Source organism: Trachypithecus francoisi, unplaced genomic scaffold (genome assembly GCF_009764315.1).
Source record: "Trachypithecus francoisi isolate TF-2019V2 unplaced genomic scaffold, Tfra_2.0 Lachesis_group3, whole genome shotgun sequence".
In the NCBI taxonomy this organism is placed as follows: domain Eukaryota; kingdom Metazoa; phylum Chordata; class Mammalia; order Primates; family Cercopithecidae; genus Trachypithecus; species Trachypithecus francoisi.
This window is the reverse complement of record NW_022681468.1, coordinates 112,883,802-113,142,561: the sequence shown is the minus strand read 5'-3', so window position 1 is coordinate 113,142,561 and position 258,760 is coordinate 112,883,802. Positions and strand designations below refer to the sequence as shown.

Below are 258,760 nucleotides of genomic sequence, written 5' to 3'. Positions count from 1 at the left end.
TGTGTGTGCACATGTGTGTTGGTGTGTGTAAATATATATCTAATAAGTATGTGTAGATATGTGTATGTCTCTGTATGTATATTTGTGTATACATGTGGATGTCTGGGTGTCTATATGCATGTTTGTGTGTGTGTGTGTGTGTGTGTGTGTGTACACATGCTCAGGGGAAAGGTTAAAGAGAAAATTGGCCAGGCGTGGTGGTCACACCTGTAATCCCAACATTTTGGAAGGCTAAGGTGAGTGGACTGCCTGAAGTCAGGAGTTTGAGACCATTCTGGCCAACATGGTGAAACTCCATCTCTACTAAAAATGCAAAAAAATTATCCATATGTGGTGGTGTGCACCTGTAAGCCCAACTACTCAGGATTGCTTGAACCAGGGAGGTGAAGGTTGCAGTGAGCCAAGATCACACCACTGCACTCCAGCCTGGGCGACAGAGTGAGATTCCATCTCAAAAACAAAAACAAAAACAAAAAAAAAGAGAGAGAGAGAAAATCAGCAGTATGCAGTGGTGCACACCTGTAATGCCAGCTACACAGGAGGAGGATGGGGGAGGATCACTTGAGCCCGGGAGTTTGAGAGAGAGAGAGAAAATTTCAATAACCTTCTTGCAGTTAGAAGGAAAAACCTGGGGCTGGGCACAAAGAGACATAAAGCACAGCATAAAGGGCAGAGAAATGTCTAATGAAAAGTGACCAATATTTAATTAGTTCTTCTATAAAGAAATATAGGACTTTAGCAGCAGGATAAAACTGGAAGATAATTTCCTCTAGAACCCTGATAATCTTTGTGAGAAAACTGTTGATCATATATGTTAATTGCCAAAACTTGCAGGACCCTGTGCAACAGAACTAGCAAATAAAACCACCTTTCTTAAACTCAGTATGCTACAAGTGGCATTCAACTCTTTCTCAACCAAGATTTCACAAACCTATCTCCAGCTTCCAGATGGTGAGGGAAAGTGTGATGAGATTTTCTGATAAATTGTGCCTGTCTCTGAGCCCATCTCCTCCTATTGAAGAGAAGGAAACTGAGGTGAGCACATTACAGCCCTACTGACAAAAGTCACAAGATAAGCAAATAATTATTACTTAAAACCAGGGAGTCCTATAATTTATTCACAAATGCCACACATTCTATGTTAGATCTTCCGTTTCAATTTACTTGTATTCTTTGAAGCAAACTTGTAAGATTCAAATTATTCAGAAAATGCTCCCAAGCTAATAGAAGAAAACACTTCAACCACAGGAAGTATCGCGCTACACAATATGGTGTGGTGGTAAAGGGTGCAGGCTCTAAAACCAGAAAACACAGGTTCAAGTCCTGGCTCCACTACCTTGGGAAAGTTACATGGTCTCACTATAACTCCATTTCTGCATCTAAAATGTGGGGATGACAATAATAGTGTCTATTTCACAGAGTTGTTTTGAGGTAAAATATGTAAAGCACTTTGAACAGCAGTTAGTGCTATGTAAATGTTTGCTATAGTTATTTTAACATTTCAGATTATAAATATCTACCCTGTTATGCAGATAACAAGAGCCCCTAAGCTGATAACATGATGAAGAGCTTCTGGGTTTCTTAATTTCCATCAGTTTTGTGAGGGAAAAAATACCACATGAAGAAGAGCAACTGAAGCAGGCGTGAGAAGGAAGCTTGGCTTAAGATTGGGGGGCTTGGATTTATTAGGTTTTTGTCTTCTAAAAATGTCCTAAGCTCCACCGATAAGAAGATTTTTAATATCAGTCTAGCTAAAAACGACCAATAGACCCCACAAGACACTGAGTTAGAGACAAAAATAGAAGAGTAATAAATAAAATATGGAAAACTACACAACCAGAAAAATAAACAACTACCAGTACCCAAAACATGGCTAAATCGCACAGGATTATGTTGAATGGAAGAAGCCAGCTTAAGTTCCAAACACACACGTACTGTATGATTCCATTTATATGAAGTTCAAGAACCGGCGCAACTACTCCGTGGTGACAGAGGTCAGTATCGTGGTTAACTTTGAGGGGACAGCAACTGAGAAGGGGCAAGAGGGAGCCCTCTGTGCTGATGGGAACATTCTGTCTCTTGAGCTGAGTGGTGGTCACATGAGTGTGCACATATGTAAATAGTACGGAGTTGTAACTTAAGGTACATGCATCTTGTTGTATGTAAGATACTGTCTTAGTCCATTTGTACTGCTATAACAAAATATCTGAGACTGGGTAACGTGTAAAGAACAAAAATGTATTTCTCACAGTTCTGGTGGGTGGGAAATCCAAGATCAAGGTGCCAGCAGGTTTGCAGTCTAGCGAGGGCTGCTCTCTGCTTCCAGGATGGCACCTTGAATGTTGACTCCTCCAGAGGTGAAGAATGCTGTGTCTCAACATGACGGAAAGGACAGAAAAGCACAAGAAGAAAACTGAGCTAGGTAGCTCCCTCAAGCCCTTTCATAAGGTCACTAATCCCATTCATGAGGGGACTCCTCCCTCACGACTTAGTCATCTCCTAAAGACTCCAATTCTTAATGCTATCACATTGGGGTTTAAGTTCCAATATGAATTTTGGAGAAGACACAATCATTCCAACTATAGCAAATATACTTTACTAAAAAAGAAGAAAAAATTGTCCCTAAACATGATATTTCATGAGTTTATATATTTGAAGCTCAATTTTCTGCTTGCTTACATGCATATTTGTGACCATGAGTGTCATTCTTAGCTGAGAAATGTTTCAGTAAATTTTAAAAAGTCTCACACTATCTATTAATATTTTATTGAGATAAGATCAAATTTTTAACCTAGATTTTAGGTTAAGACAGAAACCCACAGTCATTTGTTGCAATGTGAGAATGACAGAGAGAGAGAGATATTAACTAGCAGGATCCAACTGCAAAACTAAATTTAAGGGCACAGTTCTCTACTAATGACTCCCCCAGACAAATCACTACTTGGATAGCAATGAATCAACTAAAAATGGAAGTGAAAACAGTTCGAGTCCTTTTTGTAATGGATGGATGTTTATGAGACTGTTAAGTGAAGAGGGTTAGAAACAAGGGGATAAATGGCATGCTAATTTGGGGTTGAATGGAGTAATGAGATGATCTTGGAAATATAAGAATCTTGCTTAACGGGGCTTGTCTACTTACAATTCGATAAACTACTATACGTAAATTCAAAGAGATAAAGGAAATGAGCACTCAGCACAAAATTACAGGAATACATTTATCAAAGAGGAACCAAAGTTGAGATAAGGGCCACTGTTCCACGTCTGACATCTTTAATTCTTGAGTCATGGGGATGGCAAGCCAGGAACAGAGTCTTCTGACTGGAAGCTAAAACCAGCCTTTGGGGTGGGTTCAGAGAGACTGTTCAGACTCAAGATGCGAAAGCAGATGTTGCCTGGTCGAAAATATCCCGAATGCAAGGGCATTTTCAAAGACAACGGTGTTCGGGGAGAAAGAATGCTGTGTGTTTAAAAAGAAAAAAGTAAAAGAAAGAAAGGAAACAAGGAAGAAAAAGTGACCGGAGGGTAGGTTGACCATATGTTCTGGTTTGCAAGGTACAGCTAAGGTTATGTCTGCCGTCCCGGTGCAATTATTATAGTGCCCCTTTCACTCTCCGAAGTGTCTGGATTTGGATGATAAAGCATATGATCACCCTATTAAAGAGAGGAAATAAGCCAGAAGACCTTTGTGTCGATTTTAAACGGCGTGGACTGATCCCCAACCGCGCCGGTGCCGCTGCCCAGCCGAGCGGTGTGCACCACCTCTGCCTCGCCCTACGCCCTACCCCGCCTTGCCCGGGTCTCCAGGAAGGCTGGAGCGGAACCCTCGGCTCCTGCGCTGCTCTGGTGCCATCTGCAGGTTATATGGGGAAACTGCTTCTCTCCACCCCACTACCCACAACTCCACATCTCCACCGCCGCCTTGGACAGCCTTGGACTTGGCCAAAAGACATTCAGAGCACTTAAAGCCCTGGCTGCGGAGTGGGCTGGACCCTGCAGCGAAGCCTGCGTTACAGAATCAGACGGGCCCAGCTTAAACCAACAAAGTCAAGCTCCTCTTCTTCCTACCCAACTCCTGTCCTGTCTCATTTTGTAGACGGGAAACTGAAGCCTAATTCAGATTTTTCATTGGTAGGATTGTGAAGCATACAGCTGGAGCCTCCTAGGTGCCGTTCCCCACATCTCTGTCTTTCTGCTAACACTTTAGGGTAGTGGGGAAGCAAGAGAACGTAAGCTTACTAAGCTCCTACTGTGTACTGGCCAGAGTGGGCACTTTTCTCTCCAGCCTCGCAATTGATGGGAAATAGGTGATTATACAACTAGGAGACAGGATCAGAGTGGGCTAGTGACGTGCTCACAGTCTCTCAACTGAAACTGGAACCCAGGGGTCTTTGACTCTAAAGCTAGTGCTCTTTTAGGGTCTCCAGCTTGAGCGATAGTTGCAAAATACAAAGAACACCATGAAAATCTAATATTGATCTATATAAGACTGTATTGCAAACAGAAACATGGAGTGTCTCCATGGGGGTGACAGCGAGGTGGGGAGATTATCTCAATTCTATGTAACCTGGGAACTCTCCAAGGAAAATGAATGAAGCATGACTGAGTGCAATTTGTCTGATAAAATCTGTCAGAACGTGGGACCTTATGCGTCCTAGGTAGTGAAGATGAGAAATCACGGTGCTGGACATTTGCTAAGGTGTTCTTTATAAAATTACTCATGGCTTCAGTGCCTCCACCTTCTTCATGACCCCAGGCAGTTTCCCCATGTCTTCATCCTACTGCCTGGCATCCTAGCCATCAAACTGTTTTTAGAGTTATGTGTCAATAAAATAAAAATCACGGTGGGGGTCATTTACACCCTAGTGAGAGTCATCTAAGATTCCCTTATCTTCTCAGACCTTTTAGCTGGAGTTGGTTATGAGAGAGGATGGGGAGGGGAAAAAGGGTCGGGGAGAGCACTCTTGGAGTTTGCACTGTTTCTTGCCAGTGCCCTGGCACAGTGTGAATATGTCAATCTAAATGGAGAACTCTATGCATGTTCCTCTCTATTCCCTTTGTCACCAATACCAACTGCCAAGGCTGAACCCCAGGAGGACTGGACTGAAGGACCTGGAGGTAATAGGAAATAGCTTGGCTTTGGATTTCAGGTCAAGTTCTGCTGATGACTTGTGTAAAATTAGACAAGTCAGTTCATCTCTCTGCACTTCAGTGACCTCATCTGTAAAAGGCTGGTCTGGACTAGATTAATGATTTTCTTTTTTTCTTTTTTTTTGAGACAGAATCTTGCTCTGTCACCCAGGCTGGAGTGGAGTGCAGTGGCACAATCTTGGCTCACTGCAACCTCTGCCTCCTGGGTTCAAGAGATTCTCCTGTCTCAGCCTCCCAAGTAGCTAGGACTACAGGCGCATGCCACCACACCTGGCTAATTTATGTATTTTTAGTAGAGACGGGGTTTTGCCATATTAGTCAGGCTGGTCTTGAACTCCTGACCTCAGGTGATCCACCCGAATCAGCCTCCCAAAGTGCTAGGATTACAGGCATGAGCCACCGCACCCAGCCTAATGATTTTCTTTAGGTTTTGCAATTGTTTTTTGTTTTAACATTATACTCAATTTTTCCTCCAACATTATTAAAGTACAAGTGATAAATACAAATTGTGTATAGTTACAGTATTCAATGTGGTGTTTTGATATATGCATACATTATAAAATTATTAAATCAAGTTATTTAACATTTCCATCACCTGATATACTTATACTTATTATTATTATTATTGTGGTAAGAACATTTAAGATCTATTTGCTTAGAATAGTGTTTACTAGAGGTGAGGAAAGATAAGCAGGAGAGAATAGCCAAAGGTTGGCTAACAGGTTAACAGATACAAGAGTACATGGCTGGGCCAGGCACGGTGGCTCATGCCTGTAATCCCAGCACTTTGGGAGGCCAAGGTGGATCACTTGAGGTCAGGAGTTCGAGACCAGCCTGGCCAACATGGTGAAACCCTGTCTCTATGAAAAACACAAAAATTAGCTGGGGGTGGTGACTCATGCCTATAATCCCAGCTATTTGAGAGGCTGAGGCATGAAAACTGCTCAAACCCAGGAGGCAGAGGTTGCAGTGAGCCAAGATTGTGCCACTGCACTCCACCCTGAGAGATAGAGTGAGACTCTGTCTGAAAAAAAAAAAAAAAATACGTGGCTGAGATCAGTGGCTCAGGCCTATCATGGTGGGAGGATCACTTGAACCCAGGAGTTTGAGACCAGCCTGGGGAACATAGGGAGATCCCATCTCTGCAAAAAATTTAAAAATTCACCATGCATTTTTAGCTACTTGGGAGGCAGAGGTGGGAGGATCACTTGGGCTAGAGAGGTCAAGGCTGCAGTGAGCTGTGATTGCACCACTGCAGTCCAGCCTAGGGGACAGAGTGAGACCCTGTCTGGAAAAAAAACAAAAAAAAGAATACAGCTAGATAGGAGGAATAGTTCTAGTGTTCTTTAGCACTATAGGGTGACTATAATTTATGACAATTTATTACATATTTTCAAATAGCTAGAAGAGTGGATTTTGAATGCTTCCAGAACAAAGAAATGATAAATGTTTGAGGTGGTGGAGATGCTAATTACCCTGATTTGATCATTATACATTGTATACATGTGTAAAAATATTATACTTTACCCCATAAATATGTACAAGTATTATGTATCTATTAAAAATAATAAAAGCAAAAAATCTACTCTCTCGGCAATTTTTAAGTATACATTATTCTTAACTGTAGTCATCATGCTGTACAACAGATCTCCAGAATTTGTAAGATTCTATTTAATTCTGATCAAAGTTCTACATACACAGAGTTAAGAACACAGTGGTATCTGGAGCAAGAAATCCCCAGTAAAACAAAAAAAGAAGAAAAAAAAGAACAAAATGGTAATAAATAGCTTATATCAAAAAGCATTTCCTCTGCCCTTTCCTTTCTTGCTATTGAGTCCTAATTCCCAGAGGCCATCACTTTAAACTCATTTTGCTATTTCCTCTGGTATTTATAATCATATTTCTAAATAATGCTTACGTTGCTATTTCTTGATTTGTTTTCTTCAGTATCTGTCTACCTCCTGGCATAGCACAGTATAGGGCTTACCTCCCTTATGAGGTCTTAATCATTTCCTTGCTTCCAATCTACCAGTTTGATTGGATCATAGTCTTATGAAATCAAAAGCATTTATATTATTGTAGCTCTCTAAATATTGTTCCCTTACCCAACTCCGGCACTGAAATTGTCTCATTTATTTCCTTTTTTTCCCTCAGAGTTAATAATTGCTTCACATTTTTTTCCTTCATTTGTTTATATGTTTTTGTACCTATTACCTACCTTTTTTTTTTTTTTTTGAGATGGAGTCTCACTCTGTCACCCAGGCTGGAATGCAGTGGCACAATATCAGCTCACTGCAACCTCCATGTCCCAGGTTCAAGCGATTCTCTGCCTCAGTCTCCTGAGTAGCTGGGACCACAGGTGCCCGCCACCATGCCTGGCTAACTTTTGTGTGTTTTAGTAGAGACGGAGTTTCACCATATTGGCCAGGCTGGTCTCAGACTCCTGACCTCTTGATCTGCCCTTCCTCAGCCTCCTAAAGTGCTGGGATTACAGGTATGAGTCACTGCGCCTGGCCCACCTACCATTTTCTTTTCAGATGCTCCAACTGATTTATCAAATACCTAGTGATAATGATCCAAAAACTAAGAAACACCGGATACTGTATCAGACCTGTTATTTTCCTGGAGTCTTCCCTCTCTCCCTTGCCCTCCATCCTTCTGCTCCAATCTGGACTCAACTCTCAGCCCATGGTACAGCTGGCATCCTGGCATGTCTCTGCACTACTGTGTGAATTTCCTGCTGCCTCTTCTGTGTGCATCTCCTGTTCCCTGGTTTACTCTCTAATTGTGTTGCAGCACATTTTCCAGTGGCTTCCTGAGAAAGAGTGAATGGAAGCCAAGCTTTCTGACCCTCACGTATTTTAGAATGTCATTGTTCTATCCTAACTCCTGATTACTAGTTTGGCTGGGTGTAATGTTCTAATTTAAACATAACTTCTCCTCACATTGGGAAATACTGCTCTATTATTTTCTAGTTCCCAGTGCTGTTGGGAAGAAGTCAGTGTCATGCGGAGTCTTGGCTCTTTACTTATGACCTGTCTTTTCTCTCTGGAAGATTTTAGGATTTTCTCTCTACTCTTAGTTTTCTGGAATTTCCCAATGATGTGCTTGTTGTAGGTCTTCATTCACTGTGCTAGTCACTTGGTAGATTCTTTTGAACTTGAAAATTATGTGCTTCTGTTGCGGGAAGTCACCAGCAGGTTCATGTGAGCTGGGTAATCACATTCTTTTCTTCCAAGGACAGGGGTATCAAGGCCCTGGGAACCTTATAAATGGATGTGGGGAAAGGGGGCCTGAGGTGAATCCAGCAAAGCTGCATCACCCACTGAGCTCTTGTCCCAGGGCTAGGCTCTGCCTGAGGACAATAGACGTGGGTGAGACCCACTTCCTCACCCAGTCCCACGGTTGGGCTCAGGACACACATGGTCCAGGAGGCCCCCGGCCCCCAGCTATATTTACATGCACCTACCTGCATGCAGCAATCAGTGAGCCACAGGACAACGTAGGGGAAGGGGCAGCTCCAGAGAGCAGGATAGGAGGGAGGTAAATAATCATGGCGTGGGGAGTGGCCTTGTGGGGAAGGGGCAAAGGCAGGGCCGTGTGTGTGTGTGTGTGTGTGTGTGTGTGTGTGTGTGTTGTGTATTGGGGAAAATGGGGAGAGCATCTGTAGTTTTGTCTGCCCCCTTTTCTGGCCACTGCACCCCTTTTTTCATGAATAGTTTTTCTTCCCATCATGGACTGAGTGTCTCTCTCTCCTCCAAATTCATATTTTGAAGCCCTAACCCTCTGTGTGGCTGTATTTGGAGATGAGGCCTCTCAGGAAGTCATTAAGGTTAAATGAGGTCCTAAGGGTGGGGCCCTGATTCAGTAGGATTAGTGTCCTTATAAGACGAGACACCAGAGAGTGCACTCACTCACTCTCTGCACTAACACAAAGAAGAGGTCATGCAAGCACACAATATGGCAGCCACCTATGGGACAAGAGAAGAGGCCTCAGAATGAAACCTACGTTGCTGGTACTTTGGTCTTGGATTTCCCAGCCTCCAGAACTGTGAGAAATAAATGTTTGTGGTTTAAGCCACCCAGTCTGTAGCATTTTGGCGTGACACCCTGAACTAATACATCTCCCCGCCCTACTTCAACCACATGACACTAGAGGGCTTGGCAGTTTTAGTGTCCCAGCTACCCAGCCAACCCAGACCAGACCAAGCAGAAACTTTCTTCTGGAATTTTCTGAATCAGAACTAATGGAGGGGAGCCCCATCCTTTCTTGGGGGCAAAGCCAGGAAGTTGGAAGCCTCATGCTGCCAACAGCCTGACTCCAACCTTGTGGGGAAAGTTGCTCTAAGAGCACAAAACTAGTCTGCAGACTGAGGTGGAGACAGACACAAGGGAAGGAGCCTGCAAATCCTAATAGCGTTGGTGACTCTGAGTCCAGGTATTCCTGAGGCCCAACTGTTCCCTCTCCTGCCCATGGCTAACTTACTAACCAATGAACTTCCCTTCTTGCCTAAGCCAACTCGAGTGAATTTTCTGTCACTCACCCCCAAAGAGCCCTGATTGCAATGACAGGACATGGAAGGGCTGGGCTGGCTTGGGCAGAGAACAATGTGGGTGGAATCAGCAGTGACAGGCACACAAGAAGTACAGTTATCGCGTGGCCTCCATGAGGTCTTCCTCCAGCCCCGACTGTGAGCAAGGCTGGGCTCATACGCTCAGTAGATCAGAGTGAGGGATTTGGTCAGAGATGCCATGCTCAGGGCCATCTTTCTATGGGCCAGACTCTTCATCATCAAAGGTTTTGCCATCAGAGACAGTTTTAGTCACATCTTGGGTTCACATGATCAATTGCTGTTCTCCTGCTTTCAGGATCTGTACACTAGGCTGCCCCACCTGAGTGACAGGAAGCCATAGGCATCCTGGCCAGAAGTCTGAACCCCAAAAAGGGCTCCTGCCAGCCTGCTAAGAGTTCCAGAGGGCAGGACCGAGGGGTGGTGGGAGGAGCCCAGCCTGAACTGCCAAGACATGTACACCACTCTTGATTCATCTCCTGGAGCTTTTCACCTGTCAAGTTTAGGCTCCCAGTGGAGCACACATAGGAAAGACAATGCCCATGTCTTCGACTAGTTTCCCCATCAGAGGTGGTCATTGCACCAAGCACCCTCCTCCATTAAAACCGGACAGACCAATGGCCACTTTCCTAATGGATGAATCTTCTTGATCTGTCTCACGTTCCCAACAGAGCTCCCTCTGTGGGATGGGAAGGTGCTATCCCAGGGGAGCCCTTTTGATCCAGCCTCTAGCCAAAGCTGGTTCCCCTGCCAAGCAGGCCCTAGAGTTACACTGGAGAGTGACAGGCCTCATCTGAAGATTTCTTGCTGAGAATTGTCAGTTTCCTGCACAAGTACATCCTGGCAGTTTACTCATTTATTGAGTAAACTCCAATATTAGCGTTCCAATAATGGAACGCTAAGCTTGTGGAGTTATTTATATCCCACTGCTCAATGTCACCACCAAGGTCTGATTTTCCACAAAAAAACATTTGCAACTTCTGACATAAATGGGTTAGTTCAAATTAAACCCAGAAAGAGACTGCTGCTTCAGTCTCAACTGCTTGGAAATTGTGTTATGTAGAGCTTTTGTTTACTGAAAATTGTGCTTTCAGACTCTGTGCAGATTAACCCAATAGATAGAGCCAGTACACACATAGGGCACCAACAAAGGACAAGTGTGTACCTGTGTGCATACACATAACAGAAAATCCAAAAATAAATACTTTAATTTCAGCTATCATGGAAGTTTTGTGTTATTTCTCCAAAAATGCCCATGTCAAATTTTATTTTATAGTTTAGTCTTGTTTTTATTTAGAATTACTTAAGAAAAAGGGGAGCTGAGTGTGGTGGCTCATGCCTGTAATCCCAGCACTTTGGGAGGCTGAGGCAGAGGATCGCTTGAGCCCAAGAGTTTAAGATCATCCTGGGCAACATGGTGAAACCCCATCTCTACAACAAATACAAAGATTAGCCAGATGTTGTGGTGTGTGCCTATGGTCCCAGCTGTGCAGGAGACTGAAGTGGGAGATTCATCTGAGCCTGATAAGTTGAGGCTGCAGTGAGCTGTGATTGCATCACTATACTCCAGCCTGGTGACAGAGAGAAACCCTGTCTCAAAAAAAAAAAAAAGGAAAAAAGAAAAACAGAAAAAGAAAGGAAGAGGAAAAGAAAGAAGAAAGAAAGAAAAGAAAGAAGAAAGAAAGAAAGAGAGAGAGAGGAAGAAAGAAAGAAAGAAAGAAAGAAAGAAAGAAAGAAAGAAAGGAGCTCTGCACAATAATTTTGCAGTGTCTTAGGTCTCTAAAGATCTTAATGAGGACCTAAACTCAGATTAGGCTGGGATCCTGGGCAGTGTGGCCCCAAACACATTTATGGGAGGCCCTTCCAAGATGAGTCTAGACTGAGATAGAGTGGGTCTCAGGAAAGGGGCTGATATACCAGTGGTTCTCAACCTGACTGCCCCTGGAGAGCTTGGCATCACCTGCAGAGCTTGAAAACATTCTGATGCCCAAGCCCCACCCTAGAGATTCTGAGCTAATTGGTTGGGGGACAGCCTGGGCATCAGGAGTTTTCACAGCTCACCTGATGATGGCACTGTGCAGCCAGGGTTGAGTAATACTGCCCTTTGCTGTCTCCACATTGTGTCTGCCTTAGTTTCCCCATGTTCCCCTAGGCTCCAGGATCCGGAAGAACTACAGGAATTGAGAATTAGCCCTCCCACCCAGCTACTTTCCTCCCCTGCTGGGGAATCTTTGAGCCTTCATTTTGGCTATAGGCCCCAATATAACTCATCAGCCCAGGGATCGGGGGCAGAAGTGGGGCTCCTGGCAGACAGCAAAGAATGTGGGCTTTGTAGTTACACAGACTCACATTCAAGTCCCAGCTCTGCGATGTTAGAAAAGGATTTGATCCACAACTGGTTACCCTGCGAAGTGAAGAAAGTGTCCCCCTAGCCGGCAGGATCTCTTTGAGACTGAAATGAGAGAAAGCTGGGGCAACAAGTGAGTTCTTTCTGCCCCATTTCTGTGAACTGGCCCTGTAGCTTCTCCTTGGTCCTTTGAGTTCTCAGCTTTAGCTCTCTTGCTCCTGCTCCTTCTCACTCTCTCTCTTTTCCATCCTGGATAAGTGCCCTGCTTCTCCCCACAGGTTAACCACCCTCCCCCGTGCCCAGTGGGTGATGAAAGTCTTCCCTGGCTGGGCCAGCATCTCCCTGATACTTCCTTTCTCTCCTGCATTCAACCATGAAGAAGCCCAGCACAGTCTCCCTCTCTCCTGCCCCATTTCCACCACTATGTTACTGTCAGTTCTTACACAGACATCCCCAGTAGCTACCACTTTGGCCTCTTCCAACCAGCCATTCTAGTATTGCAACCATATTCATCTTTAAAAAGCCCCATGTTATTAAGTCACTCTCTTTCTAAATTCTGCAATGGCCTTGACTCACCCTTGGCCTGAAGGATCTGGCCTCTGCCTGTCTCTGCAGCCACCTCTTGCTTCATTCTTTCTCTCTCACTCCCTCAATCACCTCAGATCCCTGAGGGTTCCCTCCCTCCTACCTCAGGACCTTTGCACATGCTGTTCTCTCTGCCAGAAACACTTCTCTTTGACAGTAAATGTCTTCTCAAATATTCCTTAATTGGGGTGTCGACTACCCACCCCATCAGATTAGGTCCCTCACTATACGCTCTTATATCTCTTTATACTTTTTCAATTAAATAAATTTTGATCATGTGATTTATGGCCATCTCCCCTACTAGACTATAAGCTCCATAACATCAAGGACCAGGTCAGTTTTGGTTCATCATTGTAACCCCAATGCTTAGCACTGTGCCTGGCACAAACTAGGGGCCATTTGGACCAGTGTCTAGGCTGTATAGACTTGCACCCCTGGGGAAGTGTGGGGATAAACATGAGAAACAGGATGACTGCCTCCCCAGCATGACTTGAGTGCCTCCTGGGTGTGTCTAGGCAGGTATCACATGCTGGGTGACATCAGAGAAGTGCCCTGTTTTCCTTTTATAAGAGAAGGAAAGGTTAGAGACTACGAACAGTCAGCTGTGGGATCATACAGTGTCTGCTCTGCTCCACTGGACTCAAGGCCCCTGGGGAATGGGGATTGGGGATATGGGACAGGGACATGGTGCATGGTGCAAGTGGTTGTGGCAGGGAGCCTTATGGAGGAACAGCAGTGAGTCAGTCCCTTCTTGGCATGGGAGGCCATATTCCCCACTCTCACACCCAGTCGGTTGGGTGCTTCTAACTTGAGCTGTGGCATTTGGCATGTAAAGAAATGCATTCCTGGTTTTCCAGCTTGGATTTCATGGTAAGTAGGGGTGTGAGGTCTGAGGAGGATGAGTGTTTCAGTGGAGATGTCTGGATAACTTTTAGGATAAGTATATCCCAGACATTGTATGGGATATACTTATACAAAAAACTATTTGCTGTTTATCTGATATTGTAGGTTAACTGCATCTCCTATACTTTTCTTTGCTCAATCTGGCACCCCTAAGCTTGGGGCTTCCTCATTTCACCATGGTGCTGTTGTGCCCTCCCTCCATTACACCACAGTAGGCTCTTGGGGTACACAGAGGAGTGAAACAGGACCCTTCCCTCAGGAAACTCATGGTCTAACATAAGAGATAAGAATTTGAACAGAGATCGCCAAAGCAATGCAAACTCTATTTCTGAGAATTTAGGGGCCCTTGTTGGAATAGGACAGCTTTAGAATGTATAAGAGATCAGAAATCATGGAACAGAATAAGAAGTCCAGAAACAAACCTGAAGTTTTTTTTGTTTGCTTGTTTTTTTGTTTTTTTTTGTTTGTTTTTGTTTTTGAGATAGAGTCTCACTCTATTACTCAGGCTGGAGTGCAGTGGCGTGATCTTGGCTCACTGCAACCTCTGCTGCCTGGGTTCAAGCAATTCTCCTGTTTCAGTCTCCCGAGTAGCTGGGATTACAGGTGCCTGCCACTGCGCCCAGCTAAGTTTTGCATTTTTAGTAGAGATGAGGTACCACCATCTTGGCCAGGCTGGTCTTGAACTCCTGACCTCATGATCCACCCGCCTCAGCCTCCCAAAGTGCTGAGATTATAGGCATGAGCCACCATGCCTGGCCTCAAACCTGAATTTTTTAAGAATAAATTGTTTTAGCATGTGATAAAGGTGGCATTAGGACCTCTTGAGCAAAGAAGAATTATTCAATATGTTTTGTTAGAGCAATTAATTAACCACCTGGAAAAAAATTAAGTTAGAATCATTACTGCTTTCAACCTCATGCCAGAAATGAATTTCAGTTGTTGTAAAGATGTTAACAAATAAAACTATAAACATACTAACTAAGAGAAAACATAAAAAAAGAATATTTACATGATATTGGGGATTATGAAGGACTTTCTAAGCAAGATGCTCAGTACTGTACAGAAGGTACAAAGAAAAATTGTTCTATTCATTACAAATTTGTTTTTCTCAATAATTTCTTCTGTCTTTTCATTTGTTTTTCTGGTGTTTTGTAACATATAGAAGTTTTGATTTTTACATAATGAAGTATATCAGTGTGAGTATTCCAACTATAAAAAAGTACTCATCAACAAACGGGAAAAAGACAAACACAGTAACAGAAAAAGAAGTCAAGGAAATATACCAGCAATTCAGAAAAGAAGAAATACAAATGGCCAATGAACATATAAAATAATATTCAATTTCACTAGTAATAATAAAGAAAAAGCAAACTCAGCATTAGTGAGAGTATTAGTCCATTCTCACATTGCTATAAAGAAATATCTGAGACTGGGGAATTTCTGAAGAAAAGAGGTTTAACTGCTTCACAGTTCCACAGGCTGTACAGGAAGCATGATGCTGGCATCTGCTCATCTCTGGGAAAGCCTCAGGAAACTTACAATAATGATGGAAGGCAAAGGGGGAGTGAGGCCTCTCACATGGTGGGAGCAGGAGCAAGAGAGAGTGAGAGGGCAGGTGCCACACTTTTAAATGACCAGATCTCATGAGAACTCACTTACTATCATGAGAACAGTACCAAGGGGATGTGCTAAACCATTTATGGGCAATCTACCCCTGTCAGGCAATTGCTTCCCAGCAGGCCCCATCTCCAACATTAGGGATTAGAAGTCAACATGAGATTTAGCGGGAACACAGATCCACACCATATCAGTGAGGGTTTGGAAAAATGAGCCTTTCATAATTGCTGTCCAAAGGTAAATTGGAGCAATTTTTCTAGTGGGCAATTTGTCAATACGTATTGAACATCTTAAATCTGACCAGTAACTTCTAGTATTTTATTATAAGGAAATAAAGTTGTATATCAGCTATGACTTAAATGGAAGTACTGGCTACAATGTAGCTGATCATATTTTAAAAGCTGAAAACTATACAGGTATCTACAAATAAGGTATTAGTTGAATGCATCAAGCACCATTCCCATTGTGAAACCCCATATGCAGGAGAGCCCAGGCTTGAAGCCATAGAGTGTTCCTCCCCTTGCTGGGCTTATGGCCTCCCCCAGTTTCTGATATCCCTCATATTTGTAATAAGGCATAAACAATATACCTTAGCTTGAAAACAAAACAAAACAGTACACATTTGCATTAGATCATTCTTGCATTGCTATAAAGAAATATCTGAGGCTGGGCAATTTACAAAGAAAAGAAGTTTAATTGGCTCCTGGTTCTGCAGGCTGTACGGGAGGCATGACACTGGCATCTGCTTCTGAAGAAGCCTGAGGGAGCTTACAATCATGGCTGAAGGCAAAGAGGGAGCAGACATGTCACAGGGAGTGAGTGGGAGCAAGATAGAGGGGAGGTGCCACACACTTTCAAACAACTGGGTTTCAGAGAACTCATTCACTCATCACCAAGGGGATGGTGCTAAGCCACTGATGAGCAATCCAGCCCCATGATCCAACCACCACCCACCAGGCCGCACCGCCAGCACTGGGGATTACATCTCAACATGGATTTGCTGGGGACACAAATGCAAACCATATCAACCTTATAAAAATAAGCATTTATTTCATTTTAAACAGTAAATGCAGAGTTTTCTTTTCTGGAAGATGTAGAGCAGTGAGCTAGAAGTAATACCTTACAATAGAATAGTTCTATAAAAATAGCTACTACCAAGTGGCTTCAGAACATTTTATTCTCCTAAAGGGATTAAATATCCCCCACAGAAAATGAAAAAGTCCTTACATCCACCCCTAAACTCATTGCTTACACAGGATTTTCCTTGGAAGTGTCAAGATAAAATATACTTCTACCTAACTTTGAGATTCTTCAACATCCATGTGGGAGTGGCAGGACTCTGTGTGGCCTGAGGGTGGCCTTAAGTGTGTGTCAGAGAGGAAGGGCCAGGCCCTGGTGAGTAACCTGGGGTCAAATGGCACAGCCAACTTCTAATGAGGATGAGGCCACCTTAGCCAAGTTACTCACTGTCTCTGAGCCTACGTGTTCTCATCCATGAAATGGGTTTAGTCACCCAGATTTGTTGAAATGATTAAAAGAGCAAATATCTGCAAGGCAACAGCACCATGCTAACGCAGAGCTGGCTTGTCAGTTCCAGCTCTGATCTGTCCTCTCTCACCCTCCAATTGCGAGGCCTCTTGCTATCCTTTTGCCACCAGCAGCGATGTGTTCCCTGGGGAGGCTGCCTTCAGTTGCAAGTTTCTTTGCACTGTTTGGTATGTTCCTTTCCCAGGCACCTGAGCAAGGGCCACTGGTTATGATACATGCACTGAGGAAGAACCTTGAATCAAGAGCAGAGCTCTGACTTTGAGCTTTGAGTCCCCGGGTATGACCTATGGCCAGTCTCTGCCTGATCTGTGCCCCTCTTTCTCATGTCCAAAATGAGAAGACTGAACCAGTTATCTCCAATGCCTTTCCTATGGCTTTAAGATGAGGTGTGTACTTCTCACTTGGAGGAAGGGCTGGCAAAACCACTTGAATTTTAATTTGAATCGAGGCATCTTGGCAGAGGTTGTAAAATGTCCACATGGTTCAAGGAAAATGATGCCTTGCCTGTACCTGGTGTCCCTTTCAGAGGTTAAAGGCCTTTCCATTATTTTGTGGCACTAAAGATCCTGAGCTGCTGCCTGCCTTTCTCCAGTTCCATAAAAGCATCTTAATTAAGGCCAGTTTCAGAAGGCACCAAATGGTCTTCAGTTTTGTTTCCACAGCTATTTCACATGGATCAAGACCAGCTTACCTGCTCTTGCAATTTGGTGTCCATCTCATTTATACAACAATTTGGGTTTTGTAGGTTTTCTCAGAGAAAGAATGCTGTGGTCATTTGTGTATGGGAGTGGAGTGGAAGGTTTTGGAGGGTGAATCATTTCAGGCAATGAAGTTGAACCCGCTCCATGTCAACAAGGCAACCATGGAGGGGAGCTCGGTGACCAGCACACAGTGAGTTACAACCATGCCAAAGCTGGCAGTGCTGTGGTGCACTTGCAAAGGGCTTTGTTTGGGGAGCTGCCAGAGGAGCTTCATGACAGATAAGGAGGATGCTTTCTCCTCCATGGAAGCCCTCACCACCAACAGCAGTAGCAGCTAAAAGGATGGAGAGGGAGAGAGAGACCTGCAATCCCAGAAAGGAAAATGTTCATGAATAAGGCTGCACATTGGGAGCTGGATTCAGCAGAGGCTGGGATTCCTGTGATGACTGGAGTGTCTGGTTTATATCAAAGGAAGGGATGACTCAAAAGTAATGAGAAAGGCACTGGACTGGAGCTCAGAAGATGCGAATGAATTTTGTCTCTTGTGTGACCTTGGGTAAGTCACTTCCTTACTCTGTTTCTCCATTTGTACAAGCAGACGGTTATACTAGATCAAGAAATGCCAAATAGGTTTCATCTCATGGACTTGGATCAAGTGGTTGCTTGGAAAGCTATGTTAGAAAGGGTTCTGAGGTAGATGAGGCTTGTAGGGGAAATATGCAGCTATCGATTAGCACTGTCTGCTATGGGCATACGTTTGGGGACTAGTGGCAAATGTTTAAAGAATTTGCTATCTCTGGACAAGATGATCTCTACAGTTACTTTTGGTTCTAAAATATATTTCATGACCCTGTGAGATAAACAGACCTGAGCAAAACCTTGTTAAACCAACAGCTGATAACAAATTGGGGTCAAAATAAGTCAATTATCACATTCATGATGGATCAATTTTATTAAAAAATTAGAAACGTTGAGTGGCCAACTTGCAACCAAATTGTCACTTGGATTGTTTAATAAATTAGTATTTTGTTGAATTTTTTAAAAATATAACTTTCTGTAAGGAACAAGCTTCCCTTTGTTTGTTTCTGCTGGGTGCCAGAAGTGTGACTAAAATTCCCAGATGGGGATCTTCCTGGTTCAGCCTTCTCTCTGTAGCTTCTATCTGCAGTAATTTAAAGAAGGGTTCTTGAAGTCAGGACTATATGAAAGTGACAAAGGGAAATTGTTAGGGGAGATATTGACATCCTAACTGTCAATTTTTAAATAGTTTATAATTTCCGACAGAGGATTTTGAGGTTGAATGTTTTTCCTCTCAGGTGTAGATAATTGGATTGATCTAATCCCTGGTTCATAACACATTCTCACCACTGGTAAAATGCAGGAGCATTTTAATATGTTTATTTATTTGTAAAAATGTAATAAGCACTATTTTTAAAGGGAACACACTATGCAAAATTCAAGTTAGGACATTGACAACTTATTATAGCTGGCAACACAGCACTTCCTCATGTTCCTGACTCCCTATCACTTCCCCCTCCACAGGGAACCACTTTCCTGAATCTCTTGTTCCTAGTTCCCTTAATAGTTCCTTTTTTCTTTTCAAAATTGTGGTAAAATGCACAAGATATGAAATTTAAGTGTGTAGTTCAGTACTAAGTATATTCACACTGCTGTGACTAGTCTCCAATAACTGTTTTCATCTTGTGAAACTGAAACTACATGCATTTATAACTCCCTGTTTTTCCCTCCTTCCAAGATGCTGGCAACCACCATTTTACTTCCTATTTCTGAGTTTGACTACTCTAAATACCTCCTACAAGTGGAATCATATAGTATTTGTCTTTTTGCGCCTGGCTTATTTCACTTAACATAATGTCTTCAATCCGTGTTGTAGCATGTGTCAGAATCTCCTTCTTTTTTAATATTATTAAATAGTATTAAATTATTAAATACTATTAAATTAATGTTAAATATATTATTTAATATATATTTAACATAATTTAATATTCCATTGTATGAATATACCACATTTTATTTATCCACTCATCCATCTATGAACACTTGGGTTGCTTCTGCAACCTAATAGCCAAAAGGTTGCAATAGACTTTTGGTGATTGTGAATTAACGCTGCTATGAAATGCTGTGTGTACAGATGTCTCTCTTCCCCTAGAGTTCCTTTTCACACAGTTTTTAATTTTATCTTTATATAATCCTAAAGTATACGTACACATTTCTTAAAATTTTTACTTATTTGCTTATTTTTATTATTATTTTAAGAGACAGAATCTCCTATTGCCCAGGTTGGAGTACAGTGGCACAATCTCAACTCACTGTAACCTCAAACGCCTGGATTCAAGAGATCCTCCCACCTCAGCCTCCCAAGTAGCTGGGACTACAAGCCTGCACCACCACACCTGGCTAATTTTTCTAGTTTTTGTAGAGACAGGGTTTTGCTATGTTGCCCAGGCTGGTCTTGAACTGCTGGCCTCAAGCGACCCTCCTGCCTTGGCCTCCCAAAGTGCTGGGATTACACGTGTGATCCACTATGCCCAGCCCATACACATATTTTCCTTTCAGTTGTTTTTCAAGTTATAAAAAGTATGCTGTATGCATCCTTATAGGATTTTTTTTTTTTTTTTTTGCTGAATATTATATTGTTAAGATTCATCCTTGTTGTTTATAGCTGGTGTTCATTCCTTTTGACTACTTGTGACACCACCAGAAGATAGAGATCTTGAGATCTTTTAAGAACTGCTGCTGGGAAGGTACATTGGTCTGACCACTTTGGAAAACAGTTTGGCTCCATCTCATGAATGTTCACACTCCTCCCAGCCCAGGAATTCTACTCTACATTCAAGAGAAATTCTTGCCTACATAAAACAGGGGACACGTACAAGGAATGTTCCTAACAGCTCCATTCAAAATAGCAAAAAACTATTGCCCATCAACTGGAGAGTGGGTGACTAAATTGTGTTTTTTATTCCTTTTGATTTCCTGTAGTCTTATCATGCAAGTGGCTTTCCTTGTCTCATTCCTGATTTTAGGGGAAGGCATTCAGTCTTTCATCATTAAGGATGATGTTATCTGTAGGGTTTTCATAGTTTTTTTTTTTTAATCAGGTTGAGAAAGTTCCATTCTAGTCCTAATTTGTTGAATATTTTTATCATGAAAAGATTTGAGTATTTTTATCATGAAAACATTTAACCAAATGCTTTTCCTGCATTTGTTGAGATAATCGTGTGGTGTTTGTCTTTTATTTTTATTTATTTATTTATTTTTTGAGACAGAGTCTTGCTCTGTCACCCAGACTGGAGTGCAGTGGCACAATCTCGGCTCACTGCAACCTCTGCCTCCCAGGTTCAAGCAATTCTCTTGCCTCAGCCTCCCGAGTAGCTGGGATTACAGGTGTGTGCCACCACACCTGGCTAATTTTTGTATTTTTAGTAGAGACAGGGTTTCACCATGTTGGCCAGGCTGATCTCCAACTCCTGATCTCAGGTAATCTGCCCACCTCAGCCTCCCAAAGTGCTGGGATTACAGACATGAGTTACCACGCCTAATCCTTTTATTTTATTAATATAGTGTATCACAGTAATTTATTTTTGCATGTTAAACAAACTTTACATTTCTGGGATAAATCCTGTATAACCCTTTTAATATGTTGCTGGATTTGTTTTGCCAGGATTTTGTTGCAGATGTTTGTGTCTATATTTAGGGAAGATACTGGTCTGTGGTTTTCTTTCCTTATGATGTTTAGTCTAGTTTTGTTATTAGGGTAGTAGAGGTCTCATAGAATGAGTTGGGAAGTGTACTCTCTCTTTTTTTTTTTTGAGACGGAGTCTCGCTCTGTCACCCAGGCTGGAGTGCAGTGGCCGGATCTCAGCTCACTGCAAGCTCCGCCTCCCGGGTTCACGCCATTCTCCTGTCTCAGCCTCCCGGGTAGCTGGGACTACAGGCGCCGCAGGCGCCGCCACGTCGCCCGGCTAGTTTTTTTTTGTATTTTTTAGTAGAGACGGGGTTTCACCCTGTTAGCCAGGATGGTCTCGATCTCCTGACCTCGTGATCCGCCCGTCTCGGCCTCCCAAAGTGCTGGGATTACAGGCTTGAGCCACCGCGCCCGGCCGGGGAAGTGTACTCTCTTTTGTTTTTTGAAAGAGTTTGTGAAGAATTGGTATTACTTCTTTAAATATTTGGTAGAATTCAGCAGTGAAGCTATCTGGGCCTGGGCTTTTCTTTGAGGGGAGTTTTTTTTTTTTGATTATTCAATCTCTTTACTTGTTACAGGTCTACTCACAGTTTTTATTTATTCTCGAGTCTGTAATAATGACCCTTCCTTTCATTTCTGGTTTTAGTAATTTGAGTCTTCCCTCTTTTTTTCTTGGTTAGTATAGCTAAAGGTTTGTCAAAGAACTTTGTTGATCTTGTTGAAGAGACAACTTTTGATTTCATTGATTTTTCTCTATTGTTTTTATATTTTCTGTTTTATTACTTTTTTCTCTAATCTTTATTATTTCAATGCCTTCTTTTATAGATGAAAAAACTCTGGCTCTAAGAGGTAAAGAGAGTTGTTCTAGGAAATTAACTAATAAAACATTTTATATTTCCCTTTAAAAGTAAGTCTTAAGCTTTGGAGTATAAAATTGCAATAAATTGGTACAGCCCAAAACAAGAGTAAAGGGAACAAGGGGCTCCAAGTGAGCCAATGCCCTGGGTCCCTGGAGGTATAGATTCAAACCTGTAGGAAATAGCCATCATATAGATTAGTCTTTTCAAATGCTTCTGTCACTGGACTGAGTCCAAAGGACACCTTCTCCTGAAACATTATAAAGTTTACTGGGGCACTAGATCAAGAAATGCCAAATAGGTTTCATCTCATGGGCTTGGATCAAGTGGTGGCTTGGAAAGCTATGTTAGAAAAGATTCTGAGGTAGATGAGGCTTGTAGGGGAAATATGCTGCTTTCGATTAGCAATGTCTGTCATGGGCATAGGTTTGGGGACTAGTGGCAAATGTTCCAAGAATTTGCTATCTCTTGACAAGATGTTAAACCTGTTGGTTTAACAAGGTTTTGCTCAGGTCTGTTTATCTCACAGGGTCACAAAATATATTTTAGAACTGAAAGTAACTGTGGAGAGCATTTACCATGTGCCTGATCATGTACTAGTGTACTAATTACATGCACTATTTCGTTTATTTATTTACTAATATTTGAGTTAGGGTCTCTCTCTGCTGCTTAGGCTGAAGTGCAGTGGCATGATTATGGCTCACTGCAGCCTTGACTGCCTGGGCTCAAGTAGTCTCATCTTAGCTCCTAAGTAGCTGGAACTACGGGCATAAGCCACCAAGCCAGCTAATTTTTTAAGAAACATTTTTGTAGAGATGAGGTCTGGCTATGTTGCCCAGGCTAGTCTTGAACTCCTGGCTTCCAGTGATCTTCCTGCCTCAACCTTATTATTTCATTTACTCTTCACCATCACCCTATAAGAGTGACTGGGGGTAGATGCTCCACACAGTAGCAATGTAGCAACCTCCACTCATAGGTGACAACGAGACTCAGTGTAGTCAAGCAACTTCTTGAAGGCCATACAGCTGGAGAGTGGCTGAGCCAGGATGAAGACCTAGGACTCTAAAGCCGTTGCTCCAGTAAATGAGAAAAGTCTTTGAGGGTTCAGGAGAGCTTTCTCCCAATAAATCTTTCTCCAAAGGTTCTAAAAACAATGACAGATCCATCTTTCATAAAGAAAACAAAACTTTTTTGTTTTAGCAGCCCCTTCATTTTAGGGAGGGGTTGGGGTAAAGGTTAGCTAAGCTCCAGGGCATCCCATTTTAATCCTACATATTTATAAGGCAACCTGCGGCACAGCACTCCAAACCTAAAGAATCCTGCACAGCTGTCTCTGTGGGGCATGGCATGTCCATGGATGTAAAGGTTTTCCAATGTGTGCATACGGGCCAGTGGCATCACCCTCAGTCACAGGTTAAAGGGCAACTAGGTCTGGTCTGCTAGGCACCATCGTGAGAATCTGCTGAGCTTTCCAACTAGTTTATCTGTTGTTTGCAATCAAAGATGCCCTGAAGAGAAGGGGATGTGGGTGGGAAAAGTTCTGATTTGAGGTCCTTTGATCCGGGTATGATCTCCTTCCCCAGTCTCAGGAATCAGGGGACTCCATCTCTAAACACAGGCTCAAGCCATACTCTCCAGCCCCCTCTTCCAACTAGGTGCCACCCTCTGCCTCTCTTCCATAGACAGCCTCCAGCTGCCAGCAGTCCCTTAGGATCTGTGGCCTTAGCCTAGCTTAATTTTTTCCTCTCCAAAGAGCCATCTGTAGGGCCAGAGGCCAGCAAAGCCTAACTCATTACTGGACACGGGCTCCTTTGCCTGACTTTCAGTGATTCCTACCTTACCCTGGGGTTTCATGTTTCTTGTCTCAACAATGTCAATTCTCATTCCTCCACAAGTTGAATTGCTCACTCCAGCTAATTAAAGCATGGTCTTCTTGACACAGATAGCTCTAGGCACATGGTTGGTGGAAAAAAAAAAAAAAAAAAAAAGAAGAGCATTACGTCAATTTAATTGATCAACAAAAGTGATGGCTCCACTGCAAAGTAAAGTGATACTGCCTGGTCCTCTGAGTTCAAGAGTCTTCTAGACAAGGGGCTCTGAGTTGAAACATGAGCATGCACACACATGCATCTCTCTCGTTCTGATGAGATAATTTGGATACTTGGTTGTTATCCTTGAGCATTTTCCTGCCTCATTAACGCACATGTAGCCAGCACATTAGTAATCATAGCTAATAATGGCTAAAGCTGAGGACTTTCCTGAGCCAGGCAGTGTGCTTTAAAATTTTCACATAGACTCTCGTTGAATAATTGATATTTTTCAGATCAAGAAACTGAGGCTTACTATCACCTTTGGGAGAAAGAAAGAAAGAAAGAAAGAAAGAAAAAAAACAAACAAACTGAGGCCTAAAGCTGTCAAGTATTTCACAGCCAGCAAGTGGCTAAGTCAGAATTGGAACCCAGGCAGTCTAGCCCTGGGATCCTGTGCCCTTACCCATTATCCAGTGTTTGCTACACAGAACTAATGGGTACATATTTTCCACTATAGTTTAAATAGGTGACATATTTTTCACTATATTTTAAGTGGGTGATTTTCAGTTTGGGGGTATTCTACTTACACAATCTATTGAGCTGGATATTAACTGAGAACAAATAGAAACTAATGAACTCTGAAAAACATAAAACATGAGCAACATGACGTCACTGCAAAAGACAAATCAGCACATAGCCTTCTTGTGAATGTATTTTGCTGACAGTCCACAAGCTAATAATCAGCCTGAACTCAGTAGTGCTCTGTTCCCTTGGGAGACACACACACACACACACACACACACACACACACACCCCCAAGTTGGTGGCTGTGCCACCTACAAGAACTCAGTAACTATCCTGGATTATAGCTGACAAGGCACCTCATAAGGAACATGGATCAATTGGAAAATCAAACACTCGGATTCAGAGACCAAGAATGAAATAATGCAGTTAACAATGGCCGAAATATCCAGAAGCAGAGAAAATGCAAAGACAGCAAACTTGTATCAGGGGATACAAAAAGACAAAAGAGGAGCCACTGGGAGAAGTAAGCTTGCTTCAGACAGGTGTCCCATTGGGTTAGGGACTTGAGCAGGGCCAGAGAGTCAGGCTGGGACTAGGGCCTAGGCCTGGGACTTGTGTCCTTGCCAGTATAGCATAAGCCAAGATGCAAAATGGAAATGAGGAAAATACATTCAGCACAGATGACAGGTTTGGGCATCTTAATACAAATAAGGCATTGAGGAATAGCTGATTTGGAAGAGGGGAGTTGCCATGGTTTCCATGCCCACTGGACTCTCCATACAGGGAACAGTGAGGAATCAGATGTAGGCTTTATCTCCTACCTTGTGCCCAGTCTCCTTACTCCGGCTTGCTCTTCTGCCCCAGAATGGGGTTAAGAGCACAGATGCTGGAGCCAGACTGCCTAGATTCAAATCCTGGCTCTTTTTACTGCTGGCGGTGTGAACTGGGGCTATTCCCCAACCTCTCTGTGCCTCAGTTTCTCCATTTATAAAGTGGGAATGATAACAGTATCTATTTGGGGGGCATCACTGGAAGTAGTAAATGAATTAACACATGTTAAGAGCTTACGACAGTGTATGGCAGCATATTGAGTAAGCCCTTTCTAAGGCTTAGCTATCACTACAATCATCTCTGCTCCTTCCTGAATCTAAACTTTGTTGCTTCTTGCTGTTTTTCCTCTGGCTTTTTAAATCAAAACCTTTTTACTCAAAACCTTCTCAGTCATTCCTTCATTAGCATGAAATTTCTACCTGATTTATTTCAGGATAAAGTCAAGCTCTTGGCCTGAGGATAAGATGTCTCATGATCTGGGCAAGCCCAGCTGTCCTGCCTTACCTGCTTGCATTCTGTGTTGTCATTTGGCTTCTGTGCCTACCTGGGCTGTCACCTTTATCCCCACTCTCCGCTGGCCTGTCTCCTGGCCTATTGTTCTTCCCACATTCCTCAGTTCAGACGTCACATTCCCAAGGAAGCCGTTTTATCCCCTTCCACCCCTGACCCTGAACACCCAGGCTGCATTAGATGTGCCCTGGGTTAGATACGTATTCCCATAGCACCCCAGTTTTCTTTCTATCCTGTTACTGATTACACTGCCTCTAATTGTCTATCTGCCTATGACTCCACAAAATAACTGGCACCTTGGGACACAAACTGTGGCTTTTATTTTGATCCTTGTGCCCTCCCAGATATACCTTCTCCTGTCCTCCATCCTGCCCTCTGTCCTGGAGGTTGACTTGTAAGGACTGCTTCTATAGGGTTCCTAGGCCCTCTGGCTTCTGATTGGTTTGGGCCAATGGGAGAAAGCCCCAGTGGGAGACTGGAGGGAGGGGAGGGCAGTCAGGGCATTTGTTCCTGAGGCTCCCTCCCTAGGGGATGGCTGTAGGCTAGCAGCATCCCTCATCGAAGTTCACAGGAGCATTCCTCAGACTATCTGGGGTAAAGAGCTGGTTTGTTTTATTTTATCTCCAATGAAGTGCACCATAGCGCTTTTACAAAATACAGTGAAACATGAATTATTAAAATATTAATTATTAGAAAAATTAAAAAGCAATAACTTGCAAGATATAAGATAGATTTCTATTCCTACATTTAAAGTCATAAAGTCATATTAAAAATAGAAAATCAGGAAAAATCTAGCATAGGGAAAAAAAGAATTACAAAAAAATACATATGTTGCTCATTGAAAGTCTGCATATAGGTGATTAACATAGAGAATTGTTGCTACATGGCTAAGTTCTTACAGGTTTATAATCATATCTAAGTAAAAAATGATGACAATATAGTAATTGCCTACATTAAATGCCTACAATACTCTGAAAGAACAATACATATATCAATATTTTAAGTTTTCGATGTGACAAACAAATTGCTTTTTAATTTACCTAATCTAGGTTGGATTGACAACATTGATACCCACATAGTAAGATGTATATACGAATGGTTTCAACATTGAAAAATAATCACACTTATAGTAGAAAAATCAGTTTTTAAAACGTATGTTTTTATTTTTTTATCTCTATAAAAGTGAGGTGGGCCGGGCGTGGTGGCTCATGCCTATAATCCCTGCCCTTTGGGAGGCCGAGGTGGGTGGATCACCTGAGGTCATGAGTTCGAGACCAGCCTGACCAACATGGTGAAACCCCGTCTCTACTAAAAAATGCAAAATAGCCAAGCATGATGGTGGGTGCCTGTAATCCCAGCTACTCAGGAGGCTGAGGCAGGAGAATCACTTGAAGCTGGGAGGTGGAGGTTGCAGTGAGCCAAGATTGTACCATTGCACTCCAACCTGGGCGACAGAGCAAGACTCCATCTCAAAAAACAAACAAACAAACAAACAAACAAAAACAGGCAAGTGATGCTATGTTTTCAAAATTTATCTACAATCATTTATTAGAAGCCAGCATGATCAATTTATTCTATCAAGTGATACTTCTGGATCCATTCATTTCCTATTTGTGAATCTCCTTTTGATGAAAAATAAATTGAAAATGTTCTGTCAGATTTGTAAGATGTTTGGTGTTAACTTTTAACAGATGTGCAATATCAGAATTATCACTAACTTCGCTGATAACTGTTAAGAAATGAAATGCACTATCCCAATTTGTAAGAATTCTGTTCTTCTAAGCTTGTATTTCTTCCTTGCATGAAAGTATTGACATCATTAAAATACTTAAGAGGTCAAACAAGAAAACAGATCTGGCTGTCTAATTTACAGCCTGAAAAAGTGTGGCCACACTGGTCTTCTATCCTGCAGAAGCACAGATTCACTCTATCCTTCAAATCTTTTTGACAGAACTTTTCCCTTAAGTAATCATAATATGTCAGCATATAATTACAATTGTTGATGATCAGCATTCCATATTATTACAGAGTAAAGAAAACAATCTCAAACTGAACACATTAGCAAGCCTTTATAGAATTAACACTTTTTACTATGTCACCTAGCACACCGAAAGTTTAGCTGACATTCATTCATTCATTCATTTGTTGTTATGGGAGGTGGGACAGGGAACCCGACTTTTCAAGAAGGAAAGCAGTGTATTTACTTGCATTCTGGTGCAAGGTTTTTTTTTTGTTTTTGTTTTTGTTTTGAGACAGGATCTCACTGTGTTGTCCACTGCAGCCTCGACCTCCTGGGCTCAGGTGATCCTCTCACCTCAGCCTTCTTACTAGCTGGGACCACAGCTACAAGCCACCATGCCTGGCTCATTTTGTAGCAACAGGGTCTCACCATGTTGCCCAGGCTGGTCTTCGAACTCCTGGGCTCAAGCGATTTGCCTGCCTCAGCCTCCTAGCCTCCCAAAGTGTTGGGATTACAGGCGTGAGCCACTGCACCCAGCCCTGGTGCAAGCTTCTCAATCTAAATAAGTGTCCCAGAATGTTTCCCTGTTATTTAAGCTGCTTTACCTGGACACATTCCTACACAAAACCTAAACTTCAAACTACATTTTCTGACACTAATCACACACTTTGATGTTATGGCAATGTTGAATTGTTATGAAAATTTCTAAACATCTTTCAATTGCCATACATATCTTATCATAGACTGACAACAGTGTGAAGAGACCTGCAAGACCTGCACAGGTGTGCAAATCACACTCTGAGTAACATTGCTGTCCCTCATTCTCTTATTCCAGCTTTCAGTAATCACTCCTTCCCCTCAAGTCTTCAAGCCTAGGGATGGTAAGAGCTTGGTTGCTACTAGCTCTCACTTACTGCACTATTCCCCCAACGGCTTCACCTTTATAAATTGTTATTTTGTTCATAAATCTCCTCCATGATTTATCCTAATCTGCCTTCTGAATTTCTCTTGGGAAATGTTTTCTAATATAGCCTCCTAACATAGTATCCTGTCTGGCATAGACAAGATGAATAATCCATGTTTACTGAATAAATGACCTGACATCATTTTGGAGAAATAAGATAACATTTTTCAGGAGGTGAAGATGAGGAGAGGACCCAAGGCATTATATGAACCCGTGCTTCTTCCTTACATGCTCATTATCCCCTCCGGATTTGGAGTCCTAGGCCAGAGAAAAAGGCCTGGGCTGTGGAAGGACACAGCCCCCAAAACACATGGCTTGGAAAATACAGTGTGAGCTGGCTCTCAGCCCCCCAAACCAGGTACTCTTTGCTTGAATAACACACACAATCTTACGCAGCTAGTCTGCCCTACGCTGAGCAAACTGGCAAGTCATTCAACCTTAGAAAGGTGACCAATTAAGTATAACTCTCTGAAGAAACTCATTACAGCTCAGATTTTGTGGGAATGTGATATTTTTATCTGCAGGGTGATCTTTTTGACACTTTTCCTCCTTAGCTTCTGGAATGTGAGAAGAGAGTCCTTGCTGGCATCATTCGAATAGGTAGTATTGTTATCCAGTGGGGCCACAGGATTTCTGGGGGCAAATGCTTTTTGCAGTTCTTCTAGATATAATTGTGCTGCCTTGAAGAAGACCTTTAAGACCCTGAACTGTGTGGTCTGTGACTAAGAGTAGCCCAAGGGAGTGTGCCAGGGGTGGCAGGTATTAAGACCCAGCTCTTTCTGGCTGGAGCTGGCATCACTTGCATAGAGGGTGCACTGATCCCTGGGATGAGTTGGGGAGTGGGGATGGGAGAGTTCAAGGGAGTAGGGTGGGGAAACTAAACAACTTCTCAGTGACTCATGATTCAGAGCTTCCTGTTGTAGAGAAGTGATTTTGTTTGACATGGATTCCCAGAATGCCTGACACACCCACATGCAAGCGAGCCCCGACCCATCCCAGAGCCCATGGTGAGTGAGTGAACTGAAGATTCGTGACAGCTTCTGCCCTCAGCACCATTCTCTGCTCCCATCTGAACAGGCTTTTCCCCAACAGAAGCATCACAAGAACTTATGAGGATGGGAAACGTTCCAGAGACTTGCATTAAATTGAACCTATAATTCTCAGGCCTGAGAGGGGAAGCTACCTATCTTTTCTAGAAGCTTGACACACCTTAACTTCTCTCATTTCTTGTTTTTATTTATTTATTTTTATTTTAGATGGAGTTTTACTCTTTTTGCCCAGGCTGGAGTGCAATGGCGCGATCTTGGCTCACTGCTATCTCTGCCTCCCTGGTTCAAGCAATTCCCCTGCCTCAGCCTCCCAAGTAACTGGGATTTCAGGCATTCGTCACCATGCCTAGCTAATTTTGTATTTTTAGTACAGATGGGGTTTCACCATGTTGGTCAGGCTGGTCTCGAACTCCTGACCTCAAGTGATCCACCTACCTCAGCCTCCCAAAGTGCTGGGATTACAGGCATGAGCCACAGTGCCTGGCCAACTTTTTTCATTTCTTAATCTCCCAAACACATTGGTCAACTACACGTTTGATAGTAATGACAGGGATATCTACTTCGTAATCAAACCAAAAGTGGTGAGATGGGGAGGATGTGGGAAAGGCGAATCAGAGAGCCTGGGGAAAGGTATTGCTCTCCCTTCCAGAACTGGAGTCAACATAGAGACATCTTTTCATGTGGTCACTGGGTCATCATTAAAAGTAACGCTCACTGCATTTTGGAAACTGAAGAAATCTCAGAGACCATTACCCCTTTGTTTTAAAGACTAGGACACTGGAGCGTAATTAAATGTATTATGGCTGAAGATCACCCAGGAAATGATGAAACCAGGGTTAGAAACCAGGTCTGTGGCTGCTACTCCAACGTGTCTTCTACCATGCTATGCGGCCTCTCAAAGTAATTATATTTTCTACTCATTCGTTCATTCACCAAATATTTGTTGGGCACTGTTATGTGCCTGGCACTGTGAGGTGAGCTAGCTAGATCAGCAGCAGTGAACAAGAGCAACATTGTCCTCGTGGGGCTTAAGGGTAATGAGAAGACACGTTAAACAAATTGTACAAATAAACGATTACAAATGTGATGAATGCCAAGAAGAATTAGAGGATGCTATTAGAGCTTATAAAAACATGCCTTACCTAGCCCAAGTGGCAGTGGTGGTGGTGAGATCCAGGAAGGCTTCTCGGAGGAAATGACATTTAAGCTGAGACTTGAAGGATGAGTAGAAGATAGTGAGGTGAAGGGTCTGGGAGATGGGAAGTGAAATTGAGGCAGAGGGAAGTATTATGGCAAAAACTGCCATTACTTTTGCACCAGCCTAATACAAAGGCAGGAAAGAGATAAAGCTTTGAAATAACTGAAAATAAACCTGTGGCCTTGTGTATAAATGGTCTAGGGGGATGCAATGGGTTGGGAAGCAGAGTCAGACCATTCAGAGCCCGGCAAGCTGTGGTCAGGATTCTGGACTTTATCCTGAGAGTGGAGGGAAACCACTGGAGGGTTTTTAAATACGGAAGTGTTATGACCAGATTTTTCTTTCTTTCTTTCTTTCTTTTTTTAAGATTGAGTTTTGCTCTTGTTGCCCAGGCTGCAGTGCAATGGCGCGATTTCGGCTTACTACAACCTCTGCCTCCCAGGTTCAAGTGATTCTCCTACCTCAGCCTCCCAAGTAGCTGGGATTACATGCATGCGGCACCACACCTGGCTAATTTCATATTTTTAGTAGGGATGGGGTTTTGCCATATTGACCAGACTGGTCTCGAACTCCTGACCTCAGGTGATCCACTTGCCTTGGCCTCCCAAAGTGCTAGGATTACAGGCATGAGCCACTGCGCCTGGCCGACCAGATTTTTAAAAGATCACTGAGACGATTGCACTAGTGGGGAGCAAAAGGGAATGCAGGCAGTGACTTAGGAGGCTCCTACGACATCTCAGGTAAGAGAGGATGGTGGCTTGGACCAGAGCAGGGCTAGTGGAGATGAGGAGAAATGAAGACATCCACAAGCATTTAGAAGGAACTTGGTACTCAGTGCATGTGAGAAATGGGCAAGGGAAGAGGGACCAAGAGTAACTGTCAGTGTTGGCATGAGACAGGGGAAATGGGGGTGCATTCCTGGAGCTAGGGAATGCTCCAGGAGGAGCGGGCTCAAAAAGAGACCAAAAATTGGACATGTTAAGATTGAGGGACCTGGGAGACAAAGGGGAGAAGATCAGAGAAGGCAGTTGGATGTGCAAGACTTACAGTGCAGAAAGGAGATCTGCTTTATAAGTAGAAATGTAGGAGTGAGGTCGGCCAGGCATGGTGGCTCACGCCTGTAATACCAACACTTTGGGAGGCCAAGGTGGGTGGATCACCCAAGGTCAGGAGTTTGAGACCAGACTGGCCAACATGGCAAAACCCTATCTCTACTAAAAATATAAAAATTAGCCAGGTGTGGTGGCGGGTGCCTGTAGTCCCAGCTACTCGGGAGGCTGAGGCAGGAGAATCACTGGAACCCGGGGAGGTGGAGGTTGCAGTGAGCCGAGATCATGCCACTTCAGTCCAGCCTGGGCAAAAGAGTGAAACTCCATCTCAAAAAAAGAAAAAAAAAATTTAGGGGTCAGGTCACAGAGATGTTAACCAAAGCCATGGGAATGGAGGAATCCATTTAGGGAGAGAGGCTAGGCCCAGAAGAAAAGAGATAAATCAAGAAAATAAGCATATTTATTTCAGGGAGCAAAATAATGTACACCTAAAAGCATATGATGTCTTTTCAGATCTGTGCTGGTTATTATGCTATTGTTTCTCAGTTTTTAACCCAGCCTTCTATTCTTGGCTTGGGTTGGCATTTCTTTTTTGCTTACAGGGAAGTAAGGGGTGCTTGAAGGAGACTGAAAGCCTGGAGAAAGGAGAAGGATTTTTTCTTTTCCTGTTTTTGCCCCTGTTCCCATCAGCATCACCCTAGCAGTAAGCCTTCATTTTGTTGGTGGCAGTTGATTCCAGGAGCTCGAGCAACTCCCTTTGCAGTATTTGCACAAATGTTATGTGCCTCCTCGGCAGAAACAGCCTCGCTGCCCCCACATACCTATATCTTCACCACCAGGCCTTCCTAAAGATCATTTTCCCTGAGCCTGGTGTCCTTTTCCAGGAATATAGAAAAAACCTGGCCAAATGCCTGCATCCTAGCTACAAGGGAGTGTGGAGATGTGAGTTCTGACTCCTGCACTGAGGAGGTGGGACTCCTCATACGGGAACTGAGAACTGCAAAAAACTCTTGGCACAAGCACTCCATTCAAACCCCTGTACCACAGGACTTGATCAAACTTTAACATGGCTTCTGGCAGTCTAAGCCGGTGTCCCTGGGACAATTTTGGATTTTTGTCTGGAAAAGCTCAGAGCTGTCAAAAAAATTTACTATTTGTTCTAGCCAACACCTGAGACGGGCCCCTACCTTCCTTAGTAGAGCATTTACTAAAAATGGCCTACAATTGTGAACGCTTTCTCTTTCTCTTTGAGGCATAGATGTATTATATCTCCTACAACTCAAGAGTGTTTCTCTGAAGGACACAAAAGCCATTCCTTTGAAATGTAATAAGCAAGAAGGACTGGACCTCTATCTCCCAGTCTCTGTGGGAGGCTAGAATCCTAACTTTGATAATTGGCAGCTAGCAGGCACAGCTGGCCTACTCTCACTCACATTGACCAACCCTTTGTCATTTCTCACTTTAGTCCCTGTTCACATCCCCCTCTTACGCTCTCATTCTTTCTTTAAAGTACACATGCACCTCTGCACAAACTGGAATGGAGCTCCACTCTTTCCCCTCTGTCAGTAGTTACTGAGTAAAACCTGTTTTTACCACTTTAATGAGTGGCTTTGTTTAACTTTGTCAGAACATTCCCCAAAATAAAGAGACGATTTAAAGCCTGATTGACAGCCACGAATATGGCAAATATCAATAACAGGGGTTTAACTGTTCTTTAGGTTTTTTTTTTTGTTTTTTTTTTCACTTGCTTGTCTCTTTCCAGGAAGGGCACAAGAAGTCCTGCTAAAAGACATAATCCAGTAAGAGTAATAAAATAGGCTAAAAAGGAAAAATAAAAACTGTACCGAGAGAAAGGGAGTGTGTTGGTTAGGGTACAAGCTAAGCTGATATAACAAAGAGACGCCAAAATGTAGTGTTTAAATTAGAAAGGAGTTAATTTCTCTCTTACATAACAGTCAGGAAATACATTCAAGACCTGGGAAAGGTGACTGCTTCACCAACATGTGGTTTCCATCACTGAGTCCAGGTTGGCTCTCTGGTCTCAGCTACTCACCAAAAGGAAGCAGGAAGTGGTTGGGGGCGTAGGAGAGTGTATGTCCTAGCCTTTTAAAGAGAAGACTTGGAAGCGGTGTGCATCCTTTCCAGGCACACCTTATTGTCTGTATCTTAGCTATTTGGTCATACTTATGGGCTAGGGAAGCTAGAAAAGGTAGTTTCTGATTAGGTAGCTCCATGTCCACTGAAAACTCTTACTATGGAAGGGTACAATGGTTGGGGTTAGGGAGAATAACTGAGAGACCATGAATATCCAAAACTAAGCGTCAAAGAGATAACGGCCAATATTTGCAGACTTCTATCATGGGGGTTGTGTTTGGTCACGCACAGTGCAAATTGGAAATGCCAAAGGGTGAATGCCCCCAGAAGCAGCCCATCATCAATAACAAATGGGGAGTTGGGGAATAAACACATCAGCTTTCTCCTCCAAGATTGGGATAACTGACAGCCTATAACAGCCCCAGAGTTCCTTGGAGGGACTGAGCTCCAGTGGCCTACATGGTAAATTGTTTTGCTTCCCTGTCTCATATTCCCAATCCTCTATGAGTGTTTCCTGGGGTCCCCTCCAAAATTAATTATTTGCACTAGAATATGTACCTCAGCATTTATTTTTAGGAGAGCCCAAACTAAGGATAGCTCTGGGCTTCCTGGAAATCTAGAGAGAAACTAAATAACATAACTGCTATAGTTAGAAAGTAGAAAATAAATCAGTTCTTCAATTAAGACAAAGTATTTCTGCCTCCCCTGTCCTTTCACTCTCCGGTCCAAAACCAGACGGGCCTGCGGTGTGGCTCACATCTGTAATCCCAGCACTTTGGGAGGCTGAGGTGGGCAGATCACCTGAGGTCAGGAGTTCGAGACCAGCCTGGCCAACATGGTGAAACCCCGTCTCTACTAAAAATACAAAAATTAGCCAGGCGTGATGGCAGGTGCCTGTAATCCCAGCTACTCAGGAGGCTGAGGCAGGAGAATCGCTTGAACCCGGGAGGCAGAGGTTGTAGTGAGCCCAGATTGCGCCACTCCAGCCTGGATGACAGAGCGAGACTCCATCTCAAAAAGAAAAAGGCAGGAAAAAAAAGTGTTACTTACCATCTGGTTCTCACATTGATCTTTTGTGGTGTTCACGTTTGTTCTGCCCTTAGGCCTATAAGCTTCTTGACCTTTACTGTCTTTAGAGCCATGTGCAACTGCCTTTCACATTGTTGAAATGAAGTAAGTGTTTGAATGACGAAAATGTGAACCCTGTCTATCCAACACATCTCTTGACACACAAAGAAACCAAGGCTTCGTTACAATATGTTACTGGACACATGTTCTATAGGGAGTGACCAAAGGAGCCAGAATCAGCCCCTAGTCCCTCAACCACTTCTCTGATTTTCTACCACAAGCAGTCTTTTTCCAGGTTTTATTTTCATCATCTCTAAGTGGAAACCAAGGCTTTTAGCAGGAGAAGCATGTTTGTAAATGTTAAAAATATCCCCGTCTTGAGTGAGCCCGGTTATCTTCCCCTTGGTCCATTAGGTCTGAAGGACTGTGCTTGTTACACTTAATTTTTTATATCTTGCAAGATGAGACCTAAATGTAACAAGGGAGATGACTATAGATTCTAGGTCCAATGACTATTCAAAGTTCTATAGTGCATTAATGATTACGGTAAACTCCAAACACGAAACAAGCCTGAATTTCCATAAATTCCTCCTGCACAAAAATTTCAACAATGTGAAAGGCAGTTGCACATAGCACCATCTTGAAGCCCTGGAGTATAAGCAGGAGGAGGTCTTGATTAACACTGCAGTGGCTCTACAGAGAAGGACCACAGGCTAAATGAAAGACCAACAAATAAGCCAGAGGAGGAAACCCTATGTAAGACCTTGTAACCTAAACCCAAAGCATACAAAGCCCTCACTCAGCTTGGTCTGGGGAGGAGGAATTTTCCTAATGGAAAATAAAACATTAAAAGTGTCAGTTAAATTGGCTGTTTGTTATGGGGCCTGAAGTTTAAGTGTTTGTAATTCAACCTTGAGCGGCATATATTTCAGGTGTCTTTTTGTGATAGAAAAAACAACAGCCACATATTTACTGGGCCTTTAAAATTTCTTTGCAAAATTCCTCTCTGATTTACCTCTCTCTATCTTAAATATCTATAAAACAATTTAAAATAATATATTTATGTTAACTGCATAAATAACCCAATACAAATACTTCAAAAAATATAAAGAAGCAGATAGAAAATTGAAATCACCTAAAAAGTCACTACCAAGAAATGACCACTGTTAACATTTTGGTGTATCCTTCCAGATATATACGTAATCTCATTTAATGACTGTATTATATTTCATCGTATGGTTGTACCAAAATGTATGGTACATCCAATTCTAAGACTCTGGGTCCTTTCTTTTACTATTATAACAATAGCTGGGCCTGGGCGCGGTGGCTCATGCCTGTAATCCCAACACTTTGGGAGGCTGAGGCGGACGGATCATGAAGTCAGGAGATCAAGACCATCCTGGCAAACACGGTGAAACCCCATCACTACTAAAAATACAAAAATTAGCTGGGTGTGATCGCGCACCCCTGTAATCCCAGCTACTCAAGAGGCTGAGGCGGGAGAATGGCTTGAACTCGGGAGGCAGAGATTGCAGTGAGCCGAGATTGCGCCACTGTACTCCAGCCTCACAACAGAGCGAGACCCCATCTCAAAAAAAAAAAAAAAAAAAGCTGAAATAAATATTTCAAGCAAATATTTGTGGTTTTATTTCATCCATAAATATCTCTAAAAGATAAGGACTCTCGCTTTTAAAATATGATAGTAATAACAGCCTGGGCATGATCGCTCACATGAGCATTTTGCGAGGCTGAAGACTAATTGATCCCAGGTGTGTGAGACCAGCCTGGGCAACATAGTGAGACCTTGTTTCTGCCAAAAAATATTAGCTGGGCATGGAGGCATGTGCTTATAGTTCCAGCTACTTGGGAGGCTGAGGTGGGAGGATCACTTGAGCCCGGGAGGTCGAGGCTACAGTGAGCCATAATCACACTATGGCACTCCAGCCTGGGTGACAAAGTAAGACTCTATCTCCAAAAAAAAAAAAAAAAAGAAAAGAAAAGAAGATAGTAATAACCATACTATTGTCACATCTAAAAAATATTAAACAACAATTCCATATTATCATCAAACACTTAATGTTCAAATTTCCCAGTTGCCTCATAACTGTTTACTGTTGCCCTCACTCTGGTAACTAAATCTTGATGTGCATACTTAATTAGTTCTTTAGGACACATGCTTAGATTTGAAGTCACTGGGTAAAAGGTATATTATACCTAGATCTAGAAAGATCTAGATGTTCTCACTTGTACCTCTTAAACACTTGTATACTTGTTTGTAGCCTTAAACATTCCAAAAGAATGTTTTGTATAAATGTGACTGGAAGGATGAGGAGAAAATCTTTTATTTGAGGCTTTCATATGCTGATGACTGAGGATGTAATGCTCTGAAAGGTTCCTAGCAATTTGCCACAGTAGACGCCAGGCTGATACCCCAAGCCCCCATCATCAGCATCACTGGAGTCAGGAGGGTTTCCCACTCGGGAGGAGCATCCTTTCTTCTCAGTAGCCCAGGTGATCTTCCTGAAAGTGCTGGTGTCTCTCACTCAACAATCAAGAATCTATCTTGCTGGGCGCAGTGGCTCAAGCCTGTAATCCCAGCACTTCGGGAGGCCGAGACGGGCGGATCACGAGGTCAGGAGATCGAGACCATCCTGGCTAACACGGTGAAACCCCGTCTCTACTAAAAACTACAAAAAATTAGCGGGGCGAGGTGGTGGGCGCCTGTGGTCCCAGCTACTCAGGAGGCTGAGGTGGGAGAATGGCAAGTACCCGGGAGGCGGAGGTTGCAGTGAGCTGAGATCCGGCCACTGCACTCCAGCCTGGGCGACAGAGCAAGACTCCATCTCAAAAAAAAAAAAAAAAAATCTATCTGTAGAACCATGGATCTTCCTAAGAGGAAGATACATATTCCAATCTAGTGAAGTTTCTATGCCACCCTGCCCACTCAATGCTAATTTATTTGCTATTTTATATTTATCTATAATATTTACATTAAAAATTGTAGTTTATATAGAAGCAGCAGTGTGGTGGAAACAGACAGACCTGGGTTAAAAGTTTGGCTTTATCAGTTATTTATTGCATAATCTAAAGCAAATTACTTCCCTTTTCTGAAACTCAGTTATTTAGGGGCGTAATGATAGTTTCCTGGGTTGCTACAAAGAAGAAGTAGTTTAGGACACAGGAGGTGCTCAATAAATATGTGTTGAACAAATAAATATTTTTAAAGAGAATCCTATAATTTTTTTTTGAGCCAGAAGAAATCTTAGAACATACCCTCTCTATTCTGGAAATGAGAAAACTAAGTTCAGAGAAATTCTGAAATTTCTTTTTTTGTTCATTCATTTAACAAACATTTATTATGAACTGAGTATGTGTCAGGCAAGTATGTTTTGAGCACTGAAGATGTAATTAGTAACATCTCGTCACTGCTCTCAAGGGGTAAGGAAGGATGGATGTGGCTATATCAAGCTCTATGTGATATTATTATAAAATGATAGAATTATCTAGTGTTGTGCTAGATAATGGTAGGCAGTAGGTACCAACATGGTAGGCAGCAGTCATATGTGGCTACTTAAATTTAAATTAATTACAATTAAATAAAATCAAAATTCAGTTCCTCAGTGCTTGCTTGGGCAGCACATATACAAAATTCAGTTCCTTAGTCACACTAACCACTTTTTAAGTGTTCAGTAACCACCTGAGGCTAGTGGCTACCATATAGTGGCAGGCATAGAGCCTTTCCATCATTGCAGAAAGTTCTATTGGACAGCAGTGCTTTAGACCTTCTCCCCAGAATAACATTCATATGCATATACGCCCAAAGCCACACCACTTCAAGGTGTTTACACCTTGGTCTGAAAGCCCTTCGTAACACAGGCAAGAGAGAAATGATGCGTGTTGCTAACTAAAACTAAAATCAAAGATAGGAGTTTTGTTATAAGCCAGAGTCCACACTTGTGAAAATTTTAGCTTAGAAAAACTTTCTGGCTGAGTTGGCTATAGTTGAATAATGAGTCACTTGTTCATTTCAGCAGGGATGGGCTCAGTTTCCTGTACCTCCTGGGTAGTGCTGTGGTTGTCTGGGCCTAGTGGCCACATGCTGATGTGTGCTCACTTTAGACAGGGAGAGGTCCTTACCACTTCCCTGACATTTTGGTGAAACTAGATCACTTCTCTCACAATTTACTTGCAGTCTCTCTAAGTAAGGATGTTACATGGGTTTCAGCTTCAGTAGGCTATATTCACTTAATGATCATTTAGTGCGTGCTTTCTATGTCCCAGGAAGCAGGCTATGTGCTACAGACATGAAGAGGATTAAGACAAGAAGTTCATAATCTCGCAGAGAAGACAAACGAGAAACCAGCTAGTCGTAACCAAGGCAGAGTGAAATAAGTGCTGTAATAGGCAAAGTACTGGGAAATTGAGGAAAAGGAGAGACTAAAATTCAATATAGGGGACTAGGGAAGGCTCACTGAAGAAGACGGCATTTGAACATGGCCTTAAAGAATATGTTAGGGCCGGGCGCGGTGGCTCAAGCCTGTAATCCCAGCACTTTGGGAGGCCGAGACGGGCGGATCACGAGGTCAGGAGATCGAGACCATCCTGGCTAACACGGGGAAACCCCGTCTCTACTAAAAACTACAAAAAACTAGCCGGGCGAGGTGGCGGGCGCCTGTAGTCCCAGCTACTCGGGAGGCTGAGGTAGGAGAATGGCGTAAACCCGGGAGGCAGAGCTTGCAGTGAGCTGAGATCCGGCCACTGCACTCCAGCCTGGGCGACAGAGCGAGACTCCGTCTCAAAAAAAAAAAAAAAAAAAAAAAAAAGAATATGTTAGACCAGAACAGCATGGAACATTTAATTGGGCATTCTTCCACATTTTTTAATCTTTTAGGTTCAGGAGTACATGTGAAGGTGTGTTACATAGGTAAACTCATGTCATAGGGTTTATTGTACAGATTATTTCATCACCCAGGTATTAAACCCAGTACCTAATAGTTACATTTTTTGTTCTTTCTCTTCTCATCCTTCACTCTCAAGTAGACCTCAGTGTCTTTTGTTCCCTTCTTTGTGTCCATGTGTTCTTATCATTTAGCTCCCACTTATAAGTGGGAACATGTGGTATTCGGTTTTCTGTTCTTGCATTAGTTTGCTAAGGATAGTGGCCTCCAGCTCCATTCATGTTCCTGCAAAAGACATGATCTCATTCTTTGTTTATGGCTGCATGCATTCAAGTTCTTGAAGTCCGAAATTCTTCCACTCTACAGGCTGTGGCAGCTCTCATTTTTTCCTTTGACACTGAACCTGCTCTGTCTTCCTGGAGACTTCCAGCCTCCCAACCCATCCTAGTCTCATGGTCCTTTATGCACTTCTAGATGAGACTCCATGCTCAGAATTTTCAAGCAGATTTTTTTTTTTTAGCATTTCTTTGTCCTCTGGCTTCTGTTTTTATCTATCTTGCTAATCATTAATCTTGTTTTGCTGAAATTAATGTTATTTATTCAGTATGAGGTCTCTCAATAACTCTCCAGTCTAACTCAACATTTCTTTGTGTCTTCCCCAATTCCCTACCCCAACCCAATCCTCTATGGAGAGGGCATTCCTTTCTATGAGTAACTCTTTATCCCATGTTTTCTCTTCTCTTCCAGGACCCAGTAGTATGCTTTTTCTCCTCTCTTGTATTCAGTCTTCATTGCCTGTTAATGGTTCTCCCCTTAGAGGCAGATCCAGAGTTTTCAGGTCCTAAGCTTATTTAATCTTGGGAGTCTCTTAAAAAAAAAAAAATTACAAATATCAAATTAAGAGGGAAAAGTTAATACTTACTTAGAAAGGGCCTGTGCAAGTGCAAGGGGCCCTGAAGCTTATTTCACAGTGAGCCTACCTCTGTCTGTCCTGTCATAAAAACCAAACCAAATACAAAAGCTTCCCTTTGCTTTGCTATTGCAAACCATTGTTCCATTTCTCTTTCTAAACACCCTGAAACTTTTCAAGAAAGTAGGCTAGGTACATTCTCTTCACTTTAACATTACTTTGACCTCATGCCCACCATTCTATTGCAATAGTTTTCTCTGAAGCACCACTGACCTCTTAATCCCTAAAGCCTATGTCCTTTTCTTGGTCCTGAATTAACTTGTCCCTTCCATAAAGAATTCAACACATGAGTCATCCTCTGACTTCTTCAAATGACTCTTTTCCCACTCAAGCACCAATGGTGAGCCTTCCTCAGGGTCCCGTCAACATCCCAGGTTGTCTTCCCTCCCTTGTGACTCAATGATCACACCTATGGCATGGCTTCCATCATCACCCACCTGTGTGGCTGACCCAATTATATGCTCCAACTTCCCTCATAAACTTCAAACTTAAGATACAAACTCCCTACCTAAGTTCTATCAGCACACCAAATTCAACATCTTTTTCTTGATGTGTCAATGGCATCACTCCCTCCCTGCCACCTGCTCTAGAAATTTCAAAGTGCTACTTTAAACAAATTTCCTTTTTCTCCTTCTATACTCTCATCATCTCTAAGATCTAGCAGTTCTACTCCACACTGATTCCCTAGTGTGGTTCTTTCTACTTCAATTTTTCTCACTCTTGACTCAGACTGATCCAAAGGTTCTTCATTGTTTGCAGCTGGGGGGCCTAAGAGCTGGATATGACTTGCCCCATTGAATTACTGGCAGGCCAGATTTAGAATCCAGGTTTCTTGCTTCTTTTTAGTGGCTGCATACTTCTAAGTCTACTATAATCCATTTTATATACAAAGGCCACATTAATCTTTTTTTTTTTTTTTTTTTGAGACAGGGTCTCACTCTGGTTGCCCAGGTTGGAGTGCAGTGGTGCATTCTTGGCTCACTGCACCCTCGACCCCCTGGGCTCAGGTGATTCTCCCACCTCAGCCTCCTGAGTAGCTGGAACTACAGGCACGTGCCACCATGCCTGGCTAATTTTTTGTATTTTTAGTAGAGATGGGTTTTTGCCATGTTGGCCGGGCTGGTCTCGAACTCCTGGACTCAAGCAATCCATCTTCCTTGGCCTCCCAGAGTGCTGGGATTACAGGTATGAGCCACCGCACCTGGCACAGATGACTCTTAAAAGTGATTACTCCAGTGAAACCCCGTCTCTACTAAAAATACAAAAAAATTAGCTGGGCATGGTGGCGGGCGCCTGTGGTCCTAGCTACTCCGGAGGCTGAGGCAGGAGAATGGCGTGAACCCGGGAGGCAGAGCTTGCAGTGAGCCAAGATCGCGCCACTGCACTCCAGCCTGGGCGACAGAGCAAGACTCCGTCTCAAAAAAAAAAAAAAAAAAAAGTGATGACTCTCCGCCAGGTGCGGTGGCTCATGTCTGCCATCCCAGGATTTTGGGAGGCCAAGGCGGGAAGATCATGAGGTCAGGAGATCAAGACCATCCTGGCCAACATGGTGAAATGCTGTCTCTAGTGAAAATACAAAAATGAGCTGCGTGCGGTGGTGCATGCCTATAGTTCCAGCTACTCGGGAGGCTGAGGCAGGAGAATCACTTGAACCCAGGAGGCAGAGGTTACAGTGAGCTGAGATTGTGCCACTGCACTCCAGCCTGGTGATAGAGCGAGACTCTGTCTCAAAAGAAAAAAAAAAAGTGATGCCTCTCACCAAAGGAAACTATTATACTACAGTCCCTGACACGGTATTTCAGGGCTCAAAATCTGGTCAAAAATAATATCTCAGCTTCTTCTTTCTCTTGGCCCCTTGCTGTACTCTACAATCAAATGACCTCTTGAATATCCTCTGAATATGGCCCTACTTTCATGCAAATAATTCATGGAATTAGTTTCTTCCTCCCCTGAAATGTAGTTCAGTAGTTTGAACTTCATATCACATATGATCTGATGTTGTCTTTACTTGTCTGTGTAAGACCATGGTGACTCCCCAGCAACCATTCCATCCCAACAGGTTGGAAATCCAGAGTAATCCCATCTACTTCTCTGTGATTGGTTAGGGGTGGGCATGTGATACATTTCTGGTCAAGGACACACTAAGGGAAGTCTGTTGGGAAGATTCTTGGAAACCTTCCCATGTGTTAGAAGGAAACATAGAAGAAAATGTCCTTTCTGCCTCTGGATATTTTCATGTCTGGATGTGAACTGCAAGAACAGCTACAGCCACCTTGTTCTCAACCCAACAAAAGAGATGGTAAGAATTTGGACTTTTGATGACACAAAAGCTCAGATCAATCAATCCTGGAGACTGTTCTGTTTTTGGACTTCCTATTATGTGAAGTAATTTATTTCCTTATTGTCCATGGCAGATTAAATCACAGTTTTCTATTATTTGCAGCCAAAAGCATCAGGAAACAATATTTTGTTTTTGATGCTAAACATTAAGCTTCTTAAAATCAGGACTGTATCTATGTATCTTTCTAGCCCTCTTACCGCTTGGCATGCAGCAGACAGATGCTCAAAAATCGATTGTGAAATGAATATTTGTATATATTTCTGAGATACAACTAGCAAAAATACTTGCAATTTAGAAAGATCTACTTTCTCATAGCAATCTAGAGGTAACAAAATAAAGCTTAGACAGATTAACTTATTTAGAATATTTTGTTTCTCAAAGTCACACCAACTTCTCAAGAGTTTGTTGCTCTTTGTCTCAAATCCTTATCTGGGATTGCCATGCCTGTTAGGGTCCCAAGAAACTGGGGACTGAAGGAAAAATAAAGTGGCAAGCCACTTCTGTGCTTAACCCAGCAATAATGCCAATACGGTAGCCTAGTTGTTTCTGGCTCAGAACCCAGGCCTGGAATCCCTTCTCTTCCCAGTTCCAGTGTATAATGTGGTACCTCTAGTGCTGGGGTCATGAATCCCTGTAAGTACAAAATTTTAGAAGTATTTTCCTGGGAAGATGGATCATAGCTTTCATTAGATTCTCAAGGGGTCTGTGAGAATCTTAGTCTTCTTAAAGGCTAGATAGAAGTTGGGGTAGAAGGTGGTAGAAGTTGGGGCATGGCCAGGAAAAGGGAGGGCTGGTTTGAATGATAGGAGACTCACTTTGTAGGCTGTGGGGAGCTACTAAGTTACTCAGATAAACTGGAAGAGTGTATTTGTCTTCGTAAAGGCTAAGAAGGACTACAACATGATACAGTATCTCAGAAGTAAATGGAAAAAAAAGTTTCAGTAGACTTAATGCGTCCCTGTGTTGTTCTCTATTTTGTCATCTAAGGGGACCAGTAGCCCAGGGACCTCTTGCAGATTAGGAAGAGACAGTTAGGTGCCAGGGTTAGGTAACTCTAGGTAAGATTGGTGTAAAAGGAAAATACGGGGCCCCTTTCTGAAAAATTACGAATTTCAAAATGGCGATACCAGAGTATTAAACCAAGCTCGGAGCCCTTCTAAACTGGGAGCACTGTGCAACTACATAGGTTGGACGCACATCCAGCTGGTCCTGCCTCTGGCACTTATGATTGCACACACTATTCTCTGCCAAATTGGTATGTATTCCTTTGAACTGCTATGCAGTCCTTTATTCATTTTTTGAGCACCTAGAATGTGCCAGGAATTGTGCTAGTGGTGGGGATTCCAGATAAGAGCGAGCATTCAATTAAATCTTATCGGGTTTCTACTATGTAACAGGTCTTGTTCTAGGTCCTGGGGATACAGCTCTGAACACATTAACACTGGGCAGAGACAAGGAATAAATGGGGAAAAGATCAGACAGTGACTGATACAAAAACTTAGCACAGGAAGATGTGACACAGGGTGACTATTTGAAATTGGGTGGTCAGGGGCCCGGAGACGATATTTGAGCTAAGATTTCAATGAAAATGGAGGGCAGCCCTGGCTCCATGGGGGTGGGGAGGGTTATCTTAAGCTTGCGAAACAGGGCAAAACAAGGGAAGTGGGGAGAGAGAGACTATATACGGCAGAACACAGTTGGTAGCTAAGGGAAAGGATGAAATCATGGTACACCTCCAGGAAACAGCCTGCAGGGGCTAAACCATCCACTTAGGTAAACGGATGGTTTGAGAGCAAAGGAGGGAGCAGCGAATCCGGTGAGAAGGTCCTCACAGAAACCCAGGCTAGCGAAGCGGCGGCTTGGACTAGGGTGAGAGTAGCGGAGGTAACGCTGGGTGGGCCGCACCCGCGTCTCCCACGAGGTCCCCCGGTCAGGTTAGCGGGTGCCTGGCCGACGGCCAAGCTGAGGAGCCGCCCCCAGGGGCTGGCGCGAGTCTGCAGCGGCGCCGACGTGGCCGGCGCGATCGGCCGCGCACGTGTCCGGCCCCAGACCAGAGGCGGGGGCGCGCGGGGGTCTCCGGCTCCTCCCCTACTTCTGGGGCCCGGGCGCCAGCTGGCCCCGAGCCTACAGTCCGCGGGTGCGAGGAACGGAGCAGATGGGTCCGGCAGAAGGGAGCTGGGTCAAGGCGAGGAAGGGGCGGCCGGGAGCGCGCGCGCGCGCTGGCCTCGTGCACGCGCTGAAACGGGAGCGCGCAGGGCGCGCCGCGGTGAGGGGGAAGGGGGCGGGGTGGGGGCAGCCCTTTCCCAGGCGGTAGCGGGGGCGGCGTCGCTGTTGCCCTTTTAAGCCGCCGGGCCGCAGCCTCCTGCCGCTGGAGTCGGTTACAAAGGGAGCAGCCGCCCAGGCTGCCACACAGCTACCCGCCGAGGCTTCCGCGCCCCTCGCCATTTTCCAGCCGCGCTCGACGAGGCGGAGCCGCGAGAGCGCGGCCCAGGCCGGCCCCGCGGGGGCTGTCGCGGCCGTGACGGCGGCTCCGGGCCCGGCTCCCCTTCCGCGCCCCTCCCGCCGGAGATGAGGGGAAGATGTCTGTGTCAGGGCTCAAGGCCGAGCTGAAGTTCCTGGCGTCCATCTTCGACAAGAACCACGAGCGATTTCGCATCGTCAGCTGGAAGCTGGACGAGCTGCACTGCCAGTTCCTGGTGCCGCAGCTAGGCAGCCCGCACTCGCCGCCGCCGCCACTCACGCTCCACTGCAACATCACGGTGAGGCGCCCGGCCGCGGCCCCGCGGGGCAGGGCGAGGACGGCGAGGGGGCGCTCCGAGTCCCGGGACAAAGGGGAGCCGCCTGCCCCAGAGAGGTTCTGGCTCCCCGGGCGGGGCTGGCCCGCCCCTTTACCCCGCGACTGGCCCAGCCCAGGCCCGGTTGGGACTGAGAGAGGCTTGGGTGGGAGGAGGCGGAGGGCGCGTCTCTACGGCTCCTCGCGCGGGGCTGGCTTGGGGGCTTCTGGCCCCTCTCGGTCCCCGTCGCTTAGCCCCGAGGTGGGAGTCCGCGGCGGCCGGAGCCCTGATGGGGCCCATGGCCGCCCTTAGCCGGCCTGCTCTCAGGGACCGCGGCGGGGCGGGGCGGCGCGGCTCCGGCTGTTGTTTGAGCCCAGGCGGCAAAGGGAACGGCTCATAAGTTTTAACGCCTCATTTTTCAGTCAGATTTTCCTCGTTCTCGCTTGGTCAGCCAATTATTTTTAAGTTTGCGTTTAAGGGGAAACTGACAATGAGAATGGACTCGTTGACGGAGGAAAAGTTGGAATGCAGACTCTGGTGCTGTTTGAGCGACCCCTCTTCCCCCGGGCCTGGCTGCGCGCTGCTGTGTTCTGGAAAGGCGCCTAGTACCGTGGATGCGGCAGGTGGTGTTGAGTGTGTATTCGTGTGGCCCCTCCTTTGTGTGTAAGCCTCGAAAATGGATAGGTGAAAGGAGATACGCGCCAGGGCTGCTCCCCGGAAAGATCACTTATGTCACAAAGCTGAAAAGACACTTTTAAAAACTTACTCATTAAGCAGAAAGCTCATTAGAAACCCAAGGCTTGATAAAGGAATTGAACTATTTTCTCCATAAAAGTGTATTGTGAAGCTGTTCGTCGTGAAATCAATTTAAGATATTGGTCCAAACTGCAGAATATTCTCTTGGTTATAGTAGGCGTCAAGGTGGTGGTTTCGGGCTCCCCTTCAAACATGGCTAAAACCAAGTCTGTTGTTTTTAACTCCCTTTGGTTGAGTCAGTGGGTACTCAAGTGCCTGCAGTGTGGCTGGCGTTTGCAAAAAACCTTGATGTTATAATTGACCTTAAAATGGTTACCAGACTATCTGGGGAGAAGGTGTGTTCATTTAAAACAAAAAACAAAAAAACAAAAGCAAAAAAAAACCACGCAGTCAAGTGCTGTACTGAGGAGAGAATTCATTTACTGAATGAATACGTCTGAGTGTTCTGGGCACTAGTGTTGCAGAATTGAGTGGAGCAGTCCTCGCTTTCAGAACCCCATTTTCTTGGGGGAAGAGTTCAAGAAAGTGAAATCCTCTGGTATCATCCTGAAAGCCAAAGGGAGCAACTAATTTTGACTTGGGGGAGGTGCCCTTCAGGGAAAGGCTTTGATGAGAGGCTGAGACAGAGACGAGCTTCCACAGGTGAATACAATTTTGGAAGACTGGCGGAAGGGCATTTTAGACAGGAAACTCCACCCAAAGAAGACACGGAGACTTGAGAAAGTGTGGTTTGCTTAGAAGTAGAAAATTTATGCTCAGACTTGAGAGGCCCACGATATAGGCTGGAGAAGGGGAAGATTTTCCAAGAGTGGAAAACAAAGTGTAGTAGTTCTCATGAAGCAGGTGTTTTAAGGAGACTGCCCTGAACGGCTTCCAGGATGATTACTCTGGCAGAAGTTGAGGCATGGCCAGGGAAAGGTAGGGCTGGTTTGAATGATAGGAGGCTGAATCTGTAGGCCGTGGGAAGCTACTACGTTTACTCAGGTAAGTTGGGAGAGTGTAACTGCCATCCAGGACTGGAAGTGGTTCTCTCCAGTGGGTGGCATTAGGAAATGTGGTTATCCCAGTGGGGTTAGGGTGGTCTTGTTGCTGTGCCGGCGTTTAGTGCTAGGAGTACAGGGATATCAAATGTAACGTTCAGGCAGTCTGCCACAGCAAAGAATTATCCCACCTAAAGTGCCACTGGTGTCCCATCGAGAACCGTATTGGAGGCTGGTAAGAGTCTGCTGCAGATAAAGATAAGGAGTGATGACCTGGATTAGGCAGTGGCAACAGAAATGGAGCAAGAAGTGAATGAGACACTTTCAGTACAAGGAGGGATTTGGTGAGGACTAGTGTAATAGCACCCACCGCTAGGTAGAAACTATTAAAATTGAGGTGCTAGTGAAATATGACAATCAGGAGATAATTGTCATGGCAGCTGCTCAGTACAAATGTCTGCTAACTCTTAATTATGGAAAAACATCAAACGTACAAAAGAACAGTGTAATGTAGCCAGCCTCAACAATGATGAACTTTTGGCTAATCCTCATCTGTACTCCGCTTTGGATTATTTTGAAGCAGATTCCGGACGGATCACTTCATCTGTAAATATTTCTGCTTGTATCTTTTGAAGTTAAAGACTCTTTTTTTTATTATTATTATTTTTTGAGACAGAGTCGTGTGCTGTCGCCCCAGCTGGAGTGCAATGGTGCGACCTGAGCCCACTGCAACCTCCGCCTCCCAGGTTCAAGCAATTCTGTTGTCTCGGCCTCCGGCGTAGCTGGGATTACAGGTTTCCGCCGCCACACCTGGCTAATTTTTGTGTTTTTAGTAGAGACGGGGTTTCGCCATGTTGGCCAGGCTGGTCTTGAACTCCACCTCAAGCGATCCACCCACCTCGGCCTCCGAAAGTGCTGGGATTACACGAGTGAGCCACCGTTCCTGGCTGTAAAGACTCTTTTAAACATGGATGAGTGTTTTGATAAAATCTACATGGCTTGTTCATGTCCATACCATTTCCTTTGAAGGGAAAGATCAAGGGAAAAATGGGGTTGGATTTCAAATGATTTGGTTTGATTTATGATTTGTTATTCTCTAAAGCTGTAACTCTTAAAAGGTAATGAGTTTGACTTACTTAACTTTTCCTCTTTAGACAGTTCAATTATTTATTGAGTTCTACATGCTAGGCCTTGTCGTCTTTATACTTACCAAGAAACATCCTTATGCAGTTTCTCTAATGTTTGAGAAACTAAGTTGTTTTTCACACGTGCATGCTAGTTCCTGAAGAGTCCTGTACAGGTGCTCTGCCGGCTTTTCCTTTCAGGCTTCTGTATCAGCTGTATTTCCCCCTGTAGAATGTGCCCCCAGCCTCCACCCCTTAACCCTACCCCATATGTCTTTATATACCTGACCATCCCTCAAGGCTCTTCTGGGTCATATTTAGTTCATGCTGATATTTCCCCTTCTTCCCATCTTTAGTCCTTACTATTTTTGCTTTTGTCATGTTTTCTTACGCTGTATTGTGTAAGCCTTATTTTTTTTTTTTTATGGTGGCAGGGGAGAATATTTTATAATTATGCTTTGTGCTTTTTATCTTCCACTCAATAAATGCTTCATAAATATTGAGTATATGGCCCTATTCTAGCTATATTGTATTTGAACAAAAATCTTAATTGCCTTGTAAGTTAACTGCTAAGAATTTGTCAAAAGTGCAGAGATAACATCAAGAACTTGTCATGGGTAGTACAAAAAGGTCTCTAAGGGCTTGAAGGAAGTGTGTAAATTGACTTCATATGAGAGTGTAAGAAGTGAAAAAGACTGAACAGAGTAGATGTTTTACTCTGTAGGCCAAAGGAATTGAGCTAATTCTTTTCCTGTTTTATAAATTTGTCCTAATCTTAAATAATGAAGGGAAAAGAGTGCTCTTTTTCAACCTCTAGGAGTCCTTTTTATTCTTTTCTGTGAAGCCATGATATGAAACATTGCCTGTTACACAAACTTAAGTATAGTTTTTCCATCTTCAGTAAATTAACCTGATTGCCATCTAATTAGTTATTACAATCACACCGAAATGCAAAGCAGCTTGTTTTAATAACCTGTGCAGCCTTACTGGGAGCTAGTATATGGCTTTCTTTTAGTCCTTTTGAAGTATTTAACATAACTTGGCAACTCCATTACTCCTTTTATGGACTTTTTGGCATCTGGGCACTCTTGGTAGGGAATCACTGTTTTAGAATGAAAAATCTCCCCTAGTAAGTAAATTAGCTAGTAAACAAATGAAACTTCATTTTTTATATTACTTGCAGAGCATAAATTGTTACCCTTTCTGCATAAGTGGCTGTTTGCTAGGCTGCTTTTAGTGGGACTTTTTTTTGATTGGTTAATTAAACTTCTATTGATTATTGCCAAAAAGCGCGTACCCCCAACAGCAAGATACTAAATTTTAGAAATGTTGGAGCTGTGAATCCAGGAGAAAGTGAGAAGTTTAGCTTTTATTTAGTAGTTAGGAGCTTAAGTAAATCAGTTCTTTTACTGTGTTTCTGTATATAGTAGATAATATTTTTTGCCCTGCAAGAGAGCATATAGAGGACAGCTCTTTGGCAATGATATTGTGTTCTACAAATATAAAAGTGATGGTGTCATTTGGAGCTGAAAAACACTTTATTTTGAAAATGTTTTATAACAGCTTTTCGTGGGAAATAAAGCAATGCTGTTAACTTTATCTTGCATTTTTCTGGTCTTTACTGTGATTAAAAAGTAGTCCAGTCAAAGTTGTACAAAGGAAATAAACCTGGACTAAGGAGCCTAAGACTTTCTCTTTGGTTTGCCCTCCTGGGACAGATTACCTTTCCAAATTCAATTCATGGAAAAGCATTTGGAAATATCAGAACTGTCATGTTAAGCACCTAAGTGGTACTTTCATTCCAGAAGAATCATTGTTTTCATTTATCTGACCAATTTATAATATAGGGTCAAATTCCTAGTGGTTATCTATGCTCTCTCATCCCCATTTTTATCCCTGTCTTTGAAAGGAACAGATACATGAAGAGGAGACTTAGGTTTCCTTTTCGTGAATAGTATATCCCTTAGTATCTTGATTTTTTTCTTTTTTTTAATTTGGTTAAACTTACTTAGACCTGGAAAAAGGTAGTATTTGATAAATGTCAGCTAGTTGAGGGGTGGGGAATTGAGTTTAATGGAAATAGTCACTGCCAAATGTAAAGCATGACTGGAGAGCCAGAGTGATAAAGCAGGGGTCCCTTTTTCCAGATCCTTTGTAACAGTGTTATGTGATCTCTTCTAGAAGATTCTGAAAGATAATCCTGACTTGGAACCTAGGAAACCATCCAGTGGGTTTCTGCAGCTTAGGTGGTTCAGATCCTCATCAGCACCTTTGTTTTCTGTGCCTCAGTTTGCTTACAATGATGTTCACAGTAGCTGTAATTTGCTGCTTGTGTTTGAATACTTAAGCATTTTCTTTTTGGGTTTATAAGCATTTTTATTTTAACAAGAGTTAGAAGTTTTACTCTGCTTTTGTGGGCTCTAGGTTAGCTGCTTGGTTGTTTATTTGTAAAATGACTAGCAGGGAACCATGTGTGTGCATTTTAAATATCTTTTGTTGTCAGAGCAGTTAGAATTTTATTAAGATATTATATGCTAATTCTGTCAATTTACTTCATTCTCCACCCCACATTTATTGAACAGCAAAGTATGAAAGTAATGTGTCCCATAACTAGCCTTCAGAAGAATTGCAACTGCTATATCTCTGAACCTTCAAGAAGTTTGTGCATTGTTTTTAAAAAAATTATGAAATCCCTGAAGATAGCTGTGTCCTACATTTGGAAAGATACAAAAACTGACCATTCTGGCAGGCAGTTTTGGTTGCTGGTGCTTGAGATAGAGCCACACAATGATTTCAGTGGATTTATGGAGAAAAATAGATACAGAAAATTACTTCTAAATAAGACAAAAAAATCTTTTTCTTAAGCAGTGACAGGTAAAGAGGTTGGCTTGGTTAATCTTCAGTTGTGTTTCCCTGTATTAAGACAGTTTTATGGTGGGGATGGTAGTGGTGATGAATTTGTTTGAAATTTGTCCACTTACAATAATCTTTATGGTAGCTGTCACAGACAACTTCATCCTCACAGGCCTTAAAATTACTATGAAACTAATAGGATGGATGAGAACAGAGGACCTGAATAATTAGATGCTTAGATAATTGTTCTGTGTTTTCATAACTGTGGTGAAAAAGAGCAGTGCTAGAAGCACTTAAACATTCTATGTACGGGAAAACTGCCTGAATTTGTATTGGAATTTTTGAGCACCATTCACTGTTTAAAAACTGACATATTGTAGGTCATATTTATTTTAAAGAGAAATAGTAGGAAAACTTATCTTTTCAAGATAGATATAAAGTTTAGTTAGTTAACCTGATCAAAATTACAGAACTTAAAGCATGTGAAAGATTGAAAACATTAATACGTAGGTTTAAATGTTGGTCATTATTTTAGATGTGTTTCAAAGTAGATTGTGTCTTAAATATTAAACTGAACAAACCTTGAAAATGATGTAGAGTTTGTGCTGAAGGTTAAGTTTCCTGGGGTGGTGGATATTTTATAATATGGAAAACAAAATCTTCTTATTGTAAGACATTAAAAAATTTTTAGTCAAAACCAGGAGATATTACTTATAATTCTACCACTCAGAATATACCACTATCAGAATTTTGTATCTTTCCAGTTATCTGCTCATATTTTTTCTCCGATGCTTATATATGTTCCCTCTCCCTTAAAAAAATCAGATTTTTTTGTAATCTGCTTTTTCACTCAACAATATTGTAGATCCATGTTATAACTTACTCTTCGTGTTTAGGCAAGATGAATTCTGACCACACCGAGGTGGCCACCCTTGTCCCTGTGATTCCAGATCTCTCGGAACTAGAGGTCTAGTCTCAGGGAAAACCCAGATTTTCTTGGTTTAACCCACCTGACAGCTAATCACTGGAAATGGGGTCGGCTGGTCGAGTCCTTTGGTCAGGTTTTGTGTCAAGAGAGGGAGGTGGAAAGATGGGAGGGAAGGAGGTAGTGAAACTGGTCTCAATGGAACTATGTAAGTTAATATAGAATGGCAAAGGGATGTTTCTTCCAAGGAAGAAATTCTAAGGAAGGAAGGAAAGTGGAAGGGAAGGCAGCAGTTCTCAAAGTTTTGTGGTCAGGACTCCTTTGCACTCTTGAAAATATATTGAGGACCCAAGGGCTTTGGTTTATGTAAGATGTCTGTTGGTGTTTATCACTAGAAGTTAAATCAGAAATATTGAAAACATTGACTCTTTAAAAACTCATCACATATTGTTATAAATGCTTTTATGAAACAAAATTTTCTAAGCCAAAAATAGAATAGTAGCACAGTCTTACATTTTTTGCAGATTTCATTGATGTTTGGTCTGTCATTTGCTTTTGCATTTAATTTGTTGTATGATATTTGCTTGAAATAATGTAAACAAAATCTAACCTCATACAGACACCTGGTTGGAAAAATTCTAGAATATTTTAATGGCCATTTTAGATAATTGTGGATATTCTTTTTTTTTTTTTTTGAGATGGGGCTCACTGTGTTGCCTAGGCTGGAGTGCAGTGGTGTGATCACAGCTCACTGCACCCTCAGTCTACTGGGATTCAGGTGTAGGCCATCTTACCTGGCTAATTTTTTGTATTTTTTCTAGAGATAGGGTTTTGCCATGTTGCCTAGGCTTCTTTTTTGATACTCCATCAAAACTTGGTCTTTCTTGAACTTTGGATCTTTTACCCTTGCATGATATTATCATGCATTGATCATTTAGATAATAATGGTTCACCGAGATCTTCTAAATGTTGATACATTTGATTTTACAGTTTCAAAATACATTCATCAGTATTGCCATCAATGTTATCAGGATATTCTTGGAAAACAGTGGTGTATACAAGTTTTCAAAAATTCTAATTTTTTGTTCAAAAACTTGCATTTTATTATTAGCTGTTTTATTATTGAATTTTATTATGGCCTGTCTGTTGTTTTCCTTGAAATGACAGAATCTTATTTTTTGAGGAAAATCCAAAAACCCAAGTTGAAATAACATTGTCAATCATCCTTTCAAGTAAAAATAGTATTCTATTAAAGTGGTTAATTCAGTTCACGACTTAGTCACACAAGGGTTTTTTCTCAGGCAGTCTGTAGGAATGCTCCTGTGTACTTTCCATTTCATCATTTGAAATATTAAAAAGACATATTCAAGGATTAAGATGTAGTAAAATTTTCACTGCTTTATCATGGATATTCTTTTTATTTTTGAGACAGGGCCTTGTTCTGTCACCCAGGCTGGAGTGCAGTAGCGTGATCACAGCTCACTGGAGACTCGACCTTCTGTGCTCAATCCTCCTGCCTCAGTTTCCCAAGTAGCTGGGACTGAAGGCATGCAACCACCATGCTTAACTAATTTTTGTATTTTTTTGTAGAGATGGGGTTTCACCATGTTGGCCAGGCTGGTCTTGAACTCCTGGGCTCAAGTGATCCTCCTGCCTTGGCCTCCCAAAGTGCTGGGATTACAGGCATGAGCCACCATTCCCAGCCTTATCGTAGACATTCTTAAATGAAACTGATCTTTTGTTGCTCTTCCTTTTTAAACCTTTCCTGTGCATAGTGAAGAATACCATGACTACTAGTAGTTTGGTGTTACCACCTTTATTTGTGCTAAAGTGCCAGCATTTTTATCCACCATTGTATCTTCACCCTTACAGCATATGTCAACATGTTAATGTTCTTGTAAAAATAGTGTGGGCCTGGGGGTCTGAGAGGCCCCACTTTGGGAACCATTGAAATAAGTACTTAGACCTACAGTGTATCACATCTTTCCATCTACAAGATTAAAAACATGATTTCAGTTGTTTTTGTAATTTTCTTAATATGGTTTTGAGGGGTTTCAGTCCAGAGTGACAACATATATGTTTCTTGGCTTATGCTGAAGTTTACTAGACAAATGCTAACCTAATAAAATGAGATCCTAAGTGTAGTTGCAGTTTCTTTAGCCTAAGGAAAAAGAAGCCTAAAAACTAAAACAGTAAAAGTGGTCCAGATGGTGTATTCCCAACGTGTGTGAAGAATTTGAGTAAGAATATGCAGTACTCAGTAACTAGTGTTCTTCAAGAACAGGATTAATTCTGAAGAGTTTCTCATTTAGCCTGTAAAGAGATTTGGGGCACCGTAAGAGTTAGAGGAATGAGAATAGTAAATAACTCATTATTGACCAGGTATATTATTAATGATGTCCTCCATCAATACAACTTATTCTTAAAAGAACATTTGTCAAAATTCTTTAAAAATATTCAGTTTCTGTGGCTTCAGCTATAAATCAGATTATAGTTCTCAAAGCAGTGTTTCCTAAAATTGTTTCTGCAAAATTGTTTTCCATGACTTGAACCTAGTTGTTCTGAAGCTAATATTTAATAATAATGGTTTCCCCCCAATTTATAATAGAAAACCATACAAAGTAACAGAGTAAATGTCTGTTAGTGGGTGAAAGCACATAATGCTTAGTTCGTTAGCTTTTTTCAAAAATCACATGTATTTAAAAAGATAGGGGCCTGGCATGGTGGCTCATGCCTGTAATCCCAGCACTTTGGGAGTCTGAGGCGGGCAGGTCACGAGATCAGGAGTTCAAGACCAGCCTGGCAAACATGGTGAAACCCCATCTCTACTAAAAAATACAAAAAATTAGCTTGGCGTGGTGGCATGTGCCTGTTATCCCAGCTACTCAGGAGGCTGAGGCAGAAGAAGCGCTTGAACCTAGGAGGCAGAGGTTGCAGTGAGCCAAGATTGCGCCACTGCACTCCAGCCTGGGCCACAGAGCAGGACTCCATCTTGAGGTTAAAAACAAAATGCGCGTGTGTGTGTATGTGTGTGTATATATGTAGTAATGGCATTTCTTGGTAAAACTTCGTTTGTGTGATAGGTTAAAACATTAGAATTTTATGGTGGTTGAATTAGTTTTCTATTTCTCTGTAACAAATTTAGCAGCTTAAAGCAACAAACATCTCACCATTTCTGTGGGTCAGGATTTTGTACAATTTATCTTGGGTTCACTGACTTGGCCTCTCACCAGGCAGTGAAGGTGTTGGTGGCAGCTGTGATCATCCTAAGGCAGGATAAGGAGAGAATCAGTCTCCAAGCTCACTCATGTAGATGTTGGCAGGATTTGTCTCACAGGCTGTTGGACTGGGCCTTTATTTCTAGATGGCTTTTGGTCTGAGGCCTTTTATAATACCTCATGTGGGCCTCTCCATAGGACACCTCATCACATGGCAACTGGTTTCCATCAGAGGGAGCAATGGAAAGAGCAGGAGAAGGGTGACCAAGGCAGACATCATAGTCTTTTGGTAGCCTAATTTCTGAAGTGATGTTATTACTTTTGCTGTATTCTCTTTGTTAGAAGTGATTCACTAGGTCCAGGGGCGGGAATTTTACAAGGGTGTGAATGGCAGGAGGTGAAGGTGATTGGGGCCATTTTAGAGGCTGCCTGCCAGTGTTGAAGAAAATCATTGACTTCTATGAGCTATAGCAACAGACAGTGCTATGCAAGGAGAATGGCTGTCTCAAAAGTCCGGCTCCTCACATGGTTTTTAACGTGTTGTCTTTTCCCCCATACATTTTGTTTAAATCCATGGTCATCTTGCCATTTAGTGGTGTGGTTTAATTGCATATTTGGGTTAGTCTTTATGTAAATGTTTAACATAGGTGTCTCTGTGTTAAACAGGAATCCTATCCATCTTCTTCACCAATATGGTTTGTGGACTCTGATGACCCAAATCTGACATCAGTTCTGGAAGGTCTAGAAGATACTAAGAACAACAATTCGGTAAGAAAATAAGCCAAGCTGTTTTCTTTTTTCCTCATGAACATTACATATAGAAATTAAATGTTAAGAGATAATATGATATAAAAGCATGATTAATGATTATAATCTTGTAGGAATTAAAGAGTAGGTTTTTTGTTGTTGTTGTTGTTGTTGTCCTTCAAATTCTGTTTACTACCTGGTCTCTCTTTTTTATTTCCCACATGTCTAACCTTAATTTCGATTACGAATTAGGGATCTCTTTTTTCCCTGAATTCTAACCACTAAGCCAAACAAGCATTTTGGGCAGAGATCACTAGCCAAGGTGGGAAGCAGAAAAAAGACCAAGGTGGAAGTGAAGGAAGAGATGGGGAGAATGACACCAGAACTAGTATGAGGGAATTGCCTTTTCTTTCAAGGTCTGTAAGTGCAGCAAAAGTCAAAGGTATTCAAATATAAAGTTTTATTTTTGTTTTTAGTATATAAAGAAATATAACTTTCTGTGTTGCAAAAATTTTTAACACTTTTTTTCTTGATTATAAAACTCATGAGCAACCATTGTTGAGAAAATTAGTAAAATATAGACAGAAAAAAATATTAAAATCTCCCATAATTTCTCTACTTAATATAACCGCTGTTGACATGATGGTTATTTTCTACCAGTATATATTTTTTCTTTGCTAGTAAAATACATATAACTTTATACATATGTTTAAATAGTTGAGGTCATATTTTATATAGTTTTATATCAGTTTAAAACACATTTACTGGCTGGGTGCGGTGGCTCACGCCTATAATCTCAGCACTTTAGGAAGCCGAGGCGGGCGGATCACTTGAGGCCAGGAGTTCAAGATCAGCCTGGCCAACATGGTGAAACCCTGTCTCTACTAAAAATACAAAAATTAACTGGGCATGGTGGCACATGCTTGTAATCCCAGCTACTTGGGAGGCTGAGGCAGGAGAATTCCTTGAACCTGGGAGACAGAGGTTGTGGTGAGCCAAGATCACACTACTGCACTCCAGCCTGGGTGAGACTCCGTCTCAGAAAAAAAAAAAAAAATTCTGTATTTCCCATGATATCATAAAGTCTTTATAGAAAAATAATCATCATTATTTTCAGCTGACATGATTGGTTAACTAAAAATATTCAGAGGAACCAACTGAAAAAAAGAGTTTTTAAGATTACTGGTTAAAAGATCTGTTACATAAAAGTTAATAGCGTTCCACAATTTTAGCTATAATCACATAGAAGATACAGTGATAAAGTATTTTTTCAAGTATTTCAACAAAAATTAAATACCTAGGAATCAACTTAGATGTGCAGGACTTTTATCAAGAACACGACGGTTTTGCTGAGTGGAAGGAAAGATTTGCATTCTGTGTTCCTGTATGAGCAGGTCTCATGTTATAAATATGTCACTTATCACCATGTCTTCATATTCGTAAATGTAATTTCTGCTGGGTGCAGTGGCTCATGCCTGTAATTCCAGAACCTTATGATGTTGAGGCAGGCAGGTTGGTTGAGCTCACGAGTTCAAGACCAGCCTAGGCAACATGGTAAAACCCCGTCACTACAAAAAATACAAAAATTAGCAGGGTGTAGCCGTACACACTTGTAGTCCCAGCTAGTGAGGACGCTGAGGTGGGAGGATCAGTTGAGCTTGGGAGGCAGAGATTGCAGTAAGCCTAGATTGTGCCTCTGAACTCTAGCCTAGGTGACAGAGTGAGACCGTCTCAAAAAAAAATATGTATATGTATGTGTGTGTGTATACATATATGTATATATAAAATACATAATACGTTTATATACCCATATGTATATACGTGTATGTGTGTGTGTGTGTGTGTATATATAATAAATTTCAGTACAAATCCCAGCAGATTTATTTTTGGAAGTTAACAAAATGACTCTAACATTTAAAAGAGTAAATGATTAAAAAAAAAAAAAGAATAGACTTGTTCAACCAGATGTTCAATAAAATGTTGTGTACTAACCCTGTTCCAGACAGATAAAGGCAATGGAAATTTAGAACCAGAGTCATGCAAATGAGAATTTAGCGTAAGGTGAAGGTAGTATTTTAACTTAATAAGGAAAGGACAGATTATTCTGTAAATAGTCTTAGGAAAACTATTTGAGGAAGTTTGAGTCTCAACTCTGATTTTTGTCAAAATAAGTTATAGTTGGTGTAAACACATCTATTCTTAAGAACAGAAGGCTGGGCGTGATGGCTCACACCTGTAATCCCAGAACTTTGGGAGGCCCAGGCGGGTGGATCAGTTGAGGTCAGGAGTTCAAGACCAGCCTGTCAACATGGCGAAACCCCGTCTCTACTAAAAATACAAAAATTAGCCAGGTGTGGTGGCATGTACCTGTAATCCCAGCTACTTGGGAGGCTGAAGCAGGAGAATTGCTTCAACCTGGGAGGCAGAGGTTGCAGTGAGCCGAGATTGTGCCACTGTACTCCAGCCTGGGCGACAGAGCAAGACTCTATCTCCAAAAAAAAAAATATTTTAAGAGTTAAGGCTGAGGCTTGGCACAGTGGTTCATGCCTGTAATCCCAGCACTTTGGAAGGCCGAGGTGGGAGGATTGCTTGAGCCCAGGAGTTTGAGATCAGCCTGGGCAACATAGCAAGACCCTCTTTCTCTTTCTTTCTCCATATATATATACACACACACACACACACGAGTTAAGGTTTGTATGGAGAGCCATGAAGGTAAGAGGTAAAAATTAAAAGCTAGGTGGACACATGTTTACATCCCCAGCAAGGGGGTTGATGGGAAAGAATGGTAGACATAGTTCTGTTACTGCTACCTCCTTTTAGGAAGTTGCTTCAGAAGATCTAAAGATAACGGTTTTATAATAGCAAAAATGAGTTACTTTTCAGTGTCTAAAATATTAAGTAAACATGTTCATAAGGTTAAATGAAATAGGATATAACATTGGTCCTAGTTTTTTATAAAGTGAATGTATTTACATGAAGGAGAAAACAACTCACCTCCCACTCTTACAGCCTCTGCCAGTTTATCGTAGCCTAGTTTCTTTTTTTTTTTTTTTTTTTTGAGGCGGAGTCTCGCTCTGTCGCCCGGACTGGAGTGCAGTGGCCGGATCTCAGCTCACTGCAAGCTCCACCTCCTGGGTTTACGCCATTCTCCTGCCTCAGCCTCCCGAGTAGCTGGGACTACAGGCGCCCGCCACCTCGCCCGGCTAGTTTTTGTATTTTTAGTAGAGACGGGGTTTCACCGTGTTAGCCAGGATGGTCTCGATCTCCTGACCTCGTGATCCGCCCGTCTCGGCCTCCCAAAGTGCTGGGATTACAGGCTTGAGCCACCGCGCCCGGCCTAGTTTCTTAAGAGAATAAGCTACATGTCTTCACCTTTTTTCGCTGAAGTTATTGTAATCTGGATTGTGCCTTCATTGTTGCACTAAAATTTATCTCCTAGTTGCCAAAACTAGTGGCACCTCTCTTAGTCCCCAAATTGACCCCTCTGCAGTATTTTGATACTGTTGATTGTTCCCTTGTTGAAACATTCCTCCATTCTTAATGTCCACCAATAAAGAGTTGGTTAAATAAAAATTATAGTGTATAGTTTTACAGTAGAATATTCTGTTGTAGGCCAAAAAAAAAAAAAAAAGAAAAGCAGCCAGTCTTTCCATAAGAGCATATGCAAAGTTCTAAGCTACATTAAGTGAAAAAGCAAGGCATAAAATATTGTGTATAATTGGCCCCTTTAGTATACAATGTAAAACAATCTATATGCTTGTTTATACTTTTTTCTTTCCTGGTGGGTACAGGAAACTGTTAATAGTAGAACACAATTAAAAAAATACTGGCTTCTGTGTCAGGCTCTGTGATAATTGTGATAATCTAATGGAACTTTCATCGGGTTACTGTCTTGTTTTGATCTTATCACCCTGCCTTGGTCTCCTCCGATCTCTTCTTCCTTGGCCTACTTTTTTCTTCTCTTCTCATTCTGTGCTTTTTCTGAGTAATCTTTTACTCCCATTACTTTAGTCATGACCTCTGTTCTAGGGATTCCTAAATCTGTATTCATCTCCAGCTTCAAACCCATATATCTGTCTGTATATCATATATGTTAGGGAATCTCACTTGGAGTGCCATGGGTGTTCAAAATGATGACATTTAAATTTGCATTTACCCACCTCCTAGCACTCTATCAGCCCTGTGTTTTTCCTCGATAACATCTCCTTGTGATTGTGAGTGGGGGAAAAAATGAAATAATCCAATTAGTCACCCATGCCTAAACCTGGGAACTGTCTTAGTGTTCTTTTATATACTACTGTTCTCTGACCTCCCCCCTCCAAACTAGTGATTTTCTAAGACCTGACCTTCTGAATGTCTCTTACAATTTTCTCTGTGATCTCAGTTTCTTCCTCCCATCCCTCAGATGCTTTTTTGGTGTGTGGGGGAAGGGAGGAAAATTGAAATTCCTGGAAAATGTACTACCCTGTCTTTCTTGTTGCTTGATATGACTCCACTACCCTGCTGCCTCTCTCTCTCCAGCACTCCTGGAGCCCCTTACGTGCCAGAGGTCAGAGTGTCTAGGTCTGTGTCCAGATCGCCTTGCGTCATCTTCATTATACACTTAGCACACAATAGAGCATATTGGGTGGATATCAGATCCACACTGGAGCTTGGTTTCCTTTTAAGCATGAAGATTTTTGTTGGATCCTAATTTACCATTCAGCCTTCTTCATTTCCATTTGCTCCATTGTCCACTTTGGGAAGGCTTATTCTTTGCTTCGTTAACCCATTCTAATCCTGTGTCGTCTTTCTTTGTCCTTTGTAAACCTGCTTCTTTCTCTTCATCTCTTTTCTTGGTCAGAGCCACCTAGGAAACTGTTCCCGACTAAGTGAAGTGAGTTGCCTTATTAGATCCCATTTGAGTCACCTTATACATTGAAAAACATTTTAAACAATTAAAACCATACTTGTACACATGATTTACCTTGCTTATTTGTTTAAAGCAAATATGCTTACAAAACAATCTGGACTTAAACATGGAAATTTACAGTTATTCTTTGCAGTTTTCCTAGTGAATTATTGTTATTTTTTTAGACAGACACTTAAGAACCTACTAAGTATCAAGTGTTTTACAGGTTTCATTAATCTTTACCATTCTGGGAAAGTTTTCACTTCTTTGTTTTACAGATGGGCAGACTCATACTCAGGGAATTAGATACGATATCCAAGGTCATCTATCTAGATTGCCAGGCTCTGTCTACTAGATCACATTTGCTTCTGTACTTTTAAATGAATATGACCGGAATATATACTTTTATAATCCATCTGTAACAGCACTGCCTGTGTGTGTCTGGGTTATTTTTTCTGTTTGTTTTTTTTTTAATTTTTATTTTTTTTGGTAGCCTCATTAATGCATTAATATTCTCTTGTCTGAAGTTGTAAGTTTCTCAGAAAACAGGTTAGCAGTGAGAAATTGGACAATATCTGGAACTTCCTTCTTCTGCCCTTATTGTTGTCATTCTGCTAGGTATCAGTTGTAGTGATTATACCCCAAGCCACAGTAACTTTCTTATACTAGAGGATCCTGAAAATATTTAAAGACTATTTTTTAAATCTGTAAGCTGCAGTTGAGCAGTAACAAACTTTTTCATTTCCTACTGGATTGATTACAGTAGTCATAACATTATTGATGTCTTCTAAGGGCTCTTTAACATAATGCTTATTTACCGAAATGTGTTTTGTAGCTTCGTCAGCAATTGAAGTGGTTGATATGTGAACTCTGCAGATTATATAACCTTCCTAAGCACCTGGATGTTGAGATGCTAGATCAACCACTACCCACGGGTCAGGTAAAGTAAAAATTCTCTAGTGTTCAAGAGCTAAAATAAATTGTCTCAAGCAAAAGTCAAACTAGGATGATTTTTCTTTTTATTATTCAACTTATTTAGTAGTTTCTTTTTTGTTCCTATTGAATTGTTTTGTGTGTTCTGTTTTAGGTACTAAAAATAAACTTTACATTCTTTGGAGCTGCTGGTATTTACTATACAGGCAAACAGTTGCCCTTCTCCCTACCACCACCTTTTTGTTAACATTGCTGGTTTCCCTAAATGCTCTTGCTTCTTTCATTGTTTGTCTTTGGTTATTCAATTTCCTTCACCTAGAAATGTCATCTCCTTAAGTCTGTTTATGCTTTTTAAGAACTAACCCAAAAGTTATCTCCTGCAAGCAACAGAAATTTCCACTAGTTCACCACCACCACTAACTTCATTCTGAATTTACCTATTTAGGCATCAGTTATTTATTTTTTTACTATAATACATTGTAATTTAGCTCTTATAACACCCACTTACCACTCACCTCCCTTTTCTCAAATATTATCTTTAGTCATGTAAGTAATCACTAATTATCATTAGGACTTTGTAGAGTAAAGCCAAGTTTTCTAGAATATTTAGGATAGGATATTTCCTTTCTTGATGCAGCTTTTAGTTTTGCAGTATCTTCCTCATAATAGTAATTTTTAATTTAAAAAATTATGTTGTAGCCCTTTCTGTGAGGTTTCCCTTTCTTCTGAAGCCTTTGGCTCCTCTTGCCCATCTTGGCAGGTTTTTCTTTGGGTTGGCTGTGCAGATGCCATCTTGAGGTTTTTCTCATCTGCTTTCCTGCAGTAGATCCATTGTTTCTTGGATCTCATGCCATCTTTCGTGGCTTACCCTTTCTCATTTTGCCTGACTATATTCTCAGGTAAAACCCTAAGAAAGCATGGAGCAGTACATTTTCTGAGCGGTAGCTTCTGAAAAAATACTGTCCAGTGTTTGGGTTTTGGAGCCAGACCGAGATAGGTTTGAACCTTGGTTCTGCTACTTATTGGCTGTATGCCCTTGGGCTGATTCCCTAATTGCTCTGTGCATCAATTTTGAATTGGCAAAATGGGAGAACCAGTAATAGTATTAGTACCTATGTTTTTGGGGAACTATGAGGATTAAATGAGTTGGTACAGGTAAACCATTTAGAATAGTGCCTGGTGCATAGCACATCCCCATCAATGTTCACTTCTGTTATATTCTACCCTCCCTCACACTTGAGTGATAGTTTGGTTGATTATATATTTCTGGGTTGAAGATAATTTTACCTTAGAATTTCAAAGTCTGTGCTGTTGTCTTCTAACCAGTCGTGGTGATGAAGCCTCATGCCATTCTGAGTTTCAGTCATTTATGCATGGCTTTCTCTCTGGAAGCTTTTAGGAGTTTGTCTTTTCCTTGGTGTGCTGAAACAGCACAACAGTATACTTAGTGTGGGTCTTTTTTCACTCATTGTACTGAGTACACCAAATGGATAGGCCTATGGATAGGCTCTTTCAAATTTGGAACCTTGAATCTTCTCATATTTTTGTTGTTAACTTCCTCCTTTCCATTTTATTTGTTCATTTTGAAGTGTCTGTTAATGGGACTCAAGACCTCTTGTCTTGAGTCTTGCATCTCATATTATTTCTGAATTATTTTTCTTTAATTTTAAAATCTAGAATATTTTTCTTTCAACTTTTGGAAATTTTATTTGGACAGTCATAACTTTAAGTTTTATTTATTGTTGCTTAACCAATTATCCCAAAACTTAATGGCATAAAACAACAAATTTGCCTATCTGTCACTATTGTATGACTTAACTGGGGCTACTTGGACAGGTTTTCTGCTGGTCTCATTTGGCACCTTTCACTGTGTGGTTTAGATGGTGACAGGGACTGGTCATCTGGATGCTCAGCTGTAGTGGATTATCTGAGACGGCTTCTTCACCCACAGGTCTGCTGCCTTGGTGTTTCTTCACCTGGCCTCTCTGCGTAGCACGTCATCCTCTCAGGCCTCTTCATGTGGCTTCTCTTTCTCCAAGAGGATAGTCAGTTCCTATTTTTGGCTTCCAGAAGCACAGAAGTGGAACTGCCAGATGTTCTTAAGGCTTAGATCTGGAACAGGTCCAATATCATTTCTACCAAATTCTGTAGGTTAAAGTGAGTCTTGAGGCCAACCCAGATTCATTGTGGGATGGGCCCATCCAAGGACGAGCCCTGAGTTCTAGCAACCTTTTCTTCACTGATTATTTTTTATTCATATTCTGTTTTTGTTTTATGGATGTAATATATTCATAAGTGTCTTTAAGGAGCTATTTTGATACTTTGACCCTCTCCCTAGCATCTTTTTAATAATTTTTTTTCTTAATTTTGTTTTTTTTTTTTTAAACCTTTCCTCAAGTATGTATTCTATGTTGCTCATCATTTGTAGTCTTTTAATTCCCTTTTTTGTTCATATTTGAGAGAGGTACTAAAAGACTGATTGGGAGCCTGGGTGTGGTGGCTCACACCTATAATCTTGGTGCTTTGGGAGGCCGAGATGGGAGGATCACTTGAGCCCAAGAATTAAGACCAGCCTGGGCAACATATTGAGACCCCATCTTTACAAAAATAAAAAATTAGGTGGGTATGATGGCACCTGCCTATAGTCCCAGCTACTCAAGAGGCTAAGGCAGGAGGATCACTTGAGCCTATGAGGTTGAGGCTGCAGTGGGCTGTGATCATGCCAGTGTACTCTGGCCTGGGTGACAGAATGGAACCCTATCTCAAGGAAAAAAAAAAAAAAAAAGACTGAAAGACTGATTGGGAGTTCTTCGTGTCCAAGACTTGTCAACTGATAGCTTTTAGTGGGAATTTAGGCTGATTCCCAATTGTTATTCCCTACCCCTCTATCTTATCTCCTGGTGCAATCATAAATGGTGGCTGGAACTACTCCATTCCTCTGGATATGAAATCTGTGTTCTCTTGCCTGGGGTGGATGTATGTTTGCTTGGGTTCTGCTTAAGGAGATGTGGTAGAACAGTGTTTCAGAGCCTGGAAAATATGTTCTGTATATAGGCTTTTGTTAATCTGTTTACAGTGTTGCCTATCTGTCTCGCTTTCTGGGGTACCTAGTGTCTGAGTCTAGAGCCTCTTCAGGATGCTGTGAGATAAATTTGCCTCCTTGTTATCGATATCCCCCTAACCTCCACCTTTGTGGGCTTTGCTCCATTAATTAACCATTTTCCATTTACTGTCATTGTCTAGAGGTGAGTTCTTGTCTGCTGATAACCTCATTCCTTTTTTGTAATTGTGTGTTTATTCTTCACCGTAATTTTAGTGGAGCCTCAGGACAAAGAGCAGATGGGAGAAATATGTGTTCAGTATTTACTTTTCCTTCTGTGTGTGTTTTTTTTTTTTTTTTTTTTTTTTTTTTTAACAGAGTCTCTCTGTCGCCCAGGCTGGAGTGTAGTGGCACGATCTCAACTCACTGCAACGTCCGCCTCCTGGGTTCAAGCGATTCTCCTACCTCTCAGCCTTCTGAGTAGCTGGGATTACAAGCACATGCCACCACAGTCAGCTGATATTTTATAAACATCTATGATCACCTGGCCAGTGTTTTTTTTTTTTTTTCTGAGTTGGAGTCTCACCTGCCGCCCAGACTGGAGTGCAATGGCGTGATCTCGCCTCACTGCAGCCTCCGCCTCCCGGGTTCAAGCAATTCTCTTGCCTCAGTCTCCCCGGTAGCTGGGATTACAGGTGTGCGCCACCATGCCTGGCTAATTTTTTGTATTTTTTTGTAGAGATGGGGTTTCACTATGTTGGCCAGGCTGGTCTCGAACTCCTGACCTTGTGATCTGCCCGCAGCCTCCCAGAGTGCTGGGATTACAGGCGTGAGCCACTGCCCCGACCCCTTACTTTTCCTTCTGTAGGACATCTGCAGCTTGTGTTTTTCACTGAATATCACATGGACTTAATGCATAGAGAGCTGGCTGGTTTTTCATGATTATGCCCACGATTGTATGTAGGAATTTAACTTGTGAATTCCTAATTTTAAATCATCGTTGCATTTCTATAGTGAACGCCATTAGAATGGATATGGTAATATTTTATTTTTGGATTTTTACTTCTATATTAAGTAAGGTTATACTTTGTTTCCTTTTACGCTCTTATTTCAGTATCAAGGGTATGCAGGGCTGACTTCGAAAGCTTTACATCTTTTTTTCTAAGATCTAAGATGTAGATCTAGTTTACACAGTAATTTTCAACTGGAGATTTTTGCCTCCCATGGGACATTTGAAAATATCTGGAGCCATTTTTGGTTTTCACAGCTGGTCATGGTAGGGGGTGCTGTTGGCATTTCTTGGGTAGAGAGGATGTCACTAAACATCCTACAACACACGGGAGAACCCTCCACAAAGAATTGTCTGGCCCAATATATCAATATTGCTGAGGTTGAGAAACCATGGTTTAAATAAAACTCCAATCTGGAGGATGAGTCTTTGACTGTCTTTTTCCTTTTTCTATGTATTGTTCTCCAGATTTTCCTCTTCTTCAGTTTTAGTAACTGTAGATTCTAAAAAAAATGATCGCTTTATGTATACTTCTAAGCTGTTGCATCGTATTCACATGTGGCTGTATGCCATTTTCGCTTCAAAAGTTTTATCTTGATTACTTTTCAGAGGCTTGGCTGTTTTATTGTATTAGTCTTGCGAAAGAATCCTCCTTTAGTTTTATTTTTTAAATCTAGTATTTTCTTTTTCATTTTTTGCTTATGTCTTAATTCCCCTTTTTATTTTGCTTTTTCTGGTTTAGTGGATTAATGTAATTTAAATTGCTTTTTAAACAACCATATAAGGGTATGCATTTTCTTTGGGTGCTGTTTGAGTTTATTGCACAAATTTTAAAATCTATTTTCCAAGTAATTTTATTCCATCATTCATTCACATTGCCATACTATTAAAACTTTTTATTGTGAGAGATGATGTGTATTGAAAATATGTAAAATGTAAGCTTAGTGTAACACATAATTAGAGTGAATACTTGGAAACCAACACCTAGCTAGCACCCAGGGGAAAAGAAGGAACATTGCTCACACTATGGAAACCTTCTGCAGGCTTCTTCCCAATCACTGTTCCTCTGTACGCTTATCTTTCCTTACGTTTCTCTAGTGTTATCACTCACGTATGCATCCTTGAATAATACAGTGTAGTGTTGCCTATTGTTGAACTTCTGAAAATCATACTATGTGTATTATTTCATCTTTGTTGTGCTCAACATTGTGTGTGAAATTTGTTCCTATTTTGTGTAGCTATAGTTGTTTTGCATTGCTGTATTTATTCCATTGTTTGAATACACCCTACCATTTATCCCCTTGACTAGATACAGACATGTGGGTTGTTTCCAGTGTTGTTAGGAACAGCGAATGCTGCTGTGATCATTCTTGTCTGTATTTCATGGTACCCCTGTGCCAGCATTTCTCTGGGGTACATACTTAAGGGCATGAGGATCAATTTCTTCTTTTACTCAAGAGTTATCTAGGAAAAAAAACTTTTTAAAAAGCATTTTCAGGTGACTTTTCAGTTATTTTTAGTGCCTCAATATGGTCAGAGAATATGGCCTGTGACCTTTCAGCTGCATTATCAGCAATCGTTTAGACTTCACTATTGGTGTTAATGTTGTCTTTGCTTATTGCTGCTCCTTGTATTATGTCTCCTGCTCCCTGCCCCTTAAGTATATCTCTGAATAATATCCTATTTTTTTTGTTTTGTTTTGTTTTTTGTTTTTTTACCTAGAAAGCATTTGCAGGGATATGTATGAAGAGCATCCCTTGAATACTTCCTGTCTGTTATCATTTGTTCAACAAATATCTGACTCTGTATAAAGTATTCCACATTGGTGTGGAGAATCTGGAGGTAAACATACACAGATATGCTTCCTGTATTGATGGAGCTAGATATAGAATTCTGAGTTCATAATTGAGTCTATTCCCAGTTACTTACACTTCTATCTTCTGATATTTGTTACAAATGAAAAGTCTGATGCCTATCTCATTCTTACTACTTTCTGTGTATGTTATTTTTTCTTTCTGGTAGTTGGTATGATTTTCTTTGTAACTGTAAAGTGTGGGGGTTTTACTTTTCCGTATTCCTTTTTTTTTTTTTTTTTTTGAAACAGGGTCTTACTCTCTTGCCCAGGCTAGAATGCAGTGGTGTGATCATGGCTTGCTGTAGCCTCTACCTCCTGGGCACAAGCAGTCTTCCCACCTCAGCCTCCTGAGTAGCTGGGACTACAGGTGCGCTCTGCCACCATGCACGGTTAATTTTTAAAATTTTTTTGTGGAGATGGGTTTTCACCATGTTGTCCAAGCTGGTCTCAAATTCCTGGGCTCAAGTGATCCTCCTGCCTTGGCCTCCCAAAGTGTTATAGGCATGAGCCACTGTATCAGGCCTTCAGTATTCCTTTGGGGCATTCAGAGCTGCTTAATATTCTAAAGTCTTTATTTAGCTCAGCAGCACTTGTCTCTTTTCTTTCTTTTTATTCCCCTTCATCCTCTGGATGAATGTTAGATCTCTATATCTTTGATGTCCCTTAACTGTTCTCTTACTTACCTCTCTTCTGTTTTTTCCCACATCTCCTTTTTTTCTCTGTTCTAAGGGAATGTCACTGTTTGGTTTTCTTAATCATAAATGCCTTATTGGGTCAAGTGCATAGTACTCTGGCCCTTCTACAAGTGGTTTTTTGGGGGTGGGGGGATCTTATTTTTACTTTGTAGAATTGTGCTTGCATAGTAATCTGTTTATTTTGTGGATGCAGTATCTTCTCAATTACTGCTAGAGATCCCAATTAGGTTTTTAAATTCTATTTATTTCCTTCATTAGTAATGCTTCAGATCATTTGTGCTTATTTGACTTGGCACTTTCCTTTCAGATTGCTAATTTTCTTCAGCTCACTGGTGATACATGGTTATCTTTTCATTTATAGATGAGATATACCATTGATCAGTATCCGTTGTTGATCTGAGTGTCTTCAGAATTGTCACTCTTTTCTGCTGTGGCCTCCCCCTCCTGGTTTGCAGACCTGTGCTCTTCCTGTGGCATGAGGATGGGGAGGTGGTGGCTGGTGAGCTTTCTAACTCTTGAGCTAAAAGGAAGAGGCCGAGTCTGTTAGAAGATTTTGCTGCTGCATTGAGTTGTATTCAAAACACTCTGTCTTTTCTCTCTGGTTTTGAGACTCATAGAGGCCGTCAAGATAGGGTTCCTATCTAGGAGAGTGATCCTTACCAACTGTAGATGGGACAAGTACAGTAAAGAATGTCTGATTCTTCTGAAAAAAAGTGGTTCCTCCATTATTTGGATTGAATTTGTGACTTTCTCAAGCCCAGCAGTCTGATTCCATCTCCTTTGTATCTTCCAGCATGTCCTTATAGTTTTGGTTCACTAAGGGTGTTCTCCTTGTATTTGTTGTTTTTCTGCTGCTGCAGCAGACTTACTCTTTTTTTGTAAAATTCTGTCATTTCAATGGGGTTTTGAAAAGAGGACCAGGCCACATCTTGAAATGAAATTCATCTTAGGATTTCCCAAGCTTAACTCACTTTTTGTTTTGATTAAATTACTTCCCCTTTTTGAGGTGGTGGGAGCTCAGCTTTCTCATTTTAAAATGAAGGATAGTAACTGGGCTGATGGTGACAGACCTGGATGCATGTGATAATCACCTCAAGAGAACTTTTGAAAAACAGATTCTCTGGGTCAGCTTTGAAATTGGCATTTCAAAAATGCTCTTTCAATCACTGATGCAACCAAACTCTTTGGGACTTTTAGGCTAGGTATATAGTCTTTAGATACCCAGAATAGTTTGACTTGGAATATAACAATTTAGGGGAACGAAAAAGGGGAGAATTACATTTTGGAAGCTGCTTGCTTCCATTTTCCATTTAGTTTTTAGAAGACAATGTCTAAAGAGATGCAGATTTAAAGGAAATACAAATTAATTCTGCATAGGTATGTTTATCTACATGAAATTCTCCAGCTGACTAATCCAGAAGAGTTCTAATACCCTCTGTGATCATGGGTTTGTTTTTCTTGAGAATTATTCCTGAACACAGAATCTAACCTGAACACAGAATATGGTTAAAGATGCATGTATAAACAGTGTCCTGGCCAGGAAGCTTATCTTTTGAACTTTGCCGAAAATGAATATGAAAGCCCTTCCTAAAACTCCATCAGATTCATTTCTGAACTTGATAAATTGTAAATTGTGTATTTGGTAAGTTGCGTCTTGTAGAGAAGTATTTTGTAGTAAAATGTTTTTAAAAAGAAAATTTGCTTTTTAGTGAGGTGGTCATCATTTCATAATTCTTAGTTTTGTGAATTGTCTAGTATCAATAACACATCTGACCTTTCAAAATGTAAGACAATTGAATTTATGTAATGATTCAGGCTTTCCAAAGTTAAAAAGGTAGCTATTTTAAGGAATCGGTAGTTTGGGAGATTTTATTTTAAATAAGCCATTGATCTTATGCACACAGCCATACAAGTAAAATGTTTTCTTATTTTAAATTAGATTATGTTTTAACGTTTTTTTCTGTTTTGCTTTGTATTTGATTGCTTTTCTTTATTCCTGAGGCATCCATTAAGTTGAATTGTTCAAAATTGTTTCATTTTTAAAAGCTGATAACTTATTTGTTAATCAAAGCTGGATTTAAAGATAAACATTTTAATTTTAATTAACTGTCTGGTAGTGGGACTGCAGTGACAGATGGTTGAGAGTCTGTCCCTAAAGCTATGGCACCAGTCTTTAATGTACTCAACCTGTGCATATTTGTTCTGTGTAGCCCTGTCAGATTCATTCTTTGTTTCAGAATGGGACAACAGAAGAAGTGACTTCAGAAGAAGAGGAAGAAGAAGAAGAGATGGCTGAAGTAGGTATTTTGTATAAAATAAGAGTTCATAAATGTCTTCATTTTTGAACATTTGAGTAATTCTTAAATCTTTTTTATAGACTGCTATTGTGGAATAATTGAAAGCACATTGTATTTGGAATGGAATATAATTTCCCAACTCTGGCTGTACCTTTAACTAACGATATGCCTTTGAGCAAATTTATCTGAATTCTTTGGATTTGATTTCTTGGAAAACAAAAGCTCTTAACATTTAGCACTAAAATTATATTTATATTTAATACTGATCAGTACTTAATCTGTATTTGGTTATTTTTAGGAAGAGGAACTACTGAGTTTATAAAACTTTGTTTGCATAAAAGGAGAATTTGAGAACATTTTAGGGATTACTCACTAGAAGTAGTGAAGCTGTCTCTCATTGAAAAATCATCAATGAATTTTGTCTTAATCTGGTTTACACTATTTTAACAGAATACTGGAGACTGGGTAATTTATGAAGAACAGACATTTATTTTCTCACTGTTCTGAAGGCTGGGAAGTCCAAGATCAAGATACCAACATTTGGTGTCTGAGGACCTTCTTGTTGCATCCTCTCACATGGTAGAAGGCAGAAGGGCAGGAGAGCAAGCTAGTCCAGTGTGTGAAGCCTCATTTGTAAGGGCCTTAATCCCATTAAGGAGGAAGAAGCCCTCTTGGCTTAATCACCTTTTAAAAGTCCTACCTCTTCATATCATCAAATTGGCCAACACCTGAATTTTGGAGGGAGCACATTTAAATCATAGCAAATTTAGTAGAGCTCATTCCAAAGACATTGAGCTTAGGCCAGTTGTCAGTCATGGATATAATTTTAGATGTTTTCAAGCTCTGAAACTTTGCATTTAAAATCAAACTTCAGAACAAAGATCTTTGTTTCTGCGTTGACCAAATAGAAGATATATGGATTCCATGGTCTTGATTTAAAAAAAAAAAAAATTTTTTTTTTTTCTGTTTTGGGTCTTATAATCAATGTATGCTTTTATTTTCTTAATTTGGAAATTTTTAATCTAAAATATACTTTTAGAATGCTTCAGAACTAATGAAGCAGTGTTATAGACTTGTTTTGGTTTTTTGAGACAGGGTCTCACTGTGGCGCAGGCTGGAGTGCAGTAGTGTGATCATGGCTCACTGCAACCTTGAACTCCTGGACTCAAGCAATCCTCCCACCTCAGCCTTCTGAGTAGCTGGGAGTACAGGCATGTGCCCCATGCCCAGCTTTTTAAACATTTTTTATTGTATAGATTGGGTCTCGTTCTTATGTCCAGGCTCATCTCGCGAACTCCAGACCTCAAGTGATCCACCACCTTGGCCTCCCAAAGTGTTGGGATTATAGACGTGTGCCACTGTTCCTGGATATAGGCTTGTTTTATGAGTCTGGGAGTAAAATACTCTTAAAATTGTCCAGTTAGAATGAGAATTTGTTTTAATGTTTTTATGCAGTTTAGCTTAGGTGGAATAAACTGCATGAAAACGTTAAACCTTTTCTGTGGGTCCAGTATACCATGAAGCAGCCATTGTACTAAAGTTCATGAACTTTTTCTTTTTCCCCTCACAAGCTAATAAACAAGGGGCCGCAACATTGAGGGAAAACTAGAAAGGAAGGAGAATGGACTTTGGAGATGTCAGATTAGGACAGGTGGAAAGAAGATATTCTAGGCTCCTAAAATAATATGGGAAGAGGCTCAGAACAACCTTGGACATAGTGTGTTTGGGTTCATTGGATACTTTTCTTTTTTTTTTTTTTTTTTTTGAGACGGAGTCTTGCTCTTTCGCCCGGGCTGGAGTGCAGTGGCCAGATCTCAGCTCACTGCAAGCTCCGCCTCCCGGGTTTTACGCCATTCTCCTGCCTCAGCCTCCCGAGTAGCTGGGACTACAGGCGCCCGCCACCTCGCCCGGCTAGTTTTTTGTATTTTTAGTAGAGACGGGGTTTCACCGTGTTAGCCAGGATGGTCTCGATCTCCTGACCTCGTGATCCGCCCGTCTCGGCCTCCCAAAGTGCTGGGATTACAGGCTTGAGCCACCGCGCCCGGCCGATACTTTTCTTTTGAGAAGCAGTGTTGATGTGTTGAATTCATGAAAAAACAAGATTGGCTAGAAAAGGCAGATGGTTAAAAGTCTTGAACTTGAGACAGGTGTGTTTCTATTTGGTGTGATTTTTGATAGGAAGGCCTTAAGCACGGAATAGTGTGCTGAGGATATTTTAGAAAGATAATGTTGAATTCTGTTTGGGATGTGCTGATTAATACTCAGGGAAAGAAGTTTTGTGGATGGGAACATGACTGAGGTTGAAGGTACAGGAGGAAATACAGGCTAAAGGCATTTGTGAGAATTGTGAGAAAAACGTGTAGGATGGAAGATTGGTGCTGAAAGGTGCACACAGGGAGAAGGGAGCTCCGTGAAGTATGGAGTCATGGGCAGAGTTTGAGTAAGAACAGAACGTTAATAGGGCTTGAAGAGATGGCATTCCAAAAAGGAGGCTGGGGAGGCGAAGGCTACAGTGAGCCGAGATCTTGTCACTGCACTCCAGCCGGGGCAACAGAGTGAGACTCCATCTCAAAATATATATAAAAAAAAAAAAACCAAAAAGGAGGCCTATTGAATGGATAGACGGTAGTCATTAACCTGGTCTAGAAGTCAGTGAATTAGCCTGCTTGGGAAAGAAAAAAGTCGAGATGAGTATAAACTACTCCTTTAGAGATTTTGGCAATTGAAGTAGAGAAGTAAGGTAATTGCAAAAAGTTAGGATTTAAATTCTGCATAGATTTATATATGTGTAAAGAACAAATAGTATGGGAAAGGAGGGAGCAGAATGATGTGAATAAAGATACTGGTCTAGGGGTATTCAAATTCTTTTTTTTCTTTTTCTTTTTCTTTTTTCTTTTTCTTTTTTTTTGAGATAGTCTTGCTCTGTCACCCAGGCTGGAGTACGGTGGCATGATCATAGCTCACTGCAGCCTCAAACTCCTGGGCCCACATGATCCTCCTATCTCAGCCTCCTGAGGACCTGAGATAAAATTCTTTTTCTAACTTTTTTTCTAGTTATAAACGTCAATAGATGCTTATTACATAAAACTTGGAAATTAGGGGAAGGCATTAAATGTCTCCAGAGATAACTAAAATTAACTGAAATTAATATTTCAATGTAAGTTCTTCTGGTCTTCCTTTTTCTGTGCTTATTTCAGCATAATTGAAATTATTTTTTGTATTCTGTTTTTCATTTTAAAGTTTTTCGATACAGGAGAAATTATGCTATGTTAGTATTTCAGTGGCCTCTTAATATTTTGCTATTTTTGCACATGCAGATTTTGTGTTTGTTTTTGTGGTTGCAAGGTTGAAATAGGTGTCTTTATGCCTAAATTAGTGTTTACAGTTTAAACTGGTTTCTTAGAATACAATTCTAGAAGTTGAGTTTCTGGAACAAACTAGGAACACTTTGGGTTCTTGACACCTGCTGCTAAACTGTTTTAAAGGTTCCTCTTAACAGGAGATTTAGAAGATGGCTTATTTGGTAATAGTTATGATTTTGTAAAGCTTTTAAATCTGCTTTACCCAGAGTCTAGCTTTTAAATAAAATATAGGATATAAAAGGTGGGAGCCTCTTGAATGGAATGTGGGGTCTTTTTCTCTCTCCCCATAGGATAGATATATTTTGTTTCTTGTCCCTCTTTGAGTCAAGTGTAATTTAATGTTATTTTGGCATAAGAAATTGCTGAAGAAAAATAGCTTGAATAAGCTAACATTTTTCTTCTTTTTGCAGGATATAGAAGACTTAGATCACTATGAGATGAAGGAAGAAGAGCCTATTAGTGGGAAAAAGTCAGAGGATGAAGGAATTGAAAAAGAAAATTTGGCAATATTAGAGAAAATTAGGAAGACTCAAAGGCAAGACCATTTAAATGTAAGTGTGTGTAGATATGTAGAACCTGGACTTTCGTGATTAAATAATTATAGTTAATACCAGGCAAGTCATTAACATGCCCACCTCAGCTGCCCTCCTCCTCCATTCCTGCCTTAGTGGTGGATTCAGTCATATGTTTTTTAAAACAGGGTCTTGCTCTGTCACCTAGGCTAGAGTGTAGTGGCACATAGTTCAGTGTAGCCTTGATCTCTCAGGCTCCAGTAATCCTCCTGTCTCAGCCTCCCAGGTAGCTTGGACTATAGGCATGTGCCACCGTGCCAGGCTAGTTTTTTTTGTTGTTTTTAGTAGCGATGAAGTCTCTCTGTGTTGCCCAGGCAGGTCTTGAACACCTGAGTTCAAACAATCCTCCCATGTCAGCCTCCCAAAGTACTGGGATTACAGGCAAGAGCCACCGTGCCTAGCCTTAGTTATATGTTTTGTTGCTGTAGATGACGTTTCTTATCTATGGATAGCCACTTTTTACCCTGTTCGTCTGCTCTTCACATCCTGGAACCACCTGCTGATCCCTGTATATGCCCCTTTCCGGCCTGTTTATGCTGTTTTCTCTGCTTACCTTCCTCCCATGGGATCTGTATGTTCTAATTCATTCTTTCCTACAAAATATAATTCAAGTTCTTTCTCCTTGGTGAAGCTGACTTTGGTCTGTCCTACTCTGACCCAACCAAAAGTAATTTTTCTCTTTTGACTTAACATCTTTTTTTTTTTTTTTTTTTGAATGAAGTCACGCTCTGTCTCCTGGCTGGAGTGTGGTGGCATAATGTCAGCTCACTGCAACTTCCACCTCCCAGGTTCAAGCAATTCTTCTGTCTCACCGTCCCGTGCAGCTGGGATTATAGTGTGCACCGCCACACCTGGCTAATTTTTGTATTTTTAGTAGAGACAGGGTTTCACCATGTTGGCCAGGCTGGTCTTGAACTCCCAACTTCAAGTGATTCACCTGCTTTGGCCTTCCAAAGTGCTGGGATTACAGGTGTGAGCCATCGTGCCCGGCCACAACTTAATATCTCTTTTACATGAAGCAGCAGGATGTGAAAAGAACACTGAGTTTGGTGACAAACACACCTTTTATGGTTTCACTTTCCTCAACTCTAAAATACGGCTAGACAGTACATACCTTTTGGATGATTGCTATCAAAAATAAATGAAAATGATGTGTATACATATAAAATGTTCAGAGTAGGGAAACATCAAATGATTGAACACTTACTACTTCCTGCCTTGTATCAGAGCTGTTGACCAACTCCACGAAATCTGCGTAGCAGTTACTTTGTCTTGGGCACAGGTGCCCCAAAACAGGGAATGAATTGTTAGGTAAGTAGATGCCAAATGTTGAAAACAGGTAGATTACTCTCCCTTCTTCAATCTTATTTATATATTAATCTAATTTATAATTTTTAGTAGAACAAAGAAATTTAGACAGGCCCCAATATGTTGATTACTTAAAAACGAAGTTTGTGTCTTTTGAATTAATGATAACTGTACTTTGTGTCTTGTGATCAATTCCAGTTTGAGTTATAGTCAAAACAACTATAAATTATTGAACACCTTTGCATGACCGATACTATGCCAAGTACTTTATACTTCATATATCTTCACATTTAGTCTTCATAGCCACCATGTGAATTAGGTACTCTTCATATTTTAGAGATAGGAAAAAACTTCTCATATTTTGTAGATATGAAATGAGCTAGGAAACTTGATTTTTTCATCCCCTTCAAAGTATAGTGCAATGTTTAAAATCTTTAATTTCACGTGACCAAAAAATAGTTCCGTTTATATTTAGTCTTACGATAAGATATTGATGTGTTTTCATCTTTAGGGATGTCCCTGCACTGAAAAACTGAAACCAGTCGCATGTAGGCACATGTTTCTCAGTGTCTTAATGTGCGAACTAGATCATCTGTGTAATATTCTTGCTTGTAGTCTTATGACTTAACATCTTTTTTTTTTTTTATGAAGTCACTTTTTTTAATGAATGGAGCTGTATTTTAGTTAATAATGTGTCACCTTGAGTGTCTTATAGTAATTGCTGGGGTTTGGAATAGACTCATACTGAATTCTATACTATTGTGGAATCCATGGTGGTCTGGACATGTTGGCTAGACTTTTTTACATGATAAGAAATAGGAAATGAACCAGACTTGTGCCTAGTTTTATATCCTCTTGAAACTTCATAATGCTTCATTTAATTGGACTTTTTTTACTTCTTAAAATGTTGAGGTTGGGCGCAGTGGCTCATGCCTGTAATCCCAGCACTTTGGGAGGCCGAGGTGGGCGGATCACAAGGTCAAAAGATTGAGACCATCCTGGCCAACATGGTGAAATCCTGTCTCCACTAAAAAAAAAAAAAAAAAAAAAAATTAGCTGGACGTGGTGGTGCGCACCTGTAGTCTCAGCTACTTGGGAGGCTGAGGTGGGAGAATTGCTTGAACCGGGAGGCGGAGGTTGCAGTTGTGCCACTGCACTCCAGCTTGGGTGACAGGGCGAGACTCCATCTCCAAAAAAAAAAAAGTTGAACGGTGATTCATTTTTGCTGTAATCTTTTAGATCAGGTTGAAATATCTTAAATCTTAGCTCAGCAGACCCTAGTAAACAGTGGCTTTTGTGTTTCAGGGTGCAGTGTCTGGGTCAGTGCAAGCTTCAGATAGACTTATGAAAGAGCTCAGGGACATATACAGATCACAGAGTTATAAAACAGGTAAGGATCTCTGGATCCCTGCTCTCCTTATGGTTCTTCTGCTCTTTTCTATTGTCAGATTATAAATGTCATTTCTTAAAACTGGACAGAAATGGAAATGTTTACTAGCTTTATTTTAGGAATGTGAAACTCAAATGCAATCAAGTTCCAAAAGATGTAAGAGTAAACTAGGATAAGTTTACTTGTTTTTCGGATTTTTAAAAAATGTTTTTATAAGTCCATTGGAATTTTGTCCTCTTCTTGAAAAGAGTGAACTCTTGCATGATTTTTATCTTCTGGCGAAAGAAAGCATGAGCAATATTGCTTGGAAAGTAAATAAGAGTAATACATTTCATTGTACAGAGAATGATTGCCAAGTTGACTTTTATGATTCCGCCCTCCCCCCCCATTTTTGAAGGCAAGATAATCAACTCTTATTGTAGAGAGTTATGTTATTACCTTTAAAATATTATAGGTTTTTAAAGTTTTTATTTCATTGTTTGACTTGAGTATTCTTAATATGACTTGAATGTTATGGAACCTCTCTAACTAGAGGTGAAATTCTCATATTGTTACAGATTCTAATAGTATTAAATAATGAGCCAAACTTTAATTTGAAAAGATAGCATCAGTTGGGTGCAGTGGCTCACACCTGTAATCCCTGCACTTTGGGAGGCCAAAGTGGTCAGATCACCTGAGGTTAGGGGTTCGAGACCAGCCTGGCCAACATGGTGAAGCCCTATCTCTACTAAAAGTAAAAAATTAGCCGGGCGTGGTGGCGGGCACCTGCGATCCCAGCTGCTCAGTAGGCTGAGGCAGGAGAATCGCTTGAACCCAGGAGGCGGAGGCTGCAGTGAGCCAAGATTGTACCACTGCACTCCAGCCTGGGTGGCAAGAGTGAGACTATCAAAAAAAAAAAAAAAAAAAAAAAAAAAAGCATTATGACCCATTCAAGAATTCTTAGTATGAACAAATCAAAATTAATTAGAACTTGCTTAAAAAAATAAAAACAAGGAAAAACCCTTGCTTTGTAGCATGCAGGATAAGCCAAACTTGTTTCTGAATTGTTAAGAATTGTGGGTGTCCTTACAGTTTTCTGTGTAAGAAATCTAAAAGTTTATCTGTAGAAACCTAATAAAGCACAAACATTTGAATACTGGTTTTATTTTTAAATGTTAAGTAATCATTTGTTTCAGCATTGTTTATATAGAAAAAAAACATATTGGGTGGAATTTGTTAAAGCATATCCATAAAATAAACTATTACAAAGTCATTAAAAAGATTGTCAATAGATTTAGGTATACTAACTTGGAAAGATGTCCCTGAAAGTTGAAGAGACATTGTAAAACAACATATGTAGAAGGATTCCGTCTTTGTAGGAATGTATGTTCATGGAAGAAAAGTCTTAAGTACCTATGATTTTGCATAATCTTTTTTTTCAGTCAGACTAAATGGTAAGCAGTTTTTCAACTCATTAAAGAATCTTCTCAATTGATGGCTGTAATGATCTGTTAAGGGCATAAGATACTCAGCTGCAGTGGTGTAATATTTACTATATAGCTTAGTTGTTCCATGTTTTAAGAGCAAAATTCCTAGCTTCTGTTGACTATTTAGTTTATACATTTATATTATAGTAATAGTTATATGATCAAATGAAGAGTAGCTAACATGCTCTGTATCTTAACAGGGATTTATTCAGTGGAACTCATAAATGACAGTTTATATGACTGGCATGTTAAACTGCAGAAGTAAGTGACTTTTTAATGCTAACCCACTCTTCACAATGGTAGATTATCACAGTGGAGGTTATTTTCCTTCTAACTTGATACCTTTGTACTATGACTTAAAGTTACTTAGAACTTTAGACCTTGTTTCTATAGAAATAGTTCTTAGATTGTTTAAATGAGCTGTTTCTGAGGCTTAATAAAAAAGTGAGAAAGAGGAAGGACAAAAGGACAAAAAGGAAGGACCAGCTGTGGGATAAAGTGTTTTATGGAGTTAGAGCAGGGGAACTTAGAAACAAAAGTATATTTAATAACTTCATGAGACTGTGATAACCAGTTTATATTTGAAATATATACAGCACTTTGGGAGATTGAGGTGAGAGGATCTCTTGAGCCCAGGAGTTTGAGACCAGCCTGGGCAACACAGCAAGACTTCATCTCTACAAAAAAAAAAAAAACATTAGCCAGGCATGGTGGAGTACACCTGTAGTCCCAGCTACTGGGGGTGGTAGGAGGCTGAGGCAGGAAGATCTTGTGCTCCAGAGGTCAAGGCTGCAGTGAGCCATGATTGTATCACTATATTCCAGCCTGGGCAACAGAATGAGGCACCCTGTCTCTTTGAAAAAAAAAAAAAATGTTGGGGGGAGATGGGATTCAAATTGGATCTGTATATATAGGACAGTTGTAGAAAAATATGGATTTTTTTAGTGATTTAACTTTTCGTAGTTCGGTCCATGGCAAACTTTTCTTCTTGAACCCTTTGGCTAATAATATAAGTTTAATAAGAAAATTATATACATGTGACTATTTTCCTTTAGAATGACTGCAAACTCTGAACCTTATTAGATTAGATTTAGAGTATTGTGGTCTCTTTTGGACATTTATTCCCAAGGAGCTGGAAGCTATAGTGATCTGTATTTTTCCTGGTGATAAAGAGCAGCTTTGACCTTCTCTTTCTGGAACTTACCCTAGGTGCTCTATTTTAGCTGTCAGACTAGTTCATTTTTGAGTTTAGTTAAAAAAAAATCTCTAACTTTTTATTTGAACCGTTTTTTTTGTTTTGTAATTCTTAGGGTTGACCCTGATAGTCCTTTGCACAGTGATCTTCAGATCTTAAAAGAAAAAGAAGGCATAGAATATATTTTGCTTAACTTCTCATTTAAGGTAAGAAAATAGTTACAGGACCCCATATACTTCCAATGGGGGGGGGGCGCGTATGTTTGTACAAGCGCTTTGGAAAAAAATTTGGTGAAGTAGAAGATGCTCATACCCTATGGTTCAGAAATCTCGTAGACATATTCTCTGTAAGAGATGAGTAATTAGGTGTAGACATATTCTTGTAAGAGATGACATATTCTCTGTAGAGACATATTCTCGTAAGAGATGACATATTCTCGTAGACATATTCTCTGTAAGAGATGAGTAATTAGGAGACACAGGAATGTTCAGAGAAGCATCGTTTATAATAGCCCCAAACAGAAAACCCAAGTATTCTTTCCAATAAAATGGAGAAATGTGGTGTTTATAAAATGGTTTACAGCTATGTGGGACAAGATGGGTGGATCTTGAACACAGTTGTAAAAGAGACTGGACTCCAAAACCTATTTTGTACAGTTTCCTTTATATAGAGTTCAAAAATAGGTAAAACCAATGTTGGTTAGGTCATGCATTCTTAGTGGAGGCAATATCACCTGCAGTGGAGTGAAAATTGATCTTTGGAGTGAAAACAATCTTAGCTATTAAAACGGTCTGCTGCCCTCCAAAGGGCCACAGAACATAAACAGATACATGATTTATCTGTGGTGTTAAAATTCCGTGGAGCGGGGGGGTAAAATTAGGAAGAAAACTTCTAAAAAAGGCTTCTTAGGGGGGCAAAAATGAAAAGAAACTGAGAAACACTTAATCATGGATTCATACTTGGGCAGTAAAACTTGGGTGATTACACGCAGTTTAGGGTAAGGAGTCCATCTAGGTGGGAGGTAGGGAGGTGTGAACTGAAAGGTACATCTGTGCAGGCTTCTTGGATACTGGCTGGAATATATTTCTGGACCAGGTTGGTGGTTACATGGGCACATAATTTACAATAGCTTCTTAAGGTATATCTTTATATTTTATGTACTTTTCTGAATTTTTGTGTTATATTTCATAAGGGTCTTTAAATTTTATTTTATTTTATTTTATTTATTTATTTTTGAGACGCAGTCTTGCTCTGTTGCCCAGGCTGGAGTGCAGTGACACAGTTTTGGCCCACTGCAACCTCTGCTCCTGGGTTCAAGAGATTCTCCTGCCTCAGCCTCCCGAGTAGCTGGGATTACAGGTACAGGTACATGCCACCACGCCCGGCTAATTTTTGTATTTTTAATAGAGACGGGATTTCACCATGTCGGCCAGGCTTGTCTCGAATTCCTAACCTCAGGTGATCCGCCTGCCTCGGCCTCCCAAAGTGCTGGGATTATAGGCGTGAGCCATCACACCTGGCCTAATAAAGTATTTTTAAGACGCTAAAAATAATGGTTAAAGAATAGCAGTGGTGTCTAGAACAAATGTTAATTTTTATTTTTATTTTTATTTTTTTGAGACTGAGTCTTGCTCTGTTGCCCAGGCTGGAGTGTGGTGGCACAACCTTGGCTCACTGCAACCTCTGCCTCCCAGGTTTAAGCAATTCTCTGCCCCAGCCTCCTGAGTAGCTGGGATTATAGGCATGTGCCACCATGTCCAGATCATTTTTGTATTTTTAGTAGAGATGGGGTTTCACCATGTTGGCCAGGCTAGTCTTGAACTCCTGACCTTGTGGTACACCTGCCTTGGCCTCCCAAAGTGCTGGGATTACAGGCGTGATTTAATATGGATCTGGATAAGATGTTATGGTTTAAAATCTGTGGATATATGAGATATTTTGATGAAAAAAACAATGCTGCTTTTGTACTTACAAAAAGGATAGTAATAATTTTCTAAAAGCTTCTTACATAGCTTTTTTATGTGTATGTTTTTCCTTGGGAATATATCTTAGGATTGAACTTGAAGTGACCCAAATGTCAGTATTATGTCTCACTTTTGTTATTGTAGAAACTGTTGTGGTTGTCAACTGGGTTGTCCTCCTAAAAAGTATGAGTCTGGTATATATTGACTGAAGTTGCTAATGGCTACATTTTTACTAATTCATATGGGGGAATGAATGAAGCACCCAGGCCAAAAACAAAAAACAAAACACACAAAAAGGAAGGTATCTTTCTTTTTAAAAATTTAAATTATATGTCCGTATACCTAACACCAAACTTAAGAAATAGAACCCTTTTTTTTTTTTTTTTTAATTAGTCCCTGTAGCCCCTGGTGTGCCCCTCCCTTGTCACTTCCTCTTTGGGAGGTATCTTTACAGGAATATGAAATCTTGGACAGGAAACTGGAGGATTTGTGACTGCAGGTAGTGTTTTCATTATTTTTTCCTGCTCTAGGTAGAACTTCAGGGAGGGGACGATCTGGGAGGTAAATGGCTGAATTTCTATTGGATTTGTGTTTCTGGACCATGGCTCCTGATACCAGAAAGAAGGGCCTTTTCTGGGGTTGGAGTATTTCTTAAGAGGCCTGGGAAGAATGTGATTGCCTTGAGCTAACTGACCTTATGAAGAGGACCTTAAACTGAATTGCCAAGTTATTAGTATCGGGATTCACAGACTTTGGAGGATAGCAGGTATGACTCAGAAAGATTTACAGGAAAGAGCCAGAACAGTGTATATTTATGGTCTCTGATGTCCACGGTGACAACTTGAGTAATAAGAAAAATGGAACTTGAGATAAAGCATAATACAAAGATGCAGGAGGGAACGCGACCTGGTCAGCAACTTAGTAAATCCAACTTGCTATGCTTTTAAGGAAGTCACTTTTTGGTGTTTCAGGCAGCATCTGAATTACTGAATTGAATTCTGAGGTAGTACTTTAAGAATGGTCTATTTAGATAAACTTAGGTTCATTTAGAGAATAATAGCCAGGATTGGGAAGAGATTGTATTCCGTGTCCTGGGATAGCTGGCGAAATTGTGGATTTGGAGAAGAGAACATGGGGGTTGATGTTAGCTTGTCTTCAACTATTTGAAGGACTGTGTATATGGAAGCATTAGTTTTTATTTGTTTTTGGTGAACACAGGGCATAAAATTAGTAAGGCAAATTACAAAGAGGTGATTTTCAACTCAGTATAAGGAAGTGATTTGTAACTATTTAGAGCCATTTGGTGATGCAGTCTTTAAAAAACAGAATGTGCCTTTTCCTTAAGAATAACTTAGATGGCTAAGATGTTAAGATCTCAGATAACTTTCTGATATCCTTATAGAGCCTGAGAGTCTGTTTCTGAGTTAATATATACTAAGGTAACTGAAACTTCATTTTAACAGTCACCCTCAACCTTTTTTTTCCTCCTTGAAGAACTTTTTATTTCTGTAAAATACGGATTCCTGAGTTCCAGGGTATAGACTTTATGGAATAGAGTCCCCAGATTTTGATGTGGAAGAGTTATTCTGAACTGTTTACAATGAATTAAATCATACATAATCAATGAAGAGGTTTTGTAGTCACTGGGGATTCACATGTTTAAATTTCTAAATAGGAGGTTAAATGAAGTTGTACTTTACCAAGCTTTACATCAACCTCTATACCTTTCATTATGTCTGTTAAATATAGGTGAAAGGTGAGCTATTTTATTTGAAAGTAGATTATAATAACTGTCGTTAAGTTGCTATCTTGTGTCATTAAGTTGGTATCTTGTGGATAATCTTACATTTCTATTGCAAGTTAGAAAACGATTTCTTCTTATCCCTCATCTTATATCATCTTCCTCACTTCATATATTTTTATCAAGTCTGATGATCCTTGTCTTTTAGTTGGACCCATTCATTATTGCTGATACTTGGGTCTGAATCTCCATCTTATAGATTCATTACTATTTGTCCTCCTTGCTTCACACTCCTTTTCATCTTTCTTTTGGATTTTTTTATTACTCTAGTTTCATACCTCTGTCAGCATGGTAGTTCTTCTTTTTTACTACCCTACAGTTACAATATGTCTTTGACTTGTCAAAGTCTAATATAAACTTGTAAATTTATACTTTTTCCTTTTCCTTGTCAATACAAGGACCTTAGAACACTGAGGTCATGTCCTCCCTGCCATATATGTGCTGCTGTCATCATGCATTTTAGTTCTATACTTATCTAAAACTCTACACATAATTATGTAATTGGTCAATATCCATTTAGATCCGCATGCACATTTGCTCTTTATTCTCCACATTTTCATTGAGGATCCTCTTTCTCCAGTCTGAAAATAACTTTTAGTATTTCCTTTAGTGTGAGTCTGAAGATGAAAAACAAAAACTTTATTTTTCTTTCTTTCTTTTTTTTTTTTTTGAGACCAAGTTTCGCTCTTGTTGCCTAGGCTGGAGTGCAGTGGTGCAATCTCGACTCACCACAAGTTCCGCCTCCTGAGTTCAAGCGATTCTCCTTCCTTAACCTTCCTGAGTAGCTGGGATTACAGGCATGCGCCACCACGCCTGGCTAATTTTGTATTTTTAGTAGAGACGGGGTTTCTCCGTGTTGGTCAGGCTGGTCTCGAACTCCTGAACTCAGATGATCCGTCCACCTCGGCCTCCCAAAGTGCTGGGATTATAGGCGTGAGCCACCGTCCCTGGCCTTCATTTCATTTTTGAGGAGTATTTTCATTGAGTGTAAGTTTCTAGGTTGGCAGTTTCTTTCAGTGCCTCAAAGATATCATTCTCGTATCCTAGCTTCCATTGTTTCTCTTGAAGTATTTACTGTGGTTAAATCTTGTGAAGTCTTTTGATCAGATTTGGAAAATTATCACCAACCATATCTTCAGGTATTGGTTCTGTCCCATTCTTTTTTTGCTTCCAGGACTCTACGTATGTGATAAACTTTTCACTATCTTTTTTATTTTCTGCATTTTCTACCATTTTGTTTTTCTGACCTATTTTCCAGTTTACTGAATCTCTCTTCTGCTAAGTTACTGCTGTGGTTAAACTTATCCATTAAGCTACTAATTTCAGCTGTTGTATCTAAATTTTAGAATTTCCATATGGTTCATTTTTATAATTTGCGTTTCTCTACCAGACTTTCAGTCTTGTCTTTTCTTTCCTCGCTTACGTTCAACAGAGTTAACTCTATTATCTTGACCCCTTGTGGTTATGTGTCTATTATTTTCTTCTCTTGTTTTCTATTTGTCTTTGTCTCATTCATGTGGCTTATTTTTAGTGATAGACATTATACATGAAAAAATACAGAACTAATTTGAAGCCTTGGATGATAATCTTCTCCAGAGAGGATTTATATTTGCCCCTGCCAGGGGCTTGGAAATTAGCAACCCAGGATTGCCTCATGCAGTCAGGGACTGAGATGATTCAAGCTGGCCTCATTCCCTGTCAGGGCAATTTGCAGTTGGTTTTCAGGGTCGCAACCTTAGGAGTGGCAGTCTTAGCAGGGCTTCTCCTCGGTGAACGCTGAGCTGCAATGTTTATGTCTCTGTGAGCTCTGTGAGGCTGTGAGTTCTAGCTCAGCTTGTGAACCTCTTCTTTTTCTCTTCTGTAATTGGAAGAAAACCCAAGGGGGGGAAAAAAAGATCCTGCTCTCTGGTGTTCGCTTTTCTTAGCCCTGAAATTATTATGTTTTGTTCACCTTTCTAGTTCTCAGTCAGAAAATTGATCTAAATTACCTAGTCTATCATTATTGGAATGGTTCCTTTATATAGTTCTAGTGAAGTGGAACCCCTTCATGTGTTTCATCAGTTTACCATAACACTGTTCTGTTTGGGCCTGATTTTAACTTCATTTTTATTTGATTTGGTTTTCATTTTGGTTTTGGGTACTAGTTTGATGACTCTTACCCATTATCTGATAATAAATGTACACATTCTTTATAGTATCTTTTAAAATCTTCTAAATAGTATATAACATTAAGGATGTTCTTAAAATTAATTAAACTTGCTTATTTGCTCTTTAGGATAACTTTCCATTTGATCCTCCATTTGTTCGAGTGGTGTTACCTGTTCTCTCAGGAGGGTAAGTTTAAGCAATTACTTAAAAAGAAAATTTTTTTCAGTTAAAATTTTTTTTTTATGGAGACGAGGTCTCACTATGTTGTCGTGGCTGGTCTTGAACTCCTGGGCTCAAGTGATCCTCCCACCTTGGCCTCTGAAAGTGCTGGGATTACAGGCGTGAGGCCACTGTGCCTGGCCTGCATTTTTTTTTTTTTTTTTTTTTTTTTTAGTGTGCACCAGAATCATTTGGAGAGCTAGTCCCAGGTTTCTCATTCAGTAGGTCTGTGGTAGGGCCTGAGTATTTACATTTTTAAGAAGTTTCCAGGTGAAGATGATACTGTTGTTCTGGGGCCCACACTTAGAACCGTTGGTTATAAAGCATTATATTGTTGAGAGGTAGAGTTTTTAATGATTCATACACACACGTATTTATACATATACACACATACACACATGTATATATATATATACACATACTTTTTACCCTAAAAAAGCTAATGTTTTTCAAATGTAAATTGTAATTGAGGGTTTAGAGAATGTTATGATTAAAGAGTGGTCCCCACATGCCTGTGATCCTAATTGGTGCTTCTAGGGATAATCATGGGAAATCTCATGGACCTATGGAACTGGCTAATTACTTCTACAGGTAATACTTGCAGTTTAGTAGGGTCAAATGGTAATTGTATTGCTTTTTCTTGTGGTTGGAAGTCTTACAGAAGCGGGGGAAAAGATCACAATTTGTTAGGTTATTTATGAAATGTTCAGTAGGCCCTCAAAGTATGAGCAGTTTAACTTGAGAATTTTCAAACACTCGGCTAATTCTATTATGTGACATAATCTACATTATGGTGATTAAAATCTAAATATATCCAGCCCTTACTTTGATCATTTCTATGGTTGAGGTAGTAATAGTTGTATTTAGGGTAAAAATATGAGTGACTACATCAGACTTCAGAACTTTCTCTAGAAGAGCTTTGTTCCTACAGTTATTTTTAGTTATATTTGCTTTACATGCTTATATATGTGTTTTGGGGGGCTAAAATCCTGTTAAGAATCATTTCTTGTAGTCAGAATACATACTGATTTGCTGTTGATACTACAGAATAGTTATTTGGGCATGGTGTCCATCTATAAAGCTCAGAGAAACAAAAAGTATGTGTGTTTTTTTTAACCTTAGTATTACATATGGATATGCTGAGCTCATTTTGAGTTCTGCCACATGGTAAAGCAATATAATTTTTATTTATTTATGTATTTATTTATTGAGACAGGTTCTCTCTTTGTTGCCCAGGCTGGAGTGCAGTGGTGCAGTCATGGCCCACTGCAATCTCTGCCTCCCGTGCTCAAGATATCCTTTCACCTCAGCCTCCCGAGTAGCTGAGATGCCACCATGCCCAGCTAATTGTTGTATTTTTGGTAGAGATGAGGTTTTGCCATATTGCTCAGGCTGGTCTTGAACTCCTGGGCTGAAGCCATCTACCCACCTCAGCCTTGCAAAGTACTAGGATTACAAGTCTAAGCCACTGTGCCTGGCCCAATATTGTTTTTTAAAATTATTTTATTATTTTTGTTCTTTTTTGTTTTTAATTTTTTCTTTAAATTTTATGTATTTCAATATTGTTTCTTAAGAGTTTACATACCTGACACCTCCAACCTAATCTTTGCCATAGCTCCCAAAATGTTAAGCACTAATACAGTTGTTGTTGTTTTTTTTTTTTCTTTTTTTGAGACGGAGTCTTGCTGTCACCAGGCTGGAATGCAGTGGCGTGATCTCGGCTCACTGCAACCTCTGCCTTCCTGGGTTCAAGCAATTCTCTTGCCTCAGCCTCCCGAGTAGCTAGGACTACAGGCATGTGCCACCATGCCCAACTAATTTTTGTATTTTTAGTGGAGATGGGGTTTCACCATGTTGGTCAGGATGGTCTCAATCTCTTGACCTCGTGGTCCGCCCACCTCAGCCTCCCAAAGTGCTGGGATTATAGGCGTGAGCTACCATACCCAGCCTAGTGATTTGTTAATAGATGTTTGTTTTGAGGGGATTGCAAGGTTTTGGGGAAACCAGGTTCAAAATATCTTTTACCAAAGGACTTCTTGGAGGCTTAATGCTGTTTTCTGTTTTTCCCAAAATTGTTTAATAATTTACACGATAGCATCTCAGAGGATGGTGTCCTCTGGCTTACTCTCTGGGAAATGCTGTTCTGTTGGAAATCCAGAGTTCTGAGTGATTCCCATGTGTTTGCTGCTGCAGAGCAGGAGATGCTGAAGGGATTCCTTTGTGAGCAGATGTTAGAGGTCTCCTTTTGACAGGTTGTTACAAAGTTGATCACAAATACACTATTACAGTGAGTGGAACTCCCAGGTTGGGTGTGAAACAGAGTTGTTTAGAATTGTGTACAGATTTATTTTGTTACTGTTAAAGCTTCCATAGACTGTTTTTGGATCAGGCAATAAAATTGCTATAAAAAGTACTTCTCTTGTCATAAAACCTAACAATAAGTTTCGGAAGTTGAATGTTAGGTAACCCAGCCAAGTATTTACATATACAAAATAAACACGAGACTGAAAAATAGTAAATTTTTAACTTTTCTCTTGCTCGCAACACCAGCCTTTTACTAGCCACCAAGTCATAGTTCTTACGTTTTTCATAGTTTAATGTTAAAATACCTTTAATGAAGCCTTTACTGATTGGGGAGAAACGACGTAACTATTGTGCTTTAGTTTTTTTTTTTTTTTTTTGAGGTGGAGTCTCGCTCTGTCGCCTGGACTGGAGTGCAGTGGCCAGATCTCAGCTCACTGCAAGCTCCGCCTCCCGGGTTTACGCCATTCTCCTGCCTCAGCCTCCCGAGTAGCTGGGACTACAGGCACCCGCCACGTCGCCCGGCTAGTTTTTGTATTTTTAGTAGAGACGGGGGTTCACGGTGTTAGCCAGGATGGTCTCGATCTCCTGACCTCGTGATCTGCCCGTCTCGTCCTCCCAAAGTGCTGGGATTACAGGCTTGAGCCACCGTGCCCGGCCTTTTTTTTTTTTTTTTTTTTTTTGAGACAGAGTCTCACTCCGTTGCCCAGGCTGGAGTGCAGTGGCGCAATCTTGGCTCACTGCAACCTACACCTCCTGGGTTCAAGCCATTTTCCTGCCTCAGCCTCCTGAATAGCTGGAACTACAGGCATGTGCTACCATGCCCAGCTAATTTTTGTATTTGTAGTAGAGATAGGGTTTCACCATGTTGACCAGCCTGGTCTCAAACTCCTGGCCTCAAGTGATCCATCCACCTGGGCCTCCCAAAGTGCTGGATTATGGCATGAGCCACCGTGCCCAGCCAACTATTGTGCTTTAGTTTTATGTGCTTATTTATAAAATTGTGTATGTTTACTCAGTATTCCCATAAGCATGGGAAAAGGAAGACAGGTCATTTTTTTGTTCAAAATCTTAGAGAAAAAAATGATCAAGGAAAAGATTTGGAAGAAATTTGCAAATTCAGAATAAATATATAAAAACATTTTTATCAGCCAGATGCGGTGGCTCACGCCTGTATTCCCAGTGCTTTTGGAGGCCAAGGCAGGTGGATCATCTGAGTCAGGAGTTTGAGACCAGCCTGGCCAACATGGCAAAACCCGTCTCTACTAAAAATACAAAAATTAGCTGGGCGTGGTGGTGGATGCCTGTAATCCTAGCTAGTCGGGAAGCTGAGGCAGGAGAATCGCTTGAACCCAGGAGGTGGAGGTTGCAGTGAGCCGAGATTGCCCCATTGCAGTCCAGCCTGGGCAACAGGGCGAGAGTCCGTCTCAAAAAAAATTTTTTTTATCAGAACATTTTAAAATGTGATTATAAAATTGACCAGTATAGCTTTTCAACATTTTATTGTAAGAATTCCAAGAATTTAAGTTTATGACCTTAGCTTACCACCTAGAATAGAGACAAATACATGAAGTTATGAATAATGCCATTTTCAATTTTAAAATCTGTTACGTAGTTTCTTAATTGATTCTTTTTTGCCACGGTGTTATTGTTATCATTATTCAAATGAATAATTTGAATAATAAGTCAGCTTGTGATCTACTCAAATAAATCTTCTGATTCCTAGTAAAGTGTTTTTCATTATACCAAATGCCAACTGTGTAAGAGGGGATTAAAAGTACTAAGTACTCCATTGATTATCAAATGCTAACTATGGACTTAATTTATCAGAGGTTTAAAGCAGCAAAGAGTTGCTCTGGCAACAGTGACCTGAAGACTTCATGAAGTAGGTGGGATCCCAGTTAGGCAGTGAAATGTGAGTGGGGTTTGGTCAGCTGGTGGAGGTTGAAGGAAAATGATTTACATAGGTGAAAAATAAACACAATCAGTTATCTAGGAAAGAGAATGAGATACTCAAAAGTATACCAGACCAGTTTGAGCTATAACACAAGGAGGGTAGGACTTACGTAGAAGAGTTGTAGGAAATAGTGCTGATGTAATATCTTGTACTTAAACAGTTCTGTGGACTGGTGACAGACCTCTTTTTTTTCCCTCTGCTAAGTAAACTATCACCCTGGCTATTCATCTTTCTGTATAACTGATTGAGAAATGGGAGTAACAGTAAAGAAACTATTGTAAAGTAAATCTGGTGACAGCAGAAGAGAATATGAGACACGTTGTGCTCACAGAGCCTAGAAGAGTGTGATAGTAGTTGAGGACCACGCTGTTGTCTTAAGAGTGAAGTGAGGAGAACCTACATTGGTTTGGTAGTCATTGGAATGGAAGGAGGAATGAAATGTGAAAGCTCATTGGAGGCAAAATCAAAATGGCTTGGTCTTCATAGTGAACTATTAAGTGAAGAGGAGGAATTATTTGCTGACTTGGGAAGAAGTAAAAGCTTGCCATTTCAGTCAGGGTAAAGCTTAAGCATTGTGTGATTCCAGATAGATTATTGAGCAGTTTTCTATGTATTTCATATCCCACATCTTCTAGTTATGACCCTATTTCTTTATTTCTTGACATAGCCAAACATTTTTTAAACTAACAGCTTTATTGTGATACAGTTTATATGTTATAAAACTCACCCTTTGAAGTGTACAATTCAGTGGTTTTTAGTATATTCAGAGTTGTGCAGCCATGACTACTACCTAGTTTCAGAACATTTTCATTACTTCAAAAATAAACCCTGTACTGATAGGCAGTCACTCCCTATACCCGTCTCCCCCACCATTGATTCTGGCAACCTCTCATCTAATTTTTATCTCTGTAGATTTGCCTTTCCTGGACATTTCATATAAATAGAATCATACAAAATATGGCTTTTTGTGACTCGTGTTTTTTACAGTGATTTTTAAGTGAAATATCCGAAGAGGCTAAGCTTAGGATAGTGTTTGCTGTACAACTTTGGCAACTGAACTTTTTTAAAGTTGAAAATACTGTATTACTGTGTCCATACATATGGCATGTTATCCTTAGATGACCCTTACTTAGATCATTAATGTTTTTTTCCCTAGTATTCTTGAACTGTCTCAGTATTCAGGAGGAACCCTTTGGAGGCAAAGAGCAGTAAGAATTTGGAACACATGTTGACAAAAGGAATGTCATTTAATACAGAAGTCGAATTGGCCACTTTTAAATGTCGATGCTGCTGAAAGTGTATATTAAGGAAAAGTTTAGTTATCTTACTTTTTGTGTAGGTACTAGAACTGCTCATCTTGTGTTCAACAAACATTTGTGTAGGTATTACGTACTTGTACAAATGCACTTTCTTTTGACCTGAAAATCCAAAAACTCCCTTTCTTCCCACCTCCTAAGACTCTGCATCCTCAAAGGAAGAGTGGGGTATCTTAAAGGAAAGGTGGTTGTGGTTGGATAATAGGTAAAATGTCTACTGTGTACTTCCTTTTCTGGAAACAAGTTCCTGTCTACCATCAGCATTTCCAAAATTTGAAGATCATGTGTGGTGTTAACTCATGAACCGATTATTAAGCTTTGAGCAATTGTGGAACCAAAATCTAAATGAGTACCTGGATCTTCTAATTCTGTTAAATCAGTGAGTGCACATTACGTACAATACTCTTTTAGCCCAGTAGGAGAGTTAAAGAGTGGAAGATAGATTTCTATGTTTCAGAAATAGAATACACAAAGAAAAAAAAAGTTAATCCCATGAGTCTTCTGAATTTAAGTTTTTGGAGAGTTTTTCTTTTAGGTTTTTTTCCCTTCCATTAATTTTTCACTTTGAAAGGTCCCAGGGTTTGGGCAAAGCAAGTGGGGAGAGACACTTGCTTGGATTCTCCAGGATGGGGGAGTTGAAGAGGACTTCTTTCTCTAATTTTATTATTAAATATTGTCACTATAACAATTATTAATGTTAGTGGTCTACAGTAAAAGTTCTTAGATGCCTTCTCTGCAAAGTAATTTGGTTAGTCGACACAAGGATGCCTTTGGTTAGCTGGAGTGGAAGATGTGCAGGGTAGACTGGTCTTGGCAAGTCTTCTGGGGGGAAATACAGCATTTGGAAGGGTAGGAGGCAGAAGGAATCTCAAACAAGGGAAAGGCGTGGGCAGAGCCCCAGAGGACAGAACAATTTGTGGTGGACTTGGTGTCCACATAGACCTAATCAGTGGTCTTAGCTTTTGTGTTTTCAAAATTACCACAGTTTTTGTTCTAAAACTATTATTCCCTTGATTTTTTTAGGCATGATATTTATGTATTTTGAAATTTAACATTAAAGGAGAAATGAAATTTTGAGAAAGATAAAGGTTAAAAAATCATTACCTAAATAATGATTTTCTAATGGGAGATTTGGTACATCCCCAGAAGTTATCTTTGGTTCAGAGAATAGTCTTCAGGCCTAGAAAGAGCTTAAGGAATTCCAGAGAGGAGCTCCATGGTCAGAACCATTTGATTCTCACAATGGAATGGGTAAAAACAGTTTGAACCATAAAGCCATGCAGATGTTCATAGCATGGATAGGATAAGGTCACTGTCACTGTCAGGGGAAAAACTCTTGGCTGTAACATCATGGTAGAGTTTCAGATGTAAAGAACACGGCGAATGCCATTTAAGGAAACTGGTTCTTCTGCCCCTATTCTTTGGAATATTTAGGGCTAAGTTCTTAGTTACTGATACCATACAAATCTGAAAGTTTTATGTTCTAAGAACCATTAGAAAAAATTGACTAGAATTTCAGAGGGATTATATTAGTGTGATAACATTAGAATTTTTATGTTACCCATAGTCCTATATCCCTAACAACTGTTTTCATGTTTGCATGTTATTTTCTCATCTTGTATGCATATTTTCTTGGTAATGGCACTTAGAAATTGTTTAAGGAGGAATAATTTTCGAGAATTTTGTATGACTCCTTTTTTCTTTTTAAGGTATGTATTGGGTGGAGGAGCATTATGTATGGAACTTCTCACAAAACAGGTGACTTTTTTCTTACGGTACTCCATTTTCACCCACAATTTAGTGTATTGATCATGTAAATTAGATTGTAAGTAGAAAATTCTTTAGTAGCTCCTACTTTTAAAGAAATTTTAGTTTATTTTTAAAATAGCTTCTACTTTCAAGAATGAAAAGGTAAACCAATAAAATGACATTGTACTTGCTGCTGAATCTATGCTAGGATAGGCATTAAGAGTGACCTTTATTTAAGGTTCTAATTTGCTCATGTTGGGCACTTAGAACATTGGTTTGTTGTTTTTTTTTTTTGGTGAGATTCTGGAAATGTTCCAATTTTACTTTTTCCCCTTGACTATAGACTTTTTAACACCGATTTGCTGCTGTTGAGTTACATACCATTTTGTTAGGCCTTCCCAAGTGGGAATCAGAAATACTGCTGTATTTTAGAGATATTTTGTTCTTCCTGTAGGGCTGGAGCAGTGCCTACTCAATAGAATCAGTCATCATGCAAATAAATGCCACCTTAGTCAAAGGTAAAGCCAGAGTGCAGTTTGGAGCAAATAAGGTACTTTTGTTAAGAATTTTACATAAACCATAAGATATATTTTATATTTATGAGCTTTCTTCCTGTCTTGACTTAATTCTTTTTTGAGATAGTTTCATTTTCATTTGGTTTGTTTTCTTCTTGTTACAAAACTGATCTATAGAAAATAAGGAATTATAGGAAAATTAAAGATACTAATTGATAATCACTTAATGATATAGTATCTGTTCTTTTAGTCTTTGTTATATTTGCTGTAGATAAACATGTCTACAGTTGTAAACTTATTAATGGTATGTATACTGTAGTAAATTAAAAATTATATGTACTTTAAAGTTTTAAAAAATAGAGTTCATGTTATAGAACTAATTCCTGGTAAGCTTTTATGTGCTAGGCTCTAGTCTTTTCATTTATTTATTTTTACTTTTTTTCCTCTGTGCCTATTCTTACCAAGTTTTTTTTTAATCTTTTACTTTTTATTAACTCTTTCAATCCTCTTAATAACTTAAAAAGTAGATGCTATTATTATCTGCATTTTGTAGATGAGGTAACTGAAGCATACAGAAGTTAGACAACTTGTCTGAGGTGACAAGTGACAGAAAAAGGATTGGAGCCAGACAGTCTGGCTGCCCTAGGCCCAATCAAGGGGAGCTGAGAGCAAGCCATGGGACATAAGGATGTTGTTCAGGCTGGTTTTCAGTTAACATGAAACATAGGCTGTAACATTAATTTTAGGACATAAGTGAGACAGCCTTCCAAAACCAGAGGTTTGTTACCATGACTTTTAACAATTTGTGGTTTAAAGGCAAGATGGTGCTCTCAGAAGCTTCCATTCACTATGGAGGGAATGGTAGTTGAGTTAAATAGTGAAATCCTGGAGCACACAGTCTTTAGGGCAGCTTCTGACCTATTTCTATGGTCAGTGAAAGGCATCTGTCTTTCTGCTGCCCATAACCTCCACTTATTCTCACATAGAATCCCCTAAACTGTGATCACATTCAGATGAGAGATCTGTTTTGTTTTTTCCAGGGTAGGAGAAAGTGAGTCACTACCTATACTAAGCAGTCTAGTCTCCTGTGTATAAATAAGCAAGGTTGGGGAGCCAGATCTCTTGGAGAATCTCAGGATTATACAAGATGGTAAAGTGGTCTCATGTTAGTTGCATCCACAGCTCTCATCAGAAGCAGACACAGATACTTTTTGTAGGAAAGCATCTCTAATTTAAGCCTGTAGGATTCCCAAAGATTAAAAGAATTCACTCCAATCATAGCATTCAGGTAGTCAACCCAACATATTTGAGAATTGTCAGAAATAATAAGTAATAGATATATTTCCCAAAGACAGTAAGTTTTGGAATTATCAGATACAAAACACATACTTCAGATATTAGAATTGTGAGAAAATAGTTACATGTGAAATCTAAAATAAAGAAAAAAAGATGGAATCATAAAATTGAGCAAGCAGTAAGACCGCCAGGAATGATGAGGAAGACCTGAAAAGAAAATGGATGAAATAGAACTTATAGAAATAAAAAATATAGATGGGTATGGTGGCTCACGCCTGTAATCCCAGCACTTTGGGGAGGCCGAGGCAGGAGGATGGCTTGAGCCCAGGAGTTGGAGACCAGCCTGGGCAACGTGGTGAGAACTCGTCTGTACAAAAAATACCCTCCTCCACCCTAAAAAACAATTAACTGGGTATGGGGTACCTGTCTATAGTCTCAGCTACTCAGGAGGCTGAGGTGGGAAGATCACTTGAGCCCAGGAGGCCAAGGCTGCACTGAGGCATGTTCACGCCACTGCACTCCAGCCTGGATGACAGTGAGACTCTGTCTGAAAATAAAGAAAAAATGTAACTGTTGAAATAAGAAACTCAGTAGATTAAATATCAGAAGAGAATTAATTGATTAGATGATTATCTCAAAAAAATAAGTTAGAATGTTACACAGAGAGACATGAGGATAGATGATAGGGCAGAAGTTGGTGGGGTTGGTGGGGAGAGATCAGAGTGAGGTCTAAAATATGTCTTAGTGGAATCCCAGGAGGAGATATTAGAATTATACTAGAAAGTGAGAGAAATAGAAATTCTAAAGGGGATAGAAACAAGTCTACATAAATCAGTCATAACAAATGTAAATGGACTAAAGTTACCAGTTAGATTAAAAATCCAGCTGTTTTAATCTTTATATTTATATTTAATCTTTATATTTAAGATATAAAGGTACAAAAAGGTTGAAAATTTTTATAAAAAAGAGTGATAAAGATATGCCAGTATACATTAACCAAAAACAAATGATGTAGCTTTAGTATCAAACAAAATAGGATTCTGGAACAGAAAGCATTAGTAACAATTTGATGATAAGTCTGTTAATTAGGAGGATATAGCAATTTTCATATTTTATGTACCTATCAAAATAGCCTCAAAATACCCAGGAAAAACTGATAAAACCACAGGGAGAAGTTGACAAGTCCACTCTCATAGTTGGAGATTTCAACATACCCTGCATACTACTAGTCAGATAAACAGAATGCCCATATGTAGATTTGAATAACCAGTGAACAGGCATGGTATAATGGACATAGACCTCTGTACCTAATAATTAGATATAGATTGTTCTCAAGTATTTATGGACTATGGGAGAAAAATTAATTATAAATCCATAAAATCAGAAGATTTAAAAACAGTTGGTACCATACACACCATATCATTTAAATAAGAAGCAGTTAAGGTTAGAAGGCAATAATGAAGAGATTAACAAAAAGCTATGTGAATTTGGAAATTAAACACAGTTGTAAATCATGGTTTTAAAAAGTAAAATGAAATTTTAAAATGCTTAGAATTGAACCATAATTAAAATACTAGAATTCAATCTATTCCTCTCTCCCCTTTTCTCCCTCCCTCTTCCTATCAGGAACATTGAAGAAACTAATCTTTTTCAATGCACACCTCAAATACTGAAAAACAGAAAAGGACAGATGTCATTTTCTGATCTTAGTTACATCTATAAGTTAATAATAAAACCAGAAAACAGGTATTTCTTTCTGGAATTTTATAACTCATGCAAACAGCTCTTAGGTCAAACAGGGCTTCAAAATTAAAACTGCAGAATATCCTACAGAATAGCAATAATGCCATCATTACTTACCAGAGACTAAAGGAGAGCTCAGAGGAATGTTCATTGCCAAATCCTTATGCCATTAAGAAAAGAATGAAAATGAATCAAGCCTCTAACTGATTGCTAGACAGGACAATGAAAAACCCTGAAGGAGGCCGGGGACGGTGACTGACTCCTGTAATCTAGCACTTTGGTAGGCTGAGACAAGTGGATGACCTGAGCTCAGGAGTTCAAGACCACCCTGCGGAACATGGTGAAACCCATCTCTGCCAAAAAAAAAACCACGAAAATTAGCTGGGTGTGGTGGCGGATGCCTGTAATCCCAGCTGCTTGGGAGGCTGAGGCAGGAGAATTGCTTGAACCTGGGAGATGGAGGTTGCAGTGAGCTGAGATCCAGCCACTGCACTCTAGTCTGAGTGACAGAGCAAGACTCTGTCTCTTAAAAGAACCTGAAGGAAAGCAGAATGGGGAAATTATTAAAGATATACAAGCAGAAATCAGTGAGTTAGAAGAATAGGAAGGGCTAGACCCACAGTACAGTAAAGCCTCTGCAGAAACATTTGTTTAAACTGGGCGTTTGAGTACCTTGCTACTGATATTGAGACTGGGGAAGGCCAACATTCTTATTTTCTCCTTGTGTTTTGGGTGGTGGGCAGTAGGGTTGGAAAGTGACTACTTCACAGTCATTTGGGAATTTCAGGGTATATATATTTTTTATGTACAGTTTGTTTCTGAATCTTATTTTTGTCCTTTTTGTGAAAATACTAAAAAAACCACTTTTTCATTAATGTTAAGAAAAATGTGTTACTATACATTTTATGTTTATTAGGTGCATTATGGCAGGGCTATACTATTTTATTTGTGTGTGTGTGTGTTTTGTTTGTTTGTTTTGAGACGGAGTTTCACTCTCATTGCCCAGGCTGGAGTGCAATGGTGTGATCCTCGGACTCACTGCAACCTCTGCCTCCCGGGTTCAAGCAATTCTCCTGCCTCAGCCTCCCAAGTAGCTGAGATTACAGGTGTGCGCCACCATGTCCGGCTAATTTGGTATTTTTAGTAGAGATGGAGTTTCTCCGTGTTGGTCAGGCTGGTCTCGAGCTCCCGACCTCAGGTGATCCAACTGCCTCAGCCTCCCAAAGTGTTGGTATTACAGATGTGAGCCACCGTGCCGGCCGGCTTTACTATTTTAAAGAGCTCTAGACGTTGAAAAAGACTACCCTGTAGAAAAATAGGAAAAGTTCTTCCATAAATTTAACATGTTAAAAAAAATAGGAAAAGGGTATAAAAAGTCTGTTTACAGGAATAGAAATAAATGATTCATGAACATATTGGAGACATGCTCAGTCTCACTCAGTAATAGAAATATAAATTAAAGCCGGGCGCGGTGGCTCACGCCTGTAATCCCAGCACTTTGGGAGGCCGAGGCGGGCGGATCACAAGGTCAGGAGATCGAGACCACAGTGAAACCCCGTCTCTACTAAAAATACAAAAAACTAGCCGGGCATGGTGGCGGACACCTGTAGTCCCAGCTACTCAGGAGGCTGAGGCAGGAGAATGGCATAAACCCGGGAGGCGAAGTTTGCAGTGAGCCGAGATCACGCCACTGCACTCCAGCCTGGGCGACAGAGCGAGACTCCGTCTCAAAAAAAAAAAAAAAGAAATACAAATTAAAACTGTACTGGGAATCCATCTAGTATATTGTCAGAAATCTACAAATATTTGAAGCACTGCACTGGTGAGGCTGCATCAAGGCACTCTTACGGATGGCTGGTGGGCAGACACATTTGTGCAGTTATGTAGAGGGCAATTTAGCACTATCTCAAAATTACTAAGGCATGTATAACTTTTGACCCAGGAGCTCTACTGTAGGACATTTTTACCAGTACTCAGCAGATATAGGTACAAGGTTGCTCATGGCAACATTATAACAGCAAAATACTGACAACCTGATGTCTACCAATAGGGGACTGATTAAATATTTGAATATGCATGTAATAGAAATATTTCAGTGTTTAAAACAGGTATGTTCTATACTGATTTGGAACATTCTCCAGGATATGCGAGATGAGAAAAGGGGCAGACCAGTGTCTGTAGCATGCAACTGTTAGTGAAGGAAAGCCGGGGACAATGGCTAATAACAGTGGGCTGTACATGAGTATTTTTGTATAATCTTAAAGAAGGACATAAAAGAAATTAGTAATAGTGGTTAACTTGTGTAGAGGAAGGGGGTTGAATGGGAGGAAACTGAGTGTTTAGGGTACAAGTAGGAGGGAGAGTTTCACTTAGGATGTAGACATTTTTGAGTCTTGTGCTGTGTGAATTTATTATGCAAAAAATTCTGCGACATAATATAGTGGATAGATGGGTACCACTATGGAGAGTGTTCTGGTATATTCGAAGTGAAGATATAGGTTGGTTGTATGGTGACAAAATTAATCCTAGATTTGGCTCGTTAAAAAGATGGTATATTTTTATCAAAAGAGGGCTCCTTTAGTAAGCCAGGTGGCAATTACGACATTCTTTAGATTTCTAACTTAAAATGTCATTCATATGTATAGTCGTGGAAGCTTAATATTTTCTTATCTGAAAGTAATATTTTGTAGTTATTTTTAAATTTTTATTTTTAAAATAGAAGCTACATGAAGAACGTTTGAGTTTCATTAACATCCAGATAATCCTTTAACTTGATTCAGCAATATGGAGACAGACTCTAGAACCAGAAAGCTTTGTACTTGTCCAATGGTAGGAAGACTTATAAAAATGAACTGTGAGGCTTGTTGATTTTTATTGGGGTACAATTTTGGTTTTGTTATTTTTATAAAATTGTAGAGAATAATGAACTTGAGAAATGAGGCTATTGAGTTAAAATTGTTTTTGAAATGGAGAGTCAGTTTCCTGTGTTCTTTTAAGCACAGTGTGATGCATTCATAAATTTATTGTAATAATTTTCACCTAATTACACTTTTGATTTAAAATGTGTAATTCTCTTTCAGAATCAATATAATCTAGCAAGAGCCCAACAATCTTATAATTCCATTGTACAGATACATGAGAAAAATGGTATGTTTAATTCAATAAGTGTTTATTGCCATTTAAGAAGTTTTAGATAATGTATTAATATTTACCGTTTTATTTTTGTTTTTGCTTTAGTTTCTTAAAGTACTGTTACCATAGTGAAAAAAACCTGTGCTGCATACAAAAACCTTTATTTATTTATTTTATTTTATTTTATTTGTTTATTGAGATGGAGTCTCGTTCTGTCCCCCTGGCTGGAGTGCAGTGCTGCTATCTTGACTCACTGCCAGCTCTGCTTCCCAGGTTCATTCCATTCTCCTTCCTCTGCCTCCTAAGTAGCTGGGACCACAGGCGCCTGCCACCATGCCTGGCTAATTTTTTTGTGTGTGTTTTTAGTTGAGATGGGGTTTCACCATGTTAGCCAGGAAGGTCTTGATCTGCTGACTGTGATCCGCCCGCCTCGGCCTCCCAAAGTGCTTGGGATTACAGGTGTGAGTCATCGCACCACAAACCTTAACATTGTACTTCAATCAAAATTTTTGTATCCTATACACTTGGCCTAGGTATCTCAGAGTCAGAATCAAGATTTTTTTTTTTTTTTAGTAGATTAATACATGACTCACTTTACTTACTTGAAATCAATGGTTGTAGGAATTGAGTTAAAGGCAACTCTTTATAGATGGAGTTCTTGTTGTTACAACTGGAGTGCAGTGGTTGTTTATAGGTGTGATCATAGTGGACTGCAGCCTCAAGCTCCTGGGCTGATGTGATCCTCCTGCCTCAGTCTCCCCAGTAGCTCGGACTGTAGGCACAAGCCACCATGCCTGTAAAGTATTCTTTACTTTGCTAGAAATGTGTCAGTTTGTGACTTAAGATTTGTGTTTTGTGCTCACTTATTTTAATGACAACGCAAACTTGTCACTTTTTCAGTGATTGCTTACTTACGGCAATAGTATTCAAAACAAACTTTTCAAGCAGAAGAGAGAAACGATAAAATTTGAGGACAAGGCCAGGTTTTCATAATAATAATTTCTAGCACACAAAATTAGTAGATCCAAAGAAACCTGTGTACTACTTTGATACTTTATAGATCTTGGCATATTCATACTGTTCTAAAGTTTCATACTAAACAGTACGTAGTCTAATTTGCCTTTTTATGGAGAGCTTAGGTTTTTGTGGAGCCTGGAAAACAGATTTCTTATTTTTATTTCTTAAACATTACAACTGGCATTTTAAAAATATTTATAGAAAATGCTGTATTTGAGAGTGTGTGAGTATGTGTAAGCTTAGCTGTGATGAAAGAGTAATAGATTCAGAATCAGGAGAGATGACTTCTAGGGATTTTTTTAATCTTAAAAAATTTTTTTTCTTATTTGTAAAAAATTGACACATTATACTTACTGTGTACAAAGTTTTGAAGTATACATAATTGTGGAATGACTAAATCTAGCTAATTAACCTAGGCATCACCTTACATAGTTACCATTTTTATGGTGAGACACTTTACATCCACTCTTAGCATTTTTCAAGAATACAGTATATTGTTAACTGTAGTCACCATGTTGTACAATAGCTCAAGATGGATTCTAGTCTGGCTTGCTACTAACTCTGATTTTAGGCATCATCATTTAGTTACTGCACCTGCTGCGATGGCTTCCTTGTCATTGGTGAAATGATGTCATGGCTCTGATAACAGTCCAAGTTTCTTATATTCTAAATTGCCAGGATTGTGTTTGGGGAAATAAGTACTTTCCATGAGGCTTACTTTCAAGTATAGAACTGAAGTGGAATAAAACATTCTTTTAGTCTAATATTCCACAGTCATCTTTAGCTAGAGATACCATTAATACAGAGCTTTTGTGTTGAAAACTCAAGTACAATTTATTCATAGAAAATAACTTTCTGTTGTGAAATAGCAAAATGCACTGTTACCAATCCAAGTATAAGTTTAATTTTTACAGTAGGCTGGGTGCGGTGGCTCACACCTGTAATCCCAACACTCTGGGAGGCAGAGGTGGATGGATCACCTGAGGTCAGGAGTTGGAGACCAGCCTGACCAACATGGTGAAACCCCGTCTCTACTAAATACAAAACAAAACAAAACAAAAAACATTAATGGGACATAGTGGCGCATGCCTGTAATCCCAGCTACTTGGGAGGCTGAGGCAAGAGAATTGCTTGATCTGGGAGGTGGAGATTGCAGTGAGCTGTTTGCGCCATTGCACTCCAGCCTAGGTAACAGAGCAAAACTCTGTCTCAAAAAAAAAGAAAAGGAAAAAGAAAAAAAAATTATAGTAGATTTAAACGCCAAAATTATGAAGAGAGACTGTAGCTAGCCTTATTACATGCCAGTTCTTCTAATTTATTTAAGAATTAAGTATTTTAACTTCTTTTTCATTCTATTTCAGGCTGGTACACCCCTCCAAAGGAAGATGGCTAAATATGTTGACTGTTGTGTGTTTGGACTAATGTTGCTTTAAAGAAAATCTTAACCAATATGCAGACACAAGCTTTGAGTGCCCCTATTACAGCACTACTGAAGACGTTAGTTAATAGATATTTTAGTGGATAATCTGTCATCTGACATCCAGTATGAAGTTACAGCCTTTGCATTTTGCTCATTTTAGATATCTTGGACTGAGTAGTGGGGCCTTTATTGTATTTCTCCTGATAAATACACATACTGGCCACTCCTTATCTCTTTTTCTTGAAAAATGAACTTTTTAAAGCAGCCAAGTCAGCGTCAGGCTACCGAAGTTGAGGCTTTAGAGTACCTTTCCTATATTGAGCCCATGGGTTACAAGGATTTGCAATATATTGTTCCATTTACAGCCAATACAAATTTAATCGATGTTCAATATTGGTTTAGAAAATTTTAAGGCCTTCTAAATCATAATAGCTCTTTCATGTCTAAAACCATTTTATGATATTGCCAAAAGGATAGTAAACCTACTCATTAAATTGTTAAACTTTTTAATGACTATGTGAAGATATGAATTGTTTCCTGAAGATAATAACTCTTAATTGAGTTACATTGTACTTCTTAGGCAAAGCCGTGTAAAACTATATCAGTGAAGGCTTGCAAGTAGTGATTTCCACTGGGGCATCAGAGTCTTGCTGGGCTGAATCTGCTGCTTGTTGGTTCAGTGTTTCTTATGAACAAGAGCCACAGTATAGAACTTAAAGTTATTTAAAATACTAAGTCATCTTACGTTTCCATTTTATTAACGGGATGTTGCAATCATTTGTAAACTAATAAACTTATAAAGTGATTGGCACAAGACTCCTTGAGCAAAAGCTGCGCAGTTAAGTACAAAAAGATACTTAATTTGGAGACTCTTACAGTAATTTTTGCCATAGTCAAAACAATGGCTTTTACATTGAAAGATTAATAGAAACTCTACATATGTTAATTTTTGATAGAACCTGACTCAAATCAAGATACTCTCCATTTTATTGCCTTACCTGAATCAGTCCTTTTTGGTTGGTAATAGATTTTTTTAATACACCCAAGTTAGATTTAAAAGTAAATTCTAGTTATTAAGCACTTTTAACAAGAAATCCAGAAGCACATTTTTCTGCACAAACCAGTTACAAAGTTCAAAAGTGTTTGCATTTGCTTTGAGATTCAGTTTTTAACTTTGTAAACCACATCTGAGAGACTTGTCATTTCTGCATTATTGTGTGTGTTTAATTTCTTTTGATTCTATTTTGGTTAAGAGAGCAGTAAATTTTCTGGTATTCTTCTTCACTTGGCTACATTTGTATAAAGTTCTCATTGCCAGCTGCTCAGATAACAAGTGACAAGGCAGAATTCTTTAAAGCAGTAAAGTTCCTTAAGCCTAAGGCTAAATCTTGAATACATTGTTGAATTCTTTAATATCCTGATGGCAAGCAGATTGATAGCTGCACATTTGGCATGCTTTGTTTTATGGATTTTATTTTTAATTGCAGATTTATTTGGCAATGTATAGTAAATTTTGTAAACTTGCATCAAGTTTATGAATAAACCATTTAAAAATTTGGTTTGTGCTGATCATGGCAAGCAAAAAAAAGATTACTTTCTCATTTTTCCCTCATAAGAAAACTCTGCTTGATGTGTTTGTAGGCTCTATTGAGTTTCTGGAATAAGATATTTAAGGATTTAAGGAGGGAAGTGGTGAGGGGAGGCTTGGAAGACAGGCAGATTTAACAAGAGAAAGTGAAAGAACCTGGAAATGGTCTGTAGAATAGTCACCTTTTCCTCAGCCTTTTTCCTCTTCCATTCTCATTATAAATTCAAGTGCTACTTTTTCCTTATGGCTATCCTTAGTTCACCCAGTGAAAATAATCTGCTACTTCTTAGCGTACCCATGGCCTCCTTGCACACAATTGACAGGTTATTTCACATACAAGAAGTCCAGAGGTAGGATAACTCCAGGTGTACTGTACATCTGGGCTTTGATCTGCTTCCTTGAGATTTTTCTGTGTTGGTTTCATCTTTTGGTTGCATGTTATATGCAGCCACCTTACTTGATTCAGAGGTAGATACATGCCCCTGTTTTCTAGTGTCTCCTTCGGAGATGAGGAAATCTCTAAAAGCACCATCCCATCAAGCACACGGCCTCTCGCCTTTCCTTGGCTACATCAGGGACCTGTGCCCACCCCTAAACCAATGGTGAAAAGAATGAAACCATCGTGATTAGTGTGCACAAATGCTTCTCAAAGCATGATTTGGGGAACACTGGAGACCCCTGAGACCATTTCAAGAGGTTTTAAAAGACTATTTTCATAATACTAAAACATTTGCCATTTTCACTCATTCTTTCATGTGTACAAGGGAGTTTTCCAGAGGCTACATGATGTGATTTTGCAACAGATCAAATTCACAAGCAAATATGAGAATCTACCTGTCTTCTATTAAGACAGAAATTAAATATTTGCAACATGTAAAGTGATGCTGCCACTGGTAAACTGTCCTCTCCCTGTTTTATATCAGCCACAAAGAAAGAACGCCCACTTTGAAAGGCAATCGGGTGTCGTTCAGTAGCCAGAGAATGGAGAAGGGGAGCTCATGCTCTCAAGGCACCGTCTCCCAGAGGGATAGGAGGCTGGGGAGTTTGAAGAGTTAGCTGAGGGCACGGGGGAGGTATGAAGGGCATGCACAGGCTGGAGTTCCAGATAAGCAGGCATAGTCCCTGAACATGCTGCTTCATACATCCATGTTCACGAGATGCCAGTGAGCTTGCTTTTTAGAGAAGAGGATTTTAGCATTATGTTAATGATCTAAAGGTAACCGGAGGGTGCCTCTTTATCTTCCTCTGGTATTCCGAAAGGGGTCAGGAAGCTCTGGTGACATCTGGGCCATCTGGCTTCCTTAAGCAGCTGCGCCTATAAATACACTAAGGAAAAAAACTGGCTGGGCTTGGTGGTTCATACCTGTAACCTCAACGCTTTAAGAGGCGGAGGCAGAGGGATGTCTTGAGGCCAGGAGTTTAAGACCAGCCTGGGCAACATAGACCCTGGGTCTACCAAAAAAAAAAAAAAAGTCACAGCTACTCAGGAGGCTTATACCAGTGACAATGCCATACTATCCACCAGTGGGGGAAGGAGGATTTGGGAAATAGTTGTTTTCCATAAAAATATTTCGTTAATGTATAACATCTGTTTTTTAAAAAGTTAAGATGTTCTGATTTAATTTTTAATATGGTAAATATTGATAGTCATAACACACATAAACTATTGGTCGTGTCAATATTTTAGGGTGTAAAGGGTCCTGAGGCCATAATGAGAACTGCTGATTTAGACCAAGTTTCTGCCCAAGATCTGGCGATCAAATCAGGGCTCCCTTAGGAAGGAATTGGCGGGAGGAATGGATGTTAGGTGGGGACGAACCTGTGTCTGCTGTGCTTCCATTTTTTGGTGGTTCTCAGTTGGAGCATGCATCAGAATCGCCATAAAGTTTGTTAAAACATAGATTGCTGGGCCTCACCCCCAGTGTCTGATTTAGTAGGTCTGGGGTAAGGACGGGAAATGTGCTAAAACTTAGTAGTTTCCAGGTGAATCTGATGTTCCTGGCGGGGAACTGGTGCACAACTTGGGGCGTGCTTCACAGCAATAATCTCACTCAGCTACCTTAGAATGGCAGGTGCTATTTATGCCATTTTACTCATTCGAAACTTTAAACCTGAAGATTACAACGAGTTAACTAAGTTTACAAGGAATAAAGGCAGTGATTTTCACACACTAGGACAATTTCTTAAAAGCAAACACTGTCCGTTCAAAAATTGAGCTTATGCTATTTAAACAGGCATTGGAACTATGAAGAGCAATAAGTACTACCTAGTCTCTGCAAGGAATTTGTGAATTAGAGAACGATGTAAACTCAAGAAATATGGTGGTGCCAGGGCAGTGAGAGGCACACAGGATTTATTTTCACTGCAGGAGGCCTCCTGGAAAGTTGCCAGGCGCGGTGGCTCATGCCTGTAATTCCAGCATCTTTGGAGGTCCAGGCGCGAGTATCGCTTGAGCCCTGGAGTTTGAGACCAGCCTGGAGAGCACAGGGAACCCTGTCACTACAAAAAATACAAAAATTAGCTGGGCGTAGTGGCGGGAGCTTGTAGTTCAAGCTACCAGGGAGACTGAGGCGGGAGGATCGCTTGAGCCTGGGAGGTAGAAGCTGCAGTGAGCAGAGGCCGCGCCACTCCACTTCTGCCTGCCCACAGCATTAGACCCAATCTCAAAAATGAAAAAACAGTTCCGAGCGTATTATGGAACGGATGGCTTCAACCTCGGTGTGCGGACTCCAGGCCAGGGAACTCACCGGCGTTGCCACGCCCACCGTCCCCGTCGGCCGGAAGTGGTGCGGGCGCCTGCTCAGTGCGCGCCGGCCAGACGACTGTGTGCTGGCGTAATCGGGTTCCTCCGGGCCGCCGTAGAAGTGGTTCCGGCGGGCTAGTGAGGAATGGAGTCGGTGGGCAGTAGCGGCGAGCGCTGCGGCTGCTCCTCCGTAGACCCACGGAGCACCTTCGTGTTGAGTAACCTGGCGGAGGTGGTGGAGCGTGTGCTCACCTTCCTGCCTGCCAAGGCGTTGCTGCGGGTGGCCTGGTGAGGAGAGGAGGCGGAGGCGGGAAGCTTGCCTTGGGACACGCTGTGGGCATGTCCCAGGCTGGCGGCGTGGGGAGAGACCCTGGGGACCCAGGGCTCTCCCCAGCTCCCTCGCCCTACCTGAGGTTACCCGCTACCCGCGAGGTATCTCCCAGCCGTGGTACCCCGGAGGACTTCCCTGAGGGGCGAAGTTCCCCTTAAGGTTTTCTCCACATCTGGCTCTCCTTCTGAACCAGCGCCCTGACTGACACCTACCTCCCCCGGGGACTTTGTATCCGGCAGGGATCTCCTGCTGCTCCAGTGGGTGGGGGTTTGTGAGCTGTGGGAGAGACGAAAATGAACGTCCGTTTGCAATCCTTTGTACGTTTGCGTCCCCAGCGTGTGCCGCTTATGGAGGGAGTGTGTGCGCAGAGTGTTGCGGACCCATCGGAGCGTAACCTGGATCTCCGCAGGCCTGGCCGAGGCCGGCCACCTGGAGAGGCATTGCTTGGTTCGCGTAGTAGCAGAGGAGCTTGAGGCAAGTAGCAAGGGGTGTCATGCACAGTCATTTGCAGGTTGGTGGTTCAGTCTTTTGAGAACTATTTTTTTTTTTTAATCCCAGTTTTGTTAATTCAAGGAACATCTTCTTGTGCCGGGAAAAGATTTTGTAAACATCAGTTTTAGTGACCACACGGTAAGGATGTGTCATGATTTATTTGACCGTTCATCAAATGTTGGGCCTTTTAAGTATCCACATTTTCACTATTAACAACACCGCTGTGCAGAACCTTCTCTTCACCTGCTTCCCTTGAAGCAAGTTTTTGTTGTCTGTTTTACCGGGAAGACAACTGGGTGTGTCTTGCTCAGTGTAGCACACCTAGAAAGCCAAGAACCAAAACTTAAAGCCAAATATTTCAACTTTCGATCCTGTACTCTTTTGCTTCTCTGGCCCCCAACTTCAAAAGGGGAGCCAATACCTGGAGAGATGAAGACTCGGACTGTGGAGTTGGAGGGGCTGCAGGGTGCACCATCTCTCTGGGGAGTGGAAGGGAGCCCTTTGACAGTGAAGTGCCAACCTGCTACTCTGTCTTTACTTTAGTACGGCTTACAGACATAACTACGGTGCAGCTGTCACAATCAGGAAATTATCACTGATACATTTCTACCATTTTATCCTCAGACTCGGTTCAGATTTTGCCAGTTGTCCCAGTAAGGTTCTTCATGGCAAAAAGATCTGTTCCCAATTGTAAGTTGCTCTAAGTAAGTCATGTTTCTTTAATCTCCTTTGATCTGGAACAGTTTCACAAGCTTTGCTTGATTTTTCCAAATCTTGACACCTAGGAAAATTGCAGGCTATTTTGTAGAACATCCATCAGTTGTTTCTTTGCCAGGAAATAATCACAGAAGTGATGCTGTGCTCTTTGCATGGCATCCTTTAGGTGGCATGTGATTTCCATTGGTCTCGTTATTGGTGGTATTATATTTGAGTACTCAATTAAGGTGGTGCTTGCCAAGTGTCTTCACTAAAATCACTCTTCTGTAATGATTGTTTTGTGAAGAGATCATTTGAAACTATGTAAATATCGTGTTTCAATTCGTTTATTTATTTGTATCTGTACACTCTCGGAGTCTTACTTAATTCAGTGGGCTATAATCTGTTACTGTATTTTGGTGCTCAAATTACGCCCCCCCCACCACAGTTTGGCTAGTGGGAGCTCCTTCAGGCTGGCTTCAGTGTCTTTTTAGAGATGACTCCATTATCTTTGAGCACTTTTCTTTTTTCTGGCACAAGATGTTCTAAATTTGTCTTGGGTTTTACCTGCTTTTGTCCTGGAATTGGTCATTAAGCCCTGGCTCCTTTTGATGGAGTGTGGTATTTAGAAATCAAGGTCTAGACTCTTTAAGTGTACTCCTTGCCATTGAGGGATTTGCTGCTCCAAAGCCCAGTCATTAGAGCCAAGGAGTGTATGTATGTATATACATGCATGTGTATGTATATACATCAGCATACACATATACACATGTTTACAACTATATTTCTATGTATGTGGAAACTCATGAGTTCACACAGGTGCATCCTTTTCTAATCAAATGCAGGATGCTTTCTAGTTTTGTCTCTGCTCATATTTGTACCTCCCTTTTGGGCAAAGGGAAACTGGTTCTCATCATTCTTAATTTAGATATTACCTCAATGCCCCATATGTAACCAGTCTTCTGTTTCCCCCTTCCTTGGGTGGTCTTTCTCCTTACCTTGTCTGGGCTCTGGAACTCTCATCCCAGGGAGCTGGCCAGTATCCAAAGGCAGGCTTGTAGAAAACTTTTCTTCTCTGGTGCTTTGTCCCAACTCCTGCCATTTTTCCAGAAGTGTATCATTTGGAAAAATTCAAAATGCAAGCAGGCTTTTCCTCAGAAGTGTTCTCTGGAGCATCGTTTATAATAAGGGATACTAAAAACCGAATGTTAATTTAATAAATAAAGCTATTAAATTATAAACTGCAAGTGCATTAATGACAAGAGCAAATGTTGATTTTAAAAGTGAAAACAGATTATAAAATTATATATTTAGTATCATCTGAATTATTAAAGACCAAAAGGGAGAATAGAAAAGAAAGCCAAAATAGCTTTTTTTTTTCTATTGAATGTTTTAAAAAAGTTTTCTCTCTGTGGTCATCGTTTTCAAATTTTTACCACAACAGGCATTATTTTTCTATAGCTTTAAGAGTTTATACATTGTAGTGGCTGTTAATAGCCGGACAGACTAAGGTATGAATCGTAGCTTTGGCATATACCAGTGGTGTGACTTTGAAAAAGCTACTTAACCTCTCTGAGCCTTAGGTGCTATCTCCATAAAATATAAAGAAAAATAATAATTTTCCTGTGCCCTTATAGAGTTGTCGTAAGGATTAAATAATGAAAAGGTAATGCATATAACACATTACTTATAGTGCCAGGAGCATAAGTTCTCAATAGATACCTGTTAAATATTCTTTCATTAGTATCATTATTAAAGTTCACATAGTTATAGTAATGCCCTTAGAGGAGTTCCTCCATTGTAGTAAACTGCTGGTGAGACAAAAACATGAAAACTCTATCCAAATCATACGTGCTGTTATTTGTGTTTTCCAAGTTATCTAGTGGACATGGGTACTTTTATAGCCATAAAGAAAGTTGATTTAACTTTTCTATTAGAAATATTTTAAAGTCCGCCCGGCACGGTGGCTCATGCCTATAATCCCAGCACTTTGGAAAGCCGAGGCAGGCAAATCGCTTGAGGTCAGGAGTTAGAGAACAGCCTGGCCAACATGGTGAAACCCCCGTCTCCACTAAAAATATTAATATAAATATTTAAAAAGATTAAATACTTAAAAATATCAAATATATAAATAAAAATATTAAAGTACAAAAATTGGCTGGGCGTGTTGGTGCAAACCTGTAAGTGCAGCTACTCAGGTAGCTGAGGTAACAGAATCGCTTGAACTGGGGAGATGGAGTTTGCGTGAGCCCAGATTGCGCCACTCCAGCCTGGGTGATAGAGTGAGACTCTGTCTCAAAAAAAAAAAGAAAAGAAATATTTTAAAGTCCGCCAAAAGCTTTATAAAACAACTTGCCATTTGTAACTTCTTTGAACAGTGGAATGTGGTGCTAGCTGTCTTAACTGTGCTCTGAGAACATTTCATGTTGAGACTTGTTATGTCACTTCTTCTAGTGTGAATTAGGAAGGAAAATTCAGCAGTTGTTTTTCAATGGGTGCCAGGAGAGGGAGATTCATAAAATCTCAGGACCAGACTTTTAATCCTTGTTCAGGAGTAGGAAACCTGAGGCCTAAAAGCTTGATGAGGGTTATTCTGCTGGTTTGTGGCAGAGTTGCCACTAAGACCTAAATCTGTTTTTTGTTTCTTTTTGTTTTGTTTTGTTTTGTTTTGTTTTTGAGACAGAGTCTCACCTGTTGTCCAGGCTAGAGTGCAGTGGCCTGATCTCGGCTCAGTGCAGCCTCCACCTTCTGAGTTCAAGTGATTGTCCTGCCTTAGTCTTCTGAGTAGCTGGGACTACAAGTGCAAGCCACCGCACCCAGTTAATTTTTGTATTTTAGTAGAGATGGGGTTTCACCCTGTTGGCCAGACTGGTCTCACCCTGGCCCCAGGTGACCCACCCACCGTGGCCTGCCAAAGTGCTGAGATTACAGGCGTGAGCCATGGTGCCTGGCCCCTAAATCTCTTTGAGTTCTCTCTCCTTTACTCACTATACCAGGCATCACAGATTCAGATGACTTGAAGGTCAGGCAGTTAGGTGAAGAGGGTCAGGTAGCTCAACAGAGTGGTAGCACCATGGCAGACTGGAAAGACTTGCCTCCATTTAGCCTTAGTTAAGAGGCATGTAGTCTAACTGTTGCCAAAATGTCCAGTTTTTAAAAAGAATCTGGAAATCTACATTTTATGTAAAAATTCGGTGGAATTTTGAACATTGGCACTCAGTTTACATTTTCTGAAAATGCTGTGTGGACCAAGGAAACTATATCTGTAGGTCTTGGGCAGCCCTGGGCCCCACAGGCCATCATGCTATCTGTCTCTTTTATTAGTTTATCTATATAGAATGTATTCTGAAACATCTTGGCATTCCCCCAAATTATAATGGACCAACTTTTTTTCCCCCCACTTAACCAATAGTGAGGCTTTGCTATATCCTAAGTACTTCATGGACCAACTTTTTTTTTTTTTTTTTTTTCCCATTTAACCAACAATGAGGCTTTGCTGTATCCTAAGTACTTCATTCTGGTAGTAAAAAATATTTGAAAATAGCTAGCTTAGAAAAATATTTTCATCATTTTCATTTAATTCAGCTGCTTTGCCACTTGTCTTTAATTGGAAAGTTTAGTTGAAAATAAGTGAGTCTGAATAAGCCCAGCTCATAGGGGAGATAGGGCACAAATAAGATTAACTAGGGGTAAGGGATGTTGCATCTGAGGTCCATAGTCCTGAGGGAGTTTAGGAAAAGGTTTTGGAGAGGAGGTGGCACTTAAAGTGTCTCTAGAGGGAAACAGTCTTAAGTTCTACAGGAACAGAGCAATAGAACACATGGGGAAGTGGGTGTGTCTGGATAATATTAATAGTAAGCTAAGGGGCCCTGAAGGATGCCTTGTTGTCAAGGCTGGAAATGGAGGCTTGGAGTATTTGATTTGATGAGCAGTGAAAAGAAGAGTGATACCCCAGTACTGAGATTTTTCTGATACTGTAATGCCTGTTCAAATAAAGCAAGTGTGTCTTTTGCTGGTTCTTGATGTTTTTGTTCTAAGAGCTTCAGTTATTAAGAAAATGAACTTCTTGAGGGCTGGAATGAAGAAATAGTAGGTGTTTAGTAAATGAACTGAAAATGAAAGAGCGTAAGTGAAAAGTAAATGAGAAGTAGATTGACTCAGAATGTCAACATTGACCTGAAAGAAGGTAGGGTACCAGCAGTTTGGATGGGGTGATACTTTTTTTTTTTAATTTAAGTTCTGGGATACATGTGCAGAACGTGCAGGTTTATTACATAGGTATACGCGTGCCATTGTGGTTTGCTGCACCCATCAACCTATCATCTACATTAGGTATTTCTCCTAATGCTATCCCTCCCATAACCCCCGACTCCCCGACAGGCCCTGGTGTGTGATGTTCCCCTCTCTGTGTCCATATGTTCTCATTGTTCAGCTCCCACTTATGAATGAGAACATGCAGCATTTGATTTTCTGTTCCTGTGTTAGTTTGCTGAGAATGATGGTTTCCAGCTTCATTCATATCCCTGCAAAGGACGTGAACTCACCCTTTTTTATGGCTGCACAGTATTCCATGGTGCATATGTGCCACGTTTTCTTCATCCAGTCTGTCATTGATGGGCATTTGGGTTGGTTTCAAGTCTTTGCTATTGTGAACAGTGCTGCAGTAAACATGCATATGCACATGTCTTTATAGTAGAATGATTTATAATCCTTTGGGTATATACCCAGTAATGGGATTGATGGGTCAAACGGTATTTCTCTTTCTAGATCCTTGAGGAATCATCACAGTGTCTTCCACAACGGTTGAACTAATTTACACTGCCACCAACAGTGTAAAAGTGTTCCTATTTCTCCACATCCTCTCCAGCATCTGTTGTTTCCTGACTTTTTAATGATCGCCACCCTAACTGGTGTGAGATGGTATCTCATTTTAGTTTTGATTTGCATTTCCCTAATGACCAGTGATGATGAGCCTTTTTTCATATGTTTGTTGGCTGCATAAATGTCTTCTTTTGAGAAGTGTGTGTTCCTATACCTTGCCCACTTTTTGATGGTATTGTTTTTTTCTTGTAAATTTGTTTAAGTTTCTTGTAGATTCTGGATATTAGCCCTTTGTGAGATGGATAGATTGCAAAAATTTTCTCCCATTCTGTAGGTTGCTTGTTCACTCTGATGATAGTTTCTTTGGCTGTGTAGAAGCTCTTTAGTTTAATTAGATCCCATTTCTCAATTTTGGCTTTTGTTGCCGTTGCTTTTGGTGTTTTAGTCATGAAGTCTTTGCCCATGCTTGTGTCCTGAATGGTATTGCCTAGATTTTCTTCTAGGGATTTTATTGTTTTAGGTCTTACAGTTAAGTCTTTAATCCATTTTGAGTGAATTTTTGTATAAGATGTAACGAAGGGGTCCAGTTTTAGTTTTCTGCATATGGCTAGCCAGTTTTCCCAACACCATTTATTAAATAGTGAATCCTTTTCCTGTTGCTTGTTTTTGTCAGGTTTGTCAGAGATCAGATGGTTGTAAATGTGTGGTGTTATTTCTGAGGCCTCTATTCTGTTCCATTGGTCTGTATATCTGTTTTGGTACCAGTACCATGCTGTTTTGGTTACTGTAGTCTTATAGTATAGTTTGAAGTCAGGTAGTATGATGCCTTCAGCTTTGTTCTTTTTGGTTAGGATTGTCCTGGCTATAAGGACTCTTTATTGATTCCATATGAAATTTAAAGTAGTTTTTTCTAATTCTGTGAAGAAAGTCAATAGTAGCTTGATGGAGATAGCATTGAATCTCTAAATTACTTTGGGCAGTATGGCCATTTTCACAATATTGATTCTTTCTATCCACGAGCATGGAATGTTTTTCCATTTGTTTGTGTCCTCTCTTACTTCCTTGAGCAGTGGTTTGTAGTTCTCCTTGAAGAGGTCCTTCACATTCCTTGTAAGTTGTATTCCTAGGTATTTTATTCTCTTTGTAGCAGTTGTGAATGTGAGTTCACTCATGATTTGGCTGTCTGTTATTCGTGTGTAGGAATGCTTGTGATTTTTGCACATTGATTTTGTATCCTGAGACTTTGCTGAAGTTGCTTATCAGCTTAAGGAGATTTTGGACTGAGATGACTGGGTTTTCTAAATATACAGTCATGTCATATGCAAACAGAGACAATTTGACTTCCTCTTCTCCTATTTGAATACGCTTTATTTCTTTCTCTTGCTTGATTGCCCTGACCAGAACTTCCAATACTGTGTTGAATACAAGTGGTGAGAGAGGGCATCCTCGTCTTCTGCAGGTTTTCTTTTTTTTTTTTTTTTTGAGACGGAGTCTCGCAGTCGCCCAGGCTGGAGTGCAGTGGCCGGATCTCAGCTCACTGCAAGCTCCGCCTCCCGGGTTTACGCCATTCTCCTGCCTCAGCCTCCCTAGTAGCTGGGACTACAGGCGCCCGCCAACTCGCCCGGCTAGTTTTTTCTATTTTTTTTAGTAGAGACGGGGTTTCGCCGTGTTAGCCAGGATGGTCTCGATCTCCTGACCTCGCGATCCACCCGTCTCGGCCTCCCAAAGTGCTGGGATTACAGGCTTGAGCCACCGCGCCCGGCCTTCTGCGGGTTTTCAAAGGGAATGCTTCCAGCTTTTGCCCATCCAGTATGATATTGGCTGTGGGTTTGTCATAAATAGCTCTTACTATTTTGAGATACGTTCCATCAATACCTAGTTTATTGAGAGTTTTTAGCATGAAGGGGTGTTGGATTTTATCAGAGGCCGTTTGTGCATCTGTTGAGATAATCATGGTTTTTGTTATCAGTTCTGTTTATGTTATGGATTACGTGTATTGATTTGCATATGTTGAACCAGCCTTGCATCCCAGGGATGAAGCTGACTTGATCGTGGTGGATAAGCTTTTTGATGTGCTGCTTGATTCGGTTTGCCAGTATTTTACTGAGGATTTTCACATCGATATTCATCAGGGATATTGGCCTGAAATTTTCTTTTTTTGTTGTGTTTCTGCCAGGTCTTGGTATCAGGATGACGCTGGCCTCAAAAAATGAGTTAGGGAGGCGTCCCTCTTTTTCTATTGTTTGGAATAGTTTCAGAAGGAATGGTATCAGTTCCTCTTCGTACCTTTGGTAGAGTTTGGCTGTGAATTCGTCTGGTCCTGGGCTTTTTTTGCTTGGTAGGCTATTACTGCCTTAATTTCAGAACTTGTTATTGGTCTATTCAGAGATTCGACTTCTTCCTGATTTAGTCTTGGGAGAGGGTATGTGTCCAGGAATTTATCCATTTCTTCTAGATTTTCTAGTTTACTTGCATAGAGGTGTTTATAGTATTCTCTGATGGCAGTTTGTATTTCTGCGGGATCACTGGTGATATCCCCTTTATCATTTTTTATTGTGTGTATTTGATTCTTCTCTCTTTATTAGTCTGGCTAGCGGTTTATCTATTTTGTTAGTCTTTTCAGGAAACCAGCTCCTGGATTCATTGAGTTTTTGAAGGATTTTTCATGTTTCTATCTCCTTCAGTTCTGCTCTGATCTTAGTTGTTTCTTGCCTTCTGCTAGCTTTTGAATTTGTTTGCTCTTGCTTCTTTAGTTCTTTTAATTATGATGTTAGGGTGTCAATTTTAGATCTTTCATGCTTTCTCCTGTGGGCATTTAGTGCTGTAAATTTCCCTCTAAACACTGCTTTAGCTGTGTCCCAGAGATTATGGTACATTGTGTCTTTGTTCTCATTGGTTTCAAAGAACATCTTTATCTCTGCCTTCATTTTGTTATTTGGCCAGTAGTCATTCAGGAGCAGGTTGTTCAGTTTCCATGTAATTGTGCGGTTTTGAGTGAGTTTTTTAATCCTAAGTTCTAATTTCATTGCACTGTGGGCTGGGTGATACTTTAAGGGACTATGCAGAAGCACTCATGGATTCATGGGATCCAATTCCAATTTTTTTTTTTTTTTGGCAGAATGTTCGCATCTTACCACATACAGTTCTTTACATGGCTGATTCAGAAACTTTCATTAGTCTGGAAGAGTGTCGTGGCCATAAGAGAGGTAAATATCAAAAGAAAAGCTTTTGTTTCTCTTTTTTTTCATCATGTGCCTTCTGTTTGGAGTTCAATATTGTACTTGTCCTGAGAGTTAATTGACTTTCTGAGGCTCTGGGACTGCCACCTGTAGTATGCATGAATGTATCTATCTTTGAACCTTGAGGAACCCTTTCTGCTTCAGATTGATTTCTAAACCTTGTAGTGCAATTGAAACAAATTCATTAGAAAGGTGTTTTTCTCAATTTGAGATGCTTTAATTCTCCAGGCACTTTTTATTATTAAAACAGGTTGTATGACTTTGGCTATTCAGGCCTTTTACTGTATTGAAACATGAGGTCCCGTTTACCAAAGTTATGTAGAGAAATGGTGCATTTTTGGCTGGCTGAGGGAAAAGGCAGAATAGGTATTCAAGATGGGCATACGTAGGCCCCAAGTTAGACTTACATAATGGATTCTTATTGTCTAATTTGAATCCAGTTAACTGTTGATGCAAATAGTAGTTATACTGCAATATCAGCTGAACAGAAAGATACAATAGCAAGTCTAAAATTCAGCTGTTACTGCTAAATTTGACATCACTGGGGCAAAAGCATTATATGAACAGAGAGGAAAGGCAGACTAGTGGTGCAAAAGATCAGATTTAGAATTTAAAAGCCAGGACCAAAACAGGTAAAGTGTTTGTTTTAATCAATGCTTTTAGACCTTTATTTAGAGCATTCTCGTGTCAGGTGACTTAAATATTTCCAGTATTTGCTTTTTTACTTTTTCATTGTCAGATCTGACTTTAAATGGATGATATTTAATCATTTTGCTACTGTATTTTTACAGCAAGGAAAAGAACTAATATGGGAACAGCACTTGCCCTTGAGAAGCTATTCCCCAAACAATGCCAAGTCCTTGGGATTGTGACCCCAGGAATTGTAGGTGAGAAAAATTAGCAACTTGATGATTTCCTCCTTGCATTAATGTGGGGTCCTTTGGATTGGTGAATTATTTTTAGCTTGGAACCACATTTCTGTTTCTGGACATCTGCAATACAATAAAGTCAGTCATATTTACCATGACTTTATATTTGCCTTATATTAATGTTTATTAAGTTATTGTGGTATTTCTCATCTCAAGGCTACCTGTATAATGCATATCCAGTAGTCATTCATAAGAGGGGAAAGATCTCATTCTGCCTCCCTCCAAATTAGGAAGTATTTGTGGGCATTTTCAGAGTTCTGTCAGTTCAAGCAGTATTGTTTCTGGTGGGTAGGGGTGAGATGGGACTGGGATTAGGAGCAAAGATGGGCCTTGTTAGGAAACTTCTGTTTCTTTACTTTGGTACCACTCTTTGACATTTATAGCCTGAGGCTGTGCCCCTTTCCATGCTTGATTGCTGCTGGTGAATTTTTGCTGATTTTTATTATTTTTATTATTTTTTATTCTTTTCTGTAGTTAATTGGGGGAGGGGAGATTCTGTTGAGGCAGTAATGGTGCAGTGGTTAGATACCTGGATTGGAATGCCAGCTGTACTGCTTAGTATCGTATGACTTTGAGCAAGTTACCTCACTTCACGGGGCTTCACTATCCTCATCAAGGAAGTGGGGATGATGACAGTAGTACCTTCCTTGGAGGGTTGTGAAAATTAAATGAGTTAACACTTGTAAAGCATAGAGATACACAGAAAGCAGTCAGTAAATGTTAGCTGTCATGTATTTATTATTTTTTTTTTTTAGATGGAGTTGCACTCTTGTCGCCCAGTCTGGAGTGCAATGACGTGATCTCCACTCACTGCAACCTCTGTCCCCCAGATTCAAGCGATTCTCCTGCCTCAGCCTCCCAAGTAGCTGGAATCACAGCCGCCCACCACCACCACACCTGGCTATTTTTTGTATTTTTAGTAGAAACCGGGTTTCACCATGTTGGCCAGGCTAGTCTCAAACTCCTAACCTCAGGTGATCCACCACCTCAGCCTCCCAAAGTGCTGGGATTACACGTGTGAGCCACCACACCTGGCCACTGTTATGTTTTTTAGTTGTAACTCAGTAGTACTCTACTGAGAATTGTCATTTTTAATCTCCACTGAAAGAGTTTTGATCTGAATTTGAGTCTTGTGCCGTAAGAAGAATTTCACGTGTTTACAAATGAATATTGTTCAGTTGCTCTAGCTTTGGTTTCTAAAGGGCTTAACATTTTTTTAAAAAAAAGCTTATTTCTTTTTGGCTGGGCGTGGTAGCTCATGCCTGTAATCCCAGCACTTTAGGAGGCCAAGGCAGGCGGATCACTTGAAGTCAGGAGTTGGAGACCAGCCTGGCCAACATGGCAAAACCCCATCTCTACTAAAACATGTAAAAATTGACCAGGCACAGTGGCTCACGTCTATAGTCACAGCACTTTGGGAGGCCAAGTTGGGTGGATCATGAGATCAGGAGTTCAAGACCAGCCTGGCCAACATGGTGAAACCCCATCTCTACTAAAAATACAAAAATTAGCCAGGCATCATGGCGGGCACCTGTAATCCCAGCTGCTCAGGAAGCTGAAGCAGGAGAATTGCTTGAGCCCAGGAGGCGGAGGTTGCAGTGAGCCGAGATCATGCCATTGCAGTCCAGCCTGGGTGATAGAGCAAGACTCTGTCTCAAAAAAAAAAAAAAAAGGTAAATTAGCTGGGCATGGTGGCTCATGCCTGTAATTCCAGCTACTTGGGAGGTTGAGGCAGGAGAATTGTTGGAAACCGAGACGCAGAGGTTACACCACTTCACTCCAGCCTGGGTGACAGAGTGAGACTCTGTTTCCAAAAAAAAAAAAGTTTTTTTTTTTTATGCTAGTAATATTTATTTTTAGAAGCAGAAAAATTAGAAGATTCAGGTAAGCAAAAGCAAAACAATTAAGCACCTTTAAGCACCACAGAGTTAACCACTCGTATGATGTTAACCTTTATTTATATATGTATGTAAATATAAAAAACCAGAATAAAATTTTCTATAGACTTGTAACCTACTGTGTTAGTCTGCTAGGGCTACCATAACAAAATACCACAGACTGGGTGGCTTAAACAACGGAAGCTTATTTTCTCACAGTTTGGGAGGCTACATGTCCAAGATTGGGGATGGTCTCTCTGAAGCTTGCTTACAGCTGCTTTCTCACTGTGTTCTCATGTGGCCTTTTCTTTGTACATAAGCGTGCCTGCTGTCTCTTTCTCTTTTGGATTAGGGCCCTACCCTTATGACCTCATTTAATTTTTTTTTTTTTTTTTTTGAGACGGAGTCTTGCTCTGTCGCCCAGGCTGGAGTGCAGTGGCCGGATCTCAGTTCACTGCAAGCTCCGCCTCCCAGGTTTACGCCATTCTCCTGCCTCAGCCTCCTGAGTAGCTGGGACTACAGGTGCCCGCCACCTCGCCCGGCTAGTTTTTTGTATTTTTTAGTAGAGACGAGGTTTCACCGTGTTAGCCAGGATGGTCTCGATCTCCTGACCTCATGATTCACCCGTCTCGGCCTCCCAAAGTGCTGGGATTACAGGCTTGAGCCACCGCGCCTGGCCTACCTCATTTAATCTTAACTATTTAAAGGCCTTATCTCCAAATATAGTCACATGGGGGGTTAGGGCTTCAACATGAATTTGGGGTAGGCAGTAGGGAGGGGATGACACAGTTCAATCTGTAATATCTACCTGTAAAATTCAGAGCATATTACAAACATATTTCCATGTCTATAAATATACATTTGTCATCATTTTAATGGCTATATTCTATGATACCAATGTAACTTTTAATCTCAATACCAGTGTGGGACATTCAGGTTTTTTCTCTTTATTTCCTATTTGAAATTATGTGGTAAAATACTTGGGTATATATATACTTTATATAATTGTCAAATATTTTTAGGGTAAACTTTTAAAAATTGGAATTGCTCTGAAAGTGTATTTACTACTGCCCCAACTTTTTATTTTGAAAAGTATGGAAAAGTTGAAAGAATAATAGAATAGCATGATAAATACCCATATACCCTTTATCTAGTTTAGCAGTTGAAAAAATTTTGCAACATTTGTGTTTTCTCATTTTGCTTATACAAAATTTCTGTCTGAACCATTTGAAAGTTAAATTGCAAACATCATGACACTACACCCTAAAACTGTCAAAGCTGAAAAACTTTTACTCAGATAGTGGCTTGTTAGCTTGATGATTATCTTAGTGACCGAAACTGTGGTTATCTAGTTTTTACTGAATGTATTGATGAAACTGTTTAACTTTTTCTCTAGTGACTCCAATGGGATCAGGTAGCAATCGACCTCAGGAAATAGAAATTGGAGAATCTGGTTTTGCTTTATTATTCCCTCAAATTGAAGGAATAAAAATACAACCCTTTCATTTTATTAAGGATCCAAAGAATTTAACATTAGAAAGACATCAGCTCACTGAAGTAGGTAAGTTACTTTTATTTATCATTAACTGCTCATTTTATTGATTAATTTTGATTTCTTTGTAATTCTGGCTAGTTGGTGGATATTAGGTTCCTTTGGGAGAATCTGAATTAAGTACACCTGTTACTGGAGCTGTGGCTAATTCAAACAGATGATTCACAGAGGCCAGTATGATACACGTTTGGTAGAATTGATTTACTTTTTAAATTATTTTACTTGCATTAAAGCCCAAGAGAACCAGAGATGAAACTTTTTTCATAAATACTCTGTTGATGATAAACTTGTTTGTATTTAATTCTGAATTTTAAGGAATTCTTGCTCTAATAGTTTATTTCATTTTGCTCTATTTTTATTTTGTTAACCTATTTTTTTTTTTATTCTAGTAACAAGCGTTTTAGAAGTTTTTAGAAGATGCAGGTTAGTTCTTTGTGAACTAATTAGAAAGATGGGAACAAGTAAAGTGACCCTGATGAGTGTTAGGAAAGGTATGAGTTAAGGCAAGTCTATCAAGCAAGGGCTATGCTGGGAAACATCCCATAGGTAGTGTGGATGGAGCCCTGAAGTGAATTTGAAGAGGTAAAGGGTTGGCTTAATGTCTAAGCTTAGATGGGAAAGCTTAACTTAATACAATCAACAACTAACAAGTTACTCAAGGAAAGCAGCATTAAAGCCTTTTATCTATATCTGCAAATGAACTGATTGAATTCACTTAATTCATTAAAAATCAGTGTTGGCATAAAAGCTATTCAGTGGTAACACCTCATTTTTGCATAGATCAGCCAGCCTGTAGAGATAAACCTCTGTTATTTGAAATGGGACTTAAACCAGCAGGAGTAAAAAATTGTGTAGCACCAAAGGTAAAATTTGTTTTACTGATGAGGAAAAAAGGGGGTATACACATTGAAACTAGTTTTTACAACTATCCCTGACAATGTGGAAAAACAAAACAAAACTTGCAAGTCGGTGAATGGGAGGGGAAGCACAGAACAAGAAGTATTAGCAGCAAAGACTAGCAGCTGGGAGCCTCTTAATAATGTGGAAGAGGGTGGTCAGGTCAAGGTAGGTGGTGAAAAGTCTCAACAGCCAGCTCTGGTGTGACACAGGGTAGTGTAGCTATTAATGCTGACTTAGAAATGAAATCAGTATGTTGAAGAGATATCTGCACACCCATGTTTATTGCAGCACTGTTCACAATAGCTGGGATATGGAATTAACCTAAGTGTCCATTAGCTGATGAGTAGATAAAGAAAATGTGGTATATATACATAATGAAATGCTCTTCAGCCATAAAGAAGGACATCCTGTCATTTGCATCAGCATGGATGAACCTGGAGGATGTTAAGTGAAATAAAGCCAGGCCCAGAAAGACCAGTAGTACATGATCTCACTCATGTGTGGAATCTGAAAATGTTGCTCTCATAGAAATACAGAGTTGAATGGCAGTCACCAGGGTCTGGGGTGGTTGGGAGGGGGTTTGGGGAGATGATGGTCAAAGGATACAAAATTCATTTTGGAGGAATAAGTTCTAGAGGTCTGTTGTACAACATGGAGACTATAGTCAGTGACCATATATTCTTTTTTTTTGAAGACAGAGTCTTACTTTGTTGCCCAGGCTGGAGTGCAATGGCATGATCTCAGCTCACTGCAATCTCTACTTCCTGGGTTCAAGTGATTCTTATGCCTCAGACTCCCGAGTAGCTGGACTACATGCTGTGTGCACCACCATGCCCGGCTAATTTTTTTTTTTTTTTTTTTTTTTGTCTTTTTAGTAGAAATGGGGTTTTACCATGTTAGCCAGGGTGGTCTCAAACTCGTGGCCTCAAATGATCCACCTGCCTCAGCCTCCCAAAGTTCTGGGATTACAGGTGTGAGCCACTGCACCTGGCCGTATACTATATTCTTGAAGAATGCTAAGAGAGTGACTGTTAAGTGTTCTTACTACAAAAATGGTAACTATGTGAGGTAATGCACATGTTAATTAGATTTAACCTTTCCACAATGTATATACACTTCAAAACATGTTCTACCTTGATAAATACATACAATTTTATCTGTCAGTTAAAAAATAAATAGAAGGTAGTCAACCTTAAAAGATTGCAGGCTTATAGCTACTCTAGTTCTGCTACTTTCTGGCTCTCCAGTTAGGGCAAGTTTTTCAATTTTTCTAAGCCTCCATTTTCCTCATCTATAAAGTGGAAATAACTAACATTGAATTCACAGAATTGTGAAGATTAAATGAAATGACTTCCATAAAACACTTAGCAACAGTAGATTGTAGCTAGATGCTAGTGTTGGCTTTTACCCTAGGCAGGATTTACTATGTGTCACACAGGCCCTTCATCTGTGGTGTGCCCTTGTAGTTTGTGGGGGGAATAGTAAGGTTTTAAGTGTCCTTAGCTCATTCAGAAGCCGCATGCCAGAGGAGTATACATGTATCTTGGCCTGAAGCGACAATTAGCGATGGCCAGTGTTTATGGAGGTACTGTATGCCAGGTACTAACTATGCTGCGCAGCACTTCTAATCTTCACCACAGCTTTGCCAGATAGAATTCTTAATGGGATATTTTCGATGAGGAAACTGAACTTTAATGGCAGTAGAGAGTTAAGGCTTTTAGGGTATATAAATAGCAGAGTTAGCAGAAATGTTAAAGCTGTTCTAAATTAAGGATGCCAAACTTCCTTTGGTAAAAGGTCAGATAGTGCCTTTAAAACTGACCCATTGTTAAGTGTAAAGGCAAAATGAATTTGAGGAGCAAATGTGGCTATGTGCTGAGCTTATGTGATATTGTAATATAATGAGACTTGGAGCTAACCAAGTTCAGCAAACGAGGTCTTTTTCAGAGTTGGTCAGGTGGTTAGCAAATAGTAGGTCTGAAACTCAAAGGAATGGCTGTGGCCAGACATATTGGTTTGAGAGCCATTTGCATGTTGCCTGGCAGTCTGTAAAAGCATCAAGTGCCATTTTGAAGGCCTTGGAGTAAGCCAGTCCAGGGCACCTTAGCCCAGATTCTGGAAAGATTTACGGCAGCAAATTTAGTATAAGGAAGGAAGAAGATGAAGAATGTGTTAATGTTGACAAGGTGACTATCTATATTCAATTGGCTTATAATGTAGAACTCCTACATTAATTTTATTCAGGCTGGGTATGGTGGCTCATGCCGGCAATTTCCGTACTTTGGAAAGCTGAGGCGGGAGGATCGCTTGAGCCCAGGAGTTCGAGACCAGCCTGGACAATGTAGTGAGATCTCACCTCTACAAAAAAACTAAAACACTAGCCAAGCATGGTGGCACGCACCTGTAGTCCCAGCTACTTAGGAGGCTGAGGTGGGAGGATTGCTTGAGCCCAAGAGGCGGAGGTTGCCATGAGCTGAAGTCACGCCACTCTACTGCAGACTGGGTGACAGGGTGAGACCCTGTCTCAAAAATAAATAAATAAATAAATAAAAATTTATTCACCATGTTAAAGCTGTCATAACTGGATGCAGATTCTGTCTCAGTGACATTCGGGAAAAGGTATGAAGGATACATATACAGTCATGTGTTGCTTAATGATGGGGATGAGTTCTGAGAAATGCATCTTTAGGCAATGTTGTTGTAGTGTGGATGTCATAGTACTTACACAGACCTAGATGTTACAGCCTACTATACATGTAGGCTATACAGTGTAGCCTATTGCCCCTAGACTACAAACATGGACAACATGTTACTGTACTGAATACTGTAGGCAGTTGTAACACAATGGTAAGTATTGGTGCATCTGAACATATCTAAACATTAAAAAGGTACAGTAAAAACATGGTATGAAAGACAGTATACCGCTATAGGGCACTTAACATGATTGGGATTTACAAGACTAGAAGTGGCTTGGGGTGAGTCAGTGAGTGGTGAGTGAATGTGAAGGCCTAGCCCTGTATACTACTATATAGTTTATAAACACTGTACGCTTAGGCTACATTAAATTAATTAAAACATTTTTGTTCAGCCGGGCACAGTGGCTCATGCCTATAATCCCAGTCATTTGGGAGGTCTGAGGTAGGTGGATCCCTTGAGGTCAGGAATTTGAGACCAGCCTGGTCAACATGGTGAAACCCCATCTCTACTAAAAATACAAAAATTAGCCGAGCATAGTGGTATGCGCCTGTAGTCCCAGCTACTAGTAGGCTAAGGCAGGAGAATCGCTTGAACCTGGGAGGCAGAGATTGTAATAAGCCAAGATCATGCCACTGCACTCCAGTCTGGGCGACAGTGAGACTCTATCTCAATAAAATAAAATAAAAAATTGTTCTTTAATAATAAATTAGCTAGACAAAAAAAATTTCCATTTATATCCTTATTCTGTAAGCTGTTTTCCACCTTTAATTTTTTTTTTTTTTTTTTTTACTTTTTAAGCTTTTTGTTAAAAACTAAAACACAGACACATTGGCCTAGGCCTATACAGAGTCAAGCTCATCAATATTACTGTCTTCCACCTCCACATCTCATCCCACTGGAAGGTCTTTGGGGCAGTAATATGCTTGGAGCTGTCATCTCCTATGACAGCAGTGCCTCCTTCTGGAATACCTCCTGAAGGACCTGCCTGAGGCTGTTTTACAGTTAACTTTTTTTTTTTTTTTTAATAAGTAGGAGGGGTAACCTCTAAAATTACAGTAAAAAGTATAGGATAGTAAATCATAAGCCAGTAACATTCATTGTCATCAAGTATGATGCATTGTACATGATTGTATGTGCTATACTTTTATATGATTGGCACTGCAATAGGCTTGTTTACAACAGCATCACCACAGACATTTGAGTAATGCATTGTGCTACACATTAGGCAATAGGAATTTTGTAGCTCTATCAATCTTCTGGCGCCACTGTTGCGTATGCTTACTGTGCGTGTCACCACACCTGGCTGTCCTTGACCGAAGTGTTATGTGGCGCTTGACTGTATAATCATAACCCAAGTATGTGAGGTGTGCTGTGAGAGCAGAATGGGTAGATTGCTGTAGGGGTTCTGCCAGTGGGAGGGATCAAGGAGTCTTCCTGGAGCAGGTGGTTTTTAAGCCCTTGAAGGATAGGAAGCATATGAGAGATACGGATGAGTAATATCACTGACTGAAGGAATACAGAAACACAGGCACAGAGCCAGGAAATCCCAGAGCATGTCGGAGAAATAGTAATCATTTTGCAAGCAAAAGTTATGTGCAGGGAAGTCATGGGAACAAAGGGTGGGGCGCATTGAGGCCAGGCTAAAGAGCCTGGGCTTAGTTCCTGTACACAGTAAATGGTAACTGTTACTCAGATGTCATTGAGCAGAGGTGAATATGGCCCTCCTGTGTGGGGAGACACTGGAAGCGGGAGACCACTTTAGAGTCCAGGCAAGAAATAACACTAGGGCATGAAGAGTAGGGAATGAATTGGAGGAAATTAACAAATGATTAGATATGAAAGAGAAGGGAAACTGGTGCCTCAGTAATTACTTTTGAGTTTTGATCCTAGGAGACAGGGGTGATGGTGGTGCAGAGACCAGAAATAGGAACACTGGGACAGGAGGAGCGGGATTGGGAGAAGAAATTGGGAAAAATCAAACCCCATTAGAGATGCTTGTTTTGGCTTTTTATTCAGTGTTGCTGCTAAAGGTCATATGGCCAGACCTTTTGTATGCTGCCTTTTTTGTCCAGAGAGGTGACATGGCTTTTCCCTGGGCAGCACTGTGTCCTCTGTCCCCCCGAGCGTCCTGGGAATCTTTGATGAGGCCCTGATATGTAGCACTGGTTGAAGCCAGACCCTAGTTTTGTCAGTTTATAAGAAAGAGCCAAAATCTTGAGCAGAAGAAACCCTTTTGTGATAAAATTGTTGTATTTGTTAGATCATATTTGCATTATAGTGCCAAGTATAGGAATGAGAAAACTGGAATGAAAAACAACCCCAGAACTATCGTGCTCTGTGAAACTTTCTTATAGGTGTCCTTTGCTGAGCTGCTTGATGTCAGCAGTTTTGGCTTATTCCAAGGCATCATTTTCTTCTGGAAATTGAAGCTTTGCCCAGCTTAAAATGGCCATCTCCGTTCTTTCACTTGCTATCTTGTGTCCTAATTTTAGGTAGAGTTGGCCTTCCATATCCATGGGTTCTACATTCATGGATTCAGCTAACCACAGATCAAAAATATTTGAGGGAAGTGCAGCAGGAAGCCAGGTTTCTAAACACAGGAGTGGCATAATTTGATAGATCTTTTGAAAATACCAGTCTTGCTATGGTGTGGTGATCATTTTGGAGTACAAGAGTGGATGCAGGATTAACTTGATTTAGCCATTTAGTGTATATATATATTTCAGAACACCATGTTGTACATGATAAATATATGCCTTTAAATTTTTTCAGTTAAAATAATTTTTTTTAAAAAGTAGATGCAGGAGAAACATTTTACTGTTGTAGTGGCTAAGGAAAGAGGATATGGCAGCTTGGAGCAGGGCAGTGATGAGTGGAGTTGAAGAGAAGTGGATGGATTCAAGATGAAGTTTGGGGCTGAATGGACAGGATGTGGTGACTAATGAGATGTTGGGTGTTGAGAATGAGGGAGGTGGCAGCGATGTCATGTGGGTTTGTGGCTAGTGCAGCTGTGTAGTACCATTGATTAAGGTGAAGAAGACTTGAAGGTGCAGGTTGGAGGATCAGATTATCAGTTCTGTTTTGGACGTGTTTAGAATTTGAGATGGAGATATTGATTATAGACAGTTGGATATATTGGACTGGAGCTCTAGAGAATGGTCTAGAGGAAAGATACTAATCTGGGAATCATCAGGTAATTAATGATAATTGAAGCAAAAGGGACTAGATTCAGTGATTTGAGGAGGAGGGCTGGGGAGGAGGCTCAGTAGTGCTTGTTGATTGTCCAGGGTTGGTACTGCTGTAATATTATTTTGACATCCCTCCCTTCTGCTAATGCAAAGGCTTTATTAAGACTACTCAGTAAGGATCTCCTTGAGCCATTTCTTAGCTTTTGTTTTAAACAGTTCATTTGTACAGTCTTCCATGGGATGTCAACATAAAAATAAAGCAGATAAAAGCAGAGCCTCTAGGTTGAAGGGTGAAGGGAGCATGTTAGGCCTTGAACTGAGGTTGCTCATTCTCCTCCACCTACACTGAAGACATCTTTGGAACCCTTTGCCCACCAAAGCACAGTCTGAAAGCCCCAGCTGCAACAGAGAGGAGAGAAGCTTCCTTCCCTGGCAGTGGTCATGCACTTCTTCCTCTGAACCTTCATGTAATCCAGGGAAGGGGCTGTAGACTCAGAGCAGTGCCTGGCGGCTCTACCTGTCTGTACCAGAGACAGGAGAGCTTGAGAAAGCAGCCCTAGCACTGCTGAGTGTTGGCAAGATGGGCTTCAGCTTGAGAGTCAGAACCTTTTTGCTCCTTTGAGAATGCTTGAGATGGTTAGTTGTATAGCAGTTGACTCACACCTGGGATCCTCCCTCTCTTTTCCTTTTACAAATATCCTTCTGACTTTCTTCTAGGTGAAGCACAAACCTGTAACATTGCCTTTTGGGGCACAGTGATTTTCTGGGTTTCAGTTTCATTTGTGGAGATTCCCATTAGAAAAGCTTTCCTGTTGGTTTTTTACGTTGTAGGGTCAAGAGAGGAAGTTCTGAAGAATCCAGTTGCCTTTGCTCTTTGAAGGAGAGGATTGGAAGTGTCCTGTGTTTTCCATAGCTCAGTAGGCACAGTTGTTTCTGGCAGCCAGTTCTGGGGTGTGTATTTAATTTTACTTTGGTCTGGTCTGATTTAGGTTCTGTAATATGGATATAATTTGCATGTTAAATGTGATTTTTGAAAGTATTGAATCCTCACAGACTTTTTAGGAGTAAAACAATATGTAACAGGTTGTTACAGGCATTAAATAAGTTAATTTCTTTTGTTGTTGTTTTTTTTGTTTTTGTTTTTGAGACAGAGTTTTGCTCTTGTTGCCCAGGCTGGAGTGCAATGGCACGATCTCTGTTCACTGCAACCTCTGCCTCCTGGGTTTAAGTGATTCTCCTGCCTCAGCCTCCAGAGTAGCTGGGATTACAAGCATGGGCAACCATACCTGGCTAATTTTTTTTTTGTATTTTTAGTAGAGAAGGGGTTTCTCCATGTTGGTCAGGCTGTTCTTGAACTCCAAACCTCAGGTGATCCGCCTGCCTCGGCCTCCCAAAGTGTTGGGATTACAGGCATGAGCCACCGTGCCCGGCCTAAATAAGTTAATTTCTATAATGTACTTAGAACAGTGATCTGTACTAGTGTTCATTGTGAGATTGGTGATCTGGTGATCTAGCTTGTAGATTGTTTCGGTTTTTTCCGCTCCCTGCTTTTTGATCCTTTAACTACTCCTCTTGAATTCTGCCAGCCACCAAACGGGGTAAAAATGGACTTCAATGACTTGTCAGATTCCAAAAAAATTTGAAGTAGGACAAAGTTTTAAAATTATCTGAAGACGTCATAGAGTCTTGAGGGGTCATAGGCAGTACCAGGTGTGAAGCAGAGGGAATCAGTGTTGAAACTCAAGGGATTGAACTTGTTCTGCCTTCGAAGTTGCCCAGCCCTTGAGAAAGCAGATGTGACAGGAAGCTAGTGTTAAAGAAAAAGCAGTGCTGACATCTATTCAAGACAGTGAGGCAGACTTTGTTTCGGAGACCACTGTGATGGGGTTTTGCACTAGGGGAGAGAGATCGGGGTCAACTCCAAATGCATCAACCACAGGTGGGGATTTTTAGCCAAGGAGGAGGGTGGGGGCTTGGTGGATGAAAAATTCCTAAGAGGATGGGGTAATTCTTTGCTAAATTTACCTTAAAGATTATTGCTGGAAAGAACAGTTTCATACTATTCCAAAACCAAAGACATCTCTTGGTGGACAACTGCAGTAGCTAACTTGTTTATAGTTGCCAATCCTACATGGCAGGCCAATTTATTCTGTTACCTGAGGTTACATTTTATAAGCAGTTTATCATCTTGAAAGGTTCACCGGGAGGTTACACTGTTTAAAGTGCCTTATAAATACTTTTCTGGAATTGTATTTAATAGTTGTGGTAAGTTCCTACTAATGTATCAACTTTTGGAAAATTCTAGAATAAAATCTGAAGTCAGATTCTGACTAATGGCAGGTGGCCCAGAACATTGGGTCCTTGATGATCCTTTACCTATGAATTGGGAACCCAGAACCTTTCAGGAAAAATTGGCATTGCTCCCTACTCTTCCCTCATATTTTAGGCCTTTGAATTTTGAGTGTCAAGGAGTTGGAGTTGTACCTACCCTCTCTTATTTACCAGTAGCACAGGTAGTCTGTTGGTTAAATACAGTGCCTTCTGCTCTGTCAGACAGCCTTGGTTAAGGTGGGTTTGTTCTCTAAGTTGGGGTAGGGGAAAGTGATTTTACTTTCTAGGGTTGTGTATTGGGAGGGGGAAGTGTTCCATTAGCTGAGAACAAACCCACTAGAGAAGATGTTGAAAGAACACCACTGGAGAAGATGGTGTTAACTGGAATGTGTGACTGAGGCAAAAATCTCAGTCATTCGAGGTTTACTGAGCCAGACATTGAGGGTGTATCCGGGAAAAGCACTAGTCACAAACGAGTGGCCGTGTACTCTGAAAAGGTTTTCAATACATGTTTTTAAAGGAGAGAAGGAAGGATGGGGAAGGATAGGCGTGAGGTGAATGGTCACGTTCCTGTGAGACTTTAGTTAGTGCTCAGTAAATCTACATTTTACATAAGGTGAACCTTTTGAAGAAAGGAAGAACCAGTTATGCAGACGTCTCAAGTAGGTGGACACATTACTGATCTCTTGTTTTTGTGCAGCATCTGGGAAGATAAGCTTGTAATGGACATTATCAGTGTGGAATTGAATAGATTGCAGACCTAAAGTTACAATTGACATGTCCTTGTGTTATGGGAGGATGTACATCTTAAAGGTTTTGAGGCCAGCAAAGATTTTCCTTATGAATGATTTGTGGGAGCAGTCATCTGGAGATGACTAAAGCCTTTTGCCTTTCCTGGTGGGGTGGTGGGGGGTGTGTGAGGGAGTGGGTCTGGCTAATGTATGAAGCTCTGACACAGGGTTGTGAAGTAGCAATATTAATTTGGAGAGAGGATGGTGCTTCACTTGACTCAGCCTCTAGGCTTAACTTTCCCTTTGGCATAAGGAGTTTGGAGGTCCTGAAATTTTTTTTTTTTTTTACTTTTCTTTACATTGGGTATGTGTTTGTTAAATGAATGGGAGTGGTTGCCTTTAGAATATTCAGGTAGGATGTTCAGTGGACAATTGTAAAAGAGCATCTAGAGCTTAGAAAACAGTAGGAAAGGTTGAGACTTAGAAGTCATGAGGTTTCTAAAAGCTAAAGCCCCGAGTGTCAGGAGATGTGGGTTTTAATGTAGAGTCTGTCATTATATTGTCCTGGGGTAGTAGTCACTTCTTGGCATTGGTAGTCCTTGTTTGTAAAATAAAACTCTAGACTTGATCTCACAGGCTTCTCCCAACTCTGAAACTTTGTTCTAATGAAGAAAACATATTATCTCAAAATTTCGTGGGCTAGTCTATAGGGGAAAAAAGACCCTTTAGCAATGGTTTGGGGTATATGATGTCATGAAAGCAGTATTCTTTTTACTGTCCAAGTCAGTAATTTACTGTACAGAGAATTGGAAATGGACCAGAGGCAGTTTCCCAGAATAGGTCATTATTTGGTGTTAGTAATTGGTCATTCACGCATCTGCATACCTTTTGTTTCCCTAAGTAACTGTCCTCTCTGGTAACCACCTTAGGTCTGTCAAGGTGGAAGTCATGTGGTCAAATCAAATGGAAACACAAGTGTATTAGGTATTGGATTCATTTTCCTGTCCCAAAGCACCTCTGTTTGGTAATGCTGGCAGCAGACATATATATAGCCAACAATCATATGAAAAAAGCTCCACATCACTGATCATTAGAGAAATGCAAATCAGAACCACAATGAGATTCCATCCTACACTAGGCAGAATGGCTATTAAAAAGTCAAATAACAGATGCTGGTGAGTTTGTGGAAAAAAAGGAACACTTATACACTGTCGGTGGGAGTGTAAATTAGTTCAGCCATTGTGGAAGACAGTGTGGTGATTCCTCAAAGACCTAAAGACAGAAATACCATTTGACCCAGCAATCCTATTACTGGGTATATATTCAAAGGAATATAAATTATTCTATTAATAAAGACACATGCACATGCATGTTCATTGCAGCACTATTCACAATAGCAAAGACATGGAATCAACCTGAATGCCCATCAGTGATAAACTGGATAAAGACAATGTGGTACATATATACCATGGACTACTATGCAGCCATAAAAAAGAATGAGATCATGTGCTTTGCAGGGACATGGATGGAGCTGGAGGCCATTATCATTAGCAAACTAACACAGAAACAGAAAACCAAATACTGCATGTTCTCATTTATAAGTGGGAGCTAAATGATGAGAACACATGGACACAAAGAGGGGCACAAGAGACACTGGGGCCTACCAGAGGGTGGAGGGTGGGAGGAAGGAGAGGATCAGGAAAAATAACTGATGGAGAATGGGCTTATTACCGAGGCGATGAAATAATCTGCACAACAAACCCCCATGACACACGTTTACCTATGTAACAAACCTGCACATGTATCCCTGAACTTAAAAGTTAAAAAAAAAAAAAAAAAATCAAATTGATAGTCTATAAACAAGCTGCCCAGAAGCTCCAGTGAAACCTGGGAGCTGTGGGCAGAGGGAGTAGGCTGTCTCTGTTACGCTCTGCCGCCTCCTAGTGGTAGCAGCTTTTAGTTCCTGTGTCACAGAATTTAACATTTTCCTGCTTTGGAAGGAACTTGCAAACGCTAATTCGCCTTTACTCTCACCTGCTTCCCCGGAGGAGGTGAATAAAGCCTGTATTTCAGTGATGTAGTAGTTTCCTAGGCTTCTGTAACAAAGTACCCCAAATTTGGTGGCATAGAATGAGAAATCTATTCTGCACAGTTCAGGAGGCCAGAAGTCTGAAACTGAGATGGCAGTAGGGGTAGTGCTACCTCGGGAGGCTCTAGGGGAGAGTCTTTTTCTCTTCCTGCCGCTCCAGTTTCTGCTTCTGTGGTCATCCTGCCTTTTCTTCTTTGTCACTCCTTTTGTATATCTTTCATTATGAGGACACTGTCATTGGATTTAGAGTCCACCTGGATAAGCCAGATGATTTAATCTCAAGATCCTTACTGACTGACATAGCAAGAACCCATCTCTACCAAAAAAAAAAATTAAATTTAAAATAGATCCTTTTTCCAAATAAGCTCACATGCATAGGTTCCAGAGATTGGATGTGGATATACCTTTTGCATGGGCAGGGGGCACTGTTCACCACACTATAGGTGGTTAGCGCCTTTTCTCTCCTTTAAAAAATAAAACGTCTGTAAATTCTCACTGCTACTAGCACAGCTCTATGTAAACCAGTGTTCTCTTTTGTTCCCTACCGGGAGCCAACTTGCACCTTGGTCCACCAAGGATTGCTGCTCAGTACATAGCTGCTTCGTTATTTGTGTTCATTGTATTATTTATTAATACAAATAGCCATTTGGTTTTTTTAATAGAAAAAAATCATAAAGAGTTTGCATAATGTTTGTAAGAAATGGAAAACGTGATACAGAGATAGAAGAGGATATAAAATAAGATTAAAAAAATGGAAAATTTCATACCTTAAGCCACTAAATTGCCCTTAAGGAGGAATGCAAGTTATTAACAGTAACATTTCATTTTGCAAAATGTATAAAATAATTTGTTTTAAGGCTGTCTTTAACTCTTGCTCTTCATTTCTCTGCAGGTCTTTTAGATAACCCTGAACTTCGTGTGGTCCTTGTCTTCGGTTATAATTGCTGTAAGGTGGGAGCCAGTAATTATCTGCAGCAAGTAGTCAGCACTTTCAGTGATATGAATATCATCTTGGCTGGAGGCCAGGTGGACAACCTGTCATCACTGACTTCTGAAAAGTATGTCTTGTGTGTCTGATTTCCTCTGTGAATGAGGGGAAATGGTCTCAGGTTTTCTCACTTTGGGGTTAACAATTTAAAAAACATGTTTAAAGAATTGCTAAGATAATCATTCCATTTTGTAGTAGACATTGGCTAAGGGGCTTACTCAACATAATTCTGCTTACAGTTGAATAATTACATTTTTATATATATTGTCCTTTAAGAACTTCTTAGTTGGACTCACATTCTCCTTAAAATTTATTTTGACATTGCCTGCTGATCTTTCCTTTGACAAATGTGCTACTCCCTGTGACCTCAATGTGTCACCTCCTCTCTAGTTGCCTCTTTTAAAGGAAACACATGGTTCAAGTGTATCTTTATGCAAAACTTCTCAGAGCTTCTAATATGCCCAGTGCATTGGAAATCTGGAAGGGGAATAGTATTACCTGTGACAGTTCCCAAATCTGTTTGGTCACAAAAGCTTTTTTTTCACAGAGCATCTTGCAAGTCCTACTGGTTTTTGGAAATTCTGTATTAGATCTTTTGAAAGGCTTTTTCAAGCTCAAAAATTGTGGATCTTTGATTTTTGTTACTAAGGCTTTTGCTTTCAAAGATAAAAATATTGCTCTTCTGTCTTGGGAGCCATTACTTCCTTTCCATCTTGAATGAAAGTACATACCATTTTGAGTTTGAAACCATTAGGTGGACATAAATGTCATTTGTTTCCAGCAGGAAAATGAGACCCTACCCCACCCTCAATGCTTGTAAACACTAGTATTTGTTTCCCACTCTGTTTAATATTTGCATCCTAGAGTGGTGACTTGGGGACAGATTTGGAGATCAGTATCTGTAAGAATGATGTAAGTCATCCTAGTTATACTCTCTCTTCTGGTAGTCTCTGTGAGCTAGATCTGGGAAAATAGCTAAAGTTGAGGTCCCTGGACTGCCAGGAAGGAGGAAAAGAGGAAAGCCAAGTACGTTGAATCCCAGGCAGTAGAATATCAAACACTGGATTTTGTGCATACATACACCAAATTCTTGGTGACTATCTAAGTTATTTCCCCTCTTGCCTAATTTTTCCTGTATCTTTGCTATTAACTTTTAAATTGTATACCGATAGGGCAATGGTGATTCAACATACAGTTTACCTTTGAAATGCAGGTATCTCACTCGGACTTAAAACATCTGAGGCGCTAGCTTGTTAGTACAGCAATTTGTATATCATCTACTTTTTATACCTAGTATGAGAAACACCCTCCACCCCAATCATTACTCTTCATATGACCCATTAATTTTAATGTGGTCTTAATACTCTGTCAGCAGTTAAGAGAAACCATTGAGTAAATGAGTGCTCCATTTTAATAAAGTCCAGATAACCCAACTGATCCAGTGCCCAAAAGGAAGGTGAATAATTCTTTGAGGCAAGATTGACAATGTGTATTAACAATTCTGTACCAAAGAGGAAATGTGATAAAGTTTTAAAAGCAGCAGAGGACTTCAGAAGATAGATTTTGCCCCTCACAAACTCGTTTTACTACTAGCTAGCCTTATTACCTTAGTCACTTAACCTTTTTGTGTCTTAGTTTCTCAGTAATCCAGTGAATCTTGCCCATTTTATAGATTCAGATGTTGGAAGCATGATAGAAATGTAACATACTTGTTTCTCCCCTAGTGGATGTTCACTATATTATATGCTTTATAACTTTTATCAGTGTTGTATTTTCTTTTGTAAGGATATTTCATTTTTTAAAAAAAACAGGCAAATACAAAAACATGAGTTTTTACCATCAAATTAAGCTGAATTCTAGACTCAAAGCAATAAACAAGACAAAAAACATATTTTCTAGTGGACTAGACATAAAGCTAAAACTTCTAGAGTTAATAGGTTTTCAAAATTATCCTCTAAGACTGGGTACAGTGGCTCATGCCTGTAATCCCAGAACTTTGGGAGGCTGAGGCAGGAGGATTGCTTGAGTTCAGGAGTTTGAGACCAGCCTGTGCAACATAGTGAGACCCTATCTCTACAAAATGTTTACAGATTAGCCAGGTGTAGTGGCATGTGTCTGTAGCCCCAGCTACTTGAGAGACTCAGGCAGGAGGATTGCTTTATCCCAGGAGTTTGAGGCTGCAGTAAACTATGACTGTGCCACTGCACTTCAGCCTAGCTAACAGAGAACCCTATCTCCAAAAAAATAAAATCACCCTCCATTATTATATTTTTAATATATGTATTTCAGAATTTGACGGCTGAAGTGGGGGGAAAAGATGTTAACATTGTAAATAATAGCAGAAGGCTTCGTTTAATGGATATCTTTGTGTATATTAATAAAATTATAACATTCCTTTTAAGGAACTCAGAAAGGTAAGGAAACCGTCCCTTCTAATAACCGAATATGGGTTTCAGAAATTGTTATGGATGTGCATTGCCCTTTTGTATTTGTGACTGAAAAAAACGGTGGCTTCTCTTGATCTATTTTAATAGTTTGATTTTTGACCGTATTTTACTCATCTGAGAGGGTGAGCCTCCATAGGCTGCTAAAGGCAGCAGCCTCCCATCAGTGAATCAGGAGGATTTTGCTTCTGTACTTAAAAATTTTAATGTTTCATGAGATATTGCCACTTTTCTAAATTTTCCAGGAACCCTCTGGATATTGATGCCGCAGGTGTGGTTGGACTGTCATTTAGTGGACACCGAATCCAGAGTGCCACTGTGCTCCTCAACGAGGACGTCAGTGATGAGAAGACTGCCGAGGCTGCAATGCAGCGCCTCAAAGCGGCCAACATTCCAGAGCAGAACACCATTGGCTTCATGTTTGCATGCGTTGGCAGGGGCTTTCAGTATTACAGAGCCAAGGGGAATGTTGAGGCTGATGCATTCAGAAAGTTTTTTCCTAGTGTTCCCTTATTCGGCTTCTTTGGAAATGGAGAAATTGGGTGTGATCGGATAGTCACTGGGAACTTTATATTGAGGAAATGTAATGAGGTAAAAGATGATGATCTGTTTCATAGCTATACAACAATAATGGCACTCATACATCTGGGGTCATCTAAATAATAATTAAAGTGGCTTTCATAATATATAACTTTCGGGTTCTGCCTTTTTCAGAAAATGAAAACTTGGGCTATGCGTATTTCAAACAAAAATAACTTTAGATATATCTTTTTTGTAGCTTTGATTGATGCTCTAAGATCACGAGGGTAGTTTTTAATGTATTAGATGAAGGACAACTTTGGACATAACACAGACTAGGAGTTCAGAGCTTTTGCATCAGGCACAAGCAAACTGATTCTAGTTGTGTTGCACCAGATCGTGTAGCTGCTGTGTGACGTGACCTTAAATAGTCTTCCTGCATAGGAAGAGCAAAAGGGGATTCATCAGTAGGACAGAGATTTAAGACATTCCCTGACTACCCCTTGCGTTGTTAGCTGATGTCTTTTAGCAGAATCATGAAGACCTTTTTTCTCCCTTAATAAAGGAGAAAAATATACTGGTGGTTTGAGAAATTTTTCTCTGCCTTTCAGTTTTATGAATTTTTTCAGAAGTAACAATATTACTGACTTTTTACTTATTTGATAAAAATTAAAGAACTATTTTTGTTTTGGTCAGATAAATTGACAAGACCAATCGGTGTTTTATCATAAGTAAAACATTTTTCTTTTTTCCTTAAAAATCTTTTTTTTTCACCTAGGTCTATATAGCTAACTGGTAGACCAGAGTATTACATCATCTTATTTTGGTTTTATACCAATAAAACATAGCTTGGAACTCATTCAGGTAATGTTTTGCATTTCATTGCTTTTGGATGAACAAAGGAAGTAAACTAATTCCTCATAAACGAAAACCCAGAATAGTTGGTATTTGTCAGCTAGTCATTCCTGTCATATTCCCGGTAGAATGATTTTCAAGTCTGAATTTCTATACAAGTGTCTAAATAAGAGATGTGCAGATAGCACCAATTTTCCCTCAATATCCATTCTTTCCTTTTTGCATAATGATAGAACCTTTGATTTTTCAATTGGGTATGCCTCCTAGAATAAAGACTACATTTCCCAGTCTCCTGTGCAGGTATGACTGTGTTCTGGACAATGGAATGTGAGGGGCAATGATTTGTGTCATTAAAATGGCATGACCATTTATTTGCCCCTTTCTCAATCTTGTTGCTTGGAATGTGGATCTGGTAGTGAGCCATCTTGGACCCTGAAGAGGAGGCAACACACCATTGTGGAAGAAAAACAACAGAAGGATCTGGTTGCTGTACAACCTCGTTGAAGAAACGCCATTAAGTGGCGTGGACTATCCACCTCCAGACTGTTTTACAAGAGAGAAATTAGCATATTCCACCTAATACAATATGATGTAACTAATGTTACTTTTGTAACAGTCAGTGGTTTGTTCTAACAGGACAGTAGAATACTTGCAAGGTAAGTAAAGTCAAATGTATTAGCATTATTCCTCCTTTTCCTTTTTTATCACTTTTATCCCTTTTTTTAAAAACTGAAAATATTTCTCTTGCTATTTATATATATATGATAAAAATACTTAGAATATTCCTTTAATTTATGATTATTCTGAATCCTAGTTCCTGAGGAAAGAAAAATTTGTCAAAACTTTTCATCTATGAATATTTATATTTAGTTCTTGCTATTTAGCTATTATTAAAATACCTCAAAATTTTAGTCTTTGAATGTGCTCATATAGCACATAAGTCTAATTTTTTTTTTTTTTTTTTTTTTTTTGAGACGGAGTCTTGCTCTGTCGCCCAGGCTGGAGTGCAGTGGCGGATCTCAGCTCACTGCAAGCTCCGACTCCGGGTTACGCCATTCTCCTGTCTCAGCCTCCCGAGTAGCTGGGACTACAGGCGCCCGCCACCTCGCCCGGCTAGTTTTTTGTATTTTAGTAGAGACGAGGTTTCACCGTGTTAGCCAGGATGGTCTCGATCGCCTGACCTCGTGATCCGCCCGTCTCGGCCTCCAAAGTGCTGGGATTACAGGCTTGAGCCACCGCGCCCGGCCATTAATTTTTTAAACTTTATTGTCCCTGATATTAACCAGAATTGGTTGAATAGTAGAGGAAAAGCGATTTTTAAAACTGAAAATATGAACAAAATGAGCCTTAGAATTGAACGGATTATTTTAAGCAAATTAAATACTCATAAAATGTTTTGCCACTTCTCAAAGGAGAGTCTGATACAGGATAATTTCATACAATATTTGATGTTTTTAAAGGGTTCCTTTTTATAGCTGAGCCTTTGGAGCTTGTTACGAACACTAAAATCATTTAGTCACATGGTTGCAACCTTAGTGCAAAGTAAAAAGGGAAAAAATTGACCTAATAGAAACAGTAGTAGTACTGATAAGAACAAAAGTCATCCTCCCTGCCTCTCAGAGGCCTTGCAGTTCTGTGAGGAAGGGAAATGGTAATTTAGCCAAAGTTAAATCTGTGTAACTCATTTATTACAATTTTGAAAGGCCTGTCTTAGAAGCATTAAAGGAGTATTAGCTAAAAACAAACTAAATTCCTAGAGAGGACAATCATTGTAGTCCTCTGTGAAACTGAAAATAACAATCACATGAAAAAAATTTGAGCATAAAAAAGAGAAGTAAAGGTATACCCTTAGCCTACATACTGAGCTGACGATCAGATCATAGAATGCTTTATTTAATCAAGACATTTAAAAATACTTATTTCATCTACATACTTTCAAAGCAAAATAATTTCTGGGGCCACAGTTTCCTTTGTATAAGACTTAAGCAAGAAATATATTTCCATGCCCTTTGATTCAAGTAAAATCTAAGGAAAAGGGAAAGTAAACCTTGAAATTAAGACCTAGAAATAGATCCACCCTTGCATATTGATAAAAGTGGGCAATCCAGCAGGCCAGTTCACATTATAGTTATCTCAGTTTTGCTTAAAGCAAACCCTAACCCTCAACCTAGGAGGCCAGATAGCAAGAGATGTGCAACTGGTTTATATTGCAAATTTAACAAAATGAACATGCAAAGAATTCCAAGAATTACAATAGAAATAAACTTTTACAAATCTGAGAACTTTCTATGCAATCTGCAGAAATTTTAAAGAATATAAATGTGCTTCCGTCATTTTTTACCCAGTCCGGCCCGGGCTTGCACCGCCATAAATTCAGTTTTAATGGGAACAGAAGACTCCAGATCCTCTTCATGGGAAGAAATCATGAAATTTTAGATGATTGACTTTGATTTTCATTTGTAGAAACTGGGTATGATTTGGCTTAATGAAAATCCTAAAATAATAAAATAAGCATTAGTAATAATATCCTTGTTAAATGAACAAAACGAACACGCGATATAAAGAATGTGGTACCAGAAACTTACTTTATAGGGAAGAATAATAAAATATTTGCAAGACCTGTTATTTTTGTTTTATATATTTATATATTATATACATATATCTACCCTATGCCACAACTGAAGACAGGTTACAAGAACATGTGCTACTACAAAGTAGGAAACTGGCAGAAGCCAATAAGTATCACTTAATATTTTGGTATGGAAACTTTCATTTCTTTTCTTTTCTTTTTTTTTTTTTTTTTTGAGACAGAGTTGCCCAGGCTGGAGTGCAATGGCACGATCTCAACTCACTGCAACCTCCACCTCCTGGGTTCAAGTGATTCTCCTGCCTCAGCCTCCCGAGTAGCTGGAATTACAGGCATGCGCCACCATGCCCGGCTAATGTTGTATTTTTAGTAGAGGGGGGGTTTCTCCATGTTGGTCAGGCTGACCTCAAACTCCAACCTCAGGTGATCTGCCCGCCTCAGCCTCCCAAAGTGCTGGGATTACAGGCATGAGCCACTGTGCCCAGCCGGAAGCTTTCATTTCTTAAAACAGATTTATAAAAGTTCTTGCTCTATAGTGACTGTTATCACAGCCAGCAAAAACAGGCAAATTGATTAATTTAGAAGAAATTGAAAGAAAATATATTCATTAATGTTGCTTTTAAATGCAAATGATCAGATTGAGGAGAATTTTGAGACCATTGACATTTTTCTAATTCTCACTAACCAAAATTTAATCAATGTACTTAATAAACATACTCTATTCAAGGTCTTGTAATACTAAAATTATAGGGAGGAATAAAACATAATTGACCCCAGCGACATCAGCAAAATGGGCAGACTAGGAAGCTGCAGGCTTTTGTTTCCCCATCAAAACATTAAAAAAAAAAAAAAAAGTAGCAACCATCTGAACGAACTTCGTTAGAGCTTTGGAAAACAGTCAAAGGTTTACAGCAACCAAAAGAATTCCCAGTCATCTTCAGAATGGTAGGAAATTTTTGAGTTTTTAGTGGCTCCTGCCCCGATCCCTCCCTGCATTGTGACAGTCTTGAAGCAGCAGCAGCCCAGTTCCCTCCCTTGAACTGGAGAAAACATAATAGACTTTTTTGGCATATTACTGTGTACATTTTTTTCTAACCTGTCTGGGGATACCTGAAGGACTGACACAAGGTCTCATCTTTTTTTTGCCTAACTGGAAGGGTGGGCACTGCTTATAAAAGCTGCAAAGAACCACAGGTACATGGGGCAGGAGGTTATAGGTGGAAACGTAAAATAGAACAACTAAAGCCCAGAGGAGAATCTGGGGTAAGACTTTGGGAAATTAGGAAATTAAGAACAGTTATATATATACAGGGGGTATTTAAAATGCGACATGCATATGCCCAGGGAAAACACTTGCCCAGAAAGTTCTAAGACCTAAGCTTTCACCTTGCTCTGGTCCCTAAGCTCAAAAGCAGGTCAAAGTAAGTATTGGAGGATTACCTGGCACAAAGCCAATTTGTAAAATCTAGGGTAGCACCTGGCATTCAAGGGAATTTATGTCAAAATAGCTGAATATGACATAAAAGGAAGAGAGACTTCAGTGATCACACACAAAAGGAATAGTCTTATAAAAGTAATTTGGAAAACTCTCAAAATGAATGGATGACAGCTTTTAAAAATAAAAAAATAATGAACTAGAAAACCGTGGGGAAAGGAAAGAATCTCATACCTAGAGTTACCATATTATAATAGTGAATACCCAATTCTCAAGAAAAAAATCACAAGCCTTACAAAGGAACAGGAAAATAATGCCCATTCAAAAGATCAAAATTAACTGACATTGTCCTAATGAAGGACATTAAACTAGACATATACTTTAAAACAACTCAAATATGCCCAAAGAACTAAAGGAAAGCATGAACAAAGAATTAAAGGAAATCAGGAAAATGATAAATGAACAAAATCAATATCAACAGAGATAGATAGGCATTATAAAAATATTCTGGAGGAGAAAAGTATAATGAAATTTTCACTAGAGGGGTTCAGCAGCAAAGAATCTATTCTTTAGAAGAAAGAATCAGCCAACTTGAGATGGGATTATTGAAAGCAGAAACAACAAATCAAGCCTCCATAGTTTTAAAAGATATATATCACACACAAAGAAGTGAAGAAGATACAAAGCATTTTTGAACCACAACAGGATGTAGTTAGAAATCAATAACAACAGGAAAATTGGAAAATTCACAGACTTGTGGAAATTAAACAACACACTCAACCAATGGGTCAAAGAAGAAATCACAAGAGAAATTAGAAAAATGCAGCATACCAAAATTTATAGGATGCAGTGAAAGCACTGCTAAAAGGGAAATCTACAGACATAAATGCTTACATTAAAAAACAAAAAGCATCTTATGTCAACAGCCTGACTTTGTAACTTAAGGAGGGGGGAAAGACACACTAAATCCAAGGCTAGCAGATGGAAGGAAATAATAAAGATTAGAACAGATAAAATAAATTGAATAAAGATTAGGAACACTAGAGAAAAATCAGTGAAACTACAAGTTCTTTAAAAGACCATAAAGTTGAGAAGCCAATACCTAGATAAAAAAAAAAAAAGGAAGACTCAATTGCTAAAATAAATGAAAATGGGGACAGCACTCTAGATTCTAGAAAAATGAAAAGGGTTATAAAATAACACCTTGGATAACCTAGATGAAATGGTCAAAATCCTAGAAATGCAAAACCTACCACTGCTGAACTATGAAAAAAATTTTAAAATCCAAATAGAACTAGAACCAGTAAAGTGATTGAATTAGTAATCAAAATTCTCCTGGAAAAAAAAGCGCTGGACCTGATGGTTTTCACTTGTGAATTCTACCAAATAAGAAATAACCCCAAACCCTCTCAAACTTTTTCCACAAATTGAAGAGGAAGGATGCTTCCTAATTCATTGTGATGCTGAAGCCAGACAAATATACCACAAGAAAAGATTACAGACACAAATATACCACAAGATAAAGATTACAGAAGAAAAGATTCCTTATTTTCACTGATTCAACAATTCTCAATACTAGGAAACTGAATTTAGCAGCATATTAAAAGGATTGTACAGCATAACCAAATGGAATGAATTCCTGGAATGCAAGGATGGTTCAACATACAAAAATCAATATAATATACCATATTAACAGAACGAAGGGAGAACAACCAGATAATTATCTCCATTGATCCAGACAAAGCATTTGACAAAATCCAGGAGCCTCTTGTGATTAAAAACACTCAACAAATGAGGGATAAAAGGAAACTACCTCAACAAATAAAAGCCAGACATTAAAAGCCCACAGTAGACACCATACTTAGTGGGGAAAGACTGAAAGATTTTCCTCTAAGATCAAGACAACTGTGCTCACTTTCACCATTCCTATTCAACACAGTACTAGAAGTTCTAGCCTGAGCTAGAAAGAGAAAAGACATCCAAGTTGGAAAGTAAGAAGTAAAATCCTGTATGTTCACAAATGATAAGATCTTTAGACAACCCTAAAGATTCCACACCAAAAAAAAAAACTGTTAATTCAGTAAGGTAGCAGGATACAAAGTCAACCCACAAAAATCAGTTGCATTCCTATACACTAACAGTGAACAATCTGAGAAGGAAATTACAAGAACAGTCCCATTTACCATAGCCCCAAAATAATAATATGCACAGAAATTAGCTTACCTAAGGTGGTGAATGGCTTGTACAATGAGAACTACAAAACATTGCTTAAAGATAAAAATAAATGGAAACACATCTCATGTTCATGGATTGGAAAATCTAATATTGTTAATATGTCAGTACTACTCAAAGTGATTCACTACAATATCAGAATCCTAGGATTTTTTTTTTTCCAGAAATAAAAAAGCCCATCCCGAATTTCATATGGAATCTGAAGGGATCCCAAATAGCCAAATCAGTCTTGAGAAAGAATAAATTGGAAGACTTAGACCTCCAGATTTTAAAACTTACTATAATGCTACAGTAATCAAAACAATGTGATTCTGGCATAAAGGCAGACAGATGAATGGGATAGACTGGAAAGCCTAGAAATAAACCCTCTCATCTGTAGCTAAATGATTTTTGACAAGGGTGCCAAGACTATTCAAAGGATAGTTTTTTCAACAAATAGTGATGGGAAAGCTGGATAACCACATGACTAAAGAATGGAAGTTGCAACCTCACCATGTGCAAAAATTAACTCAAAGTGGACCAAAGACCTAAATGTGAGAGCTAAAACCATAAAACTCTTAGGATGTGGCAATGGTTTATTGGATATGACACCAAATTCACAGATGACAAAAGAAAAAATAGGCAAATTGGACTTCATTAAAATTCTAAAATTTTGTGCATCAAAGGACACTATCAACAGAGTGAAAAGATTACCTATGGAGTGGGAGAAAATATATGCAGTTCACATACCTAATAAGGATTAAACATCAAGAGTACACACAAAACTCCCAAAATGCAACAACATAAAAACCTGATTTTGAAAATGGCAAAGGATTTGGATAGATCTCCAGAGAAGACATGCAGATAGCCAATGAGCACATGAAAAAATGTTTAACATCACTAAACAGTAAGGAAATGCAAATCAAAACCACAATGAGATACCACTTCGTACCCACTGGAATAGTTGTTATTAAAATTAAAAAACACAAGTGTTGGCAAGGATGTGGAGAAATTGGAACTCTTATTACTGATGGAAATACACAGTGGTGCAGCTGCTGTAGAAAACAGTATAGTGATTTTCCAGTTAAATACAGAATTGTCATTTGATTCAGCAGTTGCATTTCTGGGTATATACACAAAACAATTGAAAGCAGGGGCTTGAGGATATATTTGTATACCAGTGTTCACTGCAGCATTATTCACAGTAGTCAAAAGGCAGACACAACCCAAATACCCAACAGATGAATGGTGTGTTATATCCCTACATTGGAATATTATTCAGCCATAAGAAGGAAATTCTGCTACATACTGTATCATGGATGAACCTTTAAGACATTAAGTGAAGTAAATCACAAAAGGACACTACTATATGAATCCACTTATGTGAGGTGCCTAGACTAGTGAGATTCACAGAGACAAAGTAGAACAAAGATTATTTTTTGTCACAGGGGGCAGGAGGAAATGGGAATTTATTGTTTAAGGGGCACAGAGATTAGTGTGGGATCATGAAGAAGTTTCAGAGGTGCATAGTGGTGGTTGGTACATACAACGAATGTATTTAATGCCTCTAAACTGTAAACTTCAAAGTGGTTAAAATTTAAATCTTATGTACCTTTTGCCACAGTAAATTTTTAAACCAAAAAAAAAAAAAAAAAAAAATCATATGGCCTAGCTATTTAAAAAAGGTGGGGATGGGGTATTTAGTCACAAGACATAGAGGAACTTTAAGTGTATATTGCTAAGTGAAAGAAGTCAGTCTGAAAGGCTACATAATATATGATTTCAAAATATATGACATTCTGGAGAAAGCAAAGTTAGATAGTAAAGAGTGGTTGCCAGAGGGAGAGAGGGAGGGGTAAATACATGGAGTAGAGATTTTTAGGGCAGTGGAACTACTGTATACAGTATGATAATAGTGGATACATGGCATTATATATTGATCAAAATTCATAAAGACATACAACAGAAAGAGGACCCTTCATGTGAATTATAGGCTTCAGCCAGCCTGGGTGACAGAGTGACTTTGTCTCAAAAAATAAAGTAAAAATGTGTCAATATTGGTTAAACAAATATACCACACTAGTGCAAGATGTTAATAAAGGCCTGGGGTGGGTGGAAGCATAGGGGAACTCTGTACTATCTGCTCAGTTTTTCTGAAAATCTAAAACTTCTAACAATAAAGTCTATTAAAATTATGTGAGAGCTTTTCATTTTGTATACTCTGCTTCAGTGGCTCACCCTTACGTGTTTGTGAAATGAATGAATGATGGGTGATGAATGAATCGGTGACACTAGTGACATGCTGAATTTACAGTGCCTACACTGGGCCAGACTGTAGAGAAGCCAGCGTGCATCCCATCCTTGACGAGGACATAGTTCAGAGACGAGCTGTTATGTTCGGCCGGTGCACGCGCTTCTGCCTAAGCCATTTACCAGCCCCAGACCTTTCCACTACTCCAAGACTTTATTTTCACACTTCCTTAAAGTTACTATTCCTTTTTTTTTTTCTTCCCCTTTTTTCCCATGTAACTTCGGTGGAAAAAACTGGAGAAACTAAATTGTTCTGACCTAACCAGTTCTTAATGTTGCACCTAAAACGATGAAAACTGCATTCTGAAACATCATGCACTAAAACTTATAAGGAAAATAGTTTTGGAACTTTGTAACCTGTGTAGTACAATAACAATCCTAAATTTCCACTGGTATTTGCACCTAGAATTAGTCAATCTTTTGCAGTCAAACTTTTGGGTTTTTGTTTCTTTGAGAGACAGATCCTTGAAATCAGTCACTTCTAGTAGAAAGCATTTTCATCAATATTGAAAGAATGATACAGAGATATCCATCAGTCAGTGCTTTTTTCTAATTGCCAGGTGAAAGAAATGTCTTCTCAGTTTTTTCATCAGTACTTGCAGCTTCTCAGATAACATAGGAAGAATGAGGTGGTTTTGAAGCCACTAAGCAGGCTACTCCTTGCACTTAAAGGATTTTCATCCTTTTTCATAAGATCTTCATGTATCCCTTAGGGTTTCTCTCTAGGTGTGTGAACATTTGCTTCTGGTTGCTTCAGCACATCAGCTTTCTGGGGAGAGTCATGTTGAGCCAATGTGACTTCTGAATACTGGTATCATCCCCTACTTAGCAGTTGCCGATGGACTGATGCACATTACAGAAGCACACACACCCTGCAGCAGAATGGATTATGGTTCATGATAAGACAGGTTACACAAGCGTTTTATTTAGGAAATAAAGGATTGAATTTTTAATTATTTTACCTAGTGGTGTTTCATTTTCTGCCTTTGTAAAATAAAAGCAATGATTTGGTTCACTTTGACGTTTCTTCAGTGTTCTCCATGACCTATGAAAAATAACGAAGAATTAAGATACTTTCTCCATCGCAATTTTTCTTGCTATGCATACCTACCTACATGTCTCTCATCTTCTTCACATATATAAGCCAACCCCTTCTGTTTGTGATGGATGTGTTGAGGTAAACTAACCTAGAATTATCAAAAATTTTCAGCACCCTGACAAGACTCCTCAGAACACTGAGTTATGTCGGATTCCCCCTTCAAGTCTCACGTATAAGTTCCCTGCACACCTGCCCACACCCTCCGCCCCTCCCCGTCTTTGCTCACTGCCTCTTACCCAAAGTTCCAACAAGCCTGGTGACCTCTCTGAGATATACTAGTTAGAAAAGGGTGGTTGAGGGGAAAAGATTGCGAGAGTGAGTCACTGTAACAATGACAATAGCAATGACAATAATAGATGGCAAGAAAATACCAAGGAAACAAGGAATAATAAAACCTGTGGCTAATTGGGACTATTTAGGGACAAAAATTCCCTCTAGCCAACGAGCCCTGAGACTAACACCCATATCTGTGGAAGTGCAGTAAGAAAACCATGGGTTTAACCTCCCTAAACCTCAGTTTTCTCATTGTAGTAATAATACCGCCTACCCCATACAGTTAAGATTTATAGGAGTTAAAATACCTGAAATATTAACCATAGTACCTGGCACACATAGGCATGTTATGTGCATGATCATATCATTACACTGCTTGCTTTCCATTTCAAGAGTTGTGTTGTCAGCATTAGGGCATTATTGCAGTAGGGATGATGTATAACAACAATATAAATGCATGCTAAGACTTTAGGATGTGGATTTATGCTAGGAATAAATTGGAAAAGATTGCCTGGGGAGGCTTACATTTCAGAAGCATACAAGGCGACATGAATAAACTTATCAATGAAATAAGGCTTGATAGTGTGGTGGCAGGAAGATGTCCTTGGTGAAGGAAGGTCATTAATAAGTTTTAAAAATATAATGTACCTTTATGCTATGATTTTCATAATATGAGCTAACATTATTAAGCAAGTCCCAGTCTTCATAATCGGCTCTCCTCATCAGAGAATCTAATTTTATTTTCATGCTATGTATCTCATCACAGTAAAAGGCTTTTGTGTATGTGTGTGTGGGGGGGGGGTGGTGATTTGTTTGCTTATAGTTATGGCCTTGCAGTTATTGAGATTGTTCAACCTTGAAGAAAATGATCAAATGAACTGTGAGCTAAGCCTAATACCTTATCTCTCTTGTAAATCTTTGTTATGATGTTTTTTTCTATTAAAAAAACAAAAACAGCAATTTAATACTTGAGTTCTTTTTTTTTTTTTTTTAACAAGTATGTCTTTATAAACAGAAGTCAAGCTGTTTTATATGTGTATGGATTCTTAAAAATAATTAAGTCCTTACCATGTCACTGAACATTCTGGGAAAAAAAAAAAAATCAAGAGGCAAACCTTTTGGGGAAAATGCTGTTGATGAATTGCAAGCATGGTACTTGTGCATTCGAGATCTAATGGCAGGATACTATTCCCAAACTTGTTTATATCAGATTTGACCTCTAGCATTAACCTTTCCAGTTAACCCCATGATCAATTTAAAATCTTTCCATTCTCTGACAATTTTTTTTTTTTTTTTTTTTTTTGAGGCGGAGTCTCGCTCTGTCGCCCGGGCTGGAGTGCAGTGGCCGGATCTCAGCTCACTGCAAGCTCCGCCTCCCGGGTTCACGCCATTCTCCTGCCTCAGCCTCCCGAGTAGCTGGGACTACAGGCGCCCGCCACCTCGCCCGGCTAGTTTTTGTATTTTTTTTTTAGTAGAGACGAGGTTTCACTGTGTCAGCCAGGATGGTCTCGATCTGCTGACCTCGTGATCCGCCCGTCTCGGCCTCCCAAAGTGCTGGGATTACAGGCTTGAGCCACCGCGCCCGGCAATTTTTTTTTTTTTTTAATGGAATCTCGCTTTGTCGCCCAGGCAGAGGCACAATCTCGGCTCACTGCAACCTCCCCCTCTCGGGTTCAAGCGATTGTCCTGCCTTAGCCTCCTGAATAGCTGGGATTACAGGCGCCTGCCACCATGCCTGACTCATTTTTGTATTTTTAGTAGAGACAGGGTTTCACCATGTTGGCCAGGCTAGTCTTGAACTCCTGTATTCTCTGAGAATTTCTTCATGGTTATTTAACCATCAAGCACTTTAAAAATTAATGTGGCTCCAGACATTACAAATTAGCAAAGATCTACAAACCTAACAAACGATTTAAAAGACATGTTTTTACTCATGTACAGGAGTAAAGTATGGGAACAGATTATCCTTCCTGATAAGTGATAATTCTGAGCACAATAAAACACATCAACTGATAGCATTATTTAATAATGGCATCTCAGGCTGACTGACTTTTAATTGTGGTGAAATAACAAAATTTACCATTTTAACAATGTTTAAGTTCAGTAGCATTAAGTACAGTAGTCCCTTCTTCTCCACGGGGGATACATTCATACATTCCAAGACCCCAGTGGATGCCTGAAATCACAGACAGCACCAAACCTAAATATACTATTTTTCCTACACCTATGATAAAGTTTATAACTTGGACATATTAAGATTAGCAATAATAAAGTAGAACAATTATAACAATATGACAGCATCACTACTCTTGCACTTTGGGGCCATTATTAAGTAAAATAAGGGTTATTTGAACACAAGCACTGTGATACTGCAACAGGTGCTCTGATAATGAGATGGCTACTAAATAGCTAATGGGCGGGCGGCATATACAGTGTGGATGTGCTGGGCAAAAAGATGATTCACATCCTGAGTAGGTCAGCGGGAGATTTCATCATGCTGCTCAGAAGGGTGTGCAATTTAAAACATGAATTATTTCTGGAACTTTCCATTTAATATTTCAGACCACAGTTGACTGCAGGTAACAGAAATCCCTAAAAGCTAAACCACCAATGAGGGGTTATTGTACATTCACATTGTGTGCAACCATCACACCATCTCTAGAACTTTTTGTTTTTGTTTTGTTGTTTTGTTTTTTCTTGAGACAGAGTCTCGCTCTGTTGCCCAGGCTGGGGTGCAGTAGAGAGATCTCAGCTCACTGCAAGCTCTGCTTCCCGGGTTCACGCCATTCTCCTGCCTCAGCCTCCCCAGTAGCTGGGACTATAGGTGCCCGCCACCACGCCCGGCTAATTTTTTTTTTTTTTTTTTTGGTAGAGATGAGGTTTCATCATGTTAGCCAGGATGGTCTCCATCTCCTGACCTTGTGACCTCGGCCTCCGAAAGTGCTGGGATTACAGGCGTGAGCCACAGCGCCCGGCCCTTCAGAACTTTTACATTATCCCAAACTGAAACTCTACCCATTAAACAGTAACTCCCTATTCCTCCCCTGACAACCCCGGTGACCACCATTCTACTTTCTGTCTCAATGAATTTGCCTATTCTAGGTGCCTTGTATATGTGGAATCACACAATACTTACCTTTGGTGTCTGACTTTTTCACTTAGCATTTCTTCAGGATTCATCTATGTTGTGGCATGTATCAGAATTTCATTCCTTTTTAAAGCTAAATAATATTCCATTATAGGTATATACCACATTTTATCTATTCATCCACTGATGGGTATTTAGGCTGTTTCCACCTTTTGGCTACTGTAAGTAATGCTGCTATTGAGGCAGGAGAGGCAGTCAAGGAAGTAACCATGTTCTTGGTTACAGGGGTGAACATACAGTCAACACAATAAAGCCCAGCATTCACATTGGAGTCCAGCTCATTCAAACAAAGCTATCTCCAGTAAGGAATTTCCCTGTAGGGAGCACGTGCATTTTGATTTTACTTGTCCTCAGACTGACCCATTGCTCATTATAATTGTAAAAACACATCCCTGAGGAGAGATTTAAGATGCTAATGAGATATGTGATGTGTGAACAAACATGTACAGGTACTGGCATGTGCACCCAGAGGACTACCCAAAACATAGTTACTAGTAACAGCTCTTCCCACCTCCTCATGAGTAATAATGTTAAGACTCTCAGAAAGGGAGTCTCCCTAGTGCCAGTCTTTGCTGTTTCATTCTCATGAGCAGCCTGCCCTGAATCCTTTCAGGGATTCTGCACCTAACTTTCAAAATATTCTTTTTCCTTGGCAATAAATTTGCTATATGCTGCATCTCTGTTGTGTGTCTCTTGTTTAAACCCTTTTAAACTGAAAAGAACCACGGTCTCACAACAGCCATCAACACTATGAGTGTAGGTATACAAATACCTGTTTGAGTCCATTCTTTCATTTCTTTTAGATGTACACCCAGGAGTGGAATTGCTAGATCATATGGGAACTCTACATTTATTTTTTTTTTGAGGACTTGCTATACTATTTTCTTAAGGTAGTCGTACCATTTTACATTCCCACCAACAATGCACAAGGGTTCCAATTTCTACGTGTTCTCACCAACACATGGTTTCTGGTTGTTTATTGTTTGTTTGTATTAGTAGTAGTCACCATCCTAAAGGATGGAAGTGGTACCTCATTGTGGTTTTGATCTACATTTCCCCAGCAATTAGTGACGTTGAGTATCTTTTTTCATGTGCTTATTGGCCATCTGTATATCTTCTTTGGAGAAATGTCTGTTCAAATCCTTTGCCCATTTTTGAATTAGGTTGTTCTTTTACTTGTTGTAGTTGGGTTTTAGAAGTTCTTTATATATTCTGCATATCAGATCCTACATGATTTGTGAACCTTTCTCCCATTCTATGGATTGCCTTTTCACTCTGCTGATAGTTCTTCTGATGTACCAAAATTTTAAATTTTGATGTCCAATTTGTCTAACTTTTCTTTGGTTGCCTGTGCTTTTGGTGTTACATAAAAGCAATCGTGGACAAATCCAATTTCATGAAGCATTTCCCCTGTTTTCTTCTCTTAGTAATTTTAGCTCTTACGTTTAGGTCTTTGATCCACTTTGATTTTTTTTTTTTTTTTTTGAGACGGAATCTCGTGTTCTTGGCTCACTGCATCCTCCGCCTGCCGGGTTCAAGCAATTCTCCTGCCTTGGCCTCCTGAGTAGCTGGGACTGCAGGCACGTGCCACCATGCCTGGACAATTTTTTGTATTTTTAGTGGAGACGGGATTTCACCATGCTGGCCAGTCTGGTCTCGAACTCCTGGCCTCGCGATCTGCCTACCTGGGCCTCCTAAAGTGCTGGGATTGCAGGCATGAGTCACTGCACCCAACCCTACTTAATTTTTGTATATGGTGATAGGTAAGGGTCCAACTTCATTCTTTAGCATGTGGATATCTAGTTTTCTCAGCACCACCTATTGAAAAACTGGCTTTTAAAAGCAACTTACTGAGGTATAATCTACAATTTACAAAATTTACCTTTTTAAAGTATGTAAATTCAGCTGGGCACAGTGGCGCATGCCTGTAATCCCAGCACTTTGGGAGCCCAGGCAGGAAGACTGCTTGAAACCAGGAGTTGGAGACTAGCCTGGGCTGCATAGCAAGACACAGCAAGTCTCTACAAAAAAAATTTTAAATTTGCCAGGCAAAGTGGTGCACACCTGTAGTCTCAACTACTTGGGAGGCTGAGGCAAGATTGCTTGAGTGCAGGAGTTCAAGGTTGCAGTGAGCTATGATCATGTCACTGCACTGCTAGAGCCTTGGGCAACAGAGTGAGACCCTGTCTCAAACAAACAAAAAAAAAGTATACAATTCAATGAATTTTAAAATTTACAGAATTGTGCAATCACCACCACAATCCCATTTTAGAATAAATCCATTACCCTAAAAAAGATCTCATGTCCATTTGCAGTAATTCCCCATTCCAATCTCATACCCTAGGCAACTGCTAATCGTATCTTAATATAAATGTAAACATACAAAGTGTGGTGTTTTGCAGTTTGTATCACATAGCATAACTGAGGTTTATCTATGTTATATGTATGAGTATTCTGTTTCTTTTTATAGCTCAATAGCATTCCATTTATAGATACACCACATTTTATTTATCCCTTGAGTAGTAGATGGATGTTTGGATTATCTCCACTTTTTAGTTACGAATATTGCTACTATGAACATTCATATTCAAGTCTTAATATGAACATGTTTTCAGTTATTTCAGGTAGACATCTAGGGATGAAATTGCTGGGTGATATGATAAATCCATGCTTAACTCTTTAAGAAACCCACAAATTGTTTTCCAAAGTGTCCATATTACTTTACAGTCCCACCAGCAATGTATTCCAGTTTCCCCATAGCCTCACCAACACTTGTTACTCTCTTTTTGATAATAGCCGTGTTAGTGTGTGTTAAGTAGCAGCTGTGGTTTTAATTTACATTTCCCTAATGACTCAAGTATCTTTTAATGTGCTTGTTACCCATTTGTGTATTTTCTTTGGTAAAACGTCTATCCAAATATCTTGCCCAGGCTGGGTGCAGTGTCTCACGCCTGTATTCCCAGCACTTTGGGAGGCCAAGGCAGGTGGATCACTTGAGGCCAGGAGTTCAAGACCAGCCTGGCCAACACCAAACCCTATCTCTACCAAAAAATACAAAACACTAGCCAGGTGTGGTGGCACATGTGTGTAGTGCCAGCCACTCGGGAGGCTGAGACACGAGAATCCCTTGAACCCAGGAAGCAGAGGTTGTAGTATGCTGAAGTCATGCCACTGTACTCCAGCCTGGGTGGCAAAAAATATGTATATATATTGCCCAAACTTTAATTGGGCTGTCTTTTTATTATTGAGTTGAAAGAGTTCCTTATATATTCTAGACATGTCCTTTATCCATCTTTTATATACATTTGCAAATATTTTGTCCCAGTTTGTGTCTTGCCTTTTCATTTTGAAGCACAAAAGTTTTAAATTTACATGAAGCCCAATTTATGAAATTTTTTCTTTCATCAGTTGTGCTTTTTGTATCGTATCTAAAAGTCTTTGCCTAATTCAGTGTCACAAAGACTTTCTCTTATGTTTTCGTCTAAGGGTTTTATAGTTTTCACTCTTATATTCAGACCCATTTTGAGGGTTTTTTTGTGCATGGCAAAGGGTCTGAATTTATGTTTTTGCATGTGAATATCCAAACTGCCCCAGTATCATCTGTTGGAATGACTATCCTTTCCATACTGAATTGCCTTGGCAGCTTTGTCAAAAATCAATTGTGGGCTATCTGGATGCCAATACCACACTGTCTTGATTATTGTAGCTTTATAGTCAGTCAGGAAATCAGACAGTATGAAGCTTCTTTTTTTTCTTCTTTTTTGAAGAAGCTTCTAACTTTGTTCTTCTTTTCCAAAATTATTTTCTCTATCCTAGGTCCTTCACATTTCCATGGTAATTTTAGAACCACCTTGTCAATTTTTACAAAAACACCTGTTGGGATTTTGTCTGGGATAGCACTGCATCTATATAGGTCAATTTGAGAACTGATATCTTACAATATTGAATCTTCCAAATCTATGAACAAAATATAACTCTCCATTTATTTAGGTCTTCATTTCATTTCTCTCAGCAATTTTTTTTTTTTTTTTTTTTTTAGTTTTCACTGGATAGGTCTTTCATATTTTTGTCTGATAATATTCCTATGTACTTAATACATTGAGATTCTATCATTAATAATTCTTTTTTAAATTTCCATATCTAATTGTCATTAATATATAGGAATACAATGGACTTTTTTGAAATTTTAAGATAAGTGTATTAAGTCCAATGATGAAATCTATCAGAAGAATATTCTCCTGAAAATCATTTCTTCTTGGAGAAAAGGAAAGGAAAATCAAAACCCTCTGAGCATAGCCAGTATGCTGTGACAGTCGAGCCTCTCTACAGATGGGGACAGTACTCTTGTCAGTGGAGTCACTCTCTGGGTCAGCAGGATTAGAGTCTGGATCATCCTCCTCATCCCCCAGCTCCAGGTCATCCATTTCCTGGAACAAAGACTCAATTATCTCCATGTTGTTTCTAGCATCCTCTTAAGAACTGGGTATCAGATGGGTCAAGATTTGGATCTGTTTCAAGTAGCTGTTTCCCACTTATTTTTTCCTGCTTATTCTTTCATTTGGTTCTTTTTGATTTCCAAGAGTTCCATATCAAACACAGCTTCTCAACTTAAGAAATGCTTAACTGTAAACAGGAATGCCATGAAATAATTGCTCTATGGCTTCTTCTGCTTCTTTTGGTTTCTCGCCCAAATTTTAATTGGATTGACTTTTTATTATTGATTTGAAAGAGTTCTTTTTATATTCTAGATACATGTCTTCCTCCCTTTTGGTTTTTATCTATTTCATTTAATTTTTCTTGCACAGCTGCCACTAAAGATCATCACCACACCAAGATTTCTTCAGCTTGTAATGCTAAGAATTTTTAAATGTCTGAGACATTATCTTCTAGATTTTCCAAGAATGTTTCATAAAAAGGAGTTTCATTTGGGTATTTCTCACTGTCTGTAAACTTGAGGGTAGTCTGAACAGTTTCATTATTTTCTCCAGCCTCAGATATCACAGTAATGGTAGAGCTGGGTGGGTTTTCTTTTTTTTCTTCTTCTTTTTTTTTTTCCTGAGACGGAGTCTCACTATGTTGCCCTGGCTGGAGTGCGGTGATGCGATCTCAGCTTACTGCAACCTCTGCCTCTTGGGTTCAAGCAATTCTCCTACCTCAGCTTCCCAAATAGCTGGGATTACAGTCTTCTGCCACCATGCCCAGCTAATTTTTGTATTTTTAGTAGAGACAGGGTTTCACAATGTTGGCCAAGCTGATCGTGAACTGCTGACCTCAAGTGATCTGCCCCCCCTTGGCCTCCCAAAGTGCTGGGATTACAGGCATGAGCCACTGCACCTGGCCAGCATGACATATCTTTATTCTTTTAACCTCTTTGTGTCTTTATACTTAATGTATATTTTTTGCAGATAGCATATCACATTAATTTTTATCCAATTTTACAATCTCTGTCTTAATTGGGTGGCTTAGACTTTTTACAGGTTGCTCTAGAGTTTCTAGCATACACTTTTGACTTATTACAGTTTCCCTTCAAGTGATGATGTACTGCTTGACATTTAGCATAAGAACCTTACAGTGGGGTATTTTCCTTGCTACCCTCCTAATCTTTGTATTTCCTTATTATACATTTTGCTTTTATGTATGTTGTAAGTCCTATACTATGTTGTTATGATATTTCATTAAATGGTCGATTATTTCTTAAGGAGATTTAAATAATAAGAAAAAGATCTCACATATTTACCCATGTAGTTGTCATTTCCAGTGCTCTTCCTCCCTTTATGTAAATCCATATTTCCATCTGATATTGTCCTTTTGCCTGAAGGACTTCCTTTAATATTTACTTAGTGCGGTTCTGGTGATGATAAATTCTTTCAACTTTCATATGCCTGGAAAATCTCTATTTTGCCTTCATTTTTTCTAAATAGTTACTGGTTTTTTATGGCTTTGAGATACAATTCACATACCATAAAACTCACTCATTTAAATTGTACAATTCAATGGCTTTTAGTGTATTCAGAGTTGCACAACCATCAGCACAATCAAATTTATGACACTTTCATTCCCAAAAAGAAAGCCCACATCCCTTAGCCATCACTCCCCAACATCCCCCCATTTCCTCCAGTCCTAGGCAAACATTAATCTACTGTCTGTCTCTATAGATTTGCTTGTTCTGGGCATTTCATATAAATGTTATCATAAAATATGTGTTCCTTTATGACTGGCTCCTTTACTTTAGCATATTGTTTTCAAAGTCCATCCATGTTGCAGCATATATTACTACTTCATTTCTATTTCCTGCTGAATAATATTCCATAGTAGGAATATAACACATTTTATTTATCCATTTATCAGCTGATGGACATTTGATTAATTTCTACTTTTTGGCTATTATAAATAATGCTGCTATGTGCTATGAACATTCATGTACTTTTTTTTCCTTTTTTCACCCTCCCCAAGGTTTTTTTTTAAGAGATGGGGTCTTGCTATGTTGTCCAGGCTGGCCTCAAACTCCTGGGCTCAAGTGATCCTCCACCTCGGCCTCCCAATAGCTGGGACTACAGAAGTATGCCACCACACTTGGTTTCATTATGGTTTTGATCATCATTTCCTGATGGCTAACGATGATTGTCTTTTCATGGGATTACTAGTCATTTGTACATATTATTTGGAGAACTCTTTTCCAATCCTTTGCTCATTTTTAAAATGAGTTGTTTCTTCATTAAGTTGTAAATGTTGTTTATATATTCAAATACATATATGTATTTCAGATCATATGTATAAGTCTCATACTTATGATTAAAAAAATTTCTCTCAGAAGTAGATTGTCTTTTCACTTTCTTGAGGGTATCCTTGGAAGCATGAAAGTTTTTTGTTTTTAATGTTGATGAATCTAGTTTATGTATTTTTTATTTTGTTGCTTGTACTTTTAGAATCATAACTCAGAATCCATTGCCTAATCCAAGGTCATGAAGATTGACACCTATTCTATTAAGAGTTATATGGTTTTAGTTCTTACATTTAGATCTTTGATCCATTTCGAGTTAATTTTTATATATGGTATGAAGTAGGGGTTTAAATCCATTCTTTTGTGAGTGGATATCCAGTTTTTCCAGCACCATTTGTTGAAAAGACTATTATTACCCCCCACTGAATTGTCTTGCACCCTATAAAAAATGCATTTACTATAAATGTAAGAAGGTATGTCTGAACTCTCAATTGTATTCCATTCATCTATACGTATATCCTTATGCCAGCACTACTTTGCCTTGATTACTGCAGCTTCATAGTAAGTTTAGAAATTAGGAAGTGCGAGTCTCCTAACTTTGTTCATCTTTTCCAAGATTGATTTGCCTATTTTGCCTTGTGTTTGAAAGATATTTTTGCTGGATGTAGAATTATAGGTTTACTTTTTACAATACATTGTAGATGTTGTTCCACTCTTTTAAGGTGTGTTATTTCTGAAAAATGCCTGCTGAAATCCTTAACTTTATTCTCTGTCTGTAATGTGTCTTTTTCTAGCTGCCTTTAAGACTTTATCACTGGTTCTAAGCAATTAGATTATGATGTGTCTTGGTTTATTACTCTGTCACTCAGGCTGGAATGCAGGGGCACAATCTTGGCTCCCTGCAGCCTTGACCTCCTGGGCTCAAGCAATTCTCCCACCTCCCAAGTAGCTGGGACTACAGATATGCACCATCGTGCCCAGCTAATTTTGTTTCTTTTTTGTAGAGATGAGGTCTCACTATGTTTCCTAGGCTGGTCTCAAACTCTTTGATTCAAGTGATCCTCCTGCCTCAGCCTCCCAAAATGCTGGGATTACAGGTGTGAGCCAGAGTGCCAGGCCTTTGTTGAACTTTTTATATGGGTGAATTGATCATTTTTATTAAATCTGGAAAAATGTTTGACTCTTATTTCTTCAGATATTTTTTCTGTTCCCTCTTCTCTCTTATCTCCTTCAGGGAGTCAACATTATGCCACCTGCAGTTGTCGCACAGCTCACTGATGCTCTTTTCATTTAAAAATTTTTCTTTCTGCATTTCTTTTTTTCTTAGTTTCTATTGCTGTATCTTCAAGCTCACCAATATTTTCTATTGTGTGTAATCTGCTGTTAATACCATCCAGTTTTTGTTTTGTTTTGTTTTTTATCTCAGACACTAGTTTTCATCTCTGGAAGTTCAGTTTGGGTCCTTTAAAAAATATATATTCCATGTTTCTACTTAACTTTTGAATCTATGTAACACATTTCTAATAACTATGCTTACCAGGGATTTCTAACATCTGTTTCAATTTCAATTTCCTTCCTTCCTTCCTCCCTCCCTCTCTCCCTCCCTCTCTCTCTCTTTCTCTCTTTCTTTCTTTCTTTTTTGAGACAGAATCTTGCTCTGTCGCCCAGACTGGAGTGCAATGGTACAATCTCGGCTCACTTCAACCTCCACCTCCTTGGTTCAAGCGATTCTCCTGCCTCAGCCTCCCGAGTAGCTGGGATTATAGGTGCCTACCACTGCCTTTTTTTTTTTTTTTTTTGTATTTTAGTAGAGATGGGGTTTCACCATGTTGGCCAGGCTGGTCTCGAACTCCTGACCTCAAGTGATCCACCTGCCTCGGCCTCCCAAAGTGCTGGGATTGCAGGTATGAGCCACCATGCCCAGCTTTCAGTTTCTTAATATTTCTCATTTTGAGCACATTTGCTGCTTCTTTGGAGGTTGGTAATTTTATTGGATGTGAAACATTATTAATTTCACCTCTTGGGTACTAGATGTTTTCAGCATTGTTGAGCTTTGATCTAGGATGTAGTTATTTGGAAACAATTTGATTCTGTCAGCTCAGGCTTTTACAATTTATTAGGCAGGACTGGAGCAGTGCTTAATCTAGGGCTAGTTATTCCCCACTATCAGGGAAACACCTTTCTGTGTACTCTACCCAGTGCCACGTGAATAATGAGATTTTCAGTCTCAGTGGGAACAGACACTTTTCCTGGCCCTATGTGAATACTGGGTACCGCTAATCCTTCAGGTGATTTTTTTCTACAACCTCAAGTATTTTCCTCCCACACATGCCCTGATTAGTACTCAGTTGAATACCTGAAGATCTCTGGAGTTCTCTCTTCATACAGCTCTCTTTTTTCTAGGACTCTCCTCAGCACAATATAGTCACCTTGATCTTTTTGGACTCTTAGCTCCATCATCTCAACTCGGAGTCTGCCAAACTCAGCCTGAGGTCCCCCACCTTGCGCAAAAGCCCGGAAATTCTCTCCAGGCAGTAATCTAAGGCAATCATTGGCTCACCTAGTCTATTTCCCATCTCTCAGGGTTCATGGTTCCTTTGATGACTGATAGCAATGTCTTCATATTTATTTTTTTTTTTTTGAGACGGAGTCTCACTCTGTTGCCCAGGCTGGAGTGCAGTGGCATGATCTCGGCTCACTACGAGCTCCGCCTCCCAGGTTCACACCATTCTCCTGCCTCAGCCTCCCAAGTAGCTGGGACTACAGGTGCCCGCCACCACGAAGCCCGGCTAATTTTTTTGTATTTTTAGTAGAGACGGGCTTTCACCATGTTGGCCAGGATAGTCTCAATCTCCTGACCTCATGATCCACCCACCTCAGCCTCCCAAAGTGCTGGGATTACAGGCATGAGCCACCGTGCCCAGCTGTCTTCATAAATTTTAATGCTTCATATATTTTGTCCATTTTTTGTTGTTTTAAGTAGAAGGAAATAAATCCAGTGCCTGTTACTCCATCTTGGCCAGAAGTCTCAAGACAATTTTAAAACATCAATTTGTCTACAAGTTACCCAAAGATTTGCTGATCTTTATAGGCAAAACTCTTCTTCCTCCCCATATGCTAGCTCATTTCAAAATATTTCTGAGAAACCAGTCCCTTATATCTGTGTAGCACATTAGAGCTAACACCAGAATTTAATATATTGAGATAACATTGTTTTCTTTGGGAAAAAATGTGATTTGTGTCATACTGATAATAAATTCATTTTTATGTAAAAAAGGGTACCTGGCCAAAAAAAAAAAAAAAAACCATAGAAAAATTTAGACTCAAGCTTTTTTTTCTGGATAGATCTAAATACAAATCCCTATATCTAACAACAACAGTCTCGTCTAGGGTTTTAAAATAAGCATTTGTTTTGAGTTTACTCACTGTGGTGGGCACTGGTACTGCTCGTCTCTACCAGGTTGATATCATACTGGACTGAACTGGCTCTCTGAAAGTGGCCCTTCCTGACACTAGAGAGGAGAGAAACATAAAAATGGAAAATGAGTAATAGGAAAAGCATGTCAGAAAACCTAGAAAGAAGGTTGTTGTTTTTTTTTAATTTCCCTTCTTCCCCCTTTTTACAACACATCATGGCATTCAAATGAAAGTATAAACTTGACTATTTGATGGTTTTCTTTCCACAACTACCTGAACTTGTCAGTGGTGCTTTAAAACTGTTCCCACTATTTAACACATCCATTAGTGCATGTAGGTCATCATTCAGATGCTGATGATGCCACCTGGTCTTTTTCCTTTAAGACAACAACAAAGCTGCTGTATCTTAGTGCAATTTTTGTGCCCTTTTTAAAGAGGTTAGCTTTCATTATCAGTTGGGACCCTTATGTGACATGGGGTAGCTTTAGTGAATTATTCTAGTAATGGCATTTTAAAAAGTAATTTTGGACATTTTTGAGGTAACAATACATCAGGTTTTTCAGTCATTTGATCAATTAATATAGGTTATAATTTATGTAATCATGATAGATTTTGGAATGTACGGTTGATTTCATTTTTTTAATATGTCTATATGCAGTTTTAGCTTACATTAATGAAAATGAATTCAAAACCGGTTTTACCATTGCAAAATGATGTGTATTTTCTAAAAGCATACTTGCTCCTATTCCTGAGACACTACTGATTCTAGCCCAGATTTTAGCAATAGTGGGGTATCATTTTGGACCTCATTCAATGATGGCACTAATTAGTTACTAAAGTTCAAAAGGCCCTCAGTTTAAAGCAATTTCAACCACTAGTGGACCAAAAACTATTACAGAAAACAATTTCATTCTTGAAAGCGCATTTCCAAGTTCACATGGTCACTACAGAACAGCCTAGATCTTATGTCACGCTTTCTATTTATCCTGTTTTTTAGCTTTCTTTTTTTAATTTATTTTTAACTAACTGGTTATTTTTAATTCCATTTTTGTCCTTCTGCTAATTTGGAAATTATACACTTTGATTTTCTATTATGTGTTACCCTAGACATTTTAATATTCATCTTAAAATATCAAGGTCAAAATTAACTTACATATTTATCCTCCCCCCATACAAAGACCTTAGTACACTTTAATTACAATCCTTTCAACTTATTTGCTATCATGTGTTTTAATTCCTTTTAAAAAAATACAGAGGATAATATTATTGTTATAATTAATACAATATTTGATATTCACACATTAATAGCTTTCTCTGTTCTTTCTTGCATTTCACACATGCCATATAGGATCAACTTCCTTTTCCCTGATATATATCCTTCAGGCAGAAGGTTTACTGAGGGATAACTCTCTCAAAGTTTGATTAAAAGTTATCTTCATCTTACCCTCATTCCCTGAGAGATGTTTTCACTGCCACAGAAATTTGGGGCTAACTGCTTTCTCTCAGCATATTGAAAATATCACTGCTCTGTCTTCTAGTTTTGCTTCTTTCCAATGGAGAAGTCAGCTGTTGGTTTAATTGTTGCATCTTTGACAATAATCTGCCATTCTTTTCTGCTTTTGTGATGTCACCTTTAGAACTGGTGTTCTACAATTCCACTATGTTGCACCCATATGTAAATTTATTTTTATTTATCCTGTTTTAGATTTGTTGGGCTTCTAACATCTGTGGGTAACTTTCATCAGTTCTGAAAAGGTCTCTGCCATTACTTTTTCAAATACTGCCTCTGCCCCAGTCTCTCTTTCCTTCTGGAATTCCAATTAAACATAAGGTAGGCACACACTCTGGTCACCACGCTTCTTGACTTCTCTTCAATATTTTCCATTTCTTTTTCTCTTAGGATTACCCTCTGGGTAATTTTTTCCTATCTATTTTCCAATTCATTAATAATTTTATTGTGTTTAATCTGCTGTTTAAAGACATACACTAAATTTAAAAAATTTATTGAACTAAGATATGTACTGAATTTTTAAAAATTATATTTGATTCATTGGAGATCTGTTTTGATCTTTGCCAAATTTGCTTATTTCTAAGCCCTCACTTATTTTATTTTCTTTTCCTTTTTTATTTTTTTTGAGACGGAGTCTTGCTCTGTCGCCCAGACTGGAGTGCAGCTCACTGCAAGCTCTGCCTCCCAGGTTCATGCCATTCTCCTGCCTCAGCCTCCTGCGCAGCTGGGACTACAGGCGCCCGCCACCACACTCGGCTAATTTTTTGTTTTAGTAGAGACGGGGTTTCACTGTGTTAGCCAGGATGGTCTCAATTTCCTGACCTCGCGATCCACCCACCTGGGCTTCCTAAAGTGCTGGGATTACAGGCGTGAGCCACCGTGCTCGGCCACCTCTCACTTATTTTTTGATACATATTAAACATACTTATTTTATAGCATGTGTCTGATTCTTCCAATAAATACAGATTTCTGAATATCTTACCCTACTACCTATTGTTTCTGCTAGTTTTAATAAATTGTGCCTCTTTTATTCTACTTTTGGTAATCTTTTCATACTGTGAGACGCTTTTTAAGGTAAAGGATAAAAGTAGGCTCTTCAAGAATTGATTTGTATTTGTTTCTGCCAACCACCTGATGACATTACCAGCCTAGACTATTTTATATTCTTAGCTTTTTACCCCCAGACATTCAGATAGTGTGAATTCAGGATGGAGACCCACATAATGTTTGTGATTGGAGGATTCTTTTCTCTTGTATTCAACACCACCTCTTGTTCTTATATATATACTCTTTTCCTTCTATTATACCTATACTTTCACTCAAAAGGTATTATTTAGCCTGCTACAGGGTACTTCAGACTAGAAATATTTCTAAGTTCTGGCTCAAGTCTGCAGAGCAGCTATGGCTTAAAAGGACTCCTTTCTGAAACTTTGCTGCTCTGGGGCATTGAACACCTGTGGGGTACAATATACTATGCCCTTCACAAATTCAATGGGCTGGCAAAGGAATTTCATTTTGGGGCAACTACAATATTAAAGTTCTATTAATTTGTTTATTTATTTATTTTGTTAAGAGACAGGATCTTGCTCTCTCACCCAGGCAGGAGTGCAGTAGTGCAATCATGGCTTACTGCAGCCTCTCATTCCTGGGCTCAAGTGATCTTCCCATCTCAGCCTCCCAAGCAGCTAGGACTACATGCATGTGTTACTACACCGGGATAATTTTTTTAAAAATTGTTTTGTACACACGGGGTCTCACTATGTTGTCCAGGCTGGTGTTAAACTCCTGGTTTCAAGTAGTCCTCCCACCTTGGCAGGATTACAGGCATGAGCCACGGCACCTGGCCCAAATGCTATGGATTTAATATCACACAAATCACTCTTCACAATTCCCAGTGGAATGGCAGATATTCTTTTTTTTTTTTTGAGACGGAGTCTCGCTCTGTCGCCCAGGCTGGAGTGCAGTGGCCGGATCTCATCTCACTGCAAGCTCCGCCTCCCGGGTTTACGCCATTCTCTCGCCTCAGCCTCCCGAGTAGCTGGGACTACAGGCGCCTGCCATCTCGCCCGGCTAATTTTTTGTATTTTTTTAGTAGAGACGGGGTTTCACCGTGTTAGCCAGGATGGTCTCGATCTCCTGACCTCGTGATCCGCCCGTCTCGGCCTCCCAAAGTGCTGGGATTACAGGCTTGAGCCACCGCGCCCGGCCGGCAGATATTCTTATAAATCTTTTGGTCACTATGTTAGATATGTATTTCTGTCTCTTAACCTTATGGTCATATGGTTGAATTGTATTTCCTGACACTTGGATATATTATACGTCTCTTATTTTACATATATGTAAATAATATAAATATATAAACATACAAATAAATATTATCTATTTAATCTATCCATATAAAATAAGAGACAGGGGTCTTGTTCTCTTTTCCAGGTTGGAGTGCAATGGCATAGTCACAGCTCACTGCATCTCAAACTCCTGGGCTTGGGGGATCCTCCTGCTTCCATTTCCTGAGTAGCTGGGAATACAGATGTGTACCACCATGCCCTGCTAATATTTTTTATTTTTCATTTTGTAGAGACAGGGTCTTGCAATCTTGCCCAGGCTGGTCTCAAACTCCTGGGCTCAAGCAATCCTCTCATTTGGGAATACAGGCATGAGCTACCATGTCCAGCCACCTCTTATAATTGAGGAGGACCATGAAAATCCTTCTGGCTAGTGAGTTATGTCAGTAGTGATGTGTGTCACTTCTGGGACAGATCATTTCAATTTAAGTGTGAGAACTTCCAGAGCTTTCTTTTCCCTCTGTTATGACAACCAGCAGCACTCAAGATGGTGCTTGCTCCAACAGTTTGAGTCCTTAAGTGACTATCATTAGCAAAGCCCTGCTTGCCAATCCATACTAATTACCTATAATAAGTGAGAAATAATCTTCTGTTTATTAAGCCACTAAACTATTAGGGTTGGTAGTTACTGCAGCCAAACCTAGACTATCCTGACATATTAATGATAATGAATGAATTAAACAGAATTCATTATCCAATCAATAACAGATGGAAACTATATCTCCAAACTGGCACCAGAGTGATTAATGAGGGAAGTAGGTATTGGTCTTCCCCTTACCATATGTGACTGACAAAATGTTTAGAGGGATAGAATAGATTATTATTCAGCTTTCCAAACATAGATACATTTAAAGTCAAGCATAATCCTAATTCCAAAGATGGGTGTTCTGGTTATCTACTTATGCATAACATACCACCCCAAACTTGGGGGATAAAAAAACTTTGTCTCATGATTCTGTGGGTTGACAGCTGGGCATCTTTTGTTTGGGCTCTCTGTGTAGTTGCAGTAAACTGGCAGCTAAGTCAGGAGTCAATTAAAGGTTCGAATGAGCTGAATGTCTGGGATGGCTCATTAAAATGGTGGGCAGTTGAGGCTGACTGTTGGCCGGAAGTTCAGCTGGGGCTGGTTCTTCCTGCTGTTTAGGCTTCTTACAACATGGTGGCTGATTCTATGAGGCAGCATCCCAAGTATTCTATGATCAAGGCAGTCATAGTGCTTGCCTAAATTCAAGGAATCTATAGCAACAGACTCTACCTCTTGAAGGATGAGTGGCAAGGTCACACTACAGAAGAGTTTGTGGGAATGAGAGATATCCTATGGCCATCCCTCAGAAATGCAATCTGATACAATGGGCTTATATTTAAACTTTTGTATCTGAAGTAGTCAGATGCTAAAATTATGAGAAATAAAATCTACCAGATTGCTTAAATGATATGTTTTGGAATAAACTATTTAGTACCACATATTTTTAAAAAGCTGATTTCCTCCAATTTTTAATTATTCCTTGATGTAAAGTAGCTAAGAAATCAGGATCTAACAAGATACTATTTTACCTACATGTTACCTTTCTTAGCATACAAACTTCTCAAGCCCACTTGTCTCTCTTTTATGATTACCTTCAGCTCCATTTTCACAAGTATCTATGATAGAATTCAGTATGAGTTTGATAATATTAATTAATGATGACAGTTATGCCAGATAACTCCTGGACTTACTAAATTCTGTTTACTTACTTTTACAAAATTTCAAAAACAATTGAAAATCAAAACAAATGAATGAAAGTAATCTTCAGTGCATATAATTGCTTCATGCAAGTAGTTTTTTCTTTTGTCTCTCTTGTGAATTGCCAGTTTCCCCAAATTAATTGCCTTTTTGTCTGTCTCTCCAAATTGATTTAAATATCTCTGAAGTTAGGAAACATGTCTATTTTGTTCACTATTGTATTCTTTATGCCTAGCACATAGTGGGCACTAAGTAGCTGACCCTGCATATTAACCATATGTCTTAAGCTTACATGTACAGTATTGCATAAGTTGTTCCTTTTCTTTCACATACAAAATTTACTTTAAATACACCTAACCCAAATATTCAGGTACTTCTGGCATATTTGCTATAATGAGTATGGGTCTACCTTAGTAGTTTAGGTAAGTCAAGTTAAATATTGACAACAGTAACAAAGAATAAATTGAGACTGCTTATTACAATCCTTTCAAAAATGACATTAATAACAAAAACTGTATTAAAGAGATAACTAAACATAATGCAGTATCTGGAAAAATATCGAGAACTAAGGGCATATTAATTATTTAGTGGAATAACTACTTTATGCATTAGTTTTCTCAAAAGCATGCTTCTATTTTGCTTACCTGCAAAGGAAGTAGAAGGCTCCAATGATAAGTGTTACTAGGACTGCCAATGCCATGAAAGCTTCAAACAGGTTATTTTTAGTTTGGATGCTGGAGCTTGGGAGAAAAACCTCTTCACAACGAGCTCCTGTATAGTTTTCAATACACCTACAGAATACAATTTTAGATAAAGAATTGCATTCTGTGTTTCATTAGCTAGTTTGGAAGGAAAACGGTTTCCAGATGATGTGAAGAAAAAAGGAGACTAATTTTCAGATTGTGAACATGGAACAGACAGGTTTTCCTATAATGCTCACAGATCTACACTTACAATAAAACAAATGCAAATTTGTTATAATAAAACAAATTTTTACTATCTTCTTTTTCCAGTTTTCCAATTGCTTAGGAACTCCAAAGAATTACAGAGTTTTTATCTTCTAGATTTTCAATCATATAAATGTCCATACTTTATCAAAAATTTACTTTTTGTGGTATCTGGTATAATGATCTAAATGCATTTTTCCTTAAAACTGCCAACTGGTTATTCCAACCCCATTTATTAAATAATCAATCCGTGACCCACTGTTTAACAGTGCCTCCTTTAACATATGTCAGATTTATATAAATAACAGCATTTATTTCTATTCTTCAATGATCTACACCATCTAATCTGGGGCCTTTGCCACACTGTTTCAATAATATTACTTTATAATATATTTGAATATCTGGTAGTTCTACTCCTTATTACTTTTTTTTATAGAATTTTAAAAATATTCTCCACTGCCAACCAAATATTTTATAGCCAATTACCTGTAGCTCTCTAAAACTATATAACAAAAACCATAATATTTGGTATTACCAATCATTCCTTTTTCCTTGTTAATATGTTCAAAGGATTATAAAACAGAGATTGATATAAATTAATAAGAATGACACTGTTTGGCACCAGATCAATTTCAACATAGTAGCATTTAAAATAAAAAACACTTTAATATTAACGAATATTTATAAAGCAACCCAAAAAGTTATGAAGTCAAGTTGGACAACACTATACTCAGCAATAATTCTGTGTAAAAAAGTGTATGTGTGTATAAAACCAGTTTGTTTTAACCAGATTTTGTCAAGAATAGAAAGGTTGATTCTACTAAATTAATTCTCTTCCTTATTCCTTTCCAGTTTAGGTAGGTATTTAGAAATTTTATCTCTATTTCTTCCACCTTAGACTAATAAGGATACAGGCCTAGAAAATCAACATGTGAATTAACTACTAGCTTTGACAACTAATGTGATAGTCTAATAAAGCAGTATACGAATAAATAAGAGAAAAGAATATCAAGATATAGCACAAAGGATCAATTTGAATTAGATGAGCATATTAAAGATGTTTCATGAACTTCAAGTCCTACCCAATGTGAGGCAGTGATATGATTGGTGATAGCTTCCAGGGGAGGTATCAGTTAGGCAAAGCAGCAGTCTAGATTCTCTTAAACTACCATAAACATAAGATTAAGGGAACATAGGGAAAGTAAGGATAGCATATCAGTGCCAAACTTAAATGAAAGTAAAAACATTTTGGAGGGCCAGGCACAGTGACTCACACCTCTACTCCCAGCACTTTGGGAAGCTGAGGAAAGAGGATCGCTTGGGGCCAGGAGTTCAAGATCTGTCTGGGCAATACAGCGAGATCCTGTCTTTACAAAAAATTAAAAAGTTAGGCCGGGCATGGTGGCTCACACTTGTAATCCTAGCACTTTGGGAGGCCAAGGTGAGCAGATCACGAGGTCGAGATTGAAACCATCCTGGCACATGGTGAAACCCCATCTTTACTAAAAATACAAAGATTATCTGGGTATGGTGGTGCACGCCTATAGTCACAGCTACTCGGGAGGCTGAGGCAGGAGAATTGCTTGAACTGGGGAGGCAGAGGTTGCAGTGAAGCAAGATCGTGCCACTGCACATCCAGCCTGGCAACAGAGCAAGACTCCATCTCAAAAAAAAAAAAAAAAAAAATTAGCCAAGCATGGTGGTACCCGTAGTCCCAGCTACTCTGCAGGCTGAGGTGGGAAGATTGCTTAAGCCTAGGAGTTTGAGGTTGCAGTGAGCTATGATCATGCCACTGCAGTCCAGCCTAGGTGACAGAGCAAGACCTTGTCTCAAAAAATATATATATATAATATATTTAAATATATATTAAATATATTATATAAATATATAATTATATATAAATATATATTTAATTATATAAATATATTTAATATTTAATTTAAATATATATTAAATATTTATATATATAAATAAAAAATATATATAGTGGAAATTACAATTTATAAATTTTAAATATAAATTACCAATTTTTCCATAGTTTAAGTCAGTTAAGCTGAGGAGAAAAAAGATTAGATGAAAATAATTTGTTTCTTTCTCTTCCAGCTCCAATTCCTGCTTCCCAAAAGGGAAATGGAACGAACACACACACACACACACACACACACACGCGCGCACGCGCGCCAGTAGAAAGTCCACATAGAGACCACCATCACAATCTATCCATGTGCCATCACAAAATAAACACAGAAGGAAAGGGGCAGCATTCCACACAGTAAAAGAAACTGGGTGCTAAACGGTTTTCAGAAGTATCTTGAAAATAACAAAAATAAAATAAAATCCTTCTAAAATTCCTCTATTTTTCTAAATAGAATTAAGTAGGCAACAATTATTTGTGACTGCTAAAGGCTTTTTAAGGAAAAAATTTAGCCATGAGAGCAATTCCTGTCACGCTTTTAAAATAACTCTCACGTTTTAAAATAATGTTAAAGATGGGGTTCAGTTTCCATTCTCGAAAAAATAACCAGAACCATAGATAAGTAATCCTGAAATGAGATAGTATAATTATTTTTGATAAGGAAGATCTCTTTTAAAAGCTATAAACTCATTACTCATTACTTCAGGCTGTTCAAGTAAGATTGAAATTCAGGCTGGATACAGTGGCTTATGCCTGTAATCCCAGCACTTTGGGAGGCTGAGGCAGGAGGATAGCTTGAGCCCAGGAGTTTGAGACCAGCCTGGGCAACATGGTGGAGACCCCATCGCTGCAAAAAATAATAAAAATTAGCTGGCTGGTGGCGCACGCCTGTAGTCCCAGCTACTCAGGAGGCTGAGGTGGGAGAATCACTTGAGGTGAAGGCTGTAGTGAGCCATGATGGCACCACAGCACTCCAGCTGGAACAACAGAATGAGATGATATTTCAAATAAAAATAAAAGAAAGAAAGAAAAACAGAGGCTGGGCGCAGTGCCTCACGCCTGTAATCCCAGCACTTTGGGAGGCCAAGGCGGGCGGATCATGAGGTCGGGAGATCAAGACCATCCCAGCTAACACGGTGAAACCCCGTCTTTACTAAAAATACAAAAAAATTAGCCAGGCATGGTGGCAGGTACCTGTAGTCCCAGCTACTTGCAGGCTGAGGCCAGGAGAATGGCGTGAACCTGGGAGGCGGAGCTTGCAGTGAGCCGAGATTGCGCCACTGCACTCCAGCCTGGGCGACAGGGCGAGACTCTATCTCAAAAAAAAAAAAAAAAAAAAGAAATTCAAAGAAGAAAAGATAAGCCAGCTTATATGACTAACCATAAATGTTTTAACTGGACAATAAATACTTTGAGTTGGAAGGAGTCAAGGGAGTGGTGTAAATACAAGTTTGTGATCAGATCAGGGTTTATGCAAATAGAAAAAGGCATACAAAGTAAACCAAGCAACACTAGGTTGTTCTATTGTCTTACAGCTGGGATAAAGCAATCACGTGCTCTTGTGGGAAAGTAGAAACCTGATGGTAATTTTAAGCAAATCAAAGGATAAACAATCTTATCACTGTTAGGTCAAACCAGAACCTAGGGAAAGGCAAAGACAAATTCAAATATTACATTACTATCCAGGAACTGGATTGGCTAATCTAAAAATGAGTTTTAAAATTTCAGGTATTTACCAAACAAAAAAGTAAACACTGCCTACCAATGACTGTGTACAAGGATTCTACTTTTAAAGCTCTAGCTCATTTATGAAAATGTTATGACTTCAATGATAACACAATTATCAAATTTCAGGCAAACAGAATTAATCGACTCCTTCAAAAGTAAATGTGAGTTAAGTGGATATAGACAACTGGTAGTACTAGCACAGCATTTACACAAAACACAAAGAGGTCATGTTGCACCAGCATTTACCCAGAACTACGTAGCTCTCAGTCTTTATGTAAGTAACTCTCTTGCTAAATTACTTCTGGATCTTACTTCTGCACAGACTGCCAAGTAGCAAACAGTTGTGCCATCTAGTGAGGTGAATACCAAGCAATAAGGGATCACCCATGTTTTCCTGGAATTGAAGATGGATGCTGGAATAGGTACAAATACTCCAGTTGGTGAGAAATTCCAGAATTCAGAATCCAAGTTACACAAATTGGTTTTCTGACTGAAGACCGCCAATTATCTGCTCCCAAACACAGAAGCTACGTTGAGTACACTGACATGAAATACATTCATTCGATTCTATGGCACTGAAGGAAAAGTTGTTACAACATAGGAGGCCTTTCACATGAGTAAAATAACTCAGTTCTTAGTCACGTAAACAAACAGCACCATTTAGCTCCAAGAAAGATTATTGGACTGTGAAATGGAAAAAAACTGGTGTCTTCACCCTATTTCCATGCTTGTTGGCTATATGATCTTGGGCAAGTCACTTAAGACTCTGTAAAATCAAAATAACATCACGTGCTTTAACTATTTCCTAAGGCTAGTATCAGAATCAAGTAAGAATGTCTGAAAGTGCTTTGAACACTGAAACACACTATACAAATGTGTTTACGAGAAATAAAACACCTAAGAAAAATTATAAATAGAAAAGCTTAAGAGCATGGTGATCAATAAATGTGCTACCATTTCTCAGAAAAAAAAACCCCATGTTTACAATATTATAAAAGACTTCGCTAACCAAAGGGAGATGCAATGTCAGTGCCACTTCACTTGGGCTGGTCTATCCTATTGACACTCTGTGTCAATCAAAGTTCAATTTGCAACTTATGAAAAATGGAAAAAAATTAATCAAAAATAAAACTATTAGATGTGTTCAATAAAACAATATAGGCTTGGATCTCTTTAATAAGTCAGCCGGGCGCGGTGGCTCACGCCAGTAATTCCAGAAACATGGGAGGCCAAGGTGGGCAAATCACAAGGTCAGGAGTTCAAGACCAGCCTGGCCAAGATGGTGAAACTCCATCTCTACTAAAAACACAAAAATTTGCCAGGTGTGGTGGCAGGCGCCTGTAATCCCAGCTACTCAGCAGGCTGAGGCAGGGAATTGCTTGAATCCGCAAGGTGGAAGTTGCAGTGAGCTGAGATCACGCCACTGCACTCCAGCCTGGAGACAAAGCAAGATTCCGTCTCAAAAAAAAAAACAAAAAAAAAGTTCACAGCCATATAACAACACACAAATGTAGCCAAAATTCTATGAAACCCCTACCAGATTTTTATAGGCCAAGAAACAGTGAGAGAAGACGACTAACTTCTGACCTTTGCATCTTTTATTACCTAGTGCTATAAATGTAACTTTATTAAAGCCTTTATTAGATTCTTAATATGTAGAGATATTTAGCTAACATTCAATCTCACAAAATTTTTGTTGTTTAACATCACATTTATATGACATTAGCACCATTAAAAACTGATAATTATTAGTACATCAAATGTATTAGTAAATTTAAGTCCAGTTATGAAACAAAATCTTAGATTTTTTTTTTTTTTTTGAGATGGAGTCTTGCTTTTGTCGCTCAGGCTGGAGTGAAATGGTGTGATCTCAGCTCACAGCAACCACTGCCTTCCGAGTTCAAGAGATTTCTCCTGCTTCAGCTTCCTGAGTAGCTGGGACCACAGGTGTGCACCACCACACCCAACTAATTTTTGTATTTTTAGTACAGACAGGATTCCACCATGTTTCCAGGCTGGCCTCAAACTCCTGACCTCAAGTGATTCGCCTGCCTCGGCCTCCCAAAGTGCTGGGATTAGAGGTGTGAGCCACCATGCCCGGCCGCAAAATCTGATTCTTTTAGATTGACTGTTACCCAGATAACTTACATGATGAAATGAACTACATATTGTATCTAATGAACTACATATTGTATCTAAATGTACTACATGTTGGGTATAAATAAGTTTTCATAGAGAATAATCCATATTTGTCACTAGGAAGGATATTGTTTATAATTTCATTGTGAAGGACTATAATTTCTTAGCTTAAGTAAGTCACTGAAAATTGGAAACATTTTATTTACTAAAACTAGCTAAGGCACAGTGAATGAAGAAGCATGTTGAACAAATGGTGAGAGTAAGCAACAGTAGTGTAAACACCTGATCCTCATTACTGAGTGTGTGCATTCGCTAGTCTTCTCCAATGAAGACTTTTTGGGGAAAACACCCATAGAATGCTGGTTGAGTCATGAAAGTACTGAGACAAAACTTTATAATTCGTTGATTTGCTTAATGTTGTCTTTTTTCTCCATATTAACAAAATATATGATTCAAGTCTTTACTCTCCTTACTTTGCTGGCCTCAAAAAATGATCAGGGAGGAAATCTAAAACTGATCTAAAAAATAAATCTAAGGCTGGATGCAGTGGCTCACACCTGTAATCCCAGCACTTTGGGAAGCTGAGGTGGGCAGATCACGTGAGGTCAGGAGTTCGAGACCATCCTGACCAACATGGTGAAACCCCGTCTCTACTAAAAATACAAAAATTAGCTGGACATGGTGGTGGGTGCCTGTAATTCCAGCTACTCAGGAGGCTGAGGCAGGAGAATCATTTGAACCCGGGAGGCAGAGGTTGCAGTGAGCCAAGATTGAGCCACTGCACTCCAGCCTTGGCAACAGAGCGAGACTCCATCTCAGAAAAAAAAAAAAAAAGTCTAGTGCTGGGTACAGTGGCGTGCAGCTGAGTGTGTAATCTCAGTTACGTGGGAGGCTAAGGTGGGTAGCTGGCTTGAGGCCAGGAGTTTGAGACCAGCCTGGGCAACATAGCAAGATCCCTGTCTCAAAACAAACAAAAATAAGTAAATAAAAAGTATATTATATTAAAAAATCAGAAGAAAAAGTAAAACTACAAACAAAAAGTACATATATGTTTTTCTTAGTTTATCATTTTATGATAATATAGACTTGTATATACAAAGTATCTATACATAGAAATTGCTATGTGTCTGCCGGGCGCGGTGGCTCAAGCCTGTAATCCCAGCACTTTGGGAAGCCGAGACGGGCGGATCATGAGGTCAGGAGATCGAGACCATCCTGGCTAACATGGTGAAACCCCGTCTCTACTAAAAAAATACAAAAAACTAGCCGGGCGAAGTGGCAGGCGCCTGTAGTCCCAGCTACTCGGGAGGCTGAGGCAGGAGAATGGCGTAAACCCGGGAGGCGGAGCTTGCAGTGAGCTGAGATCTGGCCACTGCACTCCAGCCTGGGTGACAGAGCGAGACTCTGTCTCAAAAAAAAAAAAAAAGAAATTGCTATGTGTCAATTTTTCCTTTCTTTTAAGTAACAATTTCAATAAATATAAAATTATGTTTAAATATTATAAATAATATGTTAATGGGCCTTTTCATTGTAGAAGTGTTTCACTGTTCATGTTTTGGTAAAACTTTAAGGGTTCAAGACCATAAAACAGGAACAGCTGGAAAGACTTACACTCTTAAATCACCAGACACTCAATTAAACCACAGTTCTCAACGGACAGTATTCATGCTGGCATCTTACCTTCCCAGGCTTCAGGTCTCAACAACCTTCTAATGCAGGGAAAATCTCATGCCCCAACTTGGAATAAGACAAAGAGAAGCCAGCATCAGTTCACTTCCTGACAAAAGAAGTTAAGTATTAGAGCTGGGCAAAAGTCACAGTTGTTACTCTGCATGGTATTCCTATGTAGAAAATGAACTCTTACTGATGACATAATGGAGTATTTGCCAGCTGCCTTCCAAAGAAAATAATGGATGATAAAGACAGTAATCAAAAGGATAACCAAAATTTGGAAGCAAATGCATAATTTGGTATAACTTCATTATATAAGAAGGAAATGAGAAAATTTTAGAGTATACGTTGCCTTTCATTAGCCTTCAGCTTCTTTGAATAGCAATGAGCTAACCTGAGTTAGTTCTGAAAGGTTGTTTCTACTCTTGGATATGTGACACAAATCAGTAAGACAAACTCAGGTAAAGAAAAGTAGACCTAAGAGAGAAGGTAAGTATGTTCCCATAGTTTCATCACCATATCCTGCCATGTGTGCTTATTGTAAGCACAGTGATCTGGCAAAATGTGAGGGTTAAATAAAATTTATACTCTTTTTAAGTTTCGTTCTAAGCATGGTGAGGTCAAAAAAGATGTATCAGTTGTTACTGCCGAGAACACTAATGAATCTTTATCAGAAGTAAGGTTACTAAAATAAAAAGTGTTAACTAAATGCATAGCTAAACAGAGGAGTTGTTTCATGCATTTTAAACTGTTCTTTTATTATAAGCGTCAAGGCTGCTATTTCCATTCTTAAGGTGTTTCTAAAGATCAATCTAATTCTCGATGTTTAAAAGCATATGGTATGGTGCCAAAAGTCAAAGTAAAGAGGACTTTGTTCTAATTAATATCGTAGAGACATTCTGAACTTTGTTCTTTGAACTACAACCTTCTACTAAATTTACAGATGAAAAGGCAGAAGTCCTATCTAATAAGGGTGCCAAGAGCCAGTCTGTCTTAACCATTTGATCTTAAGAAAGCCTTAAAAATTTCTGGAGTTAATAAAACAATTCATAAAATCTTGGCAACTCCTTTTGAAAAGTGAGTTTAGTAAAACACCTAGCAAGCTCCAGCAAAATTGCTGAGAGACCAAAATACAACTGAGACAACACGTCCAATGTAGAAGCACAATAAATATTGGTTTTCAAATTATAAGTGAAACTCAACCTTAATCATTTTACTTTCATATAACTAGTGTTTCATATATTATATGTTTGTACTCTTAAACTGCTTCTCTTAAATAGATTTCAGTCTTTGTTTAATCACCTGACAAATTATAATTCCACCTATTGAAGGCTGGGGCTGCTACTATTGTAGACAGGGGACAGAACTGGGTCTCAGCCTAGGCAGCAGGGACCGTCCCATGTCTGAGCCTGTGACTGTATGGGCAGGTACTGGTTGGGAATGACCCTCAGGGTCATGGTGAAAGGTCTTGGTGAAACCAGACCTTACCAAGTCACTCTGGATAATTATTCCAATGGTAATTCTTTGCCAAGTTAAACCTCCTCCCATCACAGAGTTCCACCTCCACACTGTGCAATGTTTGGCTCTGAAGTGATCCTCTGGATGGGTCACAAGATGCATGAAGGAAAGTGAGACAGCAAGAAAAGGCCTCATCTAGCTAGGGATGCAGGGATAGGTGAAGACAAACTGCCTGCCCCCATGCTTGCTCTGAGAATCTCGTAAGTTCCAGCTGAAATGTTAAAAGATTAGGGCCTGGCTGACCTTGTGTCTAAGTTGGCCAAGAAGTCAAGGATTGCTTCCTGGATTGTTCTCTAAAGAAAGACTGAATTCAGCAGATGACAGAAAAAGATGACCAGGTGTCCTGTCAAATGCACCTTTCTGGGTTATCTGATTCTATAAGTACCTGCGATTTTCACCGTCTTCGAGCTATTTTACAACTCTGTAAATTGTAGAAAACTTATGCTAATGCAAATGAATTTTGTCCAGTATAATACAACAGATTGCCCTGTGGATACCGACTAGTTTCATATCTATTTGTAAATTCATTTCAACATGTCTGATTACCTGTACATATGTGTGTGGTTTGAATTCTCCTTTAAGCCAGTTTTGACATCTATTGTTTCCCTCATTAATCAGTTCCTTATTAACTGTAAAAACAATAAGGGTTTTGGTTTTTATAGTTTGACCATCCCATGATCTCTGTAGAAGGTGATATAGATCTATCCCTATTGGGTGAGAGATGACAGAGAATCTGGTTGTACTTTTTAAAAAATTGTCTATTTTCTTTTAGCTCAAATCAGTTAAATATGTTATGCCCACTGGGAAGGAGAACACCTCTTTGATTTTGGGCCAGAGAGATTTTGTGTTTCTGTGTTTACTCTTGACTTGTGCCAAACTTGTAGACATGAAGCTGTAAGCTCTGTCTCTATGGGTCCAAAATTCAGAAAGGCCTTTCCCTCTCATTATGTGAGATATAATATCCTATCTACAGAGGATATTATTAATTACAGTATAATGTCTCTTAAATTCAAGGAGCTCTGTTCTTATTGACTTATAGAGATAAATAAGTTCTTATGTAATTTGAATATTCTTAAAATTCCCAGAAAAAGGAAATTGGACTTCTAATGCTTTAAATGTGCTAAACTCAAATTCTTCTCACCAAAACTAAGAAACATTTTTTAAAAATCTAAGTTCATATTAACAGTAAAATTGTGAACAGTGCCACAATAAACATACGTGTGCATATGTCTTTATAGTAGCTTGATTTATAATCCTTTGGGTATATACCCAGTAATGGGATTGCTGGGTCAAATGGTATTTCTAGTTCTAGATTCTTGAGGAATCCCCACACTGTCTTCCACAATGGTTGAACTAATTTACACTCCCACCAATAGTGTAAAAGCATTCCTATTTCTCCACATCTTCTCCAGCATCTGTTGTTTCCTGACTTTTTAATGATTGTCATTCTAACTGGTGTGAGATGGTATCTCATTGTGGTTTTGATTTGCATTTCTCTAATGACCAGTGATGATGAGCCTTTTTTCATGTTTGTTGGCCACATAAATGTCTTCTTTTGAGATGTGTCTGTTCATATCCTTTGCCCACTTTTTCATGGGGTTATTGGTTTTCTTGTAAATCTGTTTAAGTTCTTTGTGGCTTCTGTATGTTAGCCCTTTGTCAGATGGATAGATTGCAAAAATTTTCTCCCATTCGGTAGGTTGCCTGTTCACTCTGATGATAGTTTCTTTTGCTGTGCAGAAGCTCTTTAGTTTAAGTAGATCTCATTTGTCAATTTTGGCTTTTGTTGCCATTGCTTTTGATGTTTTAATCATGAAGTCTTTGCCCAAGCCTACATCCTGAATGGTATTGCCTAGGTTTTCTTCTAGGGTTTTTATGGTTTTAGGTCTTACAATTTAAGTCTTTAATCCATCTTGAGTTAATTTTTGTATAAGGTGTAAGGAAGGGGTCCCGTTTCAGTTTTCTGCATATGGTTATCCAGTTTTCCCAACATGATTTATGAAGTAGAGAATCCTTTCCCCATTGCTTGTTTTTTGTCAGGTTTGCCAAAGATGAGATGGTGGTAGATGTGTGGTGTAATTTCTGAGGACTCTGTTCTGTTCCATTTGTTTTGGTACCAGTACCATGCTGTTTTGGTTACTGTAGCCTTGTAGTATAGTTTGAAGTCAGGTAGTGTGATGCCTTCAGCTTTGTTCTTCTTGCCCAGGACTGTCTTGGCTGTACAGGCTCTTTTTTGTTTCCATATGAAATTTAAAGTAGTTTTCTCTAATTATGTGAAGAAAGTCAATGGTAGCTTGATAGGGATAGCATTGAATCTCTAAATTACTTTGGGCAGTATAGCCATTTTCAAGATATTGATTCTTCCTATCCATGAGCATGGAATGTTCTTCCATTTGTTTGTGTCCTTATTTCCTTGAGCAGTGGTTTGTAGTTCTCCTTGAAGAGGTCCTTCACATCCCTTGTAAGTCTTATTCCTAGGTATTTTATTTTCTTAGTAGCAATTGTGAATGGAAGTTCACTCATGATTTGGCTCTCTGTTATTGGTGTATAGGAATGCTTGTGATTTTGCACACTGATTTTGTATCCTGAGACTTTGCTGAAGTTGCTTTTCAGCTTAAGGAGATTTTGGGTTGAGATGACAGGGTTTTCTAAATATACAATCATGTTATATGCAAACAGAAACAATTTGACTTCCTCTCTTCCTATTTGAATACGCTTTCTTTCTTTCTCTTGCCTGATTTCCCTGGCCAGAACTTCCAATACTATGTTGAGTAGGAGTGGTGAGAGAGGGTATCCTTGTCTTGTGCCGGTTTTCAAAGGGAATGCTTCCAGCTTTTTCCCATCCAGTATGATATTGCCTGTGGGTTTGTCATAAATAGCTCTTACTATTCTAAGATATGTTCCATCAACACCTAGTTTATTAAGAGGTTTTAGCATGAAGGGGTGGTGAATGTTATTGAAGGCCTTTTCTGCATCTATTGAGATAATCATGGTTTTTGTTATCAGTTCTGTTTATGTGGTGGATTATGTGTATTGATTTGCATATGTTAAACCAGCCTTGCATCCCAGGGATGAAGCTGACTTGATCGTGGTGGATAAGCTTTTTGATGTGCTGCTGGATTCAGTTTGCTAGTATTTTATTGAGGATTTTCATATCAATGTCCATCAGGGATATTGGCCTGAAATTTTCTTTTTTTGTTGTGTCTCTGCCAGGTTTTGGTATCAGAATGATGCTGGCCTCATAAAATGAGTTAAGGAGGAGTACCTCTTTTTCTATTGTTTGGAATAGTTTCAGAAGGAATGGTACCAGGTCCTCTTGGTACCTCTGGTAGAATTCGGCTGTGAATTCATCTGGTCCTGGGCTTTTCTTGGTTGGTAGGCTATTAATTACTGCCTCAATTTCAGAACTTGTTATTGGTCTATTCAGGGATTCGACTTCTTCCTGATTTAGCCTTGGGAGGGGGTGTGTGTCCAGGAATTTATCCATTTCTTCTAGATTTTCTAGTTCATTTTTGTAGAGGTGTTTATAGTATTCTCCGATGGTACTTTGTATTTCTGTGGGATCAGTGGTGATATCCCCTTTATCATTTTTATTGTGTCTATTTGATTCTTCTCTCTTTTCTTCTTTATTAGTCTGGCTAGTGGTCTATTTTGTTAATCTTTTCAAAAAGCCAGCTCCTGGATTCACTGAGTTTTTGAAGGATTTTTCGTGTCTCTATCTCTTTCCGTTTTGCTCTTAGTTATTTCTTGTCTTCTGCTAGCTTTTGAATGTGTTTGCTCTTGCTTGCCTAGTTCTTTTAATTGTGATGTTAGGGTGTTGATTTTAGATCTTTCATGCTTTCTCCTGTGTGCATTTAGTGCTATAAATTTCCCTCTAAACACTGTTTTAGCTGTGTCCCAGAGATTCTGGTACATTGTGTCTTTGTTCTCGTTGGTTTCAAAGAACTTCATTATTTCTGCCTTAATTTGTTATCTACCCAGTAGTCATTCAGGATCAGATTGTTCAGTTTCCATGTAGTTGTGTGGCTTTGAGTGAGTTTCTTATTCCTGAGTTCTAATTTGGTTGCACTGTGGTCTGAGAGACTGTTATAATTTCCGTTCTTTTGCATTTGCTGAGGAGTGTTTTATTTCCAATTATGTGGTCAGTTCTAGAATAAGTGCGATGTGGTGCTGAGAAGAATGTATATTCTTTTGCTTTGGGATGAAGAGTTATGTAGATGTCTATTAGGTCTGCTTGGTCCAGAGCTTAGTTCAATTCCTGAATATCCTTGTTACTTTCCTGTCTCATTGATCTAATATTGATAGTAGGGTGTTAAAGTCTCCCACTATTATTATGTGGGAGTCTAAGTCTTTTTGTATGTCTCTAAGAACTTGCTTTATGAATCTGAGTGCTCCTCTATTGGGTGCATACATATTTAGGATAGTTGGCTCTTCTTGTTGCATTGATTCGTTTACCATTATATAATACCCTTCCTTGTCTCTTTTGATCTTTGTTGGTTTAAAGTCTGTTTTATTAGAGACTAAGATTGTAACCCCTTCCCTTTTTTTCTTTCTATTTGCTTGGCAAATATTCCTCTATCCCTTTATTTTGAGCCTACGTGTGTCTTTGCATGTGAGATGGGTCTCCTGAATAGAGCACACCAATGAGTCTTGACTCTATCCAATGTGCTAGTCTGTGTCTTTTAATTGGGGCATTTAGCCCATTTACATTTAAGGTTAATATTGCTATGTGTGAATTTGATCCTGTCATTATGATGTTAGCTGATTATTTTGCCTGTTAATTGATGCAGTTTCTTCATAGTGTCAATGGTCTTTACAATTTGGCATGTTTTTGCAGTGGCTGGTACCCGTTTTTCCTTTCCATGTTTAGTGCTTCCTTCAGGAGCTCTTGTAAGGCAGGCCTGGTGGTGACAAAATCTCTCAGCATTTGCTTGTCTGTAAAGGATTTTATTCCTCCTTTGCTTATGAAGCTTAGTTTGGCTGGATATGAAATTCTGGGTTGAAAATTCTTTTCTTTAAAATTCTGTAAAGGATTTTATTTCTCCTTTGCTTATGAAGCTTAGTTTGGCTGGATATGAAATTCTGGGTTGAAAATTTCTTTTCTTTTCTTTCTTTAAAATTTCTTTTCTTTTCTTGGCCCCCACTCTCTTCTGGCTTGTAGGGTTTCTGCAGAGATATCTGCTGTTAGTCTGATGGGCTTCCCTTTGTGGGTAGGTAACCCGACCTTTCTCTCTGGCTGCCCTTGACATTCTTTCCTTCATTTCAGCCTTGGTGAATCTGATGATTATGTGTCTTGGGGTTGCTCCTCTTGAGGAGTATCTTTGTGGTATTCTCTGTATTTCCTGAATTTGAATGTTGGCCTGTCTTGCTAGGTTGGGGAAGTTCTCCTGGATAATGTCCTGAAGAGTGTTTTCCAGTTTGGTTCCATTCTCCCTGTCACTTTCAGATACACCAGTCAAACATATGTTTGGTCTTTTCACACAGTCCCATACTTTGTTCCTTTTCATTTTTTTTCTCTAATCTTGTCTTCATGCTTTATTTAATCAATTGATCTTCAATCTCTGATATCCTTTCTTCCACTTGAATGATTCAGCTGTTGACACTTGTGTATACTTCACGAAGTTCTTGTGCTGTGTTTTTCAGTTCCATCAGGTCATTTATGTTCTTCTCTACACTGGTTCCTCTAGTTAGCAATTCCTCTAATCTTTTTTCAAGGTTCTTAGCTTCCTTGTATTGTGTTAGAATATACTCATTTAGCTTGAAGGAGTTTGCTATTATCCACCTTCTGAAGCCTAATTCTGTCAATTTGTCAAACTCATTCCCTATCCAGTTTTGTTCCCTTGCTGGCAAGGAGTTGTGATCCTTTGGAGGAGAAGAGGAGTTCTGGTTTTTGGAATTTTCAGCCTTTTTGCACCAGTTTTTCCTCATCTTCATGGATTTATCTACCTTTGATCTTTGATGCTGGTGACCTTTGGGTGGGGTTTTTTTGTGGACAGCCTTTTTGCTGATGCTATTCCTTTCTGTTCGTTTTCCTTCTAACAGTCAGGCCCCTCTGCTGCAGGTCTGCTGGAGTTTGCTGAAGGTCCACTCCAGACCCTATTTGCCTGGGTATTGCCAGCAGAGGTTGCAGAACAGCAAAGATTGCTGCCTGTTGCTTCTTCTGGAAGCTTCATTCCAGAAGGGCACCTGCCAGATGCCAGCCGGAGCTCTCCTGTATGAGGTGTCTGTTGACCCCTGCTGGGAGGTGTCTCCCAGTCAGGAGGCACGGAGGTCAGGGACCCACTTGAGGAGGCATTCTGTCCCTTAGCAGAGCTTGAGCACTGTGCTAGGAGATCTCCTGCTCTCTTCAGCGCCACCAGGCAGGAACGTTCAAGTCTGTTGAAGCTGTGCCCACAGCCGCTACTTCCCCCAGGTACTCTGTCCCAGGGAGATGGGAGTTTTATCTGTAAGTCCCTGACTGGGGCTGCTGCCTTTCTTTCAGAAATGCTCTGCCCAGAGAGGAGGAATCTAGAGAGGCAGTCTGGCTACAGCAGCTTTGTGGCACTGTGGTGGGCTCTGCCCTGTCCAAACTTCCCAGCAGTTTTGTTTACACTATGAGGGGAAAACTGCCTACTCAAGCCTCCAGGTGCCCCTTTCCCCCCCACCAAGCTCAAGCATTCCAGGTCAACTTCAGACTGCTGTGCTGGCAGCGAGAATTTCAAGCCAGTGGATCTTAGCTTGCTGGGCTCTGTGGGGGTGGGATCCACTGAGCTAGACCACTTGGCTCCCTGGCTTCAGCCCCCTTTCCAGGGGAGTGAACAGTTCTCTCAGTGGTGTTTCAGGCACCACTGGGGTATGAAAAACTCCTACAGCTAGCTCGTTGTCTGCCCAAATGGCCACCCGGTTTTGCGCTTGAAATCCAGGGCCCTAGTGGTGTAGGCATCCGAGGGAATCTCCTGGTCTGCAGGTTGCGAAGACCGTGGGAAAAGCATAGTATCTGCGCCGGAATGCACCATTCCTCACAGTCCCTCAGGACTTCCCTTGGTTAGGGGAGGGAATTCCCCGACCCCTTGTGCTTCCCAGGTGAGGTGACACCCCACCCTACTTCAGCTCACCCTCTGTGGGCTGCACCATCTAACCAGTCCCAATGAGATGAGCTGGGTACCTCAGTTGGAAATGCAGAAATCACCTGCATTGATCTCCCTGGGGGCTGCAGGCCAGAGCTGTTCCTATTTGGCCATCTTATCACTGCTTTCTTTTGGGAACTTCCCAATCTTCTCTTCTAGCTTTTCTCTCTTTTTTTCTTTCTTTCTTTTTTTTTTTTTTTTTTTTGAGATAGAGTCTCACTCTGTTGCTCAGGCTGGAGTGCAGTGGCGTGATCTCGGCTTACTACAACCTCTGCCTCCCACGTTCAAGCAATTCTCCTGCCTCAGCCTCCCAAGTAGCTGGGAATACAGGTGCCTGCCACCACACCTGGCTGATTTTTGTATTTTCAGTAGAGACAGGATTTCATCATGTTGGTCAGGCTGGTCTCCAACTCCTGACCTCAAGTGATCTGCCCACCTCAGCCTCCCACAGTGCTGGGATTACAGGCATGAGCTACCATGCCCAGCTTCTTCTAGCTATTTTGAAATATACAATAAATCTAACAGTATTTTTGTACTCATTCACTAACCTCTCTTCATTTTCCCCACATCCACCCACTACCCTTCCCAGCCTCTGGTAACCATATTCAATTCTCTGCCTCCCTGAGATCAATATTTTTTGGCTTTTGCATATTAGTGAGAGCATGCAGTATTTGTCTTCTCATGCCTAGATTATTTCCCTTAACATAATGACCTATGGCTCCATTCATGTTGCTGTAAATGACGGGACTTCATTTTTTTATGGTTGAATAATATTCTATTGTGTATATACCTACATTTTCTTTATCTATTCACCTGTTGATGGACACTTAGGTTAATTATGTATCTTGGCTATCATGAATGGTACTGCAATAAACATGGGAGTGCAGACAACCCTTTGATATACTTTTTTATTTTTTGGGATATATACCCAGCAGCAGGATTGCTGGATCATGTGGTAGATAGAGGAACCTCCATACTGTTTTCCATAGTGGCTGTACTAGTTTACATTCCCAATAGTGTACTACCATTCCCCTTTCTCTATATTCTCACCAGTATCTATTACTTTTTCTTTTTGGTAGTAGCTGTGTTAACTGGGGTGAGATGATATCTCATTGTAGTTTTGATTTACATTTCCCTTACAGTTAGTGATCTTGAACATTTTTTTCATCTGTTGGCCATTTATATGCGTTCTTTTAAGAAATGTCTATTCAGATTATATGGCCATTTTTTTCAACTAGCAATAATTGCGCCTCAGATAAACCTCATTGGCTACAATACTGCCACTGCATAAAGCTATATGTCCATTTTTTTCATCAGATTATTTGGGCTTTTTTTTTCTGCAGAATTGTTGGAGTTCCTTATGCATTCTCATTACTAATTCCTTATGAGATGGATCACTTGCAAACTGTAGGTTGTATCTTCACTCTGTTGACTATTCCTTTGCTGAGCAGAAGCTTTCTAGCCTGACGTAATCCCATTTATCTATGTTTGCTTTTGTTGCCTGTGCTTTTGAGGTCTTACTAAAAAAAAACCTTTGCCCAGATCAGTGTCCTGAAGCATTTCCCCCTATGCATTCTAATAGTTTCATAGTTTCAGGTTTTACATTTAAGTCTTTAAAATCCATTTTTGTGTATGGTGTATAGACAGTTAATAGCATTTGCCTGTGGTTATATCAGCAAAACTCATTGTACTATTCTTTTATCTCCAAATTGAGTGGATTTTGACCTCTCTTTTTCTGTAGTTGGGCTGTTTTAATGACATTTATTTGAACATATGGGTTTTGAAGAGAAGTACACAAACAAGATAATTTTATCTTGGTGCCCCTTTAATTATTATTTGTCAAGGTCAAAATAGCTAAACTTAGAATCTGGTTTAAAAGTTTATATTTTATTGAAAAGGTTACATTTCCTGCTTTAATCATAACTGAACTGCATAAGACCAGTAAAATGCTGACCCCAAAAAAGTTGTAAACAATGATCATTCATTGGTTACCCAATTATGATACATTTTATTTTCTGGATATTAAGAGCTTAACTTGAATAAGAAGTCAAACTGAATATACTGTATTTTAATGTTTAGCTTTTGTATGTCAAAGTAAATTTACTAAATTATGCTTTCATAACATAAATTTATTGACTCCTATATATGCCCATTCTCAATTAATTTAATTAATTCTTATTAAAACAAGACAAATTACAAAGAATTCATCTGAAACTGTACTGCAAATGGTAACTTAAGCTTCTTTGTTAGCTTTTATATCCTACAGCCACCACATGGGAGACTTTCAGAATTATTTTATTGATAAGTCAACTAACTTACCATTTTTTCTTGAAAGATGTTTGTGACTGTATATAAAGTATCTAAATATTACCTAAATTTTATTGACTGTTTTTACTATTTTTCACCTGATAAGCTTTTAGCATGTTCAAAATACATATATGAGAAAGAATTTGGCTTAAAAAGGTCTACAACCTAGAATTGAACAAGAACCATGTTCAGTAGTAAAAAAGTTCATTTCAGAATAAAAATAAATGGAAAAGAAAGCATGTCAAGGAATTTCACAAAGCACACAAGAAACTTTCAGCTTTTCCAAAATGTCTGGACTCCAGAGATAGGGAAAACAAAAATGGAGATTAGTGAAAGCAGAAATAATGTGGGTGGGTTTAAAAATACTGGGAAAATTCAAAATGAATACATTTTTTTCTTTGAGGATTTTTTTTTTTTTAACTGATGTTAGTTTGTACAGGTTGAGTATCCCTAATCCAAAAGTCTAAAATCTGAAATACTTCTGATCTCAAGCATTTAGGATAAAGGATACTCAACCTGTATAATCAAATACAGCAAACCAGCAGAAAGTATAAGGAAGAATACACTCAGTATGAATGTCAGGCGTAATCTAGGGTATCTCCAAGCCAAAGGGTAGAGTATTTCAAAGTTTTCTTTGGCATCCTTTTACTTCACTTTTCAATTTTCTGTTGCCTCATAGCATCCAGAGCCCAGAGTCCCAAAGGTACTTAGGACACCCTAGTGCAGAGATATCAAGGCAAGCTCTCATGTTCCAGATTACTCTTTGCCTCCTACATCCCTCAGAGACTTCACTCAGTTCTAATAAATTCATTTCTACTATTAAGTATTACTCACTAACATTCATTAGCCCTGTAAGAAAAAAAAAATAAAAATAAAAAATGGCAAAGGTGCAGGGAAAGAGATTTTTTAAAGTGATAAAATAATTCCAAGGTAAATAGAAAGAAGGAATTAATAAAGTAAAGGAAGAAATAAATGAGTTAGAAACAGAAAAAGAGAATGAAACCAAAATACATAAATCCAAGAGCTGGTTCTCAGTAAAATGAAATGAAATGAACTTGAGAGAAAGCACAGTTGGTGAACTGCAGATGGCCACAAATTCTTTGTCACTCCTCTCACTCAGTGCTGGGGTCTATTTCCCCTCCCTTTGAATCTGAGTGGCACTATGACTTGCTTTGACAAGGAGAATGTGGTAGATGATGCTTCATAATTCTTAAAGTTAGGCATTAACAGATCAACGGCTTCTACTGTCGTCTATTAGAATACTCCCTTTTGGTCTCCACGTATGAAGTCTGACTATCCTCTGGGGAGAGAGACCTGAATCTACTTTAAATGTTTCAGATCCTGCCAAACACCCAGCTGACCACAGCTCCTGAGTAATCCTTGCCAATACCACGTGGAGAACAACCACCCAGCATCACCTGCTTGAATTCCCAAGAATTCTGAGTAAATTATAATATGGTTGCTATTTTAAGCCACTGAGTTTCGGGTAGTATGTTACACAGAAACAGATAATCCTGGAAGTAAGGTTCCTAGAAGTAAGGTGTTTGTGTAACTAAAAACTGAAAAATTTGTGGCACTGGATTTTCCACCAAGCAGTAGGTGGAGGCCTAAGGGGCAGTAAGGAAACTGCTAGTAGTGGCTGCAAGTACAATGAGGAAATTGCTATTGAAGGCTGAATGCAGCCCTGTGAGTGACCCAAGATGATACCACATGGAGTGGAACTGCCTAGGGGAGACCAGCCCAAATACCTGTTCCATAGGATTATGAGCAAATCAAATGGTTATTTTTGAAGCTACTGATTTTTAGGGTTGATTTTTATGCAAAATAGATAACCAAACTACAAGCATAAGTGAAGATATGCCAGAGGAAATTTAACCACAGAAATGGATAATATGTTTTTAAATCAGAAAAGAGGCTATTTTGATAAATTCTTTACAAATAAACTTGAAAACCTGGATGAACTGGATAATTCTGCTTTTTTAAAAATACAATTTACCAAAAAAAACTCACCCCCAAAGAAACAGAAAATCTAATACACACTGATTTACAGATAAGAAATCAAATAGATCATTCTCCATAAAACAAATTTAGGAATTATTGCTAAGAAATCCTAGATCCAGGCAGCTTCATAGAGAATTCTACCAGACTTTAAACATTAGATAATTCTAATGCTAAACCGTTCTAAAACTTAGACAAAGGAGAAAAATATTCAAACTCCTTCAATGAAATAAGGATATTATTGATCCCAAAACCTAACAAAGATTGTACCAATAAGAAAACCATAGGTCATTCTCATGAATATCAACACAAAAACCCTCAATAAAATACAGTAAGAATCAGCAGACCATAAAAGAATAGTAAGTGGGTCGTACTCCAGAAACACAAGAATGATTCAAAATCAGGACTAATAATAGAATTCAACATGTAGATACAGTTAAAGAGAAAAAAAAAAACATGATCATGTCCTTAGACTCTAAAAAAGCATTTGATAAAATTCAATGACAATTCTTGATTTAAAACAATAAGTGGAATGTGAGAGGTTCCACTTCTGGGTATGACTTGCTAAGATGCTATAGAAAGACCACCACTTCTAGCTCCCTGCAGAAAACTATAAAGACTTGGACAAGATATGAAAAACAACGATCTGAAGGTCCAGGAGACTAAAAAGATAAAGACAGATTCTGGAGGGGACGTCATGCTATATTTGGAGGAAGTAAAAGTAAATTCCTGTTTCTGCAGCTTTTAGCCTGGGGCTAAGCCACCTAGTGAGTACAGCAGCTATGGGGGCCTTGCATGGAAGAACTCATTCTGATCTGAGGAACTAGGAAAAAGAAGCTATGAAGCCATGAATGCTGAAAGAAGAGGAGCATCCTGGGCAAGTATGAGTCAAAGAGGGGATCCCCAAGCTCAAGCTGTCTCCCCACATATCTAACGGAAACCTGAACCAGGTAGGATCAGACAAATTTACAACAGACCACCTAAAAACAAAACATCTGAACAGACTGGACCTTCTACATAAGAAAACGTGTTTGCAGTAGAAGCCCAGACAAAAAAAAATTGCTTACTAAACAAAAGAAACCATGCATATCAGAAAAATAATAGCATTTAGAATATCCATAATCTAATATTCATAATGTCTAGAAACAATCCAAAATCACCAAATATACAAAGAACCAAAAAATTAAATGTTCTCAAGAGAAAAGAAAATAAATTGAGTCCAAACCCAAGACAAACCAGATATTGGAACTAATGAACAAGAATCAAGCCACTAATACAACTATCCTCAATGAAGCAAAACATATTTACAATGCATAAAATGTTTTAGCAGAGAAATGGTAAGTCTCAGCAGAGATACAGAAACAAACAAAAACAGTGAGATCTGAAAACTAAAGAAAACCCTCTATAGAATAGAAATATAGTTACTTCCATAGCATGATAAAATATATCTATCCCAGCCAAAAATTAGCATCAGATTTCCTAGAAAAAGTAAAGACATTCCCACCAAAGTTAAAAAGCAATAAAAAGTAAAAAACACTCACTGCTACCCCTATTATTTAATATTGTACTGAAGGTCCTAACCACAATTAGACAAGATACAGAAATAAAAGGCACAGCCATTAGAAAGAGATAAGTAAAACTATTACTATGTATAGATGATATGATTATAAATCTTGAAAACCCAAAGGAATCAAATGAAAAACTCCTACAAATAGTAACATAACTCAATAAGATAGCAGGGGGAAATTAACATAAAGAAATCACTAGCTTTCTTATATACAGACAATAATTAGAAGATAGGCAGAAAAAGCCCCAGTCACAACACAAACAAAATGATGAAATAACTAAGAATAAATTTAAGAAATACGTAAAACCTATATGAGGGAAATTCTAAAACATATTCTAGGCTAAATAGATTCAACTTAATAAACATATAAATTCTAAATTAATTTATGAATATAAATGTTACACTAATATCTATATGAGGAAAGCTTTAAAACACCTTCTAGATGAAATAGATTCAATCTTATAAACATATAAATCCTAAGTTAATTTATGAATATAAATGTTACCCCAATACCTAAAAACAAAAATGATAAAAGTTCCTGAAAAAAATACAGGCCAGGGGAGGGATGAATAGGCAGAGCACAGAGGATTTTTAGGACAGCGAAAATACCTGGTATGATAGTGTAATGGTGGATACACGTCATTACATTTGTACAAACCCATAGAATGTACAACACCATGGGTGAACCCTGAACTATGGACTTTGGTGATTATGATATGTTGTTGCAGGTTCCTCAGTGGTAACGAATATAGCATTCTTATTGGCAGTGTTGATAATTGGGGAGGCCTTGCATGTGTCAGGGTAGCGGGTATATGGGAAATCTCTGTACCTTCCTCTCAATTTTGCTGTGAACCTAAAATTGCCCTTAAAAAGGGCTCTTTTTACTTAGAACCAACCCAAATGTCCATCAATGAGAGACTGAATTAACAAAATGTGGCACATGTACACCATGGAATACTACACAACCACAAAAAAGAATTAGTTCATGTCCTTTGCAGGGACATGGATGAAGCTGGAAACCATCATTCTCAGCAAACTAACACAGGAACAGAAAACCAAACACTGCATATTCTCACTTATAAGTGGGAGTTGAACAATAAGAACACATGGACACAGGGATGGGAACATCACACACCAGGGCCTGTTGGAAGGCAGGGGGCTAGGGGATGGATAGCATTAGGAGAAATACCTAACATAGATGACAGGTTGATGGGTGCAGCAAACCACCATGGCACATGTATACCTATGTAACAAACCTGCACGTTCTGCACATGTATCCCAGAACTTAAAGTATAATAAAAAATTGTTTAAAAACATTGGCAAATAATTTTTAAAGCATTTTTTGTTGTTGTTTTTGTTTTTGTTTTCTTTTGAGACAGAGTTTTGCTCTGTCATCCAGGCTGGAATGCAGTGTTGCAATCTTGATTCACTGCAACTTCCACCTGCCAGGTTCAAGTGATTCTTGAGCCTCAGCCTCCCATGTAGCTGTGACTATACGCACATACCACCATGCCAGGCTAATTTTTGTATTTTTAGTAGAGACTGGGTTTCACCATGTTGGCCAGGCTGGTCTCGAACTCCTGACCTCAAGTGGTCTGCCCGCTTCAGCCTCCCAAATTGCTGGGATTACAGGCATGAGCCACTGCACCAGGCCAAAAAAGTCTTTAATTAAACAAAAAGGAAAAAAATAAGGGTAAATTCCATTATAACTCCCAGGAAGACTCAATGGACTCAACACATAGTTGTATCCACAGTAATGATTTATTACAGCCAGAAGATACAAAGCAAAAACTACAAAGGGAAAAGATATGTGGGATGAAGTTTGAAGGAAATGAGGCACAAGCTTCCAAGACTTCCCTCCTAGTGAAGTCACACAAAACAAGCCTAATTCCTCTAGTAATGAATTGTGACAACACAAGTGAAGTGTTTTCTACTAGGGAAGCTCATCAGAGACTCAGTGTCCAAGATTTTTCATGGAAACCATTCATATATGTATCTTCTGTCTTGCATATACCAAAATTCCAGACTCCCAAAAGAAAAGCAGGTATTCAGCATAAACCACAACACTTATACAGTTTAGGCATACGGAGACATCCTTATCATTTAGGAAAAGTTTCATTTAAGTATAGAGAACTGTATGCCAGCTAAGTTTCTAAACACCAGCAAGGGCCAGCTTCGCAAGGAGGCCTTTCTAAGGATAGCAGTCTAAGACATGCTGTGTCAACTCTATTCTCCACATCTTGAATATAAAAAATCAAATTATAAGTCAACATCAAAAACCCACAAAAGACTGATAAAATTAAGTATGGAAAAATAAAAAATAAAACTTAATTATGGCCAAAATTAATCAAGGACAAAATCATAAGACAAGTGACAAACTAGAAGAGAATGTTTGCAACTCATATCTCAATCAAAAAGATAATATAACTTTTAATAGTATCTTTATTATATAAAAAATTTCTACAATGGCTACTATAAGACTACAACTTAATAGAACATCTAGGGAAAAACTGTTGACAGAAAAGGAAACACATATGGCGCAACCTCACCTATCAAAAGATTGAATTAAAGTAACACTGAGATACCATTTCTCATCTATCAGATTGGTAAGAACCCAAAGTTAGACAACATACTCTGCTAGGAAATGACGCACTTTCATATATAGTTGGTAGTAATTCACATTCCTACCCAGGACAATTTGGCAATGTCTACCAAAATTAATATGCATATACCCTTTGACCCAGCCAAATTCTTGGGATTCACTTGCACCCTAAAAAATGACATACATATAAGGTTATTAATTGTTGTATTTGCATTAGCAAAAGATAAGTAACAACCCAAATGTCTATCAGTAGGGTTAAATACAGCCTATTATCTGCATAAAATACTATGTAGCTATAGTGAAGTACTCTGTGGATTGACATGAAATGATCTCCAAAATATATTCTGAAGAGAAAAAGCAAGGTAGAAAACAGTGTAAAAACTGACAGAATATAAGATTTCAAGTTGGTATTGGCTTATATATGCACAAATATATGTTAGAAGGGGGTGGAAATAATTTTTACTATAAACCTTTTACTATGACTTGATTTTTGGACCATATAAATTTATTATCAATTTTTAAAAAAATTATAATTAGATGAGATATGCATATTATCACTTTTTGTGTGTCCCAAGTCTTTTATTTCTTTGCCAGACAATGGTAACTATCTCGGAGGCAAAAATCAGATTAAGGATATAGCCTTCCCAAACTAAGCCTAGTTTCAGATGGGCTTAAATTGCCCCGCCATTAAGTTGAAAGGGAAGGGATGAACAAATAAGAGAATATTAATGTAAAAGATCTAAATCTAAGTTTAAAAACTATTTATTTTCGGTATTTAGCTGTGTTGCTTATATATGGAACTGAGTAGAAATAGGGAGCTCTCTAGATGCTAGAATGTTTTTGAGTGAATTGCATTACCAAAGAAACCAAAAGCCTGGCCTGCAAATCCTGTTCAAATCCTAAAGCAATCCCTAGGCCCCCAGATCACAACAGCAGGAAGTGAGCTATGAAAGCTTTGTGGTTCCCAAGAAAGACATACGTTTCAATCACTAACTCAGATGTGGCTTTGGAGAAAAATGATTAAGGATGACAGAGCCAGGAATCACGGAGGTAACGGAGTAAAAAGCTGCTCCCAAAGGAGCTGCCAGAATGGCTAAGGGATTTAATTCATTTCAGAGCAAGGAGTTTTCACAATTTTTATCAAGGAAAATATGATAATTGCTATGAAGCAGTAACTTATTTCATGTTTTTCTAACTTGATTAGAATTATTCCATTTTAATTTTACCATTATATACTGGCTTTACAGACTTGAATGTTGAAATCGTAACTCCAATGTGATGATATTATGAAGAGGGGCCTTTCGGGGGTAATTAGGGTCATGAGGGTCAAGAAGAGATCAGTGCCCTTATAAGAGACAGGAGAGACTTGCTTCCTCTCTCACTCTCTCTGCCATGCAAGTATATAGCAAGAAGGTGTCCATCTGCAAACCAGAAAGAAGACTCTCCCCACAAACCGAATCAGCCAGCACCTTGACCTTGGATTGCCCATCCTCCACAAGTCGGAGAAGTTTCTGATGTTTAAGCCACCCTGTCTATGGTATTTTGTTGTAGTAGTCCAAACTGATTAAGGAACATGGGGTGGTGGGGGTTGCTAATAACTTTCAGTGAAATCTAAGCCTGCTGGAGAAAACGATAAATTACCCAGAGATTCTGGACTTCAAATTGGATGGGAATTTAGATGAGAAGAATCTGAATACATATTTGGATGGTCTGGGGGGAAAAGATGTTATTCTGTTTCCCAAAATAAATTTTCCCTTTCTACTAAGCAATGGGATCTACTGGAAATTGTTGCCCCAGAATACAGATAACCACTGCCATGTGAATATGACACTGCAGAGTCTGACACACATACCACCTCTTGCCAATTATAAGTGCTGTTCAAAGAACACTCTCAGACCTGTTGCCAGCAAGGAGCTTTTAGGCTCACCTTACTCAGGTTCACAACAATCCCATTAATGTTATCAAGGTGCTGACATCTGTGACATTCAAACACTACCTAGATGCTTCAATAATCAAAAGCAGGAAGGTACACATGAATTTTCAATATACACTGTGGATGCCATCTAGGAACCATGTTGCAAGAGCCATGACAATATAGACAGGTGTTCTAACGTTCTCAAAGTGTTTCCAACTACCAAGAAGTTTCAGTCACTTGACATTTACCTAGACATTATCCTGGATATCAAAGTAGCTCAGAATGTGAACCAAGCTTTGTAATAATTTGTGAAGATTGAGAAGCTAGTTGGGAGAAGTTCTGTAGTTACAGAACTTGTGTCAGAGGATGCTGACCTCAAAGAGGCTGACCGTTATACAACTTTTTTCTTTTTTTTTTTTTTGAGATGGAGTCTCACTCTGTCACCCAGGCTGGAGTGCAGTGGTGCGATCTCAGCTCACTGCAACTTCCACCTCCCGGGTTCAAGCGATTCTCCTGCCTCAGCCTCCCAAGTAGCTGGGACTACAGGCGTGCACCACCATGCCCTAATTTTTTAGTAGAGATAGGGGTTTCACCATTTTGGTCAGGCTAGTCTCGAACTCCTGACCTCAAATGATCTGTCGACTTCAGCCTCCCAAACTGCTAGGATTATAGGTGTGAGCCACCACACCTGGCCTACAACTCCTTCTAAGGTTCTTAGTTTTGTGTTTAAACATTTCACAAATTTCACAGGTGACAAAGTTGCTTAGGATGTGAAATATCCTGAGTCTCTTGATAGATACACATAGGTCTTTGCTGAATGAAGAGCCCTTTATATTCTACATGTCACACTGGATATTAACTCTGTGTAAATGGCATAAAATAGATGATGCCAAGGAACTAGAGATATTAAGATTGATCTGAATCAACAAGGAAAAGTCAACAGGAAAGAGACAGGAAGTGGGTTTAGAGACGGCACCACAAAGACCCTGAGGAATAAAACGAAGGTATGAATTTATCCCACAGGGTGGCAAAAATAGAATCCTGCACCTCCCTTTTTTTGAGACAAGGTCTCACTCTGTGCTCAGGCCGGAGTGGCAGTGGTGTCATAACTCACTGCAGCCTCAAACTCCTGGGCTCAAGCGATCCTCCCATCTCAGCCTCCCACGTAGCTGGGACTACAGGCACATGCCATTATGCCCGGCTAATTTTTAAATTTTTTGTAGAGATGGGATCTCACTATGTTGTCCAGGCTGGTCTTGAACACCTGAGCTCAAGCAATCCTCCCATCTTGGCTTCTCAAAATGATTTGATTACAGGCATGAGCCAGCACACCCAGCCCTAAATGAATTTTTAAGAAAGTTTATAGTACTGTTCCTGCTTCAACTCAAAGCAATGTGGATGTTTTGGACTTATGCAAAGAATGTTGCATTTCTAAGCTTTCTTCATTCCTTTGTGTAGATCTGTTTCCATCTGGTTTCAGTTTCCTTTTGCTGATGAATTTCCTTTAATGTGGCCTACCGATGATGAATGCTCTCAGTCACTGCTTGTCTGTAAAAGTCATACAATGTGAAAGATCCTGGGTCTATTGACTTTTTGGCCATTACTTCTTCAAATGCTTTTTCTGCCCTCTCATCTTTCTGAGATACCTTAACACACATATGTTAGACCTCTGTGACTGTTCTTTAGTATAAAAAAAAAAAATCTGTTTTATTTTGGAAAGTTTTTATTGCTATGTTGTTAATTAATATTTTATTCTGCAGTATCTAATTTGTTAAGCCCACCCACTGAACTTTTCATTTCAGATATTTCATTTTTCAGCTTCTAGAAATCTCTCCATTTCATTCAGATTTTTCTTTAAATTCTTTACATATTTATAGTAACTGCTTTAAATCTCTTGTTTGCTAATTCCATCATTGCTGACATTCCTAGGTCTGTATCTACTGATTGACTTTTTCCTTCTAATCACATTTTCCTGCTTCTTTGTATCTAGTAATTTTGCATTGCTTGTTGAACATGAATCTTACGTTTTTGAGTGCTAGATTTTGTTGTCTTTGTTTAAAGAGCATTGAACTTTGCTTTGGGAGACAAAGTTACTTGTAAATCAGATTGATTCTTTTAAGGCTTGGTTTTAAGCTTTGACAGGGTACAAATGGAGTAGCATTTAGGCTGACTTTTGCTCTAATCCTGAAGAGTGACTCTTTGGATCTCAAGTGAATACCCTGGGTGTTTACCAAGGATACTTCACTCTAGCTGGTCAGAATGTAAAATCCCAGCCCTGCCTGAGCTCCGGGGTTGTTCACCTTCGAGCTTCCCAGAAGTTCTTTGCGCAGCACTGTGGCATTTGACACTACACCTGTCTAATGTAGCATTTGACAAGATAATCAAAAGGGATCTCTACAGATTTCTGGAACTCTTTCTCTTATACAGCTTCCTCTTCTCTGGTAGTCCATCCACAAATTTCAGCCATGTCAGCCTCCCTGACTTCTGATCTCTTTCTCCTCAGCTCAGCAAGACCAGAGTGCTCTGCTTGGTGGACCCACCTCTCTGCACCACGGTCCGGAGTGTAACTCCAGGAAAGGAGCCTGGAAGATTAGAGGGATCTCTAAGCTTGTTCTCCTTCTCTCAGGGATCACTGTCCTGCACTGCCTGTTGTCAACTGTCTGAAGAAAGGGTGTTTCATGTATTTTCCCAATTTTTATAGATGTTTTTAGACAGTAGAGCAAGTCTGGTCCAATTACTTCAACAAGGCAGAAAGCAGAAGCCTCTATTATAATTCTTTTGATATCTGTAGGATCATCTGTATTCTTTCATTACTGATGTTGGTAATTTTCTTACTGTAGTTGGTAATTGTTTTTTACTTTTTTTTGAGACAGGGTCTTGCTCTGTCATCCAGCCTGCAGTTGCAGTGGCACAATCACGGCCCACTGTACCCTCTAACTTCTGGGATCAAGTGATCCTCCCACTTCAGCGTCCTGAGTAGCTAGGACTACAGGTATGCACCACGATGCCTGGCTAATTTTTCAAATTTTTTTGTAGAGACAGGGTTGCCCAGGCTGGTCTGGAACTCCTGGCCTTAATTGTTCCTCTCACCTCAGCTTCCCAAAGCGCTGGGATTACAGGAGCGAGCCACCACACTCGGGTGATAATTTTCATATATTCCATTAATCTAGCTATGAGTTTATTAATTTTTATATAGCCTTTTCAAAGTATCCATTTCCAAATATTAGGAGTTTTTCTAGACATCTTGTTAGTTATTTCTGCTAAAATTTTATCATGGTAAGAGAATGTACTCCGTGGCAGGGGTCAGAAAAATGTTTTCTGTAAAAGGAAAGGGTAAAATAGCAAATATTTTAGCTTTGCAGGCCATACACTCTCTGTTGCAACTACTCAACTTTGTTGTGTGAAAGCAGCATTGACGATATGTAAATGAATGAGTGTGGTTTTGTTCCTATAGATTTTTAATTGTAAACACTGAAGTTTGAATTTTATATACATTTTGTGTGTCAAAAGATTTTTAAAAAATATGTACAAATGTAAAACTATTACTAACATCATACAAAAACAGGTGATGGGCAAGATTTGGCCCATAGGTCATAGTTTGCTGATCTTTGTCCAATAAATTTTCAATGATAAAATTTATCAAGACTTTTTTATAGCCCAATCTCTGTCTTGGTGAATATAATGCATACATTTAATGGAATGTATACAGTTTTGGAGGATAGGTTTTTCTATCATTATCAATTAGGTTGAGGTAGTTGACAGTGGTTCTTCATTCACTATGTCCTTAGTGAATTTTTTTTTTTTTTTTTTTTTGTCTAATTGGTCTATTAACTACTGAGAGAGGGATGTTAAAATCTCCCATTAGTGGATTTATCTGTTTCTCCCCTTACCAAATGTTTCATGATTCTAAAGCTCTGTTATTAGGTACATATATGTACCATTTATGATTGCATGTCTTCCTGATGACTCCCTCCCCTCCCTGTTTCACTCTCTCTTTCAATATACAATCTGTCTTTAGTTGGCAAGTTCAGTTAATTTACATTTAATAAAATTAATATGTTTGTATATTGATCTACCATCCCACTGTTTCTCTTTGTTCCATTTATTTTCTGAATCTGGGTTTCTCTTTTCTTCCTTTTCTTGGTTAACTATTGTTTTTAGAATTTCATTCTTATTATCTATAAACCTTTTAGCCAACTCTGCATTATATTTTTAGTGGTTATTCTAGGGCTCACAGTACACATTCTGAACTGCACAGTGTACTTAGGGTTACTATTATATCACTTCACATACAATGCAGAAATTTTACAACTATGTTGTTTCCTTTACTTCCCTTCCCTTCAGGCCACAGTTGTCATGTGTATTGCATCTACAGTCTATATTATCCACAAAACAATGTCACTATTTTTGGTTTAGGTGCTCATATGTACTTTATCTAAGCTGAGATTTAAGAGACAGTTTTATATTTACACAAATTTTTACTATTTCCAAAGTTCTTCATTCCTTTCTGTAGACTCAAGTTTCCATTTGGTATTATTTCCCCTCAGCTTGGAGACCTTTCTTTTGCATTTCTTCTAGTATAGGCTTGCTGGTAATAAATTATCTTAGTTTTTTCTTATCTGAAAATGTCTTTATATTGCTTTCATTTTTAAACAGCCTTATTGAGATGTATTATTTATATGATATAATTCACATACTATACAATCTATCCATTTAAGGTATACAATTTAATGTTTTCAGTATATTCACAGGGTTGTGTAACCATCACCAAAATCTAATTTTAGAATGTTTTCATCTCTCCTAAAAGAAACATCACGTCCATGAGCAAGCAATTGCCATTCCCCACCCCACCACTAATCAACTTTCTGTCTATAAATTTGCCTATTCTGGACATTTAATATATAAATTAATATGTGTAATACATTTAAAATGTGTAACAGAATTACACATTTGGGGTTATTTTGCATATGTGTTCTTTGACTTAGCATAATGTTTTTATGGGTGATCTATGTTGTAATAGTATATAACAGTACTTTATTTTTATTGATAAATATTCCATTGTGTATATATGCTACATTTTATTTATACATTCATGAGTTGGACTTTTTTTTTTTTTTTAACCATTTTTTAGCTATTATGGGTAATGCTTTTGTTATTGTCTTCATCCTTGAAGGATATTTTTGCAAGATACAAAGTTTTGGGTTCATAGTTTTTCCCTCTAATCACTTTAAATATTTTCTTCCACTATCTTTTGGTCTCCATGATTTCTGATAAGAAATCAGTTGCCATTCATACTGCTGTTTCTCCATATGTAATGTGTCACTTTCTCTGACTGCTTTCAATATTTTCTTTTTACATATTTTTTCCTCCTGCCATTTGACTATGATGTGTCTAAGTTTGCTTGGTGTTTTTTGAGCTTAAATCTGAAATTTTGGCTTTCCCTAAATTTGGAAAATTGGGGGGCATCTTTTCTTTAAATATTGTTTTTTTTCTGCTGTGTTTTCTTTTCTCCTTCTGGGTTCCCAATTACAAGTATGTCAATCATTTAACATTGTTTGACAAGTCACTGAGGATTCGTTAAAAAAAAAAAAAAAAAATTGGGGAGAGCACAGTGGCTCACGCCTATAATCCCAGTGGTGGACAGATCACAAGGTCAGGGGTAAAAGACCAGCCTGGCCAGCATGATGAAACCTCATCTCTACTAAAAATTCAAAAATTAGCCAGGTATGGTGGTACATGCCTGTAGTCCCAGCTACAGCTACTCAGGAGGCTGAGGCAGGAGAATCACTTGAACCCAGCAGGCGGAGGTTACAGTGAGCTGAGATCGCGCCACTGCGCTCCAGCCTGGGTGACAGTGAGACTCCTTCTCAAAAAAAAAAACAAATCTGTTTTTCATAAAGATATTTTCAACAGAGCTTCAAGTACACCTATTCTTTCTTCTGTTTCCAATCCATTGTTAAGCCCACTCAGAAATTTTTTATTTCAGATGTTAATTTTTTGTTCTGGAATTTCTATTTAATTATTTTTCCATATTTCCTGTTTCTCTGCTGGGGTTTCTCATTTACTCACTGATAATAAGCAAATTTTCTTGAGAATAAATCCTTAAGATTTAAAATCATTATCTGCTAATTGCAATATTTGGCTCATCTCAAGGTCTGACTCCACTGATTTTCTTTACTTGAGTATGGATCACATTTTTCTATCTTCATATGTCTAGTCATTTTGAATTCTAACCCAGACCTTATGAGTGACATGTTGTAGGTTCTAGATTGTTACATTCCTATAACTTGGCTTAATTGAAACTCTCTCTCTCCTACTGTTGCAACAATTGAAATATCTGTTCACTTTTCTTAGCCTTACCTGGGCTATCTAGAGTCCTCTATGCACACAAATTCAAGGCCACCCAGATACTTGGGCATATAAAGACATAAAGAACTCAGGCTCACACTCTGTGGCTGTCTTCAGGACATTCAATTTCCAGCTTTGGTGACTGCCTGCATATTTCTATCCCATTTTACCACTATGTGTTGAATTGATAAGGGCCTGTCCTCAGGCAAAAAGCCATAAAAATGGGAAACTCACCCAGTGACATTCCCTTCTTCTGTGTCAACTACTTTTGTTTCTTCCTGCTTTTAGTCATTCTCCAATGCCTTCAAATAGTGTTTATACTTGTACAGAGTTTATTATTATTTGTAAAAAGGAGATATATGAGTATTTGATTATGAGCTACTCCTGCTGTACCCAAAGCAAGTTGTTTTAATCAGAACTTATATTGATAATACTCAAGCATGAAAGTATCTTACAGAATTTAAAAATCTATGTGCTTTCACTAAGACTGAAGTAGAAGAATGGTATATTAGCCACAAGAATCATATTTCTGAAAGTCAGGGCCTAGAAGACACTTAAACTAAGCAACACAACAATATATTTGTAATACACTTTGTCTTAGTCTATTTGCATTGCTGTAAAGGAATATCTGAGGCTGAGTAATTTATGAAGAAAAGAGAGGCTCGGCATGGTGGCTCATGCCTGTAATCCCAGAACTTTGGGAGGCCAAGGGAGGAGGATTGCTTGAGCCCAGTCTGGACAACATAGGAAGTTCAAGTCCAGTCTGGACAACATAGGAAGACTCTGTCTCTACTATAAATTTAAAAATTAGAGGGCATGGTGGCACGTGCCTCTAGTAGTTCCAGCTACTCCAGAGGCTGAGGTGGGAGGATTGCTTGAACCAGAGGTGCAGAGGCTGCAGTGAGCCATGACTGCACTACTGCACTGCAGTCTGGGAGTCGTCTCACTCCAGAGTGAGACCCTGTCTCAAAAAGAAAGAAAGAAAGAGAGAGAGAGAGAGAGAGAGAGAGAGAGAAAAGAAAGAAAAACAAAAGAAAGAAAAGCAGTTTATCTTGGCTCATGCTTCTGCAGGCTATACAGGAAGCATGGTGCCAGCATCTGCTTCTGGTGAGCCCTCAGGAAGCATACAATCATGGCAGAAGGTGAGGGGGAGCCAGTGTATCACCTGGTGAGAGAGGGAACAAGAGAGAAAAGGGGAAGACTACAGACTCTTTTAAACAGTCAGATCTCACATGAGCTAATAGAGCAAGAACTCACTCATTACCATGAGGAGGGCACCAAGCCATTCATGAGGGGTCTACCCTCATGATACAAACACTTCCCACCAGGCCCCACCTGAAACACTGGGGATCACACTTCAACATGAGATTTGGAGAGGATACATATCCAAACTATATCACACCTCAACTATATTTAGACTGTATATTAAGTACAAGTGGGAAAGTGATGTGATGTCTAATACTTAGAGCTGAAGGAAATAAGATTATATAATGCAAATTAAATTATAAAGTCTGAATCAGAGCAGAAGGAAGCAAAGTTCCTTTAAATAATAGAGACTAGCTGAATATGCATTAACATATTTAAAGAAGGAGCTGTCAGTCTGAGGAGTTGGTCGGCAAGGGACACTCACAGAAAGGAAAGGCACAGAGGCAAACATCAGCAGTGCCTATCTAAGCACTGTTAAGTAGACAGTGAATTGTAGCCAGAAGACCTCATGCATCACAGTTCTAAGTCACATTATCTCTCTTGTGGAAATAAATGCGTCCGACTAATTACAGATACGCTGGCAAATTATATAATTCTTGTTGTTTTCTTGTTTTCTCTATACCCATTAAAATATTCTGATTACAAACTGGGCTTCCTACACATGTCAGTCTACACAGAAAAAGAATGCCTGACTCACATCAACTCAATTCTGTGTCAGTTATATATCATCATACATTAACAAATTGAAGTACCAGCCTGGGCAACATAACGAGGCCACATCTCAATAAATAAATAAAAATGCTTACTTTAGACACTAGCTCTGTAAGCCTAATCAACATGTATCTGCTGTGAGAGATGAGATCCCTCACAATGTACTTCATTAAACTCTTAACAGTCCACACTGAGGGGAGACCTCAGACTGTGATAATACCATGGTCACACAGTAATCCATGGGGCTATTTATTCCCTAGATATACTAACTTCATTGAGTAGTGCAAATCTTTTAACTACAAGAGTTTGAAGCTCAATTATTCACATTATTAAACAAATGAGCCTTGTTTTTTAATAGAGCATGTGTGTTTAGTTATAGAAGACAGTGAAATAAAGAGATACAAAAGAACACACTTTTGAAAGGTCAGGAAACTAGATAATAATTCCCGACATAAAATCTCTTAGAGTAGCAAAGAAGAGATTCGGTTACAAAACTGGAAAAAGTGCCAAATTCCTATTTATAACCATTTATTTGTATAGCAACTAGTGACTTGCTTAGATCATTCGTCTACTAATGATAGGACTAGATCTCAATATTATATTTATTATTACTACATAGTCTTGGTAGGAATCAGATGAAATGGCTGTTTCAGAATATGAAAATAAAATTGATTGTAGATCAAACCTTGAATGTTTTCAGTGAAATGTATTATAGGAATATCATAAAGATCTATAAATATCAGTATTACACATGGCTACTTGATGGCCAGAATTAGCTCTATATTTGGAATTTTCTTCTAACACATATTGGTTGAGAAACATTGTAAGAAGGATGAGGTAGGTGTCAATGGGAGAAAAATTATTTTAATAGTATTTTTAAGGCTTTTCATGATCTTCTCCCCATCTGAGACTTTTCACAATCTAATACTTAGTAGACTAAGAGAAGTTGGAGATTTCCAGAGATCTGATATGTTATAAATTTAATGAGAGAAAAAAATATGTAAACCAAATAAGGGCAAAAATCATTTCAGTAACATTTCTGTACAAAACTACAAATAACTTTTATGAGATAATTCATCTCCTAATTTTCTGTAATATGAGAAAAAAATTTTGGTACTAATTCAACTCCATTAATATTTAAAAATCTGTATTGCAAAGATACATATTGCAAAGATATTCTTCATAGAATTTCATCTCATCTTCTCACCCTTCTTTGCTTGGTATTAAATACCCCCTTTGTTTTAGTGATTTAGATTTCCAAATCCTTTTCCATCTTGGTTTTTCTCAAAAATTCACTCGAGAAACATTTTTGAGTAATTTATTAAATTCTATGATATATACTAGATGTAGAAGATTCAAAGGCAAGAGAATTATTCAGTCTCAAGGGGTTTAGATTCTATTAGAGAACAACAGACACATAAACACTAAGTACAGTAGAGATATATATAAGATAGAAATATGTCTGGGTACAGTGCGGGCATGTAATAGTCAACAAAGTTAATACTAGCCGCCTTTAAATGCAAACGTACAAATACTGGTGACTTCATACAATGACAGTTTAATCCTTGCTCACATTACAGTCTAATGCCCAATGCCAGTCAGGCAGCCCTTCTCCATCTCTTGGCCCTGGTACCTGGAGAACATGGCCTCCAAGGTCACTAAGGCAGGAAAAGTGAGAGGTGGAGTTTTTCAGGAGTTGATTTTTCAGGGCCAGACTTGTGACTGGCTTGCATCCCTTTTGTCCATACTCTACCATCCAGAACCCAATCACATAGAACCAGTCTAACTGTAAGTGAGGCTGGCAAATGCAGAGGACCACATAGTTATTGGACACTAACAGCCTCTGCCACAGGGCTGAATGGCTAATTCTACCCAGAAAAGCTTCATAAAGGATACAAAGCTTGACTTGGGTTTCAGATCACTCTGCTTTATCAAATTTTATCCTACATAATGAGAAACCCAAGAGAATTAACAGAAAAATTATTACAATGATAACAGAAGTCAACAAAGTAGTGGGGCATTCATTCACTCAACAGACAATTACTGAAAACTGACTCTATGCCTGTTCTAGATGCATGGAAAATCTCAGTGAACAAAAAATAAAAATTTCTTTCCCTGTGGGACTTATATTCTAGATTGGGGAGATAGAATGTAAAGTGAATTATATAGTATGTTGGTAGATGGTAAGAAACGAAGAGAGGAGAAGAATGGGTTTTACTTTTTAAAAAGTGGTCTAGAAGACATCATTGAAAGATTGATAGTGAAGACTAAAAGGATGAAGGGGAGTTAGCCATGAGGATATTGGGGGAGAAAGCATTCAACACAGGACAGAAAGGCCAGGCCAGCACCTTCAGTTTGGGACTTTCCTGGCATCAGGGAACAGCAAAGAGGCTAATTTGGCTGCAGTAGATTGAGCATTTGGATGGTTGCAGGATATGAGGTGAGAACAATAATAGGGGCCATAGCATTAAGGTGTTATAGCCACTGCCTTTTATCTGAGTGAGACAGAGAGTCACTGAAGGGTTTTCAGCATAGAAATAACTTATTTATTAAATTTATATATGGAAACAGATTTACCCCAGTAACAAAAAATGATATATATGGGAAAAAATTTGGAAATGTGCAAAAAATATATAATGTTAAAAACACTCTTGAAGTACAGAAAAGGATTTGAAGTAATGGGAAGACATATCAATCCTGGGTAAGAAGATTCAGCATCATAAATAAATAAACTTTCCTAAAGGGAATTTATCGACTTAATTTTAAAAATTCACATTCTTCTGGACTGATTCTAAAGTTCATATGGAAAAATTAAAAAGCAAGGACAGCCAAGGTGCAAGGGGAGGGATGCAAAAACTAGACTTACCATATATTAAACTCACTTTAAACATTCAACAATTAGAAGAGATTGCTACTGGCATAAGAATAAATGGACACACCAAGGGAAAAAGGAGTCCAGTAAGAATTAATACACATAGAGTTTCATATATAACAAAGTTGGCATCTCAAATCAGTAGGGGAATTCATTCTTCATTTAATAAATATTTATTGAGTACTTACTATGTTTCAGGTACTGTTCTAGCAGTAAACATATAGATAAAAACTTCTGCCCTCACAGGGCTGACATTGTAATAGGAATTATGATATATAAACTGATAACGTAGGGAAAACTGGGTAGGTGCTATGCATCCCCTCTAAAAAATTCATGGTGAAACATAATCTCCATTGTGCTGGCATAAGGAGTTGGGGCTTTCTTCACCATCATGAATGGACTAGTTCCTTATAAAAAGGCTAAAGGAAACTAGCTTAGGCCTTTTTATGCTCTTCTACTCTTCTGCCATGTGAGGACACAGTGTTTGGCCCTTTTCGCTCTTCTGCCCTCTGCCATGTGAGGACACAGCATTTGCCCCTTCTGCTATGTGAGCTTGCAACAAAAAGGCCCTCACCAGACACCAAAAGCTGGTGCCTTCATCTTTGACTTACTAGCCTTCAAAACTGTGAGAAATAAATTTCTACTGTCTATAAATTATCCAGTCTCAAGTATTGTTACAGCAGCAGAAACAGACTAAGACAGTAGCCATATTAAAAAAAATAAATCTGGATCTATATCTTAAACCATATACATAATCCAAATAGAGACTGGGCATAGTGGCTTATGCCTATAATCCCAGGACTTTGGGAGGCCGAGATGGGAGGATCATTTGAGACCAGAAGCTCAAGACCAGTATGGGTAACATAGTAAGACCTTGTCTCTACTAAAAATAAAAAAAATTAGCTGGGCACAGTGGCACACATCTGTAGTCCCAGCTACTCAGGAGGCCAGCCTGGAGTGCAATGGCATGATCTTGGCTCACTGCAACCTCTGCCTCCCGGATTCAAAAGATTCTCCCACCTAAGTCTCCCAAGTAGCTGGGATTACAGGCGCCTGCCACCACGCCTGTCTAATTTTTGTGTTTTCAGTAGAAATGGGGTTTCACCATGTTGGCCAGGTTGGTCTGGAACTCCTGACCTCAGGTGATCCACCCACCTCGGCCTCCTAAAGTGTTGGGATTACAGGCATGAGCCACCGCACCTGGCCAGAAAGTCTTTTAAAAGTATGACTCAAACTTGAAGAGCTTTTAAAAAAAATTGATAGATTTGACTGCAGTAAAACCAAAAAACAACTGCATGGAAAACTAAACACCATAAGCTAGGTAAAAGGAAAAATAAGCTATAAATAATTATCTATAATTAATATTATAGACAAAAGGTAATCTTCCTAATATAAAAACAATATGCAAACAAATACATTATCAAAAATATTTTAATTAATATTTAAACAACTGAACTACGCCCAGTTTTCCTCATCACTAGGAAAATAAAAATTAACACTGAGATACTATGTTTTCATCTATCAGATTTGAAAAACTCCAGAAATTTGACAAATCTGTTGCAAGGTTATAGAAAAACAGGTACCCAAATATATTGGTGAGAATTCAAAATAGCACAATCCCTATGGACAGCAATTTGGCAACATATATTCAAGTTACAAATGCATTTATCTTTAACCCAGGAATCTCACTTCCAGGACTTTATTTTACTGATATATAATTATATAATTTCATACATGTGCAGATTTATGTGCAACGTAAAAAATGAGCTGGGCACAGTGGTACACATCATGTGTACTGCTGCATTTTGTGTGCAACATTCATCAATAGAGGCTTGGTTAAATACATGATGGTATATTCACACAAACAGAATACCTTCTAGTTGTAAAAAAGAATTGGGAAGCCATATATTAAAATGAGTAGATATCCAGGATATATTGCTAAGAAAAAAGAACTACAGGATAGTACATATAGCAACACTTCCTGACAGAAATAAAGTGTCTAGTTTTAAATTTTTCTTAATTATTTTTATCTTTTTTAGAGACAGGGTTTTGCTCTATTGCCCAGGCTGGTGTACAGTGGCATGATCATGTTCACTGCAGCACTGAACTCCTGGGCTCAAGCGATCCTCCCACCTTAGCCTCCTGAGTGTGTGCTGATAGGGACTGTCGGCACACACCACCACACCTGGTATTTTTGTTTTGTTTTGTTTGGTAAAGATGAGGTCCCACTATGTTGTCCAGGCTGGTCTCAAACTCCTGGCCTCAAGCATTCCTCCTGCCTTGGCCTCCCAAAATGCTGGGATTATAGGTGTGAGCCACCATGCCTGGCCCCAATTTTTGCAGCCACATTAAAAAAAACCAAAAAGGGTGAAATTATTTTTAGTAATATGTTTTTACTTCAATATATCCAAAATATTATCATTTCAACATGTAATCAATATAAAAGTTACTGAGATAGTTCACACTTTTTTTCATATTAAGTTTTCAAAATTTAAGGATTATTTGATACTCATTGCACATCTCCATTCAGTGCTCAGTCACACTAGCCACATTTCAAGTGCTCAGTAGCCACACATGGCTCCTGGCTACCATATGGGACCACACAAGTATACAATGTTTGTTCTTTGCTTCATTTGACAAATACTTATTGAATGACTTATATATTAAGAACTATTCTACTAAGAATGGGAGGTTAAAATATGCATTTGTATTTCCTTGAATTTGCAAAAAGAAGCACTGGAAGTTTAGATAAGGGCTTACTGCTTTCTTATGGTACACAGGGAGGAAAAATGTTAAGAGACAGAAATGAGAGAAATATACATCAATATATCTTTTGGTTTTGATCTTTGAAAAATGTGAACATATTATCCATTTAAAACTTGCCATAGGAGGGGCCTATAACAAACATATAACAAGTATCCTCCTCCCAGCTAGATTTTTGTCAGATTTTGAACCTGTATGGAACAAGGGGCTACAAAGCTTAGCTCAAAAGCTCCAAAGTGCCTAACTTGAAAGTGGAGAAAACAAAGACTTAGCCACTCAATCAAAAGCTGGGTTGGGCCAGAAAGGATAAATGAAATCTCCCAGATGAAAAAACGAGCAAAGAACAGACAAAATAAACGGAAAACAAGAAGAGAATAAAGTTAAACCCAGCTATTTCTAAAACTGTGTGAAATGCAAATGGGCTGATCACTAAACATATGTGACAGCACAACAATAGTACAAAGGGAAAAAAGTGATTAAGGATTTAAACTGTTAGAAGATACTTGCATTTGTTCAGGAAGAATGAAAGTACTAATTGAGGGTAGACTATAATAAATTAAGAATGTATATTGTAATATCTAGGATAATTACTCAAAGAGTAATGTGTATAACAAGAGATAATGAAGAAAATAAAGTGGGAACTTAAAAAATGATCAGCCAATAAAAGGGCAGAAAAGAAGGAATGCTAGAGGAAAATGCTGGTCAACAAGCAAATGGGACAATGAGAAAACAGCAGCAAGATGGTAGACTTAAACCTAGCCATATCAGTAAGTTCATTAAATGCAGATGGACTAAATTGACTAAATCATACAATTAAGAGATAGAGACAATCAGATTGAATTTTTTAAAGACCTGTCTATATGTTTATTAAATACATACTTTAAATATAAAGATACAGATAGGTTAAAAAAGGATAGAAAGAGATATACTGTGTAAAACAGCAACAAATAGAAAGCTATACTAATAGCAGAGAGGTAGACATTACAGCAAGAAGTAATACTAAAGATAAAGCAGAACATTGTGTAATGATAAAAGGGTCAATTAAACAAGAGCACATCAGAAGTCTAAACTTATATACATGTAATAATTAACATAGCTTCAAAAAATATAAAGCAAAACTGGGGAAAGGAGAAGCAGGCAATCTACCATCATATTTGAAGATGTTAACATACATATCTCAGTAAGTGATAGAATAATCAGGCAAAATATCAGTCTGGAAAGAGAATGTTTGGATAACATTATTTACCAATGTGACTTAATTGAAATTTATAGAATGCTACACCAATGAATTGCTCCTTTTCAAATATGCCTAGAACATCAACCAAAATAGATTCCATGAAAGGTCATAAAGTAAGTCTCAATAAATTTCAAAGGAACAAAATTGTAAAGAGTATATTCTCTGACTAAAATGGAATTAAACTTGAAACCAATAATAAAATATAACCAGAAAATCCACAAATGCTGAAAATTGAACAATATACTTTCATAGAATTAACAGATCAAAAAAACTTTCAAAGGATATTAGTAAACATTTGAATTAAACAAAATGAAAATATGACACATCAAAAATTGTGAGCTGCTATTAAATTAATTCTCAGAGGAAAATTTATAATTTTAAAACATTATGTTAAAATAGATGAACATAAGATAATGACAACTGTTGAGTCATCTAACAGAAAGAAAAAAGATTAAAGAAAAGTGAACAGAGCCTAAGGGTCCCATGGGACAACATCAAATGGACCAAGATACCTATTGTCAGAATTCCAAAAAGAGAAAAAAGAAAGGGATAGAAAGAATATTTAAAGAAATAATTGTTTAAAACTTCCCAAATTTGATGAAAGACAATATAAATATCCAAAAAGGTTAATGAAATCCAAGTAAGATGAACTCAGAGAGACCCATAATGAGACACGCTACAATCAAACTTTTAAAAGCCAAAGAGAGAATCCTGAAAGCAGCAAGAAAAGTGACTCCTCACATAGAAGGCATCCTCATCGAGATTATCAACAGACTTCCCTGATCAAAACTATGCAAGCCAGAAGATAGTAGGCTGATAAATTCAAATGGCTAAATAAACAAACAAAAACAACTGGAACCAAGAATCCTATATCCAACAAGCAATCCTTCAAAACTAAGAGTTTTTAAGGTATTCTGAGATAAAAGCTGACAAAATTCATTATCACTTGACCTGTTCTGCAAGAAAAACTCAGGGAGTCCTAGATGGTGAAATTAAGATATCCATAAAGATTAATACATGAACAATTTTAAAAGCTAGTATTGTCATAAAAATAGTTTGTAACCCCATTTTTATCTTCTACATAATTTAAGAGATTAATGTGTTGAGTTGAATCTTAGTTTACGTTTTGTAGCCACAATACACAAAAATGTAATTTTGTGACAGTAAATGAAAGAAGTGAGGACAGAGCTATAAAGAAGCAGTTCTTATATGTGATTTAAGTTAAGCTGGTATAAATTCAAATTAGTGTTATAACTTTAAAAAGTTAAATTTAATCCCCATGGTAAACACAAAGAAAATAGTTATAGAATATACACAAAAGGAAATGAAAAAGGAATTTAAACATTTTACTAGAGGCTGGGTGCAGTGGCTCACACCTGTAATCCCAGCACTTTGGGGTGCTGAGGCAGGCAAATCACCTGAGGTCAGGAGTTTGAGAACAGCCTGACCAACATGGAGAAATACTGTCTCTACTAAAAATACAAAATTAGCCAGGCATGGTGGCCATGCCTGTAATCCCAGCTACTCGGGAGGCTGAGGCAGGAGAATCATCGCTTGAATCCGGGAGGCAGAGGTTGCAGTGAGCCAAGATAGCGTCATTGCACTCCAGCCTGGGCAACAAGACCAAAACTCCGTCTCAAAAAAAAAAAAAGAAAAGAAAAGAAAAAAAGTTTTACTGCGAATAAATCAATTAAACACAAAAGACAGTAATACAGAAAATGAGAAACAAAAAAGTGATAAGGCATATAGAAAATAAATAACAAAATTACAAAAGCCCCTTCTTATCAGTAATTACTTTAAATGTAAATAGATTAAATTATCTAATGAAAGACAGAGATTAGAAAAATGGACGAAAACACATGATGCAACTATATGCTGACTAGAAGCATTTTAGATCTTAAGGCACAAATACAGTTGACCTTTGAATGACATAGGGGTTGGGGCACCAACCCCCATGCAGTCAAAAATCCACATATAAATCCACATATCCCTCAAAACTTAACTACTAATATCCTTCTGTTGACTGGAAGCCTTACTAATAACATAAACAGTTGATTAACACATATTTTATATGTTATATGTATTACATACTATAGTCTTACAATAAAGCAAGCTAGAGAAAAGAAAATGTTATTAAGAAACTCGTAGCGGGGCTGGATGAAGTGGCTCATGCCTGTAATCCCAGCACCTTGGGAAGCTGAAGTGGGAGGATCACTTAAGGCCGGGAGTTTGATGCTAGGAGTTTGAGAACAGCCTAGTCAACATAGCAAAACCCCATCCTCTACAAAAAATAAATTACCAAGTGCAGTGGCGTGTGCCTGTAGTCCCTGCTTCTTGGGAGGCTGAGGCAGGAGGGTCACTTGAGCTCAGGAGTTTGAGGTTGCTGTGAACTATGATCAAGCCACTGCACTTCGGCCTGGGCAACAGAGCAAGACCCTGTCTCTTAAAAAAAAAAAAAAAAAAAGGGCCAGGCGCAGTGGTTCACACCTGTAATCTCAGCACTTTGGGAAGCCAAGGTGGGTGGATCACCTGAGGTCAGGAGTTCGAGACTAGCCTGGCTAAAAGCTGAAACCCCGCCTCTACTAAAAACACAAAATTTAGCTGGGTGTGGTGGCACACACCTATAATCTCAGTTACTCAGGAGGCTGAGAGGCAGGAGAATCACTTGAACTTGGGAAGCGGAGGTTACATCGCACTACTGCACTCCAGCCAGTGAGACTCCATCTCAAAACAAAAACAAAAACAAAAACAAAACATGAAAGAAAGAAAAGAAAATTGTAAGGAAGAGAAAATATACCTCTTACTATTCATTAAGTGGAAGTAGATCATCATAAAGGTCTTCATCCTTTTCATTTTCATTTTCATGTGGAGTAGACTGAGGAGGAGGAGAAAGAGGAGGGGTTGGCAGGCAACATAACACAAAGTATATCTAATGTAAATAGTGAATGGTTCTAGTTAGAACGCAGACCAAGGAAGAAATGGCCACAAAGGTAGTTTGAGGTCCAAATGGTAGAAGGCTGAAAGAGCTAGGCTAAAAAGTGAGTTATTACTTCATGAGTGGTAGATGGGTAGGTGTGAGGGCTGTCACTGAAGGGTTTTTTTGTTTGAGCTGGACAGATGATGATCATTAGGCTCTGGGAAAATTGGTTAGGAACTATTTCTATAGACAAAGCAAGGAGTTAAGAAACTCTGAGCTAGTATAATAATAGTAAGAACAGAGAGGACTAGAGAGATGAGAGATATAGCAAAGGTAGAAATATGATTTGACAACTGGACAAGAGGGCAATGACAGAGTCAAATATAAGTCTGGGGTTTCTCAGTGACAAGATGGTTGAGATGTCATAATAGAAACAGGAAATGCAGAGAACAGTATGAAGTGGGATGGAAAATGAGTTTATCACTCTTAGCTATTGCTATTACAGCCTATAGGGCTACATTAGAAATGTGCTCCTAAGATAATTGGAAAGCAGTTATTTTTATAAAATATGAATTAAAATATGTCTGCCATTCAATGTCACTGAACCTTCAGTCACTATATTTTTTTCCTTTTCTCTCAGCTGCCCTTTTGTTCCCTACCCCGCTCCCCTACTTCACTTCCTTCCAGGGTGTTTAGCAACTCCAGAATACACCATTCACGTTACAACGAGGGTGCCAAGACACAGAATCTCCTGCTGTTGTGCAATGTGGTGACCTTGCTTCATTCTCTATCCATCATGAACCCATGTGGCATGGTTTCAACTACTCCCTAATTACTACTCTTACATTCTGATATTAGGAAGAAACTATATACATGTTTACACCCGCTGTGGGTTGCCAGCAAACTTGTCCATTCTCTATCATGGTAACTTTTTGAAAATACACTAAAAATGTATCTATCCAAGGTACAAAAGCAGGATGACAACCTAGGTCTCTTTCCATTTTAATGAATCTCCAAATTCCAGCATTTTCAGTTCTTTCTGTCAACTTATTCAGTGAGGTATAACAGATAGCTAGTATACAGATAGACATTAAGTGCATAGCTTGATGGACCAAGCACTCTGCCCACAATGCCATTAAATCAGATATAAATATAAAAGCATAGGAAAATACCCTATAGGTTACAGAAGAAATCATAATGAAAAAATGTTTAAACCTAAAACTGAACAACAAACTATAAAATTTTTAGGGTAAAACAGAAATGTATTCGAAAACTTTTAACATTAAATACTGCCTATTAGAAAATAAGGCTAAAGGTCATTGAGCCAAAGAACAAAGTTAAGGAATCATGCTACCTGATTTTGCTCATTATAAAGCTACATTTATCAAGACTTGTATTGGTGAAAAGACAGGACACATAGATCAACAGAAAAGAATAGTCCAGAAATAGACCTGCACATAAATGATCAAGTGATTTTTGACAAAGGGGCAAAGACAATCCAATGGAGAAAGAATGATCTTTATATCCATGTAGCCATCATCAAGATCAAGACACAAAATACTAGTATTTAAAAATTATTAAATGCACTTCTTCTTTTTTTTTTTTTTGAGACAGAGTCTCGCTCTGTCGCCCAGCCTGGAGTGTAGTGGTGCGATCTTGGCTCACTGCAAGCTCTGCCTCCTGGGTTCACGCCATTCTCCTGCCTCAGCCTCCTGAGTAGCTGGGACTACAGGCGTGTGCCACTATGCCTGGCTAATTTTTTGTACTTTTAATAGAGATGGGGTTTCACCGTGTTAGACAGGATGGTCTCGATCTCTTGACCCTGTGATCCACCCGCCTCGGCCTCCCAAAGTGCTGGGGTTACAGGTGTGAGCCACCATGCCTGATCTAAATGCACTTCTTCTGATAAGCATTCTTGTTTTATTTTATACATGCTACATGCCATATCACCTTAGAAAGAATCCAGAATGAACATATGATAAAGTTAAGTGAAACTTGGGAGTTGTATTCAAAGGTGACATCTTTCTTCTTCCCAGCTATATGACCTTTGGCATGTCACTTAATTTCTCATTTTCTCCTTTTTTTTTTTTTGGCATTATTTTCTAAGGTCTCCCCTGCCTCCTTTCTCTAAGATGTTTGTGAGAATTAAGTGTTGAGCAGAGTCAGCAACAAAATTTGAGGGGGACTATCTTTGGAAATGTTCTATATCTAGATGTGATAGTGGTGGTGATTTCACAGGTACAAACATTTGTCAAAATTAATCCATTGCGCACTGTAAATGAATGCAGTTCATTATACATAAATTATATCTCAGAAAACAGATTAAAAAACCAAAAGAGTATACTCCTGAGGCACATCATGAGTGTTAAGTAATTGTTAATTTGTTCCTCCATTCTCTTCCCTTTACATATTCACTAGGGAAGAAAAACACCGGGGCACTATTCCCCATGTGAAAAGCCCTAAAATCTTCTTGAGATAGTTGTGAGGTTATTTCTTTTTGTCTCCTGTCCTCCATACTACATCCCAGTATCTTCAACTTTTCCTATGAATTTTACTTTTCTGTCCTTTTATGTACAGTAAGATCTTAAATCTAGATTCTATACTTCTCAGTTTGGTTAAAGAAAAAAACAGTAATTCACATGTGTTACAAAATATCTTAGATCTTAAGTGTTAGCTCCACAGTATACGGCAGTATTATGATGTTAACTCATATACTAAAAAGAGGTTTATTATATACACTTAAATCCTATTCAACCAATTCACAGGAATCAGGCTACAGAAGTACTATTTTGAAGTTTTTTATAGGTCACTGGCTGTATCTGTACTCCCACAGTGAATTATATTATTTTAAAACAATAGTGGCTAAGATACCATTCTTTTTTATTTGCTACCACTATTAGAAAAACAATGCTTCTTCTGTTTTTTAACATATAAAGTGTAAGTTTTGGTGCCAACTCTGTTATCGTGTGCTTATGTATTAAAAACTCAAAATAAAATATCTCATATTAGGTTTTTTTGATTAGCAAATTCCCTAGCTATTTTGCCAGGAATATTAAGCATAGACTGCCTTTCTTAAATTGCTAAAATCAAAGAGTTCACTAAAAGGGATTATTTTTTAAAAATATGTCTAGCCTAGGAACTACCATTACCAATTTTCAAAATAAACACCTTGATTAGTGAGATTTTTATTGTGCTATTTGTTTTTGTTTTGTTTTAAAAGGATAATTTTCCCTACATAAATATGAAGAATATGGCTCATACCTTTTCATCTTACACTTTTTGTTTACTTTTTATCACTTCTCAAAGAAGTTAGTAGACAATAAAAAAATAAAGTTAACATCTTCCCCTAGTCCATTTAACTCACCTACAAAATGGGCTGGGAATAGTAGGTATCATATAACAAAGCCCCCCATTCAGGCAAAATGACTTGTGACTGGGACCACAGGGCTCTTCGTGATCTAAAACACATACATATATAAAATAGAGAAAAGCAAATTAAAGTTTTCCTAATGCAACAAGGAATAGGAATAACTGTCTTAAACTGAAGTCGCAATTCTGAAAATCAGAATGAATAATTTTTTTTTCTCAAAACGAAAGACTTAATTCTATTCCTTACTTGACAGACTGGGACTTCTATGTCTTTGAGAGAAAAATTATGTCCTAAAGATATGGCCATTAACTATAATGGGTTTAGACACTAAATAACAGAAATAAGGAATACCTATATTAGTTAGATTAAAAGGAGGTGATTAGGATCTTAGAACAAACAGGGCCTTTCTCACTTACTACAGAGATTTGGCAGTATTACCTAGAGTTTCCCTGTCCCAAGAATTTATTTAGATTCTTGTTTTTCCTATTAGGTCTCAAATACATTAATATCTGAAATTACGTCTGGTAAAGGATTTAGATAATTAACTTTTCATTTCCAAAGTTAACTTTAAATGTTCCTATATGACAATCTAAATGTCAGAAACCAAAAATAATCTTATAAGGTGTTGATTTGCAAGGTGATTTTAGGTAATAGCTACTAACTATAAAGACATATCTAAAGTTACAAAGAAAAATTAAAAAGCTAAGTCACAGCTTGATATACAGCCAAATCTTTTAGAATATTAAGAAAATAAGCCTCTACTTCTCTCTTGCTTCTTGTCTCTCTTTCCTCTTTCTTTAGCCTCATCTTCTTTCTTTATCTTTGACCTTTCCTTTATCTGTCTTTATCCCTCTGCCTTCCCTTTCTCCCTTGGTACCTCTCCTTCCTTCCAGCCTCACCCCCAAGACCTTTTATAAAAAATCCCTGGCCACCAAAGCCATTGTATAGAAAAAATTAGAATAACAGAAGGATTCATTGAGTCATTATACTAGTAATTTATGAAGAGAAAATTGGTGAATATTTTATCTTTCAGCCTTAAAGGGGAAATTATATTGCTTTAAAATTGTACATTGTTAGTTCTTGTTTCTGTCTAGGAAATGACCCAGAATCATCTAACAGGAATAAGAAAATGGCATTACTCCCATTGGGACTCCAATTTGACATTAAAATTAGTATATTAATTTAAAAAATTATCTAGCATTTATGTGCCACTAAGATATCAATGCTTGCTAAGATATAATTGCTATGAGTCAGATATCTCCACAATCAGATTTTCAAATTTTAAAACTTTTGTTTTACTTTAGAATTGAGAAAATCCTGTTTTAGCATCACATTATAGCCCAAAGAGTATAAAAATGAAAAGAGGAAATCAGAACTACAGAGAACTGGTGAAAAAGAAAGTAAAATCAACCAAAATGAATTCTTTGAGATTTTTTTTTTTTTTTACACAATGCCATGCTTCTTCCTAATCAAACGACTTTCAACAAGATTATACAATTTTTCAGGAATAATTTGGCTAAAAAATAAAATTAACACTACATCAGAATCAAAGGAGTCATCATATATGGTTTTCCACTGAGGGTGGAAAGTGACTTTATCACAGCTAAAATTAGTGTCCTTGTTTTAATCGGATTATAGTCAAACATATCTCAACACTTGGCATTTATTTTATCAATAAAGAAAACTCATCTAACCTGAATCACTATTTCTGAATCTACTTTTATTCTGACTTCTATTTCCTTTACTATTTGAGCTGATTTCAGATATAGAACAAGCTAGAATGTATCAGGTTATAAAACCAATAAAACATATACGTCTAAAATAAAATAGTTTTATGTCATAAAGGAAGGTCTCTCAAAACCAAATATTGCATATTTGAAATATTAATTTCATATTCACATCTCTTCCAATGATGTCGGGAGGGAATAATACAGCCTTGTGTTAATATACATTTTTGATCATTGTTCTATTGCTATGGAAACATATTGACAAAAACATATAAATGTATAAGAAATTACCTGTTGGCATCTTAATTTGTAAATAGTTTCATTCTTGGTCAAGAGATTAGGGTTGAAAAACAGTACCTAAAACAGTTTAAAAAATAATAATTTAAGGAAAATGGTCTTCTTTTAAGGGCATTACAAAATGTCAAATATTCTAACAGCAATATTATTAAATGTTGAAAATAATAAAGACATTTATATACTAGGGACAAATTTTAGTTACGGCATTTTTAGATACCTACTACATTTCAATAAAAAATATGAACAAAACTAAAAGATCAATAACATACTTAATATAAATCATTGCCTAAATAATGTAATTTAATCTTAAATATCTCTCTCCAGAAAAGTCTAATAAGGCTATTTTTAGTAAACATTATTAACATAGTAGAGTACTACATGGAATTTTACATGAATGATATGAGACACTAAGTAAAACTGAATGAACTGAATTGACTTTCTGCTTTTTCATAAAGCTTATTTACAATCTGACTCTTAAGTAGAATCAACTTCCACTTTTTCAATTTATTGAAAATAGCCAAAATGTACTATAGAAAAATCCTCAATTGCATTTCAAGTTTTTGCACTTCTATAGAACCTTTAAAACTTTTATAAAAGCACTTTTAAGTTTACCATAGATTGCACATTACATTTATCAATCCATGCGAACTTTTCTTCTAAAAAATGTCCAGAGCTGATAGGTGCAGCAAACCACCATGGCACACATGTAATAAACACACTATGTAACAAATCTGAACGTCCTGCACATGTATCCCGGAACTTAAAATTAAATTAAAAAAAAAAAAGAAAATGTTAACCACAGAAACACAAAAAATGTCTGGCATCTGGCAAAGCAATGTAGCTAATAAGACACTCTTACATATGAAGTTTCCTGCTATAACAGAAACAAAAGAATTCAAACATGTATCTGAAGAGGTGAAGCATTTATACTTACATTATGATTACAAGCTCCCAATTCTGTTCTATAAAGAACACTTCTGACCTAAACAGAAAGACTCTTAACAGAAATCTCAATCTACTAACACAGTTGTAATATCAAGGTCTTCTCTCAAAGCCAACAGCTCTTTCTTAAGACAAGCAGAGAGGCAGAGAGAGCGAGCAAGCAATCGAGAGAGAACACACACGAGCGAGAACAGGCAGGAAGGAGAACATTAAATCTATTTGATTTTTAAAAATCACTGACTCATACTGTTTCTTTTTTCCAAACAAATAGGACTTACCCTCAATAAAAACTTACATTCACACACAAAATAAATTTTGTTGGACATGCAGTGTTTCAAAAGTTTTTGAATACTGCAGACAACAGCAGCTGTGACTTGCATTTTATAACATGTCAAAAATCTGATTTATATGGCTGCAGTGTGCAGTGTGGGCGAGGTCACGCCAGACCAAGGTGTGCACAGAGGTCAGGCACTGGCCAAGGGAGCCACCCCTTCAATTTACATATTCAGAGTTGCAAATGGAGCAGAATTTTATTTAGAAAAGGAGTTGCACTAGGGGCACTTCCAAATCACTGTCCAAGTTTTAACGGTAAAAACCAAAGCACATTCTTCAGATTCATTACTTATCTTTGCTTGTCTGAATAATTCAAGACGTAGTGTAAGTTTGGGAGAAAATAAATTTTAATGTGGAGCTAATGGGTAAGTGTTTCACAAATTTTTAAAAAATATTTTTAAAAATTTATGTTTTATGAGGTTTTATCTTACAAGCCAGATAAAATTTATATAAATAATGACCTGAAGAACTTACAAAGCTAAAAGAAGGTAATAGCTATAACAAAACTTATAACACCAAGTTCAATTTGAAATGAATAAAATCATTGAACCTGACTAATACCAATGACAGTATAATGCCTGAATACTATACCAAAGTTGTTAAATATAGTGATGAAACTTTTAAAAATAACAAACAATTTTAAAATATTGACTAAATTGTAATTTTGTTTAAATGAAGTAGGCCAAACATTTAGATGGTTATCTTTTCTAAAATGACAATTATTACTTGACTGATATAAAGCCCAAACTAATATGTTTGTTTTGTTGTTTTAAGAAAATATTAAACTCAAAATCAAATACTCTAAAAACAATCTGTTCATTAGGAGAATGGTGTAAACCCAGGAGGTGGAGGTTGCAGTGAGCCAAAATTGGGCCACTGGACTCCAGCCTGGGCGACAGAGCGAGCCTCTGTCTCAAAAACAAAACAAAACAAAAAAAGCCAATCTGTTCATTATTACATTTTTAAAATTATACTTTAAGTTCTGGGATACACGTGCAGAATGTGCAGGTTTGTTACATAGGTATACGCGTGCCATGCTCATTTCCTGCACCCATCAACCTGTCATCTACATTAGGTATTTCTCCTAATGTTATCCCTCCCTTAGCCCCCCACCCCCTGACAGGTCCTGATGTGTGATGTTCTCCTCCCTGTGTCCATATGTTCTCATTGTTCAATTTCCACCTATGAGTGAGAATATGTGGCATTTGGTTTTCTGTTCTTGTGTTAGTTTGCTGAGAATGATAGTTTCCAGCTTTATCCATGGCCCTGCAAAGGACATGAGCTCACCCTTTTTTATGGCTGCATAGTATTCCATGATGTATATGTGCCACATTTTCTTTATCTAGTCTATCATTGAGGGGAATTTGGGTTGGTTCCAAGTCTTTGCTATTGTGAACAGTGCCACAATAAACACATGTGTGCATGTGTCTTTATAGTAGCTTGATTTATAATCCTTTGGGTATATACCCAGTAACGGGATTGCTGGGTCCAAAGGTATTTCTAGTTCTAGATCCTTGGGGAATCGCCAGACTGTCTTCCACAATGGTTGAACTAATTTACACTCCCACCAATAGTGTAAAAGCATTCCTATTTCTTCATATCCTCTCCAGCATCTGTTGTTTCCTGACTTTTTAATGATCGCCATTCTAACTGGTGGGAGATGATATCTCATTGTGGTTTTGATATGCATTTCTCTAATGACCAGTGATGATGAACTTTTTTTCATATGGTTGTTGGCTGCATAAATGTCTTATTTTGAAAAGTGTCTGTTCAAATCCTTTGCCCATTTTTTGATGGGGTTATTGGTTCTTTCTTGTAAATCTGTTTAAGTTCCTTATAGATTCTGGGTATTAGCTCTTTGTCAGATGGATAGATTGCAAAAATTTTCTCCCATTTTGTAGGTTGCCTGTTCACTCTGATGATAGTTTCTTTTGCTGTGCAAAAGCCCTTTAATTTAATTATATCTCATTTGTCAATTTTGGCTTTTGTTGCCATTGCTTTTGGTGTTCTAGTCACGAAGTCTTTGCCCATGCCTATGTCCTGAATGGTATTGCCTAGGTTTCTTTCTAGGGTTTTTACAGTTTTAGGTTTTAGGTGTATGTCTTTAATCCATCTTGAGTTAATTTTTATATGAGGTGTAAGGAAGGGGTCCAGTTTCAATTTTCTGCATATGGCTATCCATTTTTCCCAACACCATTTATTAAATAGAGAATCCTTTCCCCATTGCTTGTTTTTGTTAGGTTTGTCAAAGATCAGATGGTTGTAGATGTGTGGTGTTATTTCTAAGGCCTTTGTTCTGTTCCATTGGTCCATATATCTGTTTTGGTACCAGTACCATGCTGTTTTGGTTACTATAGTCTTGTAGTATAGTTTGAAGTCAGGTAGCATGATGTCTTCAGCTTTGTTCTTTTTGGTTAGGATTGTCTTGGCTACACAGGCTCTTTTCTGGTTCCATATAAAGTTTAAAGTAGGTTTTTCTAATTTTGTGAAGAAAGTCAATGGTAGCCTGATAGGGATAGCATTGAATCTCTAAATTTCTTCGGGCAGTATGGACATTTTCAAGATATTGATTCTTCTTATCCATGAGCATGGAATGTTCTTCCATCTGTTTGTGTCCTGAGCAGTGGTTTGTAGTTCTCCTTGAAGAGGTCCTTCACATCCCTTGTAAGTTGTATTCCTAGGTATTTTATTCTCTTAGTAGCAAATGTGAATGGGAGTTCACTCATGATTTGGTTCTGTTTGTCTGTTATTGTTGTACAGGAATGCTTGTGACTTTTGCACATTGATTTTGTATCCTGAGACTTTGCTGAAGTTGCTTATCAGCTTAAGGAGATTTTGGGCTGAGACGATGGGGTTTTCTAAATATGCAATCATGTCATCATGTCATATGCAGAGACAATTTGACTTCCTCTCTTCCTATTTGAATACACTTTATTTCTTTCTCTCACCTGATTGCCCTGGCCAGAACTTCCAATACTATGTTGAATAGGATTGGTAAGAGAGGGCATCCTTGTCTTGTGCCGGTTTTCAAAGGGAATGTTTCCAGCTTTTGCCCATCCAGTATGATATTGGCTGTGGGTTTGTCATAAATAGCTCTTATTATTTTGAGATGCATTCCATCGTTACCTAGTTTATTGAGAGTTTTTAGCATAAAGGGGTGGTGAATTTTATCAAAGGCCTTTTCTGCTTCTGTTGAGATAATCATGTGGTTTTTGTCATCGGTTCTGTTTGTGTGATGGATTATGTGTATTGATTTCTGCATGTTGAATCATCCTTGCTTTCCAGGGATGAAGCTGACTTGATCATGGTGGATAAGCTGCTGGATTCACCAGTATTTTATTGAGTATTTTCACATCGATATCCATCAGGGATATTGGCCTGAAATTTTCTTTTTTTGTTATGTCTCTGCCAGGCTTTGGTACCAGGATGCTGCTGGCCTCATAAAATGAGTTAGGGAGGAGTCCCTCTTTTTCTATTGTTAGGAATAGTTTCAGAAGGAATGGTACCAGGTCCTCTTGGTACCTCTGGTAGAATTTGGCTGTGAATCCATTTTGTCCTGGACTTTTTTTGGTTGGTAGGCTATTAATTACTGCCTCAATTTCAGAACTTGTTATTGGTCTGTTCAGGGATTTGACTTCTTCCTGGTTTAGTGTTGGGCAGGGTGTGTGTCCAGGAATGTATCCATTTCTTCCAGATTTTCTAGTTTATTTGCGTAGAGGTGTTTATAGTATTCTCTGATGGTAGTTTATATTTCTGTGGGATCAGTGGTAATATCCCCTTTATCATTTTTATTGTGTCTATTTGATTCTTCTTTCTTTTCTTCTTTATTAGTCTGTCTAGCAATCTATTTTGTTGATCTTTAAAAAAAAAAAAAACCAACTCGTGAATTCATTGATTTTTTGAAGTGTTTTTTGTGTCTCTATCTCCTTCATATCTGCTCTGATCTTAGTTATTTCTTGTCTTCTGCTAGATTTTGAATTTGTTTGCTCTTGCTTCTCTAGTTCTTTTAATTGTGATGTTAGGGTGTCAATTTTAGATTTTTCCTGCTTTATCTTGAGGGCATTTAGTACTATAAATTTCCCTCTGAACACTGCTTTAGCTGTGTCCCAGAGATTCCGGTACATTGTCTTTGTTCTTATTGGTTTCAAAGAGCTTCTTTATTTCTGCCTTAATTTCATCATTTACCCATTAGTCACTCAGGAGCAGGTTGTTCAGTTTCCATGTAGTTGTGCAGTTTTGAGTGAGTTTCTTAATCCTGAGTTCTAATTTGATTGCACTGTGGTTGGAGAGACTGTTATGATTTCCGTGATTTTGCATTTGCTGAGGAGTGTTTTACTTCCAATTATGTGGTCAATTTTAGAATAAGTGCAATGTGGTGCTGAGAAGAATGTATATTCTGTTGATTGGGGGTAGAGAGTTCTGCAGATGTCTATTAGGTCCACTTGGTCCAGAGCTGAGTTCAAGTCCTAAATATCCTTGTTAATTTTCTGTCTTGTTGATCTGTCTAATGTTTACAAGTAGGGTGTTCAAGTCTCCCACTATTATTGCGTGAGAGTCTAAGTCTCTTTGTAGGTCTCTAAGAACTTGCTTTATGGATCTGGGTGCTCCTGTATTGGGTGCATATATATTTAGGATAGTTAGCTCTTCTTTTTGCATTAATCCCTTTACCATTATGTAATGCCCTTCTTTGTTTCTTTTGATCTTTGTTGGTTTAAAGTCTGTTTTTATCAGAGACTAGGATTGCAAACCCTGCTTTTTTTTTTTTTTTCTTCCATTTGCTTGGTAAATATTCCTCCAATCCTTTATTTTGATCCTATGTGTTTCTTTACATATAAGATGGGTCTCCTAAACACAGCACACCAATGTGTCTTGACTCTTTATGCAGTTTGTCAGTCTGTGTCTTTTAATTGGGGCATTTAGCCTGTTTACATTTAAGGTTAATATTGTTATGTATGAATTTGATCCTGTCATTATGATGCTAGCTGGCTGTTTTCCCCTTAGTTGACGCAGTTTCTTCATAGTGTAGATGGTCTTTATAATTTGGTATGTTTTTGCAGTGGCTGGTACCAGTTTTTCCTTTCCATGTTCAGTGCTTCCTTCAGGAGCTCCCATAATGCAGGCCTGATGGTGACAAAAATCTCTCAGCATTTGCTTGTCTGTAAAGGGTTTTATTTCTCCTTCACTTATGAATCTTAGTTTTGCTGGATATGAAATTCTGGGTTGAAAATTCTTTTCTTTAATAACATTGAATATTGGTCCCTACTCTCTTCTGGCTTGTAGGTTTTCTGCAGAGAGATCTGCTGTTAGTCTGATGAGCTTTCCTTTGTGGGTAACCCGACCTTTCCGGCTGCCCTTAATATTTTTTCTTTCATTTCAACCTTGGTGAATCTGACAATTATGTGTCTTGGGGTTGTTCTTCTCGAGTAGTATGTTTGTGGTGTTCTCTGTATTTCCTGAATTTGAATGTTGGCCTCTCTTGCTAGGTTGGGGAAGTTCTCCTGGATAATATCCTGAAGAGTGTTTTCCAGCTTGGTTTCATTCTCCCCTTCACTTTTAGGTACACCAATCAAATGTAGGTTTGGTCTTTTCACATAGTCCCATATTTCTTGGAGGCTCGCTCATTTCTTTTCAATCTTTTTTCTCTAATCTTGTCTTCATGCTTTATTTCATTAAGTTGATTTTCAATCTCTGATATCCTTTCTTCCACTTGATCAATTTGGCTATTGATACTTGTGTATGCTTCACAAAGTTCTCGTGCTATGTTTTTCAGCTCCATCAGGTCAACTTATGTTCTTCTCTAAACTGGTTATTCTAGTTAGGAATTCCTCTAGTCTTTTTTCATGGTCCTTAGCTTCCTTGCATTGGGTTATGATATCCTCCTTTGGCTTGGAGGAGTTTGTTATTACCCATCTTCTGAAGCCTACTTCTATCAATTTGTCAAACTCATTCTCCATTCAGTTTTGTTCCCTTGCTGGCAAGGAGCTGTGATCCTTTGGAGGAGAAAAGGCGTTCTGTTTTTGGAATTTTCAGCCTTTTTGCATGGTTTTTCCTCATCTTCGTGGATTTATCTACCTTTGGTCTTTGATGTTGTGACCTTTGGATGGGGTTTCTAAGTGAACATCCTTTTTGTTGATGTTGATGCTATTCCTTTCTGTTAGTTAGTTTTCCTTCTAACAGTCAAGCCTCTCTGCTGCAGGTCTGCTGGAGTTTGCTGGAGGTTCACTCCAGACCCTGTTTGCCTAGGTATCACTAGTGTAGGCTGCAGAACAGTAAAGCCTGCTGCCTGTTCCCTCCTCTGGAAGCTCTGTCCCAGAGGGGCACCCACCAGATGCCAGATGGAGCTCTCCTGTATGAAGTGTCTGTTGACCCCTGCTGGGAGGTGTCTCCCAGTCAGGAGGCACAGAGGTTAGGGACTCACTTGAGGAGGCAGTTCTCCCTTAGCCGAGCTCGGATGCTGTGCTGGGAGATCCACTGTTCTCTTCAGAGCCAGCAGGCAGGGATGTTTAAGTGTGCTGAAGCTGCGCCCACAGTCACCACTTCCTCCAGGTCCTCTGTTCCAGGGAGATGGGGGTTTTATCCATAACCCCCTGACTGGGGCTGCTGCCTTTTTTTTTTTTTTTTTTTTTAAGAGATTCCCCTGCCCAGAGAGAAGAAATCTAAAGAGACAATCTGGCTACAGTGGTTTTGCTGAGCTGCAATGGTCTCCACCCAGTTTGAACTTCCAGGCGGTTTTGTTTATACTGTGAGGGGAAAAACACCTACTCAAGTCTCAGTAATGGCAGACGTCCCTCCGTCCACCACGCTCAAGCATCCCAGGTCAACCTCAGACTGCTGTGCTGGTAGTGAGAATTTCAAGCCAGTGGATCTTAGCTTGCTGGGCTCTGTGGGGGTGGGATCTGCTGAGCTAGATCACTTGGCTCCCTGGCTTCAGCCCCCTTTCCAGGGGGGTGAACGGTTCTGTCTCGCCGGTGTTCCAGGTGCCACGGGGGTATGAAAAAAAGCTCCTGCAGTTAGCTCGGTGTCTGTCCAAACGGCCACCCAGTTTGGTGTCTGCCCAAACGGCCGCTCAGTTTTGTGCTTGAAACCCACAGCCCTGATGTCGTAGTCACGTGACGGAATTTCCTGGTCTATGGGTTGCAAAGACCATGGGAATAGCATAGTATGTGGGCTGGAGGGCACTGTTCCTCATGACTTCCCTTGGCTAGGTGGGGAGTTCCCCAACCCCTTGCACTTCCCTGGTAAGGCAACACCCCACCCTGCTTTGGCTCGCCCTCTGTGGGCTGTACCCACTGTCTAACCAGTCCCAGTGAGATGAGCCGGGTTCCTCAGTCAGAAATGCAGAAATCACCTGCCTTCTGTGTTGATCTCGCTGGGAGCTGCAGACCAGAGCTGTTACTATTCGGCCATCTTGCCTGCCACCCATTATTACATATTATCTCCCATATTCAAAGGCAATTTTTACATAACTATAACCATTATACAGACATATCTCATTATATGCATTTTATTGCACTTTGCAGATACTGTTTTTACGAAAGGCTTGTGGCAACCCTGTGTCTGTTGGTGCCATTTTTCCAACAGCATGTGCCCACTTCATGTTTCTATGTCACATTTTGGTAATCCTTACAATATTGCAAACTTTTTCATTATTATTACATGTGTTATGGTGATCTGTGATCAGTGATCTTTGATGTTACCATTGTAATTGTTTTGGGGCACCATGAACCATGACTGTATAAAATAGAGAAATTAATCGATAAATCTGCATATTCTGAATGCTCCATTGACCGAACATTCCCCTATCTCCCCTGGCCTCTCTATTCCCTGAGACACAACAATATTGAAATTAGCCCAATTGATAATCCTACAATGGCCCCTAAGTGTTCAAGTAAAAGGGAGAGCTGCATGTTTTTCACTTTAAATCAAAAGCTAGAAATGATTAAGCTTAGTGAGGAAGGTATGTAGAAAAGTAAGATAGGCCTCTTGCACTGTTAAAGGAAATTAAAAGTACTATTCCAGTGAACACACAAATGATAAAATGAAACAGCTTATTGCTGTTATGGAGAAAGTTTTAGTGATCTGGATAGAAGGTCAAACCAGCCACCACTTCCTCTAAGCCAGGGTTGTCCAATCTTTTGATTTCCGTGGGCCACAGTGGAAAAAGAATTGTCTTAGGCCACACATAAAATACACTAACACTAACAATAGCTGATGAGGAAAAAAAATCGCAAAAAAATCTTATAATGTTTTAAGAAGTTTATGAATTTGTGTTGTGTGGTATTCAAAGCCATTCTGGGCTACATGCAGCCCATGTGCCAGGGTTGGACAAGCTTGCTGTAAGCCAAAGCCTAATCCAGAGCAAGGCCCTAACTCTTATAAATTCTATGAAGGCCGAGAGAGGTAAAGAGGTTGCACAAGAAAAGTTTGAAGCTAGCAGAGGTTAGTTAATGGGGTTTAAGGAAAAAAGCCATCTCCATAACATAAAAGTGCAAGGTAAAGCAACAAGTGCTAATGTAGAAGCAGCAGCAAATTATCCAGAAAATCTATCTAAGATCATTGAAGATGATTACACTAAACAACAGATTTTCACTGTAGACAAACCCAGCTTCTACCAGAAGAAGATACCATCTTGGACTTTTATAGCTAAAGAGAAGTTAATGTCTGGCTCCCAAGCTTTGAAGGACAGGTTGACTTCTTGTTATAGGCTAATACAGCTTGTGACTTTAAGCTGAAGCCAACACTCATCCATCATTCTGAAAATCCTAGGGCCCTTAAGAATTATGCTAAATCTAATCTGCCTGTGCTGTATAAACAGAACAACAAAACCTGGATGACAGCACATCTCTTTACAGCATGGTTTACTAACTATCTTAAGTCTACTGTTGAGGCAAGACCCTCCCCCAGCAAAAACATTACAACTCACTGAGGGCTCAGATATTTGTCAGCATTTTTTAACAATCAAGTATTTTTAAATTAAGGTATATACATTATCTTTTAGATATAATGCTACTGCATACCTAATAGGCTATAGTATAAACATACCTTTTTATTTCCTTTGGAAACCAAAAAAATTTGTGTGACTCACTTTATTGTGGTATTTGCTTTATTGCAGCAGTCTGAAACCAAGACCCACAATATCTCAGAGGTATGCTTGTACACATACACACACACATAAACCATTTTAGCATATGGTGTTTGAATTTCAAAATGACGTTTTCATGAAACAAAATCAGTGTCTTTTATTATTTTATTTGAAACGTGAAGCTATGATGCTGTCTACTGATATGAAAATGACTACTAAACTGTATATGGGAGATAATCTGTGACTTCATGACATTCGAGATGTATTTATTAAGAGACATATTGTGATGATTTTGTATTATTTATTGCACCATGCAAATAAGCAATCTTTAGGATCATGTGATTCTAAAGTAGAAAATCTATAGATTTTCAAGCTAACTTTTCACTCTAAGTCAGTGGTCCCCAGTCTTTTCAGCACCAGGGACTGGTTTCATGGAAGACAATTTTTCCACGGACTGAGGTGGGGGATGGTTTCAGGTTGAAATTATTCTACCTCAGGTCATCAGGCATTAGATTCCCATAAAGAGCACGTAATCTAGATCCCTCACATTTGCAGTTCACAATAGGGTTCACGCTCTATGAGAATCTAATGCCACCGCTGATGTGATAAGAGGAGGAGCACAGGCCATGATGCTCACTTGCCTGCTTCTCACCTCCTACTGTGCAGCCTGGTTCCTAATAGGCCATGGTCCGGTACTGGTCTGCAGCCTGGGTGTTGGGGACCCCTGGTCTAAATGAAAGACTTGATCTTTAAAAACTATTTTTCCATCCACCTATCAATAAACGTGTACTAAGTGGCCTACTACCCTTTTAAAAAAAAGGACAGTCTCTTGCTGGGTGAGGAATGCCAGACATATAAACAAGCACAAAAATGTTTTAGGCTGATTCATATAAGCATATTTTGACTTACAAAAATGAGTTTCATGTGATTAAACCTAATATTCTTACAGAGACATATGTATGTTACTATATTTACACACACACACACACACACACAGACACAAATTCTTAACTGTTAATGGAGAATCAGAAAAAGATTCCAAGAGGTAGAATGAATAAGAGTTTGTAAACAGAGATGAATCAACATTTCAGACAGAGGTAACAGCATGTCCAAAGGCATAAAAGAAGGAAGATCTAATGTATTCAAATAATTGCAGGTAGATCACAAGCCAGGAAATGTATAGTGGCGTGTGTGGACTGTGTATGTTCGTAGGAGGGTGGGATGGTGGTGAAAAGAATGGCAGGAATCGATAGTGTAAAACATGCTGGATCCAGATTGTAGGCTTTATCTTAAAGGCAATGGGGAGCTTTGAAAGCTTTTTAGCAAGGGAGTGACATGATTACATAAACATTTTAGAAAATTCATTCTGATGGCAGTGTGGAAAACAAATGGGAATCTGCTGAGGACATGGTATCAGAGAAAGCAGTTTGGAGGCTATTTTAATAATAGTGAAGAAATAAGGCACAGGAATTAGGACAAAGAGAGAGATAATTAAAGACATACTTAGGAGGTACACCCACAGTATAGCTGAGCAGGGTAAGAAAAAAATCAAGAACAACTTTCAAATGCTGCTAAAATTAAATACATAAAGGAATAGCTATTAGGGAAATTCATATTAAAACCACAATGAGGTGATGTCAGCAAGATAGCTCACTAGAGACACCTGGCACCCATACTCCCCACCCACACAAGAAAGGACCAACACAATGAATAAAGAGCTAAGACGTCACTAGAGTGTTGACCAGAGAGTGCTGGAGTACAGTAGGGAAGTGGGGAGGTACCTATAGTGATTGGAAGTCCAGGAGGTACCTACAGTGATTGGAAGCAACGGAGAGAGACACCTAGCCTCTGTGGCACTGTCTACCATGCCTGGATCAGATTGATTTGGAGAGAGGTGAGAATTTCCCTTTCAGGGAAATGGTAAGCAGAAGAATCCCATCAGCTGCTATTGCCACTGCAAATGCCCACAGTCCTTACTATAGGTGAATCCCACATCATCCCAAGCCCCAAGTCCAGTTTGGAGAGCTGCTGGGAATTCATGCAACTACACTGGATTATGTAGTTGCACGGATTATGAGCAAAAGGTGTGCACTCCCCAACCCCCACCTATCCTGTGAACCACACTGCTGCAGCACAGTGCCATCTTGAAATTAGAGCCACCTCTGGGAATGTGTCCTCCTCTGGGACCAATAGCCATTGCGCCTCTCCAGCACTGGTGGTTCATCTTCATTCCACCCAGCCCACAGATGGCTGATGCCATAACCCCAGCTATGCAAAGCCTGGGTCCAGGATGGGTTGCGAATCTGGTCCTACACAGCAGGGAAACCAGTTCCCACTGCCTGCACTTCCAGCTGGAGGAATAGTCTAGCAGTCCTACCCAGGGTGAACCCACTGCTGAGCCAGCTAAACAGCTGCACACCCTCCCCTAAGCTAAGCAAGAAAGGACTTGGGTCTACCAAGTAGTTGACAAGCAACCCCTTGGGCTGTCCCCCAAACAGATGGAGCAGCTACAAACCTAGGACCTGAGAAACAGCCCTGCGGCACCCACCCCTCCTGCTGACACACCTCTGGCCTGCCCAAAGTCCCCATGCCTGTAATCAGAGCCTGAGAAACAGCTTCATGGGCTAGTCCTAGTTCACCTTCTCCTAGGCCTCCAAGCTGCCAACATGTAAGTCTTGGGCCTAAGAAACAGCTCTGCAGGCTGCCCCTGGCTAGCATGCCCCCAGGCTGACTGAGTAGCTGTATGTCCACTTCCTAGGCCTGAGAAATAGCCCCAGGGGCTGCCCCTGGCAGACACACTCCCAGACTGAGTGGCTGTGTGTCCATGTCCTGGCCACATCTACCATACATGCACCCAGGTCACCCAAGAAACCACCCATGTCCTACCTAGACCAGAGAAACAACTCCAGGAGCAAACTTGAACAGACATACACCCAGGACAACTTAGAAGCCATGCATCTGCACCCCAGGCCTAAAAAACAGCCCCGTGGGATACCCCTGACAGACATGCCCTCAGGCCAGCTGAATAGCTGTGTACCCATGTCTCAGGTCTAAGAAATAGCCTTGTAAGCCATCCCTGGCAGGCATAACCCCAGGCTGGCTGAGCAACCAGGTGCCTGTGTCACCAGCCAGGGTAACAACTCCAAGGCCCCAACCCCAGCAAGACTTCAAGTTGTCTGACTCACTGTGTGCATACTCGCACCCTTGACCTGAGAAAAAGCTTCACTCTCAGCAAAGCCACACCACCACTGCCAAACTCTCTCATCTCAGATTCCTGAGACACTCATAAATGTTAGTAGTATAGATTACAGCTGAAGAAACTACCTGGAGACTATACTACATGTTAATCTAGACCCAAAACCAAGGCATCCCACCAAACTGACACCCCAAGACCCATCTATATGTATAAGTCTTTCCATAAGAAAATTGGAGGGGGCAATTGTTCCACCAAATGCATAGAAATTAATGTAGGCAAGAAAAAACCAACCAAACAAACAAAAAACATAGGCAGAAAAAGCAGGCAAACATTACACCTTCAGAAGAACACAGTAATTATCCAGTAAGAATCCAATCCTAAGGAACTATATGAAATACCAGAAAAAGAATTCAAAATAGTACTCTTAAGGAAACTCAGTGAGATAAAGGAGAATATAGATAGACAGGGGCCAGGCACAGCGGCTCACGCCTGTAATCCCAGCACTTTGGGAGGCTGAGGTGGGCAGATCATGAGGTCAGGAGATTGAGACCATCCTGGCTAACACAGTGAAACCCCGTCTCTACTAAAAATACAAAAAATTAGCCAGGCTTGGTGGCAGGTGCCTGTAGTCCCAGCTACTCAGGCAGCTGAGGCAGGAGAATGGCGTAAACCCAGGAGGCGGAGCTTGTGGTGACTCGAGAACGCGTCACTGCACTCCAGCCTGGGCGACAGAGTGAGACTCCATCCTCAAAAAAAAAAAGAGAATATAGACAACAATGAAATTTTAAAAATTCACTATTTAGATGAGAAATTCAATAAAGAAATAGATATCATAAAAAAGAATCAAACAGAAATCCTGAAGCCGAAAGATTCAATTAACGAAATAAAAAATACAATTGAGGCTGGGCACAAGGACTGACTCCTATAATCCCAGCACTTTTGGGAGGCCAAGGTGGGTAGATCACTTGAGGTCAAAAGTTCAAGACCAGCCTGGCCAATGTGGTGAAACCTTGTCTCTACTAAAAAATACAAAAATTAGATTGGCATACTGGTGGGTGCCTGTAATCCCAGCTACTTGAAAGGCTAAGGGAGGAAAACTGCTTGAACCCAGAAGATGGAGGCTGCAGTAAGCCGAAATCGTACCACTGCACTCCGGCCTGAGTGACAGAGTGAGACTCTGTCTCAAAAATTAAAAAAAAAAAAAAAATTGAGAGCATCAGTAAACAGACTAGATCAGCCAGAAGAAGGAATTTCTGAATGTGAAGATAGGTCTTTTGAAGTAACACAGGCAGTCCCCCCGCTACACACCCAAAAAAAGGCCTCCAAGATGTATGAGACATCATTAAGTGAACAAATATATGCATTATGGGCATTCCAGAAGAAGAAAAGAAGGGGAAAAAAGCTAACATTTCATTAAATATGTTTTCTGCATATTTCTGCAGAAAACATATTTAATGAAATAATAGCTGAAGTCATCACAGGTTTTGGGAGAGAGACAGATATCCAGATCCAGAAAGTTCAAATAATCCCACATAGATTCAACCTAAACAAGTCCTCTTCAATGCACATTATAATCAAATTATCAAAAGTCAAAGACAAAGATAGAATTCTAAAACTGTAAGAGAAAAGAATTAAGTCACATGTAAGGGAATTCCCATTAGTTTGACTGGATTCCACAGCAGAAACCTTACAGGCCAGGAGAAAATAGGATATAATCAAAGTACTGAAAGAAAAAAACTATCAGCAAAAGTATTATACCCAGCAAAGATATCCTTCAGGAATAAAGGAGAAATAAAATCTTTGCTTCCAGCCAAGCAAAAACTAAGGGAATTCATCACCACTAGACTGGCTATATAAGAAATGCTCAAGGGAATCTTACATATGGAAGGGAAAAGACAATTACCACACTCATAAAAACATGAAACTATTAAACTCACTGGTAGAACTGATATACAAAGGAGAAAGAGAAAGGATTCAAACCATTTCATTACAGAAAACCAACCAACTGCAAAAATAAATAAAAGAGAAACAAAGGATACACAAAACTACCAGGAAACAAATATAAAAACAGAAGGAGGTCCTCATCAATAACAACCTTGTATGCCAATGGATTAAATACTCCATTTAAAAGATACAGATTGGCTGAAAGGATAAAAAATAAAAACAAGAGGCTGGGTGTGGTGGCTCACGCCTGTAATCACAGCACTTTGGGAGGCTGAGGTGGGTGGATCACGAGGTTAGGAGATTGAGACCATCTTGGCTAACAAGGTGAAACCCCCTCTCTACTAAAAATACAAAAAATTAGTTGGGCGTGGTGGCAGGCGCCTATAGTCCTAGCTACTTGGGAGGCTGAGGCAGGAGAATGGCGTGAACCCGGGAGGCGGAGCTTGCAGTGAGCTGAGATTGTGCAACTGTACTCCAGCCTGAGGGACAGAGCGAGACTCCGTCTCAAAAAATAAATAAATAAAATAAAATAAAACCAAGACCCAACTATATACTGCCTATAAGAAACTCCCTTTATCCATAAAGTCTCATGCAGACTGAAAGTGAAGGGATGGAAAAAGACATTCCACAAACAAAAACCAAAAACAAGCAGGAATATCTGTATTAGACAAAACAAGACTTCAATTCAAAAGTTGTACAAAGAGAAAAAGAAAGACATTATATAATCATCAATGGATCCATTCAGCAAGAGAATATAACAGTTGTAAATATACATATACACCCAGCACCAGAGCACCCAGATAGACAAAGCAAGCTGTACAAAGAGAAAAAGAAACATTATATAATCAATGGATCCATTCAGCAAGAGAATATAACAGTCATAAACATATATGTATGCACATAGCACCAGAGCATCCAGATATATAAAGCAAATATTATTAGATTTAAAGGGAGAGACAGACTTCAATACAATAATAGTTGGGGACATCAACACCCAGTCTCAGCATTAAACAGGTCATCTAGCCAGAAAATCAACAAAGACACACTGGATTTAAACTGCACCATAGGCTAAATGGACATAATTTTCAAAACGTTTCACCCAACAACTGATTTTTTTCATCAGCACATGGAACATTCTCCAAAACTGACCACATATTAGGACACAAAACAAGTCTCAAACTTTTTAAAAAATTGAAATACCAAGTATCTTATTTTACCACAATGGATAAAACTTCAAATCAATAATAAGAGAAACATCCAAAACTATACAAATACATGGAAATTAAACACCACCCTGCTGAATGGCCAATGGATTAAGAAAGAAAATAAGAAAATTAGAAAGTCCCATGAGACAAATGAAAATAGAAACACAACATACCGAAATCTATGGGACACAGCAAAAGCAGTATTAAGGGGCAAGTTTATAGTAATAAATGTCTACACAAAAAACTAGAAAGATTTCAAATAAACAATTTAATGATGCATCTCGAGGAACTAAAAAAAAAAAGAAAAAATCAAACTCAAAATTAGTAGAAGAAATAAAGATCGGAGCAGAAATAAATAAAATTGAGAGAAAAAAATACAAAAGACCAATGAAATGAAAGTTGGTTATTTGAAAAGATAAACAAAATTGACAAATCATTAGCTAAACTAAGAAAAAAGAGAAAACCCAAATAAAAAAATCAGAAATGAAAAATGAGACATCACAACAGATATCACAGAAATACAAAGGCTCATGAGCAAATACATGCCAATAAATTTGAAAACCTAGAGGAAATAGATGAGGTCCTGGCTATATACAACCTACCAAGATAGAACCAAGAAGAAATGGAAAACCTGAACAGACCAATAACAAGTAATAAAATTAAAACAGTAATAAAACAGTCTCCTAACAGAGAAAAATCTAGGACCAGATGACTTCACCATTGAACTGTAATGAACCTTTAAAGAAGAATTAAAAGTAATTATTCTCAAACTGTTAAAAAAAAAAAAAAAAAAGGGATTCCAGCTGGGCGTGGTAGCTCACACCTGTAATCCCAGCACTTTGGGAGGTTGAGGCAGGTGGATCACTTTAGGCCAGGAGTTTGAGACCAGCCTGGCCAATGTAGTGAATCCCCCTCTCTACTAAAAATACACAAATTAGCCAGGTGCGATGGCCTGCACCTGTAATCCCAGGTACTTGGGAGGCTGAGCTTGGAGAATCGCTTGACCCCGGGAGGGGAAGGTAGGTTGCAGTGAACTGAGATGTGCCACTGCACTTCAGCCTGGGCAGCAGAGCGAAACTCCTCCTCCTTCTCCTCAAAAAAAATAAAACAAAATAAAAAAGTGATTCTATGAGGCCCACATAACTGTGATAGCAAAACCAGATAAGAACACAACAGAAAGAGAAACTACAGGATAAATCCCCCAATGAACATAGACATAAAAGTGCTCAACAAAATACAGGCAAATCAAATACAAAATACATAAAAAAGATAATACACCTGATCAAGTGGGATTTATGTCAGGAATGCAAGTATGGTTCAACATATGCAAATCAATCAATATCAACACTATATCAACAGAATGAAGGAGAAAAACCATATGATCATGTCAATAGGTGCAGAAAAAAGCATTTGATAAAATGCAACATCCCTTCATAATTAAAAACTCTCATGCAATTAGGTATAGAAGGAAAGTACCTTAACAAAATTAAGGCCATATATGATAGACCCACAGCTAACATCATACTGGATGGACTGGAACAAGACAAAGATGTCCACTCTCACCACTCTTATTCAACATAGTACCAGAAGTGCTACATAGAGCAATTAGACAAGAGAAAGAAATAAAGGGTATCCAAATTAGAAAGGAGGAAATCAACCTGTCCCTGTTTGCAGATGACACGATCTTCTATATAGGAAAACCTGAAGACTCGACCAAAAAACTCTTAAAACTAATAAATGAATTCAGTAAAGTTGCAGAATACAAACATCGACATAAAAATCAGCCGTATTTTTATACATGGATGATTAACTAAACTGAAAAAGGAATCAAGACAATCCCATTTACAATAACTACAAAAACATAAAATACCTAGGAATAAATTTAACCAAAGAAGTGAAGGATCTCTACAATGAAAACTATAAAATGCTGATGAAATAAACTGAAGAGGATACAAACAAACTGGAAGATATGCTCATGGATCAGATGATTTAATATTGTTTAAAATAATCATACTACCCAAGGAAACCTACAGATTCAATGCAATCCCTATCAAAATACCAATTACATTCTTCACAGAAATAGCAAAAGAAATCCTAAAAGACGCAAAACAGATAAAGCGACAAAAAGAGCAAACTGCAGGCTGGGTGTGGTGGCTCATGTCTGTAATTCCAGCACTTTGGGAGGCTGAGGCAGGTGGATCATGACATCAGGAGATGGAGACCATCCTGGCTAATACGGTGAAACTCCATTTCTACTAAAAATACAAAAAATTAGCTGGACGTGGTGGCACACACCTGTAGTCCCAGCTACTCGGGAGGCTGAGGCAGGAGAACTGCTTGAACCTAGAAGGCGGAGGTTGCAATGAGCCCAGATTGTACCACTGCACTCCAGCCTAGGTGGCAGAGCGAGACTCTGTCTCAAAAAAAAAAAAAAGAAGAAAAGAAAAAGAAAACAAAAAAGAACAAAGCTGCAGACATCATGCTACAACTTCAAAATATACTACAAAACTGTAGTAAACAAAACAGCATGGTTCTGGCATAAAAACAGACACAGACCAATGGAATAGAATAGAGAACCTAGAATTAAAGAACCCATGCTTCTACAGCCACCTGATTTTTCACAAAAGCATCAAGGACACTCATTAGGGAAAGGACAATCTCTTCAATAAATAGTGCTGGGAAAACTAGATAGCAATATGCAGAAGGATGAAACTACTCTCCCACCCTCTAACCTTATACAAAAAGCAACTCAAAATGGATTAACAATCTAAATGAAAGACCAGAATCTATGAAACTACTGCAAGGCAACATAGGGGAAAGACGTCAGGACACTGGTCTGGGAAAAGATTTTATGAATAACACCTCAAAGCACAGGTAACAAAACAAAAATAAACAAATTTGAATCTCTAATTTAAAATCTTTCCACAAAGGAAACACTATGCCTGGATGGATTCACTGGTGAATTCCACCAAACGTTTCAGGAAAAAGAGAGAATATTATACAAATTATTTTAGATACTAAAGAATGAACATTTCCCAACTCATTTTTCTGAAACCAACATAACCTTGATGCCAAAACTTGGCCAGAAATTAAAGAAAAGAAAATTACTATTAATCCTCATGAACATAGACAAAAAAAATCCTTTAAAAATTAGCAAGTTAAATCTACTGATATAGTAAAATGATAATATATCATGACCAGTAGGGTTTATCAGCATGGTTGGTCTAATATGTGTGAATTAATACAATTCACCACATTAACAAAATAAAAGATAAAGATTATATTGTCACCTCAATAGATTCAAAAAAGGCATCTGATAAAACTTCAATACCCACTCATGAGGGAAAAAAATTTCCACAAACTAGGGGAACTTGCTTAAGCTTATAAAGAGTATCTACTAAAAACCTACGATTAGCATCATATTTCACGTTGAAATATTGAAAGACTTTCCCCTAAGATTAGAAACAAGGCAAAGATGTCCAATTTCACTATTTCTATCACCATTATACTGGAGGTCTTAATTAGCACATGAGGACAATACAAAGAAATATAAAACATAAAAACTGGGGCTGGGCACGGTGGCTCATGGCTACAATCCCAGCACTTTGGGAGGCCGAGGCGGGTGGATCATCTGAGGTTGGGAGTTCAAGACCAGCCTGGGCAATGTGGTGAAACCCCATCTCTACTAAAATACAAAATAAATTAGCCAGGCATGGCAGCATGCTCCTGTAGTCCCAGCTACTTGGGAGGCTGAGGCAGGAGAATTGCTTGAACTCAGGAGGTGGAGGTTGCAGCAAGCCAAGATTGCACCACTGCACTCGAGCACTCCAGCCTGGGCAACAGAGCAAGATTCCGTCTCTGCAAAAAAAAAAAACAAAAACAAAAACAAAAAAAAATTAGCTGGATGTGGTGGCGCATGCCTGTAATCCCAGCTACTCAGGAGGCTGAAGCAGGAGAATCACTTGAACCCAGGAGGTTGCAGTGAGCTGAGATCGTGCCATTGCATTCCAGCCTGGGCAAAAGAGTGAGACTCTGTCTCAAAAATAAATAAATAAATAAAACCCATAAAAATTGGAAAGGAAGAATAAAGCTGTCATTATTCACAGATAAATGCTTTCCATAGTGAAAGAAAATGAGCATATGTATGGCATACATTACTCAAGAAAAGCCAGCACAGAGGGTAAACAAGAAACAGAGAGGAGAATTACCCAGAAAAAAGACTTTATATGCTAGGCACACAGCCACCATGCTAATAACAATACATTCTTAAAAATAAGAGTAATTTAAATCAAGAAAAAGCTCAAGCTTTAAAGTTTGTTTCAAACCACTTCAATAGAGTGTTCAAATGCCAGTAGAAATAGACCAAAAAGATTTTCCAGTCGATTGGTTGAAAATACCCTTACCATACATTTAAGAATTGCCTTAGATGCTGACTTTGCAAGTCTTACAATATTGTTAGTTTTTGTGAGGCCTGACTCAGGGTACATCAGAAAAGAAAAGCAAAATATTGTGTATAAAGCCACCGAGAAAACCACATAGAGACCAACAGATCTCAATACACCCCAAATCACGTCTTAGGCATTTAGATAAATAACAGAATATTCAGTGTCAGAAGCTTTCCAATTATTTTTAAAAGCTTTTGGTTTTAAAATTTAGCATAAACAAAATGAAAAAACTTCAGACTACTTTTCTAGGAAAATTATTTTGATCACAACTTGTCAGTATGTGTAACAAACATAAAGTCTTAAAAACTTTCTTTGAAGGCCAAATATAATTTTTCTATAAACTACATCCACAGAAAAATGTCTATTCTTCTTTGCCCCACATTTTCCTTTGGTTGTTGTTCAAACATCTCCTTGTGATATAAAAAGCTGGCACAAATGGCTATTACCATGAATTAAGTTTTAGAAAGGCAAAAATAGAAAAGTAAAATCTTAAACCTCATATGATTGAGTCAACAATTGGAACAAAAAATTTTCTGAAATGATGGAAACATTTAAAAGGACAACTGAAAGTAAAAGTAGATGTTCTGATATAAGGCAGAGTAAAATAGCAGTTTGGAAGTAATAAACATTTCCTAGCAGTCAGTGATGCAGAACTAAAATACTATCTTATTCAAAAGCCATGACTACATTGAACCTATCATATTGGACTCAGCAATTTCTTTCTGAAGACTTTTATTAGGTTGTAAAACTTTGTAGCATTTCTTACTGCATGGGAAACCAATTTTCAGAAGATATTCCCTAATTACATTAAAGTGCAAGTCTTAGCTATGCAGATATTCTACTCCTAAAAGTAAAACGTAAACTGGGCTATGTATCAAGAAGATGTCTGTCAATAGTAACACCTCAATAATGCAATTTTATACGTGAATTGAATCAGCCTATTGTAAAAGTTTTTTGTTTTGTTTTGTTTTTTTGTTTGTTTGTTTTCCCCAAAAGCTTTTCCTGGCCAGGTGTGGTGGCTCATGCCTGTCATCCTGGCACATCAGGGCCCAAGGCAGGAAGATACCTGGAGGCCAGGAGTGCAAGATCAGCCTGGGAAACATAATGAAATCCCATCTCTATTTCAAAAAATAAATCAATAAGGCTTGCCCTTACTTCATATAACCATTATTTACTAATAGGACATCATGGTTTAAAAACAAAAATGTACCGACATTGTAGCATATAAAAGAGAGTTTTATAATGTATCAGTTTAGAAAGTTTTAGGTTGTAAGTAACAGTCAACCCATTTCACAATAGCATAAACAAATATGGATAAATTTCTCACAAGACACAACATCTTGAACAGAGTAACTGCTAAAGTTGGTTCACTAATCAATGATGTAATCAATATTTTCAATATTTTTTCTCCACCATCCTAAGTGTGTCAACTTTTTGTATTCATTTTTATTGCCTAATGGTTCCAAGATGGTCACTTCAGCTTTAAGCATCACATCTAAGGTCAAACCCAGAAAAGGGGTTACACCCCAGCCCTGTCCTACCCTTTTATCAGAAAAGAGGAAAGTCTTCCGTGAAGTCCCCCAGCAGACTCATGAACTAGAATTGTATTACATGGCCACTGTAGCAGTAAGAAAGTTTAGAAAATCTAGTATTTAACTTTTCTAATTTTTATGGTAAAAGTAAGGAATAGAGGCCGGGCGCGGTGGCTCAAGCCTGTAATCCCAGCACTTTGGGAGGCCGAGACGGGCGGATCACGAGGTCAGGAGATCGAGACCATCCTGGCTAACACGCTGAAACCCCGTCTCTACTAAAAAATACAAAAAACAGGCCGGGCGCGGTGGCTCAAGCCTGTAATCCCAGCACTTTGGGAGGCCGAGACGGGCGGATCACGAGGTCAGGAGATCGAGACCATCCTGGCTAACATGGTGAAACCCCGTCTCTACTAAAAAATACAAAATAGCCGGGCGAAGCGGCGGGCGCCTGTAGTCCCAGCTACTCAGGAGGCTGAGGCAGGAGAATGGCATAAACCCGGGAGGCGGAGCTTGCAGTGAGCTGAGATCCGGCCACTGCACTCCAGCCTGGGCGACAGAGCGAGACTCTGTCTCAAAAAAAAAAAAAAAAAAAAAATACAAAAAATTAGCCGGGCGAGGTGGCGGGCGCCTGTAGTCCCAACTACTCCGGAGGCTGAGGCAGGAGAATGGCGTAAACCCGGGAGGCGGAGCTTGCAGTGAGCTGAGATCCGGCCACTGCACTCCAGCCGGGCTAGAGCGAGACTCCGTCTCAAAAAAAAAAAAAAAAAGTAAGGAATAGATATTGGATTGGATAACCAATAGCGTCTGTCACAGTCCTCAACCCAACATGCACATGCACACTTCTTGTCACACCTATGCATTAAACAGAACATACTCATTCTCTCCTCAAGAAAGACAACCCTCCTCTCTCATCCAATTACTGTAAATACCTTTAAACAGAATTCCTGGGTGATTTTCTATCTGCTATATCAAGTCCAAATATGGCAATTCCTATCTGACCATCTGAATAGCTAAAAGGTATCGGTCTCTAAGCCATCCTCCTTTGTTAATATAACTGTGAAAAAGAAAGGACAGAGTAACCCCCTTAAAATTCCCATTCAGAAAAGGGAATAATGGGAAGCACACAGTTGTCAACAGCCCACAATCCACACTGTATCTTAAGGACAGAAACGGCAGATTCCTTGGCAGGCAGTAAGGTAAATTCCTTGGTTAGTCAATCTGCTAGGTCCTGGTATAAGTCTCAGGAGCATCTGCTTTGTCATTGTCCTCTTTGGCCACATCTAAGGTAGTTTCTAAACAGACACCCTTCCCAGGGGCTCCACAGCTTTTGTAGCCCACTTCACACTGGTTTGACTTAGAGTGGTGGATATGAGAATTGCCTGGAGGGAAAAAACTTCTGTTTTATTTGCTTCACATCAACTCCTTGTGTGAATAACCTAAAAAAAAAAAAAATTCCACAGTAGAATGTTTCACCCTATAATGGGTGAGTGACATTGGGAGAAAAATATTGTGTCTACTTTCTTCATCTATACATGAGGGCAGAGTTAGAAGGGGACACAATCATAATGCCTCATTCAAAGGGATATCTGAGTATCAAATGAATTTATACATGTAAAATGCCCGGAACATAGGAAGGATTCAACAAGTGCTAGCTATTATCATTACTTTTAATTGGGAAACTTAAATAGCGTATGACCACCTAACTCCTACCGAATGGGGAAAAATCCAAGGCCTTTCCTCTAAGGACTAGAACAAGATAAGGATGTCCACTCTCACTACTGTTATTTGACATAATACTGGAAGTCCTGGATGGAACAATTAGACAGGAAAAAGAAACAAAGAGAATCCAAACTGGAAAGGAAGAAGTCAAATAAGCCTTATTTGCAGATGACATGACCTTATACATAGAAAAACCTAAAGACTCCACCAAAAAAAAAAAAAAAATTTGAGCTGAGAAACTCAGTAAAGTTGCAGGATGCAAAAATCAACATACAAAAATCAATAGTATTTCTATATGCCAAAGGCAAACAATTTGAAAAAGAAATCAAAAAAGCAATCTTGACGGGTAGAGCAAGATGGCAGAATAGAAGGTCCTACCAATCATCCCCCCTGCAGGAACACCAAATTCAACAACTATCTACGTACAAAAAAAGCACCTTATAAGAACCAAATATCAGGTGAGCCTTTACAGCACCTAATGTTAACTTCACAGTTCTGAAAGAGAAACTTAAGAGAGTAGGAAAGAATTTTGAATCATTGATGCTACTCCTCCCCTATCCCATCACAGTAGTCAAGTGGTGTGAAGAAATCTGTGTGCTTGGGGAGATTGAGAACACAGAGACTGTGAGACTTTACATTGAACTCAGTGCAGTAACAGTATAAAGCAAAGCTGGGCTGAACTTAGCTGACACCCAGCTACAGAGGGAGCATTCAGATAAGCCCTAGCCAGAGGAGAATCACCCATCCCAGCAGCTGGAACTTGAGTTCCAGCAAGCTTTATCATTGTGGCCGGAAGTGATTTGGGGCTCTAAATAAACTGTAAAGGCAGTCTAGGCCCCAAGAACTGCAAGTTTTAGTGTTGAGCTGGGCTTGAAGCCAGTGGACTTGCCAGTCATGAGACTTACTGAGACACAAGGTGGGGCATCTAAGGGAGTGCTTGCACTACCCCTCCCCCAACCCCAGGCAACACAGCTGTGACTCCAAAAAAGTCACAAAAGAGCCACAAGCTGTGTTGCCTGGTGTTGAAAAGGGGGTAGTGCAAGCACTCCCTTTCCACCTGAGAGGAGAGGAGAGGGAGAGTAAAGAGGAATTTTGTCTTGCACCTTGGACACCAGCTCAACCACAGTAGGATACAATACTAGTCAGAACTGTAAGGTCCCCATTCCAGGCCCTAGCTCCCAGATGACATTTCTAGACACACCCTGGACCCGGAGGGAACCTGATTCCTTGAAAGGAAGGACCTATTTCTGGCAGGATGCATTATCTGCTGGCTAACGAGCCCTTGAGACCCTGAATAATCAATAGTGATACTCAGGTAGTACGGTATGGGCCTTGGGTGAGACTCTGAGACACACTGGCTTCAGGTGAGACCCAGCACATTCCCACCTGTGGTGGCTATGGTAAGAGATTCCTTCTGCTTGAGAAAAGCAGAGGAAAAAGTGGAGACTTTGTCTTACATCTTAAGTACAAGCTCTACCACAATGTGGTATAGCACCAATCAAGCTCTTGGGGTCTCTGATTCCAGGCCTTGGCTCTTGCATGGCATTTCTGGACATGGCCAGGGCCAGGGGGGACCCCACTTCCCTGAAGAGTGAGTCCCAGGCCTGGTAGCATTCACCACAAGCTAACTGAAGAGCCCTCAGGCCTTAAGTGAACATTGGTGGTAGCCTGGCAGTACTCCTTATGGGCCTTGGGTGGTAATGACCATAAGGTGAGGGTCTTCTGCCTGTGAAAAGGAGAGGGAAAAGTGAGAACTGCTTTTGATGGTTTGAAAGCCCACTCAGCCACAGTGGAATACAACACCAGGTAGACTTCTAAGTTTTTTGACTCCAGTCCTTAGCTCCCAGATGGCATCTCTGGACCTGCCCAAGGCCTGCAGGAACTTGCCGCCCTGAAGGGAAGGACACAAGCCTAGTTGGCTTCACTAGATGTTGACTGTAGAGCCCTAGGGCTTTGAATGAACATAGGTGGCAGCCAGGTACTGGTTACAGCGGGCCTTGGGCAAGACCAGTGCTGTGCTGGATTCAGGTCTAACCCAGCACAGTCCCACTGGTGGTGGCCATAGGGGTGTTTGTGTCACCCTACTCCCAGCCAGAGGTGGCTCAGCACAGACAGAGAAACTCCATTTGCTTGGGAGAAAGTAAGGGAAGAGAATAAGAATCTCTGCCTGGTAAACCAGAGAATTCTTCCAGATTTATCCAATATCACCAAGATGGTACTTCTACAAGTCTGCAAGAACCACAGCATTACTGGGCTTGAGGTGCCCCGTAATGCAGATATGGCTTAGATCTTAGATCACAACGCTCAAAGTCCTTTCGAATACCTGGAAAGCCTTCCCAAGACAGGTGGATACAAACAAGCCTAGACTGAGAATACTGCAATGAATACCTAACTCTTCAATGCCCAGACACCAGCGAATATCCACAAGCATCAAGACCATCCAGGAAAATATACCCTCACCAAATGAACTAAATAAGCTGCCAGAGACCAATTCTGAAGAAACAAAAATACATGACCTTTCAGACAGAATTTAAAATTGCTGCTTTGAAGAAACTCAAAGAAATTCAAGATAACACAGGGAAGGAATGCAGAATTATATCAGATAAATTTAACAAAGAGATTGAAATAATTGAAAAGAATAAGTAGAAATTCTGAAGGTGAAAAATGCAATTGACATATTGAATAATGCATGAGAGACTCTAATAGTAGAACTGATCAAGCAGAAGACAGAATTTGTGAGCTTGAAGACAGGCTATTTGAAAACACAGTTAGACACAGATTAAAACAAAATAAAGAATGAAGCACACGTACATTATCTAGAACATAGCCTCAAAAGGGCAAATCTAAGAGTTATTGACCTTAAAGAGAAGGTAGAGAAAGGGGTAGAAACTTTATTCAAAGGGATAATTAGAGAGAAATTCATAAACCTAGAAAAATATATTAATAACCAAGTACAAAAAGGCTGGCTGTGTGCGGTGGCTCACACCTGTAATCCCAGCACTTCGGGAGGCTGAGGCAGGTGGACCATTTGAGGCCAGGAGTTTGAGACCAGCCATGGCGAAATCCTGTCTCAAATACAAAATCAGCTGGGTGTGGTGGCGCACACCTGTGCTCTCAGCTACTTGAGAGGCTGAGGCATGAGAATCATTTGAACCCAGGAGGCAGAGGTTGAGGTGAGTCGAGATTGCACCACTGCACCCCAGCCTGGGCAACAAAGCAAGATTCTGTACCCACCCCTCTGTCAAAAAAAAAAAAAGTAATAACCTTTAATGTAAGTGGACTAGACTCTTCAATCAAAAGACAAAGTGGCTGAATGGATAAGAAAAAAAACAAAAAAACAAAAACAAACCAAAAAATAAAACCCACAAGACCCAATGATCTGTTGCCTATAAGAAACACACTTTACCTCTAATGACACACATAGACTGAAAATAAAGAGACAGAAAAAGATATTTCATACCAACAGAAACCAAAACAGAGCAGGAGTGCTATACATATATCAGACAAAACAGATTCCACGACAAAAACTTTAATAAGAGACAAAGAAGGTCATTATATAATAATGAAGGGGTCAATTCAGCAAGAGAATATAACAATTTTAAATATATATGCACCTAACACTAAAGCACCCAGATATATAGAGCAAATATTTGAGCTACAGAAAGAGATAAACTCCAATATAATAATAGCTGGAGATTCAACACCCCACTTTAAGCATTGGACAGATCTTCCAGGCAGAAAATAAACAAAGAAATATCAGACTTAATCTGTACTATAGACCACATGGACCAAATAGATACATATAGAACATTTAATCCAACAGCTACAGAATACACAATCTTTTCCTCAGCACATGGGTCATTCTCAAGGATAGACCATATGTTAGGTCAAAAAACAAGTCTTACAATATTTTTAAAAACTGAAATAATATCAAACATCTTTTCTGGCCACAATGGAATAAAACTAGAAATCAATAATGAGAGGGATTTTGGAAACTATACAAACACATAGAAATTACATAATAGGCTCCAGAATGACCAGTGGGTCAATGAAGAAATTAAAAAGGAAACTGAAACATTTCTTGAAACAAATGATAATGGAAACACAACATGCCAAAACCTATGGAATACAGCAAAAGCAGTACCAAGAGAGAATTTTATAGCTATAAGCACCTACATTTAAAAAGTAGGAAAACATCAAATAAACAAGCTAATGATGCATCTAAAAGAAATAGAATAGCAAAAGCAAACCGAACCCAAAAATCAGTAGAAGAATAAAGAGCAGAGATAAAATTGAAATGAAGAAAATACAAAAGATCAATGAAATAAAAAGCTGGTTTTTTGAAAAGATAAACAAAACTGATAAACCTTTAGCCAGACTAAGAAAAAAAGAGGAGACACAAATAAATAAAATCAGAGATGAAAAAGGAGACATTACAACGAATACTGCAGAAATTCAAAGGATCATTAGAGGCTACTATGAGCAAATATATGCCAATAAATTGAAAAGCCAAGAAGAAATAGATAAATTCCTAGATATATACAACCTACCAAGATTGAACCATGAAGAAATCCAAAACCGAAACAGACTAATAACAACTAATAAGATCAAAGCCATATTGAAAAGTCTCCCAACAAAGGAAAGCCTGAGACCAATGACTTCACTGCTGAATTTTATCAAACATTTAAAAAAGAACTAATACCAATACTACTCAAACTATTCTGAAAAAGAAAGGAGGAAGGAATAGTTCCAAGCTCATTCTACAAGGTCAATATTACCCTCATATCAAAACCAGATAAAAACACATTTAAAAAAAAAAGCTACAGTCCAATAGCCCTGGTTAACACTGATGCAAAAATCTTCAACACAACACTAGCAAACCAAATTCAATAACATACTAAAAATATCATTTGTCATGACCAAGTGAGATTTATCCCATGGATGCAAGGATGGTTCAACATACACAAATCAATGTGATACATCATATCAATAGAATGAAGAACAAAAATAATATGATTATTTCAATTGATGCTGAAAAAGCATTTGATAAAATTCAACATTTCATTGTGATAAAAACTCTCAAAAACCTGGGAATAGAAGGAACATACTTCACCATAATAAAAGCTATATATGACAGACCCATAGCTAGTATCATACTGAATGTGGAAAAACTGAGTCTTTCTTCTAAGATCGGGAAGATGACAAGGATGCCCACTTTCACCACTGTTATTCAACATGGTATTGGAAGTCCTACCTACAGCAATCAGACAAGAGAAAGAAATAAAGGGCATTCAAATTGGAAAGGAAGAAATCAAATTATCATTGTTTGCAGATGATATGATCTTATACTTGGAAAAACCTAAAGACTTCATCAGAAAATTTAGAACTGCTAAACCATTTCAGCAAAGTTAGAGGACAAAAAATCAACAAACAAAAATTAGTAGCATTTCTATATGTCAAAAGTGAACAATCTGAAAATGAAATCAAGAACGTAATCCCATTTATAATAACTACAAATAAAAGAAAGTATCTAGGAATTCATTTAATCAAAGAAGTGAAAGCTCTCTACAATGAAAACTATACCAATACAAGAAATTGAAAAAGACACAAAAAATGGAACGATATTTCATGTTCATAGATTGGAAGATTCAATATTGTTAAAACGTCCACACTACCCAAAGCAATCTACAGATGCAATGCAATCTCTATCAAAATACCAATGACGTTCTTCACAGAAATAGAAGAAACAATCCTAAAATTTATGTGGAACCAGAAAAGACCCAGAATAGCCAAAGCCATCCTAAGCAAAAAGAACAAAATTGAATAAATCACATTACCTGACTTCAAATTACACTGTAGACTTATTGTAACCAAAACAGCATGATACTGGCATAAAAACAGATACATAGACTAATGGAACAGAATAGAGGACCCAGAAATAAATCCATACATTAACTCATTTTTGACAAAGGTGACAAGAACATACTTGGGGAAAGGATAGTCTCTTCAATAAATGGTGCTGGGAAAACTGGATATCCATATGCAGAAGAATGAAACTTGACCCCTATCTCTCATCATATACAAAAATCCAAATCAAAATAGGATTATAGGCTTAATTCTAAGATGTCAAACTATGAAACTACTAAAAAAAAAAATTGGGGAAACTCTCTAGGACATTGGAGTAGGCAAAGATTTCTTGAGTAGGCTGCGTGCAGTGGCTCACGCCTATAATCCCAGCACTTTGGGAGGCCAAGGTGGGTGAATTACGAGGTCAGGAGATTGAGACCATCCTGGCTAACACAGTGAAACTCCGCCTCTACTAAAAATATAAAAATTTAGCCAGGCGTGGTGGTGGATGCCTGTAGTCCCAGCTACTTGGGAGGCTGAGGCAGGAGAATGGCGTGAACCCAGGAGACAGAGCTTGCAGTGAGCCAAGATCATGCCACTGCATTCCAACCTGGGTGACAGAGTGAGACTCCATCTCAAAAAAAAAAAAAAGATTTCTTGAGTAATACCCCACACAAGCACAGGCAACCAAAGCCAAAATGGACAAATGGGATCATATCAAGTTAAAAGGTTTCTATACAGCAAAGGAAACAATCAACAAAAGGCTTCTCCACAGCAAAGGAAATACTCAAAAAAGAAACAATCCACAGAATGGAGAAAATATTTGCAAAATGCCCATCTGACAAGGGATGATAACCAGAATATACAAGGAGTTCAAACAACTCTATATGAGAAAAAGTCTAATAATCTGATATGAAAATGGACAGAAGATCTGAATGGACATTTCTCAAAAGAAGACATATAAATGGCATACAGACATATGAAAAGGTGCTCAACATAATTGACCATCCGAGAAATGCAAATCAAAACTACAATGAGATATCATCTTATATCAGTCAAAATGGCTTTTATCCAAAAGACAGACATTAACAAATGCTGGAGGAGATATGGAGAAAGGGAAACACTCACATACTGTTGGTGGGAACCACTATGGAGAACAGTTTGGAGGTTCCTCAAAAAACTAAAAATAGAGCTACCATATGACCCAGCAATTGCACTCTGAGATATGCACCCAAAAGAAAGGAAGTCAGTACATCGAAGAGATATCTACACTCTCATGTTTACTGCAGCACTATTCACAAGAGCTAAGATTTGGAAGCAACCTAAGCATCCATCAACAGATGAACAGATAAAGAAAATTTGGTACATACATACAATGGATACAATTCAGCCATAAAAAATGAAAGAGATCCTATAATTTGCAACAACATGGATGGAACTGGAGGTCCCTATGTTAAGTGAAATAAGCCAGGCACAGAAAAACAAACTTCGCATGTTCTCACTTATTTGTGGGAGCTAAAAATTAAAACAATTTAACCAATGGAGGTAGACAGTGGAAAGATGGTTAACAGAGGCTGGGAAGGGTGGAGCAGGGGGCTGATTGGGAGAAGTGCGGATGGTTAGTGAGTCCAAATTACTTAGAAAGAATCAATAAGACCTAGTGTTTGCTAGCACAATAGGGTGACTATAGTAAAAAATAATGTAATTGTACATTTTAAAATAACTAAGAGTATAATTGGATTATTTGTAACACACAGGATAAATGCTTGAGGGGATGGATACCCCATTTACCCTGATGTGATTATGCACTGCATGCATGTATCAAAATATCTCATGTAATCCATAAATATACCATGTCCCCACAAAAATTAAAAATAAAGCAATTTCATTTATAATAACTACAAAAATATATAAAATACCTAGGAATCAAGCTAACTAAAGAAGTGAAAGATCTATACAAGCAAAACTATGAAACTCTGATGAAAGAAATTGAAGAGGACACACACACAAAAGGAAAGATATTCTATGCTCATGAATTGGAAGAATTAATATTGTTAAAATGATAAAACTACCCAAAGCAATTTACAGATTCAATGCAATCTATCAAAATGTGAATGGCATTCTTTATAAAAATAGGTAAAATTTTCTTAAATTTATATGGAACTACAAAAGACCTGGAATAGACAAAGCAATCCTGAGCAAAAAGAGCAAAGCTGATGGTATCACACTACCTGACTTCAAAATTTACTACAAAGCTATGGTAACCAAAACAGCATGGTACTGGCATAAAAACAGACACATAGACCAATGGAACAGAATGGAGAATCCAGATATAAATCCACACATTTATTGCCAACTCATCTTTGACCAACGTGCCAAGAACATATAATGGGGAAAGTTACCAGATGCGGAAGAATGAAACTAGACCCCTAGCTGTCACCACACACCAAAACCAAATCAAAATGGATTAAAGACAAATATTTAATCCTGAAACTATGAAACTACAGAAGAAAACATTGGAGAGATGTTCCATGACATTGGTCTGGGTAAAGATTTTTGGGGTAAGACCTCAAAAGCACAGGCAACCAAAGCAAAAATAGACAAATGGGATTACATCAAGCTACAAAGCTTCTGCACAAGGAAACAATCAACAAATTCACAGAATGGGAGAATATATATGCCAACTATCCATCTGACAAAGAATTAATAACCAGAATATATATGGAGCTCAAACAACTCAATAGCAAAAAAAAAAAAAAAAACCATACAATCTAATGTTTAAATGGGCAAAAGACTTGAACAAACATTTCTCAAAAGAAGACATACAAATGGTCAACATGTGAATGAAAAAAACACTCAACATGACTAACCAGAGAAATGCAAATCAAAACCACAATGAAATATCATCTCACCCCAGTTAAAATGCCTTTTATGAAAACGACAAGGAATAAAAGATACTGGTGAGGATGTAGAGAAGGGAAAGCTCTCATACACTGTTGGTGGGAATGTAAATTAGTACAGCCTCTATGCAGAACAGTATGGTGGCTTCTCAAAAGCCTAAAAATAGATCTACCATATGATCCAGCAATTCCACTACTGAGTCTACATCCAAAAGAAAGGAAATCAATATATCAAAGGGCTATCTGTACTCCCATGTATATTGCAGCACTATTAGCAATAGCCAAAATATGAAATCATCCTACGTGCCTATCAGCGGATGAATAAAGAAAATAGGATATACGTACACACTGGAGTATTATTCATCCATAAAAAAAGAATGAAATCCCATCATTTGCAGCAACATAGATGGATCTGGAAGCCAATTATGTAAGCAAAATAAACCAAGCAGAGAAAGACAAATATCATGTTCTCACTCATATATAGAAGCTAAAACAAAGTGAATCTCATGAAGACAGAGTAGAACAGTGGTTACCAAAGGCCATTAATGATAGAGCAGAGGGAAGGATAAAGGGTGAAAAAAGGAATATAAATGTATTTATTACCACTAAACTGTACACTTAAAAATGGTAAAGATGGTAAATTTTATATGTATATTTTATCTCAAAAAAAGTGAAAAAAAAAGTGTATGATTGTGGTCTCTGCAAATGTAAAATGATTTAATAATAAAGATTCACTTTATACGCTAAATATGAAATAACACAAATTCCCCAAATTAATAATTCATCAAGAATTACAGTTGCAGCCCGATGCAATGGCTTGCAACTACAATCCCAGCTACTTGGGAGGCTGAGATACAGGATCACCTGAGCCCAGGAGTTCAAGACCAGCCTGGGCAACGTACTGAGACCACGTGTCTAAAAATTTTTTTTTTTTACTTAGCTGACTGTGATGGCACAGGCCTGTAGTCCCAGCTACTCCAGAGGCTGAGGTGGGAGGATCCCTGGAGCCCAGGAGTTCGAGGCTGTGGGGAGCTATGATCTTGTCACTGTACTCCTGGGTGACAACAGAAACCCTGTCTCAAAAAAAAAAAAAAAAAAAGGTAGTTTCAAAAGCTGGTTGGAGGCTACGCACAGCAGCTCATGCCTACAATCCCGGCACTTTGGGAGGCCAAGGCAGGCAGATCATTTGGGGCCAGAAGTTTGAGACTAGCCTGGCCAATGTGGTAAAACCCCATCTCCACTAAAAATACCAAAATTAGCCAGATGTGGTGGTGCATGCCTGTAATTCTAGCTACTTGGGAGGCTGAGGCAGGAGAATCACTTGAACCCGGGAGGCAGAGGTTGCAGCAAGCTGAGATCAGGCCACTATACTCCAGCTTGGGCAACAGAACGAGACTCTGACTCAAAAAAAAAGCTGGTTGGTGAATATGATTTATAAACTCTGAGGCTACTGCCACATGGCAATATCAAACTTCCCATTCTTTGCTGCCAGAAATAGTCTTGAATTATGCATGTCTCTACAAAATGCTATAGCTCTGTATAGAAATGTAAAGGAGAGCCGGGCGCGGTGGCTCAAGCCTGTAATCCCAGCACTTTGGGAGGCTGAGAGGGGCGGATCACGCGGTCAGGAGTTCGAGACCATCCTGGCTAACACGGTGAAACCCCGTCTCTACTAAAAAATACAAAAAGCTAGCCGGGCGAGGTGGCTGGCGCCTGTAGTCCCAGCTACTCGGGAGGCTGAGGCAGGAGAATGGCGTAAACCCGGGAGGCGGAGCTTGCAGTGAGCTGAGATCCGGCCACTGCACTCCAGGCCGGGCGACAGAGCGAGACTCGGTCTCAAAAAAAAAAAAAAAAGAAATGTAAAGGAGAAAAAATTACAGTGCTCCCACCCTCACTACCATAAGCACTGCCTCTCATACATACCTTGGTCTTTCTAAAGATTTCCCATGTCCTTGAAGCCTAGAAACTCAGTCTACAATCAATATCCAAATAGGGGCCAGGTGCAGTGGCTCATGCCTGTAATCTCAGCACTCTGGGAAGCTAAGGTTGGTGGATCACCTGAGGTCAGGAGTTCGAGACCAGCCTGGCTAACATGGTATAAACTCCGTCTCAACTAAAAATACAAAAATTAGCCGGGCATGGTGGTGCATGCCTGTGGTCCCAGCTACCCAGGAGGCTGAGGCAGGAGAATGGCTCGAACTCAGGAGGTGGAGGTGCAGTGAGCTGAGATCATGCCACCGTACTCCAGCCTGGGCAACAGAGCAAGACTCGGTCTCAGAAAAGAAAAAAAAATCCAAATAGGATATGTCTGACAACATTGTTCCAGGAAAACTTCTCTGAAATAAGAGGGTCAATCAGCCTAGTTACTTTTCATATGTGTGTGCCCTTCTCAGGCCTGGGGTAATTATCATGCCCTCCCACCCACAACACACATACATACACACACACAGACACTCTCTCTGACCATTTTTCTGAGTATATTTCCTCAGTATATATAACTGGTCATCCTTAACATCTCTTTGCTTACAAAGAAATATTATCTTAAAGTTCCTAATTTTCCCTCAACTTGTATCTATTTTTTCTCCTACTCAAATATTTCTTTCATTTCCATTTTATTTGCTTGCGCCATATGCACAAGCCTCTTTTTCCTTTTACCTCCAACCCTCCCATCCTTACTCTCAAACTCTCCTAACCACATTCACTCTACACCCAATTCTTCAACATTTCAGTCATTCTTCCCCTTCTGCCCTATTCATCAACCATATCTACTGGAAAGTCTATTTCTTTTCTTTTTTTTTTTTTTTTGAGACAGAGTCTTGCTCTGTCGCCCGGGCTGGAGTGCAGTGGCCGGATCTCAGCTCACTGCAAGCTCCGCCTCCCGGGTTCCCGCCATTCTCCTGCCTCAGCCTCCCGAGTAGCTGGGACTATAGGCGCCCGCCACCACGCCCGGCTAGTTTTTTTTGTATTTTTTAGTAGAAACGGGGTTTCACCGTGTTAGCCAGGATGGTCTCGATCTCCTGACCTCGTGATTCGCCCGTCTCGGCCTCCCACAGTGCTGGGATTACAGGCTTGAGCCACCGCGCCCGGCCTGGAAAGTCTATTTCTTTGAGGACAAACTCTTCTTATTCTAAATTTATTTTTCACTTCTGTGCAGTTCACTCTAATAAAAATCTGGTTCTCTTTTAGATTACAAGGTGCCTTTTTCAATAAAACCACTTACTTCACTTAATTTCTACTCTTTCTCTAACTCAGTAGAAAGAATAACAGCCCTTTCCTTGCTCCCACATGTCATTTTCAGATTACCATACTGTAGTCTATTTCTCATGGTTTGAAATCTCCACCCTATCCCACATTTTGGGGAACCATTCTTAACAATCCCACTTGAACACACTGTTCTTTAAATCTGTCCTCCCATCCTTCTCTCTAGTCTTGGTAGAGATGGTACATTAAGAGTCCACAATTCCATTTCTGTCAGTGGTAACATATGTGTACTTGGAGAGTATTACAAGAGCCAAGAAAAATTAAATATGTTAATGATGGTCACATGGCCAAGAATGGAATAAATTGGATAAGACCTATGACTATTTCTATGCTCCTAAAATAACTATCATTCTCCATAGTCTTAAAGTTCTATAAGTTTACCTATTCTATCATTAGAAATATATCGTGTTAGCCTTAGACAGAAATAACTGTCTGCATTTCAAAGTAAACCATAGCATCATAAGGTTAGAAGACCTCATGATGGGTGTATCAGCGATAGATAAGCTTTTCTCAGCAGATGTTCACTACTTGGAAAGTCTTCTAGAAAGAGGATTCTACAATTTCCAAAAGTAAATAACTACAATCTCAAATATTCTTAATTTCAAAATCTTTGATTTTTCTAATCTACTTTTTTCCTGCTGTTTTTCCCTTGTAGAGGTTAGAAAAGAACAGGCACCATCCTCTGTATGACATCATCTCATCTACTGGAAAAGCATTATTGTTGCCCCGAGCCTTCATTTTGTTTTTGTTTTTTCTTTTTTGAAACGGAGTCTCACTCTATTGCCCTGTCTGGAGTGTAATGGCATGATCTTGGCTCAATGCAACCTCCGCCTCCCGGGTTCAAGCAATTCTCCTCCCTCAACCTCCCAAGTAGCTGGGATTACAAAGTGCTCACCACCACGCTCGGCCATTTTTTAAAACTATTTTTATTTTTTTGTATTTTTGTAGAGATGGAGTTTTACCATGTTGGGCAGGCTGTTCTTGAACTCCTGACCTCTTGATCCGCCCGCCTTGGCCTCCCAAAGTGCTGGGATTACAGGCGTGAGTCACCGTGCTCAGCCTAAAACTTTAATTCTATTCACATTATTTTTAAATCACAAAGACCAGACTTAAACTTAACCAGCGACAACACTTTGTTGTTTCTGTTTTTCTAAATAAATGCATATAATTGAATATACTTCTTTTTTTTTTGAGACAGAGTCTCGCTGTATCGCCCAGGCTGGAGTGCAGTGGCGCGATCTCAGTTCACTGCAAGCTCCACCTCCCGGGTTCACGCCATTCTCCTGCATCAGCCTCCAGAGTAGCTGGGACTACAGGTGCCCACCACCACACCTGGCTAATTTATTTTTGTAATTTTAGTAGAGACGGCGTTTCACCGTGTTAGTCAGGATGGTCTTGATCTCCTGACCTCATGATCCGCCCACCTCAGCCTCCCAAAGTGTTGGGATTACAGGCGTGAGCCACCGTGCCTGGCCTAATTGAAAATACTTCTATACATACAGTCTTCTCAAACAGAATTGAAACCCATAAAACTAACATTACAGAATTTTCCATATTGCAGAGACTACCTTATTGTCTCTTAGTTAAATCAAACCAATGATCTAGGATTATAATTAACAAATTATGGCTACATATATAGCCCCAAAACATTTAAAAGAATGAATACTTACCTGATCTGTCCTTGGATGAAAATTTTTCCTCTAAATTGCAGAGTAGAGAGGAAACTGGTTCTTTTTTTATGGTTCACACTATTTCTTCTGCTTTAATAGAATTTGTGGCCACTATAAAGAAATAAGCAAGAACAGAATATTTATATAACAATTTTAGTAACACCCGAAGAGAAGGAAAGTATATATGCAATTTTCATATGAATGTTTTTCTTTCACTTAGTGGTACCTCAAAGGACTTTTTAGTAAGAAGCAGAAGTTTCACTTTGTCGACATGTTTAATTTTTCCCCCTTCCACCACTTTTTAAGTCCCAGAAAAACTACTGTTACTATTTCCAAATAAAAGGCTAGGAGTTGGGTTAAGAGGGAAATATAATTTTATTAAAAGATTAGACGGTGGTGAGGAGCCACTTCATACTATGCAAACAGGGATTTTGAAAGGACAAGGAATTATATTTCTTTTATTATGAAAGCTACTTTTTATGTTTTGTGTTCACCAAGAAAAAAAATGTTACAGGTATTATCACAGATAGAAGCCTAATATGGCTTGTCATTTTAATAAGGTGGTAGTCTTTGTGGGAAAGAAGAGGAAAAAAAGTAGTATATGATCTATCTTCCATTTAGAAAGTTAATTTTCTCAAAGAGCTTTTACTTTATTTGGCACTAAGATCAAGGCAACAGCTCAGATTACCTTAATCATATCAAAGTGGCATATATTAATACAAATTTTTATTTAAGTCAATAGAATGCAACAATCAATTCTTCAGAAGTTTATGGGCTTTCTGTAGTTATACAAATAATGAACATAAAAGGTTTAAGAATAATTTTTTTTGTAACTACAAAACATAAAAAATTTATCTACCTTCAAATTTGATGCTGGTTCTTTATTTTTCTGATTCACTTTTAGTCTGTTAGAAAGTAAAAAGAGCAATTTTCTCCTTTATGTAAAGATAATCATAGAATCATAAAAATTTAGAGTTAGAAAAAAACTTTGGCCGGGCGCGGTGGCTCAAGCCTGTAATCCCAGCACTTTGGGAGGCCGAGATGGGCGGATCACGAGGTCAGGAGATCAAGACCATCCTGGCTAAACGGTGAAACCCCGTCTCTACTAAAAATACAAAAAAACTAGCCGGGCGAGGTGGCGGGCGCCTGTAGTCCCAGCTACTCGGGAGGCTGAGGCAGGAGAATGGCGTAAACCCGGAGGCGGAGCTTGCAGTGAGCTGAGATCTGGCCACTGCACTCCAGTCCGGGCGACAGAGCGAGACTCCGCCTCAAAAAAAAAAAAAAAACTTAGAGAACTTCTAGATGGAGTAAGCACAAGTCTCTCCAAATTAGAGACTTTCATTTATTTGCCATACTCAAAGTTACAGAATGAACTGGAGCTGGAACTCTGGAATCCAGAATGCTTTTCCTACTACTTAATGATTCCTCAAATGTATTTAGGCACAACTTTGTGTACATACGTGAGGCAGTGAGGCACCAGCGTTGAATTTAAAGTCTCTGAATCAGACTCCCCAAGTTTGAATCTCGGTTCCTTACTAGCTGTGTGATCTTGAGCAGGCTACTTAATCCCTCTGTGCCTTGGTTTCTTCATCTGTAAAATGAGATTAATAACTAGAACTCTCCAATGGGACTGCTATGAAAAAATAAATTAGTATATATAAAGCACATAGAATGGTGTCTGACATACGGTAAGCATTCAATAAATGTCAGCAATTACTAGGATTCTTTTAATAAACACATGGATATGTACTTGCTCGGATTGATTGATTGATTGATTGAGACAGAGTCTTGCTCTGTCGCCCAGGCAGGAGTGCAGTGGCACAATCTTGGCTCACTGCAACCTCCACCTCCCAGTTCAATTAATTCTCCTGTCTCAGTCTCCTGAGTAGCTGGGACTTCCAGCGTATGCTACCATGCCCAGCAAATTTTTGTATTTTTAGTAGAGACAGGGTTTCATCATGTTGGCCAGGCTGGTCTCAAACTCCTGACCTCAAGTGATCTGGGATTACAGGCATAAGCCACTGCACCCGGCCTGTACTTGCTAGGTTTTAAAATAGCCTACACTATTTTAATTATATTTTAACTTAAAATGTAATATAATTTTAATTATTATAAAATAATTATACCACAATTGGAAGAGTAGATCATTTTTGTGTTTTCAATACATGTACATGCACTCGCTGATATTCCATTTTGGCACATGAATTGTGTAGCCAAAGGAATGGTTCCTCATAGAGTACATGCAAAATTCCAAATATTAAACACATAACTGAACTCACTTAAAAACTGAATATCATTCACTTGGTGATCATTTGGGTCCATTAACATACTTAGAACATCTGACATCCAGAGGGATTTTTTTTTTTTTTTTTTTTTTTTTGAGACGGGGTGTCACACTGTCACCCAGGCTGGAGTGCGCTGGCGCAATCTTGGCTTACTGCAACCTCTGCCTCCCAGGCTCAAGCCCTCCTCCCACCTCAGACTTCCGAGCAGCTGGGACCACAAGTGCACACCACCACATCTGGCTAATTTTTAAAATATTTTTGGTGGAGAAGGAGTTTCACCACGTTGCCCAGTCTGATCTTGAACTCCTGAG

General features: G+C 39.3%; 3 protein-coding genes and 2 pseudogenes across 16 annotated transcripts; 2 read left to right on the top strand and 3 right to left on the bottom strand.

Moving 5' to 3' along the window:
- The first annotated feature begins 45,254 nt into the window (after positions 1-45,254).
- On the top strand, positions 45,255-104,995 carry UBE2Q2 (ubiquitin conjugating enzyme E2 Q2). Of its 11 annotated transcripts, none has more exons than XM_033190975.1 (13): positions 45,260-46,229; positions 56,767-56,868; positions 62,574-62,678; positions 71,481-71,567; positions 75,340-75,480; positions 78,115-78,199; positions 79,866-79,926; positions 80,976-81,066; positions 86,901-86,959; positions 94,276-94,324; positions 94,770-94,865; positions 100,950-101,016; positions 103,380-104,995. In XM_033190975.1, the coding sequence occupies exons 1-13, from the start codon at positions 46,050-46,052 to the stop codon at positions 103,409-103,411; spliced, it is 1,155 nt and encodes a 384-aa protein (XP_033046866.1). In that variant the 5' UTR covers positions 45,260-46,049; the 3' UTR covers positions 103,412-104,995. The 11 variants fall into 11 exon arrangements, 9 of the variants coding, with proteins under 9 accessions (XP_033046875.1, XP_033046873.1, XP_033046869.1 ...); XM_033190976.1 differs by having other exon boundaries at positions 45,261-46,229; positions 71,508-71,567; XM_033190981.1 differs by lacking the exon at positions 45,260-46,229 and adding an exon at positions 46,377-46,867.
- Positions 104,996-105,454: 459 nt separating this feature from the next.
- FBXO22 (F-box protein 22) lies at positions 105,455-138,738 on the top strand. The gene is made up of 7 exons (XM_033190974.1): positions 105,455-108,057; positions 108,436-108,574; positions 117,228-117,315; positions 118,140-118,235; positions 121,551-121,715; positions 134,535-134,700; positions 137,320-138,738. Exons 1-7 carry the CDS (start codon positions 107,915-107,917, stop codon positions 137,735-137,737), a joined length of 1,215 nt encoding a protein of 404 aa, XP_033046865.1. The 5' UTR covers positions 105,455-107,914; the 3' UTR covers positions 137,738-138,738.
- A 1,035-nt stretch (positions 138,739-139,773) lies between these two features.
- NRG4 (neuregulin 4) lies at positions 139,774-257,857 on the bottom strand. Of its 4 annotated transcripts, none has more exons than XM_033190998.1 (8): positions 257,625-257,844; positions 256,165-256,275; positions 218,083-218,148; positions 216,059-216,152; positions 167,872-168,018; positions 161,659-161,744; positions 147,954-148,036; positions 139,774-140,942 (listed from the first exon to the last, which is right to left on the bottom strand). In XM_033190998.1, the coding sequence occupies exons 3-7, from the start codon at positions 218,090-218,092 to the stop codon at positions 148,020-148,022; spliced, it is 354 nt and encodes a 117-aa protein (XP_033046889.1). In that variant the 5' UTR covers positions 218,093-218,148; positions 256,165-256,275; positions 257,625-257,844; the 3' UTR covers positions 139,774-140,942; positions 147,954-148,019. The 4 variants fall into 4 exon arrangements, with proteins under 4 accessions (XP_033046889.1, XP_033046887.1, XP_033046888.1 ...); XM_033190999.1 differs by lacking the exon at positions 139,774-140,942 and adding an exon at positions 147,770-147,863 and having other exon boundaries at positions 257,625-257,846; XM_033190996.1 differs by lacking the exon at positions 147,954-148,036 and having other exon boundaries at positions 257,625-257,857.
- LOC117069552 lies at positions 155,666-156,557 on the bottom strand (annotated as a pseudogene).
- LOC117071964 lies at positions 185,440-185,546 on the bottom strand (annotated as a pseudogene).
- Positions 257,858-258,760: the final 903 nt, after the last annotated feature.

What these genes read in the sequence shown, in the direction of transcription:
- UBE2Q2 (XM_033190975.1), top strand. Translation starts at nt 46,050, where the DNA reads ATGTCTGTGTCAGGGCTCAAGGCCGAGCTGAAGTTCCTGGCGTCCATC. An exon ending in TGCTTAACTTCTCATTTAAG is followed by an intron (nt 81,067 to 86,900) that starts GTAAGAAAATAG and finishes TTTGCTCTTTAG; the next exon opens with GATAACTTTCCATTTGATCC. An exon ending in TGGAACTTCTCACAAAACAG is followed by an intron (nt 94,325 to 94,769) that starts GTGACTTTTTTC and finishes TTCTTCCTGTAG; the next exon opens with GGCTGGAGCAGTGCCTACTC.
- FBXO22 (XM_033190974.1), top strand. Translation starts at nt 107,915, where the DNA reads ATGGAGTCGGTGGGCAGTAGCGGCGAGCGCTGCGGCTGCTCCTCCGTA. An exon ending in TAGTAGCAGAGGAGCTTGAG is followed by an intron (nt 108,575 to 117,227) that starts GCAAGTAGCAAG and finishes TTTTTTTGGCAG; the next exon opens with AATGTTCGCATCTTACCACA. An exon ending in TCATCACTGACTTCTGAAAA is followed by an intron (nt 134,701 to 137,319) that starts GTATGTCTTGTG and finishes TAAATTTTCCAG; the next exon opens with GAACCCTCTGGATATTGATG.
- NRG4 (XM_033190996.1), bottom strand. An exon ending in GCCTTCTACTTCCTTTGCAG is followed by an intron (nt 161,745 to 167,871) that starts GTAAGCAAAATA and finishes TCTCCTCTCTAG; the next exon opens with TGTCAGGAAGGGCCACTTTC. An exon ending in CAGTACCAGTGCCCACCACA is followed by an intron (nt 140,943 to 161,658) that starts GTGAGTAAACTC and finishes TTATTATTTTAG; the next exon opens with GATTTTCATTAAGCCAAATC.